The sequence below is a fragment of the Calonectris borealis genome, chromosome 11, assembly GCF_964195595.1.
Source record: "Calonectris borealis chromosome 11, bCalBor7.hap1.2, whole genome shotgun sequence".
Lineage (NCBI taxonomy): Eukaryota > Metazoa > Chordata > Aves > Procellariiformes > Procellariidae > Calonectris > Calonectris borealis.
This window is the reverse complement of record NC_134322.1, coordinates 24,153,927-24,435,459: the sequence shown is the minus strand read 5'-3', so window position 1 is coordinate 24,435,459 and position 281,533 is coordinate 24,153,927. Positions and strand designations below refer to the sequence as shown.

Sequence of the window (281,533 nt, the reverse complement as noted above, 5' to 3'; positions counted from 1 at the left end):
CTATGGAATGAAGACAAGCACCTAGCGCAAGCAGTGTTCCTGTAGCTGACCCATCACCTGCTGAGCCAGAAGTGACCTCACAGTCAATATCCAAGGGATCTTCTGGCCCATCAGGTACTCAGGTAGCAGGGAGCTCCCTTGCAGATACCCAAGCCATCTCCCTGCTGCCAGCTCATGGAAGCACTCAGACAAGGAGGACTTCTGGAAGAGGCCACTCCCGATTGTTTTTGAAGGGTCATTGCAATTGAAGTGTTGATCTGCTGGAGGGTAGGAAGGCTGTGCAGAGGGAACTGGACAGGCTGGATCGATGGACTGAGGCCAATTGTATGAGGTTCAACAAGGCCAAGTGCCGGGTCCTGCACTTCGGCCACAACAACCCCACGCAACGCTACAGTCTTGGGGAAGAGGGGCTGGAAAGTGCCCAGAGGAAAAGGACCTGGGGGTGCTGGGTGACAGCCAGCTGAACATGAGCCGGCAGTGTGCCCAGGTGGCCAAGAAGGCCAACAGCATCCTGGCTTGTATCAGAAATAGTGTGGCCAGCAGGAGTAGGGCGGTGATCGTGCCCCTGTACTCGGCACTGGTGAGGCTGCATCTCGAATACTGTGTTCAGTTTTGGGTCCCTCACTACAAGAAGGACATTGAGGTGCTGTAGCATTGTCGTGGTTTAACCCCAGCCAGCAAAAATAAATGCCACGCAGCCGCTCGATCACACCCCCCCGGTGGGATGGGGGAGAGAATCGGGAGGGCACAAGTAGGAAAGCTCCCGGGTTGAGATAAAAACAGTTTAATAATTGAAATAAAACTAAGTAGAACAGTAATAATAATGAGAACAACAACAATAACAGAATACACAAAGCAGGCAATGCACAACGCAACCGCTCACCGACCACCGACCGCGTGTCACGAACCGGGGGGCGAGCCCCCCCACACACCTGGTTTTTATACTGAGCATGATGTCACATGGTATAGAATACCCCATTGGCCAGCTGGGTCCACCACCCCAGCTGTGCTCCCCCCTCCCAGTGCAAGCATCACCCAGCAACAGCCAAAGCATCAATGGGCCATCAACGCTCCTTTCACACCGAACCCAAAACACAGCACACCCCCCAAGCTACTGGGAAGAAAGTTAACCCTGTCCCAGCTGGAACCAGGACAATATCCACCCCTTGTTCTATACCATCTACATCATGCCCAGGTCTCACATTTTCCCATACATTCCAATTAGTCACTGCTACTTTTCCCTGCCTTTTGATATATACACACACAGAGGTATCATTCCCTTAGTCCATGGACCATCCCTCTAAAACGTCCGTTGAGTTCATTTAGTCCATGACTTCGGCTTCCACTTGTCATAACAGTCTTGCAGGGCAGGAGAGATGGTGTGTGGTGTCGGGCTCTTGCATGCGGAGGCCAGTTCTGGGCGCTCGTCCGGTTCTATCATTGTTGCACCTTGCTCAGTTTCATCGGAGTTCATCCTACATTAATCTGGGTGATTCTTACTGTAATACTGTTAATACGGCATATGGTAACCATAGAAGTGATGACATACAGTACTGTGTAATAACTAACATCGTACAATTCAGTTCATTGGCTATTTTCACCCAAGATTAAATCCCCTTGAGGTACACACCGGACTTCCCCATCCTTTCTCATCACCCACCAAGTGCACCCAGGTCCCTGAGCAAAAGCAATCCCACAGATGGGTTTTCCCTTGCCAGAGGCAGGAGTAACCCAGACTGTCTTCCCCAGCATATTTCTCATATGCACAACAGGGACTTTATCCCCCTCTACAGTACGTAAGGGTTTGGATTGGGCAGGGCCAGCTCGAGTGACAGATCCCCTAGTGTTGACTAACCAGGTGGCCTTTGCTAAATGTGTATCCCAATGCTTGAATGTCCCACCACCCATTGCCCTCAGTGTTGTCTTTAACAGCCCGTTGTATCGTTCGATTTTCCCGGAGGCTGGTGCATGGTAGGGGATGTGATAGACCCACTCAATGCCGTGCTCTTTGGCCCAGGTGTCTATGAGGGTGTTTCGGAAATGAGTCCCGTTGTCTGACTCAATTCTTTCTGGGGTGCCATGTCGCCATAGGACTTGCTTTTCAAGGCCCAGGATGGTGTTCCGGGCAGTGGCATGGGGCACAGGGTATGTTTCCAGCCATCCTGTAGTTACTTCTACCATGGTGAGCACATAGCGCTTGCCCTGTCGGGTTTGTGGGAGCGTGATATAATCAATCTGCCAAGCCTCCCCATATTTATACTTCAACCATCGTCTTCCATACCAAAGAGGCTTTACTCGCTTGGCTTGCTTGATTGCAGCGCATGTTTCACATTCGTGGATAACCTGTGCAATAGTGTCCATGGTCAAGTCCACCCCTCGATCACGAGCCCATCTGTATGTTGCATCTCTCCCTTGGTGGCCTGAAGTGTCATGGGCCCACCGAGCTATAAATAATTCACCTTTATGTTGCCAGTCCAGATCTACCTGAGCTACTTCGATCTTGGCAGCCTGATCCACCTGCTGGTTGTTTCGGTGTTCTTCCGTGGCCCAACTCTTGGGTACGTGAGCATCTACGTGACGTACTTTTACAGTCAGGTTCTCTACCCGGGCAGCAATATCTTGCCACAACGTGGCAGCCCAGATGGGGTTACCTCTGCGCTGCCAGTTGTTCTGCTTCCATTGCTGCAACCACCCCCACAGGGCATTTGCCACCATCCATGAGTCAGTATAGAGATAAAGTACTGGCCATTTTTCTCGTTCAGCAATGTCCAAGGCCAGCTGGATGGCTTTCACCTCTGCAAACTGACTCGATTCACCTTCTCCTTCAGCAGTTTCTGCAACTTGGCGTACGGGACTCCATACCGCAGCCTTCCATCTCCGATGTTTTCCCACAAGGCGACAGGACCCGTCAGTGAACAGGGCATATTGCTTCTCGTTTTCTGGTAGTTTGTTATATGGTGGGGCCTCTTCAGCACTTGTCACTTCCTCCTCTGGGGATATTCCAAAATCTCTGCCTTCTGGCCAGTTCGTGATCACCTCCAAGATTCCTGGGCGACTGGGGTTTCCTATTCGGGCCCGTTGTGTGATCAGCGTGACCCACTTACTCCACGTAGCATCGGTTGCATGATGTGTAGAGGGGACCCTCCCTTTGAACATCCAGCCCAGCACCGGCAGTCGGGGTGCCAGGAGGAGCTGTGCTTCAGTACCAACCACTTCCAAAGCAGCTTGAACCCCTTCATATGCTGCCAATATCTCCTTCTCAGTTGGAGTGTAGCGGGCCTCGGATCCTCTGTATCCCCGACTCCAGAACCCTAAGGGTCGACCTCGAGTCTCCCCTGGTGCTTTCTGCCAGAGGCTCCAGGTAGGGCCCTTCTCCCCGGCTGCGGTGTAGAGCACATTCTTCACATCTTGTCCTGCCCGGACTGGCCCAAGGGCTACTGCATGAACTATCTCCTGTTTAATTTGTTCAAAGGCTTGTTGTTGCTCAGGGCCCCATTTGAAGTCGTTCTTCTTCCTGGTCACGTGATAGAGAGGGCTTACGATCTGACTGTAATTTGGAATATGCATTCTCCAAAAACCCACAACGCCTAAGAAAGCTTGCATTTCCTTTTTGTTAGTTGGTGGGGACGTGGCTGTTATTTTATTGATCACATCCATTGGGATCTGACGACGTCCATCTTGCCATTTGATTCCTAAAAACTGGATCTCCTGTGCAGGTCCCTTGACCTTACTTCGTTTTATTGCAAAGCCGGCCTTCAGAAGGATTTGGACTATTCTCTCCCCTTTCTCAAAAACTTCTTCTGCTGTGCTGCCCCATACAATGATGTCGTCAATGTATTGCCGGTGTTCTGGAGCCTCACCCTGTTCCAGTGCAGTGTGGATCAGTCCATGGCAAATGGTAGGGCTGTGTTTCCACCCCTGGGGCAGTCGGTTCCAGGTGTACTGGACACCCCTCCAAGTGAAAGCAAACTGTGGCCTGCACTCTGCCGCCAAAGGGATGGAGAAGAATGCATTAGCGATATCAATTGTGGTGTACCACTTAGCTGCCTTTGACTCCAGTTCGTATTGAAGTTCCAGCATGTCCGGCACGGCAGCACTCAGTGGCGGCGTGACTTCATTCAGGCCACGGTAGTCTACTGTTAGTCTCCACTCTCCATTGGACTTTCACATTGGCCATATGGGACTGTTAAAGGGTGAGCGAGTCTTGCTGATCACTCCTTGGCTCTCCAGTCGATGAATCAGCTCATGGATGGGGATCAGGGAGTCTCGGTTGGTGCGGTATTGCTGCCGGTGCACTGTTGTGGTAGCAATTGGTACCTGTTGTTCTTGGACCTTCAGCAACCCCACAACAGAAGGATCCTCCGAGAGACCGGGCAAGGTGGACAGCTGTTTAATTTCCTCCGTCTCCAGGGCAGCTATACCAAAAGCCCACCGATACCCTTTTGGGTCCTTAAAATACCCTCTCCTGAGGTAGTCTATGCCAAGGATGCACGGAGCCTCTGGGCCAGTCACAATGGGGTGCTTCTGCCACGCATTCACGGTTAGGCTTACTTCGGCCTCCAACACAGTTAATTCTTGGGATCTCCCTGTCACTCCAGAAATACAGATGGGTTCTGTCCCTTTATAGCCTGATGGCATCAGGGTACACTGTGCACTGGTGTCTACGAGAGCCTTATGCTCCTGTGGCTCTGATGTGCCAGGCCATCGAATCCACACAGTCAGTAAACCCGGTTGTCCCTTTCCTCCACCTGGCTGGAGGCAGGGCCCCTCTAGTCCTGGTCATCGTATTCGCTATCTACTTCTTGTAAGTATGAATCAGAAGTCCCTTTGTTAAGGTCGGAAGTGGAATCAGCCCTTCTACTCTGCCTGGGGAACTGCTCACTGGAGACTGGAGCAGCAGTTTTCCTGGAAGAACCCCCTTTTGTGGTTGTTTTCCCTTGCAACTCATGTACCCGTGCCTGTAGGACTGAGGTAGGTTTTCCATCCCACTTCCTCATGTCCTCTCTGTGGTCACGCAGGTAAAACCACAGGGTGCCCCGGGGTGTGTACCCACGATGTCTCCTCTCTTGAGCAGAGGGACGCTTGCTCCTAATGGCTGAGACATTGGCCCGTGCAGGGGGGGAGCAGGACATATCCTCTTTGAGTTGCTGGACCTCCTGAGACAGTTTCTCCACAGCAGAGACACAGGCCTGTAAGGAGGAAGAGAGACTTCCTTCATATTGCCGGAGTTGGCCAGCCAGTTCATCCACTGTTTGTTCCTCTCCATCTCTCCAGGTCATTATTGCCAATGAGTTTGCATGTGACGCTGGTGCGCTCCGTACAAACTTCCGCCACATGGGTCGGGTGCATTGACTTCATCTGGGTCTTTGGATAACTGCTCGTTGTTCAGGTCATCGTAAATCACTTCCAGCACAGCTAATTCTCTCAGGTACTGGATACCTCTCTCCATGGTGGTCCACTTGCCTGGGTGGCATATAACATCTTCCTTGAAGGGATACCTTTCCTTCACACCTGACAGGAGTCGCCTCCAGAGGCTGAGGACTTGTGCCCCTTGTCCAGTTGCTTTGTCAATGCCCCCTTCCCTAGAAAGGGATCCCAGCTGCTTGGCTTCCCTACCCTCTAATTCCAGGCTACTGGCCCCGTTATCCCAGCATCGGAGCAGCCAGGTGACAATGTGCTCGCCTGGACGACGGCTGAAGTCTTTTCGCATATCTCGCAGCTCACCCAGAGATAGGGATCGGGTGGTCACCATCTCATTTACGGGTTCTGCCTCCCCCTCCTCCTGTTCTCGTGATGGCCCTGGTTCATCTTCATCCCTTACTAGACGAGCTGATTTTCTTGTGCATTTTCTTTTTTGTATAGGGGCGACTGATACCGGCATGGGTTGGTTCTCTATCGCAGGGGGCAGAGTAGCTGCCGTGCCTGCCCTGGGGGGCGAGGGAGCCACTGTGCTTGCTGTGGGGGGTGGAGTAGCCACAGGGCCTGTTGCTTTGTCATCAGCTGCAGAGACGTTTCCTTCCCCTTGGGGGTTCTGAGTGGTGTTAAATAGGGCTCGGTAGGCGTGGGCCAGGCCCCAGCACGTTGCAGTGATTTGCGTCTCCCTAGAATGGCCAGGGTGACAGCATACTTCTTCCAAATATTCTACTAATTTTTCAGGGTTCTTCACTTGTTCAGGGGTAAAGTTCCAGAACACTGGGGGGGCCCATCGCCCTAGGCATTTGCCCATGCTATCCCACTCACCCTGCCACTCATAACTATCCAGCCTTGGGGCAGATCTCTGGATGACGTTCTTAAATTGCTTACTAACCTTGGATAAAACCAAAACAATATTCCCAAGGAGTACCAACAGATGTATCTTAACTACCCAGGGATGTTCAAGGTACTGGCAAGTTATTTTAACAAAGGAGATGAAGGTAGCGAGGGTGCCATTCTCTATTTCCTCCATAAAAAATCTCTCGGAGGAAAAGGTATAATTGCTAATGGTCTCCATGAGGTGGTACCCGAAATGCAGAAACAGCTTCATTACGAATCCCAAATACCAAATAACCCCCAATGGTAGCGTTTTAGTAACAAATCTCCCAGGCAAAACATCATTAATCACGGCAGAGCACAACAGACTACAAAACCCAACTCCAATTTTTAACAGGTACAGTAAAAACAAGAGCATGGTGCAGAACAAATTAATATGTTACCAGATATAAATTCCTTAATATGCTTTAAATAATCTGTCGTTATCTCAACCCTTTGTGCCCCACGTTGGGCGCCAAAAAGGACTGTCGTGGTTTAACACCAGCCAGCAAAAATAAACTCCACGCAGCCACTCGATCACACCCCCCCCCCGGTGGGATGGGGGAGAGAATCGGGAGGGCACAAGTAGGAAAGCTCCCGGGTAGAGATAAAAAAAGTTTAATAATTGAAATAAAACTAAGTAGAACAGTAATAATAACAATGAGAACAACAACAATAACAGAATACACAAAGCAGGCAATGCACAACGCAACCGCTCACCGACCACTGACCGCGTGTCACGAACCGGGGGGCGAGCCCCCCCACACACCTGGTTTTTATACTGAGCATGATGTCACATGGTATAGAATACCCCATTGGCCAGCTGGGTCCACCACCCCAGCTGTGCTCCCCCCTCCCAGTGCAAGCATCACCCAGCAACAGCCAAAGCATCAATGGGCCATCAACGCTCCTTTCACACCGAACCCAAAACACAGCACACCCCCCAGGCTACTGGGAAGAAAGTTAACCCTGTCCCAGCTGGAACCAGGACAAGCATGTCTAGAGAAGGGCAACGAAGCTGGTGAAGGGTCTGGAGCACAAGTCTGGTGAGGAGCAGCTGAAGGAACTCGAACTGTTTAGGCTGGAGAAGAGGAGGCTGAGGGGAGACCACATCGTGCTCTACAACTACCTGAAAGGAGGTTGTAGCGAGGTGGGGGTCATTCTCTTCTCCCAAGTAACAGCAATAGGACGAGAGGAAATGGCCTCAAGTTGCGCCAAGGGACTTTTAGATTGGACATTAGGAAAAATTTCTTTACTGAAAGAGTGGTCAGGCCTTGGAACAGGCTGCCCAGGGAAGTGGTGGAGTCACCATCCCTGGAAGTATTTAAAAGACGTGTAAATGAGGCGCTTAGGGACATGGTGTAGTGGGCATAGTGGTGTTGGGTTGACAGTTGGACTCGATGATCTTAGAGGTCTTTTCCAACCTTAATGATTCTATGATTCTATGATTCTATGAAATGTCATGGCCCGGCAAGGGAAGGAGCAACTCATCCTGGAGATCCGTCACAGGTGCTCTCCATGCCACAAGCTTCACAGATGGCTCAGTGTTGTGGAGGCAGCTGGAAGCAGCTGTGTCTGACACAGGACAGTCCCTTAGCTCTTCTCACAGAGGCCACCCTGCAGCACCCCTCTCCCCTCCACTACCAACACCTAGCCACATGTAGCCAATACAGCGCCCATTGGGAATTCCTGCTTGGTCCTGGCTGGACCTGTGAGCGGGCAAGGCAGCAAACAGCCTAGGATGGAGAAAACCCCCAGATGGTCAAGTTGATCACATTGGTGTTTCCCAAAGTAGCACCAGCCTTGTCCTCCTCCCCACCTGCAGAGCCCTGGAGGTCCCCACTTGCAGCTGGGAAGTTGGGATTGAGCTGCCTGATGGGAAGGGAGAAACACCTGTGTCCCCAGGACACCCACTGCCTTGTGGGGGGAGCTCTGTGCTGCGCTCTGCCTGCTGCTCCACACCCACCCGTCTGCCTGGCTGAGGGGCACTTTGGCAGTGCTGGCTCCTGAGCAGGCGAAGGAGAAAGAAGGTGGCAGTGGCAGAGAGAAGGGGCTGAGGGAACGGGAGGGCCATGGCCATGTGTGCCCAGAGAGCTGGAGCAGTGCAGGTTAAAACCTGCTGAGAGAGGCAGCAGCTGTCAGGAGCATGGAAAAAATCAACTAGCAGAGGATGGTTTCGATCCATCGACCTCTGGGTTATGGGCCCAGCACGCTTCCGCTGCGCCACTCTGCTCCCCCAAGCATCTCAGCCAGGAACTCCCACAGCCCTGCCTGATGCTCCCTGGCACTGCCAGCACTCATGCCTCCTTCTATTCCTCTACCCAGGAAAATTGTCTCCCTGGAAAGTTCACTGGCAGTGGGCCTGGGGCGGGTAGCACAAGGGCCTTGCTTTGCCCTTCTCCCCACATCTCCTGCCCGTAACCCTGGATGGGGACTTTCTCTTTGACCACCCGAGCTGGCTCTGCAGGTGCTGAAGGAAACCCCAGAGCGAGGGGGCAGCCTTGCTGCTTTGCAGCGCAGAGGGGAGCTGCTCTCCAGCGAGCTCATGGGGGCTGCAACCCTGCTTGGAAATCCAGCTCCCAGGGGCTGCGAGACTGTGCCCAGTGTAAAAGTCAGTTCTTTGCCGGACAAGGAGGGAGACAAGGACCCTTAGCATAGAATTACCAAGGGAAATAATTCTCCTCTTTTAGCTGTGCACATAGCAGTGCCCCAGCCTAATGCATGGAGGACCCCGATAGAGAGGAAAGCAGGGTTTATCTATGTTTACAATGGAGTTGTGTCGACCAATCAAATTACTCATGTTAAGGGGTGGGCTAATCAGTTACTATTGCTCGCAAAATCAGTATGTGCTTCTCCGAGGAGGCGGGTGTTGTGGATGTGTGGTCACTGGGATGTTAATCTTCAATGTTCCAAACCAATGTCCTATGCAGGAGGAGGGGATTTACACTAGATCTTAGACTAGATTGCTGTTCTTGCTGTGGTTATATACCTGGGTTCTTTTTTGAAAGACAAATCTCCTATTGTTTTATCGTCTGTATGGGATGTTCTCAGCCAGTGAGAGCTGGTTTAGGTTGGGTCTTCAGGTCGCCTGAAGGACCCTGAGGTAAAGCTCTTAGGCCTAGGCAGTGTTCGTTCCACTAAGCAAGTTGCACTTGAGAGCTGACTCAAGGTTTCCCGCATGGCTGAATTTCACCGTGACTGGTCACCACACTTACCATGAAAAGGACAATGTGACAAATGCAATCCATATGAAAAACCTGCTTAAAACCTTCCTTCACACTAGCCTGAGACCTCCGATTTAATTGGCCTTATGAATCTGGGACACAGACGAATCATTTCGATGACAGGAAGCATCATGCTCACCAGGACCTGATCCTGGTAGGGGACCTGAAAAATAACAAGAAGGGTTTCTTCAGGTACATAGGACAACAAAGGAAGATGAAAGAAACTGTACCCCCCAATGAGCAAAACGGGAGACCTGGCTACAACCAACATGGAGAAGACAGAGGTACTCAACAAGTTTTTGCCTCGGTCTTCACCGGCAAGTGCTCTAGCCACGCCACCCAACTTACAGAATCCAAAGGCAGAGACTGGGAGAATGAAGTACCGCCCACTATAGGAGAAGGTCAGGTTCGAGACCATCTAAGGAACCTGAATGTGCACACGTCCATGGGACCTGACGAGATGCATCCAGGGGTCCCGAAGGAACTGGCAGCTGAAGTGACTAAGCCGCTATCCATCAAATTTGAAAAGTCGTGGCAACTGGTGAAATTCCCAGTGACTGGAAAAGGGGAAACATAACCCCCATTTTTAAAAAGTGAAAAAAGGAAGACGTGGGGAACTGCAGGCTCACCTCTGTGCCCAGCAAGATCATGGAGCGGATCCTCCTGGAAACTATGCTAAGGCACATGATAAACAGAGAGATGATTGATGACAGCCAACACGGCTTCCCTGATGGAAATCGTGCCTGACAAACTTGGTGGTCTTCTATGACGGGGTTACAACATTGGTGGATAAGGGAAAAGCAACTGACGTCATCTACCTGGACTTGTGCAAAGCATTTGATACTGTCCCGCACAACATCCTTGTCTCTAAAATGAAGAGATGTGGATTTGATGGGTGGACCACTCGGTGGATAAGGAATTGGCTGGATGGTCACACTCAAGGAGTTGTGATCAACAGCTCCATGTCCAGGTGACCAGTGACGAGTGGAGTCCCTCATGGGTCTGTACTGGGACCATTATTATTTAACATCTTTGTCGGGGACATGAACAGTGGGATTGAGCACACCCTCAGCAAGTTTGTGGATGACACCAAGCTGAGTGGTGTGGTTGATACTCTAAAGGGAAGGGATGCCATCCAGAGGGACCTGGACAGGCTAGAAAGGTGGGCCCGTGTGAACCTCATGAAGTTCAACAAGGCCAAGTGCAAGGTCCTGCACCTGGGTCGGGGCAATCCGAAACATGGATACAGGCTGGGCCTTGAGTGGATTGAGAGCAGCCCTGCGGAGAAGAACTTGGGGGTATTCGTGGATGAAGAACTGAATATGAGCCAGTGATAGAATCATAGAATCATAAAATAGTTTGGGTTGGAAGGGACCTTTAAAGTTCATCTAGTCCAACCCCTCTGCTGTGGGCAGGGACATCTTCAACTAGATCAAGTTGCTCAGAGCCCCATCCAGTCTGACCTTGAATGTTTCCAGGGATGGGGCATCTTCCACCTCTCTGGGCAACCTGTGCCAGGGTTTCACCACCCTCACCATAACAAATTTCTTCCTGATATCTAGTCTAAATCTACCCTCTTTTAGTTTAAAGCTATTACCTCTTGTCCTGTCGCAACAGGTCCTGCGAAAAAGTTTTCCGACATCTTTCTTACAAGCCGCCTTTAAGTACTGAAAGGCTGCAATAAGGTCTCCCTGGAGCCTTCTCTTCTCCAGGCTGAATAACCCCAACTCTCTCAGCCTTTCTTCATAGGAGAGACGTTCCATCCCTCTGATCATTTTCATGGTCCTCCTCTGCACCTGCTCCAACAGGTCTATGTCTTTCTTGCGCTGAGAACTCCAGAGCTGGGCCCAGTACTGCATGTGAGGTCCCACCAGAGCAGAGCAGAGGGGCAGAATCACCTCCCTCCACCTGCTGGCCATGCTTCTTTTGATGCAGCCCAGGATAGGGTTGGCTTTCTGGACTGCAAGTGCACATTGCTGGCTCATGTCCAGCTTTTCATCCACCAGTACCCCCAAGTCCTTCTCGGCAGGGCTGCTCTCAATCCCTTCATCCCCCAGGCTGTATTGATACCGGGGTGCAGGACTTTGCACTTGACCTTGTTGAACCTCATGAGCTTCACACAGGCCCACTTCTCGAGTTTGTCCAGGTCCCTCTGGATGGTATCCCATCCCTCAGTCGTGTTGACCACATCATTCAGCTTGGTGTCACCTGCAAACTTGCTGAGGGTGCACTGGATCTCACTCTCTATGTCATTGATGAAGATATTAAACAGTACTGGTCCCAGTACGGACCCCTGAGGAACACCACTTGTCAGGGATCTCCATCTGGACATTGAGCATTGACTACTGCCCTCTGGATGTGACCATCCAACCAATTTGTCATCCACCGGACAGTCCACCCATCAAATCTGTATCTCTCCAGTTTAGAGAGAAGGATGTTGTGGGGGACCGTGTCAAAGGCCTTACAGAGGTCCAGATAGACGACATCTGTAGCTCTTCCCATGTCCACTGATGTAATCACTCCGTCACAGAAGGCCACTAGATTGTTCAGGCAGGACTTGCCCTTGGTGAAGCCATGCTGGCTGTCTCAAATCACCTCCCTGTCTTCCATGTGCCTTAGCATAGCTCCCAGGAGGATCTGTTCCATGTTATTCCCGGGCACAGAGGTGAGACTGACTGGCCTGTAGTTCCCTGAGTCTTCCTTTTTTCCCCTTTTAAAAATGGGGGTTATGTTTCCCCTTTTCCAGTCAGTGGGAACTTCACTGGACTGCCACGACTTCTCAAATATGACGGATAGTGGCTTAGCAACTTCATCTGCCAGTTCCTTCAGGACCCACGGATGGATCTCATCGGGTCCCATGGACTTGTACACCTTCAGGTTCCTTAGATGTTCTTAAACCTGATCTTCTCCTACAGTTGGCAGCTTTTCATTCTCTCAGTCCCTGCCTTTGCCTTCTGTGGCTTGGGCGGTGAGGCTTGAGCACTTGCTGGTGAAGACTGAAGCAAAAAAGTCATTGAGTACCTCAGCCTTCTACATATCCTGGGTCACCAGGTCTCCCGTTTCGTTCCAGAGAGGACCCACATTTTCGCTAGTCTTCCTTTTATCACCAACGTACCTGTAGAAGCTTTTCTTATTGCCCTTGACGTCCCTGGCCAGATTGAATTCTATCAGGGCTTTAGCTTTCCTGACCTGATCTGTGGCTGCTCGGACAATTTCTCTATATTCCTCCCGGCCACCTGCCCTTGCTTCCACCCTCTGTAGGCTTCCTTTTTGTGTTTGAGTTTGTCCAGGAGCTACTTGTTCATCCATGCAGGCCTCCTGGTGTTTTTGCCTGACTACTTCTTTGTTGGGATGCATCACTCCTGAGCTTGGAGGAGGTGATCCTTGAATATCAACCAGCTTTCTTGGGGCTCTCTTCCCTCCCATGGTACTCTACCAAGCAGATCCCTGAAGAGGCCAAAGTCTGCTCTCCTGAACCCAGGGTAGTGAGCTTGCTGTGGGCCCTCCTCAGTGCTCTAAGGATCTTGAACCCCACCATTTCATGACCACTGCAGCCAAGGCTGTCCTTGAGCTTCACATTCCCCACCAGCCCCTCCTTGTTGGTGAGAACAAGGTCCAGCATAGCGCTTCTCCTCGTTGGCTCCTCTATCACTTGGAGAAGGAAGTTATCATTGATGCATTCCAGGAACCTCTCGTATTGCTTATGCCCTGCCGTGTTGTCTCTCCAAAAGATATCGGTGGGGTTGAAGTCCCCCATGAGGACCAGGACTTGTGAACATGAGGGCCTCATCCGCTCAGTCTTCCTGGTCGGGTGGCTTGTAGCAGATCCCCACTGTAATGTCACCTGTCCCTGCCCTCCCTTTAGTCCTGACCCATAAACTCTCAGTTGGCTCCTCATCCATCCCCAGGCAGAGCTCCATGCACTCCAGCTGGTCATTGACATAGAGGGCGACACCCCCTCCTCGTCTCCCCTGCCTGTCCTTCCTAAAGAGCCTGTATCCTTCCATTACTCCATCCAACACTCCAATCATAGGAGCCGTCCCACCACGTCTCCGTGATGCCAGTAAGACTGTAGCCCTGCAGGCATGTGCACGTCTCTAACTCCTCTTGTTTATTCCCCATGCTTCGTGGGTTTGCATAGAAGCAATTAAGTTGGGCCCCCGATGAAGCTGTCTTACTGGCTGGAGTTCCTTGTGCTGCTCTTCAGGTGCTCTCCTGCTGAACTGTGATCCTTCTCCAGGCTCTGGGCATCTATTGCTAGCACTGGCATCAAACTGGTAGGAGTGGGGTCGATTGAGGTTCCCCTCCACCAGCAACTTTAGTTTAAAGCCCTCTTCACCAGCTTGGCAAGCCTATGACCAAAGATGCTCTTCCCCTTCTCTGACAGATGGACCCCATCAGCCCTCAGTAGACCAGGTTCTCAAAGTGAGTCCCATGGTCTAAGTAGCCGAATCCCTGGCTGTGGCACCAGTCCTGTGACCATTTGTTGACTCGCCAGATTCGACTGGCCCTTTCAGACCCCTTTCCTTTAACCGGCAGGACTGATGAAAAAAGTACCTGTGCTCCAGAGTCCCTTACCATCGCTCCCAGGGCTCTGTAATCCTTCTTGATAGTCCTCAGACTGCTCCTGGCTGTATCACTGGTGCCCACGTGAAACAACAGCAGCCAATAATAGTCAGTGGATTGTACGAGGCTTGGTAGCGTCTCGGTGACATCCCTGATACGAGCCCCTGGTAAGCAGCACACCTCTCTAGGGAGTGCATCAGTTTGGCAAACCTCTCAGAAGAGAGTCACCTACTACTATCGCCCATCGCCTTTTCTTTGTTGTGCTGGTTGTTATACGGGGGGCAGGTTGGGCTGCCTTACTCAGCTCCAGCGTCTCTCCTGATGTGGTGGGTCTTTCCTCTTCAGTCTGCAGAGTAGTGAAGCGGTTCTGCAAGGGCACCTCAGGCTTCGGGGGAAGTCTCTTCTTCCTGCTGGCCCTTGCCATTGCAACCATCCGTACTTCTGCATTATTGGCATTATTGGACCCCTCCCTTCTGTATGGGCCAGTGGGGGAGTTTTTGGCTGTTTATCCATGGGCTGTGGGTCCACTGCAGACTGCACTTAGAACCAGCTACCTAACTCCTTCTCCACCTCCCTCACATTACGCAGCCTTCTCACTATCTCCTGCAGTTCAGCCACCTGCTGCAGGAGGTCCTTCACCTGGGCACACTTTTTGCAGGCAGGTCTGCTGCCTGTCCCTCCCCCAGGAGAGAAGTCTAAGCACTTCCTGAAGTCTGAGGTCTGCACTGCAGCCTCTCCCTTCAGCAGCTCTGTCTGCATGGAGGCATCGGCCACCCCAGGGGTAGATGGTGCAGACCCCGCAGCTGGAGCTGCAGCCTTTGCTCTCAGACAAGTACCCACCATTCTGCCTTGAGGGTCAAGTAAGATGAGTTTTATCTCCGTGACCATGGAGAGGACATGAGGAAGTGGGATGGAAAATCTACCTCAGTCCTACAGGCACGGGTATGTGAGTTGCAAGGAAAAACAACCACAAAAGGGGGTTCTTCCAGGAAAACTGCTGCTCCAGTCTCCAGTGAGCAGTTCCCCAGGCAGAGTAGAAGGGCTGATTCCACTTCCGACCTTAATAAAGGGACTTCTGATTCGTACTTACAAGAAGTGGGTAGCAAATACGATGACCAGGACTAGAGGGGCCCTGCCTCCAGCCAGGTGGAGGACAGGGACAACCGGGTTTACTGGACTGTGTGGATTCGATGGCCTGGCACATCAGAGCCACAGGAGCATAAGGCTCTCGTAGACACCAGTGCACAGTGTACCCTGATGCCATCAGGCTATAAAGGGGCAGAACCCATCTGTATTTCTGGAGTGACAGGGGGATCCCAAGAGTTAACTGTATTGGAGGCCGAAGTGAGCCTAACTGGGAACAAGTGGCAGAAGCACCCCATTGTGACTGGCCCAGAGGCTCTGTGCATCCTTGGCATAGACTACCCCAGGAGAGGTATTTTAAGGGTATCGGTGGGCTTTTGGTATAGCTGCCCTGGAGACGGAGGAAATTAAACAGCTGTCCACCTTGCCCGGTCTCTCGGAGGATCCTTCTGTTGTGGGGTTGTTGAAGGTCAAAGAACAACAGGTACCAATCACTACCACAGCGGTGCACCAGCAGCAATACTGCACCAACCGAGACTCCCTGCTTCCCATCCATGAGCTGATTTGTCGACTGGAGAGCCAAGGAGTGATCAGCAAGACTCGCTCACCCTTCAACAGTCCCATATGGCCAATGCGAAAGTCCAATGGAGAGTGGAGACTAACAGTAGACTACCGTGGCCTGAACGAAGTCACGCCACCACTGAGTGCTGCCATGCCGGACATGCTAGAACTTCAATACGAACTGGAGTCAAAGGCAGCCAAGTGGTACGCCACCATTGATATCACTAATGTGTTCTTCTCAATCCTTTTGGCGGCAGAGTGCAGGCCACAGTTTGCTTTCACTTGGAGGGGTGTCCAGTACACCTGGAACCGACTGCCCCAGGGGTGGAAACACAGCCCTACCATTTGCCATGGACTGATCCACACCGCACTGGAACAGGGTGAGGCTCCAGAACACCTGCAATACATTGACAACATCATCGTATGGGGCAACACGGCAGAAGAAGTTTTCGAGAAAGGGGAGAGAATAGTTCAAATCCTTCTGAAGGCCGGCTTTGCCGTAAAACAAAGGTCAAGGGACCTGCACAGGAGATCCAGTTTTTAGGAATCAAATGGCAAGATGGACGTCGTCAGATCCCAATGGATGTGATCAATAAAATAACAGCCATGTCTCCACTAACTAGCAAAAAGGAAACACAAGCTTTCTTAGGCGTTGTGGGTTTTTGGAGAATGCATATTCCAAATTACAGTCAGATCGTAAGCCCTCTCTATCACGTGACCAGGAAGAAGAACGACTTCAAATGGGGCCCTGAGCAACGACAAGCCTTTGAACAAATTAAACAGGAGATAGTTCATGCAGTAGCCCTTGGGCCAGTCCGGGCAGGACAAGATGTGAAGAATGTGCTCTACACCGCAGCCGGGGAGAATGATCCTACCTGGAGCCTCTGGCAGAAAGCACCAGGGGAGACTCGAGGTCGACCCTTAGGGTTCTGGAGTCGGGGATACAGAGGATCCGAGGCCCGCTACACTCCAACTGAGAAGGAGATATTGGCAGCATATGAAGGGGTTCAAGCTGCTTTGGAAGTGGTTGGTACTGAAGCACAGCTCCTCCTGGCACCCCGACTGCCGGTGCTGGGCTGGATGTTCAAAGGGAGGGTCCCCTCTACACATCATGCAACCGATGCTACGTGGAGTAAGTGGGTCACGCTGATCACACAACGGGCCCGAATAGGAAACCCCAGTCGCCCAGGAATCTTGGAGGTGATCACGAACTGGCCAGAAGGCAGAGATTTTGGAATATCCCCAGAGGAGGAAGTGACAAGTGCTGAAGAGGCCCCACCATATAACAAACTACCAGAAAACGAGAAGCAATATGCCCTGTTCACTGACGGGTCCTGTCGCCTTGTGGGAAAACATCGGAGATGGAAGGCTGCGGTATGGAGTCCCGTACGCCAAGTTGCAGAAACTGCTGAAGGAGAAGGTGAATCGAGTCAGTTTGCAGAGGTGAAAGCCATCCAGCTGGCCTTGGACATTGCTGAACGAGAAAAATGGCCAGTACTTTATCTCTATACTGACTCATGGATGGTGGCAAATGCCCTGTGGGGGTGGTTGCAGCAATGGAAGCAGAACAACTGGCAGCGCAGAGGTAACCCCATCTGGGCTGCCACGTTGTGGCAAGATATTGCTGCCCGGGTAGAGAACCTGACTGTAAAAGTACGTCACGTAGATGCTCACGTACCCAAGAGTTGGGCCACGGAAGAACACCGAAACAACCAGCAGGTGGATCAGGCTGCCAAGATCGAAGTAGCTCAGGTAGATCTGGACTGGCAACATAAAGGTGAATTATTTATAGCTCGGTGGGCCCATGACACTTCAGGCCACCAAGGGAGAGATGCAACATACAGATGGGCTCGTGATCGAGGGGTGGACTTGACCATGGACACTATTGCACAGGTTATCCACGAATGTGAAACATGCGCTGCAATCAAGCAAGCCAAGCGAGTAAAGCCTCTTTGGTATGGAAGACGATGGTTGAAGTATAAATATGGGGAGGCTTGGCAGATTGATTATATCACGCTCCCACAAACCCGACAGGGCAAGCGCTATGTGCTCACCATGGTAGAAGTAACCACAGGATGGCTGGAAACATATCCTGTGCCCCATGCCACCGCCCGGAACACCATCCTGGGCCTTGAAAAGCAAGTCCTGTGGCGACATGGCACCCCAGAAAGAATTGAGTCAGACAACGGGACTCATTTCCGAAACACCCTCATAGACACCTGGGCCAAAGAGCATGGCATGGAGTGGGTCTATCACATCCCCTACCATGCACCAGTCTCCCGGAAAATCGAACGATACAACGGGCTGTTAAAGACTACCCTGAGAGCAATGGGTGGTGGGACGTTCAAACATTGGGACACACATTTAGCAAAAGCCACCTGGTTAGTCAGCAATAGGGGATCTGTCACTCGAGCTGGCCCTGCCCAATCCAAACTTTTACATACTGTAGGTGGGGATAAAGTTCCTGTAGTGCACATAAGAAATATGCTGGGGAAGACAGTCTGGGTTACTCCTGCCTCTGGCAAGGGACAACCCATCTGTGGGATTGCTTTTGCTCAAGGACCTGGGTGCACTTGGTGGGTGATGTGAAAGGATGGGGAAGTCCGGTGTGTACCTCAAGGGGATTTGATTTTGGTTGAGAATAGCCAACGAATTAAGTTGTATGATGTTAATTGCTATATAATACTGTATATCGTCACTTCTATGGTGGCTATATGCCATATCAATAATATTACAGTGTGAATCACCCAAATTAATGAAGAATGAACTTTAACGAAACCGAGCAAAGTACAGAGATGATAGAACTGGGTAAGTGTAGCTATAATGGAACCAGAACTGTCCTCAGCATGCAACAGTCCAACACCACACACCATCTCTCCTGCCCTGAAAGGCTGTTATGACAGATGGAGCCCAAAGTCAGGGACTAAATGAACTCAATGGACATTTTAGAGGGATGTCCCACGGACTAAGGGAATGATATCTGTCTGTATATATCAAAAGACAGAAAAAGTGGTGATTATTGGAATGTATTGGAAAGTGTGGACCTGAGCATGATGTAGATGGTATGGAATAGGGGGTGGATATTGTTCTGGTTTTGGCTGGGACAGAGCTAATTTTCTTCCTAATACCTGGTATAGTGCTGAGTTTTAAATCGAGTATGAGAATAATGCTGATAACACACTGATGTTTTAGTTGTTGCTAAGTAGTGCTTACATCGTCAAGGACTTTTCAGCTTCTCATGCCCTGCCAGAGAGAAGCTGGAAGGGGGCACAGCCAGGACAACTGAAGCAAACTGGCCAAAGGGATATTCCATACCATATGATGTCATGCTCAGTATATAAACTGGGGGGAGTTGGCTGCGGGGACACTGCTGCTCGGGAACTGCCTGGGCATCGGTCAGCAGGTGGTGAGCAATTGCATTGTGCATCACTTATTTTTTATATTCTTTTATTATTATTATTACTATTACTATTATTATTACTATTACTGTTATTATTATTTCCCCTTCCTTTTCTGTCGTATTAAACTGTCTTTATCTCAACCCACAAATTTTACTTTTCTTTTCCTGATTCTCTCCCCCATCCCACTGGGCGGGAGGGGGGAGTAAGTGAACGGCTGTGTAATGTTTAGCTGCCTGCCGCGTGTCCTGGTTTTGGCTGGGATAGAGTTAAATTTCTTCCTAGTGCTGTGTTTTGGATTTAGTATGAGAAGAATGTTGATAACACACTGATGTTTTCAGTTGTTGCTAAGTACCTTCCTTAGTCAAGGACAGTCCCATGCTCTACTGACTGAGCTAGGTGCAAAAGATGGGAGGGAACATAATCAGGACAGCTGGCCCAGCTGACCAAGGGGGTATTCCATACCATGTGACGTCATGCTCAGTATATGAACGGTAGGCGTGTTCCAGGAAGTAGCGATCACTACTTGGTTATCGGTCAGTGCAGCTGATAAGCAATTGCATTGTGCATCACTCATTTTTTATATACTATTAATATTATTATTATTTTCCCTTTTCTGTTCTATTAAACTGCCTTTATCTGAGGCTTTTTGGTATAAGCTCAGGGAGCTTGATCTGCAATTGTTAAGCTCAGGACAGAACCCAGTGCTCTTCCTTGCAGAGCGGGTGGCTAACTGAGGGAGGAGGAGGACAAACAACCATGAGTCTCCAGCTGTGCTGCTACTTGGTTATCGGTCAGCACAGGTGGTAAGCAATTGCATTGTGCACCACTCATTTATTACATTCTATTATTATTATTATTATTTTCCCTTTTCTGTTCTATTAAACTGCCTTTATCTCAACCCACGAGTTTTTCTCACTCTTACCTTTCCGATTGTCTCCCCGTCCCACTGGGAGGACGGGGGGAGCGAGCGAGCGGCTGCGTGGTATTTGGCTGCCTGCCAGGTTAAACCACGACACCATGTTAAACCACAACAGAGCAGGAGAACAAACCACCACGAGTCTCCAGCTGTGCTGCACAAAGTCTTTAATGAGAAGGAGCAAAGGCAGTGGCACAGAACAGAGACCAAGAAACATGTCTGCAGGGTTCAGGGAGGCACAGAGAATGGCCCATTTCCCAACAACAAGCCCCATGCAAAGCGCTTGCCTTTTCCCATTCTGTTCTACCTGCTGGCATTCCCAGCCCACCAAGAGCAGTCCCGAACTCCAGCACCCACCTCCCATCAGCAGGATGTTCAGCAAAGCAGAAGAGAATGAGCCCTTTCTCGAGGAGCTCAGAGCAAGGCAGAGCCAGAGGAGACACAGCAAGGCCTGCCATGCAGCGAGGAGCAGTGGGCACAGGTCCCTGCTGCCAGCTGGGATGAGGTCACCCAACCCGTCTGCAAGCCGTGGCCACGCTCCTGCTGCTGCAGGGTCCCCGTCTTCCTTCCTGCTCCAAAGGGGCTGATCCGCCGGCTTCAGCAGTTCAGACTGCAGTGGGGAGGAGGCAGACACAGCCCTGAGCCCCCCAGACCAAGGGAGCCCCCAGAAGAGATGGGAACCCCCCCGGCGCTGAGGGAGCTCCCAACAGCAGCTGACAGAGAGGATCCCACGGCTGTGCTCTGAGGGAAAGAGGTGAGGATGGGGCCCGGCAGGGTCACCACCACCGGGGAGGCCTGGATGGCCACTGTTGAGTCGGCGCAGCGGACGACACAGGGCTCACTGCAGCTGCTTGCGAGTGGGGTTGGGCCGGAGGCGCCGCAGGGGCGTTGGAGACAGGGTCTGAAGCAAGACATCTCTCGGTGAGGGAGGCAAAGCTGAAACACAGAGCACAGAGGAAACACGGACCCCAACGTCAGCCTGTCTATCGTTTACGCAGATCTCTCCGCTTCCATGGATGCTCTTTGCTGCCCTTCATCTCCATTTCTAGCTCCATGTCCAGAAAGGGCCTGCACCTGATCTCGCTAACACGCACTACAGGCGTGACAGCTCACCTCAAGGCTAGATTTGAAGGACTGGGAGCAAAGATGTGCCTAACTGGCTGCTGATTCTACCAGGACCTCCTCCTGCATTTCCCAGTGCAATAGCACGGATGAAGACTGGTGCAGTTACAACAGCACAAATACGCTAGTTTGAACAGGTGTCTCAGAAATCACCTCTTAAAAACACACAGTGTGCCTACAGCTACCACGGCACTCATTGTGCCCGGCCAGTTGCACGGTACAGGAAGGCTGACCCACTCTTGGGATATGACTCAGCACAGTGGGTTTAAAGCACTCCAGGACAAATATTGCTGCATTGAAGATGGCACTGGATATACCTGTCTATTTGGTTAGAGACCATCTGTTCCAGGTGCACACTCTGCAGCTGAGCCCCATTGATCCCCTTCTGCTTGAAAGAACGCCCCTCTTCCCAGCTCTCCCCAGCCACCTCCACCAAAAGGGAAAGGGGTCACAGCCCTTAAACAGTTCTATTGTGGGGCCAAGCGGAGGCAGCCCAAGTATCAACCTGCGTAGCCACCATGACAGCAGTTCAGCCCACAGGGAGAGATGGAGCGGACTCAGGCTTACCTCGTTCCTGGAGGAAAGGGAGGCAAGAGAGGAGGATGCAGGGCCTGGAGCAGGGCAGGCTTTTATGCTGTGTCCCCAGGCCCCCGCAGGGCCACAAACATTCCTTGCTCATGAAGCATCTGAACATCTCGTGGTTGCTGCTTGCCGATGCCTCACTGATGATTAAGCCCTTGCCTCTTTCATCTGAAATATTTTGCTCCTGCTGCATATCATCTAACATTGATATGATTAATTTGTGTTCCAGCCTCCTAAGACCAATTGGCTCAGATGTCTCAGGGTAGCTTTACAGAGATTTTAAGTGGCTTTCCATCACACAGATCTGATTCGGCACATTATCTTCTTCATGGTGAGCTTGGCAACCAATCACAGTGAAATTCACCAATGAGGAACACCTCAAGTTAGCTCTGAAGTGCTTTCAGTGCAGACACCCAGGCAAATCCTGAGAGACAGCTCTTTCCCTGCTGGCCATCATAGGCTCGCAGGAGGCAGTAGGATAAGAGACTTACATCTCCAGGGATGTGCCAAAGATCAACAGCAAGGAAGGACCATTGTGGGCTGGAGGGAAGCCCCTTGTGGGCAGAAGTGAGGGCCATGAGGATCTTGCTTACAGTTATCAGGCTCTGCCACAGCCTGTTTTTTCTTCCTTTCAGCCCAGGGAATGAAGGCAGATTTGTAACAGCAAAGAGCAGACCAGAGAGTCAGGCAGGTGTCTTTCAAGTGACTTTTCCATGGGATCTCCATAGCCATGTCCCTTGACAACTTGACCAGGCCCTCATGCTTCTTCCAGCCCGGGGTCTGGGCTCAGCTTCAGAAGTGGCAACCCAGGGATACCAGAGCTCATAGCCTCATTTCTCCCAAAGTGCAGCTTTCCTCAAGGGTTTTTCCACACATTGTAGCACCATTCCTGAAACAACTGGTACTTCTGTGCAATCTCGAGCCCTGCTGCCTTCCGAGGCATTGCAGTTTGGTCACTGCTCAAGGGCTAGTGTGACTCAGTGCACCCCAGAATAATGATGGTTAGAAAGGACCTCTGGAGGTCTTCTGGGCTGACCTCCTGCTCTGAGCAGACCAAACTTCCCCATTACCTCAAGAAGCTCTGGGCTTTGTCCCATCAACTTCTGAACATTGCCACTGTCAGAGAGCTCTTCCAGGGCTGTACTGCACCTACTGTTACATCTTTTCCCACAAAGAGAATTGGCATTTCCCTTGTTTCTACTTGTGAGTGTTGCCTCTTGCCCTTTTCCAGTGCATCCTTTCCATAATCTCCTATAGCTGATGGGAGACAGCAGTTCCATCCCCTCCTCTTCACCTTACCTCCTCTCTACCAGGCTCCACAAACATCAAGCCCTTGGCTTCATGTGCTCCAGCCCTTACGTTCTGCCTGGTCCTCTGCCAGTACCTCTCTCCATGAGAGATCATCATCACCTCTCTTGTCCCTGGGGTCACCCCTCAGGAGGGGGGCTTGAGGCCTGGGCCCCACCCTACCAGCCAAGGGTTCTCCCAACTGAGCTTCCCAGGCCCAAAACTGGGCCACCTGTTGATAGCAGTGAGGGTGCCAGCTCAGGTGAGCAGATCCCAGGGCTATGGGGTAAGCTCAGGAGGTGGACCAGAAGTAAATACCAGGATTAGGAGTGAAGGCTCCCTCCGATATTTACAGTGAAAGCTTTGCTGGGACAGGTTTTCCCTCCTCCTCCCAGCCCTTCTGCCCAGAAGTGGTTCTGAGTCACTGAAAGTGAAACTCAGCGCAACTGGCATTCCCTGCACACTCAGACCTCTTGTGCTCTCCTTGGCACCATGGAGCACACTCAGACCTCTTGGCTCATGCAGATCAAACCTAGAACTAGGTGGGTTTTACCACCCAGATGAAACAACTGAACTCATAATAAGAGAGAGAATTGGGCATCCTTGAGGTGTCATCACATGGACCACTTGGAAACTTGTGTTCAACCCATTTAATGAGGAAGCCAGAGCAAAGGCATTTCTGCAAAGGCTCTTTACTGCACACAGTCCTTTCCTCAGGGCAGGCAGTAACTTGCGATTGTCATATGAGCATGAAACCTTCCCACAAGAGCCCTGTCTCCTACAGATAATCCTCGCCCCCTAAAAAACACACACAAAGTGAACATTATGTCTCAGGCTCTAATTTTGACTTGTGTGGAGAGTGGAAAAGGGGCATCCCCAGGGGCTCTGTGTCTGCATTTCCATTCTAGGCCAAAAAGGATCAAAAATGATCACCCTGAGGGTCAGTAAGCAAGGGGACATAGGTCCAGATGGGCTGTGAAGTCTCTGTCCTCTGGGTATTTCATGACCAGAGAGGACAAAGCACCAATCAGCTGGTGAGAAGCTGCTTCCTGAAGGAGGGGGAGGCAGATTATAAGTTTTGGGGGGGAGGCCAAGAGAGAGGAGCCTGTCAGGAGTGGGACTCAAACCCACGCCTCCCAGGGAGACTGCAACCTGAATGCAGCGCCTTAGACCGCTCGGCCATCCTGACCCTCTGCTGCTGCTGCTAGCGCTGCCTCGGCTGCTGCCGTTCCTCCCCCTGCAGCTGCCAGAGCCAGCCCAGCTCAGCCAGCCTCCTCCTGGCACTGCTGCAGGGGGAGCTGCGCCTGGGAGCACCCTTGCCCACTCCCACCGAGGGCTGCTGGCAGGTGACCACAGCACCTCCAGGCACTTCAGGCCACGTGGAACAGGAGCACCCAGCACAGGGGCAGCACACTTCCGATGTGTCTCGCAAAGCCCAAGGCAATCCTTCACGGGAGCAACCAAAGGAACCGTCAGCAAGTTACGGCTCTGCACCTGCCAACATCCGGTCAAGGGGCTCCAGGCACACGTGTACCTTTCCCATGACTTCCTCCATTCCCTACAGAGACCCAGGATATGCAAGCCAAGCACTTGGTCGGCAGTGCTGCCTCATGGATGGTTCCTTGGGGCAACAAGGGTGCTTCCTTCTTCCCTGCTTGGGGCAGGGAAGACTGGGCAATAAGGGTTCTGTCACACCAACCCCTGCTCAATGGCCAACCCCACTGAAACTTCACCACGAAACCCAAACATGGAGAATCCCAAAGTTCTCTGGGCACCTGCTTCAATGCTTCAACACTCCCTGAGAAATTCTGAATGACTGAAAGACTCCCCCTCAGTCTGCTTTTCCCAATGCTGGCAAGGAGGTGACTAGAATCATAGAATCATACAGGTTGGAAAAGACCTATAAGATCATCGTGTCCAACCGTCAACCTAACACCACCATGCCCTCTACACCATGTTCCTAAGAGCCTCATCTACACGTCTTTTAAATACCTCCAGGGATGGTGACTCCACCACTTCCCTGGGCAGCCTGTTCCAAGGCCTGACCACTCTTTCAGTAAAGAAATTTCTCCTAATGTTCAATCTAAACCTCCCTTGGTGCAACTTGAGGCCATTTCCTCTTGTCCTAAATGACTACTCCACCTGCTCCAAGCAGGGCTAGCCCCAAAGCTATGGCAGGCTCCTCGTTTCCAGAGGAGGAAGCAGGGCTGCTGTGGGCACTGGGAGGAGCAGGGCGAAGCTCTGTACACAAAGCTGCCTGCCAATCACCTGCGCTGTGTTTTGTTTCGTCCTGTTCAGTGTGGCCCCCATCCTCAGCAGTTCTTCTTCAGCCCCTTCAGTCTGCTTTTGCCAATACTGGTCTTGCTAAAGTCTTTCTGCTGGACTGGGAGGTACTCATGGGGCAATGCAGCAAGGCTGCAGGGAAACTTCTCCAGTGCAGAGCCTGGCCTGCCTCCTGCTACTCCACTTCCCAATCTCATCTGCCTCCTGCTCCTCCAGTACACAGACTGCCCATCCTCCTTCTCCTCCCCTTCACAGACTGACCGGCCTCCTCCTTCCAGCCCCCTGCACACACACTTCCTCAAGCCACTCCTCATGCTCACCCTCTCGACTGCAAACACCTCCCACCCTTGCTCTGCATGCAGACTGCCACATGTACCACCTCCACACCGACTGCTCAATGCCATTTTCCAGATACTCCTGCTCCAGAGCCAAAAGGGAATCAGAGCTACTTTCATCTAGTGATGGAAATGATTGGTTTTGCAGATTATTTGGTTTTCTGGTCCCTGCTCAAGTATTAAACATCCCTTGCCAGTGCTGGCAAAAAGACCTAGACAAACCTATTCCACCAAAAGAAACTCTCTCCTGTCTCCCTCTAGTACATCCACACCTCCTATTTATTCTCCCTTTCACCCTCCACACCTCTCCTCAGCCAGGCTACACCCTTTCCATAGATCTCTCCCACTCTTGCAAACCATTCCCCCTACACACCAACAACCTGCATGGCAGTCGTGGTCTTTGTTAGGGTAGACACCACCCTACGTCCCCAAAAAGCTGGAGGTGCTGCCTGGAGGTCACCAACTTCCCTGCAGGAATGTCCCCACCCTAGTGCTCACAGCAGGCTTGGAGTCCTCCGCAGATAAATTTGAGAAGCAAAGCGCGGTCTAATAGGCCACCGCACAATTACCACGATCCTGTTTGTATCCACACAGCTGCCTTCCCTTCTTCCCTGGAAGCAGCTGAGATGCCTGCTGAGGAGTGAAACCCATCTCTTCCAGGGGCTCCCTTGGTCTGGGGGGATCAGGGCTGTGTCTGCCCCACCCCCCACCCCCCACCCCCACTGCAGTCTGAACTGCTGAAGCCAGCAGATCATCTCCTTTGGAGCAGGAAGAAAGACGGGGACCCTGCAGCAGGAGTGTGGCCACAACTTGCAGATGGACTGGGAATCCTCATCCCATTTGTGCCCGCTGCTCCTCGCTGCTCGCATGGCAGACCTCGCCCTGCCTCCTCTGGTTCTGCTTTGCTCTAAGTTCCTCAAGAAAGGGCTCATTCTCTTCTGCTTTACTGAACCTCCTGCTGATATCTCTCAGAGTCAGCCTTGAGACCCACCACTGAAAGAGGTGATCTTATTTCTCTTGCCAGTGTACCCAGCATGTCTTGCATGTATGCTCAGGAAGCAGTGACTTTTCACTGCCTGCCCTGAGTACCCACTGGCAGAGGATAGAAGCAGGCTTATGAACTGGGCTGAGATGACAACGCTTCCTGAAGTGGCAGGAAAAAATGGACACGTGCTCAGCTGATTTGTGCAGGGCTCCTTTAGAACCATGCAGCGACAAGTGGTCTTTCTGAGCCTGAATCTCAGCCAGAGTCCTGGCACTGGTTTATAACTCGTTTCCTTTTGCTGATGCACCTTTCTGGACACGGAGCTAGAAGTTACAGGTGTTTTGGAGGGAAAAGGCACCTAAGTTGCTCAGCAGTAAACCAAGGCCTCCTACATGCAAGCATGCAGGCAAGTACAAAGTAAGATCCAGTGTCGCTGTTTAGTCTCACAGATGATGCATTTCTCTCCTCAACTACTCAAGCTGCGCCACCAAAATCTCTCAGCAGTCATTGCTGCTTGAGGTCCATGAACTTCAGGGCAGGTGCACATCTTCCCCTGACTGAATGCTCTTGCTTCTGCTTTCTCTTTTGGTCTAATCTACTCCCAGAAGCAAGTGGAAAGCCTTCTGCAAAGTTTCCTTCGTCTGCTGGAGACCTGGACATCTGCATGCCAAGTGCCCTTACAGGGACTCCACCAGTGTCATTGTGTGGCTGATTCCAGTTCTGCACAGAGAGGGGATCTGTCAGCCCTGCCAAAGGGACACTGAGGTGATTAAGGACTTGATTCATCCGCCATACAAGAACAGGCTGGGAGAGCTGGGTTTGGTTAGCCTGGGGAAGGGAAGGCTGAGGCAGCATCTTATCCAGGTCTCCAAAAACCTGGGGCAGGAGGGTGGATAGACACAGTAAAGAAGAGAGCACCATCCTCTTGCCAGTGGTGCCCAGTGAGAGGGCAAGAAACAGCGGTTGCAGCTGGAAATACAAGAAATGCCACACATAGTAACCCTGTTGTACTGTGAGGGTGGTCAAAGACCAGTGTCCCAATTGGTTAGATATGAATGTTAATACAGACCTTTTGAGTTAGCTTCTCAGTTCTCTCAACTGTTGTTCACAAACTTCATATGAAACACAGTCATGGCACTTCTCTCTTTCATTGGTGTTGTGGGAATAAAGTCCAGGGGATGGGTATGGAGTGGAAAGGAGGAAAGCGCTGGTTTTCAGCTCTGGACGTAGCCAGTGTGACTGCACGATGGGGTTAGGGTGGGCATTGCAGTAGGAACAGAGCATGCCCAATCACTATCCCCCTCTTGGTAACTCCAACAACTTGTAGCACTGCTATTGACACAGTGGGAGTCTGTAAATACTGTGCTAACACAAACTTTCCGTACAACCCCCCAGCCCAGAATCAGTTTTGACTGTCAGCACAGCAAAGAACGTTGCTTTTTTCTTTAAGCAACCCTGGAATCAGAGACTCGAGAAGCTTCACCCCCTTGAGGTAGAGAGTCTAGTTATGAGAGGCTCCTTGTGTTTCCTTTGGCCATCAGGCCATAAGCTTCAAGAGGAATGAGGGCGTCTCAGGTCTTAGTTACCAGCAACAGCGTTCCATCCAGTTCCAGTAAACTTCCGGATGGCTCTGCAATGCTGGAGCCTCCACAGGGTAGGTCAGCGTCTCCAGGGTGACTTCAGCTCAGACAGACAGGCCTTTGAGCCATTACATAAAGAACAGGCCTCCTCCCACCGCCCCCCCAAATTGCATACCTGGCCTCAGTGTGTCCCTTGATGACCACCTAGGCACTGCTGATCTTCTTTTGGACCCTGCCACAGCACATGCTTTTCCTGCTAGTTGCAGCTAGCAGCACCAGCAGTTCCTGGACAAAAATGCCTCTCTCCTGGCTCCTGTACCAGCACCGCAGTGAACAGTCAAGCCTGGTGGCCTCCCAGCAGGCAGAAAGCACTGGTCTCAGTTGGTCTCAAGGCTGCAGGGAGGCGAGAGGAGTGGCTTGAAACCTCAGAGGAAAGCTGGGGGTTATCTGAGCAGAAGATATAAGGCACTCTGGAGCCAGGTTGATGAGACATTTGTCAGCATTGGCCAGGAATCGAAGCCGGGTCAACTGCTTGGAAGGTTGCTATGCTCATCACTATTCCACCAATGCACCTGCGTGAAGGGCTGCCTCCTGCTGCTTCACTTCACAGACTGGCAGGCATCCTCCTTCCAGGCCCCTGCAAGCCGCTCCCATGCTTACTCCCTCAACTGCGACCACCTCCCACCCTTGCTCTGCATGCAGTCAGACACTGCCAGATGCACCACCTCCACACCAGCTCCTTGAAACCACTTTCCAAATATTCCTGCTCCAGAGCTGAAAGGGAATCAGAACTACTTACATCTAGTGATGGAAATGATCCATTTTGCAGTTTATTTCGCTTTTTGGTCCCCGCTAAGGCATTACACATCCCTTGCTAGTGTTAGCAAAAAGATCTGGACAAACCTGTTCCACCAAACCACTCTTCTGTCTCCTGCCAAGTCACCCACAACCTCCCATTTGACCTTCCACAACTCTCCTCAGCCAGGCTCTACCTTGCCCTTTCCATAGATCTCTCCCACTCTCGCAAACCATTCCCCCTACACACCAATAACCTGCATGGCAGTCATGGTCTTTGTTCAAGGGTTGACACCACCCTACGTCCCCAAGAGGCTCAAGGTGCTGCCTCAGGTCACCAACTTCCCTGCAGAAGTGTCCCCACTCTAGGCTTGGAGTCCCCCGCAGATAAATTTGAGAAGCAAAGCGGGGTCTAATAGCCCACCCCACAACTACGACCATCTCTGGTTGTCTCCACACAGCTGCCTTCCCTTCTTCCCTGGAAGCAGCCGAGATGCCAACTGGGGAGTGAAACCATCCCCCCGTGGCAGGATATCCCAGATGCCCGGCTGAGGACAAGGTGCTGGGAGCTGCAGCCATAGCCCCTGTGGTTATGCCCCTAAAGGCCTCTGGAAGCCTGGTACCTGTCATGCTCAGTGCAGGTCTGAACCGCAGGGCTCCGAGTGAAGCCTGGCCCTGAAACTCCCAGGGAGCCGGGTGTCATTGCACAGGGCATGTGATGAGCAGGGCAGAGAGGGCTGGAGCAGGTAGTTGTGGCCGAGTGGTGAAGGCGATGGACTAGAAATCCATTGGGGTTTCCCCGCGCAGGTTCGAATCCTGCCAACTACGGGGCGCAGTCCTCTTTTGGGCTGCCTGCAATTAACCACGCTGCAGCTGTGGGACTCGGCTCCAAACTGTACCTGGTGCCCAGGGAAACAAAAAAACCCCCATTGCCTACAGCACTTGTCCTCACTTCCCCCCTAAAATTCCTGGGTGAATGGGAAATCCTGCTGCCATTGACAAGGTAGGCAAGTTAGGGGAAGAGAACGGACCAGTGCTGAGTATGAGCTGTGTTGGTTGTTGCGCAGAACTTAAGAGCCTGATCTCACCTGACATCCCGAGCGGCACAGCCATACCAGCTGTCTTCCCTACACCTGAAATTACAGCAGCTCATCTCCAAAGAGAGCCTGCACAACATGGCCCTCATTGCTAACGAAGAAGGGAAGACACCTCATGGATCTGAGATCTTGCCAGCACTCCCAAAGTGCCCCTCACCTTAGGTCTCACAAAGGCAGATTGGTGTGGAGTAGCAGGCGGAGCAAAGCACAGAGCTCCCCCAGCAAGATAATGGATTTCCTGGGGACAAAGGTGTTTCTGCCTTCCCATCAGGCAGATAAACTCCCCAATACCTGGCTGCAAGTGAGGACCTTCAGGGTTCTTCAGGTGACATGGTGGACATGGCTGGTTCTAGTTCAGGGAAGACCAGTGAGATGGACTCTACGACCTGGGACATTTTTCATCCTAGTCCGTCTGTTGCTATTCACCCTTGTACTTGCTGGCGAGTGCAGCTTCAGATTTCCTAGCCAACATCTCACACACACACACAAACACACACACACACAAAAAAAGGAAAGCACAGTCTGACAGAAACGAGCTAGGAATAGAGCGTAATTAAAAAAAAAAAATCACCTTCTTGTTCTTCACGTGCCTGGAAAGGGTTTCCAGGATGAGTTGCTCCATCCCCTTTCCAGGGATCGAGGTGAGGCTGGCCAGCCTGCAGGTCCCCAGGTCCTCCTTCGTGCCCTTCTGGAAGATAGGAGTGACAGTGACTGTCTTCCAGGCCTCAGGAACCTCTCTGTTACCATGACCTTTCCAAGACAATCGAGAGTGGCCTCTTCCAGAAGTCCTCCTGGTCTGAGTGCTTCACAAGCTGTCAGCGGGAAGACAGCGTGGGTATCTGCAGGTGAGCTCCCTGCTACCTGAGTACCTGACTGGCCAGAAGCCAGAACATGGCTTGGATGTTGACTGTGAGCTCATCTCTGGCTCTGCAGACCATCTGCAGGAACATGGCTTGTGCTAGGTGCTAGTGTTCCTGACAAGCAGCAGCATGCAAATTTGGGGCTATGTGCTTGTGAGTTCCCTTCTACCTCACGGCCTGCTAGGCCAGCAGCAGGCGCATGGTTTGCATTTTGATTTTAAGTTCGCTTCTGTCTCTGCAGCTGATGGGCCTGGGTAGGCTCATGGCAGCACTAGGTGCTTGTGAGGTCACTTGTGCCTGAATACCTGGTAGGAAAGAAGGAGGCCCATGGCTTGGATGCTGCTTGCAAGGTCACTGGTACCTGAGTAGCTGATGGGCCAGTGAGAGGAAAATCCCAGGCAAGTGAGGGTGACTGACTGTGAGGTCACTTTGGTCTCAGCAGGTGGTCAGCCACATGGCTGTGCGGCTTGTTGTCTGTGAGCTACAGATGGCTGTTTAGCTCCCTGTGAGGCCACATCTATCTGAGCAGCAGATAGGCCAGACCACGGCCGATGCCTGGGGGCAGGGGCTGTGAGGGCAGCTGTATCAGAGCAGCTGATAGCTCAGCACTTGGCTCATGCCGTTGGTATGAAGTAAGGTGCCAGCAGCAGGCACGATGCTGCTCTAAGTGTTTTTGAGGAGTTCTCAGGAGTCCCCATTCCGGCAGATTCATTCATACAGTCTTTTCCAACCAAAGACAGGATGAGACAACTAAAACTGACGACTGTGACTGCTTGTCCTGACTGTTCATCGCCACCTTTCCCAGAGGCCTGGTTTTAAGACAAGCTCCTGCCTGGGGATGCTGGTGGCTTTGCCCTGCACAGGAGGTTGGTGCCAGGCCTGCACTCGGCTCCTTGGCACAGCCTGTGGCCTGGACACTACAGGCTGGGAAGGGAGGGCTCGGCCCTGCTGACCTCCTCCAGTGCCCTGCAATCCCAGAGCTCTGGCAGAGCTACGCCTTCCTGCAAATGTCGCCAGGGGTGGTAGCTGGGTTTTTGCCCATCTACCCTGTGCCTCTCCCCTGTTGGTATCCAAGTGAAGCCCTGAAAGTTCTCCCAGGCTTTGGCTCCCCGCAAACACTTTTGTCTGACCCACACCTCAGCCCACCTGGGCTCCCGGCAGCCTGCAAGGCCAGAGGCACATGGCCAAGCCACTCTCCGCCTTGCCAAGACAGAAAGACCTTGGGAAGATCTTGCCAACTTCTGGGGAGAACAGCAGCCCTGCTGCTGGTCCCATCTGCAAAACCAGACCCTGGACCAGGACCTGAAGGTGCCCTGGCCTCCTGTGTGGGCCAGCCTGGCCTGAGCAGCAGCTCCCAGGTGCGGGGGAGCTCTGGGAGACCTCTGGCTGCCCACTGAAGCCTGTAAGGGGGGCACAAAGTGTCCTCCCTGCAGTGACCCCGGGCAGGAACCGCATCAGAGACTCTTGTGGTAGAAGCAGTTGCCATGACCTTGGGGAAGCAAACGGGCTGGGGACTGCAGCAGCCCCAGCGGGCAGTGCTGCCAGGAAAGGCAACCAAGGACAAAATGCCCTGAGCAAGGAAGCTGCCTGCACTGGCCCACACTGGGTGTCCAGAGTCCTTGATCCCCTAGTTCTGGGTGAGACCAGTGAGCCTGGGCAGAGCCCCAGCTCCCTCCTCCGGCGGCGGCACAGCATCTGCATGCGAAAGGGCTGACCCTGGAGGGGGGTCCCTCCACCTCTTTGCAAGCCCTTCAAAGATTGGGCCATGCTCTTGCTGCTCCCAGACACTCCTCCCTCCCTGCTCGGTCCTGCAGATCCCAGGGATGGATGAGGAAAGCCCTCAGCAATGCTGCTTCTCTGCGACATGCTTTCAGAGTAGCTACTCTTTAGCGATTTAACCGTACTCCAGTGACATGGTGTTTCTCATGCCCTCTCTGAATGCAACCTGCTGTCTGGTATCTTAGCCTTGGGCGTGATAGCGTGGCCTGTCTCATGGGTTCAGAAGTACCGGATGCCAGCCCAGTGCTTTGGGCAGTCCAAGGAGGTTGTGTCCTCAGTGCGCCGGGCTAAGGCCGAGATCCCGTAGAGCGTCCCCGCATGCGTTTCCTCCTGTCAGCCTGCTGGGAGAAAGGGCCCTGCTCTCAACACACAGACTCAAACCTTGGCAGAAGGACGATGGCACCAGTGCAGCTTTTGCCCGCTGTGTGCATGGACCCTTCTTGGGCAGGCAGCGTGGGGGTCCCAGGGCATGAGGGAAAGCTCCCTCCGGCTCGCAGTGAAATGTACCTGAGTCTGGAGCAGCCTTGGGAGAGAAAATGGCGTTCTCACTGAGGGAGAGGCCACTTTGGGGCAGAAGGGGACAGCGTGTCCTGGAAGAAAGGACCCGGCTTTGAAGTCAGCCAGGACTATCCTAGCAGAGGAAGGCAGTCCAGCTTGTGCAACCCATAGCAAGCTGCTTTGAGTCCTCCTGCCAGCTCTTCCCTCTGTTGAACCTCATGCCCTGCCCTCTCTCTTGGTCGCCTCATTCAGCAAGGTCAGGAGCTCGGCTAGGACTGCAACCAAGAGGAAGGATATCTGGTTAAGGGCTGCTTAGTGTGAGCTACAAGGTGAGAAACAGGAGAGGCAGTTACTTACCCAGGCAGATTGACAGGCTGTCCAACATGGGGGTGAAGGGAGGCAGCAGCAGAGACCGCAAGTGCACGAATGTCCTCTGTCAGGTGCAATGTTGAAGAGGTTCTGCTGGAAACTTCATAATCAGGTCTAATCAGGAGAAAGCAAGATTCTCACAGCGTGGGTCTTGCAAGAGAGGGCGTGCCAGGCTTGCACAAAGAGCTCTGCAGCTCCCTTGAAAGGTCCTATGAGCAGCGAGTGCCCCATGGCCCTGGAGGAAGTTTGTACCTGGTGATGGCAAGGGAGATGGAGACACTGCTTGTTTGGTTTTGGTGCTCTGGTATCAGTTCAAGACCCTCCACCCACAACTGGCAGTGCCCCATGCTTGGGGACAGACTCGCTGCCATGGGAGAAGGCTGGTTCTTCCAGGGAGGGAGGAGGAGAATAAACCATCACAACTCTCTCTGCTATGCTGCTCAAAGTCTTTAATGAGAAGGAGCAAAGGCAGTGGCACAGAACAGAGACCAAGAAACACATCTGCAATGTTCAGGGAGGCAAAAAACATGTCCCATTTCCCAAGGACAAGCTCCGCACAAAGCACTTGCCTTTTCCCATTCTGCTCTACCTGCTGGCAACCCAGGCCCACCAAGAACAGCCTCTAACTCCGGCACCTTCCCCCTGGCAGCGGGACGTTCAGCAAAGCAGAAGAAGAGAACGAGCCCTTTCTTGAGGAGCTCAGAGCAAAGCAGAGCCAGAGGAGGCAGGGCAAGGCCTGCCGTGCAGCGAGGAGCAGTGGGCGCAGGTCCCTCTTGCCAGGTGGGATGAGGACATCCAGCTGTGGCCATTATCATGCTGCAGCACCTACGTCTTTCTCACTGCTTCAAAGGGGATGATCCACCGGCTTCAGCAGTTCAGAATGCAGCGAGGTGGGGGAGGCAGACACAGCCCTGACCCACCCAGATCAAGGGAGGCCCCAGAATTCAGCACACCAGGCATCACAGGGCTCACTGCAGCTGCTCGCAGGTGGGGTTGGATCAGAGGTGCTCTAGGGGGTTGGGAGACAGGGCCTGAAGCAAGACATCTCTCGGTGAGGGAGGCAAAGCTGAAACACCGAGCAGGCAGGGAACACTTGGCCATTTGCGAAGTAGCCATCTGTTGCAGGTGGAAATCCTGCTGGTCAGACCTCCCTGCAGCTGAGCCCCATCGATCCCCTCTGCTTGAAAGAACGCCCCTCTTCCCAGCTCTCCCCAGCCACCTCCACCAAAAGGGAAAGGGGTCACAGCCCTTAAACAGTTCTATTGCGGGGCCAAGCGGAGGCAGCCCAAGTATCAACCTGCGTAGCCGCCATGACAGCAGTTCCGCCCACAGGGAGAGATGGAGCAGACATACCTCGTTCCTGGAGGAAAGGGAGGCAAGAGAGGAGGATGCAGGGCCTGGAGCAGGGCAGGCTTTTATGCTGTGTCCCAGAGCCCCAGGGGTCATGAAGGACACCTCAAGCCAGCTCTCAATGGCTTTCAGTCCAGGCAGTCAGGCTAACCCTGAGAGACGTCTCTCCCTGCGAATCGTTGTAGCCACGCAGGGGATGGTGGGAGACTCATATCTCCAGGGATGTAGTAAAGATCAACTGCAAGGAAGGACTGTTGTGGGCTGGAGGGAAGCCCCTTGTGGGCAGGAGTGATGGCTTAGCCTCATCAGGCTCTGCCACAGCCTGTTTTTTTCTGCCCTCGAGCCCAGGGAACAAAGGCAGATTCGTAATGGTGAAGAGTAGACCAGGGATCAGGCAAGTCTCTCTCAAGTGATCTCTCCCTGGGCTCTCCATAGCCATCACGCTTCTTCCAACCCGGGGTCTGGTCTCAGCTTGGGAAGTGGAGAGCCTGTTTTGAAACAGGCAAATCAACATGCAGGAGGATGATCAAAGAGATGCCTGCGTCCTTTCTTGAAAGAGACCCACACCCAAATTAACCTGTTTTGCTCAGCAAGGGAATCCCAGAGGCCAGAGGCCTGGATGGCCTGCTTCTGAGGAGAGGCTCAGGGTTTGGAGGCAAAAGCTCACGGCCCTTTTTCCTGGGTCAGGGGTGGGGTGGCCCATTCCATGCATTTCAAACTACAAAGGGACATTGGATCAGTGTCCCAGAGCACCTGGGAGTCATCGTGATGTCGAAGAGTTGGGAAAAACCCTGAACTCCAGGCAAACATGAGTCACCCTGCTGTGGACTTCAGTGGACTTGGTGCCCCAGCCTCAGGCATGCCAGCTCATAGCCTCGTTCCTCCCAAAGTTCTGCTCTCCTCAAGGGTATTTGCACATATTTTAGCACCATTCCTGGTGCTTCTATGCAATCCTGTGCAGCTGCTGCCTACCAAGGCATTGCCTTTTGGTGACTGCTCAAGGGCTCATGTGACACAGTGCACCCCAGAATAATGACGGTTAGAAAGGACCTCTGGAGGTCCGCTGGGCCAACCTTCTGCTCCGATTAATGTGGTTGTTAGTGATTATTTTAAAGTCGTGTTGTATGTGAATATTCGAAGGGTATAAGGACCCTGTGTAAAACCACATTCGGGGTGTCCCTAATTTGGGTAGGACACCTCATGCAGACGAATGCATATTTACTCTTGTAATTCTATAGGTTGTGTGCCAGCTTCTCTCCTTGGTCATCACGGGCCAGCTGAGCATTTTTGTGACACAGGACTCTACTCATTACCTTTTCCTGTGCTAAAATCTACCTTCTGCTGCTACTGCTTTTGGTGGAGGATAATTACTTTGGTGAATCCTTGTGCCAGCTTGCCCAGAGTGCGTCATATCCCTATTCCCCACAGCAAACCCCTCAGCAGCAATCTGATCACCTCCACATCACTGATCACTTGGAGCAACTGTAGTCCGTAGTAGAGGGAGAACTTTTATTCCAATTTTTTTTACCAACTTTTCCTTCCTTTAATAACAAGTGACAGGTGCCCTGCCCTCAACTTCTGGCAAAATAGGCCCCTCGGCCTCAACCCCCCAAGCAGGCAGCCAGGTGTACCATTTCCCTTAAAGTCACTGCCCTCTCCCTGTCACGTGGTCTGTGGTGATTGGCTGGCAGGACCAGCCGCCCTTTCCCATTTACCTGGAAGTACACGTGACCAGCATGTACCTTCCCCTACATACACGGAGGGTGCCATTTTCTTTCAGCTGCCGTTTTATGCCAGGGAGCTGGCATTTTATTAAACACCAGAACCAAGATGTTGTCATACTGCTGTGATTGACTGACAGCTGTTTCTTGACCCCATCATACCCATGTGCTTTTAGGCTGACCTAAAGCCCCCACTCACTAAACACAGGGAAGAGGCAACTTTTGACAGCGTCATTCCCCATGGGTTCTCATATTCTTTGTGGTTGCCTGTGACAGCCATTTTTGACACTGTCATGCCCGCATGTTCTCAATTCTCTCTCTGATGGACTGTCCGGTTCCTTTGGACCAAAAATTGTTCAGATATAAAAAGATATACCATGCAGTGGTATCCACTATGGAATGAAGACAAGCACCTAGCGCAAGCGATATTCCTGTGGATGGCCCATCGCCTGCAGAGCCAGAGGTGACCTCACAGCCAACGTCAAGCCATGTTCTGGCTTCTGGACAGTCAGGTACTCACTCACTCACAAGGGATTCACTTGCAGATACCCGCTGACAGCTTGTGAAACACTCAGACAAGGAGGACTTTTGGAAGAGGCCACTCTTGATTGTCTTTGAAAGGTCATGACAATTGGAGAGGTTCCTGAGGCCTGGAAGACAGTCAGTGTCACTCCTGTCTTCCAGAAGGGCACAAAGGAGGACCTGGGGAACTGCAGGCTGGTCTGCCTCACCTTGATCCCAGGAGAGGGGAAGGAGCAATTCATCCTGGAAACCCTTTCCAGGCACATGAAGAACAAGAAGGAAATTGCTATTTTTCATTACGCTCTATTCCTAGCTCATTTCTGTCAGACTGTGCTCTCCTTTTTTTTGTGTGTGTGTGTGTGTTTGTGTGTGTGTGTGAGATGTTGGCTAGGAAATCTCAAGCTGCACTAGCCAGTGAGTAGAGTGGATTGGCATCAGGGACTGCCCAGGGTTGGAGCAGGACACCAGACAAACTGGGCCCGGGCTCCAGGCATGGATTCTGCATGGAGCTATGGTATGGTCTAGTGTCCAGAGGACCTGCCGATGTGCATGTGGGAGTGAAGGGGGTGTACGTCCAGTACTGAGTGCCAGTCCTGAGCAGCCACAAGGGAAGAAAAGGATTGGGCCATGTGTGGTTTTGGGTAGTGAGACAAACGAAAAGACAAACGAAACACTGCCATTCCTCCCACTTCTACCAGCCTCAACTACAGTCCTTCATTGCAGACTACTCCAGCATGGTTTCTTCACATGCTGCACTTCTAAACAGGAAAATCTGTTTCAGTGTAGGCTCTTCCACAAGCTTCAGGCCTGTCAGGAAAACTCTTCAGTGGTGTGGCTTCTCCACAGGTTGCAGTTCCTTCAGGAATATTAATCTGGTGCAGCATGGGTGCTCCGGATGCCACAAGCTTCGCAGATGGCTCAGTGTTGTGGAGGCAGCTGGAACCAGCTGTGTCTGGCACAGGACAGACCCTTAGCTCTTCTCAGAGGCCACCCTGCAGCACCCCTCTCCCCTTCCTTACCGACACCTAGCCACATGTAGCCAATACAGCGCCCATTGGGAATTCCTGCTCGGCCCTGCTCCTGGCTGGACCTACGAGTGGGCTCGGCAGCAAACAGACTAGGATGGAGAAAGCCAGGTGGCTGAGTCGATTGCATTGGTTCCCACACTAGTACCAGCCTTGTCTTCCTCCCCACCTGCAGAGCCCTGGAGGTCCCCACTTGCGGCTGGCAAGTTGGGATTGAGCTGCCTGATGGGAAGGGAGAAACACCTGTGTCCCCAGGACACCCACTGCCTTGTGGGGGGAGCCCTGTGCTGTGCTCTGCCTGCTGCTCCACACCCACCCGTCTGCCTGGCTGAGGGGCACTTTGGGAGTGCTGGCTCCTGAGCAGGCAAGGGAGAAAGAAGGTGGCAGTGGCAGAGAGAACGGGCTGAAGGAACAGGAGGGCCATGGCCATGGGTGCCCAGAGAGCTGGAGCACAGCAGTGCATGGAACACTTGCTGAAAGATGCAAGGGAGAGGCAGCAGCTGTGAAGAGTCACAGAGAAAAACAACTAGCAGAGGATGGTTTCGATCCATCGACCTCTGGGTTATGGGCCCAGCACGCTTCCGCTGCGCCACTCTGCTCCCCCCAGCAGCCCAGCCGGGACCTCCCACAGCCCTGCCTGGTGCTCCCTGGCACTGCCAGCACCAGCGCTTTTGCTCACGCTTCTTTCCCTTCCTCCTACCTGTGCCCTTGCCTGGGCAGGAAAAATGTCTCCCTGGAGACCTCACCGGCAGTGGGCCTGGGGTGGGTAGCACAAGGGCCTTGCTTTGCCCTTCTCCCCACATCTCCTGCCCATAACCCTGGATGGGGACTTTCTCTTTGACCACCCGAGCTGGCTCTGCAGGTGTTGAAGGAAACCCCAGAGTGAGGGGGCAGCCTTGCTGCTTTGCAGCGCAGAGGGGAGCTGCTCTCCAGCGAGCTCATGGGGGCTGCAACCCTGCTTGGAAATCCAGCTCCCAGGGGCTGCGAGACTGTGCCCAGTGTAAAAGTCAGTTCTTTGCCGGACGAGGAGGGAGACAAGGACCCTTAGCACAGAATTACCAAGGGAAATAATTCTCCTCTTTTAGCTGTGCACATAGCAGTGCCCCAGCCTAATGCATGGAGGACCCCGATATAGAGGAAAGCAGGGTTTACATATGTTTACAATACAGTTGCTGTATTGTAAACATCAAATTACTCATGTTAAGGGGTGGGTGTTGTGGTTTAACCCGGCAGGCAGCTAAACACCACACAGCCGCTCGCTCATTCCCCCCCCCCCCCCAGTGGGATGGGGGAGAGAATCGGAAGAGTAAAAATGAGAACACTTATGGGTTGAGATGAGAACAGTTTAATAATTGAAATAAAATATAATAACAAGAAGAAGAAGAAGAAGAAGAAGAAGAAGAAGAAGAAGAAGAAGAAGAAGAAGAAGTAGCAATGAAAAGGAAGATAACAAAAAGAGAGAGAAATAAAACCCGGGAAAGACAAGTGATGCAAATGAGAAGAAAAAACAGTTGCTCACCACCAACCGACTGATGCCCAGCCAGTCCCCGAGCGGCGGCCCCCCGGCCAGCTTTCCCCTAGTTTATATACTGAGCATGACGTCATATGGCATGGAATATCCCGTTGGCCAGTTTGGGTCAGCTGACCTGGCTGTGCCCCCTCCCAGCTTCTTGTGTATCTCCAGCCTTCTCAGTCGGTAGAGCATGAGAAACTGAGGCGGCCTTGACTCTGTGTAAGCACTTCTCAGCCATAACGCAAACATCTCTATATTATCAGCACTGTTTTCAGCACAAATCCAAAACATAGCCCCATACTAGCTACTACGAACAAAATTAACTCTATCCCAGCCAAAACCAGCACAGTGGGCTAATCTGTTACTATAGCTCGCGAAATCAGTATGTGCTTGTCCCGTGCACGTGGTGAACATATGGTCAATGGAGTGTTAACCTTCATTGTTCTAATCCGATGTCCCCTGCAGGTGGACAGGTTTTATACTGGATTCTAGTCAGTTGCTGTTCTGGCCGTGGTTATATGCCTGTGGGTTTCCTGAAAGATAGATCTCCTAATTGTTTTTTCATCGGTATGGGGTGTTCTCAGCCAGTGAGAGCTGGTTTAAGGTAGATCTTCAGGTCATCCTGAGGTAAAAGCTCTTAGGCCTAGGCAGTGTTCGTTCCACTAAGCAAGTTCCATAGCAGATAGCACCTTGCCTTTCACACCAGCTGCAAGGGCCTTGCCCTGCCCGTGCTGTGCTGCGCTCCCCCCAGCTCCCGGCTTGTCCTCCATCCTGGCACAGCCCTGCCCTTGCTGCTCCCTGACAGCCCAGGGCTGCCCCTGCCACCACGCAGGGTGCCAGGGAGCCAGAGAAACCCTTCCTCTCTGTGACTGGTGCCATTCCTGTCCTGCCCAGCACTGCTGGGGGTGGAGGTGTTTCCCAATCCCCGCAAGGGCAGGGCCAGACCAGCCGGACTGGGCGGTCACCAGCCTTAGATCCTGTGAGATGTTCCAGGAAAGCTCTGAGCAGGCTGAGCTGGTAGAGCCCGTTGGTGAGGGCGAGGGACGAGGAGGCTGTGCTGAAGCCTGCATGTTTGTGCTCTGTCTGCTGGTTCCCTCTCCCATCCACAGGCCAGAGCATGCAGCAACCAGGCAGAGGAGACAAAAGCAAAAGCGGGATGGAGAGGGCTGGGATGCGGGTGCAGATATGAGCGTGGGGAGCGTGGCTGCAGCCTGCCTGCTACCGGGGCTACTGCTCAGGGCAGAGATTTTGACTGCAGATCAAGAGGTCCCTGGCTCAGCTCCATATCCCTCTTCCACTGCCCCTTTCCTTCATGATCCATGCTGCCAACCTCCCTGAGTTTCTCCTTTGTTTGCACTGCTTCCGCCAACCTCAGTGGAATTGTTGCAGGGAACAGACCATGCATCAGCAACAAGCTTTTCTCTCCTTCTCTCCTTCCTTCTCTTTCTCCAGGCTCTCTCTGAATGGGCCCCTCAAGGTTTCCCTTTTTCTTAGGATGCTGCACCACCCAGACAGGCTACCAGGAGCCCTTCTTCCTTTCACAGCCTGTGAGAAAGCCAACCCATTAAGGTCTGTGATGGCAGGCGATGGTCTCCTGATGTCACCAGGTCCTCTTTTGCACTTCCACATCTTTCCCAGAAGGGGAGGAGACAGGATAGACCCGCCTCTCATCATCACAACCTTAAGCTAAATTTAGGAAAGCCCCCTGGGAAAAGCTGTCCATGTGTGTGCAGGACCACAGGCAAGATCTCAGATCTATGATGTGTCTTCACTTCATCACTAACAATGAGGTCCATTTATGCAAAGAAGGAACTCTTACAGAATCATAGAATAGTTTGGGTTGGAAGGGACCTTTAAAGCTTGTCTAATCCAACTCCTCTGCTGTGGGCAGGGACATCTTCAACTAGATCACGTTGCTTAGAGCCCCATCCAGTCTGACCTTGAATGTTTCCAGGGATGGGGCATCTTCCACCTCTCTGGGCAACCTGTGCCAGTGTTTCACCACCCTCATCGTAACAAATTTCTTCCTGATATCTATCCTAAATCTACCCTCTTTTAGTTTAAAACCATTCCCCCTTGTCCTGTCACAAAAGGCCCTGCTAAAATGTTTTCCGACATCTTTCTTACAAGTCCCCTTTAAGTACTGAAAGGCCGCAATAAGGTCTCCCCGGAGCCTTCTCTTCTCCAGGCTGAATAACCCCAACTCTCTCAGCCTTTCTTCATAGGAGAGGCGTTCCATCCCTCTGATCATTTTCATGGCCTCCTCTGGACCAGCTCCAACAGGTCCATGTCTTTCTTGTGCTGACGACTCCAGAGCTGGATGCAGCACTGCAGGTGGGGTCTCACCAGAGCAGAGCAGAGGGGCGGAATCACCTCCCTCCACCTGCTGGCCACACTTCTTTTGATGCAGCCCAGGATACGGTCGGCCTTCTGGGCTGCGAGCGCACGTTGTTCGCTCATGTCCAGCTTTTCATCCACCAGAACCCCCAAGTCCTTCTCGGCAGGGCTGCTCTCAATCCCTTCATCCCCCACCCCAGTCGGGGTGCCCCAACCCAGGTGCAGGACTTTGCACTTGACCTTGTTGAACCTCATGAGGTTCACATGGGCCCACTTCTCGAGCTTGTCCAGGTCCCTCTGGATGGCATCCCATCCCTCAGGTGTGTCGACTACACCATTCAGCTTGGTGTCATCTGCAAACTTGCTGAGGGAGTACTCGATCCCACTCTCTATGTCATTGATGAAGATATTAAACTCTACTGATCCCAATACGGACCCCTGTAGGACATCACTCGTCTCTGATCTCCATCTGGACATTGAGCCGTTGACCACTACCCTCTGGATGCGTCCATCCAACCAATTCCTCATCCACCCATCAAATACATACCTCTCCAGTTTAGAGAGAAAGATGTTGTGGGGGACCATGTCAAAGGCCTTACAGAGGTCCAGATAGATGACATCTGTAGCTCTTCCCATGTCCACTGATGTAGTCACTCCATCATAGAAGGCCACTAGGTTGTTCAGGCAGGACTTGCCCTTGGTGAAGCCATGCTGGCTGTCTCGAATCACCTCCCTGTCCTCCACATGCCTTAGCATAGCTCCCAGGAGGATCTGTTCCATGATCTTCTGTAGCTTGTAGTCAGCGCTGGCCCCTTCTCTTCCACCCACTTGCCTGCTACTCCACACTAATCTGCCTTCATGAGACCTAAAGTGAGGGCCACTTTGTAAGTGCTGGCAAGATCTCAGATCCATGAGGTGTCTTCCCTTCTTTGTTAGCCATGTTGTGCAGGCCCTCTTTGGAGATGAGCTGTAGTTTCAGGTGTAGGGAAGACAGCTGGTGGGGCTGTGCTGCTTGGGATATGTGGTGAGATCAGGCTCTTAAGTTCTGCTCAACAACCAACAACAGTGGACTTCTTACTGTCTCTTTCTCTTCCACCAACTTGCCTACTTTGTCAATTGGGAGAAGAATTTCCCATCCATGGAGGCATTTCTAGGGGAAGGCAAGAACAAATGTGGTAGGCAATGGGGTTTTCCTGAGTCCCTGGGTGCCCTGTGCAGCTGGAGGGGCTGTGTCTGTGGGGACGAGTCCCACAGCTGCAGCATGGTCCTTGCAGGCAGCCCAAAAGGGGACTGCAGCCCACAGTTGGCAGGATTCAAACCTGCGCGGGGAAACCCCAATGGATTTCTAGTCCATCGCCTTCACCACTCGGCCACAACTACCTGCTCCAGCCCTCTCTGCCCTGCCGATCACATGTGCAATGACACCCGGCTCCCTGGGAGTTTCAGGGCCAGGCCCTTGCAATTGGGACCTGTGCTGAGCACGACAGTCACCTGGTGCCAGGCTTCCAGAGGCCTTGAGAGGTGTAACCGCAGGGCTACAGCTGCAGCTCCAGTGCCTTGTCCTCAGCCAGGCATCTGGGATATCCTGCCACGAGGGGATGATTTCACCCCCCAGCTGGCATCTCATCTGCTTCCAGGGAAGAAGGGAGGCAGCTGTGTGGAGACATCCACAGATGACTGTAGTTGTGGGGTGGGATGTTAGACCCCGCTTTGCTTCTCAAATTTATCTGCAGGGGACTCCAAGCCTGCTGTGGGCACTAGAGTGGGGACATTCCTGCAGGGAAGTTGGTGACCTCCAGGCAGCATCTCGAGCCTCTTGGGGATGAAGGGTGGTGTCAACCCTTGAACAAAGACCGTGACTGCCATGCAGGTTGTTGGTGTGTAGAGGGAATGGTTTGTGAAAGTGGGAGAGATCTATGGAAAGGGCAAGGTGGAACGTGGCTGAGGACAAGTGTGGAGGGGCCAAGGGGGAATAAATGAGAGGTGTGGATGACACAAAGGGAGACAGCAGAGAGTTTATTTTGGTGGAACAGGTTTGTCTAGATCTTTTTGCCAGCATTGTCCAATTCCTGAGCATGGACCAAAATACCAAACAATCTGCAAACCCAATCATTTCCATCACTAGATGAAAGTAGCTCTGATCCCCTTTTGGTACTGGAGCAGGAATATTTCGAAAATTACGTTGAGCAGTCAGTGTGGAGGTGGTACATGTGGCAGTGCCTGTCTGTATGCAGAGCAAGGGTGGGAGGTGGTTGCATTCAAGAGGGTGAGCATGAGGAGCGGCTTGAGGAAGCGTGTGTGCTGGGAGGCCGGCCGTATGCAATCTGGGGGTGCGGTGGGAGGAGGCCTGTGCTTTATGTAAGTTTACTGGAACTGGATGTAACGATGTTCCTGGTAACTAAGAACTGAGAACGAAGAGCTTTTACCTCAGGATGACCTGAAGATCTACCTTAAACCAGCTCTCACTGGCTGAGAACACCCCATACCGATGAAAAAACAATTAGGAGATCTATCTTTCAGGAAACCCACAGGCATATAACCACGGCCAGAACAGCAACTGACTAGAATCCAGTATAAAACCTGTCCACCTGCAGGGGACATCGGATTAGAACAATGAAGGTTAACACTCCATTGACCATATGTTCACCACGTGCACGGGACAAGCACATACTGATTTCGCGAGCTATAGTAACAGATTAGCCCACTGTGCTGGTTTTGGCTGGGATAGAGTTAATTTTGTTCGTAGTAGCTAGTATGGGGCTATGTTTTGGATTTGTGCTGAAAACAGTGCTGATAATATAGAGATGTTTGCGTTATGGCTGAGAAGTGCTTACACAGAGTCAAGGCCGCCTCAGTTTCTCATGCTCTACCGACTGAGAAGGCTGGAGATACACAAGAAGCTGGGAGGGGGCACAGCCAGGTCAGCTGACCCAAACTGGCCAACGGGATATTCCATGCCATATGACGTCATGCTCAGTATATAAACTAGGGGAAAGCTGGCCGGGGGGCCGCCGCTCGGGGACTGGCTGGGCATCAGTCGGTTGGTGGTGAGCAACTGTTTTTTCTTCTCATTTGCATCACTTGTCTTTCCCGGGTTTTATTTCTCTCTCTTTTTGTTATCTTCCTTTTCATTGCTACTTCTTCTTCTTCTTCTTCTTCTTCTTCTTCTTCTTCTTCTTCTTCTTCTTCTTCTTGTTATTATATTTTATTTCAATTATTAAACTGTTCTCATCTCAACCCATAAGTGTTCTCATTTTTACTCTTCCGATTCTCTCCCCCATCCCACTGGGGGGGGGGGGGGAATGAGCGAGCGGCTGTGTGGTGTTTAGCTGCCTGCCGGGTTAAACCACAACACCCACCCCTTAACATGAGTAATTTGATGTTTACAATACAGCAACTGTATTGTAAACATATGTAAACCCTGCTTTCCTCTATATCGGGGTCCTCCATGCATTAGGCTGGGGCACTGCTATGTGCACAGCTAAAAGAGGAGAATTATTTCCCTTGGTAATTCTGTGCTAAGGGTCCTTGTCTCCCTCCTTGTCCGGCAAAGAACTGACTTTTACACTGGGCACAGTCTCGCAGCCCCTGGGAGCTGGATTTCCAAGCAGGGTTGCAGCCCCCATGAGCTCGCTGGAGAGCAGCTCCTCTCTGCGCTGCAAAGCAGCAAGGCTGCCCCCTCACTCTGGGGTTTCCTTCAACACCTGCAGAGCCAGCTCGGGTGGTCAAAGAGAAAGTCCCCATCCAGGGTTATGGGCAGGAGATGTGGGGAGAAGGGCAAAGCAAGGCCCTTGTGCTACCCACCCCAGGCCCACTGCCGGTGAGGTCTCCAGGGAGACATTTTTCCTGCCCAGGCAAGGGCACAGGTAGGAGGAAGGGAAAGAAGCGTGAGCAAAAGCGCTGGTGCTGGCAGTGCCAGGGAGCACCAGGCAGGGCTGTGGGAGGTCCCGGCTGGGCTGCTGGGGGGAGCAGAGTGGCGCAGCGGAAGCGTGCTGGGCCCATAACCCAGAGGTCGATGGATCGAAACCATCCTCTGCTAGTTGTTTTTCTCTGTGACTCTTCACAGCTGCTGCCTCTCCCTTGCATCTTTCAGCAAGTGTTCCATGCACTGCTGTGCTCCAGCTCTCTGGGCACCCATGGCCATGGCCCTCCTGTTCCTTCAGCCCGTTCTCTCTGCCACTGCCACCTTCTTTCTCCCTTGCCTGCTCAGGAGCCAGCACTCCCAAAGTGCCCCTCAGCAAGGCAGACGGGTGGGTGTGGAGCAGCAGGCAGAGCACAGCACAGGGCTCCCCCCACAAGGCAGTGGGTGTCCTGGGGACACAGGTGTTTCTCCCTTCCCATCAGGCAGCTCAATCCCAACTTGCCAGCCGCAAGTGGGGACCTCCAGGGCTCTGCAGGTGGGGAGGAAGACAAGGCTGGTACTAGTGTGGGAACCAATGCAATCGACTCAGCCACCTGGCTTTCTCCATCCTAGTCTGTTTGCTGCCGAGCCCACTCGTAGGTCCAGCCAGGAGCAGGGCCGAGCAGGAATTCCCAATGGGCGCTGTATTGGCTACATGTGGCTAGGTGTCGGTAAGGAAGGGGAGAGGGGTGCTGCAGGGTGGCCTCTGAGAAGAGCTAAGGGTCTGTCCTGTGCCAGACACAGCTGGTTCCAGCTGCCTCCACAACACTGAGCCATCTGCGAAGCTTGTGGCATCCGGAGCACCCATGCTGCACCAGATTAATATTCCTGAAGGAACTGCAACCTGTGGAGAAGCCACACCACTGAAGAGTTTTCCTGACAGGCCTGAAGCTTGTGGAAGAGCCTACACTGAAACAGATTTTCCTGTTTAGAAGTGCAGCATGTGAAGAAACCATGCTGGAGTAGTCTGCAATGAAGGACTGTAGTTGAGGCTGGTAGAAGTGGGAGGAATGGCAGTGTTTCGTTTGTCTTTTCGTTTGTCTCACTACCCAAAACCACACATGGCCCAATCCTTTTCTTCCCTTGTGGCTGCTCAGGACTGGCACTCAGTACTGGACGTACACCCCCTTCACTCCCACATGCACATCGGCAGGTCCTCTGGACACTAGACCATACCATAGCTCCATGCAGAATCCATGCCTGGAGCCCGGGCCCAGTTTGTCTGGTGTCCTGCTCCAACCCTGGGCAGTCCCTGATGCCAATCCACTCTACTCACTGGCTAGTGCAGCTTGAGATTTCCTAGCCAACATCTCACACACACACACAAACACACACACACACACAAAAAAAAGGAGAGCACAGTCTGACAGAAATGAGCTAGGAATAGAGCGTAATGAAAAATAGCAATTTCCTTCTTGTTCTTCATGTGCCTGGAAAGGGTTTCCAGGATGAATTGCTCCTTCCCCTCTCCTGGGATCAAGGTGAGGCAGACCAGCCTGCAGTTCCCCAGGTCCTCCTTTGTGCCCTTCTGGAAGACAGGAGTGACACTGACTGTCTTCCAGGCCTCAGGAACCTCTCCAATTGTCATGACCTTTCAAAGACAATCAAGAGTGGCCTCTTCCAAAAGTCCTCCTTGTCTGAGTGTTTCACAAGCTGTCAGCGGGTATCTGCAAGTGAATCCCTTGTGAGTGAGTGAGTACCTGACTGTCCAGAAGCCAGAACATGGCTTGACGTTGGCTGTGAGGTCACCTCTGGCTCTGCAGGCGATGGGCCATCCACAGGAATATCGCTTGCGCTAGGTGCTTGTCTTCATTCCATAGTGGATACCACTGCATGGTATATCTTTTTATATCTGAACAATTTTTGGTCCAAAGGAACCGGACAGTCCATCAGAGAGAGAATTGAGAACATGCGGGCATGACAGTGTCAAAAATGGCTGTCACAGGCAACCACAAAGAATATGAGAACCCATGGGGAATGACGCTGTCAAAAGTTGCCTCTTCCCTGTGTTTAGTGAGTGGGGGCTTTAGGTCAGCCTAAAAGCACATGGGTATGATGGGGTCAAGAAACAGCTGTCAGTCAATCACAGCAGTATGACAACATCTTGGTTCTGGTGTTTAATAAAATGCCAGCTCCCTGGCATAAAACGGCAGCTGAAAGAAAATGGCACCCTCCGTGTATGTAGGGGAAGGTACATGCTGGTCACGTGTACTTCCAGGTAAATGGGAAAGGGCGGCTGGTCCTGCCAGCCAATCACCACAGACCACGTGACAGGGAGAGGGCAGTGACTTTAAGGGAAATGGTACACCTGGCTGCCTGCTTGGGGGGTTGAGGCCGAGGGGCCTATTTTGCCAGAAGTTGAGGGCAGGGCACCTGTCACTTGTTATTAAAGGAAGGAAAAGTTGGTAAAAAAAATTGGAATAAAAGTTCTCCCTCTACTACTGACTACAGTTGCTCCAAGTGATCAGTGATGTGGAGGTGATCAGATTGCTGCTGAGGGGTTTGCTGTGGGGAATAGGGATATGACGCACTCTGGGCAAGCTGGCACAAGGATTCACCAAAGTAATTATCCTCCACCAAAAGCAGTAGCAGCAGAAGGTAGATTTTAGCACAGGAAAAGGTAATGAGTAGAGTCCTGTGTCACAAAAATGCTCAGCTGGCCCGTGATGACCAAGGAGAGAAGCTGGCACACAACCTATAGAATTACAAGAGTAAATATGCATTCGTCTGCATGAGGTGTCCTACCCAAATTAGGGACACCCCGAATGTGGTTTTACACAGGGTCCTTATACCCTTCGAATATTCACATACAACACGACTTTAAAATAATCACTAACAACCACATTAATCGGAGCAGAAGGTTGGCCCAGCGGACCTCCAGAGGTCCTTTCTAACCGTCATTATTCTGGGGTGCACTGTGTCACATGAGCCCTTGAGCAGTCACCAAAAGGCAATGCCTTGGTAGGCAGCAGCTGCACAGGATTGCATAGAAGCACCAGGAATGGTGCTAAAATATGTGCAAATACCCTTGAGGAGAGCAGAACTTTGGGAGGAACGAGGCTATGAGCTGGCATGCCTGAGGCTGGGGCACCAAGTCCACTGAAGTCCACAGCAGGGTGACTCATGTTTGCCTGGAGTTCAGGGTTTTTCCCAACTCTTCGACATCACGATGACTCCCAGGTGCTCTGGGACACTGATCCAATGTCCCTTTGTAGTTTGAAATGCATGGAATGGGCCACCCCGCCCCTGACCCAGGAAAAAGGGCCGTGAGCTTTTGCCTCCAAACCCTGAGCCTCTCCTCAGAAGCAGGCCATCCAGGCCTCTGGCCTCTGGGATTCCCTTGCTGAGCAAAACAGGTTAATTTGGGTGTGGGTCTCTTTCAAGAAAGGACGCAGGCATCTCTTTGATCATCCTCCTGCATGTTGATTTGCCTGTTTCAAAACAGGCTCTCCACTTCCCAAGCTGAGACCAGACCCCGGGTTGGAAGAAGCGTGATGACTATGGAGAGCCCAGGGAGAGATCACTTGAGAGAGACCTGCCTGATCCCTGGTCTACTCTTCACCATTACGAATCTGCCTTTGTTCCCTGGGCTCGAGGGCAGAAAAAAACAGGCTGTGGCAGAGCCTGATGAGGCTAAGCCATCACTCCTGCCCACAAGGGGCTTCCCTCCAGCCCACAACAGTCCTTCCTTGCAGTTGATCTTTACTACATCCCTGGAGATATGAGTCTCCCACCATCCCCTGCGTGGCTACAACGATTCGCAGGGAGAGACGTCTCTCAGGGTTAGCCTGACTGCCTGGACTGAAAGCCATTGAGAGCTGGCTTGAGGTGTCCTTCATGACCCCTGGGGCTCTGGGACACAGCATAAAAGCCTGCCCTGCTCCAGGCCCTGCATCCTCCTCTCTTGCCTCCCTTTCCTCCAGGAACGAGGTATGTCTGCTCCGTCTCTCCCTGTGGGCGGAACTGCTGTCATGGCGGCTACGCAGGTTGATACTTGGGCTGCCTCCGCTTGGCCCCGCAATAGAACTGTTTAAGGGCTGTGACCCCTTTCCCTTTTGGTGGAGGTGGCTGGGGAGAGCTGGGAAGAGGGGCGTTCTTTCAAGCAGAGGGGATCGATGGGGCTCAGCTGCAGGGAGGTCTGACCAGCAGGATTTCCACCTGCAACAGATGGCTACTTCGCAAATGGCCAAGTGTTCCCTGCCTGCTCGGTGTTTCAGCTTTGCCTCCCTCACCGAGAGATGTCTTGCTTCAGGCCCTGTCTCCCAACCCCCTAGAGCACCTCTGATCCAACCCCACCTGCGAGCAGCTGCAGTGAGCCCTGTGATGCCTGGTGTGCTGAATTCTGGGGCCTCCCTTGATCTGGGTGGGTCAGGGCTGTGTCTGCCTCCCCCACCTCGCTGCATTCTGAACTGCTGAAGCCGGTGGATCATCCCCTTTGAAGCAGTGAGAAAGACGTAGGTGCTGCAGCATGATAATGGCCACAGCTGGATGTCCTCATCCCACCTGGCAAGAGGGACCTGCGCCCACTGCTCCTCGCTGCACGGCAGGCCTTGCCCTGCCTCCTCTGGCTCTGCTTTGCTCTGAGCTCCTCAAGAAAGGGCTCGTTCTCTTCTTCTGCTTTGCTGAACGTCCCGCTGCCAGGGGGAAGGTGCCGGAGTTAGAGGCTGTTCTTGGTGGGCCTGGGTTGCCAGCAGGTAGAGCAGAATGGGAAAAGGCAAGTGCTTTGTGCGGAGCTTGTCCTTGGGAAATGGGACATGTTTTTTGCCTCCCTGAACATTGCAGATGTGTTTCTTGGTCTCTGTTCTGTGCCACTGCCTTTGCTCCTTCTCATTAAAGACTTTGAGCAGCATAGCAGAGAGAGTTGTGATGGTTTATTCTCCTCCTCCCTCCCTGGAAGAACCAGCCTTCTCCCATGGCAGCGAGTCTGTCCCCAAGCATGGGGCACTGCCAGTTGTGGGTGGAGGGTCTTGAACTGATACCAGAGCACCAAAACCAAACAAGCAGTGTCTCCATCTCCCTTGCCATCACCAGGTACAAACTTCCTCCAGGGCCATGGGGCACTCGCTGCTCATAGGACCTTTCAAGGGAGCTGCAGAGCTCTTTGTGCAAGCCTGGCACGCCCTCTCTTGCAAGACCCACGCTGTGAGAATCTTGCTTTCTCCTGATTAGACCTGATTATGAAGTTTCCAGCAGAACCTCTTCAACATTGCACCTGACAGAGGACATTCGTGCACTTGCGGTCTCTGCTGCTGCCTCCCTTCACCCCCATGTTGGACAGCCTGTCAATCTGCCTGGGTAAGTAACTGCCTCTCCTGTTTCTCACCTTGTAGCTCACACTAAGCAGCCCTTAACCAGATATCCTTCCTCTTGGTTGCAGTCCTAGCCGAGCTCCTGACCTTGCTGAATGAGGCGACCAAGAGAGAGGGCAGGGCATGAGGTTCAACAGAGGGAAGAGCTGGCAGGAGGACTCAAAGCAGCTTGCTATGGGTTGCACAAGCTGGACTGCCTTCCTCTGCTAGGATAGTCCTGGCTGACTTCAAAGCCGGGTCCTTTCTTCCAGGACACGCTGTCCCCTTCTGCCCCAAAGTGGCCTCTCCCTCAGTGAGAACGCCATTTTCTCTCCCAAGGCTGCTCCAGACTCAGGTACATTTCACTGCGAGCCGGAGGGAGCTTTCCCTCATGCCCTGGGACCCCCACACTGCCTGCCCAAGAAGGGTCCATGCACACAGCGGGCAAAAGCTGCACTGGTGCCATCGTCCTTCTGCCAAGGTTTGAGTCTGTGTGTTGAGAGCAGGGCCCTTTCTCCCAGCAGGCTGACAGGAGGAAACGCATGCGGGGACGCTCTACGGGATCTCGGCCTTAGCCCGGCGCACTGAGGACACAACCTCCTTGGACTGCCCAAAGCACTGGGCTGGCATCCGGTACTTCTGAACCCATGAGACAGGCCACGCTATCACGCCCAAGGCTAAGATACCAGACAGCAGGTTGCATTCAGAGAGGGCATGAGAAACACCATGTCACTGGAGTACGGTTAAATCGCTAAAGAGTAGCTACTCTGAAAGCATGTCGCAGAGAAGCAGCATTGCTGAGGGCTTTCCTCATCCATCCCTGGGATCTGCAGGACCGAGCAGGGAGGGAGGAGTGTCTGGGAGCAGCAAGAGCATGGCCCAATCTTTGAAGGGCTTGCAAAGAGGTGGAGGGACCCCCCTCCAGGGTCAGCCCTTTCGCATGCAGATGCTGTGCCGCCGCCGGAGGAGGGAGCTGGGGCTCTGCCCAGGCTCACTGGTCTCACCCAGAACTAGGGGATCAAGGACTCTGGACACGCAGTGTGGGTCAGTGCAGGCAGCTTCCTTGCTCAGGGCATTTTGTCCTTGGTTGCCTTTCCTGGCAGCACTGCCCGCTGGGGCTGCTGCAGTCCCCAGCCCGTTTGCTTCCCCAAGGTCATGGCAACTGCTTCTACCACAAGAGTCTCTGATGCGGTTCCTGCCCGGGGTCACTGCAGGGAGGACACTTTGTGCCCCCCTTACAGGCTTCAGTGGGCAGCCAGAGGTCTCCCAGAGCTCCCCCGCACCTGGGAGCTGCTGCTCAGGCCAGGCTGGCCCACACAGGAGGCCAGGGCACCTTCAGGTCCTGGTCCAGGGTCTGGTTTTGCAGATGGGACCAGCAGCAGGGCTGCTGTTCTCCCCAGAAGTTGGCAAGATCTTCCCAAGGTCTTTCTGTCTTGGCAAGGCGGAGAGTGACTTGGCCATGTGCCTCTGGCCTTGCAGGCTGCCGGGAGCCCAGGTGGGCTGAGGTGTGGGTCAGACAAAAGTGTTTGTGGGGAGCCAAAGCCTGGGAGAACTTTCAGGGCTTCACTTGGATACCAACAGGGGAGATGGGCAAAAACCCAGCTACCACCCCTGGCGACATTTGCAGGAAGGCGTAGCTCTGCCAGAGCTCTGGGATTGCAGGGCACTGGAGGAGGTCAGCAGGGCCGAGCCCTCCCTTCCCAGCCTGTAGTGTCCAGGCCACAGGCTGTGCCAAGGAGCCGAGTGCAGGCCTGGCACCAACCTCCTGTGCAGGGCAAAGCCACCAGCATCCCCAGGCAGGAGCTTGTCTTAAAACCAGGCCTCTGGGAAAGGTGGCGATGAACAGTCAGGACAAGCAGTCACAGTCGTCAGTTTTAGTTGTCTCATCCTGTCTTTGGTTGGAAAAGACTGTATGAATGAATCTGCCGGAATGGGGACTCCTGAGAACTCCTCAAAAACACTTAGAGCAGCATCGTGCCTGCTGCTGGCACCTTACTTCATACCAACGGCATGAGCCAAGTGCTGAGCTATCAGCTGCTCTGATACAGCTGCCCTCACAGCCCCTGCCCCCAGGCATCGGCCGTGGTCTGGCCTATCTGCTGCTCAGATAGATGTGGCCTCACAGGGAGCTAAACAGCCATCTGTAGCTCACAGACAACAAGCCGCACAGCCATGTGGCTGACCACCTGCTGAGACCAAAGTGACCTCACAGTCAGTCACCCTCACTTGCCTGGGATTTTCCTCTCACTGGCCCATCAGCTACTCAGGTACCAGTGACCTTGCAAGCAGCATCCAAGCCATGGGCCTCCTTCTTTCCTACCAGGTATTCAGGCACAAGTGACCTCACAAGCACCTAGTGCTGCCATGAGCCTACCCAGGCCCATCAGCTGCAGAGACAGAAGCGAACTTAAAATCAAAATGCAAACCATGCGCCTGCTGCTGGCCTAGCAGGCCGTGAGGTAGAAGGGAACTCACAAGCACATAGCCCCAAATTTGCATGCTGCTGCTTGTCAGGAACACTAGCACCTAGCACAAGCCATGTTCCTGCAGATGGTCTGCAGAGCCAGAGGTGAGCTCACAGTCAACATCCAAGCCATGTTCTGGCTTCTGGCCAGTCAGGTACTCAGGTAGCAGGGAGCTCACCTGCAGATACCCACGCTGTCTTCCCGCTGACAGCTTGTGAAGCACTCAGACCAGGAGGACTTCTGGAAGAGGCCACTCTCGATTGTCTTGGAAAGGTCATGGTAACAGAGAGGTTCCTGAGGCCTGGAAGACAGTCACTGTCACTCCTATCTTCCAGAAGGGCACGAAGGAGGACCTGGGGACCTGCAGGCTGGCCAGCCTCACCTCGATCCCTGGAAAGGGGATGGAGCAACTCATCCTGGAAACCCTTTCCAGGCACGTGAAGAACAAGAAGGTGATTTTTTTTTTTTAATTACGCTCTATTCCTAGCTCGTTTCTGTCAGACTGTGCTTTCCTTTTTTTGTGTGTGTGTGTGTTTGTGTGTGTGTGTGAGATGTTGGCTAGGAAATCTGAAGCTGCACTCGCCAGCAAGTACAAGGGTGAATAGCAACAGACGGACTAGGATGAAAAATGTCCCAGGTCGTAGAGTCCATCTCACTGGTCTTCCCTGAACTAGAACCAGCCATGTCCACCATGTCACCTGAAGAACCCTGAAGGTCCTCACTTGCAGCCAGGTATTGGGGAGTTTATCTGCCTGATGGGAAGGCAGAAACACCTTTGTCCCCAGGAAATCCATTATCTTGCTGGGGGAGCTCTGTGCTTTGCTCCGCCTGCTACTCCACACCAATCTGCCTTTGTGAGACCTAAGGTGAGGGGCACTTTGGGAGTGCTGGCAAGATCTCAGATCCATGAGGTGTCTTCCCTTCTCCGTTAGCAATGAGGGCCATGTTGTGCAGGCTCTCTTTGGAGATGAGCTGCTGTAATTTCAGGTGTAGGGAAGACAGCTGGTATGGCTGTGCCGCTCGGGATGTCAGGTGAGATCAGGCTCTTAAGTTCTGCGCAACAACCAACACAGCTCATACTCAGCACTGGTCCGTTCTCTTCCCCTAACTTGCCTACCTTGTCAATGGCAGCAGGATTTCCCATTCACCCAGGAATTTTAGGGGGGAAGTGAGGACAAGTGCTGTAGGCAATGGGGGTTTTTTTGTTTCCCTGGGCACCAGGTACAGTTTGGAGCCGAGTCCCACAGCTGCAGCGTGGTTAATTGCAGGCAGCCCAAAAGAGGACTGCGCCCCGTAGTTGGCAGGATTCGAACCTGCGCGGGGAAACCCCAATGGATTTCTAGTCCATCGCCTTCACCACTCGGCCACAACTACCTGCTCCAGCCCTCTCTGCCCTGCTCATCACATGCCCTGTGCAATGACACCCGGCTCCCTGGGAGTTTCAGGGCCAGGCTTCACTCGGAGCCCTGCGGTTCAGACCTGCACTGAGCATGACAGGTACCAGGCTTCCAGAGGCCTTTAGGGGCATAACCACAGGGGCTATGGCTGCAGCTCCCAGCACCTTGTCCTCAGCCGGGCATCTGGGATATCCTGCCACGGGGGGATGGTTTCACTCCCCAGTTGGCATCTCGGCTGCTTCCAGGGAAGAAGGGAAGGCAGCTGTGTGGAGACAACCAGAGATGGTCGTAGTTGTGGGGTGGGCTATTAGACCCCGCTTTGCTTCTCAAATTTATCTGCGGGGGACTCCAAGCCTAGAGTGGGGACACTTCTGCAGGGAAGTTGGTGACCTGAGGCAGCACCTTGAGCCTCTTGGGGACGTAGGGTGGTGTCAACCCTTGAACAAAGACCATGACTGCCATGCAGGTTATTGGTGTGTAGGGGGAATGGTTTGCGAGAGTGGGAGAGATCTATGGAAAGGGCAAGGTAGAGCCTGGCTGAGGAGAGTTGTGGAAGGTCAAATGGGAGGTTGTGGGTGACTTGGCAGGAGACAGAAGAGTGGTTTGGTGGAACAGGTTTGTCCAGATCTTTTTGCTAACACTAGCAAGGGATGTGTAATGCCTTAGCAGGGACCAAAAGGAGGAACCTGGGGATCTGCAGGCTGGCCAGCCTCACCTCGATCTCTGGGAAGGGAATGGAGCAACTCATCCTGGAAACCCCTTCCAGACACATGAAGAACAAGAATTTTATTAAATTACACTCTATTCCTAGCTCATTTCTGTCAGACTGTGCTTCCTTTTTTTGTGGGTGTGTGTTTCTGTGTGTGTGATATTGGCCAGGAAACCTCAGCTTGCATCAAACGCCTTGAGTTGGAAAGGATCTTTCAAAATGGTCCACTCCAACCATGTATCCACCGAACACCAACGCTTTCACCTGAGCAGGGACTTGTGGCCTGGTCCCCACCCGACCAGCCGGGGCTCTGAGCCTCCAGGCCCACACGTAGGCCACCAGGAGATGACGGTGAGGGTGCCAGCACTGGTGAGCAGATCCCAGGGTTATGGGATAAGGTCTGGAGGTGGGTGAGAAATAACTATCAGGATTAGGAGTGAAGGCTCCTTCTGGGACTTGCAGTGAAAGCTGTGCCGGGACAGACTTTCCCTCATCTTCCTCCCAGCCCTTCTGCCCAGAAAGAGGTTTCTACTTACTGGCATGCAAATGTAATGCAGGGCAGATGGCACTCCTTGCACACACCCAGCCCTTGTGCTCTCTTCGGCACCATGGAGAACACTGACACCTCTTGGCTCATGCAGATCAAACCTAGAACTGGGTGGGATTTTTAAAGCGGGATGAATCAACCGAGCTCGGAATGAGAGAGGGAAGTGGGCATCCTTGAACGGTCATGAGACAGACCACCCGGAAACTTGTGTTCAGCCCATTGAATGGGGAAGCCAAGAGCAAAGGCATTTCTGCAAAGGCCCTTTACTGCACACAGTCCTTTCCCCAGGACAGTGACTTGGGATTGTGTCATGAGCAGGAAACCTTCCCACAACAGCCCTGTCTCCTATGGATTACCCACATCCACCAAAAAAACAAAGGGAACTTTAGGTTTCAGGCTCTAATTGTGATTTCCATGGGGATTATGTGAATCAGAGGACGTTATTTAAAATTGCAAGAGCTGCAAAGAATGATGCAGTCAAAGAAAACATCGGCTGGATGGCAGCTTGCAGGTGTGTAGTCCTTCCAGCTCAGTGCGGGGCTAACTGCAACGACAGTGGAGGATGCTTAGGGCCTTGTCCAGCTGACTTTTGAAAACCCAGGTGATGGAGAATCCACCTGTTCCAGTGAAAAAGAAATCTCAATGGGATTTTTTTTTTCCTAATATCAAATGAGAATTTCTCTTGTTGCCAGATGTGCCTGTGGTCTCACCCTTTCCTTAAGAACCTCCAGGAAGAGACTGCCTCTGGCTTCTCTACAAACTGCTTCATGCAGCGGAAGCCTGCAATTAGTTGCCCCCTCCTCTTCTCCGCACTGAACAAATCCACTCCCTCAGCATCTCCCTCAATCACCACATGCTCCGGCACCCTCCAGTCCCACCCTGTGCATGTCCTCTTTTCCTGATAGATGTGCGCACAGGAAGAATTCTTCCGTGGCTCATATTTCCTGACCGTGGTCCATCTGAAAAATGCCACCAGTGCTTGTGCAGCCTGTGGTGGAATGGCATGGGGTGTCTCTGTCCTGGCAGGGGTGTTGGAGAGAAATACCCTGGAGCCTGAGCTGGATGCGTGCATGGAATGCCACCTGCTCTGCATTTCACTTTCATGCCAGTAACTAGAAATCCCCATCTGGGCAGAAGGGCTGGGAGGAGGAGAGAAAATCTGTCCCCGCGCAGCTTTCACTGCATTCCTATTTCGTGGATACATGGTTGGAGTGGGTCATCTAGAAAGTTCCTTTCCAACAGAAGCTGTTTGATGCAACCAGAGGCGGGGGATTGTTCCCTTGCCTTGGCACCGTAGAGACCACATCTGGAATGGTGTGCCCCATTTTGGGTCCCCAGGGACAAAAGAGGTGGTGATGATCTCTCATGGAGAGAGGTACTGGCAGAGGACCAGGCAGAACATAAGGACCGGAGCACATGATGTTGTAGGATGAGGCCAAGGGCACTAGGTTTGTGGACCCTGGCAGAGATGAGCAAGGTGGAGAGGATGGGATGGAACTGCTGTCTCCTACCAGCTACAGGAGGTTATGGGAAGCATGGAGCCAGGCTCTGCTGAGAGGTGAACTGCAGAAAGGCAAGACACAACAGTCACAAGTTGCAATGAGGGAAATTCAGCTGTCATTTTGGGGAAAAAAGCGACAGTGGGCGCATTGTAGCCCTGGAAGAGTTGCCTAAGAGACAGTGACCTCTCCGACAGTGGCAGTGTTCAGAAGGAGACGGGATAAGGCCTGAAGCATCCTGAGGGTGACTGGGAAGTTTGGTCTTCTCAGAGCAGGAGGTCAGCCCAGAGGACCTCCAAAGGTCCCTTCCAACCTCCAATTATTCTGGAGTGCACTAAGTCTCTTGAGCCCTTTTAGTACCCACAAAAAGGCAATGCTTTGGAAGCCAGCAGCAGCATGAGATTGCATAGAAGCACCAGTTGTTTTGAGAATGGTGCTAAATTGTGTGGAAATGCCCTTGAGGAAAGAGGCACTTTGGGGCTATGAGCTCTGGTATCTCTGGCACACCTGTGGCACTGTGTCCACTAAAGTCACTGTCTCCTGCAGAGAGATGTATCTCAGGGTTAGCCTGAGTGCCTGCACTGAAAGCACTTGAGAGCTGACTTGAGGTATTCTCCATGGCTGAATTCCACTGTGACTGGTGGCCATGCTCACCGTGAAGAGGGCAATGTGACAAAGGCAACCTGTATCACACAAACCCACTTAAAATCTCCATGCACACTAGCCTGAGACTTCGGTGTTAATAGCCCTTAAGATTCTGGAACACGGATTAATCATATTGATGTTTGGTGGTATGAAAAGTGAGCAAAACATTTCAGATGAAAGAGGCAAGGGCTTAATCACCAGGAAGGCCTCAGCAAGCGGCAACTAGGAGGTGTTTAGATGCTTCATGAGCAAGGAATGTTTGTGGCCTCACGGGGCTCAGGGACACGGCATAAAAGCCCGCGCTGCTCCAGGCCCTGCATCTTCTTCTCTTGCCTCCCTTTCCTCCAGGAACGAGGTAAGCCTGAGTCCGCTCCATCTCTCCCTGTGGGCTGAACTGCTCTCATGGTGGCTACTCAGGTTGATACTTGGGCTGCCTCCGCTTGGCCCCACAATAGAACTGTTTAAGGGCTGTGACCCCTTTCCCTTTTGGTGGAGGTGGCTGGGGAGAGCTGGGAAGAGGGGCGTTCTTTCAAGCAGAGGGGATCAATGGGGCTCAGCTGCAGGGAGGTCTGACCACCAGAATTTCTGCCTTAGGCAGATGGGCTCTAACCAAATGGCCAAGCACATCCAGTGCTGCCTTCTTCAACGCAGCAATGGTTGTTCTGGAGATGGGGTATGATCAGTCTTTCCACAGGTGCTTTAAACCCACTGTGCTGGGTCCTACCCCAAGAGTGGGTCAGCCTTCCTTTACCGTGCAACTGGCCGGGCACAATGAGTGCCGTGGCAGCTGTAGGCACACTGTGTGTTTTCAAAACAAAGGGTGACAACGGAGAGAACTTAGGAAAAGAAAGACCGACAGTTATTGAGGTTTGTGCTCCCTGCCTGCTCTGTGTTTCAGCTTTGCCTCCCTCACCGAGAGATGTCTTGCTTCAGACCCTGTCTCCCCCGCCCCTGCGGCGCCTCCGGCCCAACCCCACTCGCAAGCAGCTGCAGTGAGCCCTGTGTCGCCCGCTGCGCCGACTCAACAGTGGCCATTGAGGCCTCACCCGTGGTGGTGACCCTGCCGGGCCCCATCCTCACCTCTTTCCCTCAGAGCACAGCCGTGGGATCCTCTCTGTCAGCTGCTGTTGGGAGCTCCCTCAGCGCCGGGGGGGTTCCAATCTCTTCTGGGGGCTCCCTTGGTCTGGGGGGCTCAGGGCTGTGTCTGCCTCCTCCCCACTGCAGTCTGAACTGCTGAAGCCGGCGGATCAGCCCCTTTGGAGCAGGAAGGAAGACGGGGACCCTGCAGCAGCAGGAGCATGGCCACGGCTTGCAGACGGGCTGGGTGTCCTCATCCCAGCTGGCAGCAGGGACCTGTGCCCACTGCTCCTCGCTGCATGGCAGGCCTTGCTGTGTCTCCTCTGGCTCTGCCTTGCTCTGAGCTCCTCGAGAAAGGGCTCATTCTCTTCTGCTTTGCTGAACGTCCTGCTGTTGGGGGGAGGGTGCTGGAGTTCGGGACTGCTCTTGGTGGGCTGGGAATGCCAGCAGGTAGAACAGAATGGGAAAAGGCAAGCGCTTTGCATGGGGCTTGTTCTTGGGAAATGGGCCATTCTCTGTGCCTCCCTGAACCCTGCAGACATGTTTCTTGGTCTCTGTCCTGTGCCACTGCATTTCCTCCTTCTCATTAAAGACTTTGTGCAGCACAGCTGGAGACTCGTGGTGGTTTGTTCTCCTCCTCCCTCAGTTAGCCACCTGCTCTGCAAGGAAGAGCAACTGCCTTCTCCCCTGAGCTTACCACCAGTTGTGGATGGAGCTCCCTGAACTGATACCAAAGCTCCAAAAATAAGCAAACAGGGAAGAGAAAGACCAAAAAAACTCATGGAAATGGAGTGTGAGTCTGTAGCCTTGTGATCACAACCCTCTGATATCTCTCAGGGTCAGCCTTGAGTCCTGCCACTGAGAGCGTTCAAGAGCTGATCTCATTTCTTCTGGCAGTGTACCCAGCGCGTCTTGGATGTATGCTCAGGAAGCAGTGACTTTTCACTGCCTGCCCTGAGTACCCACTGGCAGAGGATAGAAGCAGGCTTATGAACTGGGCTGAGATGACAATGCTTCCTGAAGTGGCAGGAAAAAATGGACACGTGCTCAGCTGATTTGTGGAGGGCTCCTTTAGAACCATGCAGGGACAAGTGGTCTTTCTGAGCCTGAATCTCAGCCAGAGTCCTGGCACTGGTTTATAACTCGTTTCCTTTTGCTGATGCACCTTTCTGGACACGGAGCTAGAAGTTACAGGTGTTTTGGAGGGAAAAGGCACCTAAGTTGCTCAGCAGTAAACCAAGGCCTCCTACATGCAAGCATGCAGGCAAGTACAAAGTAAGATCCAGTGTCGCTGTTTAGTCTCACAGATGATGCATTTCTCTCCTCAACTACTCAAGCTGCGCCACCAAAATCTCTCAGCAGTCATTGCTGCTTGAGGTCCATGAACTTCAGGGCAGGTGCACATCTTCCCCTGACTGAATGCTCTTGCTTCTGCTTTCTCTTTTGGTCTAATCTACTCCCAGAAGCAAGTGGAAAGCCTTCTGCAAAGTTTCCTTCGTCTGCTGGAGACCTGGACATCTGCATGCCAAGTGCCCTTACAGGGACTCCACCAGTGTCATTGTGTGGCTGATTCCAGTTCTGCACAGAGAGGGGATCTGTCAGCCCTGCCAAAGGGACACTGAGGTGATTAAGGACTTGATTCATCCGCCATACAAGAACAGGCTGGGAGAGCTGGGTTTGGTTAGCCTGGGGAAGGGAAGGCTGAGGCAGCATCTTATCCAGGTCTCCAAAAACCTGGGGCAGGAGGGTGGATAGGCACAGTAAAGAAGAGAGCACCATCCTCTTGCCAGTGGTGCCCAGTGAGAGGGCAAGAAACAGCGGTTGCAGCTGGAAATACAAGAAATGCCACACATAGTAACCCTGTTGTACTGTGAGGGTGGTCAAAGACCAGTGTCCCAATTGGTTAGATATGAATGTTAATACAGACCTTTTGAGTTAGCTTCTCAGTTCTCTCAATTGTTGTTCACAAACTTCATATGAAAAACAGTCCTGGCACTTCTCTCTTTCATTGGTGTTGTGGGAATAAAGTCCAGGGGATGGGTATGGAGTGGAAAGGAGGAAAGCGCTGGTTTTCAGCTCTGGACGTAGCCAGTGTGACTGCACGATGGGGTTAGGGTGGGCATTGCAGTAGGAACAGAGCATGCCCAATCACTATCCCCCTCTTGGTAACTCCAACAACTTGTAGCACTGCTATTGACACAGTGGGAGTCTGTAAATACTGTGCTAACACAAACTTTCCGTACAACCCCCCAGCCCAGAATCAGTTTTGACTGTCAGCACAGCAAAGAACATTGCTTTTTTTTGCTTTAAGCAACCCTAGAATCAGAGACTCGAGAAGCTTCACCCCCTTGAGGAAAGAGCCTAGTTGTGAGAGGCTCCTTGTTTTTCCCTTGGCCCATAGGCTATAAGTTGCAAGAGAAATGAGGGTGTCTCTGTTCCTAGTTACTAGGAACATCGTTATATCCAGTTCCAGCAAACTTCAGTATGGCTCTGCAATGTTGGAGCCTGGACAAGGTAGGTCAGTGGCCCTGCAGGTGTGCTGGGGGCATAGGGTCTCCAAGACACGCAGTCTTGATTGTTAAACAGGGTATTTCAAACCAAGTTACAGTGCATACCAGAGTCTGTTTTCAGGAAAGACTGCCATAGAGGAAATAATGCTGTGATCCGAAAACAGGCATTGTACATACCAGCATCCCCTCTGCAGGGGATGAAATGCCACATTTGGCCAGGCAGCAGTGGGAGAGGTGGAAAAGGTGGAGGAGGATGGAGAGCAAATTCACTCCAGTGTGACTTTGAGACATTGTATAAAGCATCCTCCCACTGTGCCCTTGAATTGCATACCTGGCCTCATGAAGCAGAGTGTATGCCTTGGTCCTCACCTAGGCATCTCGATCTTCATCTTTACCCTGCCACAACAGCACGCTTTTCTTGCCACGTGCAACCAGCAGCAGCAGTCCAGCCCTGGGTCAGACCAAAAATCCCTCTCCTCTGGCTCCTGTACCCACACCGCAGTGTGACTGCAAGATGGGGTTAGGGTGGGCACTTCAGTAGGGAACAGAGCAATCACAATCCCCCTCGTCGTAACTCCACCTACTTGTAGCATTGCTGATGATAGAGTGGGAGTCTGTAAATACTGTGCCAACATAAACCCTCCATACAACCCCACTGCCCAGATTGGGGTTTGGCTGTTAGCCCAGCCTGGAGCCACCTCAGCAGGAAGAAGGCACTGGTCTTGGCGAGGTGTCCTCCAGGGCCCCAAGCAGCTGACACTGTATCAGCATTTCTCACCAGCACCGCCATCTGGGATCTCTGGGAGAGAAACTGGGGAGTGCCAGGGATGAAGAGAGAGGCTGCCCAGCAAAAGCAGATGTATCATGGCAGGGAATAGAGGACCAGAGCCTGTTGCCTCTCACCTAGGGTTGAACAGTACCTTGGCTCTGTGCTGCTCTGATCACACCATTCTGGGGTTGCACAATGGGGCTGGTTTGGTGGGACCCAGCAGCAGGGCTGAGGCTTTCCCTTACAGGCTTGGGAGCAGGAAGCGATGCCTGGGTGGGGAGTCACGGAGGTGTGGAGCCAGGGTTGCTGTGGGTGCTGGGAGGAGCAGGGCAGGGCTTTGTGCCTGTGAGCGTGGCTTTGACTGAGCAGCAGAGGAGCCCGGCTGAAAAAGAGGGTTGGATGCGTTGGCCGGGAATCGAACCCGGGTCAACTGCTTGGAAGGCAGCTATGCTCACCTCTATACCACCAACGCTCCTGGCACTGCTGCCTCCTGCCCCTCTGCGTCACAGACCGGCCGGCCTCCTCCTTCCAGCCCCCTGCACACACACACACAGAACCTCGAGCTGCTAGGCTGTGTGTCTTTTCTGTGTGTGTAAGATGTTGGCTAAGGAATCTCAACCTGCACTAGCCGCTGACTAGGGGACATGAGCATCAGGGACTGCCCAGGGTTGGAGCAGGACACTGGGCAAACCGGGACTGAGCTCCAGGCATGGACCCTGCACAGACCTGTGGTACAGCCCAGCGTTCGAGGGACCTGCGGGTGCGCATGTGGGAGGGAGGGGTTCTGTGTCCAGCACTGATCTCCAGCCCTAAGCAGCCAGAGGGAAAGAAAAGGATCAGCCCATCTGTCTCGTTCATGCCTGTGTGAGTGCTGGTGGTGCTTCTGTGGGTGCTGGTAATGGTGCCGCTCCCCACCTGCGTTCATACGCATGTACTATGCAAGTGTATGTCCTGTGATGGTGATGTAAGCATAGCTAACAGCCAAACACCTACCCAGCTGCTCGCTTCTTTCCTCACCTTCAGTGGGATGTAGGGCATAGAAAATAGGATGAGAAAGCTCCTGGGTCAAGATAAACACAAGGACATGGCTTAGCAAAAACTGTTGTGGGCAAAACAGACTCAAATTGGGGGAAATTAATTTATTGCCGGTTGAAATAGATTCACATAGTGAAATACAAAAAGACAAACATAAAACACCACCTTTCCTCCTTCTTACCCAGGCTCAACTTCACTCCTTCAATCCATACTCCTCTACCCACCTAAGTGGCACAGGAGGGATGCATTTTCCCTCTGCTCTTTCTGACCCTTTTTTTTTCTTCCTCCTCTCTCTGTCTGGCATTTTCTACCTTTGTATGTTTTCATAGAGGCCACAAACTTTACTGATGGCTCAGCTGCGTCCTGTAGTGGGCCTGCTGTGGAGATGGAACCAGCTGTGTCCAGCACAGGAAAGCCCCTTACTTCTTCTCACAGAGGCCACCCTGCAGCACCCCTTTCCCCTTCCTTACCGACACCTAGCCACATGTAGCCAATACAGCGCCCATTGGGAATTCCTGCTTGGCCCTGCTCCTGGCTCCTACGAATGGGAACAGCAGCAAACAGGCTAGGCCGGAGAAAGCTCCCAGGTGGCTGAGTCGATTGCATTGGTGTTTCCCACACTAGTACCAGCCTTGTCCTCCTCCCCACCTGCAGAGCCCTGGAGGTCCCCACTTGCAGCTGGCAAGTTGGGACTGAGCTGCCTGATGGGAAGGGAGAAACACCTGTGTCCCCAGGACACCCACTGCCTTGTGGGGGGAGCCCTGTGCTGTGCTCTGCCTGCTGCTCCACACCCACCCGTCTGCCTTGCTGAGGGGCACTTTGGGAGTGCTGGCTCCTGAGAAAGCAAAGGAGAAGGTGGCAGTGACAGAGAGAGGGGGCTGAGGCAGCGGGAGAGCAGGACCGCAGCAGTGCAGGTTAAAACTTGCTGAAAGATGCAAGGGAGAGGCAGCGGCTGGGGCCGCTGGAGCGAGGAGGGGGAAAACAACTAGCAGAGGATGGTTTCGATCCATCGACCTCTGGGTTATGGGCCCAGCACGCTTCCGCTGCGCCACTCTGCTCCCCCAAGCATCTCAGCCAGGACCTCCCGCAGCCCTGCCTGGTGCTCCCTGGCACTGCCAGCACCAGCGCTTTTGCTCACGCCTCTTTCCTCTTTCCTGCCTGTGCTCTGCACATCCTTTTCCTTTTCCTAAACAGGTTGAGCTCTCTGCATGAACTTTCTACAAGATTTTGGACCCTCGCCAGGGACACCTGGCTCACCCCAAACTCCGTGATGTGGATCACTTTTGAAGTGAGACTCTGTTATTTTATGTGGTCCCCCTCTGGACCCACTTCTGGGGTCAGCGTGGTTTGTCATCCCACTTCTAAGACGGTTGGATCCTCTTCTGAGATCGGTTTGTCCTACCTTCTGGGATAGTTTGCCCTGCTCTGGGATTGGTTTAATGCTCTTGGTACCATATGAGTGCATATAAGTGATCTATCATAAGTATATATGCCGTTATATTATTGACAAGTTCGCTTTACTAGTGATGTTTGTAGTAATCTGTATTATTATATATATGTTTGTTGCTGTTATTATTGAGTGCTGCTATTATTGAGTGTCTCTGGTTTTGATTGTTACTATTATTTATTGCCATTATTATTGATTGTTGCTATACTATTGGTCGCTGATAATAATTTGTAATAGCTTGAAGTATATATATTTGCTTTATTAATCACAGGTATACTTGCTAGTGGTGATTTTTGTGGTATTTGTTGTAATCTGTAATAAAGTAGAGAGATTTCGAGGATAAAGCCTCCATGTCCTTGTGTTTTATGGAATCCTATAAACACACAGTCACAACCTGTACACAACTGCAGGCCAGGTAACCCTTTAGGTCGTGATGGCATGGACAGCTCAATGACATCGACAGCTTTGGTCGGCTAAACTACGCCCAGAACTGCATTCACCATATTCGAAGATTTTTATTCTACATGCTGTGAATTCAGGCACTGAAGTCTCTTTCTGTGGGATCTGGCTTCCTCCCGTGTTTGTTCCCCCTCGTATCTCCTTTATTAAACACAAGAAAAGAAGCAATAGCCATTGTTGGAGCTTCTACTGGGCTCGAGTCACAGCACCCATCCTGCTCCTGCCCCATGCACAAAGTCTGTGCAGGGGTTGTAGGAGAGATTATTGTTGGTTGGATACCATCATTCTGGCCCATACTGCCTCCCTCAAAATGGCATGACAAGCACACATGTTATCTATCTGCAACTCAGATAATATGATTACATTTTTACATATTTTCCAGCTCAGTGCTGAAACTACTGGGCCACAGAACTCTTAGAATTATCTAAAAACATGACAGCAGTGTTTAACAAGGGAGAAAAAAAAAAGTCAGTCCTGCAGTCATCTATCCAGAGAGAGAATCTTTCGGGGAATGGTCTGAAGGCTTGCTGACAAGGTCTCAAAGACCTCTGTGCAGAATTATGCTCCTGTATACAATAAGCAGTCACAGCCTGCTCTAAAATGTCAGAGACTCACTGAAGTCTGTGGAACCATGGCTACTTAAAGACACCTGATTTCTCCTCCATATATGACTTGAAGGATAAAAAGAAAACACAAAAGTCTGGAGAAGCCTCGTAAGATGGGACCATCGTGTAGCTGATAGTCTTATTTTCATATGACGAGGCTCAAATTCTGGTCTCCTTCAGCCTTGTTTGTGAACTTCCTCAAGTCTCAATCTTGTAAGTTCTTGCACCCAATGTCCCTGATTTTATTTTGGAGAGATGCATTGCACATGTTCGTACCAGACATAAATGAGGAGACAGGTTGGATTGGTGATTATCTTTACAGAAAGATGCTAAATCCTCTTTCTTTTTTTTTTTTTTTTGTGTATATATAAATTACGTTTTAATAAATAAGCTTATACTACGTTTATATTTGGGCAAAACAGTGAACTGCAAAGAGCAATAATGTTAATGTTCATGTTCATGTTCATGAGGTGGTGATTTGAAACAGGCTTCATAAGTCAACAGTAATTATTTTTATTGAGATTTTAGTGTTAAATACATTCCTCCAGAAATGTTGGACTTTACAAGGTCCTGATGCTACACTAATCACTCCTAACTTTCTGCCTATAAATTGATCACAGTAAAATGGCTGCAGCTGCTAATATGACTATTGTTCTTGAAACCTTTTAGTGGCAATTCATTTGATCTGAAAAGTGTCATTGTCTAAATTTTAGCTGATCATTTATGAATTGTACTCTACAATTAATGGGGAGAAAATTCACCTTTTGAAGTGTATTAAGTGGATCCAAAATTAGGTGTAAAAGATGTACCTTAAAGTCTGATATGCTTTTTAGGTCCAAGTCTGTAAACTGGTGACAGATTTTAATTGAAATTTTTTCAATCATGTTCAGGGTTACTTTTTGTTAAAAGGCAAAAAACATTTTCCAGCAAAATTGTTTTCACCCTGATGAATTCACAAGAACCATAATGACAATTCTCATTTTAAAAAATGAGAATAAGAAGACAAAAAACACTAGTATTTTAAAAATTGCAGTATAGATATATTTATTTTATTATAGTATGAATATCTCAACAAGTTAATAAAAGTAGTGAAATAAATAATATATCATATTTGTTTTCACCGGTGTTTTGCCTTTACGTAACATGTGAAAACAACTCCAATTTTTTTTTTCCAGAGAATTAAAACGAAGTTGTTAAAATTGTCCTAACAGAAATATCATATGCATTTATTTAGGGTCATGGGATAATTCAGGTTGGAAGGGACCGCAGGAGGCCTCTAGTACAATCTCCTGCTTGAAGCAGAATCAATCAGCTATGAGGTCAGACCAGGTGGCTCAGAGCTTTATCCTGTCAGGTCTTGAAAATCTCCCAGGGTTTTTCCCGCAGAGCTGCTCCTCAGCCCATCGGTCCCAGGCTCATATTGCTGCGAGGTCTTCTTCCTTCCTAGCGGTGGGACTTTGTATTTGTCTTTCTTGAATTTCATGAGTTTCCTCCTGGCCCATTCTTCTGGCCTGTCCAGGTCCCTCTGGATGGCATCCCTGCCCATGAGCATATCAACTGGTCCCCTGCAAGTGGAGTCATCTGCAGATTTGACAAGAGTGTATCTTCTTGGTGCAGACTGAGACAGAGAAGGCATTAAGTATCTTTGCTTTACCTGTGTCTGCTGTCACTTACCTCTGTCATTCAGCAACAGGGCCCCATTTTCCTTGTTCAACCTTTGACTACGAATGTAACAGTAGAAGCTCTTCTTGTTGCCCTTGATGTCCTTTGCTGGTCTGAATTCTAGCTGAGGTTTGGCTTTCCTAACCCAATGCCTATATCCCTGAAAAATGCTTCTAAATCCCTGCTTTGTAGTTTCTAAATCCCTGCTTTGCTTCCATCTCCTGTATGCTGTCTTTTTGGATTGGAGGTCCGTTATGTGTTCCCTGTTTAGCCAACCCGGTTTCCTGAATATACTGAAGTCTGCTGTCCTGAGTCTAGGGTCTGCACTATGCTGTTGCTTTTCATTCTCTCCCAGGATCTTGGGATCCACTGTTTCATGGTTCCATTGAGCCAATGTTTCCTTTTGTTTTATAATGAACTTATTGGCACTTTATAGTCTCTTACTTGAAAAAGTGACTGATGAAAAGGAGCATTTGGTTTTTTAAACAATATCCTGGAGATCTGGGGAGGGTTGGGGTGTTCTCTTTTCTTACAGTTAGAAATTATACTACTTAAAAATGTTAAAAGGTTAGATTGCAAGACATATGTTCAAAAATTGCAGTGGATGACAGATAAATAAGAGGGAAAGAGAGAGAAGGTATAAGAAAGAGAGAAGTAATGTGAGAGCCCAGAGATGAGAGAGAAGTGGCAGGGCAGGGATCGCAACAGAAAGATAGAAACAGAATATTGTTTTGATCCATTTCTTCTCATTACTATTCTTTCCTGAAAAAATTCTTTTAACACTTACTTTGAGGGATTATTCGGATTGCCTAAGATAACAGAAGTTCATAACAATATTGCCCTAAGTGAAAGAGCAAGGGTGGAATTTAGGTGTCCACATGAGAACCACTACATCTGAGTCAGTGCTCTAGATGCCCTTTACCATCAGCAGATGTCATCTCCTAGGATGTGATAGGTCTGTCCTGTATCAGGAGGAGATGAATCTCCCATGGTAATGCCTAGTTCCCTCTATAGACTATAGTGGGGGCATAAACTGCTAGTTTTGAGTTAGATGCCTAGAAGCTGGATGTCTACATTAGGGTTGATGAATCCCATCCTTCTTGTTACATGAGCTACACAGAGCCAGTGTGTGTAGCAATAGCTGTGGCAGGGAGCTGTGCGTGCAGCACCTGGCAACATCAAGATCAGGAGCCTATTGTCTGTTTTTTAAGAATAAACTATAAACTTTGGTTTGGGCAGCCTGACTTTGGGTAGCTAATATTTGTGCCTAAAGGAAGTCCTAGATACAAATCTTGGCCTATAACAGTTGTGATTACCATCTTAAAAATATGTGGAAAAAAACCCCAAACCCACAAACCGGACTTTTAAATTAAGCAACAAAATAGCAAGGCTAACATAAACATCAAGAGTAATAGAAAATCTATTTCTTTCATCTATCACCATGGAAAAATCATAGAAAAGCTGGTTGTCACGGACCATAAGGAGCTAGGGTCCAGATCTTATTGCAGTTAAATGAAAGTAAATTATCAAGGACAGGATCCTTCTTTCTTAGCGTCTGGTGTCTAACATCCAGTCAGTTCAGTTGTCTGTGATTAATGACAGAGTTGGGCACCTCTTGATAATGAGTCCTCCCATCTAAAGACAAATGTGTCAAGTAGTTGGAAAAGAACACATCAAACAAGGGTCTGCTTTAAGGAAAATCATCCAGATTTGATCTGGATTTAATCTAGTATATTGTCATGTTAGCTGGCATGTAAACCCCGTTCCTGAACTCAAATATTTCCGTGATGTTTTATAAAGGAATGTTTAAGAAGTCAGCCACCTGTGGTCAATATCCAGGAACTAGAATTTCTGTGTCATTATTTTATTTTTTGTTCTCAAGATGAAATAAATTATTTGAATTTCTCATTTTTCCTAGGAAATGGTCCATCAATATAGTTTTAACATTATCTTATAACAATGTACTAATTATTATATATTTTCCCATTTCAAAAAAAATAGTACATTTCACATGCAAACTGTTTTAACAGGCAAAAGTAGTGATAGAGGATGACCTTTCTTACTTTCCAATAACTTCAGGATTACAATTCTGAAACACCTAGATCCAAAAGGCTAGATGCTTAGTTTATCTAGCTCCCATTAATGCCTTTGAAAATTTGACTAAAGATTTAGTAAACAACTAGAATGAAGATAGGAACATAGGAATTGGGGGTGGGATTCATCAGAATGTACTATAAATGGCTTCTACTTGGATGCCTGTTCCTGTACTAGTCATCTGCATTTCCCTTGTTATTTACCGGACCCGCACTTCTGATGCGGTGTATGTCATCCTAAGGTAGGTGTCAGTAGGTCGGGTGAACTGCCTGTTTCTTTCCATTGACTGAAAGGGGAACCTACAAGGCAAGCATCTAAAGATTAGTCAGACAAATCCTATCTAGGTATTGGAATTTTTGTTTAACTTTTAACTGTCCCATATTCTGCTTTCTTTTTTCCTGGTCTATGTTTAATCTCCAAGGCTCATCTCTGCACTTCTCTGCAGGGGGAAGAATTCCACACAGGTCCACATGCTCCTCTTGCTAGGATTCCCAGCCCTAGGGAACTTACATGTATTGTTCTCCATAGTATTTCTGCTGACCTACATTTTAACTGTTTTGGAGAATGTGGTCATCATTGCCCTGATCAAGACAAACTGTGAGCTCTACAAACCCATGTATTTTTTCCTTGGTCACCTCTCCTTCATCGAGGTCTGGTACATCTCAGTCACTATCCCTAAACTCTTGGCAAATTTAATTGCTGAAGACAGGAGTATTTCCTTTGTGGGATGCATGACCCAACTGTTTTTCTTCAGCTCCTTCATGTGTTCTGAGTGTGTCTTTTTCTCTGCAATGGCATATGATCACTAAGTGGCCATCTGTCAACCATTGTGCTATCCAGTCATGATGACATACCAAATGTGCATATTCCTGGTAGTTGTCTCCTGGTTCAGTGGGTTCACTGTGTCTTTGATCAAGATTTCCTTCATCTCTCCGTTGAAGTTTTGTGGTCCCCATGTTATCAACCATTTTTTCTGTGATATCAGCCATGTGTTGAGCCTTGCCTGCCCTGATATGTCACTGGCAGAGATGGTGGACTTTGTGTTGGCCTTATTCATACTGCTTGTTCCCCTCTTCATCACCATGTCTCCTACCTATTAATTATCATGACAATCCTGCACATCCCCAATACCCAGAGTAAGAAGAAAGCCTTCTCTGTGTGTTCTTCCCACCTAACTGTGGTCACCATTTTCTTCTCAGCCAGCCTCTCTTCGTGTATGCCTGGCCCAAGAAGATCGACCCTTTTAACTTGAATAAGCTTGTGTCAGCTGTGTGTACTATTGTCACTCCCATCCTAAACCCCTTCATTTACTATCTGAGGAACCAGGAAGTGAAAAGAGCACTGAAAAAAGCTCTCTGTGAAAAAAAATTGGTACCTCTAAAGTCTCCAGATCCATCCCTTCTGTCCAAAAGGATAAGCTACGATAAACAGGAACTGATAAGCACACCATAAGGATATCTGGCTAATGACTGTTCAATATGGAGACAGTGATCAGAAGAACAATGACAGGGTGGAGAATGCTGACAACTTGATTCATCTCAATCAGTCACCCCTAAAACCATCAAAGGTGGTAAAGTAGTACAGAATTTACTGTAGGAAGTCTGGAGGTGGAGGGAAAATTTGGGATTAAACAAAAAAACAAAAGAATTGGAGATGTTACAGGTTTTTTAGGGAAAAGACCAAAGGAAGATAAAGAAAGATATCAAGCACAGGAAAATGAAGAGAAAAGGAGAAAAAAGGGACTGGTCATACATAAGTAGGCTGTTGGTCAATACACTTGTCTGGCCAACCACTGCACCTGGTTACCACAATCTGTCACACCTTTTTATTAAACTGTTTTCCTTTCTATGTCCTGCCTCAAGATTTTCCTTTTTATGTGTGCATGTGCATATATGTGAGTAATTTGGTAATGAGCATAAAGCTATTGAGTAGGACAAGAGGCCTGAAAGCCAGATTCTGGAGTGACAGAGGTTTAGGTGCCAAAAATTGGAGAGACTGGTGTCAGGGAGCAAGATACTGGAAAGAACATAAGCCCGAAGTCCAACTACTGGACAGACTGGGGCTCTGGATGTCAGACATTGAAAAGGCCAAGGTTCTGGGAGAGCAAAACGGGGGAGATAAAAGGTCTGGTAGACAGAGAAACCCATGAAGGGGATTTTCTATCAGATATATATTCATGCTGTCTGTGAAGACCTGTAAAGATAGTGTCCTTCTGTCCGTATGGATCTATTTGTGGCTCTGTGTGTATGTGTGTGTGCACAGGTTGTCAGCATTCTCCACCCTGTCATTGTGCATCTATTGGGAATTCATGCTCAGGCTCACTGTTAGCAGGATATGAAAATGAAGGTAAGGAGCAGTCGTTCAACTCCACCTTCCAGGACTGCAGGAATTCCCTAGCTCTTTTAGTACATTGGATTCACCTACTCTTAACACACACTTGACCACAGCTCTCAAAATCTTTTAAAATTCATCAGATTTGAAATTGTCTATGTGAGATACAGCAGCTAAATTAATTTCCACCGATTCTAATGCAACCATTTTCTCATTAGTTCTTGTCATTGACTAATGTTTGGGCATGTGGATTTTTTTTAAGGGTTTGGGAGGGGTTTTTTGGTAATTCCAGGTTCCTCCGTTCTAGATTATGTCTGTTTGGAAGATCCTCTTCTAGTCTCAACACCATAGCAGTAATCACAGGCTCAGTTTGGTCATAAAGACTCAGATTAATTGTTGAAGCTCACTTTTTCCAAACAGGTTTTTAGCACATATATACCCATGACATGACATTGGCAGAAAGAAAATAGAAAGTTCCATCAGGTGGAAACAATTCCATGAAAACACTGTATGGTCCCAAGTGTCTCTTTTGTACAGTGGCCAGAAGGAACATAGATGACCTTACACTGTGTCTTGATACCGCTCTTCAATTCCATACCTACCACAGGGCATGGGTTTCTTATATGCTCAATAAGAATTTCCCTCATTTTTTTTCTGCAGAACTTTCAAACACCTTTTCATTTCTTCCTGTTACCTCCAGGGTCACAGAACAGAGATACTGGGCAAAATATTAATAAAAAGTGAAAATCACAACACGTCACTAAGCTGCCACAAAACTCCTTTTTGAATTGAAAATTTTAAACAAGAACATCCACATTTTTGGAGTTGTGCTAGATGGCTACACGCTAGATGAGAACCAAAAGAGACCTAACATAAACAGTCTGCCATGTGGGTAGTTTATTGCACAAGGTGCAAGCTGTCATTTATTGGGCAAAAGCCAGTCTGCACCAACAGAGTTGATAGCAGAGATCTCTCTTTGGTTTGGTCCACAAAGAAAGCACATGTATAGCCTTTGCCAGCACCAGTGCAGAGCTGAAAACCAGGCTGTGTCATGCAGGGAGACAAACAGTTCCTTCACAAATTTCTAGCTAAAAAAAAGGTTTCAGAGTAATGATTTTGTACATACTAGGATGCTGAAGGTATGTGTTTCATTCCCAAGGTTATAGGAGGGGGCTGAGTGCAGGTGTTAGAAAACAGAGAGACTAAATACTTCTGGAAGACTATTGTGGTGAAAGGAGCCAGACCCCGCCTTCACCCAAAGCCCAAGCCTGTTATCTAGATCCCTTTTACAGACAGCACCTCTGGAAAGTGATTGCTCCACCTTTGGACACGGATCTGTTTTGGTATACAGACCACTGACTGGGCCCTCCCTGGCTTGAGGCTCAGCTAACTGAAGGTGGAAGACTGCTAGGCGAGACATGAGACACTGCTGGACATGGTGGATACCAAAAGCTAGAGAGCTCTGTGAGGAGTGGCTGGGGTTCACAGGTGGTTAAGGAGGAGTGATGTGAGAAATGGCCAAACTTCACAGATGAAAAAGGGAGTTTGAGGACCTTTCAGGGCATGGAGTAGGATGACAGCACATAGGTAAGCACACCAAGTGATACCATGTAAGTCTGAGGTGACCTATGTAACAGTCATACCAAGAAACACCAAATTTGGGTATAGGTATAGCAAAACTGGGACAAAGAGGGAAAAGTGACTAGGGGAAGGTGGGGTTTCTTTTGGGTGGAGACAGGGGCAGAGGAAGAGAGGTGGAGCAGGCCTGGCAAACAGGAGAGGATGGGGCGGGTCAGGTGCGAAAAAGCTGCTGGTCAGTAAGCTTCTCTGGCCAAGACTTGTGCCTGATCACCAAAATGTGACTCATCTTATTAAACTCTGTTCCTAACTCTTTTCTGTATTGGTGTCCTGTGTATGACACTGTGGGTGTGTGATCTGCTGGTGAGCTTCAAGTTGGACTAGCCCATGGGCAGGAGGAGACCAGCATCTGGAAAGAGCCCCAGTTAGAGATGGAGACTGGTCCAGGGTCTGGGCATGGATCCTGGATGGTTAAGGCACTGCTCGGTGCCTGTGTTGATCTGTGTGGAAGGCTGCATGGGTGCTGTGTAAGTGTGCGTGTACTGGGAATACGGGCTTAGCCTCACCCCCGGCTGGATCTGGGGAATGGGGCAAAGCAGCAGTCTTGCCTTCAGCAAACCAGGGGGACAATTCTCCTAGGTCTTAAAGTTCACTCTAGTCATCTTTTCGTAACACAGTCTTCACACGGAATAATTTCGGTTTTGGAGGTGTTCATCCCCAGTGACTATAGATGAAACTAATAAAGAGCTGAATGGTTCTGCTGGAAACATCTCATGTTAGATGTGGTGACCTAGACAAGTGGTTTTATCAGGCTAGTGTCACTGCAAGAAAGATTGATCAGAGGGATGAAATCACAAAAGAAATGGTTACATCCATCGGGACATCGGATGTCGTTGTTGCCATTATACTTAAAAGTAATCCAGACATCCCTGTGCTCCTTACCAGGGGAGCCAAATCTTACCTTTGGTAAGTGTTGTATAGTGGAGAGTTTTACTCAGCGTTAAGTAATGGTTATTAGGCATTGATGCAGTACTTTGCAGCTGTCAGAACACAAATCCAGTAAAATTGCACGGTGCCTCTGTTAAAAGAAATGGTTACATCTGCAGTGATCCAAGCAGCTACGGCCTTGGGCAGGATGGTGGAGGACTAGAGCAGGTCTCCAAGGACTAATTCCAGAATTCCAGTGTATGAGAGTAAACCAAAGCCAGGACAGTGGTGGGGATGTTTCTAGTACGGTCATCATATACGTAATTAAAAAGAAGAGGAAAAGAGGAACGAACAGTTCAGAAGCATTCCCATATTCCAAGAGGATTAATTCTGTCATGCATTATTGATTTTGTTTCTTGTCCTTTTCCATAAAGTGAATTTTGGGCCTCTCGCTACAAGGAAGATATTGAGGTGCTGGAGCGTGTCCAAAGAAGGGCAACGAAGCTGGTGAAGGGTCTAGAGAACAAGACTTATGAGGAGCGGCTGAAGGAACTGGGGTGTTTAGTCTGGAGAAAAGGAGGCTCAGGGGAGATCTTATCGTGCTCTACAACTGCCTGAAAGGAGGTTGTAGCGAGGTGGGGGTCGGTCTCTTTTCCCTAGTAACAAGCGATAGGAGGAGAGGAAACGGCCTCAAGCTGCGCCAGGGGAGGTTTAGATTGGACATTAGGAAAAAGGGTTGTCAAGCACTGGAACAGGCTGCCCAGGGAAGTGGTGGAGTCACCATCCCTGGAGGTATTTAAAAGACATGTAGATGTGGTGCTTAGGGACATGGTTTAGTGGTGGGCTTGGCAGTGCTAAGTTAACAGTTGGACTGGATGACTTAAGGGTCTTTTTCAACCTAAATGATTCTATGATTCTGTGATCCCAACATATCATTACTTCCAAGTGTATTAGAAAAACTTGTCAAGTCTTCTGTCTGTCTCAGGGGCAGTTGTTCTTAGTGGCCAAGAGTGCTGAAGGGAGCATGCGAGTGCAGCCTGATCGTTCAGTGGGAAAGGATTGTGCTGACAGAAAGAACGTCTATCTTGTTCGTAACGCCCTTTTTGGAAGCTGGGGTCACCATCTTTAGAAGTCTTGAGGAAAGTATTTAACACAGTCAGGGGTAAGTAAGATGGGCAGGGGAGTGGAACTCAGCTCAAGGCGCTTGATGTAGTTGCCTGAACATACGCACGTGATGCCATTAAAGATACTCCTTGATACCCAAGCCCTTAGAACAAGTCTGTAGGTTTGTTCAAGGACCAACACGACCTGCATGTCATTTTGAAGTGGCAACTTGAAGGCCATGCAGGATACCTTTGAGCATCTGAAGTGGCAGCAAGCTCCTACATTGAGGTATTTGTATCCTGATGGAATTCAGATGCTTAGCTGACATGGGGACATCTAAGCCTGGATCTCTTCAGGGTTTGTTGCCAACATCCAGGAGTCTGTTCACATCTTATATTGATACCTTGTATGTTCCACAGGATTGGCACATATGAAGCAGAACCAAATGGATTCCTGTGTCTTTCTGGAGCATCAGGTGGAGGACACACAAGTCTCCTATATGATGCCTGTAGATACCTTTTCTTAGGTATCTTCTTATCACAGCCGTGCTCTTACAGCAAGTATTGTTTTAAATGCCTCAGATGCTGTCAGATGCTTAATGCTGTTGCATGGATCTGAACTGTCTAGCTGGAAAGGATGGAATCTTTCTAAAATCTGTGGATTGCAAATGCATAGCCAAAGGGGTCAAGGTATCATCTCCAGAAATCATACCTGTAGCCAGGAGTTTGCCCTCCACTCTCTGCACCTAGGCCATTATGCAGACAATGCGTAGGTACAAGAGTAGCCCTTTATTCTGTCCTCGGTAATCCAAAAGGCAGACACAGCACATCTGGTGTCCAAGAATGTCATATGCTTTTCATCTAGCTCAACATGGAACAGCAGTCCAGGCTAAGACGGAGGGTGGTGAATGTCTGTGTAAAGAACCACAGCACCTAAAAATGAAGCACTTATAAACCGCTGCGCCCCACATTAAAATTGGGATTTAGTGCCTAAATATAAGTAGATATCTAGTGCTATCAGAAATGTCCATGCTTCACTGGCGTGAAGTATGACAAAGAACTTGCAACAGACCTGTTCTGTTCTGGATCCACAGGCAAAGCCTGGGTAGGATACTTGAGGACATTTAACACGTCTGTAGTAGTCTGTGTAAATGCAAATCAGTTGTTTCACCGTTGACCATAATGTGAATCTGGAAAAGTAGCTAGACACATAAATACATTTAAGCGTATAAACCTAGGCAAGATAAGCCACACTGCTAAAGCTGGTAGAGGTGAAGTTCACATTCATTTTTAAGCTTACCTTTAAATCTAAGTTCATTAGTAAGGTTCCCCTCATACTTAATGGAAAGAAACAGATCCCTCCAGAGGGTTGACTCAAGTCAAGTGTGGACAATATCATTCTCAGGCTACGCCCACCCAAAATGTAACACATGCTAGCTCTCTTCAGCTATACAGAAGGTCTGAATGACAGGAGAGTCGTTCAGCTGTCTAAACATAGCCGTCAAGTAATCATTTAATACCTTAGATTATCCAGGACAATTGCATGAGGCTGTCAGCTGTGCCTCAAGTCGTGCAAGAGACACACATGCCTCTCTATAGGAAGCCAGAGACCAGATGGGGTACCGTAAGACATCTAAAAATGATGGAAGAAGCATCAAATCCTCGAATAGCTCCCCTGATTTAGATCTATGTGATTCACTTCTAAATGTGTTACACTACATGAGATAATCAGTGGTTTTTCGGTCTCTTGCAATACAGTGTCCTTTTGACCTCTTTCCTAATAAATACGAGGGGTGAGTAACCACATTCTGAGCCTTGTCCTTGTTTTAATCACTTTCCTCCAGGAAAGAGTTTTCTCCCTAACATTTCCTAAACCTCCTTCAAATATTAAAGTTTGTGAAACCTAGTATGTGTTCCATCCATTCTGATCTGTTAGGACTTCTGATGTTTCATTTTTGTTGGCATTTCACAGATAAGGAGCTCTTTCTGGCCTCTGTGTAGTCAAAAACATCCCAAATTTGCATCTTAAGCTTCATTTTCAAATCTGTGGAAAAATTTCCACAACTGTTTACAGAACTAACATGTTCAATTCTAGTCCAAGTAGTTCAGATGTCGGCGTGTAAAACCCACAGGAACTTTTGAATCACACAGATGCCTCTTCCTAGGAGGGTGACTTCAACATTTCCTCTCTAAAGCTCCTGGCAGCTCAGCTCCAGCCTGATCGCGGGTTTGAAAACCCAGTATGTTCAGCATAGTTTTGTAGACACACAGAATAATGTAGGTTGGAAGAAATCCCTGCAGTCTCCGGTCCTTCCCCCTGCTCAAAGCAGGCCGACTGGATAAGGTCTCATCCAGCAAAGCTTTCAACCATTTCAAGGATATTTAGGCAAACTCTCTGGGCATTCTGTTCCAAGTCTCAACACTCGAAAGGTGAAGACGTATTCCCTAGTATCTAATCCAAATTTCCGATGTTCCAACTTGCGCCCACCACCTCGCATCTTATCACCGTGCTCCTCTGAGAAATATTTGCCCCCAGTTTCTCTAAGAGAATCCACCCCCACACTAAGTAGTTGCAGACAGCGATATGATCTCCTTCCCCTCGGAAGGGACACGGATGAAGAAACCCAGTCTTCCAGCCCCTCCTTGTTCTCGAGGTGTGTCAGACCGCTCATCACCCTGGTGTCCCTGTGTTCCTGCGCTAGGCAATCTCTTTCCAGTATTGGGCAGCCCAACATTGGACACATTCTTCCAGATGTGATCTCAGAAGTGCCAAAGAGAGGGGAAGGATCGCTCCCCTCCACCGGCTGCCTGTGCTCTTGCCAGCGCAGCCCGAGATGCGTTTGGACTTCCTTGCAGCAAGGGCACACTGCTGGCACACCTTTGACTTCTTGTCTACCTAACCCCCCAAAGTTGCTTCTTCTGCAAAGCTGCTTTCTACCCAGTCACCCCCTGGCCTGCCCTGTGGCACGAGATTGTTCTTTTCTTCCCAGATGTACAAGTTTTCATTTGCTTTTGTTGAACTTCAGGATGTTCCAGTCAGACCATTTTTCTGGCCTGTCAATGTCCCCCTGAAGACAGGCTCTTCCCTCCAGTGCATCACCACTCCCTCCAGTTTGGAAGCATCAGCAAACATGCTGAGAGTGCGCTCTATTCCATCATTCTGATTGTTAATACAGAAATTAAACTGTAGTAGCCACAGTACTGATCCCTGGGAATTACCACTAGTAACGAGCTGCTGGCAGGACTTCTTACCACACAGCCATTTGAGCCTGGCAATCCTGACCGTTGCCATTACTATCCGCTTGCCCGGAGCATATCTTCCAAATTTAGATCTAGGGAGTCTGTAGGACACTGTACTGAAGACCTTGCTCAAATCAGGGTATACAACATCCACTGCCCTCCCACGTCTATCCAGACGGTTATCCCACCATAGAAGTCAGTCAGATTGATCAGGCCTGACTTTCCCTTGTCATATTCATGCTGGTTGTTCCCAACCACCTTCTTGCCTTTCACGTACCTCAAAATGGCTACCAGAAGGATTTATTCCATCACCTTCCCAGGCACTGAGGTGAGACTGTAGTTCCTCAGCTCCTCCTTCTTTCCTTTCTGGAAGAGGGGTGTGACATTTGCCTTTTCCCAGGCATCACGACTGCCTGCGGTCACCCTGACCTTTCAAAGACAAAAGAGAGTGAACTTGCAGTGGCATCAACCAGTTCCTTCAACACCACCCTTGGGTGCTTCCCATCCAGTCTCATGAACTTTTATATGTACAATTGACCTAAGTGCTCTAACTGTGTCTTCTGATCCTGCTCATGCCGCTTCACTCCCACATGCTTTGCTAGTAGGCTTAAGGAACTGGGGACCCTGAAGGCAGGCCTTATCAGTGAAATGTAAGGCAAAAAAGGCATTGCATACCCCAGCCTTTTCAATGGCCTGGGTCATGAGGTCTGCTGCCCATTGACCAGTGGACTTACATTTTCCTTAGCCTTTCTTTTTCTGTCAATGTACATCTAGAAACTCTTCTTCTTGCCCTTCCAATACCTTGCTAGTTCCAACTGCAGCTGAGCGTTGGCTTTCCTAACTCCATCCCCACTTGGTCTCTATCCCTTCTGGTTTGCCTGTCCCTGTTTCCACCTTCTGTGCACTTCCTTTCTTGTTTGAGCCAGGGGAGTCAGGAGTCACCCCAAGGGCTCCCGGTATCCTTTCTGAAGCCAAACAGCTACCCACACAAAATGTGGGAGCAATACAGAGATTTGGCTGCCCTACATACCACTCTAATAGTAAGACAGTTTTGGTTATTCTCCTTCTATGTCCTTACTCGCTCCAATAGCTGACACCACAGGCTGCAGGGTGTCCACACCCCCAGTCTGACTCCAGCAGCTGGTACCAATTTTCACTCACAGACACACGGGTCCCACCAGTAGCTGAGAAAAGATTTAATAAGAAGCTGTAAGCTGATGGGACAGACTGCGGAGATGAGGCGCAGGGCTCAGCCAGACAAGTGCACTGACTGGCCCTGGTTTACATGCGACCAGTCCTTTTCGGTCTACCCTCCCTCTGTTCCTCCCTGTTTCCCCTTCATTGGGTCATTGACTGACGAGGTTTGGTTCTCCTGACTGTCTCCCTTATCATTTGTCGGTCAGATTTGTGTCCCTGTAAGTTCTTGTTCATCGCTTCCTCCCTTTCTTATCATCCCTTGTCGCACTGAAAAAGGTCCTTGACCAGGTAACCCTAAAGGAGCAGGCACTGCCCTTCCACGTACCCTTACAAAGGTGTTTAATTTTTTCAGCATATAGGCTATGTCTACACTGCCTTTGCCGGCTTTGTTAAATGGCCCATGACTACTCACCCTGTTCGGGCGGCAAATTCACACTGTCCAAATGAGAACCACAGTGTCAGGGGGTGTGGGATGTGGTGACTTCAGGCTCCACGCCAGCATACCACCGCAAACAGGAGCTTCGGGAGTATATGTTTCAACTGAAGACATGTTTATACAAGCACAAGGTATTTACTTACCACAGAAGTAAAAGTGGAAAACTGTTTGTATGAGGGAGTGGGTTAATTGCAAAATGCCAAGTGACTCAGTTGATTCTTACACTTTCTGCAACTGCACAAGCATCCTACCTCTTGCCCACTCTCCTCTCCCGTGGGGAGAAAATCAAAGGGAAATGAAAAGACTCGTGGATTGAAGTAATGACAGTTTAATAAAGAGAGCAAAAGCTCTTGTGTACGCACAAGTAAAAAAGGAATTAATCCACCACTTCCCATCGTCAGGCAGATGCCCAGCCGCTTCCTAGGGAGCAGGGCCTCAGCATACCTAACTGTTGCTTGTGAAGACAAACACTTTAACCGTGAACATGCCCCCTTCCTCCTCCATTCCCTGAGCTTTTATTGCTAAGCAAAACATCATATGGTATGGAATATCCCCTTGGGCAGTTTGGGTCAGCTGTCCTGGCTGTGTCCCCTCCCAGCCTCTTCCCTTCCCCCAGCCTACTGGTCTTTGCGGGACTGGAGAGAAAGACTTGCCTCTGTACAAGCACTGTTCAGCAATGGCCGAAATATTGGTGTTTGAGCCACAAAGGCATACGCCTTACGGGTTGCTATGCAGAAGGTTGACTCCATCCCAGCCAGACACCGTACAATCTCCACCCCTTATTCCATACCATCTGCGTCACGCTCAGGTCCAACATTATCTGATACGTCAAAGTATCCTCTGACCATCCCATTCACACGTTGCTTCATTTCTATAGCCTACGCAAACCTTTCCACTTACCTAACCCACACTGCATTAAAATGTTTCATCCTTCTGCCCCATACCTTTCTTTTTATTTCCCAATTTATCTGTTTCTTATTCCCAGAATCCCCTCTTACCAACACTTGTAACTTACACTACTGTGGTGGGTTGACCTTGGACTGCAGCCAGACTCCCACCCAGCCGCTCTCTCATGCCCCCTCCTCAACAGGACAGGACAGGAGGAGAAAATAAGATGAAAAAGTTCTTGAGTTGAGTTAAGAACTGGGAGATCATTGACTGATTACCGTCACGGGCAAACCAGACTGACTTGGGGAAAATCAATTTAATTTATTGCCAGTTCAAATAGGTTGGATGGGGAGAAACAAAGACAAAACTAAAACACCTTCCCCCCACCCCTCCTTATTCTTCCCAGGCTCAGCTTCACTCCTTCATTCCCAAATCTTCTACCTCCTCCCAGCCCCAAGCTGCGCAGGGGGTATGAGGAACGGGGGGTTGCGATCAGTTCATAACCGTTTGCCTCTGCTGCTCCTTCCTCCTCATGCTTTTCCTCTGCTCCAGTCTGGGTCCTCTCTGGGGGCTGCAGTCCTTCGGGATAAACCTGTTCTGGTGTGGGCTTTCTATGAGCTGCTTGTTCCCCGCTACCAAAACCTCACCATGCAGATCCAATACACAAGGAATTGTTTAATTGTCCTTCTGTATTTGTAGTAGAGTGCCTTTGTTACTTCTGGTCTAAGAGACAGTGATGTAAATTAGGTATTAATCACACAAATTGGAAGAGAAAATGCTGCTCGGATATAAGCAAGACCAGAATTGGGGTTGAAGTTAGACTGAAATAAGCAGAGAGAAAATAAAAGCACAAGTCACATCTTGCTTTAATGAACACTCCATCTGGCAAGCCAGAAAAAGAATCAGATAGAACGTATCAGGTTCAAAGGCTTAAGAAACAATCGCCTCCCATAGCTTTCTTTCAGCCTACGTGAGAAGGGAATTAATTAAAACAAAGCTACTGCAGCTAGCTGGCAATGTTTCTTTCAGTTTACCCTTTCTGTTTTGAACTGAGCAAGTTACTAGCTAGTTTGGGAAAGAGACCTTTGTTCTGAGAGGAAAAAAAATCAGATCAAGTCTAGACTTGAACTCAGTCTCTCCCATCAGTAGGAAGGACACTTCCAGGAGACGCAGCTCCTCCCTCCAATCATAAGGTACTAACTTGTTTCTTAGCTCGTTATTGAGGAGGGTTTGGGGGGGAGGGGAAGTTCCAGGCTATCACTTTTGTGATGGAGGAGGAAAACAAACTTTTTTTTTTCCAAGCTACAGACATCTTATACTTATGGAGATAAAGGTAAAATGATGGGGGAGGATAAGAATTTTACAATCTACTTCTGTAATATTCCTGCAGCGTCAGGTTTACTTATCTGTTTGCAAGGCCAGAGGTACAACAACAACAATTTATTCTGATATGCCGAGTAAAAAAGGCCAGATATTTTATGGATTTAACAGCAAAGGATTGCTCAAATAGCACAGCTCTTTTTGAAAGGCATTTCACTTCATTGATAAATTCCATTTCATTTTTTTGCCAGGGAAAAGAAATACCTAAGTTCTGTGCAACCCTGGATGCAGCCTGTGCATCACCTGGATGGAGAAAAACCAGCCATCTGCTTCCTGAGTAACCACTTGTCAATGCATCTCCTCAGGCTTTGCTCGACTTCCTGATTCCTCAAGCTGTAGATGATGGGGTTGAGCACGGGGGTTACAACTGTGTAAGACAGGGAAACCATTTTCTTCATGTTGGATGAGAGGCTGGGCTTGGGTCGCAGGTGAACGGTGCCAGTTGTGCTGTAGAAAAGAGTCACTACCACCAGGTGATCTGCAGAGGTGCAAAAGGCTTGCCTCTGGCCCACAGACGAGGGCATCTGAGGAACAGTATGGATAACGCGAAGGTAAGAGGTAGCTATCAGAGAAAAGGGAATCATCGGTATTATGACAATAGCAATAAAAATCAGTAGTTCAAACAAGGCTGTGTCTGCACACACCGGCTTCAACACAGGAGAAACATCACAAAAGAAATGATTGACTGCGTTTGTCCCACAGAAGGGCACGGTAAACAACCATGTGGTGAAGCCCAGAGCTACAGGGACAGCAGACAGCCAAGACTCAATAGCCATCCTGAAGCAGCAATCCCTGTTCATCATGGTGGCATAATGCAATGGATGGCATATTGCCACTTGCCGGTCATAAGCCATTGCACCTAAGAGGAAACACTCAGAGGCGACAAAAAGAACAACGCAGCTGAGCTGCAAGGCACAAGCTGTGAAGGAAATAATTTTTCTCTCCGCCAGCAGAATCGCGAGCATCTTGGGGGCAATGCTCAGGCTGAGCAGATCTCTGTTGGGGGAAGATTCTTTAGGAAGTAGTACATGGGCACGTGTAGGACGGGGTCAGTGGTTGTGATGACAATAATTAGAGAGTTCCCTATGAAGATGGCCAGGAACATGACGGAAATCAGTGTGAAAAATAAGAGCTGCATATTGCCTTGGAAGGCAAACCCCAAAAGTAAGAAGCGAGTAGTGACGGTTTGGTTTCCTGGCTTCATTTCCTCAACAGGTCCCATCCTAAAAGAGAAAAAAAACCAACCACACTACAAAAGGATTAGTAGCTTGGGACAGACTTGTGGTCTCAGAAATAGCTCCAGTTGCAAGTAAAATGGGGTTTAAAACATGAGGTGAAACTTGGATTGGATATGACAGTGACCCCAGTGTAAAAAATCTCAGTTGGGGAACCCCGTACAGGATCATCTTTAAGAGTCACAGGCTGGGATTCATCTTCTCTAAATTCGGTGAACAGAAGATAGACACACAAATTTCAAATAACCATTCTGTGTTTATTTTATATAGAAGGACAGGGCAGGTCACCTTAGCGTAACAGTGGCATCTATGATGAGACTACGATGAGAAGAATTTCACTTTGGATGCTCTGGATGTCTCTCAGTTAACTTCAGCGTCTAAATGTCTATAGACATCTAAATGTGAGCCAGTCATCTTAGAATCACTTTATATTTAATGACGAGAAATATAGCACAAGACGGAATCACAATTTCTTTCCTTCTAAGATGGATGTCCAAGGATGCCAGGATTGGCGGTATCATTAGTAATGAAGTGAGTAGACAATGAGCAAATTTTTGGACAGCTGGAATTAACTGGAATTCATTTAATTATTGGTGCTCTAAGCTAGGTGATATGGAGATCCTGTGGCTTTCCACCTACTGGTTTGACTCAAGCAGAAGTGATCTACCTACACTCTTTTCATTGTCAACCCTGCAAAAGTACCATCCAAACCTAAACAAGTTTAAATTAATAAAAGTGTTCATGTACTTACGTTTGTTTCACCAAATCATATAAAATCCATATTCTGAGTTTTCACTTAAGGTAAGCTCTGGGGGGAAAAAGATGCTCAGCATACAAACAGCGGCCCACATAAAAGTGCCCACCAGCATCTACACCTTGCTGTCTTTTTCTGGGAATTTATCATCTCATCAGATCTGCTAACGGAATTATTTGTCTGGGAAATTTCCTGGACTATTCCAGCCAAAATATACTTGGCTGATTTTTGAAAGACACTTAAAGAGAATAATAGAATTGTATTTTTTTCCTGTATTTACACCATTGGGATTGAGATAATGTGGCCCACAAGATCTGGAGTTTTGTTTTACTCTAAGAGAAATAAGGATTAACATTTTCTCTTGAGGACTCACGTGCATGAGATGAGAATATACATACGTGTAACAAAAATTCCAAACTAATAATGAGAAATGAATTGCTTAGACTCCCATGAAGCTATCTGTATGTCCAGTGGGATTTTGGCTTCCATCCACAGATGAAGGAAGGTTGTTGCTACCTACCCAGCAGTCAAACTGTATCACTAATAACGATAAAGTAGCTTAAGATTTTGGAGTCTTTGGGTTTTCAGGATTTCTGAAAATGCTTTTTTCTTTTCCTTAGCAATGATGAAAGAGAAAATGAGGAGATGAGAAAGTATAGACACTGTGACTCATTTGTTCAACATATTTATCAGCAAAATAGGCAGCTACAGTTGCCGAAGTTTTCTACAGGCAGTAGAAATAAGCAAGTACACTGTCCGTATAGTTAACGTTTCTCCACCAAAGAATACGAATCACTGATGCCACGGAGCTTCCTATTTCTCTCGGATGAGTGAGTGAGTGATTCAGATGTAAAAATCTGCATTGCCAGTGCCTAAAGGGAGGTGGGATAGATTCCTCTTGTATATCGTAATAGCAGCTCCAGGCTCCAATTAGAAAAATAAACCATGGAAACACACTTATGTTTTGGTTTTGCCTTAGGAACCAGCTAAGAATGAGGAATAGAAACTGGAATAGTACCTTATGTTACTAAAACTGGTAGAGTTTTCTCTCTCTCTTCAGTAGGGGCAATAATTCCAAAGGCAGAGAGGAAGAGAAAGTATGAATAGAGAGAAAAAAAAAGAAAAAAAAAACCCTTTGTTTTCCTCTGTAAGAGGCAGCATCTCCTCCGTGATTCCAAAGGCTCCTACAGCTAGCGGGTGGAGGTATTTGAATTTTCATGTGCTCCCAGTAGGATCAGGTCGCCAGACAGCAACTTTTTAGTGTGATGAAATCATACGTTAAACAATCTTTTTTTATCCGTGTTCTATATAAATATGCAGTATGTTTTAGGACATACTAGCAGTCTAAGTATAGTATAAGCAAAGTTTCCTTCCACATGTTCAGAGTTGTACAAGTAAGTGATATAATTGTTAATAGTAACAATAATAAGAAATTCTCTTATTCTTTTTCTTATCTAGTTTACTAGTATTAAGGGAAAAAATGGAATTTGACATACATTGGTTTCCCAGTAGCTGAAGAGACTTCCAAGAGATCACAAAAAAATACTTGAGTAGCACTGGTGTTATGAATATAGAGCATTGCAATATGATACCAATGTATTACATAGTCCTAAATATGGCAAGCAATAGTACAATACCAGCTTATCTTATAGACTTTTTTTTTTTTTTACTGCTTTTGTCCACTTTGTTCTGGAAATGGTAGGTTTCTTTTGGTTGATGCCTGCTGGTCATCTGAAGCACTCTCCATGATGGTGTGGTAACTCAGCGTAAGACACAGGTGAAAAATTAAGTGATGTGAATTCAAGACTGAAGTATTTAATACTTAATCAACTCCAGCAAAGTCTAGGTTTGTATTCTGAAAAATCTAGAAAGACAAGTCAAACAAGTGGAACAAGAAGAAGTTGTTGTACCAGTGCATCACAGTTGGGAAACGTCCCAGAGGAGCCATTAATATTCTCCTGTTGCAAAAGGTTTCAGACTTGAGCCCTGACTCCTTGACTGTACACCGCGTATAGCGGGATCTCATCCTGCTTCTGGTCTGCCATGAGTTACGTGGCTTTCTCATTTGTGTGAATTCTCTCATTCTCTCATTTGTGTGAATGGAAATGTCTTTAGCCATGTGTGGTGGTCTGGTTTTGTCTGGCTGCCAGGCTCCCACCCAGCTGCTCTCTCACTCCCCCTCCTCAACAGGACAGGACAGGAGGAGAAAATGAAATGAAAAAGCTTGTGGATCAGGGAGATCACTTACCAATTACCGTCACGGGCAAAACAGATTGACTTGGGGAAAATTAATTTAATTTATTGCCAATTCAGATAGATTGGATGGGGAGAAACAAAGACAAAAGTAAATTGTCTTCCCCCCACCTTCCCCTTTTTCCCGGGCTCAACTTCATTTCTTCATGATATCTTTATCAATGATGTGGATGAGGCAATCGAGTGCACCCTGACTAAGTTTGCAGACGACACCACGTTGGGCGGCAGTATTGATCTGCTTGACGGTGGGAAGGTTTTACAGAGGGATCTGGACACGCTGGATCGATGGGTTGAGGCCAATTGTATGAGTGTCGTGGTTTAACCTCAGTCGGCAACTAAGTACCACACAGCCGCTCCCTCACCCTCCCCCCCCACAAGTGGGATGGGGGAGAGAATCGCAAGGGTAAAAGTAGGAAAACTCATGGGTTGAGACAAGAACAGTTTAGTGATTGAAATAAAATAAAATAAAATACAATACCATAAAATCATCATCCTAATAACAGCAATAACAATAATAAAAAGGAAAACAACAGGGAGAAAGAGAGAGAAACAAAACCCAGGAAAAACAAGTGATGCAACCACTCACCACCTGCCGACTGATGCCCAGCCAGTCCCCGAGCAGCGATCGCTGCCCCCCGGCCAACTCCACCCAGTTTATATAGTGAGCATGACGTCATATGGTATGGAATATCCCTTTGGCCAGTTTGGGTCAGCTGTCCTGGTTACACTCCCTCCCAGCTTCTTGTGCACCTCCCCGTTGGCAGAGCATGGGAAGCTGAAAAGTCCTTGACTTAGTAGAAGCACTACTTAGCAACAACTAAAACATCAGTGTGTTATCAACATTATTCTCACTAAATCCAAAACACAGCTCTATACCAGCTACTAGGGAGAAAATTAACTCTATGCCAGCTGGAACCAGGACAATGATGTTCAACAAGGCTAAGTGCTCGGTCCTGCGCTTGGGTCACAACAACCCCATGCTTGGGGAAGAGGGGCTGGAAAGCTGCCTAGCGGAAAAGGACCTGGGGGTGTTGGTCAGCAGCTGGCTGAACATGAACCAGCAGTGTGCCCAGGTGGCCAAGAAGGCCAACAGCATCCTGGCTTGTATCAGAAATGGTGTGGCCAGCAGGACTAGGAAAGTGATGGTCCTCCTGTACTCGGCACTGGTGAGTGAACACCAAATATTGTATTCTGTTTTGGGCCCCTCGCTACAAGAAGGACATTGAGGTGCTGGAGCATGTCCAGAGAAGGGCAACGAAGCTGGTGAAGGGCCTGGAGCACAAATCTGATGGGGAGCGGCTGAGGGAACTGGGGTTGTTTACTCTGGAGAAGAGGAGGCTGAGGGGAGACCCTATCGCGCTCTACAACTACCTGAAAGGAGGTTGTAGCGAGGTGGAGGTCGGTCTCTTTTTCCTAGTAACAAGCGATAGGACGAGAGAAAACGGCCTCAAGTTGCACCAGGGGAAGTTTAGATTCGATATTAGGAAAAATTTCCTCACCGAAAGAGTTGTCAAGGCTTGGAAGAGGCTGCCCAGGGAAGTGGTGGAGTCACCACACCATTTATCTCCCCAGACTACTGTATCTGTCCCATTTTCTTTTTCTGTTTTTCCAGTGATAACCACCTGTGTGGATTTCGGTACCTCAGAGATTTAACTCTCCAAAGCTTTTCAAAAAGGAAAAGAAAAGATGTTACTACTGGATAGAAGAAGCTGTAAATCCCTGGAGGCATTTAAAAGACGTGTAGATGTGGTGCTTAGGGACATGGTTTAGGGGTGGACTTGGCAGTGCTAGGTTAACAGTTGGACTCAAGGACTTAAGGGTCTTTTTCAACCTAAATGATTCTATGATTCTGTGATTCATTCCCAAATCTTCTACCTCCTCCCCCTCTGAGTGGTGGGGGTTGCAGTCAGTTCATTACAGTTTGCCTCTGCTGCTCCTTCCTGCTCACACTTTCCCCCTGCTCCAGTCTGGGTTCTCTCTGGGGGCTGCAGTCCTTCAGGATAAACCTGCTCCAGTGTGGGCTGTCCCCATGCCACAGATCTTTCGGGGAACAGCCCACTTTAGGGACTGAAGTCAGGCAGAAGTGTCCCTGACAGGTCAGGGTCTGCAGCCATGTGGCTGGACGTACATGTGTTCAGCTCGTCCAGCTCTCGCTTGTGACACTGCTGGGCCTGGCACGGCTTGTTTCCATCCCAATAAATACACAAGCTATGTTACCTTAACAACAAGCATAACTCTAAAATTAATTTTGCCCTGCTCTAGGTCTGCATTTCTTTAAGTACAACTGGTTGTTATAGTTTTTGCTCGTTTGTCAAAAAAAAAAAAGATACCCTCCAGTTACCTTTCATAGTGAGAATTTCTTTTGCAACAGCTGTGAACATCATCCTCCCCTCAGCCTCAAGGTCTTCTAGCCTCTGATTGCCTCTTCAGAGCATTCCTCCAGTGTGTGGTGCATGTCCATGCATGTGTGTGCTTTGGTGGGGATTTTTTGATCAGCCACACAGATATATTCCGTAAAGCATCTGGCTGGCAGTTTACATGATGAAACTGCATGAGATAATTAAGAATTATTTCAAATATTTATGCTCTGTCTGAGCATGCAGAGATGCAGTTATGAAAGTCAAAGCTGAAATGGAATTGAATCTGGCCAGGGATGTCAAAGACAGCAAGAAGGGCTTCTGTTAGTATGTGGATGACAAAAGGCAGATTAGGGAAATGGTGGGCCCATTGCTGCATGAGTTGGGGGACCTGGTGACACAGGACATAGAAGAGGTTTATGTACTGAATGCCGCCTTTGCCTTGGTCTTTACTAGCAAGACCAGGGTTCAGGAATCCCAAGCCCTAGAGGACAGGGAAGAGTCTGGAGCAAGGATGGCTTATCCTTGGTGAAAGAAGGATGTCTGGTCAGGGAATACCAGACATACATAAGTCCATGAACCCTGATGGGATGCTCCCATGAGTGCTGAGGGAGCAGGCTAAAATCATTGTGAGGCCACTCTCAATAATCTTTGAATGACCATGGTGATTCGGAGAGATGCCTGAGGACTGAAGGAAAGCAAATTACACTCCTGTCTTTGAAAAGGGCAAGAAGGATGACCCAGAGAATGACAGGCTGGTCAACCTCACCTTGGTCTCTGGGAAGGTGATGGAGCAACCAATTCTGTCAACCATTTCCAGGCACATGAAGAACATGAACATGATCATCAGGAGTAGTCAGCATAGCTTCACCAAAGGGAAATCATGCTTCACCAACCTAATAATCTTCTGTGATGAAAGCACTGGTTTGGTAGATGAAGGGAGAGCAGTTAGATATGCCCTTCTTTGCCCTTGCTGCAAGGAAGGTGAATGGTATCCTGGGCTGCATTAGGAGAAGTGTTGCCAGCAGGTCGAGGGATATGATCCTTTCCCGCTACTCAGCGCTGGTGAGACTGCATCTGGAGAGCTGTGTCCAGTTCTGGGCTCCTCAGTACAAGAGAGACATGGACATACTGGAGGGAGTCCAGCAAACAGCCACCAAGGTGGTGAAGGGACTGGAGCACCTCACATATGAGGAAAGGCTGAGAGAGCTGGGACTGTTCAGCCTGGAGAAGAGAAGGCTCAGGGGGATCTTAGCAATGTGTATCAACACCTGATGGGGGAAGTAAAGAAGATGGAGCCAGACTTTTTCCAGTTGTGCCCAGTGCCAGGACCAGAGGCCATGGGCACAAACTGAAACACAGGAGGTTCCCTCTGAACATCAGGAAATGCTTTTTTACTGTGAGGGTGACTGAGCACTGGCACAGGTTGCCCACGGAGATTGTGGAGTCTCCCTCCTTAGAGATATTCAAAAGCAGTCTGGACATTGCTCTGGGCAGCTGGTTTAGCTGGTCCTGCTTGAGCAAGAGAGGGTTGGACCAGATGACCTCCAGAGGTCTCTTCCAACCTCAACCATTCTGTGATTCTGTAATATTGACTACCTTGATTGCAGGATGGCTTTTGATGTTGTCTTCCATAGGATCCTCGTAGAGAAGCTGATGAAGTATGGGCTGGATGAGCAGACGGTGAGGTGGATTGAAAACTGGCTGAACAGTCAGGCCCAGAGGGTGGTGATCCATGGCACAAAGCCTAGTTGGAGGTGAGTAACTAATGGTGAACTCCAGGGATCAGTACTGGGTCCAGTCCTGTTCAACACTTCATTAATTGTCTGTATGATGGGGCCTCAGCAATTTTGCTGGTAACACAAAATCCGGAGAAGTGTCTGATACACCAGTCTTGATGCCATCCAGAAGGACCTCAACAGACTAGAGAAATGGGCCGACTGGAACCTCATGAAGTTCAAGGGGAAGTGCAAAGTCCTGCACCTGGGGAGGAACAACCCCATCTAGGATGGAGGGATGAAGACTATGAATTGTTAGACTAATGATAGATTAATAGATTAACTGAAAAACAGATTCTGTTCCACTGCTTGTTTTTCAACAAATCTTTCAAGATTGAGGACCTATCATCAAAGCTTAGACATCTGAAAGTTAGAGATCTGAAAGTTAGAGATCCACTGTTGTTGTGAAGTTGTTCTTCAGCTGATTCATCAGTGAATAGAAATCAAGGACCGTCTAGCCAGAGGGAGACTTCATGCTGATGCCCTTTAGCTTGGTGTTGGTAGACAAGGCAGCCTGTACATGTTTCTGCACAGCTTCAAAGCACAAGCATGTGAGTTACTTATACCTTTGAGGCACACTTTGAGGAGAAGTCATATCTGGTCCATTATGAACCACATTTCTTCAAGAAAGACTCAAGAGAGAGAAAGATGGAAAGAAAGCATTAGCAATGCACAGCTCCAAGCAAGTCCCAACCTAACGTACTAATTCCTGAATGTCATGCAAACTGTGACATAACTTGCAAAGAACCTGACATTACTATAAATGTCCTAAGAAAATCATGTTACAAGCACCTCCAGCTACCAATCATCCTCTATGAAGTAGTTATCGAGTCAACTGGGAGGACAGTGAGAAGTGCCTGTTTTTCCTTCTTCTACAGAGACGGTCTAGGACTGGTATTCAGTTATGTATACATAGGTGTAGAGAAACATTTTAGGCCCTATGGAGTGTCCCAGCTGGGCTCTAAATAGCATTCCAGAAGGATAAGGGATTATCTTAAGTTCTGGGTCACAGCCACCATCCATCCTGTGTTAAAAGTAGGATACCTTATCTTGTCAAGAATTGCACTATAGATCTATGTTTAAGCAATTGAACCCAGTCACTATGCTGAAGACACGTAAGTCTGGAGGTCTCAATGTGGAGTTGAATCCAAACTTAAGTGCTTTTGTGAAGCAGAAAGGTACACTGGACATCCTCTGTTTTCTTTTTAGTGTTCATACATGGTAACAGGTCATAAATAGGGACTTTTCAACTGGCAGCAAAGATATCTACATATATGGATCAAGTTTCACATATAAAAGAAGTTTGGCTCCCATGTTCCTGAATGCTTCACTATAGTTTATGTTAGCATGGTATGAAGAATTTAATTCAGCTCTTCTATCTATTTATCATGATCCTGTCGTTTCATTTCCTCATCTTTTTTGCGCTTTTTTTTTTTCAAAATGGTATGTGATGCATATGTTCTAACTTGCACATACTCTACCTGCACCATGGTTTTGGGATGACTTACATATTCTAACTGGAATATCGCTCTTCTGAAAGCCTGTTGTAATACAGAGAGCTCTTTCTCCTCACCCCTGCAATCATAGCACTACTTTTTGGTAAACAGGTATAGTATCCAGCTACAATCTGTACATCCTGTTTCTGTGGTTTTTAACCTTTACCTTTTATGCCTAACCACATGCAAAATTAACTATTTTTGTTAATACAGCCTTTCAGTAACAACTGCATCCTATACTATTTGTAAAAGAACTGGGACAAAATATTCTGGAAATCTGGAATTTCTCAAGTAAATTACTTCCTCTCCTTTCACCTCCTTTCCCCTCCTCTCTCTCCTTTCCTCTCCTTTCTTAGCAATCTATCCTTTCAGGTCTCACAAGTGAAGTTCAAGTCACAGCACGCAGTCTTATCTGTAAGGCCTGCCCGTCAGTCTCAGTTATTTTCAGTGGCATGCAGCCCCTCTGGATCCCACTGTTATTGGGATTCTAAATGTCAAAGGACCATAAAGACCTGCCCACTGTTCGCAATTGGCCTGTGTACCTACCTCATGCATATAACCCATCGACCTTCACCCTCTCAACCCTGATTTTCTCTCTCTTGACAGGAACAGGATTACCCCAGTGCTTCCAATTGCTGATGTTGGCAGACATGGGGATATCTGTGTAGGCTGGCAGGAGGCACCTGTGCCTTTACCTCTGCTGCTCCCTAGGGGTCTCAGCACCCTCAGTGGTTTTGGGTAGTGTAGTCTCTCTCTGAGGCTCTGGCAAGTGGACTTGGAAAACAGGTCTCTGTTTTTATGGGCAGAATACACCTTATATTAAAAAAACTTAACAGTCTAATGTAAGAATTGTTATTATTCCAGACCTAATTATCACAGAAAAGGAATAATCTATGAAGAAAAGGTTTCAATAATAGTAATAGAATGGATGAAATATATCCACACTTCCTAGTTTTTGATCCTTTTTCTGATGCTATGCTCACCTTCACCGCTCCACTGGGTCCTCAGGTCAGTGGTTTCAGTCTGGTGTTGTTGGTGAGGGTGTTACAGCAGGTCATCAGCATTTGGAATCCTTCTTCCAGAGGAGTGATGTTGATATTGTTAGATTCTTCTTCCCTGTAGGATTCATCTGGAATCATTTTTGTATGTTTGCTAACATGCTTTTAAGCTTTGCTTTTTCTTGATGCATCTGTAACTCCATGTTACATTTAGATTTTCTGTATGTGTTCTGTTTTATTATCTTAGATACTTGCTCTTTGTTCCCTTTGATACCCCTGAAACCAGTTTTGTCCATTTCTAGGTCTGCATTTCTTTAACTGACCATTGGTGAGCAGTTTATTGCTGTCAGGTCTCATGTGTCAAGCCTATACCTCATCTCTTATCATCCCATGCCTATATTCCTCTACTCTTTCATGGGCCTATCTACTCTCTGGCTCTCATACCCTTGGTCTATCTAGTAGCTGTCCTTTAGGCTCTTGGTCCCTTCAGTTGCTGGCTCTCTGCTGATCTTCAGTCTCTCCAGTGCCCACTTATACATGTTCTATCTTCCCTCTCTTCATTTTCCCATGCTTTTCCTCCCTGATCCACTTTGATCCCTCCCTTTACTCCACCTGTGGCCCTTTCCCTAAGTACAAATCCCAAATTTTCTTGTTCATTCTCCAAATTTCTCCCCATGTGCACACACACATAACAAGTTTTATGCCCCTTTATGCAATAGTTCTCCTTAGTTTGTATAGCAATTGGGAGATAGTTTCAAAAGTTGAGTAAGTTGAATCACCTTTGATGGTTTTTGGGTGGCTGAGTCAGATGAATAAGGTTGTTTGTATTCCCCATCTCGTCATTGTTCCTCTCATCACTGTCTGTCTCAGTGAGTAACTGTTAGCCAGACATCCTAACACAAAACATCATACTGCCATGCAGTAACGGATTTTCATGAATTCTTTTACAAAACTCCGGCTTCAGTAAAATGATCCCTCCTAGTGGCATGGGGGAGAGAGTTGGAAGGGTAAAAATGCAAAAACTTTTGGGTTGAGATAAAGACAGTTTAATAAGGAAAAAGAGGGAAAAAGAAAAAAAAAAACCAACCCAAAGAAAAACAAAAACAAGAAAAACAAGTGATGCAAAAAATCCCTAGTTGTTCACCACCAGCCGACCAATGTCCAGCTGGTCCCTGAGCAAAGACAGCCTCCAGAAAGCTTCCTTCTCCAGTTTTTATTGCTAAGCATGATATCATATGTTGTTGTCGTGGTTTAACCTGGCAGGCAGCCAAATACCACGCAGCCGCTTGCTCACTCCCCCCGCCCCTCCCAGTGGGACGGGGAGAGAACCGGAAGGGTAAGAGTGAGAAAAACTCATGGGTTGAGATAAAGACAGTTTAATAGAACAGAAAAGGGAAAATAATGATAATAAATAATGATAGAATATACAAAATGAGTGATGCACAATGCAATTGCTCACCACCCGCGCTGACCGATAACCGAGTAGCGATCGGTACTTCCTGGATCACGCCTACCGTTCATATACTGAGCATGACGTCACATGGTATGGAATACCCCATTGGCCAGCTGGGCTGGCTGTCCTGATTATGTTCCCTCCCATCTTGTGTACCTAGCTCAGTCAGTAGGCACAGGAGCTGTCCTTGGACTAGGAGGGCACTTAGCAACAACTGAAAACATCAGTGTGTTATCAACATTCTCCTCATACTAAATCTAAAACACAGCACTAGGAAGAAATTTAACCCTATCCCTGCCGAAACTAGGACAATTGTGGAATATCTCTTTGGTCAGTTGGGGTCAGCTGTCCCGGCTGTGTCCCCTCTCAGCTTCCTGCACACCCCCACCCTACTCGCTGGCGGGGCAGCATGAGAAGCAGATGCTGTATAAGCACTGTTCAGCAATAGTAACTAAAACAGCAGTGTGTTATCAACACTGTTTTCATCACAAATCCAAAACATAGGACCATACTAGCTACTATGAAGAAACTTAACTCTATCCCAGCTCAAGCCAGTACAGCGAAACAGGGAAAAAAACATTGACTTTAATGATCTTTAGATCTGTATGTGTTTTTTTATACTTTGGCTCTTCTGCTGGGATGCGTGGCCATCACAGGCATTGGTTTAAATTTAATTAGGGTACTGGGATGCCAAATATATGAAGTGATTTGTGTTACAAGAACTTTCTGTACTGATAGTTCCATACTTGAACAAAATTAAGTCATGTTTTACGCTATTTGAAAACCAGGAGTTTCTTTGTCATTTTCAACAAACTTTCTTTCACAGTCTTGTTTTTCAGAATCTAAATAAGGGGGTTTAACATGGGTGTTAAGATGCTATATTGGATTGACATTGGTCTATCAAAGCCTATCAAAGTTGATGAAAGTCTTAGTGCAACACAAGTCCAGTAACAGTGGAAGTTCGCAACGGAAATGACTGATTGTATTGGGTTCACAGAAGCTTAAGCTGAAAAGAGGAATACTGTTTACAAGAGCATAAAAAATCCCATCACCCACGTCCCAGATACTAGTTGGCTACAGCCTTGTGTAATGAAAAGGGTTGCATATGGTCGTAAGCATATTGATCACAATCCATTGCTGAGAGCATAAAAACTTATGCACAAGCTGACAGAAAAAAAAAAATATAAAATTGTACAATGCCATTGAGAGAAATGTTTTTCTCCTTTTCCAGGAAGTTCTTCAGCATCTTTGGGACAGTTACTGTGGAATAACAGACATCAGCAAAAGCTAGATGACCCAGAAATACATGGAGGACTGAAGCTGAGGATCCACTTTTATTCCCACCTCAGTAAGTGCATTCCCAGTGAGTGTCATTAGATAAATAAATAAAGCCACCACAAATGGTGAAATCTGGAAGTTGGAATCATTGGAAAGTCCCAGTAGAAGAAACTAAGTCACCACAGTTTGATTTTGCATTAATATTTTGTCAGTAGCCAGGAGTTTGCAAAAAAAAAAAAAAAACAAAACCAAAAACAAACAGTTGTAAATTTGTGAAAAAAAAGATAAAACTTTAGGAAAACAGACAGGTGCACCACAGTCATATACCAGGCAAGGAATTTCCTGTAGGGTGAGGAGTGTAGAGGTACTATTGTACAAGTCAGTGGTGATAAGTCTCTGGGACGACTGTGTGTAGCGTCTGATCATGTGGGCTCGAGAAAGGTAAGTCCATGTAGGCCCTCCAGAGGAAGAGGGCTGGTTAAATAGTGATCTCAGCCTGGACAATCTCTGCTCTCAGTCTCTCAGTCTAGCAAATCTCTTCTCTCAGTCTCCTGTCTACTAGCCTGATGGGAAGGTAATTTTATAATGTTCAAGTTTCATCTCCCCTAACGTGACAAATGTTAGAACTGTCTCCCCAGCTTCACATATGCTTGATGTAATCATTTACACAATTTTTACTTATCATTCCTAGATAATGCAAAAGGGGCAAATGAATCACTTGTAGATTGAAAAATAACACAAGCATAACACAGCAAGGAGGACCTAGAATGCATCACCTCCCACATGTTGCTCCTTCTCTGTCAATGATGACTGTGCAGCCATTTATGCTGCTGAAGTTCCATGCATAATATTTTAACTCAGCCCAAGCAGTCTGTTCCTCTTCTTCTCTGTTCCAGTTGCACATCAGGCTACTCTTGCTGACAACAATGTACGTGGTCATCATTTATGTCTTTTTATTTATTATTTTTATAGAGCCATTTGTGATTGCCCCTAAATAGATATTGTGAGGTTTCAAGACAAATATGCTTTTAACTATCTACGTGCAGATGACTAGAGGGGTTTTTTGCCTGGTGAATAAAAAAGCCCCAGCAAGGAGTAATTGGAAGTTCTGATCCAGCTAGAACAGATTTAAACAACCAGTACAATAAAAACAAAATAGTGGAGAAAGGATATTTGGTGAAATCAAAACATTTTTTGGACTCAGCATTAATGTTTTCATTTTATTTTTATATTTTTAGCATTATTAGAATTTTTTTGTGTATTTTTTCCCTTTAGGGAAAGTAATTTTCAAAATGATAAAAAAAGGCCTTTCAAGAAGCAGAGGTAGGTTCATTTTGAAAATGAATCATAGAATCATAGAATATCTCAAGTTAGAAGGGAGCCATAAGGATCATCAAGTCCAACTTCCTGCTCCTCGCAGGACTACCTAAAACTAAACCATATAACTAAGAGCATCGTCCAGATGCTCCTTGAACTCTGACAGGCTTGGTGCCATGACCACTTCCGTGGGGAGCCTGTTCTAGTGACCGACGACCTTCTCAGTGAAGAACCTTTTCCTAATCTCCAGACTGAACTTCCCCAGCTTCATTCCATTTCCTCATGTCCTATCGCTGGTCACCAGAGAGAGAAGATCAGCATCTCTCCCTCCGCTGCCCCCCTTGAGGAAGTTGTAGGCTGCAATGAAGTCACCCCTCAGCCTTCTCTTCTCCAGGCTGAACAGACCAAGTGACCTCAGCTGCTCCTCATAAGTCTTGCCCTCGAGGCCTTTCATCATCTTGGTTGCCCTCCTCTGGACACTAAGAGTTTGATGTCCTTCTTATATTGAGGCACCCAAACTGCACACAGTATTCGAAGTGGGGCCTCACCAGTGCAGTGTAAAGTGGGACAATCACCTCCCTTGTCCAGCTAGCTATGCTGTGCTTGATGCACCCCAGGCCACGGGTTAGCCCTTTTGATTGCCAGAGCACACTGTTGACTCATACTCAACCTGCTATCAACCCAAACCCCAGATGTCTCTCTGCAGGACTGCTCTCCAGCCTCTCATCCCTCAGTTTGTATGTATAACCAGGATTACTTCGTCCCAGGTTGTGAAGGTGTACTTCCCTTCCCGCCCCCCTCCCCCAACCCCAACCTAACCTTTATCTCCCCTAACCCTGCTGAAGCGATAACCACCAGTGGCGGTCATAACGTATGCATCTGGTCATGATGGCTGTATCCAGCTCAAAGTGGATTCGGGAGACAGATAACAACACAATAGCCAAGGGCTAATTTGAGCCATGTGCCCACCTAACCACAGTGCTGGCCAATGTCTGACTCAAGCCAAATTTGGAAGAAACTAAAATCTGTGGTCAGTATGCAAATATGACTATGAGTCAATCAACTTACCCCCATAAATAGTGAGCACCTCAAGAGCCCTTTGAGCTCTCCGGCACGGCAGCAGGGTGCACGACAGGATTTCCCCTTGAGTACGGACACCTCTCAAGGTTACGCCTGCCGCAGAGATCCGTTACTCCTCGATACTGAGAGATTCCTTGCTGTAACAGATTCTCCGTAAGTGACTAATAGCTTGCTCAATTTTGTAAGCTTCGCTAAGATTATATCTTAGATTTATTGTGCACATATAATCCTTTAGACATAAACCATTGACCAAGTCTGGGATTAGGATTGGATCCAGCCGCAACTAGACTCCTCTGAGCAGGAGTTTAGAAAGCAAGGGGTTCCTCTCTGAACCTCATGACTCAAGGGGAGGGTCTCCCTGACATGTCTGACTTACCCTGTTCTCTATGCAGTAAATAATCAAGTGTACCTTATCATAGAATCATAGAATATTTTGGATTGGAAGGGACCTTTAAAGCTCATCTAGTCCAACCCCTCTGCCATGGGCAGGGACATCTTCAACTAGATCATGTTGCTCAGAGCCAACCTGACCTTGAATGTTCCCAGGGATGGGGCACCTTCCACCTCTCTGGGCAACCCGTTCCAGTGTTTTACCACCCTCATCGTAATAGATTTCTTTCTTATATCTAGTCTAAATCTACCCTCTTTTAGTTTAAAACCATTATCCCTTGTCCTATTGCAACAGGCCCTACTAAAAATTTTGTCCCCATCTTTCTTACAAGCTCCCTTTCAGTATTGAAAGGCCGCAATAAGGTCTCCCCAAAGCCTTCTCTTCTCCAGGCTGAATAACCCCAACTCTCTCAGCCTTTCTTCATAGGAGAGGCATTCCATCCCCCTGATCGTTTTCATGGCCTCCTCTGGACCGGCTCCAACAGGTCCATGTCTTTCTTGTGCTGAGGGCTCCAGAGCTGGATGCAGCACTGCAGGTGGGGTCTCACCAGAGCAGAGTAGAGGGGCAGAATCACCTCCCTCAACCTGCTGGCCACACTTCTTTTGATGCAGCCCAGGACAGGGTCGGCCTTCTGGGCTGTGAGCGTGCGTTGTTCGCTCATGTCCAGCTTTTCATCCATCAGTACCCCCAAGTCCTTCTCGGCAGGGCTGCTCTCCATCCCTTCATCCCCCCACCTGTATTGATACCGGGGGTTGCCCCGACCCAGGTGCAGGACCCTGCACTTGGCCTTGTTGAATCTCATGAGGTTCTTGCCATCGAATCTTGTTAAACCACTGCCACATTTACTATTAAACTTTGTTAAACTGCTGGTTTATATCAATAAATGTATTGCTGCTTCTCTCTTATGAGTGAAGTGCATCACTCCATCTGCGAAACAGATGGAGAATCCTGAACTTGCTCTTGTTAAATTTCATAAGGTTGGTGATTGCCCAGCTCTCTAGTCTATGTAGATCTCTCTGTAAGGCCTCTCTACCCTCGCGGAAATCCACAGTTCCTCCTAGTTTAGTATCAATGAATGACCTAAATATTAATCTGAGGAAAAAGCTAGGGTAAAATACTTAGTTTTTCTAACATCATTTAGGGAGAAGGAGACAAGCAAATAGTTGCTCATTTGCTCATATTTTGCTAATTTATTTATGCTAATATATTTATCTCTCTCTTTACAACTCCATACTTTCTTGGTGACTTTGCTACTCATAAAAAAACATATCTCTCAGCTCGTCCTCCAAGAAGGAGGCATTTAGACAGAAATAAATAATGCAAATTGTCTAATTTAATATTAAAACAGCCACATCATAACTGAATTTGAAAATCTAGAATGCAGAAATCCACCTCTTACCTAGTGAGGATTAATCTGTAAGTAGTGGAGAGAAATAGATATTTTCTTGGCATTTATCTCATGGATGAGATAAATCATTCCTTTGGAATTCCTGTTTCTTTCTGTAATGACTACAAACAGTCAACAATTAATTAAAATATAAATGGCTACTTGTTAAGCATTTTAATCTGAACACATTAATACCTCCAAATGTGGAACGCGTATATTAGCTCAGTAAGAAACAGATAACAATAATTAAAGGGTAACAATGCCAAAAATTAAAACTCACTCATCAGTTGCTGGTCACTTCCAGTACAAGGCTGTTGTCCCTTCCTACAGGCTCCGAACAGCATCAGCTTCTTAGGTTGGCTGTGAAGGGCCGGTGAGTTAGTGAAAGCGTCAAACGAGAAAATTGCCTGAGAGAAAAGGGGTGGACTCCTTGCAACACTTGTTCTGCTGATCCTGTTTAAAGAGGTGAAGTCCCTCCCCCTAACTGTTCATGCTGTCTTAGGTAGTTCCTGGCCTCGGGGTATAGAGTCTGAAGCTGTTGCTGCTGGGGTGATTCTCTTGTTTCTATAGCAATACTCTTTCACTACTGTAATTCACTAAATAATGAACGAGTTTCAGCTTTATATTGCAGCACAGGTAAAGTCTGGGGTTAAGCTATCCGCTTTACCTGGTTGTGTAAGAAGTCTTCATCTGCAGTCGAAAGAAAGATGTGCCTTCATGGGCAATTTCATCTAAAGCATCTTAGACATTCATATTAGGCTGAAGCGTGCCACTCTGGACCTGTGAGAAAGAGATTGGTGCCTATTGGTGAAGGGAACTCAGCTATGGGGTTCTATTAGTCCTATATACATCATCCTACAGGTAGGAGCCTAAATCTGAGTTTGCCTTTATAGTCAGTGGAGAGAACATAAATCCAGGCTTTACTATGGATTATGCCTCTGAGAAAAGAGAGGTCACTACAGCATTTAGATCTTACGAAGGTAGGTCAGGTTGGTAGACAACTCCACGGTACAGAGAAACAAAGATGTGTATTACCTGTAGTTTCTTTATGCACATGTTGCAGAAGGACATCTGCCAAAGTAACTCAAAATGGCAGGAAGTTTTAACCCTTTAAATGCCAAAGGTCAGACTTAAAGAGATTAAAAAGAAGATTAAAAAGAAAAAGGCAGCCTACTACCAGTATAAAAGGACAACTATACAATTCCTGGTGTATTGGATGTTCAGGGCAAGGTTTTAGTAGTGGGGAACTGCAGCTGATGGAAAGCCCACGCTACAGCAGGTTCATCCTGAAGGATGGCAGCCCCTAGAAAGAACCCACGCTGGAGCAGAAGAAAAGCATGAGAAGGAAGGAGCAGCAGACGCAAATGGTTATGAACTGACTGCAAGTTACCACAACGCGGGGGGGGGAGGTAGAAGATTTGGGAATGAAAGAATGAAGTTGTGCCTGGGAAAAAGGGGAAGGTGGGGGCAACCACCCACTTAAGCTGTGCTTAAAGAAATGCAGACCTAGAGCAGGGCAAAATTAATTTTAGGGTTATGCTTGTTGTTAAGGTAACATAGCTTGTGTATTTATTGGGATGGAAACAAGCCGTGCCAGGCCCAGCAGTGTCACAAGCGAGAGCTGGACGAGCTGAACACATGTACATCCAGCCACATGGCTGCAGACCCTGACCTGTCAGGGACACTTCTGCCTGACTTCAGTCCCCAAAGTGGGCTGTTCCCCGAAAGATCTGTGGCATGGGGACAGCCCACACTGGAGCAGGTTTATCCTGAAGGACTGCAGCCCCCAGAGAGAACCCAGACTGGAGCAGGGGGAAAGTGTGAGCAGGAAGGAGCAGCAGAGGCAAACTGTAATGAACTGACTGCAACCCCCCACCACTCAGAGGGGGAGGAGGTAGAAGATTTGGGAATGAATCACAGAATCATAGAATCATTTAGGTTGAAAAAGACCCTTAAGTCCTTGAGTCCAACTGTTAACCTAGCACTGCCAAGTCCACCCCTAAACCATGTCCCTAAGCACCACATCTACACGTCTTTTAAATGCCTCCAGGGATTTACAGCTTCTTCTATCCAGTAGTAACATCTTTTCTTTTCCTTTTTGAAAAACTTTGGAGAGTTAAATCTCTGAGGTACCGAAATCCACACAGGTGGTTATCACTGGAAAAACAGAAAAAGAAAATGGGACAGATACAGTAGTCTGGGGAGATAAATGGTGTGGTGACTCCACCACTTCCCTGGGCAGCCTCTTCCAAGCCTTGACAACTCTTTCGGTGAGGAAATTTTTCCTAATATCGAATCTAAACCTCCCCTGGTGCAACTTGAGGCCATTTCCTCTCGTCCTATCGCTTGTTACTAGGAAAAAGAGACCGACCTCCACCTCGCTACAACCTCCTTTCAGGTAGTTGTAGAGCGCGATAGGGTCTCCCCTCAGCCTCCTCTTCTCCAGAGTAAACAACCCCAGTTCCCTCAGCCGCTCCTCATAAGTCTTGTTCTCTAGACCCTTCACCAGCTTCGTTGCCCTTCTCTGGACACACTCCAGCACCTCCATGTCCTTCTTGTAGCGAGGGGCCCAAAACAGAATACAATATTTGGTGTTCACTCACCAGTGCCGAGTACAGGAGGACCATCACTTCCCTAGTCCTGCTGGCCACACCATTTCTGATACAAGCCAGGATGCTGTTGGCCTTCTTGGCCACCTGGGCACACTGCTGGTTCATGTTCAGCCAGCTGCTGACCAACACCCCCAGGTCCTTTTCCGCTAGGCAGCTTTCCAGCCCCTCTTCCCCAAGCATGGGGTTGTTGTGACCCAAGCGCAGGACCGAGCACTTAGCCTTGTTGAACCTCATTGTCCTGGTTCCAGCTGGCATAGAGTTAATTTTCTCCCTAGTAGCTGGTATAGAGCTGTGTTTTGGATTTAGTGTGAGAATAATGTTGATAACACACTGATGTTTTAGTTGTTGCTAAGTAGTGCTTCTACTAAGTCAAGGACTTTTCAGCTTCCCATGCTCTGCCAACGGGGAGGTGCACAAGAAGCTGGGAGGGAGTGTAACCAGGACAGCTGACCCAAACTGGCCAAAGGGATATTCCATACCATATGACGTCATGCTCACTATATAAACTGGGTGGAGTTGGCCGGGGGGCAGCGATCGCTGCTCGGGGACTGGCTGGGCATCAGTCGGCAGGTGGTGAGTGGTTGCATCACTTGTTTTTCCTGGGTTTTGTTTCTCTCTCTTTCTCCCTGTTGTTTTCCTTTTTATTATTGTTATTGCTGTTATTAGGATGATGATTTTATGGTATTGTATTTTATTTTATTTTATTTCAATCACTAAACTGTTCTTGTCTCAACCCATGAGTTTTCCTACTTTTACCCTTGCGATTCTCTCCCCCATCCCACTTGTGGGGGGGGAGGGTGAGGGAGCGGCTGTGTGGTACTTAGTTGCCGACTGAGGTTAAACCACGACACTCATACAATTGGCCTCAACCCATCGATCCAGCGTGTCCAGATCCCTCTGTAAAACCTTCCCACCGTCAAGCAGATCAATACTGCCGCCCAACGTGGTGTCGTCTGCAAACTTAGTCAGGGTGCACTCGATCGCCTCATCCACATCATTGATAAAGATATCATGAAGAAATGAAGTTGAGCCCGGGAAAAAGGGGAAGGTGGGGGGAAGACAATTTACTTTTGTCTTTGTTTCTCCCCATCCAATCTATCTGAATTGGCAATAAATTAAATTAATTTTCCCCAAGTCAATCTGTTTTGCCCGTGACGGTAATTGGTAAGTGATCTCCCTGATCCACAAGCTTTTTCATTTCATTTTCTCCTCCTGTCCTGTCCTGTTGAGGAGGGGGAGTGAGAGAGCAGCTGGGTGGGAGCCTGGCAGCCAGACAAAACCAGACCACCACACATGGCTAAAGACATTTCCATTCACACAAATGAGAGAATGAGAGAATTCACACAAATGAGAAAGCCACATAACTCATGGCAGACCAGAAGCAGGATGAGATCCCGCTATACGCGGTGTACAGTCAAGGAGTCAGGGCTCAAGTCTGAAACCTTTTGCAACAGGAGAATATTAATGGCTCCTCTGGGACGTTTCCCAACTGTGATGCACTGGTACAACAACTTCTTCTTGTTCCACTTGTTTGACTTGTCTTTCTAGATTTTTCAGAATACAAACCTAGACTTTGCTGGAGTTGATTAAGTATTAAATACTTCAGTCTTGAATTCACATCACTTAATTTTTCACCTGTGTCTTACGCTGAGTTACCACACCATCATGGAGAGTGCTTCAGATGACCAGCAGGCATCAACCAAAAGAAACCTACCATTTCCAGAACAAAGTGGACAAAAGCAGTAAAAAAAAAAAAAAGTCTATAAGATAAGCTGGTATTGTACTATTGCTTGCCATATTTAGGACTATGTAATACATTGGTATCATATTGCAATGCTCTATATTCATAACACCAGTGCTACTCAAGTATTTTTTTGTGATCTCTTGGAAGTCTCTTCAGCTACTGGGAAACCAACGTATGGTTTCCATTTTTTCCCTTAATACTTAAAAAATTCCCCTTAAAAAATTCCATTTTTTCCCTTAATACTAGTAAACTAGATAAGAAAAAGAATAAGAGAATTTCTTATTATTATTACTATTAACAATTATATCACTTACTTGTACAACTCTGAACATGTGGAAGGAAACTTGGCTTATACTATACTTAGACTGCTAGTATGTCCTAAAACATACTGCATATTTATATAGAACACGGATAAAAAAAGATCGTTTAACGTATGATTTCATCACACTAAAAAGTTGCTGTCTGGCGACCTGATCCTACTGGGAGCACATGAAAATTCAAATACCTCCACCCGCTAGCTGTAGGAGCCTTTGGAATCACGGAGGAGATGCTGCCTCTTACAGAGGAAAACAAAGGGTTTTTTTTTTCTTTTTTTTTCTCTCTATTCATACTTTCTCTTCCTCTCTGCCTTTGGAATTATTGCCCCTACTGAAGAGAGAGAGAAAACTCTACCAGTTTTAGTAACATAAGGTACTATTCCAGTTTCTATTCCTCATTCTTAGCTGGTTCCTAAGGCAAAACCAAAACATAAGTGTGTTTCCATGGTTTATTTTTCTAATTGGAGCCTGGAGCTGCTATTACGATATACAAGAGGAATCTATCCCACCTCCCTTTAGGCACTGGCAATGCAGATTTTTACATCTGAATCACTCACTCACTCATCCGAGAGAAATAGGAAGCTCCGTGGCATCAGCGATTCGTATTCTTTGGTGGAGAAACGTTAACTATACGGACAGTGTACTTGCTTATTTCTACTGCCTGTAGAAAACTTTGGCAACTGTAGCTGCCTATTTTGCTGATAAATATGTTGAACAAATGAGTCACAGTGTCTATACTTTCTCATCTCCTCATTTTCTCTTTCATCATTGCTAAGGAAAAGAAAAAAGCATTTTCAGAAATCCTGAAAACCCAAAGACTCCAAAATCTTAAGCTACTTTATCGTTATTAGTGATACAGTTTGACTGCTGGGTAGGTAGCAACAATCGTCCTTCATCTGTGGATGGAAGCCAAAATCCCACTGGACATACAGATAGCTTCATGGGAGTCTAAGCAATTCATTTCTCATTATTAGTTTGGAATTTTTGTTACACGTATGTATATTCTCATCTCATGCACGTGAGTCCTCAAGAGAAAATGTTAATCCTTATTTCTCTTAGAGTAAAACAAAACTCCAGATCTTGTGGGCCACATTATCTCAAACCCAATGGTGTAAATACAGGAAAAAAATACAATTCTATTATTCTCTTTAAGTGTCTTTCAAAAATCAGCCAAGTATATTTTGGCTGGAACAGTCCAGGAAATTTCCCAGACAAATAATTCTGTTAGCAGATCTGATGAGACGATAAATTCCCAGAAAAAGACAGCAAGGTGTAGATGCTGGTGGGCACTTTTATGTGGGCCGCTGTTTGTATGCTGAGCATCTTTTTCCCCCCAGAGCTTACCTTAAGTGAAAACTCAGAATATGGATTTTATATGATTTGGTGAAACAAACGTAAGTACATGAACACTTTTATTAATTTAAACTTGTTTAGGTTTGGATGGTACTTTTGCAGGGTTGACAATGAAAAGAGTGTAGGTAGATCACTTCTGCTTGAGTCAAACCAGTAGGTGGAAAGCCACAGGATCTCCATATCACCTAGCTTAGAGCACCAATAATTAAATGAATTCCAGTTAATTCCAGCTGTCCAAAAATTTGCTCATTGTCTACTCCATTACTAATAATACCGCCAATCCTGGCATCCTTGGACATCCATCTTAGAAGGAAAGAAATTGTGATTCCATCTTGTGCTATATTTCTCGTCATTAAATATAAAGTGATTCTAAGATGACTGGCTCACATTTAGATGTCTATAGACATTTAGACGCTGAAGTTAACTGAGAGACATCCAGAGCATCCAAAGTGAAATTCTTCTCATCGTAGTCTCATCATAGATGCCACTGTTACGCTAAGGTGACCTGCCCTGTGGAGGTATCCATTTCCTTCTATATAAAATAAACACAGAATGGTTATTTGAAATTTGTGTGTCTATCTTCTGTTCACCAAATTTAGAGAAGATGAATCCCAGCCTGTGACTCTTAAAGATGATCCTGTACGGGGTTCCCCAACTGAGATTTTTTACACTGGGGTCACTGTCATATCCAATCCAAGTTTCACCTCATGTTTTAAACTCCATTTTACTTGCAACTGGAGCTATTTCTGAGACCACAAGTCTGTCCCAAGCTACTAATCCTTTTGTAGTGTGGTTGGTTTTTTTTCTCTTTTAGGATGGGACCTGTTGAGGAAATGAAGCCAGGAAACCAAACGGTCACTACTCGCTTCTTACTTTTGGGGTTTGCCTTCCAAGGCAATATGCAGCTCTTATTTTTCACACTGATTTCCGTCATGTTCCTGGCCATCTTCATAGGGAACTCTCTAATTATTGTCATCACAATCACTGACCCCGTCCTACACGTGCCCATGTACTACTTCCTAAAGAATCTTCCCCCAACAGAGATCTGCTCAGCCTGAGCATTGCCCCCAAGATGCTCGCGATTCTGCTGGCGGAGAGAAAAATTATTTCCTTCACAGCTTGTGCCTTGCAGCTCAGCTGCGTTGTTCTTTTTGTCGCCTCTGAGTGTTTCCTCTTAGGTGCAATGGCTTATGACCGGCAAGTGGCAATATGCCATCCATTGCATTATGCCACCATGATGAACAGGGATTGCTGCTTCAGGATGGCTATTGAGTCTTGGCTGTCTGCTGTCCCTGTAGCTCTGGGCTTCACCACATGGTTGTTTACCGTGCCCTTCTGTGGGACAAACGCAGTCAATCATTTCTTTTGTGATGTTTCTCCTGTGTTGAAGCCGGTGTGTGCAGACACAGCCTTGTTTGAACTACTGATTTTTATTGCTATTGTCATAATACCGATGATTCCCTTTTCTCTGATAGCTACCTCTTACCTTCGCATTATCCATACTGTTCCTCAGATGCCCTCGTCTGTGGGCCAGAGGCAAGCCTTTTGCACCTCTGCAGATCACCTGGTGGTAGTGACTCTTTTCTACAGCACAACTGGCACCATTCACCTGCGACCCAAGCCCAGCCTCTCATCCAACATGAAGAAAATGGTTTCCCTGTCTTACACAGTTGTAACCCCCGTGCTCAACCCCATCATCTACAGCTTGAGGAATCAGGAAGTCGAGCAAAGTCTGAGGAGATGCATTGACAAGTGGTTACTCAGGAAGCAGATGGCTGGTTTTTCTCCATCCAGGTGATGCACAGGCTGCATCCAGGGTTGCACAGAACTTAGGTATTTCTTTTCCCTGGCAAAAAAATGAAATGGAATTTATCAATGAAGTGAAATGCCTTTCAAAAAGAGCTGTGCTATTTGAGCAATCCTTTGCTGTTAAATCCATAAAATATCTGGCCTTTTTTACTCGGCATATCAGAATAAATTGTTGTTGTTGTACCTCTGGCCTTGCAAACAGATAAGTAAACCTGACTCTGCAGGAATATTACAGAAGTAGATTGTAAAATTCTTATCCTCCCCCATCATTTTACCTTTATCTCCATAAGTATAAGATGTCTGTAGCTTGGAAAAAAAAAAGTTTGTTTTCCTCCTCCATCACAAAAGTGATAGCCTGGAACTTCCCCTCCCCCCCAAACCCTCCTCAATAACGAGCTAAGAAACAAGTTAGTACCTTATGATTGGAGGGAGGAGCTGCGTCTCCTGGAAGTGTCCTTCCTACTGATGGGAGAGACTGAGTTCAAGTCTAGACTTGATCTGATTTTTTTTCCTCTCAGAACAAAGGTCTCTCCCAAACTAGCTAGTAACTTGCTCAGTTCAAAACAGAAAGGGTAAACTGAAAGAAACATTGCCAGCTAGCTGCAGTAGCTTTGTTTTAATTAATTCCCTTCTCACGTAGGCTGAAAGAAAGCTATGGGAGGCGATTGTTTCTTAAGCCTTTGAACCTGATACGTTCTATCTGATTCTTTTTCTGGCTTGCCAGATGGAGTGTTCATTAAAGCAAGATGTGACTTGTGCTTTTATTTTCTCTCTGCTTATTTCAGTCTAACTTCAACCCCAATTCTGGTCTTGCTTATATCCGAGCAGCATTTTCTCTTCCAATTTGTGTGATTAATACCTAATTTACATCACTGTCTCTTAGACCAGAAGTAACAAAGGCACTCTACTACAAATACAGAAGGACAATTAAACAATTCCTTGTGTATTGGGTGTGTGTGGTGAGGTTTTGGTAGTGGGGAACAAGCAGCTCATAGAAAGCCCACGCTAGAACAGGTTTATCCCGAAGGACTGCAGCCCCCAGAGAGGACCCAGACTGGAGCAGAGGAAAAGCATGAGGAGGAAGGAGCAGCAGAGGCAAACGGTTATGAACTGATCGCAACCCCCCGTTCCTCATACCCCCTGCGCAGCTTGGGGCTGGGAGGAGGTAGAAGATTTGGGAATGAAGGAGTGAAGCTGAGCCTGGGAAGAATAAGGAGGGGTGGGGGGAAGGTGTTTTAGTTTTGTCTTTGTTTCTCCCCATCCAACCTATTTGAACTGGCAATAAATTAAATTGATTTTCCCCAAGTCAGTCTGGTTTGCCCGTGACGGTAATCAGTCAATGATCTCCCAGTTCTTAACTCAACTCAAGAACTTTTTCATCTTATTTTCTCCTCCTGTCCTGTCCTGTTGAGGAGGGGGCATGAGAGAGCGGCTGGGTGGGAGTCTGGCTGCAGTCCAAGGTCAACCCACCACAGTAGTGTAAGTTACAAGTGTTGGTAAGAGGGGATTCTGGGAATAAGAAACAGATAAATTGGGAAATAAAAAGAAAGGTATGGGGCAGAAGGATGAAATATTTTAATGCAGTGTGGGTTAGGTAAGTGGAAAGGTTTGCGTAGGCTATAGAAATGAAGCAACGTGTGAATGGGATGGTCAGAGGATACTTTGACGTATCAGATAATGTTGGACCTGAGCGTGACGCAGATGGTATGGAATAAGGGGTGGAGATTGTACGGTGTCTGGCTGGGATGGAGTCAACCTTCTGCATAGCAACCCGTAAGGCGTATGCCCTTGTGGCTCAAACACCAATATTTTGGCCATTGCTGAACAGTGCTTGTACAGAGGCAAGTCTTTCTCTCCAGTCCTGCAAAGACCAGTAGGCTGGGGGAAGGGAAGAGGCTGGGAGGGGACACAGCCAGGACAGCTGACCCAAACTGCCCAAGGGGATATTCCATACCATATGATGTTTTGCTTAGCAATAAAAGCTCAGGGAATGGAGGAGGAAGGGGGCATGTTCACGGTTAAAGTGTTTGTCTTCACAAGCAACAGTTAGGTATGCTGAGGCCCTGCTCCCTAGGAAGCGGCTGGGCATCTGCCTGACGATGGGAAGTGGTGGATTAATTCCTTTTTTACTTGCGCGTACACAAGAGCTTTTGCTCTCTTTATTAAACGGTCATTACTTCAATCCACGAGTCTTTTCACTTCCCTTTGATTTTCTCCCCACGGGAGAGGAGAGTGGGCAAGAGGTAGGATGCTTGTGCAGTTGCAGAAAGTGTAAGAATCAACTGAGTCACTTGGCATTTTGCAATTAACCCACTCCCTCAACTGTCTTCAGTTGAAACATATACTCCCGAAGCTCCTGTTTGCGGTGGTATGCTGGCGTGGAGCCTGAAGTCACCACATCCCACACCCCCTGACACTGTGGTTCTCATTTGGACAGTGTGAATTTGCCGCCCGAACAGGGTGAGTAGTCATGGGCCATTTAACAAAGCCGGCAAAGGCAGTGTAGACATAGCCTATATGCTGAAAAAATTAAACACCTTTGTAAGGGTACGTGGAAGGGCAGTGCCTGCTCCTTTAGGGCTACCTGGTCAAGGACCTTTTTCAGTGCGACAAGGGATGATAAGAAAGGGAGGAAGCGATGAACAAGAACTTACAGGGACACAAATCTGACCGACAAATGATAAGGGAGACAGTCAGGAGAACCAAACCTCGTCAGTCAATGACCCAATGAAGGGGAAACAGGGAGGAACAGAGGGAGGGTAGACCGAAAAGGACTGGTCGCATGTAAACCAGGGCCAGTCAGTGCACTTGTCTGGCTGAGCCCTGCGCCTCATCTCCGCAGTCTGTCCCATCAGCTTACAGCTTCTTATTAAATCTTTTCTCAGCTACTGGTGGGACCCGTGTGTCTGTGAGTGAAAATTGGTACCAGCTGCTGGAGTCAGACTGGGGGTGTGGACACCCTGCAGCCTGTGGTGTCAGCTATTGGAGCGAGTAAGGACATAGAAGGAGAATAACCAAAACTGTCTTACTATTAGAGTGGTATGTAGGGCAGCCAAATCTCTGTATTGCTCCCACATTTTGTGTGGGTAGCTGTTTGGCTTCAGAAAGGATACCGGGAGCCCTTGGGGTGACTCCTGACTCCCCTGGCTCAAACAAGAAAGGAAGTGCACAGAAGGTGGAAACAGGGACAGGCAAACCAGAAGGGATAGAGACCAAGTGGGGATGGAGTTAGGAAAGCCAACGCTCAGCTGCAGTTGGAACTAGCAAGGTATTGGAAGGGCAAGAAGAAGAGTTTCTAGATGTACATTGACAGAAAAAGAAAGGCTAAGGAAAATGTAAGTCCACTGGTCAATGGGCAGCAGACCTCATGACCCAGGCCATTGAAAAGGCTGGGGTATGCAATGCCTTTTTTGCCTTACATTTCACTGATAAGGCCTGCCTTCAGGGTCCCCAGTTCCTTAAGCCTACTAGCAAAGCATGTGGGAGTGAAGCGGCATGAGCAGGATCAGAAGACACAGTTAGAGCACTTAGGTCAATTGTACATATAAAAGTTCATGAGACTGGATGGGAAGCACCCAAGGGTGGTGTTGAAGGAACTGGTTGATGCCACTGCAAGTTCACTCTCTTTTGTCTTTGAAAGGTCAGGGTGACCTCAGGCAGTCGTGATGCCTGGGAAAAGGCAAATGTCACACCCCTCTTCCAGAAAGGAAAGAAGGAGGAGCTGAGGAACTACAGTCTCACCTCAGTGCCTGGGAAGGTGATGGAATAAATCCTTCTGGTAGCCATTTTGAGGTACGTGAAAGGCAAGAAGGTGGTTGGGAACAGCCAGCATGAATATGACAAGGGAAAGTCAGGCCTGATCAATCTGACTGACTTCTATGGTGGGATAACCGTCTGGATAGACATGGGAGGGCAGTGGATGTTGTATACCCTGATTTGAGCAAGGTCTTCAGTACAGTGTCCTACAGACTCCCTAGATCTAAATTTGGAAGATATGCTCCGGGCAAGCGGATAGTAATGGCAATGGTCAGGATTGCCAGGCTCAAATGGTGTGTGGTAAGAAGTCCTGCCAGCAGCTCGTTACTAGTGGTAATTCCCAGGGATCAGTACTGTGGCTACTACAGTTTAATTTCTGTATTAACAACCAGAATGATGGAATAGAGCGCACTCTCAGCATGTTTGCTGATGCTTCCAAACTGGAGGGAGTGGTGATGCACTGGAGGGAAGAGCCTGTCTTCAGGGGGACATTGACAGGCCAGAAAAATGGTCTGACTGGAACCTCCTGAAGTTCAACAAAAGCAAATGAAAACTTGTACATCTGGGAAGAAAAGAACAATCTCGTGCCACAGGGCAGGCCAGGGGGTGACTGGGTAGAAAGCAGCTTTGCAGAAGAAGCAACTTTGGGGGGTTAGGTAGACAAGAAGTCAAAGGTGTGCCAGCAGTGTGCCCTTGCTGCAAGGAAGTCCAAACGCATCTCGGGCTGCGCTGGCAAGAGCACAGGCAGCCGGTGGAGGGGAGCGATCCTTCCCCTCTCTTTGGCACTTCTGAGATCACATCTGGAAGAATGTGTCCAATGTTGGGCTGCCCAATACTGGAAAGAGATTGCCTAGCGCAGGAACACAGGGACACCAGGGTGATGAGCGGTCTGACACACCTCGAGAACAAGGAGGGGCTGGAAGACTGGGTTTCTTCATCCGTGTCCCTTCCGAGGGGAAGGAGATCATATCGCTGTCTGCAACTACTTAGTGTGGGGGTGGATTCGCTTAGAGAAACTGGGGGCAAATATTTCTCAGAGGAGCACGGTGATAAGATGCGAGGTGGTGGGCGCAAGTTGGAACATGGGAAATCTGGATTAGATACTAGGGAATACATCTTCACCTTTCGGGTGTTGAGACTTGGAACAGAATGCCCAGAGAGTTTGCCTAAATATCCTTGAAATGGTTGAAAGCTTTGCTGGACGAGACCTTATCCAGTCGGCCTGCTTTGAGCAGGGGGAAGGACCGGAGACTGCAGGGATTTCTTCCAACCTACAGTATTCTGTGTGTCTACAAAACTATGCTGAACATACTGGGTTTTCAAACCCGCGATCAGGCTGGAGCTGAGCTGCCAGGAGCTTTAGAGAGGAAATGTTGAAGCCACCCTCCTAGGAAGAGGCATCTGTGTGACTCAAAAGTTCCTGTGGGATTTACACGCCGACATCTGAACTACTTGGACTAGAATTGAACATGTTAGTTCTGTAAACAGTTGTGGAAATTTTTCCACAGATTTGAAAATGAAGCTTAAGATGCAAATTTGGGATGTTTTTGACTACACAGAGGCCAGAAAGAGCTCCTTATCTGTGAAATGCCAACAAAAATGAAACATCAGAAGTCCTAACAGATCAGAATGGATGGAACACATACTAGGTTTCACAAATTTTAATATTTGAAGGAGGTCTAGGAAATGTTAGGGAGAAAACTCTTTCCTGGAGGACAGTGATTAAAACAAGGACAAGGCTCAGAATGTGGTTACTCCACCCCGCGTATTTATAAGGAAAGAGGTCAAAAGGACACTGTATTGCAAGAGACCGAAAAACCACTGATTATCTCATGTAGTGTAACACATTTAGAAGTGAATCACATAGATCTAAATCAGGGGAGCTATTCGAGGATTTGATGCTTCTTCCATCATTTTTAGATGTCTTACGGTACCCCATCTGGTCTCTGGCTTCCTATAGAGAGGCATGTGTGTCTCTTGCACGACTTGAGGCACAGCTGACAGCCTCATGCAATTGTCCTGGATAATCTAAGGTATTAAATGATTACTTGACGGCTATGTTTAGACAGCTGAACGACTCTCCTGTCATTCAGACCTTCTGTATAGCTGAAGAGAGCTAGCATGTGTTACATTTTGGGTGGGCGTAGCCTGAGAATGATATTGTCCACACTTGACTTGAGTCAACCCTCTGGAGGGATCTGTTTCTTTCCATTAAGTATAAGGGGAACCTTACTAATGAACTTAGATTTAAAGGTAAGCTTAAAAATGAATGTGAACTTCACCTCTACCAGCTTTAGCAGTGTGCCTTATCTTGCCTAGGTTTATACGCTTAAATGTATTTATGTGTCTAGCTACTTTTCCAGATTCACATTATGGTCAACGGTGAAACAACTGATTTGCCTTTACACAGACTACTACAGACGTGTTAAATGTCCTCAAGTATCCTACCCAGGCTTTGCCTGTGGATCCAGAACAGAACAGGTCTGTTGCAAGTTCTTTGTCATACTTCACGCCAGTGAAGCATGGACATTTCTGATAGCACTAGATATCTACTTATATTTAGGCACTAAATCCCAATTTTAATGTGGGGCGCAGCGGTTTATAAGTGCTTCATTTTTAGGTGCTGTGGTTCTTTACACAGACATTCACCACCCTCAGTCTTAGCCTGGACTGCTGTTCCATGTTGAGCTAGATGAAAAGCATATGACATTCTTGGACACCAGATGTGCTGTGTCTGCCTTTTGGATTACCGAGGACAGAATAAAGGGCTACTCTTGTACCTACGCATTGTCTGCATAATGGCCTAGGTGCAGAGAGTGGAGGGCAAACTCCTGGCTACAGGTGTGATTTCTGGAGATGATACCTTGACCCCTTTGGCCATGCATTTGCAATCCACAGATTTTAGAAAGATTCCATCCTTTCCAGCTAGACAGTTCAGATCCATGCAACAGCATTAAGCATCTGACAGCATCTGAGGCATTTAAAACAATACTTGCTGTAAGAGCACAGATGTGATTTGGTTGCCTAAGAAAAGGTATCTACAGGCATCATATAGGAGACTTGTGTGTCCTCCACCTGATGCTCCAGAAAGACACAGGAATCCATTTGGTTCTGCTTCATATGTGCCAATCCTGTGGAACATACAAGGTATCAATATAAGATGTGAACAGACTCCTGGATGTTGGCAACAAACCCTGAAGAGATCCAGGCTTAGATGTCCCCATGTCAGCTAAGCATCTGAATTCCATCAGGATACAAATACCTCAATGTAGGAGCTTGCTGCCACTTCAGATGCTCAAAGGTATCCTGCATGGCCTTCAAGTTGCCACTTCAAAATGACATGCAGGTCGTGTTGGTCCTTGAACAAACCTACAGACTTGTTCTAAGGGCTTGGGTATCAAGGAGTATCTTTAATGGCATCACGTGCGTATGTTCAGGCAACTACATCAAGCGCCTTGAGCTGAGTTCCACTCCCCTGCCCATCTTACTTACCCCTGACTGTGTTAAATACTTTCCTCAAGACTTCTAAAGATGGTGACCCCAGCTTCCAAAAAGGGCGTTACGAACAAGATAGACGTTCTTTCTGTCAGCACAATCCTTTCCCACTGAACGATCAGGCTGCACTCGCATGCTCCCTTCAGCACTCTTGGCCACTAAGAACAACTGCCCCTGAGACAGACAGAAGACTTGACAAGTTTTTCTAATACACTTGGAAGTAATGATATGTTGGGATCACAGAATCATAGAATCATTTAGGTTGAAAAAGACCCTTAAGTCATCCAGTCCAACTGTTAACTTAGCACTGCCAAGCCCACCACTAAACCATGTCCCTAAGCACCACATCTACATGTCTTTTAAATACCTCCAGGGATGGTGACTCCACCACTTCCCTGGGCAGCCTGTTCCAGTGCTTGACAACCCTTTTTCCTAATGTCCAATCTAAACCTCCCCTGGCGCAGCTTGAGGCCGTTTCCTCTCCTCCTATCGCTTGTTACTAGGGAAAAGAGACCGACCCCCACCTCGCTACAACCTCCTTTCAGGCAGTTGTAGAGCACGATAAGATCTCCCCTGAGCCTCCTTTTCTCCAGACTAAACACCCCAGTTCCTTAAGCCGCTCCTCATAAGTCTTGTTCTCTAGACCCTTCACCAGCTTCGTTGCCCTTCTTTGGACACGCTCCAGCACCTCAATATCTTCCTTGTAGCGAGAGGCCCAAAATTCACTTTATGGAAAAGGACAAGAAACAAAATCAATAATGCATGACAGAATTAATCCTCTTGGAATATGGGAATGCTTCTGAACTGTTCGTTCCTCTTTTCCTCTTCTTTTTAATTACGTATATGATGACCGTACTAGAAACATCCCCACCACTGTCCTGGCTTTGGTTTACTCTCATACACTGGAATTCTGGAATTAGTCCTTGGAGACCTGCTCTAGTCCTCCACCATCCTGCCCAAGGCCGTAGTTGCTTGGATCACTGCAGATGTAACCATTTCTTTTAACAGAGGCACCGTGCAATTTTACTGGATTTGTGTTCTGACAGCTGCAAAGTACTGCATCAATGCCTAATAACCATTACTTAACGCTGAGTAAAACTCTCCACTATACAACACTTACCAAAGGTAAGATTTGGCTCCCCTGGTAAGGAGCACAGGGATGTCTGGATTACTTTTAAGTATAATGGCAACAACGACATCCGATGTCCCGATGGATGTAACCATTTCTTTTGTGATTTCATCCCTCTGATCAATCTTTCTTGCAGTGACACTAGCCTGATAAAACCACTTGTCTAGGTCACCACATCTAACATGAGATGTTTCCAGCAGAACCATTCAGCTCTTTATTAGTTTCATCTATAGTCACTGGGGATGAACACCTCCAAAACCGAAATTATTCCGTGTGAAGACTGTGTTACAAAAAGATGACTACAGTGAACTTTAAGACCTAGGAGAATTGTCCCCCTGGTTTGCTGAAGGCAAGACTGCTGCTTTGCCCCATTCCCCAGATCCAGCCGGGGGTGAGGCTAAGCCCGTATTCCCAGTACACGCACACTTACACAGCACCCATGCAGCCTTCCACACAGATCAACACAGGCACCGAGCAGTGCCTTAACCATCCAGGATCCATGCCCAGACCCTGGACCAGTCTCCATCTCTAACTGGGGCTCTTTCCAGATGCTGGTCTCCTCCTGCCCATGGGCTAGTCCAACTTGAAGCTCACCAGCAGATCACACACCCACAGTGTCATACACAGGACACCAATACAGAAAAGAGTTAGGAACAGAGTTTAATAAGGTGAGTCACATTTTGGTGATCAGGCACAAGTCTTGGCCAGAGATGCTTACTGACCAGCAGCTTTTTCGCACCTGACCCGCCCCATCCTCTCCTGTTTGCCAGGCCTGCTCCACCTCTCTTCCTCTGCCCCTGTCTCCACCCAAAAGAAACCCCACCTTCCCCTAGTCACTTTTCCCTCTTTGTCCCAGTTTTGCTATACCTATACCCAAATTTGGTATTTCTTGGTATGACTGTTACATAGGTCACCTCAGACTTACATGGTATCACTTGGTGTGCTTACCTATGTGCTGTCATCCTACTCCATGCCCTGAAAGGTCCTCAAACTCCCTTTTTCATCTGTGAAGTTTGGCCATTTCTCACATCACTCCTCCTTAACCACCTGTGAACCCCAGCCACTCCTCACAGAGCTCTCTAGCTTTTGGTATCCACCATGTCCAGCAGTGTCTCATGTCTCGCCTAGCAGTCTTCCACCTTCAGTTAGCTGAGCCTCAAGCCAGGGAGGGCCCAGTCAGTGGTCTGTATACCAAAACAGATCCGTGTCCAAAGGTGGAGCAATCACTTTCCAGAGGTGCTGTCTGTAAAAGGGATCTAGATAACAGGCTTGGGCTTTGGGTGAAGGCGGGGTCTGGCTCCTTTCACCACAATAGTCTTCCAGAAGTATTTAGTCTCTCTGTTTTCTAACACCTGCACTCAGCCCCCTCCTATAACCTTGGGAATGAAACACATACCCTCAGCATCCTAGTATGTACAAAATCATTACTCTGAAAAGCTGCATTCCACCATTCATTCTTTTAGGCACTTTGAATAGAAAAGCAGCACCCGGAAAAAAAGAAATATTTTATCTGACACATGCAGGAACATCACACAGGGCCAGTGTCAGCACAAACACCCATTAGGACGCTAGCCACCACCACCAGTATATGTGCGTGGCTGTACTCCTGAATGCTAGGGATCACTCCCTGAGGCAGAGGCATTTACCTTTGTAGGAGCTATTAACTTCTGCATCAAATTTAATCATCGGGCACCCAAGGATTAAATCCCTCTATAAATATGGAAGGAGGTAGGCATTTCTAGATCACTTCTGATTTCATCCTGATGCAGCAAAGAGCGATCAGCTGAGTTGTCTTCCGGAAGTTCCTGTTTCTGTGATTAGAAGTGGGGTTCTGGTGACTGATTTCACTGCAAAAATCTGTTTTTACTTCTCCCTATATATGTTACATGAAGGTCTGAGAAATTTTTTTAAGTTCTCTTTGAGGGAGATTCATCCTGATGTGCTTAACACCTTTCTGAGGATGAGAGGAGGCAAATTGCAGGTATGCTTATCCTTCTCTACCAACTACAGATGGATTCTGCGTGTTGAGCTGAGACCAAGCTTCTAGCTTGTAAGCAGCTAAAAGTTAGGTCAAAGAAGTCTTCTTCTAGAGAATATTCAAGGATAATTTCTGTAACTTCACATATTTTACCTGTGATCTGAACTTGTGGTTAGTTTCCTACAGACAAGCTCAGTGCAGATTACTCCTTAGGAGAGCAAGGAGGCCTTCATTCTGAGGCACAAACACCTCTGAAGTAACATGCTGGGAATTTCAGAAAACAGTAAAACTGGTGCTTGTTGATAACAGCCTTTCACTCAAAAGAAAACAAAGAAGCCAAATTCATCCCATTGAATTCTCCTCCCACTTCAGGCAAGTCCTTTAAGTCTTATATTCGTCCTCAAGTCAGAGGAAGAACATAGGAAGGAAAAAATAATTCAGCCCTCCTGGAAATAGCATGAAAATCTCCTTTTTCAACTAGCTATACTGCAATCTCATAGAAGTTCCCTCCTGTGGGCTAGAAAAAGCAGCATGACAATGACCATAAGTCGTTATCTAGTCTATCCACCTGCTCCTTTTTGTGTTTCATGACAAGTCAGATCATTCTCCATTTTAATTTTGGACTATGGTTAGTTGCTGTCACTCATCCTGAAGCAAAATATTTTACCTTGTTCGTATCTGCTTAACGTCTTAAAATTAATGTTTTATTTTAAAAATATATATTGACTTATTTCTAAAGGAAAAGTTGTTGTTTGGAAATGAAAAATATACAAACCTGGTAAACATCAACATTTTTCCTGAATTTTAATCCATTAATTTAGTTGCCCAAAATGTTTTTCTAAAATTGACTGAAATCTGGCAAATATTCCCCATGCTCTAAAATTAAATTTTTCATTTATTGAAAGAAAAAAGTCTGTGTGTGCAGGACACTTATTTGTGTTCTTAATACTTTAGTTAGCTCACTATCAACTAAATTTTCTTCTGGCTTTTTCTCCATTTATACAAATGCTTATTTGCCTGCCTCTCTACCTATCAAATATTTTTTCCATCAGCTTGATATTTGTCCTACTTAATATTTGTCTGTTTAATTCTTGGACAAGTACCGTCACCAATCCCTGCCTTTGATCTTCTCTCATCTTATGGTGCTTGCATCTATGTATTGGTGTGTGTGTCTTCTGCTCATATGCCTGTCTCTAGCAATGCGGCCAGGTTGTGTTGGTATATCTACAGTCTAGTGAAACAGTCTGAAAACCCATCTTCAAAATGTTATAAAATGTTATTTGTTTTTTGAATAATTTTATATATGTCATGATTTTTGGTATATAAATGTATTTTTCATCCTAACTGAGTGTGCAGGTAATTTTACAAGAACAGCACCAGAGGGAATTGGAGATGTCACTGGATTTGCAATGCAGTGTTGTTTCTGAAGATGGTGAGAGGGACGATTTTATCATGGACAGCTTTGCCCTTCATGACTCCTAAAAGAAACAGCCAAAGACACACAGTCCGCAAGACGCTTGACCACAAAGATAACGTTTGGCTTTCTTTGACAGCATCAGCCCCTATTGGAAAATGATGTTTATTCAGTTCATTTGGAGTATATTAATCTAACATCATCAGGCCTGAATACGAAACAAGAAATCCCCTGTTGCATCATATGCTCATTAAAAACTTGAGGCCTAGCAAAACTCTTTCTCAAAGATTATTTCTCCAATTAGCCACCCGATGACTGTACAGAGAATTAGCAGCAAGAAAAAACTTGTTACAGTTTGCTCAGTCTATCAAGCCCTTGGGTAAAAATTATGCAGTGTGAATGGCAGTCACAGGACTGAAGTTTCCTGGAGTTTTAATGGGGCCTGCTGAGGCTATTAGAGATGGACCTGTTGCAGTAAGTCTAAGTGGCCCTCCTGGGGGGGTGATCAGAGCAGAAAATCAGAGCGTGGTCCCAGGAGAATAAAGAAGGGAATAAGTGCTTTCACCAAGCAGCCCTTTTGATGTGTCCTGTCAAAGAAAGGGGTTGGGTGCTGACCCCCAGCAGGACCTTTTCAGGCCTCGCCTGCTTGAGGCTTCTTTCTGGTCAGTGTTGGGCGTGCAGAGGAGACACCCAGACTCCTGGGAGGCTGCAGTGGCCGCACGGCAAAGGTGCCTGAGCGAAGGTATATGAGTCTGGCCTACACATCACTGCTATCCCAGCCCTGGGGCTGCCCTCCTCCCCTGTGCGCCCCAGGCTCAAGCACTGCTGCTCAGTCCTGAAACACAGCCCTCACCACCTCGCTTTTCCTGATACCTCTCTGGCCAAGCCCCCAGGCCCCCGGCAGTCCAGCCGCGTAGAGGTGGTACCTTCTCCACACAGAGTCCCTCCTGCCCCAGACCAGATCCCCACCCCACCAGACCCCACTGCTTCAGCGGTGCCTCGTAGGCTGCCCCTGCAACCCCTGAACTTCCACTCTTTGCAGGTCCTTCCCCTAGCTTTCCAGAAATGGATGGGTGCTCTTCAGCCATGAAGAGCATCTTCTCTCTGGTGGTGACAGCTTGCAGTCCCAGCTGTCCCAGCCCTGCTCTCCAGCTCTGTTCAGTGGGTGCCCAAGTTGCCACTCTCAGTGTCATACCCTCTTCCCCATCCCAAAGCCTTGAGCAATTCCCTGAAATACTGCCCCCTCCGACCTCCCCCACCTCTGCAATACTCATCAAGCTCACACATTGCCCTTCATTGAACTGCCATCACTCTTCTACAAGTGTCCCCAGTGGGACGTTCAATAGAAATTATTCTGTCAAAGGGTCATTGTAAAGGTTTTATGTGTCTGAGATCAAGGTATGAGTTCCTTTCTACTGGAGAGAGTTGTTTTAACAGTAAAATGCACACATACTCATCATGTAGGTGCTCAAAAACTACAGTTCCTCTGTCACTGTCTAAAAGTAGAGATAAATGTCTATCCACAGTGTCTTTGGGCCTATTTTCACAAATCTTAGGGATGCACACATCAAATCACAACCTCCGAGACAGAAGCAAGTGAAATCCAGTCTATTTCACCAAAAAATAAAGAGATGGTTTGAAATGCATAAACAGAAAGGAGGAGGGAATATTTCAAGTTAGACTGAATTATTAACTCATCTTTTGCAGATGCTAATGATGTCTTAACTAAGATAACTCAGAATGTGCAGACAGTTCAGTGAAGACATCTCAACCCAGTTTGAAATCTCTGGTGTTCATGGGTATGTGTCAAGTGCCAGCCTATACAGCTATTCTTGGGTTATAGCTATTATTATTGGATTAAGTCCTCATAAAGAGCAATGCATCATTATTGTTTTCAATTGTTGAAAAAGTAGCCAAAGACACACACAAAAAAATAAATAAATCCAGAGTTCACAAAATATGATCAGTGTTAATCCTGGAATTGTATCCTGGGAATCCACAGAAGAGAGCTGTGGTTATCTGCAGGGATTTATCTACTCATGATCCACCAGAAAATGGCAGGCATCTGATACCTGAATATCCTCCAGGAACACCCCTCCCTTGACTCCCTGACAGCCAGCTTGCCCTGAGGACTCTACGCCTGCCTCGTGAGCAGACATGTAAGGCCTATCAGATAGGACACTGTTTTCCTGAACCCTCTGACTCTTTGCAACGCCCTTAGGACCACATTCTTTGCAAAACAGGACAAACTGGTCTCTAACTGATATCCCCATCCTGGTTGTCAAGGCTTGGCTTGCTCCTAAATCCTCACCAGCTCACCTGGCACATATCATTCTGCATTTTCTAAAACATTTCAGTGACATCAGTTACCTTTCTTTTTTATATATATTTTTTAATTTCCTTATTTAGGAAGTTTCACAATGTTTACATTTCAGCAGGAAACAGCTATTTTCCCCCTCCCAATTAAAAAAATGTTCTTCAGTTGTAGATTTCAAATTTGCATCAGATATATTCAAATTACAGCTTTCTATTTCATTGCGTCTATAATTTTTTTCTTAATTAAATAGGAGTATCAATTCAGATTGTATAAGAGTTAAGTTCTATAACAAACATTTTGGTTAAAGAATCTCTGATTTTTCTGCCTATTTATACCCTGATTCATTATCTTGTTTTATCTCTGTTGTCAGAGGAAAGCATTTCAGAAAAGAGAGAAAGAAATATGTCATGTTTATAGGATATTAGGTTCTCTCCTGTCCAAAACCCAAATTGTATCCTCCCAGGTTAAAGCTTCATTAGAGAAATACTAATCCTTTGACATCTATAATTATTCCCAAAACACATATGCACAAAGGGAGAGATAAGAAGAAGGAATGGGACCCTACAGTAATGTACAGCATATATTGGAGTACATGAAAGAAATTTTAGCAAATAAAGTGAGAACACTGTTAGAGAAGATGATTTCAGATATCTACTTCAGGATTAAATGAATCACACCCAAGAAGTGACAATGTCTTTGTGTTGGCTACCTATAAAGGTAGTCTTCATACCTAAGCATATCTACACGGTAGAATGCCACAGTTAGCTGTGCCCTTCCACCACAGCTGTTTGCCGACATTTGTATAAGGTTGCCTCTTTAGATCAAGCTGCAGTGGCTCCTATGCCTGATACGTGAGATCAGCTTTGCCCTTTATCTTCTGTGGATTGAATAACAGCAGTCCTGAAGATCCCTGCACACTTATTGGATTTGATCATAGTAGGAGCAGCTAACATGTGATGGACCAAGATCTTGGCACAGTTATTTCAAAAAACTGCAAAATTCAGAGTAACAGGGTCTGTATACAGAAACTGCTACTGCAGGTGATGCCAGGTTCTGAATTTCAACATCCACCATCTACCTTTGCAATGCGAATAAGAAGCTATATCTGCACCAGCTTGCTTGGGAATGAAATTTCTCTCTCTGTTGCAGCCCACAAACATAAAACAAGTTAAAGTTACAGAGTATCTGAGCAGACTTCGCATCTTCACATGCCTACATGTGAAGGATGTATATATCCTTCTGCATGTAGAATGCCCCTTTCCTACCACACCATCCTAGCACAAACCTGGCAAACCAAGAGGAACTCCCAATATTAAGTGGAAATTATAGAGACATTAATTATTAAAGAACCTTTAAACGTCTCAGGACTGAAGATGGGTTAAGGTAAGCCTCAATGTTAAGGCAGGTTGGCTTTGTGCTGAGGGATTCAGACACACCTGAAACAAAGCCATCTAAATAAATAAAGAAATCCAACAGTGAGTTTCAGAAAATGATGGGAACCAACATGCAACCTTTGAAAAAAACTGCATTGTAGTCAGTATTCAAAAAAAGCTAATAGACAGTGCAAGAAACTGTGGGATAAATAAAACCTTGGGTTGCAGTAAGGACATGGCTTCTCTTTTCCAGAGGGAGCTAGCTGTAAAGAACATTGACAAAGTGCATCCTGCATGTCTACCAAAAAATGTGGTATTTAATCTAGACAGTTGTGTAGTGTATTTCTGTCGTGGTTTAACCCCAGCCAGCAACTAAGCACCACACAGCCGCTCACTCACCCCCTCACTCTGGTAGGGTCAGGGAGAGAATCTGGAGGGCACAAGCAGGAAAACTCGCGGGTTGAGATAAAAACAGTTTAATAATGGAAATTAAAAAAAATTAGAACAGTAATAATAACAATGTTAACAACAACAATAATAGAATGTACAAAGAAGGCGATGCACAATGCAGCTGCTCACCACTCACCGACCGTGTGTCGCGAACTGGGGGTAGAAACCCTCCCCATCCCCACCCCTGGTTTTTATATTGAGCATTACGTGACATGGTATAGACTACCCCATTGGCCAGCTGGGTCAACCGCCCTGGCTATGCTCCCCTCCACCAGCTTTCCTTGCACTTGGCAGAGCATGGGAGGCTGAAAAGTCCCCACTTCAAGCACCACCCAGCAGCAACCAAAGCCATCAACGTTCCTCTCATACCAAACCCAAAACACAGCACATCCCCCAGCTACTTGGAAGAAAGTTAACTCTGTCCCAGACAGAACCAGGACAGTATCCACCCCTTATTCTATACCATCTACATCATGCCCAGGTCTCACATTTCCATTCCAATTCATCATCATCACTTTTCCTGCCTTTTGATATATACACACACAGAGATATCCTTCCCTTAGTCCATGGGCCATCCCTCTAAAATGTCCATTGAGTTCATTTAGTCCCTGACTTTGGGCTCCATCTGTCATAACAGCCTTTCAGGGCAGGAGAGATGGTGTGTGGTGTTGGACTGTTGCATGCTGAGGGCAGTTCTTGTTCCATTATTGCTGCACTCATCTGGTTCCATCATCATTGCACTCTGCTCGCTTTCATCAGAGTTCATTCTTCATTAATCTGGGTGATTCTTTCTGCAATACCATTGATAGGACATATAGCAACCGTAGAAGTGATGACATACAGTATTATATAGTGATTAACATAATACAATTCATTGGCTATTTTCACCCAAAAGTAAATCCCCTTGAGGTACACACCAGACTTCCCCATCCTTTCACATCACCCACCAAGTGCACCCAGGTCCTTGAGCAAAAGCAATCCCACAGATGGGTTTTCACTTACCCGAGGCAGGAGTAACCCAGACCATCTTCCCCAGCATATTTCTGATATGCACGGCAGGGACTTTATCCCCCTCCACAGTACGTAAGGGTTTGGATTGGGCAGGGCCAGCTCGAGTGACAGATCCCCTATTGTTGACTAACCAGGTGGCTTTTGCTAAATGTGTGTCCCAATGCTTGAACGTCCCACCACCCATTGCTCTCAGGGTAGTCTTTAACAGCCCGTTGTATCGTTCGATTTTCCGGGAGACTGGTGCATGGTAGGGGATGTGATAGACCCACTCAATGCCGTGCTCTTTGGCCCAGGTGTCTATGAGGGTGTTTCGGAAATGAGTCCCGTTGTCTGACTCAATTCTTTCTGGGGTGACATGTCGCCACAGGACTTGCTTTTCAAGGCCCAGGATGGTGTTCCAGGCGGTGGCATGGGGCACAGGATATGTTTCCAACCATCCGGTGGTTACTTCCACCATGGTGAGCACATAGCGCTTGCCTTGGCGGGTTTGTGGGAGCGTGATATAATCAATCTGCCAGGCCTCCCCATATTTATATTTCAGCCATCGTCCTCCATACCAAAGAGGCTTTACTCACTTGGCTTGTTTGATTGCAGCGCATGTTTCACATCCATGGATAACCTGTGCAATAGCGTCCATGGTCAAGTCCACCCCTCGATCACAAGCCCATCTGTATGTTGCATCTCTCCCTTGATGGCCTGAGGTGTCGTGGGCTCACCAAGCTATAAATAATTCACCCTTATGTTGCCAGTCCAGATCCATCTGAGCCACTTCTGAGCCAGTTTTGATGTTCTTCCGTGGCCCAACTCTTGGGTACCTGAGCATCTACGTGACGTACTTTTACAACCAGGTTCTCTACCCGGGCAGCAATATCTTGCCACAATGCGGCAGCCCAGATGGGGTTACCTCTGCGCTGCCAGTTGTTCTGCTTCCACTGCTGCAACCACCCCCACAGGGCATTTGCCACCATCCATGAGTCAGTACAGAGATAAAGTACTGGCCATTTTTCTCGTTCAGCAATGTCCAAGGCCAGCTGGATGGCTTTCACCTCTGCAAACTGACTCGACTCACCTTCTCCTTCAGCAGTTTCTGCAACTTGACGTATAGGACTCCATACAGCAGCTTTCCACCTCCGATGTTTTCCCACAAGGCGACAGGACCCATCAGTGAACAGGGCATATTGCTTCTCGTTTTCTGGTAGTTTGTTATACAGTGGGGCCTCTTCAGCACGCGTCACCTCCTCCTCTGGGGATATTCCAAAATCTCTGCCTTCTGGCCAGTTCGTGATCACCTCCAAGATTCCTGGGCGACTGGGGTTTCCTATTCGGGCCCGTTGTGTGATCAGCGCGACCCACTTACTCCACGTAGCATCAGTTGCATGATGTGTAGAGGGGACGCTCCCTTTGAACATCCAGCCCAGCACCGGCAGTCGGGGTGCCAGGAGGAGCTGTGCTTCAGTGCCAACCACTTCCGAAGCAGCTTGAACCCCTTCATATGCTGCCAATATCTCCTTCTCAGTTGGAGTGTAGCGGGCCTGGGATCCTCTGTATCCCCGACTCCAGAACCCTAAGGGTCGACCTCGAGGCTCCCCTGGTGCTTTCTGCCAGAGGCTCCAGGTAGGGCCATTCTCCCCGGCTGCGGTGTAGAGCACATTCTTCACATCTTGTCCTGCCTGGACTGGCCCAAGGGCTACTGCCTGAACTATCTCCTGTTTAATTTGTTCAAAGGCTTGTTGTTGCTCAGGGCCCCATCTGAAGTCGTTCTTCTTCCTGGTCACGTGATAGAGAGGGCTTATGATCTGACTGTGATTTGGAATATGCATTCTCCAAAAACCCACAACGCCTAAGAAAGCTTGCGTTTCCTTTTTGTTAGTTGGTGGAGACATGGCTGTTATTTTATTGATCACATCCATTGGAATCTGACAACATCCATCTTGCCATTTTGTTCCTAAAAATTGGATCTCCTGTGCAGGTCCCTTGACCTTACTTTGTTTTACGGCAAAGCCGGCCTTCTGAAGGATTTGGACTATTCTCTCCCCTTTCTCAAAAACTTCTTCTGCTGTGTTGCCCCACACGATGATGTCATCAATGTACTGCAGATGTTCTGGAGCCTCACCCTGTTCCAATGTGGTGTGGATCAGTCCATGGCAAATGGTAGGGCTGTGTTTCCACCCCTGGGGCAGTCGGTTCCAGGTGTACTGGACGCCCCTCCAAGTGAAAGCAAACTGTGGCCTGCACTCCACCACCAAAGGGATTGAGAAGAACGCATTAGCGATATCAGTTGTGGCGTACCACTTGGCTGCCTTTGACTCCAGTTCATACTGAAGTTCCAGCATGTCCGGCACGGCAGCACTCAGTGGCGGCGTGACTTCGTTCAGGCCACGGTAGTCTACTGTTAGTCTCCACTCTCCATTGGACTTTCGCGCTGGCCATATGGGACTGTTAAAGGGTGAGCGAGTCTTGCTGATCACTCCTTGGCTCTCCAGTCGATGAATCAGCTCATGGATGGGAAGCAGGGAGTCTCGGTTGGTGCGGTGTTGCCACTGGTGCACCGCTGTGGTAGTGATTGGTACCTGTTGTTCTTTGACCTTCAACAACTCCACAGCAGAAGGGTCCTCCGAGAGACCGGGCAAGGTGGACAGCTGTTTAATTTCCTCCGTCTCCAGGGCAGCTATACCAAAAGCCCACCGATACCCTTGAAATACCCTCTCCTGAGGTAGTCTATGCCAAGGGTGCATGGAGCCTCTGGGCCAGTCACAATGGGGTGCTTCTGCCACTCATTCCCAGTTAGGCTCACTTCAGCCTCCAGTACAGTTAACTCTTGGGATCCCCCTGTCACTCCAGAAATACAGATGGGTTCTGCCCCTTTATAGCCTGATGGCATCAGGGTACACTGTGCACCAGTGTCTACGAGAGCCTTATGCTCCTGTGGCTCTGATGTGCCAGGCCATCGAATCCACACAGTCAGTAAACCTGGTTGTCCCTTTCCTCCACCTGGCTGGAGGCAGGGCCCCTCTAGTCCTGGTCATCGTATTCGCTACCCACTTCTTGTAAGTACGAATCAGAAGTCCTTTTATTAAGGTCAGAAGTGGAATCAGCCCTTCTACTCTGTCTGGGGAACTGCTCACTGGAGACTGGAGCAGCAGTTTTCCTGGAAGAACCCCCTTTTGTGGTTGTTTTTCCTTGCAACTCACATACCCGTGCCTCTAGGGTTGAGGTAGATTTTCCATCCCACTTCCTCATGTCCTCTCCATGGTCACGCAAGTAAAACCACAGGGTGCCCCAGGGGTGTGTACCTTCTATATCCTCTCTCTTGAGCAGAAGAACGCTGGCTCCTAATGACTGAGAGGAGAACCTATCTTCTTTGAGTTGCTGGACCTCCTGGGACAGTTTCTGCACAGCAAGGGAGACAAGGGAGGAAGAGACACTTTCTTCGTATTCCCTGAGTCTGCTAACCATGTCATCCACCATTGGTGCTTCTTCCTCTTTCCAGCACAGTACTGCCAATGAACTGGCATATGACGCTGGTGCGCGCCGTACCAACTTCTGCCACATGGGTCGCGTGCACTGGACTTCATCTGGATCTTTGGGTGTTTGGTCATTGTCCAGGTCACTATAAACCACCTCCAGCACGCCTAATTCCCTCAGGCACTGGATACCTCTCTCCATGGTGGTCCATTTGCCTGGGTGATATAAAACAACTTCCTTGAAGGGATACCTTTCCTTCACGCCTGACAGGAGCTGCCTCCAGAGGCTGAGGACCTGTGTCGCTTTTCCAATTGTTTTGTCAATGCCCCCTTCCCTAGAAAGGGATCCCAGCTGCTTGGCTTCCCTACCCTCTAATTCCAGGCTACTGGCCCCATTATCCCAGCATCGGAGCAGCCAGGTGACAATGTGCTCGCCTGGATGACGGCTGAAATCTTTTTGTGTATCTCGCAGCTCACTCAGGGATAGGGATCGGGTGGTTTCCATCTTATTTACGAGTTCTTCCTCTTCCTCCTCCCCTCCTCGTGATGGCCCTGCTTTTCCATCATCCCTTTCTAAACGACCTGACTTCCACTTCCAAGATTTCTTCTTATGTATAGGGGCGACTGATATCAGCAAAGATTGGTCCTCTGGTTCAGCCGCAGTGCTCGTCCCGGGGCTTGGAATAGCTGCAGTCTCTGTCCTGGGAGTTGGAGTGGCTGCAGGGCCTGTCATTTTGTCATCAGAGCCGGAGACCTTCTCTTCCCCTTGAGGGTTCTGAGTGGTGTTAAACAGGGCTCGGTAGGCGTGGGCCAGGCCCCAGCACGTTGCAGTGATTTGTGTCTCCCTAGAATGGCCAGGGTGACAGCATACTTCTTCCAAATATTCTACTAATTTTTCAGGATTCTGCACTTGTTCAGGGATGAAGCTCCAAAACACTGGGGGTGCCCACCCACTGTCCTAGGCACTTGCCCATGCTATCCCACTCACCCTGCCACTCATAATTACCCAGCCTCGGGGCAGATCTCTTGGTGGTATTCTTAAATAGTTGTTTAACCTTAAACAAGGCCTGAAACACATTCAGGAGACTTAGCAATAGGAACAATAATCAAACATTGGTTTGAACATCCTTGGGATGTTCAAGAGCTATTGCAATCAGCCTGGAGGAGAAAGGGAAGGTGAAGGAAGGTGTCTCCCCTGTAGATTGGCTCTCCAAGGAGAAGAGGTAAAAAGTGTAGTTATTAATAGTTTCCGAGAGATAGCTCCCGAAACACAGGGATGACGGCAGTGCTGAGTACAATCTCGTGACCAATAGTTTATCATACCATATGCCAGTGTTACACAGTGTAGCAAAGCGATAACCTTAATCCATCTCCTAGAGGTGATAAACAGCACATAAATTCTAATAAACAGTATATACAGCCAGTAAGGTGCTACATAATACAACTCCAAGAACAGATTCAACAACTCTGAGAGCAAACAAACAAACATTGTGACCGGCGACTACTAAACTGATATAATGAATGCTTATAACAAATTTGTTTTAACCAGCTTGGGTCAGATCTGTCGTTATCTCAACCCTTCGTGCCCCACGTTGCACACCAGGATGGACTGTTGTGGTTTAACCTGGCAGGCAGCCAAACACCACACAGCCGCTCGCTCACTCTCCCCTTCCCCCCCCCACAGTGGGACGGGGGAGAGAATAGGAAAAAAAAGTAAAATTCGTGGATTGAGATAAGGACAGTTTAATAGAACAGAAAAGGAAGGGGGAAAAAAAATAATGATAGAATATACAAAATGAGTGACGCACAATGCAATTTCTCACCACCCGCTGACCAATAACAAAGCAGCCATGGCTACTTCCTGAACCATGCCTCCCATTTATACACTGAGCATGACGTCATATGGTATGGAATACCCCATTGGCCAGTGGGGTTAGCTGTCCTGGCTATGCTCCCTCCCAGCTTCTTGCGCACCTGGCAGAGCATGGGAAGCTCAAAAGTCCCTGACTAGGAGACTACTTAGCAACAACTGAAAACATCAGTGTGTTATCAACGTTCTTCTCATACTAAATCCAAAACACAGCACTAGGAAGAAATTTAACTCTATCCCAGCCGAAACCAGGAGAGAGAGAAAGGTCATCTCCTTTTCTGCCTGTGCCTACAACTTTACTTTGTCATATTCTTCATCACTTCTGAGCGTTTCCTCTTGGGTGCCATGGCATAGGACCGATATGTGGCTATATGCCATCCCTTGCACTACGCCATAACAATGTACAGGAGAGTGTGTCTTCATAATGTCATAGCATGCTGGATTGCTGGTATTCTGCTTTCTGTAGGACTCAGTGGTTGGCTATTTAGCTACCCCTTTTGTGGCTCAAAGTAGATGATTGAATATTTCTTTTGCGATATCGCTCCCATTCTTGATTTGGTCTGTTCAGACACATACTTATTCAAGCTTCTTGTGTTCATTGCTACTCCTGTAATTGTTTTGATCCCACTTATCTTGATAGCAGCCTCTTACATCCAGATAATCTATACAATCCTCCAAATGCCATCTGCCGAAGGAAGACATAAAGCTTTTTTCACCTGCATTGCTCACCTGGTGGTGGTGACAAGGTTCTACTGCACAACTGGCTTGATACATTTAAAGCCAAAGTCCAGACTCTTGGCAAACAGAAGGGAACTTGTGGCTCTTCCTTACACAGTAGCAACTCCTATGCTGACTCCAACCATCTACAGCTTATGAAACATAGTAAAGCATGATCTAAGGAGGACATTTGGGAGAAGGTAATTCTTCAGCAAAGTGCCTCTGCCTAGATAGTCTCACTGGTTTTCTGAAAATTGCTCCCAGTTGAAAGCTTAAAAATCAAAGAATTAATGCATTCCTCAAAGTCTGTAAAGGGTTTGGACATTTTAGCTTTTGTTGGAAAATACTGAGAAATGTACATAATCTGTATAATGAATAAATGAATATATTTAATGTAACTGTCCGAAATATTACAGAGACTACAGAAATAAGCCATAAAATCTGTACATTAACTATAAAATGTTTAAGCCTTTTTCCCTTCTTCTACACAATGGTTAGCTTTCAAGCATGTCTAAAATAAATCACAGTCTTAAGAACACCTGACTCCAGCATACATAAACCTAACTTGTAACAAAATTCCATCAACATCAGAAAAAAAAGTTGTGCATATTTTCAGGAAAAATAGGCCAACAGATTGCTGGCATATTGATATAGTTCATCCCATGGTAATCAGTTCCTCCCACTGGAAAGTAAAGAGTAAGGAAAGAGATTCAGTTGACTGGATATAGGAATGGGATTCAGTTCAAGATTACGACATCCAACTGTAGGTATCTATACATGTCAGCATCTACACGCCCATCAAAGTCAATGACAATCTAGTCAATACCATCAGCAGCATTTAAGGAGTGAACGACTGAGAGGAGCTTGCTTTGGCTGCTTGAACACAAATAACTAGCACTGCTGGAAATGTCCTACATCATCTTATTTTGGTTCCAGTGCAAGAAGGTTTGAGTTTCCCATAAGCCTGTGTTATATCTGCCAATCCAAATGTAACAGGGGACTGCAGGCAGACAAGGATGTTTCAAGTCACACCTATATTGCAGCTTAGTCAAGGGATGTGCACAGTGGTGTACCCAAAAGACCTCCAGCCATACCAGAAGAGTGTCAGGAAACTGAATCCAGGGTCCATGGCCCTGTATCCATTATTTTTCTGGAAAGATGAGCTTGATACATCTCCAGCTGTGTGGGGGTGGTTAGGGATCCCACCGCATCATGTCACAGAATCACAGAAAGGTTGAGGTTGGAAGGGACCTCTGGAGGTCATCTTGTCCAACCCTGCTCAAGCAGGGCCACTTAAAGCCAGTTGCCCAGGATCATGTCCAGATGGCTTTCAAATCTCTCCAAGGTGATCCCACAGGCTGTCAGAAGTGAGTATTGCTATTTGCAACCCTTTGCAAACCAGTACTAGGAAGAATTACTCAAGAACAGCTCAAAACCATATCTGAGAGGTACAACTCCAGACCCATTCGTGCATTATGGGAACACGGGTATGAAAGAAAACAGTATTTCAGGATGCAGCAGTGGAGTGATAAAACAAGAGGCACCTCCAGGAAGACTTGCCTTAAAAAGGACTCCTTGAGAAGGAGGATTTCCCTGGGCCATCAGGCTGTGCCATGGGAAGGCACTGCAGGAGGGTGAAGGACTGCTGGTCGGTGACACTTGGGCTGGAAATGTGAGTACATACCTGTTTTCTGTGTCCTGTCTCTGTGTTGCCTGGGCTCTTTCTATGAGCCTGGCCTCAACAGTGTGACGGAAAGGAGAGGAGGGAGTGCCAGGAAAAGCTCAAGACTGGGAAAAAAAAGAAAGCTTAGGAGAACAGAAATAATCTTTTGAGGTGGCTGCATAGGTAAGTAGGTGTCAGGATGTGCTGGGTGCCCAGAACATTGAACAGGGATATTTGGGGTGAAGTGAGTTTTAGGTATGGAACTGGCAGGGGCTTTTGGGGAGGGAATGGGTTGGAGAAGGGACAATTTAGATTAAAAGCATGGAAATTTGGGAAATTTCCCACATTTTAAACAGGACATACAGGTCCTTTCTCTTCACCAAATGCTTTTCCATGTTGTGTGTCCATTTTCTGTCAGTCTTGAAAAGCAAAAACTGCAAATATCTGCTATATGGTGACTCAAATCTAAGCTTGGGGCTGCCACTCCAGCAAGTGGAAGAAGTGGAGGAATGGGGAATGTGGGGAGTTTCCCATGGGGAAGAGGCAGGGCAAGCACTGCAGCTCCAAGGGAAAGGTATGGGCAAGGGCTGCAGAAGCAGGCAGGTTCTCCCAGATGCCACAAGTGAGCAGGGCATATGAACACAACTCTTGAGACAGAACAACCCTGAGATGAGTGGGGGGACCCCAGGAGATCTCTAGTCCCACCTCATCCTCAAAGCAGGGTCAGCTGTTGGGGTCAGACCACATTATTCTGGGCTTCATACAGCTGGGTCTTGAAAACTTCCAAGGACAGAGGCTGCACAACCCCCCTGCATGACCTGCCCCACTGCTTGACTGTCTTCAAGGTCAAAAAATATTCCCTTACATGCCATCTGCACCTTCTGCAGCAGTCCAGTTCTTGGACTCAGACATGGCTCACCACGAGAGGTCCCCTTCTCTGAGCATGGCCCTGTTACACACCTCAGTACCCCCATGGGGCAAGGTACAGACTCACCACACAGGTAGCAAGTGCCCCATGAGCTAGGCTAGCTAGTACCTCTGACAAGCCCTTTTTGGATGCTTGGCTGACCTTCTTGGGAGATCAGGGCAAAGCATTTGTGAGATGGTGTGTTGCTGTTGCTTATCCCAGTGCCCTAGCAGGTCCTGCACACCCAGATGGCTTAAGCAGGCAGGAGCAGGGGACAGAGCTGTGGCTTGTGACAGGCCTGACTTTGGCACCAGCACAAGGTCTGGCTGTTACCCTACTGACTGGATGCTAGCAGTCAAGTCCGTCAATAAAACCCAACAAGATGCCTGAAGCAGAGATGTGCTACACGGCAGGAACATCTTGATAGGGTCGGCAACCCTTGGGGACTGTCATCCCAGGACACAAGAATAGGAAAGGGATTAGCCAAAAGATCTGTGTACCACCAATGTGGCATAACACCAGCCCCCAGGAGGTCCACCCTACTTCCTTGCACCCATTGTAAATGGGCTGTGGGGAGTGAAGAGAGAGGGAGACAGGCAGTCATTGTCAGAAACCCACCACAAGGCCAAACAGGTTCTGTGCCTGGTAAGCACATGAGTGACAGCCTCAGCTTCTCCTCTAAAATGAGGAGCCAAACCACAGCACTGATAGGGTTTCCTCCTTTTGCGCCTGAGTCTTGCTCCCATGGAGCTCGGGTGAATACACTGATGCAGTTTGAGGTGGATATGAGGTGTGTGATGTGCTGAGTAGCCCGGGTCCCAGGCTTTATGTTCTCTTTTGGTTTTTTTTTTCCAAAAATTTAAGAAATATTTAAATCTCCCAACTGCCAGTAGTTTTGCAAACCAGACCCCCAAATTTGTGAGAAACTTGTGCAAAAATATACTCACCTTCATTCTTTTACATTCCCCACAGGACACTTGCCTGTTTTCCCAAAATTTTATGCATAGGCAGTTGTATCCAACAGGTGAATGGCAGCTCCTGCCAGGTTGGCTGAGAAATAGAAGATCCCAGATGGGGTTTTTCTCTGTTCAGCTTTCAGCAACACGGCAGGGGACTTCGTCTCCAATCCCCGGGAGGAGGTCAAAGCTCTTACAGCGGACGGGACAGCCACGCACCACAGTGCGTTCATTCATAGTCACCCAGTTTGGGGGGACAGCAGGGCTGTTAACGACACCTCGCATGGGGTGCGCGTGCTGCTGGGATGATGTACCACCACTGCTCGCCCAGCCCCGCGGGACCTGCCCGTTGCAGCATCTCCCAGAGCTGGGGTGCGGGCAGAGCCCCCCGTGCAATCATCCCCCACGGCTGGGGTGGGGAGGCTGGATGAGGATGTGTACATGGAAAGAGGCTTCCGTCGGAGCAGAGTGGCGCAGCGGAAGCGTGCTGGGCCCATAACCCAGAGGTCGATGGATCGAAACCATCCTCTGCTAATTTTCTAATTTATGGCCCGCCCCGCACGTTTTCCCGAGGCTCCGGAGCGGGGGGGCACGTTGGGCACGGCGGGGGCAGCGTCCTGCCGGAGCGGCCGGTTAGCTCAGTCGGTTAGAGCGTGGTGCTAATAACGCCAAGGTCGCGGGTTCGATCCCCGTACGGGCCACTCGTAACTTTTTTTCCGCTCCGGGCCTCCGTTTATGTCTCGCCCAGCTCCGCCCAGTGATGGCGCAGAGACCCGCAGGGCCCTCGCCGGCGCCGCGGAAGCCGCGGCGTGCGGAGAGGCTGGGCCAAAAAAAAACCCCATCGGCTCGGGAAAAAGAGGCATGGTTAGCAGAGGATGGTTTCGATCCATCGACCTCTGGGTTATGGGCCCAGCACGCTTCCGCTGCGCCACTCTGCTCCCGCCTGCTGGCCCCACGCTGCCTGCTTAGAGGCGCTCCCGTGCCCTCCCCGCCTGCTCCAGGAGGGGTTCCTACAGGGGTCCCGCCCGCACCCCTCCCCCATGCTTTCCCTATTCCTTCTTTTGCAGGTTTTCGTTCGTATTCGAGGACAAATTTCGCTGCATGCTACAGCCAACGGCGCCCATTTAAACAGTGAAGAATTGTCAAAAAACAGCTTTGCACAGTCAGCGACCAGTCAGCGTGCAATATGTGCACCTGATTAAGCACCCTAATAGCATCACAAATGGGATCAAGCAGAATACACAAAATACATCATCACCATCACCACCGTCACAGCTTGCTGCACTGGAGGGGAGACCAAGGTTGCTGCTCATCTGGTAGCTCAGTGCTTCTCACACCAGCTAGCCTCTGGGGAGAGGTTTCCCTTCCCCCCCTTTGTCTCTCTCTCTCTTCCTTTTTTTATTTTTGCCCATAATAAACATTTATCATTAGAGCCAAGGTATGCCACCAGCTACAGATACTGCTAGTAGGTTTTTGTGCCTGCAAGCCTGTACCAGCGCCCTTTGTGTAACACCTGTGGGATGCTCAAATCCAGCAACCCAAGACAGTCGAGGCTGCCATGGCTCCATGTCCCCAGCTTCAGCCAGCAGCAAGGCTGAGCGTGTATCCCCAGGAGGCACATACACACATACACCCCAAAATGGTAGATGGGTAGTTAGATACAGCCCCTTTCATATCCTTACCCTTCTATTTTCTCACATTTGTGGCTCCCCAAACCACCTTGATGCCTCCTTTTTCCCACCTTTGGTTTCTCCCCCTGAACATCCCATAATAAGTCTTGTACAATCCCAAAATGCTCTTCCGTTGCATCCCATAACGTGTCCCTCACCGCTACACAGTCACCCCCTCAGTCCGAGAGGTGAGCTGGAGACCTGCCCCCATTGACCATCGTGATGGGTGCTGCCTCCTGGCCCATAGACGGCTCTGGGAGCAGCCGTGTTGGAGGATCCCTGCCACTGTGGAGGTTCCCAAGGTTCCTCCACCTCTCGTTGTTCCTCTGCTCCTCTTTGTTGTTGTGGTTTAACCCCAGCCGGCAACTAAGCCCCACACAGCCGCTCGCTCACCCCCCACCGGTGGGATGGGGGAGAGAATCAGAAGGGTAAAAGTGAGAAAACTGGTGGGTTGAGATAAAGACAGGTTAATAGGGAAAGCAAAAGCCGCGCACACAAGCAGAGCAAAACAAGGAATTCATTCACTACTTCCCATCAGCAGGCAGGTGTTCAGCCATCTCCAGGAAAGCAGGGCTCCATCACGCGTAACGGTTACTTGGGAAGACAAACGTCATCATTCCGAACATCTCCCCTTCCTTCTTCTTCCCCAGCTTTATATGCTGAGCATGACATCACATGGTATGGGATATCTCTCTGGTCAGCTGGGGTCAGCTGTCCCAGCTGTGTCCCCTCCCAGCAACTTGTGCACCCCCAGCCTCCTCGCTGGTGGGGTGGGGGTGAGGAGCAGAAAAGCCTTGACTGTGTGTGAGCACTGCTCAGCAGTAACGAAAACATCTCTGCATTATCCACACTGTTTTCAGCATAAATCCAAAACACAGCCCTGTACTAGCTGCTATAAAGAAAATTAACTCTATAGCAGCCAAAACCAGCACATCATTCATGGAGATGAGCCTTTAACCACATAACCAAAAGTTGTCTCATGGGGGGGGGGGGCTGCCTGCACCCCAGCCCTGGGGGATGCTCCTGGGGGGAAGCCTGCCTGCATCCACCAGCCCTGAGGGATGCGCCCATGGAGGATGCCCTGCAAGAGCCACCCCACAGAGACCCTTCCAACAGGACGAGTGTGCCTTCCCCAACACACCACTTCTTTCTGCAACACAGCCAGGTCTGATCTCCTCCTCCCCCCTCACTGTAGCAGTTTTGGGAGGGAACCAGGCAGGAAAGACCAGCAGTAGCCCCTGCACCTACCAGCCTTGGCTGACCCTGACACCTCCTGTCCCATTCCACATCAAGTCCTGTCCCTTCCAGAGTGTCCCTTGCACCAGCCTCAGGGGACCCACAGCCCCCAGCACTGCCAGGGCTGGCACCACCTCGGCCCCTGGTACCCCAGGACGCTGAGGCTGAGGTGCTGTGGTGGACTGCCCCTGCCCCAAGGTGCTGCACCCCAGCCAGGCCCCAGCTGCTGCGCCTCGCTGCAACCCCACTGGAGCATCTTCGGTTCTGCAGGGCTTGGAGGAAAAGAGGATGAGGTTGTGAGAGGGGTCGGACATGGGCTTGGGGGTCAGACATGGGGATGTGGCTCTAAGAGGGGGTGTCAGGGATGCAGCTCTGGGTTGTTGGGATGGACTGCTCTTGAGCATGGAAGTGATCCTTGAATATCAACCACCTTTCTTGGGCCCCTCTTCCCTCCGGGGCCTTATCCTCCTGCTTCAAGCAGATCCCTAAAGAGGCCAAAGTCTGCTCTCCTGAAGTCCACTGCTGTGATCTTGATTTTTGCCAGGCTGCCTCCCCTCACAGTCACCGCAGCCAAGGCTGCATTTGACCTTCACATCCCTAACAAGCCCTTCCTTGATGGTGAGTACGAGGTCCAGCAGAGTACTTCTCCTCATTGGCTCCTCTATCACTTGGGTCAGGAGGTTGTCATTGATGCTCCCCAGGAACCTCCTGGATTGCTTACGCCCTGCTGGGTTGTCCCACTAGCACATATCAGGGTGGTTGAAGTCCCCCATGAGGACCAAGGTCTGAGAATGCGAGGCTGCTTCCAGCTGTCTGCAGGCAGCCTCATCCACTTGTTCTTCCTGGTCAGGTGGCCCGTAGCAGACACCCGCTACAATGTCACCCGTACTGGTCTGCTCTTTAATCCCAACCCATAAGCTCTCCGTTGGCTGCTCACCCATGCCCAGGCAGAGCTCCGGGCACTCCAGCTGCTGCCTCACATGAAGGACAACTCCCCCTCCTCATCTTCCTAAAGAGCCTGTGTCCCTCCATTGCAACACTCAGTCATGTAAGCTGTCCCACCACATCGCCATGATCCCAAGAAGACCACAGTCGTGTGACTGCACACAGATCTCCAGGTCCTCCTCTTTATTCCCCATGCTGCGTGCATTAGCACACAGGCATGTCAGAGGCAGCCCAGCAGGCCCATCGCCCAGAAGGGGTTTGGGGAATTTCTCCACAGTGGTGCCTCGTAGGCACTTTCTTGCTTGCATGCAAATGCTGAAGGTGGCCCCGCTTAAGCCTTGTTTTGCTGATTTTGTGTTCCCTTTTATTCACATCACCCCAGACCCTTTGCTTGTCAGCCCTGTCCACCACTCCCACACCCCTGACTATGGCCCCCCGAGCTCTGCAGTCATGTTTGACACTCTCCACATTGCCCTTGGGAGCATCACTGGTACCGACATGGAAGAACAGCAGGGGGTGATGGTCAGAGGGTCAGACACGCTTTGGTAGTCTCTCCACAACACCCCAGATCTGGGCCCACAGCAAGCCGCACACTTCTCTAGGCAAGTCGGGTCGTACCCTGCAGCAGGGAGTCACCCACTGCTATCACGTGCTGCTTCCTCCTGGGGGTCTTGCGTGGTTTGGGCCAGTTAGCCCAGACGGTCCATTTGAAAGCACACCCACCTCCTCCTCAGCTTTGAGGACAGTGAACCTGTTCCATTGCTGCAAGCCTTCAGGTGGAGCAGGAGCCTTCGTCTCGGTGCCAGAAGTCACAAGCTTGCAGGCCTTGTCTTCCTCGTAGTTTCCACTCATGATCTGCCACAGACTCTGCCTGTTGCCCGACTGCAGCTGAAGTCCAGGGACCTTGAAGTGCAGGGTCTCAGAAGATCCTGTCTCTCTCTTTTTCATGCTCTCTGATGCTGCCTAGCCTGCTGACTTCCTGCTAGAACTACTCCACTTAGTAACACAGGTCTTCAAGGCCACCACACCTCCAGCAGAGACCACTATCTGCCAGCCTCAGAGGGAGGTCCCAGGCACTCCCTGCAGCCTGGGACTTGCAGGGCTTCATCCACCATCCAAAACTGTCTGGATTGAAGTCTCTGCCCTGGCAGGGACAGCTGCTCCACCATCTGCTGGAGAATGTGCCCTGTGCTGTGTCACCATCACACCTGAGATTTAGGCTGGTCTGAACCAAGATGAGGTCCCCCTCTTTGCACCTTTCTGCATCAGTTAGCTGCACTCTCAATTTAACTGCAGCTCAGCCAATTTTCCACTCATCCTGCAGTCCACCCATCCAGGTCTACCTCCTCAGTGAGGCTGCAGGGTCACTCTGGGAGACCACACTAAAAGGCTTCCCGAAGTCAAGGAGAATTATTTCCACTGTTCTTACCTCATCCACCAAGCCAGTATCGCACCATAGAAAGTGGCCAGGTTGGGCAAAAGAGCACAGTGCAGAACCCCTTATGATCAAGGTGCTCCAAAAGCTCAAAAGCAACGCCGGCTCCAGGGGTGCCTCACCTGCTTGCAGATGTTTTGAAGCACCAGGATATAAAAGCATGCACTGAGCACTTTTTTTCAGCTAGGTAGTCGGGAAAGGAGACCAGGACAGCCTGCCCAGGAAAACTGGGCATCAGGAAAGAAGGAGCACTGATCTGCAGATTGAGGAGTGTGCGGTAGAGCTCAGGAGGATGCGGTGGGGGCTTGGAGACAGGTGGGTAGGTACAACATAGAAGGTATCCCAAGCTGCAGAGGGATTAAAAAAAAAATGCAGGTATGGAACTGGTTAAAGAGAGAGGAAGTAGTGAGCATGCAGGCAAAACCCATTTTGGTACTTTTATTCTCAAGAAAGGTCAACATACTGCTCAGAAGAGGTTTCAGTCGCATCTCAAGTCTGCTCACTCCTGTTCTAGGGACAAAGAACACCAACGATTCTTCTAAGAGAAAAAGCAGCCCTTCAGCTGCTCTTTTTCACCAGCAAATTCAAATTACAGCTTCCCAGTTGGTGTGGTACAATTTGAGCATTGGGGTTTGGGGTTTTTTTTTGGGGGGGGGGGGGGGGGAGAAGCTTGTAAGCTATGTCATTTGAATGCCTTTCCTACAGCACAGCTTCAAGGTGTGTTACTGCAAGCCATGAGCTAGTTTATTCCCATTTTAACTCCCACCCTTGAAAAATTCTGATCTCCATAGATGGGTGTATTGGGTTTAGATGGGAAGGTTGGTGGGGCGGTATGCTGCAGGAGCGGCCTTGGCTGAACAGTCAGCAAACCTGGTGGCACCTCTGTAAAAACATATTTAAGAAAGGACAAAACAGTGCCCAGAGGGAGGAAAAGAAATATGCAAGAAAGAATCCCACCAACACCAAGGGCAGAGCAGAAAGCGTGGCAGGAGGCACTCCCGGCGCTGGAGCAGATTCCCCTGCAGCCCGTGGAGAGGACCACACTGTAGCAGATATCCACAGAGGCCCCTGCCAGAGCAAGTGGGTATTCCCTGAAGGAACTGCAGTCCATGGAGAGCCCACACTGGAGTAGTCTCTCCTGACCACCATGTGCTGTGAACACACCATCTTCCTTGAGTAACAGCCTTAGGCCTAGTAAGAGGAGGCGGGGAAAAAAAAAATAGTAGGCTAATCTGCAACATTGTTCAAGAGGAACCTATAAGGTAGGATTATCTGAGCGTCATTAATATTCTGCACAAAAACTTGTGCAAAAGAATGTTGTACTCTCCAGCATTTTTTCCTCTTGGTTCAGTAGAGTTTGAACCTGTTGAACCAGGTTCATGAGATCTCCCCGAGTCTAGGAAACACCATCTATCCCCCACAAAGAATGGAGGCACTTTCTCCTAATCAGGGAAATGAATATCACTAACAGGTCCTGAGCTACCAAGGCCATAGCAGGCACACCCACTGCCTGGAAACGGCAACACTTAAGCTCCAACAAATCCACTTACCTGTTTTAGCTACTTGCATGCATCTTACACTACGTGATGAAGCTATTCTCTCCCTTATCTGGCATAATCTCCTCATTTAACCTGGCTCATTAGGCAAAGGGTTCTGTAACGCTTTATAAATGAATAATCACATTAGCATCATTGGAAGGACTAAATGTTGTGTGATTATGCTATGGGATAGGTCAAACTGGTTTTCAGATTAAGGTGCTAAAACCCATGTAAGCATGCACATGAAGGGAATGGGGCAACCACCGGTTAATGTACAAGAACGTACCCGCACCAGACAGTCAGGCTTCCAGTGCAAGCTACCGCCACTGCAGGGCTCGGTGATACTAATATATGACCTACCTCGGCACTATTCACCTTGTAATTCAGCCAACCAGGCTTTCTGCTGCTACAACTAGCGTGAACATATCAAAATGGATTTTAGGGAAAGAGGCAACAAGAAGCATTGGCTTGTAAGATGAGTCATGACTTCTCTGGAGCAACTTGAACACTATTCCAGGCTTTTCTAGGCTTCACGTCTCTTTCTTTGTCCCAGGTGCCTTCACGTAACCCCTAATAGTCTGCACTGTCAAAGGAAGTTTTGGAAATGAAGTTTTGGAAATACGAAACAACAGCTCTGTTCCATGTATTACAAATCATGTTTGTCAGGTTAATACACACAACACAAGCAGTTTTAACAAGCATGGTTTATATACATTGACAAGCATGAAAATACATCGATTCCAAGGCCTTATTTAGGTACTGTTGCCTCCTCCACTGTTCTTTCCAGAAGCTCCTGCTTTCTGCAGCCGGCTTGCACTCGGTTGCCGAGGCATCCTCTGGGCAGATCCTTCCCGGCTGCTCCTTTCTGCTAGAACCTGGGTCCCAGTGACAGCAGAACTGGTTTTATTTCTCCCTGAATAAACAAATACATACATTAATTTTCAAGTCCCAACGCTACGTGTCATTCACACAGCATCTAAGCTGCAAGCGTTCCTTAAGAAATCATGCAAAAGGCAAAATTGTATTAGATGTCGCAAACGTATCCAGCACAGAAAGCGAGTTTGTGAATTCAGCTCAACAGGTATCAGGGCCACAAAACCAAAACAAGTTGCAGTAGGAGCATTCTTAATTTTCATCAGGTTTAATCTACAAACTAACCAGCCACTTCATTCTTTAAACACTTGCTTTCATTTGGTGCAGGAACACCAGCAATGCAAACAGCACTTCAAGAACGTGAAGAGCATCTAACACCTCAAGGCTGGGATAAGTGAACCGATGTGCCGGTGTCCACCAGTTTCTGAAGCCTGCAGTCACATTATCAGATCAGAAACCCTTCTCTTCATGTCACTTCTGTGTCTTGATGAGCAAGTTTGGATTTCCTATCACTTTCTGGGGTTTCCAGGAGCTCAGACTCCTACACAGGACCTACTCACAGATTTTCTGTGTCCAGAAGATCAGAGTTATCCTTCTGTAGGCCCAACTGACCGTCTCTAAAATGCAATGCGACAGCAGAGAGAAGCAATGGGTAAAAAGGCTTAAGTTGGGGGAGGCGAGGGGCATGCAGCCCACCCTGCTGGATTCAGCTAGAGGACAGAGTGACAGACTAAGGTGTGCTGCGAACAAGTGACAGGAGGGGATAAGTGAGGGAGACCGACTTTTCCTGGCACTGAAGAGAACTACTTCAGATGAGAAGTAGGACTTACATTAAGAAAGATAAACAAAAATAAAATAAATGTGAGGCAAAAGAGTCACAGCTTTTACTGAAGATAGCAAGCCCCAAGAAGCATCATAAAAAATTAATAGCAGCAAGGATGAAACAAAACACAGGAATACACTGAGCTGTAGTTACAGGCATACAATTAAAATGAAGAGTGACATTTTAGCAATCGTTATCAGAGCAACTTCCAGAATACCAACTGCTACTCCACACATTGGAGTCTCCATGGGCATGGTTTGGAAATCATCATCTTGGATCATTTGTGCTATGGACAGCACACAGACTGGAGATATGTCTGTTTTACTCACCAAACCGTCCTGTCTCCTTGGAGCAGCTGTCTGAGAACAGGACTTACGTCAATACCACAAGTTAACACCTTGCACTACCAGAAAGACAACCTGAGAACTTCCAGACAAAGAGTATGTGGCCCCTTCGTATCTGTCAAATTTGACAGACTAGGGTGGCAAAAGAAATACATTCACTTATCCCAGCCAAGTCAGGTGCTCTTAAAAAAGTTTATTATTGTAAACCACACTAGTGATCTGCCAGCAGCTATCAGCCCAAGCCAGCCAACCAGCCTTGCAATCCTTCTTTGTAGCTCAAGCACTTTAAGCAGTTTCACTAATGCAAGTATTGTCCATGAAAACAAACAAATTGCACAAAGACAATACATGATCTCACAGTAGTTGAGAGAAAAATTGGCAGGAGCAAAAACCATTATCGTTCACCATGATGCTTTTAGCAATCCAGGACATCTCTATAGGTGAATGCCCTCCCCTTTCTCACATGCATCTATCCTGTAAGAGTGCAGGTCCTCAACCTATGTACGACTCTAACCATGTGCACACACAAAACAACGGTTCCATTAAGCCCTACTGGGAGTCAGGTCCTTGATCTTCTGACCTAGCTGAAATGGCTTGGAAAGAAAGAAATCACTTTATTGAAGGGAAGCTGTGCTCAGACAAAGCACATGCCCTCCATTCTCTTAGCCTCAAAATCACAGTAAAACAAACCAGTTACTTCAACAGCATAAAAAACAACTATATTTTTGGAAGCATCCTATCTAGACTCGTGAACCAGTGAAGAACAGCTCATGAAGTGTGCAAGGACAGGCATGGTTTGTGCACTTCTGCCAGTTAAAACACAGATATAAACAGGGTCAATTAACACAAAGCACAAAAGGCATTGAACAAACACAAACTCTCTGTAATTCAAGCACTGCAGACTAACAGACAGATTCCACTGATATTCCACGGATTCCATCTTGGTGACCAAGATGTCCTTAAGTTGGATGTGTCTGGCTGTCGTAGAACAACTGTAGCCCAAATAGTTATGGATGCAAGAGTCAAGCCAAAATAAAGCCTAATCAAATACCTCCCCCCCCAAAGATGAATCCAAAAGACGCAGCTACATGTTTATCTCCTCGAGAGCCGGACATAGTTTGAGAAGGATGGTATATGCGTGCAAGCAGTGGCAGAAGTGTGCCCTAACTACCTCTGACTGCTAGCTCCCCCCATTTAAAAACAGCAGTGCCCACTGGACACATTAATGCTGATCATCTCTGACAAAACCCAAGGCCAAAAGGCTACAGCCATCTCTAGGAGAGGACCACCACCAGATACTGAGGCAGGAGTCTGCAGGGTGGCACAGGGCAAGAAGAGAAAGCCTTAAGTAGCAGAGGGAGGAAGAAGCACCTTCTTGTGTCAAGCAGGAGGCAAGCGAAGACCGATCAGATTTAGGCAAGGAACCCCAAGCCCAAATATGCTTTCAGAAGTGGAAATCTAAAGCTCTTCTCTTTCAGCCTCCTCTCTACTCAACCTACTGCTCTTCCCAGGAGATCCTTTCCTGCCTCTGAGCAGTAACAGAGACTACAGATTTTCCTCCCATTGGTAAATAAATAAATAAATAAATAGCTATTGGTACATTTACTTGTAACACAGCCAGGGATATCAGGGCTCCAACAATCTCAAAATATCTCCCATAGTGCGTATTGGCAGTGACTATGGGCTAGAACAACTGCAAGAGTAGATTTAAATTCTCCAAAATCCTGCTCCTGTTCCTGTCTCACAGCAGGGCTTACACAGGACACAGTAAACCAGCTGGCTTTTCTAGGCAAGCAAAGACTCGGGTTTAGGGGTGAATAAAAAAAGCTTGTAAGAGCAGAAGTCCCTCCTTCTTGCAATCACTGTGTTACTATAAGGACTAAAGAGACACCTTTTGCCCAATCACCAGAAGTGCGCACAGCGATGTGACTCACTTCAAATCTCATCACACCCTGACCACGGAAAAAATCTCAGACGCAGCTAGACTTCACTCTCCAAAGCAGTCCCAGCGTGTGACTGGCTCGTTATATTCGATCCTTTGCCAGACCACCAGGTTTGCCCTGCAAGGTCTTGCTCGCAACCCTACATAAATATCACAAGTAGTCCTCTTCTGCAACACAAACTGGCAGGTTCTCAGGTCTTCAAAGCTGCTGCCGTATCCTTAACAGCTAATACGCACACGTGGCACGCTGGGCTCTCTCCAGAGCCAAAACATCACCCCTGCTAAAGCAGTCTCCCTGAGAAGGCAGAGTAAAGAGGACAGATTAAACTGGCAGAATAAGTCTCAACAAACCCAGCTGAACTGTTTTGAAACAGAGGAAGCAGAAAAAATAAGAAGATGGTTTTCAAATGCACCTTCCAAAGCAGTTAACTAAGACTTTAAGTATGCATTGAGCAGAGGGTCATTATTTAAGCACAGTTTTCTCTTGCAAACACTTATCTGAAGAGAAGGATTTGGAGAAAGAAAACACAAAGTAAGTTGAGACCTACACAGGGTCACAAATCACCTGCACAAAATTTATATCCTCCTCTCTCCTCCAGCAAGCCCATTTCCTCAAAACAGGTTAGGTGTTCAACTGCATTACTAGATGCCACTAAAAAAGCATTAAATTAACCAGTCCCAGATCCTATTCAAGATGCTGACAAGCCTCCTCAGGTGCTCAAACATCTCAGTTTAACACATCGGGTAAGAAGCCTCTAAATGAGATGTCCGAAGGTACACAGCAATTCCCCCCTCCCAGAGCAGAGGTCTGCATTAGTCCGATCAATCTGACAGTCCTTTTCCAAGGCAACTCTCCGAAATACTACTTCATTCTTATCTACACGATGGATGGATTCTCCCTTACTCCAGTATCTATGTTACCTTGGGAGGCTGCCAACTTAACTACCCATGAAGTGTCTGGTTTACCAAATACAAGGTTTTCATTCATCTCTCCCACTCTTTTGAGAGATGGCTTCCTTCAGGGCTGCTCAGCAGAGCCATGGGAGCTCCTCTCCCATCCACTGATCAGCACGAAACGCACCAGCCTTCTCCCTACAAATCCTCCTGTGTCCCCGGTTACTCCTCATTTTACTAGTTTTCACCACCATGCTTGGGATAGTCCCATTTCCTCTCCTTCTCTTGCACATAGATTACAGAAAGAGAAGATGGAGAAGAGATCCCTCATTTTTCTCAGAGAGCTCTATTCAGTCTATATTTGTAAGATTTTCTGAGCATTTCTTTGGTTGGTTGGGGGTGACGAATGAATTAGTTGTCACTCACAAACTCACATCTCTTTACTTTGCCAAAGCCACACATGATGAGTCTGGCATTTACAGTATTCCTCTAAACCCCTTTTCTTTCAGTCAGTTCTTGCCTCGCAGAGCATGAAAAAGAAAAAAAACCTTGAAAATCAGCCTGAAAAGACGTACTAAAAAAATTATCCCAGTGCAGTGTTTGGCTCAAATATCCAGCAGAGAGGAAGCCTCACAGCTTCAGGTAAACCTGCAAATCTTCTGCAGGGAAAGCACGATAAGACAGAGACCTACACTGGCCAGAGACCACCAGCCCTCTCTGCCTCCTGCGCAGTTGACAGCGCTGCCAGTGCTACCCGAGTCCTGGTTTTAGCCATCCATCCGCATTAACTTGCCCATCCACGTCCATCAGACCTAGAGTATGTATAAAAACATTACACAGAACCACGCAGGCTACTGAAGGGATCCCAATACCTTCAGGGAATACAACTGCACGCAGTGTTTCCTCTCTAACTGTGGCCTGTTCAAAAGCCACCAGCTTCTCCAATGGACACAGCCACGTATCTGTAGCTAAATCGTTTGGCAAGTTCGCAACAGGCTCCCACCATACGCACAGCACTGCGAAGAACATAGCACACTTAAAAGAGAAAGGGTATGGAAGAACCGTGTGCCTCTCAAATAATACATTTTTTTTCCCTTAAAAACGTTACTCGGGCAGGAGGAAGTCTTTTACAGATTCCTTCCCAAAAGTGCAGGTTACCCCATTCGAAAGGTAAAGATTCCATAAAATAACAAGTATGTCTAGACTTCAGTTTTCAAAGTACATTATCCAGAGCTAAATATGTTTTCACTGGAACAATGAAGCCACCTATTCTTTTGGGACTAGGTCCACGTCAGGTTTTGAGCGTTCCAGCCTAGACTTTTTGCAAGTTATTCCTGAGATAAGGAAAAAGAAATAAAAGCTGTTTGTCTGCTGTTTCTGCTAAAGTAGGAAAGACTACTTCACTAGCCATCACTTGTATTTCAAGAGTACCAAAATTTATTATAACCTCCCAGGAGAGGAAAGGAGCTGGAACTTTTAACCAAGGGACCTTCAACCATCCAAGAAAACACAGAACAGCTGAGAAATTTTTTAATCAGTTGTAAAATAACTGACATCAGCACCTGCAATCCAAAAAATACTTTATCCTAATTTCTGTACCAAAAGATGAACCAGGTCTATAAATTCAAACCATTCAGTTGCTGACGGACTAAGGAAATGCCTACAATACAGAAAAGTTAAAATAAAAGAAAGTGCATTCTGAATGGGAGCCTGGGGGGGAAGGGGGAGGGAAAGCAACAACTCCACATCAGGAACACTGTGAACATAAAACTTCTTGCCCCATGTAATTACCATTTCACAAAACAAGAATAAAGGCCTCTAATTCAAAAGGCTTGAACTCTACTGCTTATGGTAGAAAGAGTTAGAGGGAGTGAGAGTTGCAGGACAAAGATTTGGAAGGCAATTTAACTGCTCTTTAGTGAATTTAGGAAATCCACCTATTGGAGTGGTGTTGATGAAGTACTGAAAAAGCCTGGGTATGAGTGAAGCAGGTAAGTAAGAAAACCATGATCAGGACTGTCTTAGTCCTTTGATTAGTTATATAAGTCACCTGTAGATCACAGATTTTTTTTTTTTTCAGGGAAGACATACAGACCATGAAGTGTCCGAGTACAACATTTACTGGTGCCTGGCATGATTTAAGAATGCGTTGCCATCAGTTAGATCCCATGGATATATTTAATCTACAATTAAAGCATAATAACCAGTATAACTAACAGGAAAATTCACTGTATGATGTATAAAAACCAAATTAAATACATTTAAGAGAAATCCTTAGCATCTCTGGGGGGATTCCCTCCACCATATCCAAGCTCCACATAGCATTATTCTTGTCAGCTATCTTATATCCTTAATACAGAAGTCTGCATTACGAATGCTGCATCAAGATGAACACTGAGATAATGCGAGGCTGAGTATAAGAGGATGCAAAGCAGCTAGCGTGGGAAGCCAGCAGCACCCGAGTGATGCCAGTCACTGCGGGTCCTTGCAGCAACAGTCGTCATCCCAAAAGGCTGCCCACAGCTAAAGACAGACAACACAGAGAAAGTGCAAGAAATAAGAAGTGAGAAAAAGGGATGAATAGGGAAGGCTACGAAACACAAGGATGGCAAGGGGAATACACAGAGAGGACAAAGTTGGCAACAAGCTGCATAGCAGAGAGAGGGATATTTAGGAAATAACTAAACAGCAACACTTAGAAAAGACCTTGATTGAATCCAAGTATTTACACAGGAAGAAAGTAGTTACAAATGCAGGTGCAGAAAAGGAACTTACGATTCTCAAAAGCGTATTTTTCCACGCAGACCAGGAAAACACCCCCCATGAGCCCTTCACCAAGCCCATGGCCGGTGGTGGGCTCAGTGGCATTTCCAAGAAGCACCTAAGTGCGATGCAGAGTTTCACAGGGTAGGAAAGCATTCTGACCCCTGCTATGCTGAACAGGAGGCTGCAATGGTTCCTTGCAGCCTTAACATCCATAGACCAGGTGAGAGGTCCACAACGGAGACAAGATTTTGAAAAGCAAGCTCATGTTAACAACACATTTAGTAGCTGGGGCAAAGCTCTAGGAAGTAACTTTATGGAAGACACTTGGGCTGCGGAAGTGGGGAATGTGGAAAAACCAGTTGGGGGTGTAAAGAGTGAGAGAAGCATCAAAGAATATTCATCAGCCTAGGAAAAAAGAGCAGGGCATTGACATATGCATGTCAATAGAGAGGTAGAAAACTGCAGGGAAACCACCAGGGGCTTGAGCGTTGGCTGATGTGAACAGAAAGCATGGAAATAATATGTAAGAAAATGGCATATTTAACTACACAAAGATAAATTATACACATACCTAGCCTAGGCCAAAACTAACACCACTGTCCTAATGTCCTAAGCACACCTCCTCCTCACATGTACATAAAGAAATTGCCCGGATATCCTTTCTCTTTAAGATCAGCTTTTTCCCTCCCAAATCAACAACTGTTGAGGAACCGTGTCGAATGTGACTTGCGTGAAGTTGTATCTAGCTAAACATGCCGGATGGATGCTCCAATACTCAAACACAGTAATTCTGAGCCAGGTATCATGAATTCAGTTACCAGCAAACACAGCTCCATGTAGAACACCATGGCTATATTCTATGGGAAAATGCAAAATAAAGTCATTCATATTAGACTCCCTTTTGCTTTAGCTGTAAAAAAGTTGAAATAACTACCGGGGGGCACCTTCCCCCACCGCCACCAATAGTGTTGTTCAGAAATGCTGTAACAGTCTTTTTTTTAGCTGCTTTAAAAAAACCTCCCTGCACCATGATGGGCTGAGAAGCCTCAGCCGGTATCTCATCATTACTGATAAAACTCAGTCTTGAGTTTTGGAGTCTCAGTCTTGGAGCAGTCTTGGCTAATCTTTAGTGAGACCTGGATTACTTCAGCCACTTGTCTGTCTTCTGACAAAGGAGGAAGCATGGGAGAAAGAGCAGATAGGCAGAGCTGAAGGACACTGTGCAAAGCAGCTTGGCAAGCTTATACAGGACACGCTGTTCTTTGTATTAGCGCAAAGAGCTCTGGCTTCATCAGCAGACACAAGTCCCAGCTGTGCAGAGGAGGCATCTCTCATCTCCAAATGCCTGGTCCTGCGTGGAAGCCGCACCATCCTCTTCTTAAACAGAAGCAGCATCTTCCAACAAGAGATGGCAGAGCCAACAGCAGATACAGCTTTGGTTCCCCTTCCCCACAGCAGCTCCCTAAAGGGAAAGGAGGCAAGGCAAGCCAAATGCTTCTGCAGAACAGATCCAGCCCAGAGGACACCCCCAGTCACCCTATTAACACTTACCCAACTCCTGAATGATGGACTTGGACTGTGCTCAGAACATTCACCTCAGTGAATGAGTAATTCCTCCTCCTCTTGAATTTGAGCTAGCTGGTTGTTTCCCCAATTTAAGGAGAGAAAATTACTCTGCTGAAGATAGGCTGATTTTAATGGGATCTTTATTTCAGCAACACACTTTCCCCCAAGGACTACCGTAAAACAAGCTCCTGTCTTGAGCTACAGATAGTTCAAATCCTAATTCGGCCTAAGGTGGTCCAGTAAAACACAGACAAGACTGGCACTGATGGCATAGTTCTGCTTTAGGTCATTACCAATTTCCATGAATTGAGAGATCTCTCTGGACACCTGTTTGTTTTCATGACCTTCAACCAGGAGTCCTACGCATCTTCCTCAGACATTCCAGGCACATCGCTCCAAGTGTCTACGTGGCACTGCGGAGCCAGGCATAAGCTAGCCAAAATGTGCACAAAACTGCAATTAAAGCTGCAGAAGCTTGTTCACTTGCATTTGATGCCCATCTTAGGTCAGGCTGGGCACTGAGCTAACATAGCACCTCCTTTGACTAAATCACAGCATGTGCAAACATCTGCCTTCCATCCAAGAGAAATGTATCCTCACAAGGAGACCTGGACAAAACGCTCTCTTCTCAATGCTAATGAGATCTTACCAGTACTTACAATACTCGCAGAAACGAGGACGCAGGAGTAAGGCTGTGATAAGCCGCTGCTGAGCTTAAGTTCTGCTCAAACAATTTTCTGAGAGAGTCAGCTTTTCAGTGGTGATTTCACTCACAAAGGAATTGGCTGCTGTCTAACATCAGTGGGTGCTGGGTGACAGCAAAATCACTTGGGCTGACAGAAACTGAAAAGAGAAGTTTTCATTCAAAGAGACATATGGCTCTAAAATAACACAAGCTTCCAGAAAACGAAAAAAATCCGACATAGGTGGGAAGACCAAACCTTCTGGCAAGGCATGCAAGTGCTGCCCATCAGAATTTGGTCAGGACTGAGTGTGATGAGAGAGAGGAGGCCAAAGTGCCCCTCTGTCATCACTACTAAGCACCAGCTTGCAAAGAGAGCAAATCCACGTTCAGCATTTAATGTTTTACCACGTCTGCAGTGAAATTGTAGCTTGATGGGCATGAGCCTCCTGTCTCAGTAAGCTGTGTACGATCTGGTGATCTCAGTGCACCAACTAGCCCTGAAGACATATTTTAGCCTTGTGAAATAAAGCAGCAACAAGAGATACTGAAGGCCAAACTAATACTGTGAACATTTACCACCAGCAGCGCAGAGCTAGCCCCATCCTTCTCTGAACTTCACTACACTTTTCCGTCGGTTCCGAGGGCTTGCAACCGTGCACTTGAGGATATCAACATGTTGATCTTAAAGGGAAACTATGGAGAGGAAAGTCTGGCGGGAGACAGTAGGACTGCAATCTGACTCAGGCGCCATCTTGGACCAGGAGATGCTCTGCTGAAGATGCGGAATGAGCATCGTGGATTGATGCAGGCACAACTGAATTAAGCTCCCAAGACAGATACTAGTTCCTGGAAACCCACAGCCTCTCTAAGGTGCCTGCAGCACCTCAAGCTGGTAGGAGGCAATGGTTAAGGGAATATCAACTCTACCTTAGGGTTTCTGTCTTTTCCTCTTGAGGAATTTAATGCTGATTGACAAGCGAGTTGCCATCTGACCATTTCAAATCTGAGCTGGCCTACTACTAGCCAGAACTAGCCCATGGCAGTGGCCCAGTGCTAGAAAAATCTCATTTTTACAGGAAGTGCCACAGAAACAGCACACATGAGAGAACAAAAGCTAATCCAGATTAACAGACAGACAGGAACAAAAACCTTACCAAAGTTCCTTCATAGTTTGAGTGGCCCATCACACCTGAAGCACCAACAAAGGAGGAAAAGAAGAGAAAGCAAAATTTAACAGCATCTTTTGTTCAAAATCAGTGCTCTTTTTAGATGTTTCCTCTCAACATGGTACCAAAATAGCACGCTGCTTCTTACTTAAAATATCCAAGTGCTGTACCTCTCTTATTTTGCTCAGGAAAAAGTAGTCAGTCTGGCGTCTTCTTTTTCCCCTGTGCACCTTTAGAGTCACTTCTCAATAACATGTAAGGCTGTTCTCTTTACCGCAACCAACTTCTCTGCAGGAAATTCTTGATCAAGAGCATCTCTTGAGAAAGGGAAACCTGTTCACAGTGAAGTCCATGGAGTCCTGGACACTTTATCCGCACACTCCAATTCCCATCTGGCCTTTGGCAAACTTCCTCAGAGTCTTTGTGCAGCCACCCTCAGCTGCTCAATGAAGTGATTCTCGCCCATTTACCATGTGGGAATCCACACCAGAAGCAGCAGCTCTGCTACTGTAAAGGTGCCTCAGATTGTGGTGTAATCAACCTTACCCTAAAACTGCTTATGATTGGTCAAATGAATCTTGCCTTTCAACTTCACTTTCTTACCACCAGACTTGAAAGCACAGCCAGGAGAATAAACACCCCCTACCACCAAGCAGCCTCAGCAGTGAGACTAGCCTAAGCGGTAGTACACGATCACGACAGGGAAACCTTACTTCCTCCCCACCCCGCTCCAGTTACTATGCCGACAAAGCTTTTCTTTCTTGCCCCGTTCTCTGCAAGCACAGTCCTTGCTGACAGTTTCTTCTCAAGTTTTGCCTCAAAATTCATCACGGGTCAACAGAGACCCATCAGCTACAACAGAGTTTTCACCCTGAAACAGAGAGAGGAAGGGAGAATAGGACACGACAATACAATTCGACTTGACCTCAGCCATTTCTACGCTCCTGCTGGGTGAACAAGCACCCCCCTGTTACTGGTACAGCAGTACCACGCCGAGCTTTCGGCATGCAATTTTGTTCCTGGCAACCACAGACAATGATTACAAAACTTTACTGTTGCCCCCTTCTACCATATTTTTGAGCACAAGAGAAATGAGAGCCTTTTCACAGTGAATTCAAGCTTAGCAACAGCGGACTTATTTTAGTTACCTCTTTTTAAACCTTTTGGAAGTAATCCACAGAGGTTGCGAGCTACCAGCCAAAAGTCAATTCAGGAAGTTCAAGGAGTAAGTAAAAGTTTTATTAGAACTGGTTTGGGGAAAAAAAAAAAATAATACACATATATATAGAGCACAGCTTCAGGGATACATTTGTTACCGTCCACTGAGATCAGAGCAATAACAAAAGATAATTACGTTCAAAAGCAGTCGCTATTTTAACCAACAATCCCACATAGCCTCCCATTTCACATTCCCACCTAAATACCATCCACCGGGCACAGAAACCGCTGGCTGAGCCGCAGAAGCCACCACGGTACATGGGGACGGAGCAGAGGAAGCATCGCAGCTCCCCTCCTTTTCTGGGAATTCCTAACGTACCAGAAACTTTACTTTCGAGTTAAATACAAGTGAAACAGCATTGTGTAATATTGTGTATTAAGGATTTGGGTTTTTTTTGTTAAAGGCTTGGAGGGCAGAACCAGGAGACTACAAAACCCAGCACAAGTGACTGCAGCAACCTCCCCCCCCCGCGACACACCGCTCCGCTCCTCCACACCCGGCCCCCTACGCTGCCTCAAAAGAACAAAAATCAAGAACGGGTGCGGGCAGCAGGCGCAGCGGCCCGGGCCCGGGCGTGACGGGGCTCCCTCTCCACAGGACCCCACGCAAAGCCCCCGCCGGGCCCGGCCCCGCGGCTCACACCGAGCGGGCCCCCCGGGGGCCGGCCGAGCCCCCCCTCGGGCCCAGCCGCCCGGCCCGCGGCCCCCTCCCCGCGGCGGGGCGAGCGGCGCGGCCGGCGGGAGGTGCGGGGAGGCCGCGGGGCAGCGGGCAGGCCGCGGGGGCGGCCCGGGAGAGCGGCAGGCGGCCCCCGAGCCGCGGCGGCCGCAGGGCGGAGGCAGGGGGGAGCGGGGCGGGGGCCCGGCCGTCCTCGGGGGGCTCTGCGCGGGGAGACACGGGGATTAGGGCCCGCCGCCGCCGCCGTCCCCCCGCCCGTCCCTGCCCGCCGCCGCCGCCCCCCCCCCGCCCGTCCCTGCCCGCCGCCTACCTCGGGTGTCGGCGGGGAGCGGCGCCGGCGCGGCGGGGGGTCCGCCCTCCGGTGTCGGCGGCAGCCGCTGGCCGGCGCACATGGACTTGAGCACCTGGAAGACGGCGAGCGGCGCCACGTTCATGCGCAGCAGGTCCAGCAGCACCCTGCGGGGACACCCGTCAGCGGCGGCGGCGGCACCGGCACCGGGGGCTCCGGCGGCACCGGCGGCCGCCCCCGCCGCTCACCGGAAGACCTCCGGGTCCAGCCCGCTGCCCGCCGCCTGCGCCAGCTCGAACAGCTCCGCCTCCTCCGCACTCAGCAGCTGCTTCCGCCGCAGCCGCGCCTCCGCCATCGCCGCCGCCGCCGCCATGCCCGCCGCTGCCACCGCCTCCGACATGGCGGCGCCCCGCGCCCCGCCCCCTCACGGCCCGGCCCCGCCCCGCTCCGCCTCGCCGTGAGCGCCCCCCGCCGCCGCTGCGGGGCCTAGGCCCGGGCCCGGCGGGCTGGGCCCCGGCCGGGCGCGGCTCCTCCCGCCCGGGCCCAGCAGGTGGCAGCCGCGCTCCAGCCGCAGCCGAGGCCTGCCCGGCGGTGGGGAGGGCGCTCGGCGGGGCCCCCGGGCCGGTTCCACCCCGCCCGCCCGCCCCCCGAGGGCTCCCCTGGTGCCCCCCGGGCAGGCTTCCTGCTCCCCAGCCCCGAAAAGCCGCACTCGTGGTGGTTTCTGGGTGTCTTCCCCAGGTCGCCCTTCAGATTCATTGTGGGCTGCCTTGCTGCGTGCCTACGCGTACCTCCTCCAAGCTTACGGGCCTCCTGCACCGGGACGTGCCCTCAGCTCGCTGGAAGGTGCCTCTCGGTGGCCTCCCCTACCCCTCCGCTTAGTTAAGCCGAGCTCGTTCCTCAAGGCTTGCTTCGTTGCTGGTCGACACCTGCCCCAGACCTCCAACTTGAGGGCATCACCCATGAGGTTGTGGCTCCCCCCACCAACTTCTCCAGCTTCTTTTCCACAAGCGGTCACATTTTTGGCTGAGCGAAACTGTGGTGTTTCTTTATTCCTAGAGGAATGGACATGCTAAGCATCTGGTGGGGGAGACCACATCGAGGATCATGAGCTTCCTTGAATCCACCTATCCGTGGGCAGGTGAACGTGTACTCGATGTAGGCAGCAAACAAGGACACCCCCACCCCCTTGCTGGATTTCTCCTTGCATTGGAAGACAGAAATAGCTGGTTGTCCTCGTTGCCGTGGTCATCTGGGTGACTCCTCTTTGTGTGACCATCCTCTGTCCCCCAAGTGATTCGGATCCTGTATTGCGCGCCAATGCTGGATGCTGGTTTTAATCTCCTGTCCCTGGACAGGGCTAGGGAAGGGGCCTAATGAGAGGCAATGGGAGCGCTTTGGGCTGCAGGCAGTCCAGCAAATGTGGGTGTGGAGAAGCCGTACATGCCAGCTGCCCCATGGAGCTACACACAGATAGTCATCCGCGTTCACATACCCGTCTGCCTCTGCCAGGCTGCAGCATCTCTAATGCGCTTCAGTTCCAAGCAAGAGGAAAGCATCTGGCATTGCGTGGGGAAAAAAATTGGAAATTTGGGTCTTCAGTTGCACCGTGGCAAGGAGACGTCAAGCTGAGATTGAAATTCCTCTATCTAAATGGAAATGAGCAGCACCTCCGCCATCAGGAAGGGATCGCCTGTCCCCGCTCCCCCCATCCTGGCACATGCAGAGACCACGGACAGACCAGCTGCACGGCTGAATGCATAGCAGAGCTGGGGGTGGGGTGTGCGATGCAGGGATATCCCCTCTCCCGGCACCACCACGAGACACCCTGTCTCATCCCTGCATCAAGCCACGGGAGAGAGATGCTCCCACTCCACACCCCAAGCAACCTGCAAGCATCAAAATCATTACCCGCCACAGGGCAACCCGACCTTGCGTCCTGACGGGCGTTCAGCCTCGCCAACAGACATTTACTGCAGCTGCCAAGATGGGAATGAGATGTTCGATGATAAAAGAAGGATCTTGCTGCTAATAGCCCTGAGTGGGACCAGCCCAGCAGGGACAATTATCGCGGTGCTGATAACGGGAGCAGCTGCTGCCAGCACAAATTACCATGCTGTCTGCGGGGCCGGCAGTACCACAGCCACAAAGCCTGGGATCGCCCTGAATGATGGACTTTCAGAGGGACTCTCAGCTGAGCAGGGCAATGCAGGGTCTGCGATGCAGAGGGGACCAGGCAACATCCCTGTGCCTGCTCTCTTGCCTGCTCTGGTGTATGATGTGCGGCTTCCTTTGGGACTGGCTGGAAGTCAAACGCAAGGGCAAGAGCTTTCACCACGTGAGTGATGCACTCTCCAACCCTTCCTGTTCCCACCTGGACCACTTCCCCCAGCCCGTGGCATCTGGGAGCTCAGCTACAAGTCACAGCAGAAGAGGGCAAGATGCTTTTTAACTCAGCCCCTCTCTGGAAAAGAAGAAAACCATGAACCACCTTCCCTACAACAAACTGGAGAAGTCTCAGCTTGTACCTCCTCCTTCATTCCCAGCCCCAGCCAGCTCCAGCTGGCAGCTCTCCCTGCATGCTGTGGTCATCAGCATCACAAACAGGGCTGGAGACCTTTCCAGGGCAAGGGATGGGGGGACCCTGCCTCTCCCACGCTTCCTTCACAGGCTGCCATAGGCCATGGCTGTCAGTCACGCCTTCCTCACCCTTCTTGGTGTAGGCCTGGATGGGCACATTCTGCAACTTCTTTGAGTGACAAAACTCTGGACTGCATCGTCTCTTCTGCCCTCTGAAGCATTTCTGGGGTCTCTGATATCCCAGTTTTACCCTTGTGCTCTCCCAAGCCAACAGATCAGTAGAGGAAGTCATTGGGATCCCATAAACATCCCCTGAGGAGATCTCAGATACTGGACCTGCCATCTGGGGAGCACCTGGGACTCTGGCTTAAATGGCATCCGGCAGGACGCTGGGTCTTGCTGCCCACCACAGACACCTTCCATTACCTCTGGCAGAACTTTAACACCTAGTCACCACACACCATGGCTTCCAGAGCAGGACATGAGCCAGGACAGCCCAGGATAGTGGTGCCAGGCTGCTTCTCAGCCTTTGTAAGATGCGGTTACAAGAGGGGCAGAGCAGAGGAGGCTTGGACAGCCTGCGCATGCAGACAGAAAAGAGAATTAGCTGCAGCACAGAGCCCGCAGTCTTTACCATAAATTACCAGCTAGCGTTGGGGGTTGCTCAGACGTCTGGACACGATGCTAGTGCCTTGCACACATGCAGAAAGCACCACTGCAGTGGTGCCAGAAAGCATGTGTGTGGGAAAGCAGCTAACGCACATGCAATAAATTAGGATGTCGTGAGCACATGGAGGCCATGCTACACCGCATGGAGTGCCCACCCATTGCACACGCAGTAAATCCAAGACTGCTGCATGCACAAGGGGCAAATCAGGCAGACTGTTCCCCTTGGAGAGGGGCAGTGGCATGTGTGAGCGGTGACGCAAGGTGATCTACACAGAGGCAAAGAGATGTAAGAGCCTTCCTGGTAAATCAGGACACGCTGTGCATAGTCAGAGAGAGCGCACTGACCGCAGGCACTAAAGCCAGACATGCTGTGAATTTGCAGAGAGGTAACCCTTAATGCGTGCAGTAAATCAGGACATGCTGTGCATGAGCAGAGAGGCTGTAATGCTGCATATGGGCAGTAAATCACCGTGCACTGTACATGCGCAGCAAGGCTACCCCGTACAGGAACAATGAGAGAGGACACATATGTGCAGAGAGCCCATCGGTCCCCTGCAGGCACAGATCAGGACTTGCTGTGCGCTGCCATTTAATGGAGAAAAATTCAGCATGCATATATTTATCCTGGAAATTAAGAGAAAGCCTTGTAGCTGTGCAGGTCATCAGGTTGAGCATGATGTGAAGGACAGAGAATGCCTGAGGCAGGACCAGCAGATGAGGACACACTTTGAATGCATGAGATGAGGGTCAACCAGGAGGTGCTGCATGAGATCGGGGAAGAAATGAGCAAGGTCACCTCACTGTGAAGGAAGGACAGATTTAGGATAACCTGGATATGGCTCAAATAGCAAACAAATGCAGCAAATGTGCCTCTCACCTCCAGAAAAGGGAAAAGAGGGATTAAAACATATCTAGACTTTCATACCCTTTGAAGGAAACTCAGATTCAAGAGAGGAAGGCAAATGGAAACAAAATTTATCACAGATACATTGTCTTAGCGTAACGTAATGATTTTTCTTTGATAATTAACTTAGACAAGGTGATGCAGCGCATTTAGGCTGGTTAGATTTAAGGAAGGAGTTTCATTTGCCACCCAATATGAACCAGTTTCCAATGCTGGAAGTCATGGGTATGGATATAACAGAGGAGGAACCAGCTAATCAAGTAAATGATGGGTTGTATTAAAAGGGATGTCTCTGAGCAAAGAGAAGCTTCTAGCACTGTTCCTCCACCCCAGTCTTGGGATGACCCCACTAATGTTAATAGCAAGCAGTGCAGGGCTGGGAGTGTGGAGTCATCATGCCTGGGACGCATTTTTGGGAGGGACACAGCCACATCACTAGCAAGGCACGGGAAAGATCTCACCCAGAAGATCTGCCTGAGCATGCTGCTTTGGAGACATGCCTCCAAAATTGTGCAAGGAAAAGGAGAGAACTGCTCACAAGTGTAGACTGAAAATTAGGTGGAGGCATCCAAGCATGCATGTTTTGGGACAATTTTCAAACAGGGTACCAGGAGCAAGTAACTGGTTTGAGACAACGCTGGGGAAGCGTACCGAAGGGACTGAGCAAGGGTTGTCTCTGAGTTAGGAGCTGAAACTTGCTCCTTGTGTCAAATATGTTGGTCTTTACGAGAAGATTTGAAAGGAGACATTCAGCTGGGCCATGTGTGTGCCACATGCATGTGTGCGCTACGTATGTGCTACACTGCACATTTTGCTGGTAGCCTGCAGGGATCAGGAACAAATTTCTCTCCTTTGCTATAAACTTTGGCAGCTGACTGTTGGGTTATTTGATCCTTCTGCAGATTGCTGTGGTTGGAGACAGAATACAGGGCACTGTGTTTTCAGTGATATTCAAGCAACTTAGGCATCACTGCTAGGGCCGGGGTTTTAAACTAATCACTAGGCTTGGGCTTAAGGGAATTTCTCTAGGCCAGAGGGGCCGGGAGGGGGCATGGATGATGGACCACACCCTACACACGTCTGAGGGTTTTACCCAGTTCTGCAAGGATCACTCACTGGTGATGCTCTCCAGCCTATGAAGTGTCCGGGACCCCTGATGGCTTGTGCTGGGGTGGGTGATGAGGCTGATGTTGGGCTGGAGGCTAACCCACGTGCTTCATTTCCAGCAGGTCGGAGACATTAGGGACTGTGACAGTTTCAGCACACACGCCCCAGCTTCCAAGGAGGGCAAGCTCAAATTTTGCCCTGAATCAGCCTCTCACCTCTCTTGGTTGCCTCCCTCCTGCAAGACTACATCTTTTGGCCAGTGAAGTCCTGTGCAGGAGTACGCACAGCCCCAAGCTGGCCCACAACCAGGCAGAGCGGCACAGGGCTCGGGGGCTGCGCCAGCTCAGCCCTGACCGCCGTGGAAGAGCATGTTCCCAGCAGTGCTAATCCAATTACGAAACAAACTTCCTTCCTTCATTATCAGGGCCTGCAGCATGCTAAACCAGCTTGGCGATTATGGAGGGCTTAGCGAGGGACTAGAGATCAGGCGATGAATGACAGAGCTCTTTCACTTGCAGAGAGGAGGGACAGAGAACAGAGGCAGCCAGGAGGACACGGGATTGCCGGGACAAGTGGATTGGGAATTGCTACAGACAAAGGTCTCTAGTCAACCTTCATGCTCCCAATGGGGTTAACCTCAAAGCCACATCAGTACGCTCAGGCCCTTGTCCGTCCTGGGGATTAGCATCCTCATGAATGGGGATCCCCCATCACCTCTCTAGCCCTGTCACATGGCTGCCCCCCCTCTTATTTCCAAAAAACACTCATTTCAGTCACAGGACAGCAAAAGGTAGCACTAAAATACCCTTGCAAGAGAGATTCAATCCAAATTTTCTGGGGAGCTCCTGATCAGCTCTCATCACAAACAGAGGATGCAATGCACCAGCCAGACCCAGAGTCATATACTTTCTGTGGGAATCCCAAAATGAGACCTCCCCAGGTCCAAACAGGACCCAGGACCTGCTTGGATCTGCCCCATTTGAGATCACGTCCGTCCCCTGACCCGATGTCAAGCGGTGCGGCTGGTTCTTTGCTACGGCTCTGCGTCCTGCATGCTGCTCCTACATCTTTCTTGTTGGACCTCCTCCACCACATGAGGGCCCACATGGAGCTGGAGGCTCCATTGGGCTGGAGGTGTTGCCCTCAGGTTGCAGTGAATTTGCAGCCCTGTTCATCCCTGGTGCTCAGTCCCTCCTGATAATGCTATGAAGAGGGGAAAAAAACCTAGCTAGACTTAGGGCAGTTCTGCTTCTCTCCAAAAAAAGCCCTTCTTGACTCTGGCCAACACTAACACTGCTTGGAGCAGGAGCGTGGACTAGAGACCTCCTGAGGTCCCTTCCAACCCAAATTATCACATGAGTGTAGCCAGCAGGTCAAAGGAAGTGGTTATTTCCCTTTATTTGGCATTGGTGAAGCCACATCTGAATACTGTGTCCAGTTTTGGATCCCAAGTACAAGGAGAGAGTCTTGCAGAGGGTCACTAGGATGGTCAGGGCCGGAGAACATGTTGTACAAGGAGATTCTTGGGGAATTGAGCTTCTATAGCCTGGAGAAGAGGGGGCTGAGGAAGGATGTAATTGCCACAGGGAGGATTGAGAGCTGCTTAGCTGAAGCACTTGGACACAAAGCCCAGCTCCAGAGCAGTCCTGCTGGTCCGTGACTGTTTCTGGGGAGCTAGTGCGATGCACACAGGTCTCACACCCCTTTGCGCTCAGCAGGGATGCCCCTGAGATGGAGCCAGGCTGCTTGGGCAGGATCTCACCATAAGGCTGTGAGCTCATTCGTACAGCCAGCACTGGCTCCCAGGCAGTTTGCTCCCTGCCACAGTTTCTCAAGAAAGAAAAAAACCACAACACAATATGTGGGGAGGCTCTCCTGCGCCTTTGTTCCCCGGCTGCACGGACCCGAGAAGCCTCTGCTTTGCCAGCCGCAGCCACAGAGAAGGCAGAGCATCCCCCAGGATGAGCTCTGCGCTGGAGCCGTCAGGGCACAGCAGGGCTGCTAAGGGCCTCTGAAACCTTTTAAATGCAGCAAGGGCATCCCAAGAGCATCTCTGCAGATTCTGCATCTCCAGCCCTTTCTGTAGGCTCTGGTGTGGCACTGCTGGGAGAAAAACCCTCCAGCTGGAGTCGCCTCCGTCCTGGCTGGACAAGATGCCTCCCTGGGATGGAGAGAGGCAGACAGAGAGCTGCCAGCAGCCAAGCAGGGCTGTAAGGAGACACCAGGCGCCCCATGAGCTCAAACTGCTGCCTTTTAAGGAGCGGCAGAGGCTGAGGCATCCTGGAACAAACCAACACAGTTTCTGCAGGCTCCCAGCCGCAGCATGCACTTGGGCACCGCACTGGCCATGCCCTATGGTCCCTGCAACAGCTCAAACCTGTGACGGGCAGCCGGGACAGCGATCCTCCAGCTACAGATTGAGTTTGGAAAACCCCAGAGCCCCGGATGGCAGAGCAGGGTTCCTGCCGTGGCTGCAGCACTCACCCACGCAAGGTCCCCGCAGTCCCATCTATCACCTCCGTCCCCCCCAGGAAACCTGCAGGACCAGCTCCTTCCTGGGAGCAGGCGGTGGGGAGGATGATGCTTTTTCACAAAGCCTTCATCGAGCCACCACTAAGATATCCCACCAACGCCCCAAGCGCTTTGCTCCCCTGATGCAAAAGGTTTTGCTGGTCCAGCAGCGAATTTGCCGCTGCCATTCCCTCTGCTGAGCACAGCGGGGCCACCCGGGGGGCGGAGGGGAAAGGGAACACGCTGTAGGGGAGTCACAGCGAGACTGAGCTTAGTCTGACACATGGATGGAGGAAATGTACGTGCGTGGGTACAGTAGCAAGCAACACCAGGAACAAGGTTAAAAGGCAAGGTATGCATTAAATGCTACAGAGCACCAGATGTAGCTTCAGCCAAATGAAGAGAAGGAGCAAGCTGTCCCAAAGACAAGGTGTCAGGAAGACAAAGAACAGGACTGGAGCCACTAAATACCCAGAGGAGGAGAACAGGAGATCTGTGAAATTCAGGGATTTTGCCTAAGACTTACGAGGGGTGAAGGAAAACAAGGAGGCAAAAGATTCCAAAGAGCACCCCCTTCTACAGGGAATAACAGGCAAGTCCACAATCGGCTCATCACTGCCCGTGAAGGGTCCCAAAGACATAGCGAGGATGTGACCACCGGCGTCCCTTGTCCCCTGTGTCTCAGACGAGCGAGCTGGCTGGATCACTTGGGCACACAGGTCTCAGTGTATGCAAGAGCGAACGAAAAATCAATTTGCTTAGAGCTTTTGTGTAATAAAATCCCCCTCCCTGCCATTTTGCCACACCGATCCCCCACTCGAGGTGGTGGGATGCGGGCGTGCGATCCCCATGGAGCAGGAGGTGACCATGCACTGCTTTATTAGGCAGTGGTGCTGCACGTGCGGCCGAGACCAGTCTCTATTTACATTTGGCAAAAGATGGCAGTGAGTACCAAGCACCCGTGCAGGTGGGGGCCACTGCTGGCCTGGCCCCCCGTGCCTTGCTAGCCCCAGGCAGGCCCCCACTCGCCCCCCGCCAGCCTCCTCGCCTGCAGGCACAGCCATTTTGTCTCCCATAGGCAGAGCCAGGCACCCTCACGGAGGCATCTCAGGCCTGTTAACAGATGATTTCTCCCCCTTTTCCTGCACATCGCCTGCCCCCAGGCCTCTCTACGGCCCCAGCTCCAGTCCTTGCGTCCCGAGCTCTGCCCGGAGGCAGGCGAGGGCAGTGGGCAGCCAGCGAGCCCCGCTCAGCTCCTCGCACGGGGGGTCCCCCCAGCACCATCCCAGCGGGCAAACCGGCGCACGGGAGCTCCCCGAGAGAGCGGGACGAGGGGTCTGGCTGCAGCAATCCCCAACAGCGCCGGCCATGCCCAGCAAGCTGCTTGCGGGCTGCTGGTCCGGAGCCCGTCCTTGGCACGGTGGCGCTCAGCCCTGCAGACGGGCCAGTTTTGGGTGCACCCGGCCTCAAGCCTGGCTCGTGGGTGAGGACTATAGGGTACGGATAGCCACCGGGTAAAGCAAGGACATGTGCTCAGCCCCCTTGATGGGCAGCTTGCGGCTGGCGTAGTGATGAATGATCTCCGGCACGCTGTCGAAGGGCGGGCTGTGCTGACCCAGCACGTACTTGTTCTCTTGGGTCCGGGACAGTTTCATGTGCATGAAGCCCTGGCTGCTCCTGCAAGGAGAGATGGAGGCAGGGTTACGGGGTGCAGCTGGCCCCAGCCTCCCGTCACCTCCTGCCCCCCGCCTCCCCCCGAGACAGGCAGCCTGCCCCTACAGCTGGGGGGGACGCTGCTGGCTCCTGTCCCCAGCCACGGTCCTGCCCGCACCGTCCTGCTCTTGGCCAACTCCAGACGAAGCCCACAGCACAAGGGAGGGACATGGCCGGCCACGCTGCACTGTGTCCCCCCAGGGGAGCATGGCAACGCAGCGGGGTGCGAGGGGTCCATCCAGAGATAAGGACAGTGCCCGAGGCTGGGTCGGGTGTGTGCAGGCAGGAGCAGGGGGGCTCTCGCTGCAGGGTGACGTAGGGGCGGTGGCTTTTGTCCCTGGCATGTGGCAAAGCCCCTTTTGCAACCGCCTGGCTCGCACAGGAGGAGCATGGCTCATGTATCCCCAGCCTCACTGTAGCAAAGCAGGATTTTCTCCTTCGGCCCGCAGCCCGTTGCCCGCCCCCACTGCGGGTTCCATAAAACCCGCTCAGCGTAGCAAGGCCATTTCCCGGCACAGCACGGGCACCGAGCCACGCGAGGCTGTGCAGGCAGATCCTGCCACAAGCGCTGATTCCAAGTGACGGGCTAATGGCCCTGTTGCTATTAATTTGCGTCTCCGAGGAGAGCCACAGCCTGTCTGCAGCGTCTGGAATGCACATTACGGCAAAATATTGATGACTTAAAAGCAGACAGGACCTCATCAGCAATGCTGAGCCGCTTCCAGCACTGCACAGGCCAGTCCCATCCCCCCAGCTGGAGACGGTGCCCGTAATGGGCAGCCGGGCTGCATTAGCAGGATGGGTTTGCAATCCATTTAGCGCCAAGAGGCAGGGAGCCGGCCGCCCCAGGGGAGGGCAGGGGGGAGAGCCGCAGCCCCCCGCCAGGGGCTGAGGAAAAGCCATAGCCGGCCGCATCCTGTGTCCCCGCAGTGGGGTGCGGGGAAGAGCTGTGGGGGCACCCCGGGAAGGTGCACAGGTTTATCCTGCACACGCACACGCGGTCGCACCACTAACACGCAGAGCTGCCCACGGGTGCTGCCCTCGGCGCCGCACCCTGTCTGCAGACAGCCCTTGCCTAGCGCTGGCAGGGGAGAGATGCACAGGACCCCAGTGCAGGATCAGTGCCAGTCCAGAGCCAGAGCGCTGTCCACAGAGGGGTGATGCTTGTTGTGTTTTGCCCAAATCAACTCCCCGGGTCTCTGTCACAAGCTCAGGGATCTGACTGAGGCTGGACCACCGGAGAGATGCCCAAGCGAGCACGCTGCATCGCAGCCAGCAGCAGGGATGGGATGAGGACAAGGCGCAGGTGCTGCTCCTGCCAAACGCCTTACAGACACGAGAAAGGACCCAAACCTTTGCAGCATGGCCTCAGCCACTCTCAGGGAGGCGCGAGCCAGGAGGGACTCATTCCCCAAGCGTTTGAGGCAATGACACTACAACTCTGCCCAAGACAGGCAACGTGGGGCCACCTAGCCTGGACCAGCCAGGACTGTCACAGCAGGGTTAAATCCTTCCAGCTACCTGACACAATATGGGTACAGCAGCACAAAAGGGCTTTAGGTCAGCACCAGAGCTCTCTTTCAGACCATCTCCTCGTCTGCGCCTCCTTCCTCAAGGAAGAAAGGAAAGAGTTCAATAAAAAAAAAAAAAATAGAGAGAGACACAGACAGCCAGCTTACAGCTATATAAAAAGCATCCCAGGGGATTTTCCTTGAAAAGGCTCTACAGAGAAAGGCAATGGAGTAAAAATCATGCTCCTGAGGCTGTGGGCTCTCTGCAAGCACAGCCCAGGACAGGCAATGCCCGAGCAGCTCCTGGATGGGCTGCGGTCTCCTCTGGGGAGACACATGCCGTGTGAGAAGACGATTTGGCCATTTTTGCCACAAGGCTAAGAATGGGCAGTAAGAAGTACGGAAAAAAACCCCAAAGAAATGGGTGACTGGTTTGTAGAGGGGTGATGGAAAGGGGCACCCATGCTGGGAAGGGAGGAAGTCCCATCCACAACCCCAATGCCACCTCCCAGGCTCTCCAACACAGATGCTGGCTAATGCCACCCACGAGGCGATGGCTGAGAGGACCTCTCGCAACCTCGAATACGACTCATCTACCAGCAGAAGCTGTCGCTTCAAAATTGCTCGCAAGCCAGGGCGAGGAAAAAGTATTGAGAAAATTAAAACATCAGTAAAAATTCCGACAGAAAAAAGGAAAGGAGGGAGCTTTTCCGGAAAGGCTTGTTGTCTGATCTGAAAGCTATAAGTGCACAAGGAAGAAAGAATATTTTCAGCTAAACTTCTGCCCTGGTTTGGTGCTGAAGGCAGCAAAGTGTAAAAAAAGCATAGAGAGAGACGGAGCAATCTAATTCACAGTTGTGTCACTGGGAAATAAACAAGGGAGGCTGAAACCACCAGGGAGCAATGCAGGTACAGAGACCACTGGGGAAACTTAAAATATATTGAGAAAAGCATAAGGATACGTGGCCTGTTGTTGGGCAGAGATGACTGAAGTGCTCAATAAACACTTTTTTCACATCTGCGAGGAACAGAGCTAATATACTTGTCCGGCAGGAGGGCAAGAAGGTATTCGCTAATCCATCATTATCTTCAGGACAGTAACAGCTTTGATTTCGCGGGTTTGGGCTGCCCCAATAGTCCCGAAACAGCTGGATGAGGAGCTATGGGCAGCTTCTCCCTGGCAGGACATGTGCGGCAACGCTTCATGCAGTTTTGGCATAAGGGAATCTGGAAAACTTGGGGAGGGTGCAGAAACCCAAGCAGAAACCAAGCCGTGCTGTGGGGGTGAGGTTTCCCTGCTGGGAAACCAAAGCAGCGTAATGCCCTCTCTACATCACGACTGAGCAAGGGCTTCAATGGTTACGTGGGCTGGGGAGGCAGGGATGGGTACCCATGTTTCTATCAACAACGGGATCACACAAACTTTATTTTCCGATGAAACTAAGCTACAAAAAAACTGGGGTAACAAAAAGCCAGAGCTGGAAGTTTTAAGCAGACACATTCGAGTGAGCAGTGAGGCACATAATTTTATTCGTCTGAGGGATTACTAGCAGTGCCAAGGGAAGAGCAGTGTGCCTCCAGATCTACAAGCCCTCCCAAGAGATACTTTTGCCAGACACCAAACCAGAAGCCTGTGCCACACCGCAGAGAAGTGTGGACTTCATATTCCAGCCATTTCTGACCACACCGTGGTCGTCTCAGAGTTACTCCATTGGCACGGGCACACGTTCGCGTGGGGCACCCACCCGCAAGGGGTCACCCACAGCACTGGGTCACCCCTGCTCTGGGTCCACCACCCCCCCAGCCCCATCCAGGCTCACTCACTTCAAGGAGAGGGAGAAGTCGTTCTTGCTGGTCTCACTGTTGCGCACCAAGTAGCTGGCCTCCTTGCACAGCCTCAGCAGCGTCTCCGCGTCCGTCCGGCTGATGGCCCCGTGGTACCAGCTGCAGGCGGGAGAGGGACCGGCTGTGCCAGGCAGAGAGCGGACACCCTGGGCAGGACTCTGCCCCGGGGCAGCAGCAACACCGGCACCCCCAGCACCTCCCCGGGGACTCGTTCGAGGAGAGGGATGTGGGTGGCACGGCCAAGGTTGGGGGACAAGGGGCAGGTGCCACTGGGCAGCTTAGGGGGATGCTGAGGGCACGTGGGGATACCACAACTGCGAGAAGGGCGGAAGGGACAAGCAGGCAGGAACACAGGGCCAGGGAAGAGGGGAAGAAGCAGGTCTGCCCCAGGGCTCCTCGTGGCGTGGCCACAGGGATCCCGGAGCAGGCGGAGGGGTCAGGCAGGACTCACCACTGGCTCTCCAGGGGCAGGGCAGGGTCAATCCTCTCCCCAACGAAGGGGCCAGGCTCGGTGATCAGCGTCTTCGTGCTCTTGAGGCTGCTGGAGCCATGCCTGAGGGCAGCCCTGGCCTTCTCCTCCCTGCAGGGCGAGGTGCGGCCGTACCCCAGCCCCTCTGATGGACCTGCAAGACAGACATGCGTCGCAGCCGACGGCGGGACAGGCGGACAGGCTGGGCCCCCAGCTTTCCCCCCAGAGAGGGAGTCCACAGAAAAAGCCAGAGCCACGTCACATCACATCACGCTGGGTCCCTTCCCCCTGCCCCAGCCCCCTGCTTTAAGCAAGGGCAGAGCAGCTCTTGGACTGCTGCTCCCTGCAGTGCCCCAGATAGACCAGGTCGGGTCCCCACCACGCCAGGCCTGGGGTCCTCGCAGCGCCCGAGCCCCTGGAAATATTTTCCAGGGAGGTTTCAAAAGCTCAGAGAGGTTTTGCTAATGCAACCAGAGATTCAGCGGTTGCGGCATAGAATTAAGTGAGAAGCAGTAAGGAGAGGCTCTCCAATCTTGGAGGGAAAAAAAAATTTAAATTAAATTAAAAAAAAAGAGGAGGGGGGAAACGGAGCTAAAGGGAGCAGTCAGTTTGGAACGATGGACACATTTCTGCCAAGCTCCTGGGGTGAAAAAAATAATTCCCCGAGGCAGGAAGGGGACATTTCGCCTGCGAGGTGCCTCCCTGACGCAGCCGCCTGCCCAGCACCAGCCCAACCACGGCCCCCGCACACCGACAGAGCCCGGCGGCCCAGTGCCTGCCGCCCGGCCAGCGGCGGGGGATTAACCGAGAAGCGCCCCGGGGACCCAGCCTCCCGCCGACTGTTATTTCCGCGCGGGATGATTTCAGCATTAACAATATTGTTTCTCCCTCCTCCAGAGAGTTCATTATTGCTCCCCTGCAATGCAAGCCCCCTCGCACAAATTACTTATCGATCGGGCAGAGCTGCCTTGACACGAGGCTGCCAGTGGCTGATGCCGCGGAGGCACAGGCACCCTGGAGGCGGCCGAGCCCGGGCGCCGCAGCTCCCCTTACCCCCAGGGTAAGCTGGGCATCCCCAGCTGGGCAGCTTCCCCCCCGCTGTGCTCCCCATCTGCTGGAAGGGGAGGCTGGTCCTGGCTCAGCCCCCTGCCCACTGCTGGCCGCCGGGGCTCCAGGCAGGGGCAAAGGCTTTCGGAGCAGCCCCATCCCTGCAGGCAGCGAGGACATGCTCCAGCATCCTCCCCCCCAGCCCCGGCAGCAAGGCAGGGCGATGCTGAGGCCACGCTGCTGTGGGGCAAAGGCAAAAAATACCCAGAAAGGGATGTTTTTCTCTCTAGCAGGGCATCCTCTAAGGCGGCCCTTGAGGGGAACCTTGTCTGGGCCCTGCACAGGCGAGCAGGTCTGCAGCTCCCCCAGCACCGAGAATAGAGGAAGGCAACCAAAGAGAAACCCAGCCAAAATCCTCTGCAGCTTAGCATGGCTTAAAACCCCCCGAGAAGGAGCTCGGGGAGGAGGTGCCCGGCATTAAGGTTTGACAAGCCCTGCCTCTGCAGCGGTCTGACTTTTCACTGGCCAGGCTCGCCCTCGTACATAACATCAAGGCTTCAATTTCAACTCGTCACCTTAAAAAATTGGGGCAATCGTTAAAAAGCCAGACAATCAAAACACTGAAGTGTTTGCTGGTGGCACAAAGTCATCACATTAGAGGCTCAGAAGAAATGCATTGCACCTGTCAGAGAGAGGCAGAGGCATGTACATGATTAAACAGGACATTAAAAACAAGGCCCTTGGAGTAAGACGACATCCTTCAAGAAGTTCAAGTCACCCCCAGACAGGGGAAGTAGAAAATGAGACAAAATTCTGGCAAGATAAACTTAACACAACAAAGCAAGTCAGGAAAAAAAAGAGACTTTGTGTTGCTAAAACCAGAAAAAATGACAAACTGATGTGTTCATCAGGAGCAGGATGCATGTCAGAGCAACTGCGGGGATAATAAATGACGGGGGAAGAGAGGAGGCTGTGTAGTAAAGAAATTAATTTTTCTTGACACCTGCATTCATTGTAGGAAGAGGATCAGGAAGTTTCCCCCTGCCAAGACCTTTCTTTTTCAGGACTGATCTCGGCGTTTAGCATCCCTGTGGGTTTGGGGCAGTACTCCGACGCGGCCCCAGCAGAGCAGCCGCATCGCTCTAAGGTGCCCCTACGATCAGCAGCGAAATCAGCTGTCACGTGCAACCTCGTGCGCAGACCCCCCTGGGAGGCAGCAAAAGCCATACCGCTGGGCTTTTTTACGAAGCTCTGCAGGGATCTGGGTAACTGCAGATAAGGAAATCAGACATCTGCACCTGGCAGGTCGCAGTGTCTACCAGGAGCAGTGTTAGTGATGCACGGGCAGACACGGCACGCCAGGGTGCAGCCACCGGTTCGCAGAGAAAAAGTCACGTCTCGCAGATCCATCCCAGTTCCCCGCGAGAGCAGCAGCACGTGACCGAGGCCAGCCCGACCCCAAAAGCCCGGGTGGCTTTCGACAAACCCCCCCACCTAATGCTCTTGGCAAAACCCTAATCTACCACAGCATAAGAGCAAGGTCTTTAAAATATTAATAATGGGTTAAAAGAGAAGCAGCAATATTTGGCTTTCATAAGGGAGACTGCCAGCGGAGTCCAAGAGGGATTTACAAGGGGGCTCTGCCGCTCGGCAGACACAAAAGCGGCTTCACAACAAGGCAAACCTGAGATGACAAAGTGTGCCTGGGAGATTTAGCTGTTCAGGATAGCAAAAACAAGAGCGAAGAATCCAGAGGGACCTCCTGCCACTGAGCAGCAAGGTAATAAAATAGCAGAGGAAACGGAGCAGTGCTAAATGACGAAGGGAGGCGCACAGAGAAAAAAACAACCTCAACCTCAGCGGTGGGATCTGAATTAGCTGCTACCACACCTGAAAGGGACCTGGGTATTAAGAGTTGCAAGAAAACATCAGCTAAATGCTCAGAGCAGTTGTCAAGAAGACCGTAAAAGCAGCCATCAAACGTTGGGAATTTGGAGGCAAAGAGGAGAGAACAAAAGAGAAGGCAATAACTCTGCCACTGAATAATCCCCTGGTGCAGCTCGACTGCTGCATGCAAAGAGGCATCGTGGAGCTGGAGAAGATGCAGAAGAGGCAAGGACAAACGACTAGTGTCCGGCACAGGACAAGTGAATGAGCCAGGAGGAGCTGGGGGAAGGCGGAGGAGGAGGGTGGATGTCTGGCAGCGCCCACAGGCAGCAGGCAGAGCCCTGCCAGGTCCGGGCAAGCTCCGAGGCGTTGCAGCATCCCGGCGCCGGCGGGGCAGCAAGGCAGGGTCGCAGTGAGCACCAGCCGCAGCCCCCCCGGACACCCCGCTGTCACGTGAGACCCACCGTTGGCGTCTTCGTAGCTGGGCTGGCCGTGCTGCAGAGGGACGGAGGCACTGGACTCACCGTCCGGGGGGCTTTCACCGCTGTCGAGCTGTCCCACCGGCGGTGGCCATGGCAGGTCTTTAATGACCTTGATTTCAACTGGATGGGGGGGGTGGGGTGGTGGGAAAGAGAGAGAAAGAGAAAGAGAGAAAGATAGGGCTTAGAAAAAACCGTCAGCAACACCAGGCCCACGGAGAAGGAGAGCAGTTGTGGGGGGAAAGACCTGAGGAATAAATTCCCAGGAGCCCTAGGCCAGCTTGACCATCTCGTCTCCTCCCCAGCACCGAGCAGGAACAGGCCTAACGTGGGGCACATTCCCGGTGGAGAGACCCTGCTCCTCCATCAGCTTTCCCAGCTGACCCCCCTCTGGGGTGGGGAGGAGCCTGCGATCACCCCTGTTCCATCCGTCCGGGGGACCTTGGCCAAGCGTCCCATTGCCAGCTGTCCTGCCCGTCCATCTGTGCCCCGGGCACTTCCCAGCCACCCCACGGGGTCCAGGTTCCCCTGCCAGGCGCCAGCGGGTTGCTGCCTCGTGCTGGTACTGGGTGCCCATCAGCAGGGGTCTCGCAGACCCCCCAAAGGGGGAAAAGAGCCAGCAGAGAGATCCCGGCATCGCAGGAGAGGAGAAACGCACTGCGAAGAAAACAGGCAGCGGGTCCTAAAGAGGCCCAGGGCACGGCAACCTGACTCCCTCGGGACTTGGAGCAAGCCCGCAGTGCCCTGGGGAGCGCCCACGTGCATCCACGTGCGAGCCAGACCTGTGAACACGCCACCTCCATCCAGGGACATCGAGCAAGGCGGCTCATCCACCCAGATCTGGAGCACAGACACCTCAGCACAAACCCAGCCCGGCCGCACACCGCATTTCATGACGGAGCCCAACAAGCCGAATCCTCGGCACAGCGTGCCGCGGGCACCGGCCCCACACCCGGCCGAGTCCCAGCGGCACAAGTGCAACCCCAGGCACGAGCAGACGCCATGGCGTCGAGCCCAGCACACACATCTCCAGCTCAGAGAGCCCAAACCCAAAAGGTGACCCACTCCCAAGCCGAATCTCCACGTCTCTCTCCGCCAGCATCCCCGCGCAGCACCCCCAACCACCGGCTCAATCGCCTTGTGCACGCCGGCTGCAGCGGAGATGCACACTGCTGCAATTAAAATGCATCCTAGATACGAGTGTGGCAATTAGCCAGCGCCGGCGGAGGAGCCAGCACTAATGCACAGCATGGATTTCCTCATTAACAAACACAAACACAATCGATCCCGCAGCACAGATAAATAGGTCAGGGGGCCGGACGATCACCTGGCCAAAGGCTCCTGGGTGAGCGCCCAGCTCTCCTCCTGCCCTGAGGAAGGAGTGATCTGCTTGAGCCCAGGGTCGAGCCTCTCGCCTGCAATTTGGGGCTCAACTTGCATCGGAGGCTGTGATCAGTAGAGGGGGGAAGAGGCAACGAGAGATGGGCACTGGACAGGCTGCCAAGGCAGCTCCATCCACCACTTCACCCAGCCTGGCTCCCTGCTGAAGAGAAACAGCCTCTGCAAGTGCACCAGCGCTCCCTGAGTCATAGAAACGCAGAGGCCAACACTACTGACCCTCAAAAGACAAAGGAACCTCAAGAAGCTTCCCCCTGCAAAACAACGCAGCATTGGTTGCTTTATGGCTGCTATCCATCCTTCATGGCTGCTCCCGTCACTCACCTGCAAAGGCTTTGGAGATCCGCTCCTTCTTCCACTCCCAGGGCTGGTCGTACTCCTCAGGTGGCCGCTCGTCGTCCTCGGGCAGCCGGGACTCCCTGGGTCTGGGGCAAGCAGGGCGGTCACTGTCCATGTCCAGCCCTCCAAGCACAGGCTCGTAGGGGGTGTCGTAGAGGTGCAGCGGCCGGGCGGGAGCCTCCCGTAAGCCCTTCTGGCGGATCTCTAGCCGGAGAAGAGGGAAAAGACCATGAGCTGTTTGCCCAACGCAGCCCGGCCATGGTCCCCAAAGCCCTGCTAGATGAAAAGGCTCAATTTCACCCAAGGGTGACATGGGGTAGGAAGAATCAGCGGTGGAGGAGATCCCCCAAACCTCCAGCAAGCACCTGCCAGAAGCGGGGGAACTGCTGGGCAGCAGGATCCTGAGCAGTCCACAGCACCAAGATGCCTTCTTTCCCCACGGTACAACATCCCCACTCTTGGGCAGCCCTCCAAAGCGGGGTCCATGGGGACAGCGCACCCCAGAGCCTGATTCCCTGCGAGCAGCGAGGCCGGGTTTCTTCCCTGGAACCCCAGTGTGGTTAGTTAAATAAAATGCCCTTCCCTCGAGCAAAACAAAAGTCTCTCTCATAGACATAAGCAGCCTCTTTGCCGCTTGCCGATTTTTCCAAGAAATGCAATGGTCTAGTCCAAAAAGCCACATGAGCTTTCCAGAAACCACTCACTCCAGGAAAACCACGGGACTGCAAAGCAGAGCCAGAGCCTGGAGCGCGCAAGCCGGCAGAGCGACCCTGTGTGCGCCGCAGCGGCAAGAGCAATGCCTTTGGGAGCACACGCTCTCACCTGGCCTGCTTTCCAGCCATGAACAAGCCCACTGGGGACCCCACTGGTGCAGCAGACAACGGCACGCTCCGGCCCAGTCCTAACTGAATTAAATAGCTCCCACATCCATCTTCGTTTTATGCCAGACGCATCGAATGTCAGGTCTCTCCTGGCCCGGCCTGGCGGGCAGGCACGGTGATCCCGGGGGCCAGCACCGCAGGCAGAAATATCAAGGTGCCTTTATTGCTCGGGTAGCCTTTGTGAGGGCTCTGGCTATGGCAAGCCCATGGCACACAGCTAAAGCTGTGAAAATTTGCCTGCAAAGCGGCTGTGCACCACCGCAGCAATTGCCCAGGTTTGCCTTGTCTGGAGGACCTGGTGCTGTCACAGGCTACAAGAAACAGAGTACAGTGGCCACCAAATTCAAACAGCAGGGATCAGAGGCGCAAAGAGTGGCCTTTGCACGGAGCCTTCCACCTTACCAGCCATCATCTTCTGGGCTTCATACGGCTCCATGTATCCATCGTTCTCCATCACCTTCTCCAGCCCTGCCTGGCTACCAGCCACCTGCGCCGCATCGAAGGGATCTGCGTAGTCCTCCAGCACAGCCAACTGGAAGAAGGGAAGGGTAGGAGAAGGGTCAGGGTACTCCCTGATTTTCTAGGGGGGGTCAGGGACCAGTTGAAGCCCCTTGAAACCTCACCACAAGCTCTGCTAGCAGCAGCCAGAGCAGCAGCCGGGACCCCGAGCCCGCATCATGGCAGCTCCGCAGAGCAGCTGCTGGCAGCTGACGGCTTTCCAGGCACCGGCGCTTGGCCGTGGAAATGCTCCAGCCTTTGTCCCGAAAGCTGGGGCAGAGCCAAGCAGAGCAGAAGGCAGCCCGGCCTCCTCCCCTACCATCGGCTCGGCGCTGCCAGCGCCCACGCAGATGCCCCGGCAAGGCCCCCACCGCAGTGCACGGCTGACGGCAGTGCCATCCCCCCCCGTGGCACGCAGATGGTCTCCCTGCATGCAGCCACATTTCATCGCCCGAGGTGGAGAAGGGGTGCAGATCCTAGTACGGGGGTGTCAACTGGCACTGGCACCAGTTCCCTGACTGGGAACTCACTGGTTATTTTCCAGAGCTCCCGCAGGCTCGTTTGAAGACATTTCTTAACAAAAGGGCTACAAACAGCCTACAGCTTCCTCTCCCCTCCCTCCCAGGCCCCCGCAGCATCCCCACAGGCATCCCAAGTAACACAAGACAGGACTCCTCCATACAATCAGGAGTCACTGGGAAGCAGGACCAGGAGCCCCTCAAGTGCCATGTCACGGGGATGGCACAAAAGGCCCAAGGTTTGCCCTTACTAGCAAAAAAGAGACGATCCTACAGTAGGATATGGGGCATGTCCCAGAGCTTGATCCCCACCAGCGCTGGAGCCACACGCCTGCTCCAGCACGTCAGCAACTTCACGGCTGCAGCACCCCATCGCATGATGCCGCAGCCCCCGCAAGCCTGGAGTTGTACATCCCACTTCCAGCCCAAAAGCCTGGTCCCAAAACAGGGCCAGGCACTATTTCCAGCAGGGTCCGAGTGCACCCAAGCACCTTTGCCAGGGTCTGCTCGCCCACCAGGATGCAAACCCCAGGCTGGACCATCCAGCGAGATGGGTTTTGACACAACGCGAGGTACGCAATGCTCCCACAGCAAGGACCAAATGGCCCGAGCACAGCGCAGCGGCTGCCTAATCCCACCCGGCGCCAGGCTCTGTCCTCACCGCCATGCTGTCCCTGCTCCTGGCCGGCCTTGGAGACCAGGGCCGCTCACGCATTCCTCTCTGGCTCCCATAATCAGCTCAAAGCAAAACACTTCTTCCTCCTTCCTGTGCAAAACGGCCCGACAATAGCCTTGAGCAGCAAAACTCAGCAGGAAAAGGGAACAGGAACTGGAGCTGTAAACACCTCTGTGCAGCCCTGAGCCTTTGCACCCCTCCGAGCTGCGGGAGGAACGCAGCTCGCCGTGCCCCGGCTCACCACATCCTCCGTAAACGTCCCGGCTCCGGGCTCCCCAGGCGACCGACGCAGTGGGGAGCTGGGGCAGCTCTCCAAGCCCGGCCCCTCCGTACTGGGGCACGAGCGAGCAGCGGAGCATCATCCCCAGAGCAAACCCTGCCAGCCACAGGGCTCACAGCCACCTCGGGCGAGTGCAAAGCGGGTTCAAATGTGGGAGCAAACAGATGCTCTCACCCCTCGGCAAGGCAGCAGTGGGACAGATGGGTGCTCGGGGTACCGGCCTCCGCCAGGGGAGAGGGAAAAAGCAAAACCTCCCGCCGGCTCTGCAGGCAGGGCCCGGTGCCAGCGAGCCAGGAACAGCCAGCCCCTGGCTTTGCAGTGGGAGACAAGAAATCTGCCCTCACCTCCATCATCTGAGGGAGATGCGGCATCGCTCAGCCCCCGCCAGGCACCGGGGACACCAAGGGGCAACGCTGAGCCCAGGGGGCTGCAGCCCGTTGCTTGCCACCGCTGGGGCGAAATCCCCCAGGGAAATCTAAGTCTCCAGTGACTCTTGCAGCTGCTTGGTCTCTGGGACCCGGCGTAATGCCCGTGGGGCAGGGAGATGAGCGACAGTGACTGCAAATTCACGGCAGGAAGCCCCTCTGTTTTCTAAACATCCTTTTCTTCAAGGCAAAGAGGGGTTCAGCCTGCAGCAGGCAGGTGCTTCCCACCGGCTGCCTGCGAGATCCCGAGGGCAGATCAGCGCCCACCGCTCCAAAGAGCCGGGAGGTCCCGTGGGCTGCTTTGGAAAGCTGCGAAGAGGCTTTCGCTCCGCCGCAACGACATCTGCAGAGCACAGCCCCGCGCCGGCGACAGCTCATCCGCACACGCGCCAGTGCCAAGGGAGGCACAAGCACACAGGCAGGCATCCCGACACGCACAAATGCACAGGCTCGACACGCGAGCGCCTGCGAGATGGGCGACGGGCAGCGCCATGCCCAATGCTCACCCTTTGCAAAGAGCTCTCACAGCTCTACGTGTGCTGCAGGGCTGTGAAACACGGTTTGCTGATCCTCCTGGGCTCGGAAAGGGGTTGCTTGCTTGTTCCTCCCTCCCCGAGACCAACCTGCCCACATTCAAACCTGCTATGTACCCTATTTGCTAGATTAATTTCGCTAGACAGACATAGACCCGGATCCTGGACCCTCCCTCTCCCACCCCATAAACACAGAGCAGCTTCAGACAAGACAGGGCACCAGCACAGCAGCTCGGAAGCCGAGAGGCTCCTCCGCACACAGCAGTCGTGCTTCCCAGCTGCAGGAAAGCCCCCTCCGTATTTCCTCGGCACCTAGGTCTGTCCTCCCGGGGAGGGAGGGACACATGAGCCCCAGCAACCTCGCAGGATGGCCCCCACTCAGGTGCCTCCAGCTCCAGGTCTAGAAAGCAGAGGGTGGTGGGGAATCCCAGCACATCTCTGCTGAGAGCCCTAAAACGGGGTATTTTGTTTGCAGGAGGGTGCAGAGGTGCTCAGCAGCAATTAGACAGGATCTGCTGGGCTTAGCTCAGACCCAGATCGAATGGCTCAGATCAGGGGCTTGAGTCTCCGAGCTCCCTAGGTTTAGTGGGGTTTTGCCACACTGGCTTTACTCCTCCACTATCTCAAGGATGCCTCTTCGTGGGAGCCGAGTCTCCCCACCATAGAGTGCTGAGAACGTAAACCCATTCATTTTTTAAATGGTCAGATATCACAGTGGAGAGCCATGGAAAACCTGGGGAGGCAACTCCTAACTGTCTCCAGGAGCATTGCAACCTCGAGATGCCCAGTCAACCAAGAGAGGACGGCACCCCGAGCCCCGAGGCTGGAGGGGCTGGAGGCTCCAGCTGGTGCTGGGAACGGGGCAGGGCTCTTGGAGGGCAAACGGCAGGGATCACGCAATTACCAATCGCATCCTAATGTCCTTGCACGTGGGGCCAAATTAAAGTTGCTCAGGAAACTGCACCTCTGACATTTCCTAATCCGAGCGCTGGACATCACGAGCTGCGCGGGGCTCTCTGCGGCAGCCGCGGTGCACGCAGCCGCTCTCCCAGCGCAGGAGGGGGCTGCAGCCATGGGCAGGGCAGCTCCCAGGGGTGCCGCAGGCCTGCCCTGGTCCAGTCAAAGGACAGGCATTTCCACGCTTCGCTGACCGCCCGTGTCGCGGAGGGAGCTGCTCACCACCTGGCCCATCCCACCGCACCGCTCAGATCCCGGGTACCGAGGCATGGCCTGCTCACACACAGCACAAACTTTGCTGGATTTGAAATCATTTGGGTGCAAAGCACACGCCTGACACGCAAAGCCACCGACCCGGGACAGCTCTTGGTGCAGAGCAGTCCTTCAGAGAGCAGCCAGGCACCACCGGCACTTGGACACACGTCCTCTTTGTGCACCTGAGTGTTCTTCACGCATTTATCTGCCATGGCAATGCACACCCAGACCCCTGCTGCAGTACCGAGGCCGCTCTCGCTCTATTATTTATGCCAACTGTAAGAAAAAAAGAAAATCAAAAGAAAATTAAGGCAACGGGCCAGATCATCACTGGATTCTCACAGTGAAACAGTTTTTACGCTGCCCACCAGGGAAGGCAACAGACGGCAGCTCTTCAAGAGAGTTCACAGTTCAGACACTGAGATCCCAGGGCAGAGCGAGGGCTCTTTGCCCCATCTTGCCTACAAACGTCCCACCTGCCACCACCTTTTGCCACAACAAGACGCTCTACTTTATAGAGAGGTTCCCAGAGGACACCTGGGGAGATCCTTCACTTTATAAACAAGTTTCTTGCCCCGGAGATAAAGCGTGTTTGTGGTCCCCCCAAGAGATTGCTGGGTTTCACGCTGGAGCCACTCTGAGTTACAACCAAACTCACTGCGTTCTTTCCGTCAGGTGCAAGATTTCCTCAGTTTTACCCATCTTGCAGCTTGGTTTTCGGTGGACGCCAAAGCCAAACCCAAAAGCAAACCAAGCGCTGGCCTTCCAAGAAGGGTCTGGTCCCCTGCCCAAGGGGAATGGCTGGGCCGGGCGGTGACCCCACAGCTGCACCCGTGGCACGGAAGGAGGGAGTGCGGGGCGGACAGCACAGCATCGCGCAGGATGACTCAGTTCAGGGAGGCTCTCACAGGAAAGACACACGCCCAAGAGCTTCCTGGCCGGCCGTTCCCACACCCCGCAGCACTGACCCTGCGCTCCCAGCAAAAACGCCAGCGACCGGTCCCGGCGGGCACGAGACAAAGCCCTCCCTGGGCAGATCCCCAACCTCGTCCCCAAGCACGCCATGCCCTGGGTGCAGGCGTCGCCACGCAGGGAGATCCCTGACCAAATCTCTCCCCACTGCATCCTGGTGGCATTGCTCCTCACGCCTAATCCAAACATGGCAGAGAAGACATCTCCAGGGTATCCACCTCGCTCAGGTGAGCTCTACAGGGCCAGTCTGTTGGCCACTGCTGTAGGGAAAGGACTGCCCCGACCACGCAGATGGAGAGTTCCCAGAGGACACCTGGAGTCCCCACCATATCCAGCAAGCATTTGTAATGGAGCAGGAGCCACCGCAGAGCTCACTCTAAGCGCGTCCCCTCAAGATGTTGCAGATCCCAGGCAAGGCAGAAAGACGTGACGACTCATGCTATGATGGCAAAGCATCGCGTGGCCCAGGCAGGAGGGATGCCATTGCCAAGATGTTCCTGCCCATCTTCAATTCTCCAGAAGGGGCAGGACAGCTACAGCGGGCACAGGTCCCCCATTCTCAACGCAGCGCCCTTACCGCAAACCACATGGCCTCGGCCAAACCACACAACCAATAACTGGTGGCTGCTCCTTCCACTTCTGTCCTTCCTCGTCCTCCCCGTTTGGAAGGGCTGCACATTTTATTAGAGTGTTTTTCACTGTCAATCATTAGCAAAAAACCTCTATGCTCCAGCAGCCTTGCCTGTACCTAGAATTGTACTTCTCCCTTCATCTTCAGCATCACCACAACTCAAGGCCCACATCCATGGGCTTTTTGGAGTCCCATTCCTTGCAGCAGGTAGGGAACAGTGCCCACCACCTCTTCCTAAGCACGGGAGCACTGAGCCCCCTGTCACAACCATCATCTCGGCTTGAAGAGCTCAGCAGAGGCTCCAGCCTGGCCCCGGCATGCCTTCCCTGCTCCAGGACATCTTGACATCATCGCCAAGAACAAGAGCCGCAAGCATCAGCAACCCCCCAGTAGGCGCCTCCATCCTCCTGGACCACCTCCAGAAAGGACCACCGCGACCTTGCAGCAACCAAGGAACCCTCCCACCACTCAGCCCAAAGTCAAGGCCAGCAGATGGGAGCTGCAAAGGGCACTCAAGCCCAACAGAGACGCTCCACGTGGTGGACACTCCCCGGCTCCTTCAGGGAAACTGTTTTAATGGACAGTTGCATGCACTATCAAATATTCCCACTTTATCTCTGGCTTCACCCAGCCTCCGGAGCTCTGCCTGTGTCCATCACGTACTGGAGCCCTGAAGAATGAGAAACCTCCTCCCCACAGAGGCACACGAGGAGATCAGGAGATAATATTATCACTGTCTATCTTGGATAAGATGAAGGGTCTTCTTTGGCCTCGTGCTGTTAGCAGAGTTTCCCCAAATGTATCCCAGCTTTTGGCTCTCCGGCTTCTCCCCAGCCCTAGGATGCCCACACAGCCCTGGCTGTACCTGTCAGCAGCCCTCGCTTCTCGCAGCTCCTGCTCAGCCCTTTGCGCATCACAGCCCGAGTCCTTCCTACGACCACCACCCACTCCTGGTCCCTCTGATCCCACACCGCGCGTTCCAGAAGAAAAACCATCCAGCCTGCCTCAGCAAACCGCATCACCGCAATGGCACCTCCGGTCCCCGCTGCCAGTGCCCTCCTCCTCCTCTGCTGCCGCTGCGGCCGGTTTACAGGATCCCAGCTCAAAAGGGGGTTTCTGCCAGGCCCCTCCGGAAACCTCCCGGAAGCAATTAGGCAGTACGAGCAACTTTCCAAGATCCACCAGCGACAAGTTTTCTACCTGCTTAAAATACTCCCGAGTGCTCGTTTCGTCGTGCTGCCCGGCGATGCCAGGACCACGGATGGGATCATTGTATCCAGCATTCCCTCCGCCAGCCAGATCTGCAATCCCGTCGAGTTCGCTCGACAAGCCCCGTCTTGCAGGCGGCAGCGCTGGCGGGCACTAATTACCCCTCCTGCCTTTATTTGCGCAGTCCCCACATCAGCCTCTCCACCAAGGAGCCCGGCACCGACAGCCGCAGCCCCGGTGGGTTTATTCCCCTACCGGGTCCTTGTGCTGCCCAGAGCCCGTCTCCCCGCAGGGAGCTTCTCCCCGGCTCCTGCCTCTCGCCGGGGACGTTTCTCGCCTCCTTTCCGGCACTGGCAGCGCCAGGCTCCGCTCTCACCCCCAAGAAGCCGGCTGGGAGGCGGCAGACAAAGAGGCGCTGAGGCTCCCTGACAAAGCAGCACGGCAGCTCAGGGGGGCCTGCCTGCCACCGCTGGCACCAGCAGGCCCTGGCAAGCGGGCAGAGGGCGATCCACGCCGCCGAGCGCAGGCTGGAGGGAGGCCCAGGGCTGCTGGCCCCAGCACCAGAGCGCACCGCAGATAGTCCCGTGCCGCGCGGGGCCTTCCCGGGCCGGAAGGTCTTCACCTCTGTAGAGCACCAAGCACTTGGCTGCAAAGAAACGGCAAGCAGGGCGGGGGGGAAGGTGGCCGGCAGGCCCTGCGCTCTCGCACCTCGGCGAGCGACACTTCCTGCTGGGGACCGTACCTGCCTCCCGCAGGAGCTGGGGCAGAGGCCAGGGCCGCCCCCGCACGCCGCTGCTGCTGACGTGTGACCGGCATGTCGGCGCTGCCGGGGCACGGGGGGGCGCGAAGCGGGAGCCCCTGCAGAGCCCGGCCGTGGCTCCTGCCGCGGCAGGCCCTCGGTGGCTGGGCTCCACCTGCCCTAGGGGTCCCGGCCCTGCTCCTCGCAGCGGGCGACCGGAGCATCCCCCGGGGAGGGCGGCGGGGTGCCTGTGCCAGGCCACTCACCTCCTGCGGCGGCTCGTCGGGTGGCTCGGGGCCGGCCGGGGGCGAGCTGGGGGCGGCGGGTGTCAGCGGCGGCGGCGGGGGGCTGGCGGGCACCTTCTCGACCGCCTCCACTTTGATGAGCCGGTGCTTGGGTGAGACGTACCGGGGCCCGTCGGGGGCGGCGGGCGGCGGCGCCCCGCTGTAGGGGTCCTCGAAGTCGCGCTCCTTCTGCAGCCGGTACGCCGCCACGATGTCGGGCTGGGCGGCGGCCAGCGGCTCGGCGGCGCCCCCGGGCGGCGGGGGCGGCTGCGGCGGCGGCCCGGCGCGGTAGTCGGGCTTGGGCGGCGCGGGGGGAGCGGGCTTGGCGCTGCGGAAGCCCAGGTGCTCGCGGAGCCAGCGGGCCATGGTGCCCACGCACTGCGGAGCCCCGCCGGCCCCCGCCCCGGCTCCCGCCCCGCCGCCGCCGCCGCCGCGCTCCGAGCCGGCCGCCGCTCCGCTCAGCAGCATCGGCGCCGGCGGACTGAGCGCGGCGGCGGAGCCCGGGCCGGGGGGGGAGCGGGGGAGGCGGCCGGGGGAGGCGGCCAGTGCCACCTGCCGGAGCCGCCGCGCCGGCTGCTCCGAGCGGGGCTTCCCCCCCCCGCTCCGCCCGCCCCGCTTCCCCGGACCCGCTCCCCCCGGCACGGCACGGCACGGCACGGCCCGGCGCGGCCCGGCCTCCCCGCCGCCCGGCCCGGCCCGGCCCGCCCCCCCCGAGGCCCGCCCCGCTCCCCCGCCGCCCGGCCCGCCTTCCGCCGCGCCCGGCCCGGCCTTCCCCGGCGCTCCGGGCCGCCCCCCCGCGCTCCAGGCAGCCGCTGGCGCCCGGCACCCACCCAGCGGCCCCGCGTCCCGCCCCGGCCCCGGGGGAGACTCGGCCCCCCAGGGGTGCCCGCCGCCCCGTCCCTCCTGCCGCGGAGCCTGGAGACCGCGGGCCTGATCCGGCCCTGGCAGCTGCTGCCGCTGCCCGCTCACCCGGAGCATCGCCCGGCTCTGGGAGCGGCGGAGAGGGGCCTGCGGTGGCACCAGAAGGGCCGCCGGGGAGGCTGCTAACAAGAAGGAGCAATGAAGGGTCCGTCAGTGGCAAATCCACTGCCGAGGAGGTGTTTGTGGATCCCCCGTGCGGGACCTGCGGTGCAGAGCGCTCCAGGGAGAGTCGCCAAGACACCAGGCTGGCACCACGGACCCCCACAAGAAACACCGCGCGACCGGGGTGAGCCGGGACAAGCCAAGGGAAGGTGCTCGGGAAGAAGGCTGATCCAAGGCTAGTGTGCAGGGACATCGGGCAAGCATGCAGAGCCCCTAGACACATGGGGCCAGGACGCGGGCTGGAGGACATGCGCTTGGGTACAGCCCAGGCAGGGCTGGATTTGCCGGGAAGGGGCCAGCAGTGACAAGCGTGCTGAGCAGAGAAGCGGTGTTGGGAGCGGTGTGTCGGAGCGTGGCCACGGAGGCCAAGGCCGTCGCAGCGGAGAACAGCACGCTTACACATGTTCTGACTGTTACCCCTGCGCACACACCCATCACCAGCCACCACCACCCCTGCTCACCCGCCATCCAGGACCGACCATTTCACCGTGCCCTCCTAACCCCCAGCAGCCACTGAGCACAGCCCTGTCTCCAGACCTACGCCCCTGAATCCTCCACACCCCTTCCGAAGCACACATTCACCCAAACCTGCTCCCGGCCCTGCTCGCAGGCTGAATCCCCCAAAGGCCGGGGGAAAGGCCGGGGGCAACCGTGCCTGAAAGGGAAGGGGGCCAGAGGCGGCATGCTCCGAAAGCAGGACCACCGCAGAGGTGGAGCCGTGCAGAGGCATGCAGTGAGGGGGACAGATGCCACATCCTGCCCGTCCTCACACCCTGAGCTGGACTCCTGCCCCACTGTGGGAACAGATGTTGGGATGTGGCTGTCGGGGTGCCTGCTGCAGGGCGGAGAGGATGCCTGGAGAAAAAAGCTTCTCATGGTGACCCCCCTTCCTTCCAGCCCCTGCACAGGTGGAGAGCTGGGATGGGTTTGCTGAGGAGCTGAGCCTCCTGTGCCAGCATGGGATGGCACATGCCAAACGCGTGCCCAGTGAGCCCACCGAGTCACAGATTTGCTGATTTATTGAATATGCGCACACTACACGCTCCTGCCCGAGAAACCCAGCCAGATCCTCCAGGTCCAATCGGACTTCAAGGGAGCTTCCTCCCTAGGGAGAAGACAGCCATGGCACCCAGAAACCAAGACTGGAAATTTCAGAGCTTAGAGAATGCAAGACACAAAAGGCATCAGGAGGAGAAAAAGTGTCTGCCAGGAACAGAGTGAACACAAGGCAGTGTTTGAGGTCTAGCAGCAGACTTCAATCCCGGCAGATGGGGATGATGAGATTGTTATTAAAATGCAGAAAAGACAGAGGTTCTCAATAAATCTGTCTGTCCGGCATTTGGAAGGAAGCAGATACAGGGCTGATGCCACATGAGACTGAGAGTACTTCCACCCTCTGTCAGTAACCAAGGAGGATGTTCGGCAACATCTGTTGGAGATGGCTCTTGTTAAATCCTCAGGCCTGGAAAACACAGGCTCAGCATCTCCTGAGAGGTGACCGAGGAGGGATCTAGCTTGTGGTGATGGGTTTTTTTTAAAAATACTACCATACCAGAGGAATTGCAGAGGTCCTTCCTTCCCATCCCGTCCTGTCGCATCCCTCCCATTCCTCCCTCCTTGGTGAGGCAGCTGCACCAGGGCCATGCTGGGGATCGAAGAGGGTCTGTGGTCTGAGCCCACCTAGGACCCCAGCACCTCCTCATCACTTGCTGGGCCTGTTTCTCTTCCAAAATCCTCTGTGGCCTTTTGGCAGGTGGGCACCTGGCCCAATGTAGCCCCATTCTCTGATCTGTACCCCATGGGGCACCCTGTTCTCACCTGAGGTTTCAGCAGAGCCTGGAGGGGCATCAAGAAGAAGATCCCTGGACCCACCTGAGCCCTCAGATTTGAGCGTGATATTGGCCTCCCCTGGGCCAAACCACCCAGACAGCAACATGGGGCAGCAGGATGAGGAGAACGTAGCTGGGGTGGGAGCCCACCTTGGGAGACTTCTTTGTGCTTGGGCAGCTTTGAAGGGGAGTCCAGAAGGAGACCAAATGAGCTCCTTACACCCCGCGTGGCTCAGCACAGGTAGAGGCTGCTCATATTTTTTCTGCAGTCATGACGAGACACCAGCGACATCCCTCCATTCACAGTGGTTCGTTTCAGGTTTGAAGAAGCAGCGACAGATTTCTGCATTCACACCGCCAAAGCCAAGCTCCATCTGCGTCTCTCGCTGCAGCTGGTGTTGCTCGAATCCCCAACTGTTTACATGCCCCGTATCTGGTGCACATTGGGACCCGGGTTTGATGCCTGCACAACCATGGCCGCGATGCCACTCCGCCTGCGAGTCCCCACGGCCCGGCGGATTGCCGGGACAGATGGCTGTCACGTAGCATCGCTCATGTAGGGACTGGCGGGGGACGCGGGGCGGGACTGGCAGACGGGAGAGGATCAGGGAGCACACGCTGCGCCATTTGCGTGCCAGACTCCACATTTCGGCTCCTCTCACACACAGCCGCGGTGGGAGACCCCCCAGTGGCATGTGCAGCCCTGGGGGGTGCCCGCTGCTCGCGCTGCCTGCGGCCCACGGAGCCCCAGGAAGGAGGGAAGGACGGCGTGGAGACGCTGTGCACACAGTCCTCAGTCAGGAGGCGAACAACCCGTGGCTGCACAGAACTGATTTTTGCCTCACTCTTATGCCCCACAGGAATAGGGGAGACGGGGGGCCTTCTGCAGTGGCCTGCAAGGACCCGGGGCTGGACCTCTGCACCAGGAGTTCTGCTCCCACCCTCTCCTCCGGAGGGTCAAAAAGCTCTTCTCTGTCGTCGCTGGGCTGGAGCTCACAGCACAGCCCTTCCTCTCACCGAAGGCAGCAACAGCTGCTTGCCTGCGTAAACACTTCCCAGGCAGGTCGGAGCACGCCCCAGGAAGAAAAAGCCAGGCAACGTCTTCCGGGCTCCTGCCAGCCCTGCAGAGAGCTGTGCGCGTCCTCAGCCCTCACCCGTCCTGGGTGTGAGGAGCTGCCTGACTGCTCCTTGTGCTTACCCACAGCTGGGGACAGGAGCCCTCTCTGGCAGCCCGGGCCAAGAACAGGACACAGGACCTTCCCTGGGTCTAGGAGGGCTCAGGCCACATGGCCCCAGTAAACCTTCCCTTCCAGTTTAACCCTGTGTGGACACAGCCCAGCGTCCCCCAGGCAGCAGCTTTTGGTGACTCAGAGGAGAAGGTCTCTGCTCCTGCATGCTCTTGAGGAGGTGTTGGAAGATGATTCACCCACTGATGATGTTGGGGCTGAATTTAGTATTTGACACTTGCCAACATGTCACTGGAGTCAGGCGCTGGGTCGGCTGCTACCCCTGACGCCAGCATCTCCCCTGGCTTGCAGGGAAGCATGCAGCCCCTTGCATCTCCAGGCGCTTCTTCCGCAGCTTCGAATAAAAGCCATCCCTGGGAGCTTAGAAATGTCTGTGGTGACTCCAGCCCCTTCCCTTCTCGGGAGTACCCTACGCAAGCCCTGTTGCGCAGCGCAGCAGGGCCCGGGAGGATGTCATGTCTGCTGGGTGACACCCCAACCTCCCCCGAGGTCTGGGTACAGCAGGGGACGTGAGGACTGGAAGATGGCAACTGTGACACCAAAAATGCTTGGTCGCAGGAGGCGGCCAAAGAGCCACAGACTGATAAATGACACATCTGTTCTCTACAAATGAACAAAAATTGGCATAAGGAGTAGGAAACTGGCATCGTTATGGGACAGATGGATAAATATGACATACTGGGAGAGAGTTGACACAGCTCTCTTAAAGTGAATTTCTTTTTTCCAAAGCTAGTGGCTTTCTTGGAAAGAGCCAGCAGGCACCTGAGGGTGATCCAGCTGAGAGAGGTCACCTGCATTTCCACAAGCAGATCCTCTGATGAGATGAGGTCAGTAGAGAAGTGACAAAATCTGCTAATAATATTGAATTATTCTGGATACTGTGGATGAATGCTAAGAATTGCAGGAGGACTTTCAGAGGCTGAGCAACTTGGCAATAAAACGAGATGAAAGCCAATGTGAGGGAAGTGATACACATGGGGAAACCAAGCCCTGCCTCTTGTCTAAAGTGATGGGCTCTGAGACTGCGATCTCTGACAGTCCGTGAAAACATCCCCTCAGCACTCAGCAGAGGTCAAAACTGCAAAACCTCTCCATCAAAACTGATAGGTAGGGTTAGGAAAAGGTAGAGACAACATCAGAGGTGCCACTATTCCCTGGTCAGTCCCGGCCTGTGTGCGGTCCTGGTCCCCCATCCCAAGGATACAGCAGAGCTAGAAAATGCGCAGAGAAGGGCAACAGGATGATCAAAGGTTTCTGCACATGGGGTGCGTGATGAACAGGGCTCTTTGGTATGGAAAAGAGAAGAGTGGGGTCACAGGGCAGATATCTGCGTGGCTGGGGGAGGGTGGGGAGGGCCTGGTAGATCAGGGATAAACACGAGGAGGTGACTCAGCGCACAGCAGCCCTCCCTGCCACGGGCCGCTGCAGATGCTACGTGGTTTAGGAACAAGACCGGACAAATCCACAGAAAGAAATCCATCAAGCACTGATAAATACTAAGACTGGCACAAGGAGCCTTGCAAATATTTAGAGGCAGGGATCGCATCCAGGGGAAATGTTGCTACACATTTGCACCAGACCGTCGAAGACTGGGCAGTGGGTGAGATGGGCCGCTCTTGCCGCACCAGCTGCCCATGTGCCGGGATACTGCTCCCAAAAATATCATGCAGGCAGCATGCTTTCATTTGGCAAGCTGTTCCCAGGCTGGAAGCATCCCTCTTCCAGCAGCCCCTCTTCTGCACACCAAGCACATCCCGCACCGGTTGCTCCCTATCACTTAGGAGCCTGCAAGCTTCGTTCATCCCTTCCAGATATCCCAGCTCCCATCAGGCTGGGAGCAGTCATGCCCACCCATCCCAGCTCGCTGCCAGGGCAGGGACCAGGCTGGCATGGAAGGGATGCTCTGCACAAGATGCTCTGCAGCCCCCTCTCACCCCAGCCTGCTGCAATGCGTTGCACAGGGGTGGCAAGGGCCGAAGACAAGCAATATGTTGTGGGAAAGCAAGGAGGAACATGGAGGACATGGGCCCACACCAAGTCCCATATATGATGTGACATGTTGCTCTTCCCAAGCTTCACAAACTAGGACATTTCTGCATCAACACTCGCACATGCAATGCAGACGCGGGCTTTGTAAGTGTGTTCAAGCCACTCGGACGCTGTCTGTCCAGACATGCAGGATATGCCCAAAGCATGTGCGTTTACCAAATGAAGCAAATTCTTGCAGACACTTTTTGCAGTTCCCCAACCTTTCTGTCAAAAGAAATCATTATGCAGTTGATAATATAATTGAAACCATGCTAATTGACCAAAAGAAGAGACGACAACTCACTGACGGACATCTGCCAGCTCAGAGCCAGACACATCGGTCATCGCCTCAGCTACGCCGAGCACCTTTTCTGCCTCTGCTCTCAGCGCTGACAGCCGTCTGCACATCCACGACCCTGAGCGTCATAACTGCTCTATGGTGTGATCCGTTATTTCATTAACACTTGACGAGGTGTGGAGAGCTGTGGGGAACTTCATTTCCACAAATCCAGGCGCGCTACCCTGGAAACGAGCCAGCAAGAGAGCTGGATGACAGATAAGAGAAAAAAATGACTTCAGGATTGACACAAAGTGTGAGAAACGCCTCTTTCACCAACAAATGCCAGGTAGGGGTTTGAGGGAAATTTCCGAACAGCCACTATGTAAACTCTTTGGCATTATTTTTTTCTCCGTAAAATCGTTTTGCATGGGCTTAAGCCCTGGAAAGCTGAAGCCACGTTTGGTGCCCGTGGGTACGGAGGAGCCAAGCCACAAGAGCTCTCTGCAGCTGCCTTCGGTGTTTTCCCAGCAAAACCAGGCTTGTGGCAGGGAAACCTCATAACAGATGCCGGTTTGGTGGCAACAGCTATATTATATCATGCAAATCTCATGGCCTCATCCAGCCACCCGCTTTCACACTCTGCCCAGCCAGGTTGACACTTTCAGGGCTCCAGCCTTAGCACAAATTCAACCCCTTCATTGCTGGCCCTCTGGTGGGGAGGGCAGGGAGGAACAACTGCATCTGCAGGGGATTATCTGCCCCTACCAGGGGGCTTGACCCTGCAAGGGCACAGCGGTTTCCAAGTGGGATAAGGTGCCTGAATTCCTCCTCTGAACGAACAAAGGAAGCGGGACCAGCTGGGAGAGCGTGGATCTGAACTCAATAGCAAGTGGTAAAGTGGAATTGATTGGAACCGCCTGCACTCATCGATCTGAGGCAGAGCAAACTAAGGAGCTGGTGCATTTGCAGCTCAATCAGAGCGACATGCCGGTTGGAGGCCTGTGCTCTGGGGCTGGCAGGGGACCTGTGTGCCCCAGGAAAGTGTTAATGGCAGGTTTGATTAATCCAGCTGCAATGGCCATGCTCACACAGCTGAGTCCTTCTCCAGACAGACTCTCAGTGGCTTTACATTGCCTAGGGGCTGTGAACCACCCCTGGCATCCCCCTTATATCTCTTAATAGGGCTGTCATAAACCATCAGGAAAATGGGCATGGCGAACAGGAGCAAAACAGAGGCCATTCCCCCCACGCAGAGGGGAACAAGTGCTTTTGCCACCAACCCAGCCCTGTGTCTCCGAAAGGGCTGGGAGGCAGAAAATGAAGTTGAATTCAGAGGGGACTGCAAGACCTGGAGAGGCGAGGGCCGGGCAGACTGCCTGGCAGCACGTGGCTGCCTGTTTTCTGCCCACTCAGCATCACAAAGAGGGGTTAAGAGGTGGCTGTGTGCAGGCTATAAATCCCTGCTGCGGGAGGAGGCTCCCACTCCTGGCGCAGACAAAGGCAGAGTGAGAGCTTGGGCCGGCAGCTGGAATGAGGCAGGGCACACACGAACATGTGGCAGCATTTATACAGGGCTGCGGGGTGGCTGACGCTCCCCCGGGACGCTTTTATTACATCCCAGCTCCAGCTGGATGCTGGCCCCACAAGGAAAGGGCTCAAGAGGCTGCTCCAGGCTTTGTGCTCCCTGGAGGTCAGACAGGACAGCTTTGGTGAATCCCTGCTCCACACATTTTGGGTACCATTTTCCTTGCTCTCTGGACGCTGGAGCCAGGCAAGGGGATCCCAAAACATAACAAAGCAGAAAATCAGTCTGTTGTAGCCTGTTTGGATGCCCTGCATAGTGCTGGCAGACTGGAAAATGCCCTTTGAAGCCTGGGCTTTAGAATAACCAGGCCCATCTCATGCACTGTTGTGGGCTCATAAAGCCTCTGAAGAGCATCACAGCTGAACATACATGTCAAGAAATGCTTGAGTCCTTCTCCTTCAGTCCTTGGCGCACGTCTCATGAGCTAGAAGAGGATGGGGAGGTGGATGGTGGGGACAGAGCCGTGTCAGTTGCTTGCAACTGTCACCTAGCTCAGATGTGCTGTCCTTTGCCCCCAAATCCCACCTAAACCTTCACCTTCAAAATTATCCCAGCCCCAGGATCCTTCCCTGGCCTGCCCTTGCTCCAGCATCCTGCACTGGCCCGGTAGTGCCTGTGGGTATGGGAATATGGGATACTGGGCTAGCTGGTATAACTCGGTGGAGTTGCTCTGATTTCCTGAGGAAGGAAGGTGGGCTTTCAGCAGCAGAGCAAATTGCAAGCTGAATTTATGGCCTCTGAATACCCAGAGATGACAGTGCTGGCCTGCGTCAGTGCACGGTTTTCTACCACCAGTAAAACATGGAGTGCCTCCTTGCATCACTGGCATCCGTCCTGCCTCCCCGGGCACCAGCGCTGCTCCTGGGGCTGTTTTAGGGATCTGAGACCAAAACAAGAGGCAGTGGGGATCGCTCTGCCTCCCATCAGCCTCCCTGAAATGGGGAAAGGAGGCCAGGGGCTGCCCCAGTGAGGGAACAGCTGGAGAGGCCACTCAAGGGGCCAAGCAGCCAAGACAGCCGCACAGTGATTAATTGCTGTTGTCTCTGTGCCAGCCAGAAGATTTATGTTTGTGCCATGGAGTGGCAATGTCTGGGCCCAGCAGCACTCTCTGCCTGGCTGCACTGGCATTTCGACATTGCAGGCACCTTTAAAATCCCATTGAATGCAATCCACAGGCATCAAAATGCTTGAAGAAAAGCTACTGAGGGTGGGAAGAGCAGAGGAGCCTGCCTGGAGCAGCCGTCCTGCCAAGATGCTGAGCAGAGCCCGAAGGGATCAGGTCATCCAGCAGACAGATGGTCCCCTGATACCCCCACAAGCTCACCCCTTTTCCTCCATACTGCGTGAGCATGTCCTGGCTGGTCCAAACCATCTGGGCCAGACCAGCAGCATCCTGTGGACAAAACCACGCAGCAAAGGGCTGTTGGGCCCTTGACAACCTGGCACGATTTCATTAGGAGTGGTTGTATCCGAATCCTGTCGGGGAAGGCAGCCCATGGGTAGGGAGCTGTGCTGGGACAGGGCCACCACCACCACCACCAGTGATGGGTGGCAGCAGCTTCATGCCTCCTCTTCCGTAGCCACCAGGCCCCTGCCACTTATCTCCTTGTCCACTTGCCACCTCCCTGCTCACTTCCATGTTTGGCCGACTACCTCCTTATCGCTGCAGTGTTTATCTCAGTCACGCCCGTTCAGCAGTTGAGATCATTGTTATTCTGCCAGCTTCCCCCTTCCAGAAACGTCTGCTGAGCACCCAAAGTACGAGCCCCGCCGCCTCCTCCCTGCCCACAGAGGAGCCTGTGCCATGCACACCATAAGCCCTGCACCACAGCAGGCCAAGAATCAGGATCAAGACCATGGTGGACCCCAACCTCAGGGGTCCTGCTCTGCCTGCCCATGCAAGTGCCCGAGCAGGAATCCCCTGGTCCCTGCGTGCGTCGCTGTAGGTTCTCCGTCCCCACTGGGCACGGACATCATGTCCTGCCAGAGGTGTTCCACGTCTCCACACCGTCCCACGTTCTCCCTTGGGTGCTTCTTCCCCACAACGGCTGCGCTAACCCAACGCAGCAATTGTCCAGGGCCATGCATGAGAGCAGGCCAGCATGGAGCTGGGCTTGTCCTTTCACCTGTGACACAAGCCAGCTCAGTGGAATTGTGTGACCACCAGCTCAGCATGGAGGAAGGCACAAGAGACCAGACAGGGCAGCACGAGGACGTCTCCCCTTCACAAGCTTGTTCCTTGAGATTCAGAGGTTGTGATGACCCCATCTCTACAGCTCAGCTTCCCCCCGTCCTGCAGATGTCTGGGTGGTCAGGTATCTCTCCATGGTGCAGCCAAGGGGCCAATGACGGTGTTAAACTCCCTGGACATGGGAGGAGACACACGTATCTCCTACCAGTGACGCTTTAGGTCCAGCATGAGGACACAGATGGTGACAGGGTTGGCCAGAGATGAGCAAGAGCAGTGTCCCTCCAGCCGAGGGGGACAGACTGGGATCCTTGGAGGGCGCACAAGGGAGGGAGAAGGGCAGCACTGGGGCGGGAGGGCAGTACCAAAAGCCCATGGACACCTAGGTCATTCGATACCACCAAAGCGCCCCTCCTCCACTATCTCCTGGTCAGCCAGGTTTGATGTTGTGGAGAGCATCTTCCATTGCAAAGGTGCCCACCATCGCTGAGGGACCAGGGCAAGTCAACAGCGAAGAGGCTGAGGGAAGAAAGAGGTGAGTATAGACAAAGGGAGGACACAAAAAGCCATTCTATCTTCCTCCACCACTCTGAGCTCTTTTGGGTTGGATACGAGCAAGATGAGGAGGTCAGTGTGACAGGAGTAGTTACTTCGTGGAGTAATCAAGGTGCACAGGGCCTTCCTCTGGTTTGTACCAAGCCACAGGAAGACTTTTATATTTAGGATTCACCAGCTGCAGCAGATATACAAGGACAGACATGGTACAGGGACATACCCCTGCCCAGCATGGGCAGCATGGCTGCAGGAGACCTCTGCCTCTTCCAGCACCCCCCTCACATGCAGGCAAAACACATGGGTGCGTATATATGATGCCAAGTGATGAGCTCGTTGCGCACGCAACGGAGGTTTCTGTGACCAGCTCTTCCCCCTGATGCAGTGTGTGAGTCATCTGGGCCATCCGAGTGCCTTGAATTGCCATGATTGCTCTAAAAATATTTTACACAAAGAAATCCTTTTGATCCCAGGTGTTTTGAATTCTTTGCATATCTGTGAAAATAAAAGAGCCTTTAATACTTGGAGCACTGTAAAAATCAGCAACAGTGGTGACGGCAAACAGTCATTAACTATTAATGTGTGTTTCACCAGGAAGAAACAGACACAGCAGCCCAGACTGATACCTGCCACTGTTTTGGGCCACAAAAACAATTTCATCATTAGTCCCTCATCTTCCTCTCCGAGTCTGTAGGCACCACCCTGGTGTGCTGAGTCATTAATGCTGCAGTAAAGAGAAACTTTATTCCCTGAGAAACACCCACGGGGTGAGAGGTGGGATTACAGCTGGGCAGGGGTTGGGGTTGGGGTTAGGGACACAGTGAGGGTTGGGATATGGGGCAGGATGAGGGGAAGGGTCAGGATAAGAGTTAGGTGGGGGTCAGGGCTACAGCTGGAAGCAGGGACAGGGTCAGGATCACAGTCTGGAGTTGGGCCAAGGCCAGAGAAGAAGGGATAGGATTAGGAGTGGGGTTAGAAAGGGTTAAAACCAGAGATGGGGGGGTTAGGCTTAGAATCAGGGTTAGGTTTGGGGCTGGGGTCAGGGAAGGAGGTGAGACAGGGTTAGAGGTGGGAGAGAGTCATAGAATCATAGAATCATTAAGGCTGGAAAAGACCTCTAAGATCATCGTGTCCAACCGTCAACCCAACACCCCCATGCCCACTACACCATGTCCCTAAGGGCCTCATCTACACGTCTTTTAAATACCTCCAGGGATGGTGACTCCACCACTTCCCTGGGCAGCCTGTTCCAAGGCCTGACCACTCTTTCAGTAAAGAAATTTCTCCTAATGTCCAATCTAAACCTCCCTTGGCGCAACTTGAGGCCATTTCCTCTCGTCCTATCACTTGGTACTTGGGAGAAGAGACCGACCCCCACCTCACTACAACCTCCCTTCAGGTAGTTGTAGAGCCATGAGGTCTCCCCTCAGCCTCCTCTTCTCCAGGCTGAACGCCCCCAGCTCCCTCAGCCGCTCCCCATCAGACCTGTGCTCCAGGCCCTTCACCAGCTTCGTTGCCCTTCGTTGCTTCACTGCCGGGTTTAGGGTCAGGGTGTGGGGGGAGGACCAGGGTCACGGCCCGGGCTAGGGTGCAGGTGGGGATCAGGGGCCGGGTTCAGTGGGGGCCCGTAAGGGGCCGGGGGGCGGGGCGGGGGTCCCGGTCCGGGGGGGCCCAGGGGCAGGGTCGGGCCGGGCCGAGCCCCGCGGGGCCCCCCCGCCGCAGCCAGCGCCGCGCAGGCGCACACAGCTCCCCCCGCGTCGCCATGGAAACACTGCAGAGCGTGGGCGGGGCGCGGACCTCCCGGCCCCGCCCCGCGCCGCTTGCTCAGCGTCGTCACCGCTAAGGGCCGCCGCGCCGCGGCTGCAGCGCAGAGCCCCGGTAGCGCGCCGTGATCGTATAGTGGTTAGTACTCTGCGTTGTGGCCGCAGCAACCTCGGTTCGAATCCGAGTCACGGCATCGCTCCGGCGGTACCACGGCACACGGGCTCTGCTTTTTTTCCCGACGCCGTCATGGTTTGATTTGATTCATTTCATTTCATTTCATTTCATTTCATTTCATTTCATTTCATTTCATTTTTCCCGTTGCGCCGTGACTTACCCCCTCGCCGCCCTGCAGAGTCCCCCGGGCTGGGGGTGGAGCCGGGAAAAAAATGTGAAATACCGGCGCGACGTGAAACAAAATGAGGATTAATGGAGTCGTCGGAGAGGAAAAACCACGAAAAAGCTGCGCGAGCCCGTGTGCCGTGCTACCGCCGGGGCGATGCCGTGACTCGGATTCGAACCGAGGTTGCTGCGGCCACAACGCAGAGTACTAACCACTATACGATCACGGCGCGCTACCGGGGCTCTGGGTGGCAGGCGCGGCGCGGCGGCCCTTAGCGGTGACAGCGCGGGGCGCGCGGGGCGGGGCCGCCCTCCCACGCGCGACCCGCGCGGGGTGCGGGCGCGCGGCCCTCGCACGCCCGCTCTGCACTGGCAAGTGCGGCGCCGGGTTTGCCCGAGCACCTGGCGAGCGGGCGAGCAATGCCCGGGCTCTGTGCGTCCCACGGGTGTTTGCACGAGTAGCCCACGAGCGTCGCAGTGGGCTGGGGGATCCCTGCACACGCGGGGACGGGTTTACACCAGCGTTGCACAAGCCACCTTCAGGGTTTTATTCCTTGTCATCCATGCACTGACTTGTGCAAGCAGGTGCTGAGCGCCCTCACGCTACACCAACCCCAAGTTTAGGCAGCTTCAGCAGCAGGACTGGATAAAACCCACAGGGAGAAGGTGCTGCTCGTGTGCACCGAGGAACGGACTCAGGGAGCATTTGCATACGGGCACCCCGAGCATCCCGTGGCATCATTAATCAGCAATCTCTGAACCAATTCCTGCTAATGCCTGGCGTTGGCACCTTCAGAGCCACATCACTTCACTGCTCCCGGTGCAAAAAAAAACCAAGGAGATGCCAGCTGGGTGCACGCACGTGGGGGTGCGACTCCCACCATCCCGCATGAAAAAATGCTTTCCAACACACGCTGGCAGGCAACGTTTTTGCTCGCTGCAGCTCCATCCATCCCGCGCTGCTCAGGGACCGGGCGATGTGACTTCGCACCGCTGCAGCTTTGGAAGCCACATGTGCCTGGCTCTTTTCCCGGAAAGAATTTCCTGGGGTGGGGTAAAGGTTGGATTTCTGCTTTTAATAACTTCCCTCAAGGCTTGTTTCACCTGGGGGTGAAAGTATCCCGGGCAACCTTTTCTGGGCGGCACTGTGCCCTGCGTGGCCGCCCAGCTGGGCTCCCCCGCACGCCCTCACGGGCAGCCGGGCGCCTGGGCGTGAGCCCCGGGAGCAGCCAGGGCGGCTCTGGCCACGCAGCGCCCAGCCCAGCTCTTTGGACCGAGCTGTTAATTGGTAACCGGGGCGCGGGGCTGGGAGCTGTGTGGCCGGCGGGGTGGCGGGTGAGCGCAGGGGGCTGGCGGGTGCCAGGGCGGGGGGGAGCCGAGGGGCACGGGGAGGGCGCGAGGCCGTGGGGGGCGTGAGGGCGTGGGGCATGGGGGCGTGAGGGTGTGAGGCACGAGAACATGGGGGGTGTGAGGGCATGGGGCACGAGGACACGGGGGGCATGAGGGTGTGGGGCATGAGGACACGGGGGGTGTGAGGGCGTGAGGCACGAGGACATGGGGGGCGTGAGGGCGTGGGGCACAAGGACACGGGGGGGTGTGAGGGCATGGGGCATGAGGCCATGGGGGGTGTGAGGGCATGGGGCATGAGGCCATGGGGGGTGTGAGGGCATGGGGCATGAGGACATGGGGGGCGTGAGGGCATGGGGCATGAGGCCATGGGGGGTGTGAGGGCGTGGGGCACAGGGACATGGGGCATGTGAGGGCGTAGCGTGCAGGGACATAGTGGGGAGGGCAGAGGGGCGTGCGGCCACGGTGCACCACGAGGCCATGGGGGTCCACGGGCACAGCGTGAGGACACGGGGCACAATGGGGTGAGGGGGCACGTGGGGGTCGCCCACCTGCTGCCCCACTAATTGGCTGCCTTCACCAATGAGGCTTCACCAAAACAAAAGGTAGGTGAGCCATGTGTTGGGGGGTGGCACTGGGGGGACCATGGAGGTGGCATCAGCCCAGGGGTCCTGGAGGACACTGAGCCTGGGAGGGATGGGGAGAGCCGGGAGCCCTGGGGGGGTCCAGAGCCCTGGGAGGTCTTGGAGGGGTCCCTGAATACTGGGTGTGCTGGAGGGGTCACTGAGCCCAGAGGGGTCCCAGGGGGGGTATCCCTGAAACGGTGGTGGGCCTGGGGAGGGGGGTCCTCCTGATCCCTGCCAGGGTCCTGGTGAGGGGTCCCTAAGCCCCGCGGGGCTAGGGGGTGCTGGAGGCCCTGGAGGAGGTCTGGGGTCCTGGGTTCCTACTGTGGCCCTGCTGCCAAGGAGCCTCAGTGGTCCCCCTTGGTGGCTCCACTGCCCCGTGGAGCCCACCACCACCTTCAGCTGCTGTGAGGTCCCACGTTGAGGGAGACGTTCTCCAAAACTCCTCACCTCCACTTGTTTCATATGGGGCTGGGTCGCTCCCTTCAGTGGACCCTAATTCTCACACTGCGGGAAGCAGGCGATGACCCTGCTATCTCCACCTTCTCCATGCAGACCTCTACGACTCTCCTCCAAAAGCAAGAACAACTCTGTCAACTCCTTACTCCCTCTGTCCTCACACAGAAGTGCTCCTACAGTCGATCACTGCCTTCTCTGTGACTTCTCTGCTCTTCCCTCATCCTTCTCCAGGTAGAGGAACCGGGAGGGTGTCCAAATGGGATGCTCCAAGGGTTCCTGCCCTGGCATAACACTGGTTCTTCTGGCTTTACTGGACCAGTTCTCCCAGTATGATCCTCCTTTAGAACCAGTCTCCATGCAAACTACCACTTATTCCTATCCATCGCTCCTGCACTGTACTAGTTATCAACATGAAAGGACCTTCTTCCTTCTTTTACTCGGTTGCACCAAAAGCTCTCAATGAGGGGTGCAGCCAGATTTATTTTTTGCAAAATCCCACTCGCAAAGGGGCTCACGGAGGCTGGTGCCACTGCCACCAACTTGGAAGAGAAGTATCAGCTCTCCCTCCTGCATCTAATCCTCTCCTGTAATTCCTTGGAAGCACGGAAAAGCAAAGACCTTCCCAGAGTTACAGGAGAACAAGGAAGTTATCACACCAGCCCCATGGCTTGAGGACTCCATGGATGGTCCCTTGTTGAGCTGGTGCAGGAACTGCTCTGAATCCCTACTGCAAAGGGCATTTTTCTCTCGGAGACCCAAATTTGAAAATCAGGGTTGGACATTTGTCCTTCCCGGAGCTGATCCTATCTTTCTCTCCCCAGCCAGCGTTGGTCCCTCGCAGTGCTGTTTCTCTAATGCATTGAAGCTGCGGCACTTCTGGAGATGGAAGAAAACCAGATAACCCTGGACAACCTGGAGAAGGGCACAGACAACCCAGCTTTCAGCTCCATGGTAAGTCCCTCCGTCCCCCCGTCCCCTCCTATCGGGGTACAGGAGGTGCTCAGGGTGCTCAGCTAATGATGTTTTCCAGGGCGAGGAGAGACTCTATGAGGAATGTGATGGAACTTGTGATGAGAGCAAAGAGGAGAGGAAAGGAGAAGGGAAAGGGAGATTCTCCTCCTACTGCAGGTAACCCCTGGAGATGCGTGTATGTAGGGTATTTCCAGTGGTCACAGCAAGTCTGCAATCTTTGGGCCAGCAATTCTCCTGGAGCCAAACCTGATCTGGGAGCAGAGTAGGGTCGTACTGACCACATAGAGGGGACAGTGCCTGATGGCTCCATATGGCTTTGTAGGGTGGCAGTGGCAGGTCTCTGTCCCCATAGCAGCCACCCAGAGCAAGCCTCCACTCATGGTGCCCAGAGTGTTGGGGTGTGTGGTGGGGTCTCCCCTGCCATAACGGGCCAACTCGCTCCTCCTGGGAGCGGGCAGCCGAGCTGCTAGAGGCCACAGCACGCCTGTACCACCATGCTGCTGCTGCAAGAGCCCTCTGGGAGGTATGGTCATGACCTGGCTCCGTTGGGTTGGGTTGATCTTCAGGATCCATCTTCTGCGCCTCTCATGTCTCTGGCATGTGACTCTCCCCAGAAAGGCCCTGCAACCGGCATCCAAGGCAAAGCGCTTCTGCAAGGCTCATGCCAAGGTGTTGAGACGGGTCGTCCTGGGGCTCCTTGGAGTAGGTGAGGACTTCCCGGCACTGAGACCCCATCTCCACATCCCTTTGGCTGGCCGTGCCCCCAGCCTCCAAGCACTGGGCATGGCCACCCATGTGGAGGTTGTATCCGCTCCCACCAGCCCCACTGCCTGCCCCCTCCTCACCCCACCACTCCTGCCCATGAGGGCTACCTGCAGCTCCCTGTCCTCTTCCCCTTTCTCCACCTACCCAAAGGGTTTGCCGTGCCTCTTCTGCTCGCTCCACGTGCCCCCAGACAGCTGAGGTGCTGTCACCAGTGAGCCTGGCTGCTGGGGTGGTGCTCCCTAAGTCCCCCTCGCGCACACGTGGGAGCCTCCAGGGTGGCCAGGGAAGGACATTTGGAGGAAATGAACCTCATTGTTGGCCCTGGTTAGTGTTATGAATCTGTGATCCTACGGCCCTGATGTTTCTGACCCCCAATGTGCCTTCTCCAGCCTACCTGTGCTACTTTATTGCGGCCTGTTGGCTCAACTTCCAGCGAGCCCTTGCCTTGGTTGTCATGACTGCTGTGGTTGTCTTCTTCATCTGCTGGAGCCTCTTCAAGAAGTACTGTGGGGCAAAAGTATTGCTGCTCCTCAGCCCCATTTGGAAATGTTTCCAAAAGTCCTGGCCGTGGCTGAAATGGTGAGTCGGGAAAAGGCAGGGCCGGATCCCTCCCAGCGCCTGGGTCCCCTCTCCCGTGGCTGCCCTGCCAGCGTGACCAACGGCCTGTGGCGCTGGGCACATGCCCTAGTGCCGTGCAGGCACCTCGTGAATGATGAGGCATGGCCCAGCCTGGGGACCACTTAAAAGCCATGGCAGAAACTTGTCTTGCTACGCTACCTGAGTGGCGTGATGGCTATTCACACCCCTCATTTGTGTCCGAGCCCCAGGTTTCTTCAGATGCATGGACCTTACGGTGGCCTCTCCCGCACAATTAGCTCCTGCCCTTCGTGAGCTGCTCTCCCCATGGGGACATCCTCTCTGTGACACTCTGGGATTTCCTTTGCAGGTTGCTGTGGTTGGCCCTCCTGGGAGGCCTGATCATGTGGCTGGCTTTGGACACCTCTAGAAATCCAGAGCAACTCATCTCATTAGCAGGCTTCTGCTTTTTGGTGCTGCTCCTGTTTGCCTGCTCCAAGCACCACAGCGCAGTATGTGTTTCAGGTGTGGCTTGGCCATTGGTCCCCCCACAGGAGGTGGCCACCCAGTGCTGGGGAACAAGCGCCTCCTTTCCACTAGCATCCCCTCATGGCCCATCGCTGGAGCTCCGTGGAGGAAGCAGAAGCCCAGCAGGGCTCCTGGGCAGAGCTGGGCACAGCCTGGCGAGCTGAGCTGGTTGGGTGGACGGAGCCCCAAAGCCACCTCACTGCTCTGCTTTCCACTGCTCTCTTTCCCACTGCTCAGCGCAGGGCTACCCTATAGTTCCTCCATTCTGTTTTCCACCATGTCTCTCATAGTGGGTCAGACCCAGAGACTCAGAACCAGACTCATGCCTGAGCTTCAGGTGCCTGTGGGTGGAGGGTGGGCCTGAGCTTCAGGTGCCCTGCATGATTTGGGCAGAAGTGATTGAAGTCCCAGTGGCTTCCAACGCAACCTGCTTCAACGTTTTGGGCAATCCCTCCATCCGCCTCCTCCAAGGCATTAATGAACAAGTGTTGATCTAGTGGGTCTGTACTACCAGTCAAACCACCAGAAGGTCTCTGTGCTCATCTCCTCCTGGCTAAGCCTGGCAGGTTATGTTCCACCAGCCAGTTCCTGAGTCCCACCAACTCATCTTCTTCCTCTATCACCATCCTATGTTTGTGGGTTTCTGTGACACTTTCGTTATTAGTATCCCCATGACCCTCACCCAGGGCACAGCGTAGTGGTGTTTGCCATGTGCAGCTGCCGAAGGGGTAGGAAGTCAGAAAGGGAAGTCTGTAGGCTTTGCTAATGACTCAGTTCCCATTCTCTTGGTCCCCAGGTGTCCTGGAGAGCTGTTTTCTGGGGTCTTGGCTTGGAGTTCTTATTTGGACTTTTCGTCCTCCGAACAACCCCTGGCGTCCAAGCTTTCCAGTGGCTGGGTGACCAGATCCAGGTACTGCATCTGCTCACACCATCCCATACTTGTGTCCTCCATGTAGCCCTGCCCTGGGATCAGCAAGAAGAGCAGAGGGTGCCATGGGGCGGAGAAGCTGTAGGGACTGCACGCTCACAAACATTTTTGTTTGCGATTGGAGAAAAGCCAGCTTTTTCCTGGTTTTCTGCAGCAGTCCAGACCCTTCGGTGCAGTCTCCCTTGCAGGCTGGAGCAGTGCCCCGTGGCTTGGAGACAGCCCACCAGTGTCTCCAGCTTAGGTTTCAGAGGGTCATTCTCTGGCGGGGTAGTGAAATGAGCTGTGGGGCTGGGGGTACAGACCCCTGGTGGGCAGAAGGGAGATGTCAGGGAAAGAGCTAATGGAGATCTCCATCCTACCATGTGAATTCTCCACTTCCAGTTCTTCCTGGGCTACACCAGAGCTGGCTCCAGCTTCGTCTTTGGGAACACACTCATTGAAGAAGTCTTTGCCTTTCAGGTCAGCTGGGGGAATGGGGTATGGGGAGGGAAAGGCAGAGCCTGGTTTTCTTCTGGTCTGGCTGCCTTGCTGGGTCCTGGAGAGCACGGAGCCAGGTTTGCTGCAGCAGAGCTCAACCAGCTCAAGGATGGATCTCCTTCAGCTTTGAACCCACCCATGGACCTCCTCAGTGCCATGGGGGATTTGCACTGGTCCCTGACCCTCTTGCCAGCCTGGCCCAGTGTTGTGGCACCCCAATAGCGTGAGCTAGCTATGCCATGCCCAGCTCCCCAAGTGTACTTTGATGTGTTGCTCAGCTCTGCTTTAACCCTGTGCCCTGGTGCCTCTCCTGCAGTCTCTGCCCATCATTGTTTTCTTCAGTTGTGTGATGTCCATCCTCTACTACCTCGGCATCATGCAGTGGCTCATTGTCAAGGTAGGGCCTCACACCTTGCTCTGGGATGGTGGTGGAAAGGAGAAGAGCCTGGTGGGTTCTCTGACTACTATGATCAGCGGAGGGGTATCCCAGGAAAATTGGCATGGTACTAATTTGGGGTGATTTGTCCTGCTTAAAAGAACAGACACACAACCCCTCTTTCTTGCATGTCTTCCTGAGAAAGCCCAACCCTGGAGTTGTTGTTGCTACCTGGTCTGTGGGCGCTTCCCAAGATCACCTCTGTGCAGCTTGAGGGCCAAACAGTGCCCTGTTTCATGGGGTGGGTGGCAGGATGCCAGAAGCCTTTGTGAACATGGTGGCTTTATCTTTCCCCAGATCTCCTGGCTGCTTCAGGTCTCGATGGGCACCAGTCCCACTGAGACCCTGAGTGTGGCGGGGAACATTTTTGTGGGACAGGTAAGGTCCTGGGCAGGAGATCCAGGTCCTCAGCCCTTGCAGCTGAGCCTGTCCTGGACGAAGGGTCTTCTCCTCCCTTCCCAGGAGACCTGCGGCCCTGCATGGCCCTGTCCCAAGGACAACAGGGTTTTCTCTCTCGCAGACCGAAGCTCCGCTGCTCATCCGCCCGTACCTTGCAGACATGACCCATTCAGAAATCCACGCTGTGATGACTGGTGGCTTTTCCACCATTGCAGGCAGCGTGATGGGTGCCTACATATCCTTTGGGGTGAGCGCACAAGCAGATGTATGCCACGTGCTCCCTGCTATGCAGTCTTGACGTGCAAGAACTGCCCTGGACTTGCGGGTGGGAGAAGACCCCCAGCAGGTGCCCCATGGTCCCCTTCTGTAAGCAGGATGAGGGCAGGGTGCCTCCATGTCCAGCCTCACCTTCGCTGGCCCGGCCAAAACCCCAGAGCCCTGCCAGGTAGAAGGCACTGCCGTGGGACCCTCACTGCGTGTCCTTGCACAGCGAGCAGGGCAAATCTCACTGCATCACGGGATAGTTCAGCCTGGAAGGACCCTCTGGGGATCTCTGAGCCACCCTCCTGCCCAAATGAGGTGATGGCAAAGCCCAAGGGGATGCCCAGGGCCTTGTCTGGGTTGGTGGTGAACATCCCCATGGATGGTCATCTCCCCCCACCTCTCTGGTCCACCCCACAGGTGCCTCAGTCCTGTGCCCCAACCCCCCCAGGGATGCCCTCTCCAGTTCATCCGTGTCTCAGCCCTGGACACGGTATCCAGACATGGCCTCATCAGTGCTCTGTAACGGGGAATAAACCGTCCCCTCGACCTGCTGGCTAAGCTCCTACTATTAATTAGTCTCCTTAAAAGGGGAGCCAAGGGTGAAAGGTCAGAGAAATGAGATGTTGCCACTCAGCGGGCAGGGGAGAGGTGGGACTGAGAGCTTGGCTCTTAGTCAGCGGGTAGAAGTTCGCAATGTTGCACAGCCTATTGTTCTGATACTGATAAAAAGGGACAAGGAAGGGACAAGAATCATCACGATTAGGTCAAACAGCAGGAGAGATTAACATCTCCGAGGCCACGATTGCTGCAGCTCCAGCAATGCCTCCATCCAGGCGAGCTGCCCTACGTGCCGTGGCCAGCTGAGATGGGAAAAACACAGACATTTTTCTCATCCCGAGCAAACGGAGAGCCCTGAACTGCTCCGAGCGTCGCTGGCTGATACCAGCCACGTGCTGGGGTGCCCTGGGGTGGCACGCCACGGGGCGCAGCCTTGCACGGAGGTGCCTAAGCCCACGGTCTGCACATTGCAGATAGATGCGGCATCACTGATCGCAGCCTCCGTGATGGCTGCACCCTGCGCCCTTGCCATGTCCAAACTCGTCTACCCTGAAGTGGAAGAGTCCAAGTTCAAGGGCAAAGCAAGCATCCGCCTCTCCAGTGGGTGAGTGTGAGGAGAGGGATGGTGGAGTGAGGCTGCATGTGTCCTGCCAGTGCAGGGAACCCATGGGGGCAATTTGGGGGCACAAATGGACATTGCGGGTGGCCCGAGGTTGGGAGAGCCTGTAGTGTGCAGAGATCCACAGAGTGAGAGCTGACCTTGCACAGGGGATGCCTGGCCACATGAGCCCATTGGGGTCTTTTTCCATGCAGGGAAGAGCAGAACATCCTGGAAGCTGCAAGCAATGGGGCTGCCGCCTCTGTGGGGCTTGTGGCCAACATCGCAGCCAACCTTATTGCCTTCTTGGCGGTGCTGGAGTTCATCAACGCTGCCCTGCGCTGGTTCGGGGAGATGGTAGACATCGAGGGGCTCTCCTTCCAGGTATCCCCAAGGGCAGCCCCATGGTCTGGGCTGCCAGATCTTGGATCCCCCACCCGTCCCCACCTTTGCCTACTGCCTCAGAGGTAGCCGAGACCCTTGCTGGGTGTTTGGCAAATGCTGGCAGCGGGTGTCCAAGCCAGGGACTATGCAGATGGTCAGCTCTGAGTTGCTCCCTTCTGGGATGCTTTTCCCAGGTGATCTGCTCCTACGTCCTCATGCCCGTGGCCTTTCTCATGGGGGCAGACTGGGCAGACTCGCCGCTGGTGGCCGAGCTCTTGGGGATCAAGATCTTCCTGAACGAGTTTGTGGCGTACCAGCAGCTGGCCACGTACAAGAAGAACCGTCTGTCAGGCCTGGAGGAGTGGAATGGGAGCCAGAAGCAGTGGATATCTGTGAGGGGCACCTGCCACCCTGCCAGGCACAGGGCAGGGATGGAGCCAGCAAAAACGGGGCATGGGACCTGGCCAGGCAGACGGGTGGTGGGCAGGCAGGGGGATGATGGTGTTGGGGGTGGGAAGGCACCTATGGCCAACTAGACTTGGATGTTCACTAACTGCTGGGTACGGGGTCATCCTGACAGAATCAGTGAAGCCCCTTCCCATTTATCCCATTTATCCTTGGTGGGGCAGATCATGGTGCTACAGGGCCCCCTCTCCCCCCAGCCCAGCCTCTCCCAGGGGCAGGCTGCCTATCACCTGCATCCTCGCTCCCAAAAATAGCTGAAGGAGAAAGGATTGGGCTGGGGGAGTTATCTCCATCATGTCTGGCTGGGCTGGGAGCTATGACATGGTGCTCATCTCTGGGTGCTCTGGGGCTGCTCCTGGGTGGAGGTGACCATCCCCTGCCGCTGTGCCCTCCAGGAGCGAGCCGAGAGCATCGCCACCTTTGCACTCTGCGGATTCGCCAACTTCAGTTCCATCGGGATCATGTTGGGAGGCCTGGGTGAGTGTGACTCGCGTGCAGGGTGCCTGGGCACAATGCAGGGGGATTCTGGGCCCAGGGAGCAAGGGCTCAGCTGGGGCAGGAGGAATTTGCTGCCCTCAAGCCTCCCTGTTCGGTCTCTGCCAGCACACAGATAAGAAACAGCATTTGCATGAGGTGTTAGGGATGATTTTGCACTGCACCCATGGGCAAGAGCACGTGGATGTCCTACAGGCCCAGGTGCCACCCAGCCACGGGGCAAAGAGCAGAGACTCCAGCGCTGAGAGCGCCGAGGGCTGTGGTTGATCACCCATGGGTGCAGGGTGGGCACAGCGCTCTGCCAGCACCCACCACTGCCAGGACGGGCAGACAGCGTGCTGGGTGCTGGCTGGGATCACCACGTCCCCCACACACCAGGGGTTGGGGCGGGCAGGTCACTATGTGGCAGAGCCAGCTGGGGACCTGGGACACGTCCCTATCTGTCCCCAGCCCAGGGCAGAGCCGGAGCAAGGATCTAACTCGCCCCGGTCTCTGCTTTGCCCCCGCAGCCTCCATGGTACCCCAGCGCAAGGGCGACTTAGCCTCCATTGTGCTGCGAGCCCTGTTCACTGGCATCTGCGTCTCCATGCTCAACGCCTGCCTGGCAGGTAGGTCCCTGCCCACTGCCAGTGGGGCCAGAAAGAACTGGGGAGGGACAGGTAAAGGGCTGAAGACCCCTATAAATGCAGGTGCAGGGATGGGGACGGCTGGCCTGTCCTCCCCATGGCTTGGCCAGGGCCTCCAAACCCTCTGCTCTCCCCTCATGGCTTTGCCAGGGGCTGCCCGAGCCCAATAGCTCTGCTGGGGCCCCTCATCCTCATCTGGGCTGGGATGGGGACATTTCAAGGGCAGCTTTTGGGGCACTGCAAGGAGTTCCCTGGGGTCACTGTTGCATCCGTCTTGGAGGTGAGGCGGGACGATGCATGGGACCTGCAAGCACAGTCCCAGGTACGGGTTTTGCAAGCAGGCAGAGTTGGGATGTGGGATTTGCAAGCAGGGTTGGGGTACAGGATTTGCAAGCATGCTCAGGGTATGGGATTTGCATGCATGATCCCTCAAAAGCCCCAACCAGGAGACCTTGTCCCCCAGGTCTCCTTCATATGCCAACGGAGCTGGGCGACTGCGTGACCTTCCTCAGCAACGCCAACTTCAGCTCTACCAGCTACACCATGTACACATGCTGCAAGCAGCTCTTTGCCAGGTGGGTGTGAAGGGCCCCAGAGCCGTATGGTCCTGCCCGGGGACCCAGGTGGTGGGGCAGCAGCTCGTCCTGACCATGCCTCTCCCCTTCCAGCTCAGTGCTTGAGAACGGGACGCTCAACTTCACAGGAGCCTGGGCTGGCCTGGCGGAGAGCGTGCTGTGCCTGACGCAGTGCTGCGGGCACTACAACCACACGTCCTGTGCAGGGACAGCCTAGAAACCTGCGGGCAGCTACCCGCCCTGGGGGCAAGGGCCTGGGAGCACCAGGGTCTGCAAGGCCTGGCCCCAAAGGTAGAAAAAACCCTGGCAGAGACCTGTGCATTTGGTCTTCTCTGCTGCAGTGATGATGGACAGCCGTGTGCACCTTGCAGCCAGCACCCTTAGGTGCTGACCCTGTGGACACAAGGGAAGTTCTCCCAAATAAATCATGGAAATCCCCGTGTGCTTGCCCTCAGTCCCGCTCTGCTCCTGACCGTGGCAGTCCCACACGGCACGAGGCGCTTTGCTCAGGCTGCACCTCGCAACCGCAGCCGCCATAGCCAGCGTTCGCTGCAGACCTCGCAAGCCGAGCCTCCGCCAGGTGCCAGCTTTAGGGTCTGGCCCCGGCCACCCTCTTCTCCCCCACGGGGTACGGATGGGAGTAAAGCCATTACTTAAAGGCGTTTCGTTCCCCCAAACACAAAGCCACCCCATCCTGCCATGCTTGGGTGCATCTTTTCTGCAGGGACCACAGCGCTGGGGAACAGGCCAGTCCTTCTCGCTTTATTGCACTCAAGAGCACCCATTTGCCAACGCGGCCATGTTATGTACATCGTTATTTTACAATACCCAACAACAAAGCACCAGGACCCCAGAGCATGCCACACCCCCAGCCCGGTCCCTTCCCTCCTCTGCCAGGCTGACCGTTTCGGACACCACCGTTGCAGGGTGGCAATGCTGGCGCTTGGCACCAGCCTCCAAAGCCCTAAGGAAAGTAATGCTCTGCGGCAAGACGAAGCGGGCAGCGCTGGGGCTCCTTGCAAGCCTTGCTGCACACTGCCACGCTCTGCTGGCTGCCGCACGCCTGAGCAAGCCGACGGGCACAAGAGAGGCTTGGTGCAACGCAGGGTGCTTTACCTTCCCGCAGGAGCATCACTGCCTATCCGCTGCTGCCTCAGGCGGCGGGGCAGTGGGATCTGGAGCGGGTGCTGCTAGCTGCCACTGGGGTACGGCGTGCGCCAAGCAGGGGTGATGCTAAGCAAGCACGACCAGGTCGTGCTGTGGGACTGGGCAGGGTGTACGGGGTCTGCGTATGGCAGGCGGGCAAGGAGGGGTGAGTCCTGTGGGCTGGATACGCACATGTGCCAAAGCAGCGCCTGGCATGGAGGGGAGGTCTTCCCTTCGCCCTGCTCCCGTGTGCCCCGTGTGAGGTAGAGCATCCTTACCGTGGCGCTGGCCGGCACCCATAGCAGCACCGCCGCCCTCAGCATCTGCCCGGCAAGGGGGTGGGAGGCTCACCCTGGGGCGCAGGGGAGGCCGAGAGGGCAGGGGTGCAAAATCCCACCCCCGTGCAGCTGCCAGTACCGACACCACGCCCTGCCACGCACAGAGCCCCACGCAATAGTAGCAGGAGCCCTGCGGCTCAGCGCTAAACTCCTCTGCAGCAAAACCTTTTAAATCGCGGTGTGCCAAGGCAAATGAAACCCCCTGGGCGCTGTTGGGGTTCACATCCTTGGCACAGAGCGCTGGCAGGGCTTGGCACGGTCGCTTTACGGAGGACACAATGAGGGACATGAGGTGCTGGGAGCCAGGAGGGCAGCCCGGACTCCCAGTTTGCTCGGGGGAGCCAGGCAGGAGCCACGGCACCTGCAAATCCCAAGGGAGCAGGTCTGACGGCCCCTGCCTTAAGGAAGGCAAACGGAGAGAGTCAAGAGAGGAAAGCGAGCCCAAGCATGGAGGGGCACATGGCCTCACAGGCTCCACCACCGGCAGCAGCTCTTGTAAAGAGGTATTGGCGAGGGGGTCCGTGCTGCCCACGGCTCACAGCCCCCCATGACCCCGGCCGAGCCGCTCACACTAGCACACACCACACAACGCAAGCGCCACGGGCCGGGGTGGGACCCAAAGGGAGGAGAGCGGCGGCAGCAGCCGCTGCCAGGGTCTCCCCTTCCCAGCCTCGTCACGTGCTGCCTCCGGGCTGCTCGGGCCGGGGTCCAGAGCGGGGGGTCCCAGACGTGGCAGCTCCCGGCTACTGTGGGTGGCCAGACCTGCTGCTCTCTCCTGATCCAGGTTTAGAGGCTGCCGGGGCCTCCCCTGTTTCTGCAGCTCTCCGGAAGCTCTTGGGGCTCACGGCAGCCTTGCGGGTACCCTGGGGACTTGCCAGCCCCTTCTTCTGGAGCTGGGGGCTGGACTGGGCAGATTTCCTACCCATGGAGGGGCTCTTGGAGCCCTTGGGCTTGGCCGGCTCCAGCGTCTTCAGGCCCAGGATGCTGCAGTAGCGGTTACACTGGTGAGCAGCCGCAAATTGCTCCAGCAGGGAAGGGAAGCAGCTTTCCTTCAGCCCCTGGTACCTGCCAACACAGCCATCCTCAGCCTCTGCTTTGCACCAGGAGACGTCCTGCGGGAGCAGGGAGCCGAGGACGGAGCCTGGCCGTGCTCACCACCATGGCCCTTCGCCACGTGAGCGGCGGAGCTGGGGACAGCTCGGGGTCACTCACCCTTTCAGGTTGGTAGCAATCCGCACGTTGGTCATCTTCCAGCCCACTCCTGCAATGAAAGGGAGGACAACCAGTCTCCACCCAGAGAAGGACAGGCACCGGCACCAAGGGCAGGTCATCGCCCTGGGAGCGGGGCTCCATGGCACGTGGGGAAAGAAGCAGGAGGGCAAGGCTGGGGCTTTTCCTCCTCCTTTCACAGGCCAGAGGGTGGTGAGGGGCCACAGGAATCAGATGGGAGATCCCTTTACCTTCTATGTCAGTCACGAGGATGTTTCCATTTGTCCACTGGTAGACCCAATGCTGGAAGGTGCAGCATTTGAGCACGATCTCCGAGGTACCTCGTGCCACCAAACTGCCATCTCTCTCGGTGACACAGTACTGCTCGCAGGGCCCGCCCAGATCCTCCTCCATTGTGGCATAAGGGATGTTGTTGGCCGGTCGGTAAATCAGGTACAGAGGAATTATCCTGCGTGGGAGCGCATAGACGTGGTCAGCACCAACTGGCGAGTTCTCCCACCGCAGCAAGTGGAGATTCACACCACAGTCTGCAACCCTGGCTTTTGCCTTCCCCCCAGTATCCCTTCCGTCTGAGAGCAGAAGAGCGTGCTGCCCTTCGGGATGTCCCCAGCACCCGTGGGGAACCCTCCCACCATCCCCTGGGATTCTTTGCCGGGATGTCAAGCCAGTGGAGCTGCAGCATCTTACTTACTCAGGCACCGCTCCAAAATCAGGGACAGCTCGTGCCTCAGCGGCAAAGATCTTGCAGTACTCACGGCTGGAGTTCTGGATTTTACATTCCTGGAGATGCAAACAGAAGAGTCAGAGACCTGTCCCGTCTTGCACCAACGCCTCCGTGGGACCCCCCACCTGGCCAGGCATCCCCTGGGACCACTGCCAGTTGTTTGCCTGTCCTGGTGGTCAAAGGACAAGTGATGGGAAAGCTCCGAGCAGCTCCGTGTTGCTCAGAGAGAAGAGCTGAAGCCAAGAATAACAAGGACATTGCCAGCCTGCTGCAGCATGGCACGATCCCTCCAGAGCATTCAGAAAGTGGAAGGAAATAAAGAAAGTGAGCACAGAGCTGGGGACCGTGGCACAGACAGACAGGGAAGGTGTGGGACAGATAGGCAGAGGGTGCCCCACAAGGATGCCCACCTGGATGGTGATATCATAGTTCTTCTCGATGAGGCTGTTCTCATTCTTGGTCCCAAAGACAATGAAATTGTGCACTTTGATGACGCAGGTGTGGCCAGACTCAAAGATGGGCTCCAGGCCATAGATGGCTCTGGCACGGCAGGCTTTGCGCAGGAAACCGGCACCCACTTCCACGTCCTCGCTCACCACGCGCCCGAAGAGCTTATCCCCCCAGTAGCCTGCGTCAGCCAAACCCTTCGCGAACACCATGGGTGTCATCTCGATCTCCTCTCCAACTGGCGGAGGGAAGAGCTGGTGAGGGAGGACAACACAGGCATGTCCTGCCCCCGCCACAGAGCTGCCTGCCCCCTGCGCAGCAAGGGGCAGCAGTTGCAGCTTGTCGGCACGTGGCCCTTACCTTCGATCTCTTCCCGCAAGATAAACCCTGACAGCACTAGAGGAGAGAGAAAGCAAAGAGGTGTCAAGGTCCTAGCAGGATCCCGCCCTGCCCCACGCACTTCCACACCAAGGGACGGCAAGGAGGGTGGTATGAATCGCTCCAAAATAGCACGCGGAGGCAGATGCACCTCGCAGAGGTGGTGTTATGGGGCGTGCAAGGCTCCCCCTCCAGCTGGCACCGAGCCCTCTCCGCAGTTTGCCATGCCGCCCCACGGCACACCCGGGCAGCTGGGAGAGCTGCCAGGCTGCTGAGGGCTCCTCACCTTCTGGGCTGAGCAGGAAATCGGTGGAGTCAGTGCCGTACTCGTTGCTGATCACACACCGGTAGACCCCGCAGTCCTTCTGGGACGCCTGCACAACAGCCAAGGCTGCCTGGCCCTCGTCGCCAGCGCTGGAAGAAACCGGAGCATGGCCTCAGCCCCGTGTGACGCATGGGGGCACACGGGAGCCCTGTCACAGGCACTGCGGGTGACACCCTGCTGCCCTTGGAGGGCTGGAAGAGGGCTACAATGGGAGCCAGCCCAAGGGCATCCCAGCTGCTCCCCTGGCACCTAATGGCACCAGGAGTCCTGCCCTGCAGTTTGTACTCATAAAGATGCTCATCTTCCAGGCAAGCCCTGCAAAATCTGGCCAGGATTGGGCCACAGACTGTAAAGGTACTTGCCTCTGAGTGTGGCTAACAGACCCGCATCTGGATGGGACGGCTGGAACCCCAACAGCCACAGAGGTGTCCAGTTTCATTTTCAGCTGTTCATGAGTGAGGGCAGACACCACTCCCCATCCTGCAGCCTGCCCCTCTCCCAGGGACGGCAAAGCACGAGCTCTGTATCAGCAGGCCGCCGCTCTCCTCCAGCCTGCAGCGCCAAGCTTTGGGCTGGCAGTCCCTCCGGCAGTCCCTCTAGCCAGGGTGGTGACACACCGGGCAGACGGGTCTCCACAAGAACCAAAGGCCTGTTTCTGCCCCGCATGGCCAGCGTGAAACAGCAAGGGGACAACGGGCCGCAGAGGTCCTCAGGGACCCTCACCCTGAGACCCGCTGGCTGAGCAGGCTCTGCCCTGTCCAGCTAGAAGGCAATGGCCACTCCTGCTCCATCTGCCCCAGCTCAAATATCTGCCGTAGGAGGTCGTTTCTGCTCCAGAAGCACCTCCTTCTGTCTGCTCATTATAAAGGGAGCTCAAGGGACGCTCAAAGGCATCAGGCAAATCCTATCCAATGTGGATGATGTTCCCACACAAGCTCCCTTGGGTTTGAGCACAAGTTGCTCTCCATAATGCACCCAAAGGAGCACCCAGGATACAACAAGCCACCCAGCTGTCTGAACACGGTCTCCCTGGGCAAGGGCAGCGCCAAGGGATAGACAGGGCACAGCCAGAGCTGCTTTTTCCCTGTTGATGTTTGCCAGTGGTGGTTGCATGGAAGCGACTGCTCGGGTGCAGCGTGCAGACCCTCCCAGCACAGCTGCCACCCTCACATGCATCACCTGGCGTCCCAGTTTTGCAGCTCACACCCATCTCTCAGACTCTGAGATGGGCACAGCACCTTCCCTGCCCTCCCTGAGGTTCGGGTTCAGCCTCCGCCCTCCCCACGGCTCTGCTACTCAAAGCATCAGCCCTTAAGCCGGGCTCCAGATGGAGCATCAATAGGACCAATTTGGCAGCAATTCCCCGTCTGGGCGATCCCTCCCTCCGTGGGCACTGAGAAGATAAAGTTCACAACATACCGTGCCATGCAATGAGCTTCCCATGCAGCCTCCACAGAGGGGGCATCTTCACCCCAGTAAATGCAAGGAGCTGGATTTAACACACGACCCGAGGGCTATGCACAAGGACTACAACAAGGCGGAGCTGGCAGGTTACCTCCTTTGGGCTTCTGCTACAGGGATCTCGTCCTTGTACCACATCAGCTTAGAATCACTCAAAATATTGAAGAACTGGCACCAAAGTTTCAGGTTTCCTGATGCATCGGAAAATTGTTCTGCCCTGATCTTACGAATCACCTGTGGAGCTAAGGACAGGGTGCAAAGAGATCGATGGTGAGACACACAGTGCTGGCTGCAGCTCCGGGGACAGGCCAGCCTACCCCAGCGCTGCTGCTCAGGACTTTGGTGTTGGGTATCACAGGTATGTCAGCACATCCTGGTATAACATCGCTTTCCCAGGGAAGGTCTCAGAGCTCCGCTTGGATAAATACGGTGGGATACAAGTGGTACAAATCCGTTCAACAGCACAGCACTGCAATATCTAGTGGGGCTCGGCCAGAGGCAATGCAGAAAACCACTATGCAATGTTGGAGGAAACATTTAGCTACTGAAGTAGGGATTTATCAAGGTTACCCTTACTTTTGCAAGAGTGCTGATTTCCGTGAGGGTATCACCTGGCTCCCGCAAGCACTTCAACACCAGGATTATGCCTTTTCTAATTTGATGCCACAAGGGATCAAATTAGCATTGACCATGGAGGTGGAAAAGGAACGTGCACCGGCTGATGCCCACTGGACCCCCGACCAGCATGAGGCATGGTGAGGACCAGGACATGCAGACCAAGAACAAGAAGACTATATGATTCCTTTGGCCAGCGAAGTCCAGGCTGTGGAAACAGCCAGTCCCAACCTTGCTGTCTCTTGCGTTCCTCCGCCCTCCTTGCGCCAGGGAAGAAGTCTTGGGGCAGACTTTTGGCTTTCGCATGGCCAAAGGGCAATGCTAAAAACCCTGCAAAGGCACAAAACTCACATGGCCCCAGCTGACTGTCACTGGCTCAGCTGGTCAGGCTCCCTTTGTAGGCAACAAGGAAACATGCTTCATGGGGATTACCTCTTCCCTTACCTTTAAATGGGTTATTTGCTTTCTTGGACTCTGCTGGCTGTGCTTCTGGCTTAGCATCTTCAGTGACCTCGTGGTCACCACTACTGTCACCGGTGGGCTCCTCATACAGTTTAGGAACCTCCAACGTGGCCATCTTCCTCATGAGGGTTGGCGAGCGCTGCTCTGTGGGAGGGGACAGAGCTAGGGCAGGCGACTGCAACAGGGCCACGTTCTTCCTGGATTGCCGTGGTGAAACCGTAGGACTTCTCACGTGCTCTGGGCTCTCTGGGGTTGACTCCTCTTCCCCCGCCACCTGCTTGGTTTTTGGCAGGTATATTTTGCGCCGGGCCCCGGAAGCAAGCTCCTCTGGTGTGGCACAAGGTAGCACTGCCAGAGGGTCACCAGGGCTCTCTTTTTCAGGGCTCGCTGGAGGCAAATCGGAAATATTATTAGGAGGCTGCCCCACTCCTGCTGCCGGCATGCTGCCCACCACGATGGACGGCACAGAGAGCTGGGGTGGCCCCTCCGCCTCGGAAGCGACCCGGATACGTCTCTTTGGTGGCACAGGCCTGCAAGCCAGCATCTCCTTGCTGGTAACGAACTCCTCGTTAATCATGCCTGTGATCCGCCTGGACGTCCTGGGCGTCAGAGGCAAGTTCTCTGCTGTCTGGAAGAGCTGATTGTTTTGTACCTTTTCCAAAACTCTCCTTGAGGTGCGGGGGCTCAGGCCTGCAATGCCTATCTCTGGGAGCATGACTTCCTCTGCATCAGGCTGCTCCTTGTCTCTAGGGTCACTGTCTTCTTTCGTGGCATCCTTACTGCTATCCGACATTTTTAAAAGCAGCAGCAGATAGTTCTTCAAGGAGGAAACAAGGTTTTTGTGCTGCATCTTCTCCTCCAAAGACGTCTCCTGAAGTCTCTCGGGGCCAGGCAGGACCAGCGGTACTTGTGGCTGAACCTCAGCACCTCCTTCAAAACTGCCTGAAGGTGCTGCCGATTCCTGGTGCAGAGCTGTGGCTGTTTGCTTTCCTCCTTCCTTCCCCTGAGGTCCCACAGGCACTGGTTTGGCACGCTCCTCCCCTAACGTGCTGACTGAAAACTCCTCTTGTGGGGCAGATCCATCTGCCTTTTTGATTTCCGCTTCTCTGCTCGCAGGAGGCAGCAGCTGGGCTCCAGACAGGACCTCTCCTGCTGTGGCCTCCATCCCTGGGGCGCCGTCAGCTGCAAGCGGTGCCTCCTGAGCCACCGACGTCCCCGCTGCAGGAGCAGGAAGCGTCTCTTCCTTGGCAAGTTGAACTGAAGCAGGAGCTGGCGTTTCAGTCTCCTGATGTCCCAGAGGTGTCCCTCCCGCCTCCCTCTGCACAGCCCCAGGAGCTGGCTCTGCTGCACCCCCCGCTCCTCCCTCTGCACTGGGATGGCTCCCGGACGGCTCTGCTCCTGCCTCTTTGCTCTTCCCATCCTTGTCTGCTGTCTGAGGGGTGATTTGCTCAAGAGGAGTGTTTTCTCCAGGCTCTGGAGGACTCGATTTCTTTAGCAATGGCTCTTCCTCACCTTGGCTTTTGTCCTCTTGATTTAACAGGCCCTGTTGGGTCTCCCTGCCCTCAAGAGCACAGGAATGTCCTTCTGCCTGCTTCCTAGAGGGAAGGTGCTCCTTGCTGGTTTGCACGTGGTCTGGAGAAGGTGCTGGTGGCTTTGGTGGCTCCTGAGGCCTCAGCCGAGGATTTGTCCTTTTCCCAACCCCCCTTGTCTCCTGGCAGACAGGCATCTCTTTCCTGAGTTCCTCTAACTTCTTGGCTTGCTGACCGGTCTCTACGGTTGGACTGGGCACTGGATGTTTTAGGTCACGAGCAGACTGTCCCACTGCAACCTAGTCAAAAAAAGAAAATAAAAAATTACCATCATTTTACTGCCTGGGTCTGCTCAGCGGTGCTTGTGGTCCATCTGTACCGTATGGCACTGCCTAGCTTCTGCTTGAATCGTAAGTAGTAACCTGGTATCGCTGATACTCATCCAGGGCCTCCTGGCTTCACCATCGTCCCACAGTAGTAGGTCCCACAGCCCCGTCATGCTGCACAAAACATTTTTTCTTTCAATCGGCTCCAACTCTTCTGCCTTTCAATGCCTTGGTTGTGCACAAAGAGGCAGGAGATCTGCCTCTCTAAAACATTCAATGGCTTTTAATTCAACCTCCTCTGACACGGTGCCTTCCCAAGGAGCAAAACTCTCCCGTTTTCACTAGCCGTTGCCAAGACCTTGTATAATTTCCTCGCTCTTTTTTAAGTCTCAGGGCTCCCACTATACTATATCTGCAATCTCCACTCTGAGATGGGGTGATCGGCATGTCACACACTATCTGGATAACGCTGCCCAAATGATTTATAGCGAAACTGTACACCGTGACGTTATCTGCGCTATTCGACCATCCTGTTTCTTTGACATTCGGGAAGCTCAAATGTTTCCGACTGCAGCTGCACACCAGCAGACGTTTCAGCAAGCTGCCCGCTGTGACGGCTGAGCTTTATCCCGAGGAGATCTGGCGAAATTCTCCAGCCAAGGGGCACTATCTATTTTTGTAGGATAAGGCTCAGAGGAGGAAGCGATACCACTGATACATGCTGTGCCCGGCTGATGCTCAGCTAGCAACACCAGGACAATCACATGGGAACAGGACATGCACAGGTTCCCCTTTCATCCCAGAGGGTCTGCTGTTAAGGATTTTCTCCTGAGGTCTCTTATGTGAGCTTTAAGCCTCCAAAATGAGGTCCACGAGAAAGGAGGGCTGTGGCACTTAGCCCTTCTATTTTGTGCCACTTCAGCTTCGTTTGAATGCTTGGAAAAAACAGGAAAGGTAATGCCAGTCTCTCAGCGAGCCCTTCCCCAAGCAATTGTTATGTCAATGTGAATATCAGAGGACTGGGGTGGGAGGAGCAGCATAAGGGGGCCATTCCTGCACACAAAATGCAAGTCTGTTTCCTCGGTAGACTCCAAAGGATGCCAAAGGCCAGGCAGTTTCTGTCTCCACACACAGGGCGTGCAGAAATAGGGCCCCAGTTCACAGGGTTGCATAGGCACCCCCCAATGCCACATGTCCCTGCTGCTGTTCCCCTAGAGCCACGTCCCTAGACCGCTTGGACAGGCTGAGTGTCGTAACACCGAGCACCCAGTGCTCAGCCTTAAAAGGTTTTATTTTAAGAGACAGACGGATGTCCTGCAGTGAAACCCCCCTGGGTTTTACCACGGTATTTGGTCCTCCCTGGCACGGAAAGGGATGGGGACGGACACAGCCCAATCTAACCGCAGGGCCAGCCTGGTTCCTCTGCTGGGGGGGCTGAGCAGCCCAGTGCCCAAGGGGGCTGGAGGTGGCCTAGGGCTGGCGGTTCACAGATGGATGCGCAGAGGCGGCTCTTCGCAACGCTGCTGGTCAATGGGGACATCTCTTTGGCTGAAGAGGACTTGGGGCTTGGGAGAAATTTGCTTATCGTTGGTGCACGAACTAAAGCTTATTCAGAAAAGCTTTCTGGGAGCTTTTCAGAAAAGCATCTGTCCTTAAGTAATTGTAAAACGCTCAAACTAGGGGCATATAAAAGAAATATAATAAAATCATCCATTTCAAATTTAGACAAGAGTGATCATCATGCAAATCCAGTTTCTTCTCTGCTCTTGCGCATGAGGATGTTCAGAGCCTGGCTACGGTCTGGCATTTTGCAAAGCCCTTCTGCTACGGATAAATCCAGCTGAAAAGAGAAGTCCTGAGCACGAGGCCCAGCGAGGTCCCAAGGCCAGGAAAACACGCATGCTACGACTGTCTCGTTTAAGGGAAAGATTAAAAAAGAAAAAGACAAGCAACCGGTGTCCTGGGGAGTGAAAATATCCTCAAACACCTCTGGAGTCAGCTTTAAAGGGCTTTAAAACAGCTTATTTGGTCACACAAAAGCCTAAGCACTTTCCCCAGCATCGCCAACTAGCTGAAGCATTCAAATTCAAATCAAAAGCATTCCCTTTTGTCTACTCAAAGGCACACCAGCTGACAAGTTACAGGTTTCCCTCTGTGAGTGGGTTTTTGAAGAGGAAAATACCTTGATGCATGTCAAAGGCTCAGGGATGACAGCCCAAGCCTGGCTGCTACACACCAACACTTTTCACCCTCCTTAAGAGCAAGGGGCGTAAAAATGAGCAGAGAGGGAGAAAATAAATTGCTTTGCCATAGGCTCACATGCACAGCAATAATTTCTGCAGCAATATGTGATGCTGATGGGTCAGGTTAAAGATGGGTTCAGGGCGCTGCACTGTGGCGAGGCCAGGACCCAGATGCTCACTTCACTGCATAACACAGCGGGTTTCTTACCAGTAAACGGTGCTCCTACCTATGGCTAAAGAAATCTAGAAGAGGAAGAAAGGAATTACTTTTCACTGGAGCACCCGGCAGTCCCGCTTTCCGTATCATGCTGCACCCGGAGTGCCTCCTCTGATAGCCTTGGTCTGTACTGAAAGCGTGCACCTACCATAGCTGAAGTGCCAAATCCTGACGACACCTGCAAATTGGACTCGGAGAACCTTTTACCTTTTTTCTCGGAGAAAAAAAAAGACTGGTAGCTTCCAGTCTAGTATTTTCATGGAAAATGCTTCAGGTTAAGTGACAAAAATAGAAGTTGACTAAAAGATGCACTGAGGGTCAGGAGCAGGTGCTGTGCCCTGGCGCTGCATCACCACCACAATGAGTCTTGCAACAGAGTTTTTCCAACAGGGAAGAGCCAAAAAATAGCCCAGACCTACTGTATACATGTTGCACTGTAAAAAAAATTCAACGCCCTGCCCGGCGCAGCTCATGTGGCGTATCTGGCACACTGCGCTCATTTGCATGGGGGCTCGTTAAACACGGGCTGAAGCTCAGGCTCAATTGCTAAACTGAACAGATGTCATCAGTCTCACTACCTGTCGTACACACAAGGCATCCACCCCAACTATAAACAGCCATTCAGTGCTCCCTGCTCAACTGATTTGGAAACATTTCGCATGAGGTCAGCCTGCCGATTAAACAGGAGAGCTCACAGCACGTCCCAGGTCACCCGGAGACCAGCTGCTCGGCTGGAGGGCCCTGACGTACATCTCTCCTCACCACCGCATCTGACATTTATTTGGAGATGGGGAGGAAGCTCTGCTGCCTGGGCACACAAAGTCCCTTTTTCCCGGGTGCTTTTGCCAATGGAGACCTACAAAGCCTCAGGAGCAGATCCCGTGGGGTACATGCAGCCTCCCAGGGCTGGTGCCACAATACAACCGTCTAGCACAAATATTTTCTTGTTGCAACCCCTGCGTTGGCTGCTTTCTGTCCTAGTTACCTCTGGACCGCCAGCTTTGTTTCCCTCCGACTTCTGTGCTTGATGCTGGCCTCTCGGTCCCTCGGACGGCACAGGTCCTGCCTCCAACACCTCTGAGGACGACGGAGCATCCTCTGTCTGTCTGCTGACTGCCACAGGCTGCAGGGCAGCCTTGCCCACAGCCTCTTCCTTGGCTCCTGCCTCCTCCTTCCCTGCTGCCGGTTTCACTTGCTTATCAAAATACATCTCTTTCAAAGAGAAGTGCACATCGCCATTGATTTTAGTGTCCTGATTCACAGCTTTCCCGGGCTCTTTGATTTTTGGACTGTTTTCCACTTCTTGATCATTTGCCACCCTCAAACGTGCGTTCCTGCGTAAGGGGACAGGAGGGACAAACCTTGGATTTGGAGAGGGGTTGGCCCTGTCTCGCCCACTTTCTTCTCGCTTGGAAACCTCCTGCTTTGCTGCTGGAGAACCCTCCACCTTCTTTTTCTTTTTAGCTGCAGAGTCTTTTGCCATTGGCTTAGTCGCTAGGTCCTCCACCGTCTCGTAGATGTATGCAAGAAAGCCGTTCCCGTTCCCCTCCGCACTTTCCAAAGAGGTATCTCCATTGGTCGTCACCTCTGCTTTCAAAGGTGCTATCAGTTTGTTTGGAAAGCCCGTCATCGCATTGACCGGCTGCTCCTTCGGCTCAGCAACATCTTCATGTAATCTGGACTGAGAATCGGCGACGTGCACTTTTGCTGCGTCCTCCTTCTCCCACAGAGAGGCTCCCAACCGGAGATTCAGATCCCTGGCCAGCCTCCGCTTTCTCTGGAGCCGATCGGGACTCATTCCCTGCAACTTCTCCACCTCCACGTTTTCTTTCCCTCGTTTCTTGCCCTGTTCTATCTCTCGCAGTTTTTCTTCAGCTTTTCTCTTAATTTTGTCAAACCACTTCTGATGGATTTTGAACTCCGTCATGGTTCCCACTTCCAGCACGCCAGAGCAGGACACGATGCCTTTGTTATTTCTAGCTGAGGCCTGGTAAATGCCTGCATCTTCTTCTCGGCACCTGGAAACCAAAAGCTCTGTGTGAGACCTGCCCATGCTCCCCAGGCACTACTGCTGGGCACACAGGCATGCACGCTCTCCCACTTCTTGCTCCAAATGGGCCAGAAGATGAAGACGTGGTCCTTGAGGTGCCCGCAGTAGGTCTGGAGGCCTGCGGCTGGCCTCCCTCCCCGGGCTCTGCCTGTTCTCAGCACTAGCAGATAAGCAAGTTGGGCATTAAACCAGTGGCCAGCTCCCCCCTGGGGTAACTCTGATAAGAGAGGGCTGCGATGGAGGAGGAACAGCTAGCACCAGGCTTCCCAACTGTCCCTGGCCACATTCCTCTGCAGGATCTTCTCCTCTCAGCTCTTCACAGCCTACATGACATTTCTGTTCTTCCTCCACCCTACTGCCTTACCAAAGCCTTCCCACCCTGCTTCACAGGCACCAGCACAAGCATGTGCGCGCTGTCTCTGCTGTCACCCCTCGGGGACGCCTGGCCCAGGGAGATCCCTGCTTCTGCGAGAGGTGAGCCAGCCTCTGACAGAAACCTGGACCACACCTGGGGCAGCAGAAAAGCCCAGGCTAGAAGCGCAAGGATGACGGGACTATCAGCAATACCGATATTCTGCACTTTCAGACAGTGTCTCACCTGTCTGACATACCAAATCCAGGACTCAAGGTGCGACAGGTCTCTGCTTGCTGGGGACATGGTGTGCCTGGCTCTCCAGAAACAGAGTCCTCGTTTAAAGTTAAAAGAAGCTGGTAGTCAGGGCTGAATAAAGGAGGCCCTTGGCTCCCTCACTTGAGTGCCAAAGTAGCCCTTTCCTTCCCTGACCTCATGGTGAGAGCTAGGAAAGGCCCTCCTGGGACAGTGCTGCAGCCCCTTCCCCTCTCTGCCTTGCTTAGGACACTCCTGTGAACTCTTTCTGTCCTTGTCCTGCCTGACCCCCTGGACCACCATCCTAGAGGCAGCTCGTGCTTTCCCCTCCCTCACCTTTGCCCAGCCCCAATGCTCAGCTCCTGTCTGGTGCAGCCATAGCACACGCTGCTACCAGCACTGGAAGGCTCCAGAGAGGGGAATCTCTCCTGACCTTCCTCTTGCTTCCGGCACAGCAGCTATCCCTGCATGCAGTGATGGATCTCATACTGATGTGATCGGGGAGTCATCAGAGCAAAGAACTGAAGGGGAAGGGACAGCTGGGAACATGGCAACGGGGAGCAGAAGGGGCCAGCATGGGTGCTGGGGGGAGATCCCTGCTGACAGCCAGCTCCTCCAAATACTGAAAACATGCTCCCGTCACCAAACCCAACCACTCTCCAGCTTCTTTACTCACTTGTACAGCTGCAGGGTGTGGCGATTTCCATGACGGAATATCTCATACTTGGGTAAGCCACAGTAGCGGTCCATCTCTTCATCGTCCTTATACCATGTCACCTCCGGCTGCGGGTATCCTGGGGAGGAGACGGATGGTACATCAGGGTGTGAAACATTGCAACCAGTAGCACAGCAAGCCTGCTCCCACGGGGACAAGGTATCAACAGCAAAACAAAATGCTCTGGCAGAATAGGATACATGTTATTCTGGGCTCACCACATTCTTTAAATCACACAGCAGAAAAAGTATTGTGAGTGGAAACCCGATGGGCTTATCCAAGTCTTTTATCACTCCTAGGAATAGGACTATTTTTGAAGAAAAAATCCCAGCACTTCATTCCTGAACAGAGGGGAGTGGATCACACGATCGTCTCCAGTAACACTGGCTGGGAGGAGAAGGTGAGCATACTGTCACTTATATATGAAGAGGCATGTTTTGATGAGACTAAGGCTAAGGTTAGAAAACAGGCATTCGCCCCTCCGTGGAGCTCACAGCATTTTGCTAAGTGTCATAGCCTGTAAGCTGATCCAAAAGTTTCCATTGAACAGAAACAACCTTGATTGCATCACAGCCAGCTTGGTGTCTTACAAATGTCACTTGACAACAGATGTCACCTGCCTTTTCAGTAGAATGACATCATGACGTGTGTGACTGGCTGCCTAGCAGGCCGGGCATGCAGCCACAGACAGTGGTGGTGGATTAGCATGAGTGCCCCACGTGGACCAGTGCTAGCCACAGCCCTCACAATCCACCGACAGCAGCTCTAGCTCAGAATAAGGGCAGTTTTCAGGGGAAAACTGCTCGAGCCAGTGGCCAACATTAGTTCCCATACTTCACATGGGGCCCCCGGCACAGCCAAGCTGACCCTAAGGATATGGGATAAAAGTTTCAATGACCACGTCATGCCTCTGCTTAAGTCGATGCGCTCAACAGTTGTTCAAAGCCCCAAGGTAGGTATCCGAAGCTTATCTCCTGCAAATGCCTCTGCTGGCTTTCCGCGCTGCCGAAGTGAAGGAGTCCGGCGCACTGCTCACCTCCACTAGTCCCCAAGGGTCTCCCCACCAGCCCCTGGCACCCCCGAATGCAGCAGGGGGTCAGTTCTCATGGGCAACCCAGGCACAGGGCCAGCGAGGGCTCTCCAGGAATATCCAAGGCGTCCAGACTCGATGGCTCTGAAGTAGAGAGAGGGCAGGGACAGGGCACTACCTGCCTATCCTGGACACTTCCCAGCTGCCAACCCACAGGTTTCAGGGCTGACCAGGACCCTTTTCATCTCCAGGGTGAGGAGCCTCCTACTTGCACCAGCCAGAGACGCTGGCAGCCTGTAGCAATGCCTGAGCCCAGCTTACGCCTGCTCCCATGAAGGTCCCATAGCGGAAGCGAAAGACCACAAGCAAAGACTCATCAGCAGGAATTCACCCTGCTTTTGGGCAATTCAAAATGCCTTTGACCGGAAAAGCAGCATATGCCAAATCTCCTCCTCATGTATTGCTTGGTTCCCCCTGCCCCAATCTGCTCTTCTGGTACACTCCCTGTCCCCATCCCTTGCTTGTTGGGGCTCTCCAGTGTCCTCTGGCCCCTCGAGGGACTTAACCCACTGGAACCAGACAGGGTTGGGGAAATAGTCTCAGAAGAGTTCTCCTTTCCCGCTCTCCTCCATGAACAACAGCCATCCCCATAGCCCAAACACCCCTGCAGACCAGATTTTCTTCCTTTCTTCACTGAGGTCTCTTACTCTGCACTGCCCCTGGCCTCTACCCTCTCCATCCTCACTGCCACACATCTCTCACATCCTTTGCTGCCTCATTCCCCTCCCACTGCTGCCATGGGCAGCTTTGACTTTCTGTTGGTTAGCGCCTCGTTACTGCTCTTCTGCAGGAAGACAAGTTATGACCTTCTCCTGAAGCCCTTCATGCAAGGCTCTCCATCTTCCCTTTCGGTCCCCGTCTCACAATGGTCTGCTCTTTGCTGCTGCTCTGGCCCCCCAACCAGTTTCTGTAAGAAGTGCAAAGCCTCAGACACTTGTGGCTGAAGCAAATGAGCCCTAAACTGCTAACTGGAGGCCACGAGAGTACCCCAGTGATGGGATCAGCAGGGATTGACACTGCTGTTTATATTTTCCATAAATATTAGCTACTGACTGTATTTGGCAGAAGGACCCTGGGCTGAATGAGCCTGTGGTGGTTTCTTCCTGCTCCAGGGATGAGGAACAAAACAATTTTCATACACAGCTCACACTTTGCCTAGAGCAATCCTACCCTTCCCAAGGGCTGTTCTGCAGGCGAGACCTTCAGGAGGCCCCCATGGTTCGTAACACAGGGAGCTGGCAGGTAGATTTTCCTAAAACCCTGCGAACAGCAATCACAGCACTTCATTCTGGGAACTGCAAGCGTATCGTTTCTGAGAAGCCCTGTGATGTCCCCCCGTGGCCTCTGCAGCTGATTCCCATTCCCAGCTGACATCTGCCGGAAAGGGCTGCAATTTCTATAGCTGCGCAGCGCCTTGACCAAAGGCTTTTCCTCCTGTTAAGCCTAAACTCCCTTTGACCTGTAGCACTTGTGTCCTTCAGGCTACCTGCTCCCTACCAGGGGCTACTGCCGTACCAGCCCAGCGCAGGCAAGGAGGGACTAGCCCCTGCCGCACGCTCCAGCCTGCAGCGCAAGGGAGCTACAGGCAAGTGCTGGCTGGAAACCCGCAGGCAGAGGGGTGCTGAAAGGCTTCCCACCTCCCACGCAGAAACAGTGGCCCCAGCTGCCGTTCAAAAACCAGCCGTCCCTCCCAGGGGCTGTAACCAGAGCCAGGCAGGGGATGGAGAGATGCCTGTGCAGGGACAAGGCCCCCTGGCACGCCCTGCGCTCTGCTGAGGAGGGGAGCTGCTGCTGACACTGCAGGCATCCATCTCCAGGCTGCAGAGCAAATAAATTCCGCTGGTCCGGCGGGGCGGGGAGGAGCAGGCATCCCTCCCGGCACATCCCCTGCAGCCACAACATCTGCAGCTTGCCCGGCTGCCGCAACGGGCCAGTTTCAAGGGTCCAGGTTGGATGGGGTGGCTGAGCCGAGGGCTCTATCGGCGGGCATTGCCACGCTGCAGGGTGCCGGATGCCCACCCTTAGCATAAGCACATTGCAAGACAGAGGAACCATTCATAAATCAGGCACTCGCCCTTCCAAAACCTGTCACTCCCACAGAGTCCCTGTGCAGCTGGTGCAAAGAGGGATTTGCCAGCAGCTGGTCCCCTGCATCCACCAGCGAGTGCCCCCAGTTGCAGACAGAGCGGTGCCGAGCGTTCCTGGGGAGGAGGGCAGGCGTCCGCTGCGTGTCTTTGAGCTCAGCAAAAGTTTTTTGGGAAGCGTGTCTTCCAGCAGCATTGCTCCAGCATGATGGCCAGCCACTGCAAGGCCCAGAAGACTTTTCTGAGCAAGGATTTTTTTCTCATGGAGGTTGCCAGGTTTAGATCAAACATTCTTTTTCCCAAAGCTGTTGGAGTCCGAGAAGTCTTCGAACCTTTGGTGACCTTATCCAAAACAGTTCTTGCAATAGCTATCCAAAATCACCCAGAGAAACCCTGTTTAAAGCAACTTTCTTTTTTTGATTTTTTGGGGCGTTAGTGGGGTGGGGGGCGTTAGTCTTCTGAAACTTGGGAAGGTGGAAAGAGTTTAGGACAATTACACATAATCTCCATGGTTTTCTGTTTCTGCTCTACACAAGCTATGTGGAGTGGGGGCTTCAGGCAGTTTTGGGAGGAAAAGTCATGGTAAGATCTCATCCCTTCTGGCTTTACGGATTTAAACCTCCCCATCACCTGAAGACAAGGAGGCTTCCAGTAATGCTGACAGGAGGGACAGGTACTCACTAAGAGCCACTGGCCTGCGAGCGGTCCTGATTCTCCATCCCTCTCTTGCCCTGGCTGCCCCAAACCCAGGCATCCTCATCTCCCACCAGCCTGCTACGTGCTCTTGTACTCACTGCTCCATCCCCAAACCCACCCATCCACCCCTCTCGCAGCCCCTGCATTTCTCCAGACATCCTTCATCCAAGCACTTCACTCTCATCCTTCAAACGTTTCCCTAAGAGGGCCACCACGGATGCAACAAGTTGAACTCCTTTATGCGTATTAAAATCCTCATCCGCTAAGCATGCGACTGTCTACTCACTTTATCCCAACTCTCTTCCCCAAGCCATGGGCAGAGCCCTTTCCCCTCTGCAGCCCTACAATAAAATCAGACTGTTTCTGGGCACGTTGCTTTGTTCCCACCCGCTCCAGGGACGTGCTACTCAACACGGTGCAGGTGCCCAAGTAGATCGAGCACCTGCGTAGCATGGGAGAGGTACCAGGCTGCACACTTCTTCAGCACAAGCACTGACCCATGAAGGGAGCGATGGGACCGAGCTTCTGAGCTGATGATTTGGTTAGCCAGATCAGAGGGGTTGAACCTGCCTAAGGAGGGCTGAAATGGCGCTGAAGAGGCAGCTGTACAACGGCAGGCAATACCTGGTACTGACATACGATGGTCAAGGCTAGATCCACTCATCACCTCTCCTGGTTGGCCTCATTCCCTAAGAAGCAGTCACAGACCCAGGCCCCTTCATCCAAGCCCCCACATCTCATCAGCCGACATCTCTCCTTCCCAGCCAACGCTATACAGAAATGACTGAAAAGTTGTAAAATCCTTGTAGTAGCACCTCCAGTAAGAGCCACTCTCTGAAGAGAAGAGCCCAGTATCCACTCACTGGGAAGGATCTGTGATGACCTTCGAGATCCTGAAGTCCAGACAGACGCACCAAGGAAAACACTTGGTGCAGACAAGCGGGGTGCGCTCTGCTCTGTAAGAAACTGCACAGTAAATGGAAATGTTCTCGTTCCCTTTTTCACATCTCTCAGAGAACAAAGGATGAACTAATTTTGTCTAAAAAAGAAAACATATCATAACCGATGCAGGATTTGACCCAAAACAATCAAATCAGACATCCTAGGACACCGGTAGCAGGCAGAACTAGGCAACAGGAGGAAAGGAGGGTTTGTGCAACCACCCAAGAGCAGCCAGTCTGCCTCTGCCTGACTTGGTTACTTGGTTTTTTTCTTGCCTGCGCTACCCAGCACATTTTGGAGACCGGCTCTTCCGACACTTGCATCGTGCTGCCTTCCTAGGGCATGCCCAGCAAGTCACTGGTATTCACAGATGTGGGACTACTCTGTAACTCTCATTATTGGTCAAGAAGCAGCAAAAAAATATTAAGATGTTATTGTAGGTCATGTATCCATATTTGGGGCTTGAGAGTCAAAACAAGAGCAGCTGATAGTCTGCCCTTTGCCTCCTGCAAGTCTATGAACCAAAGTGTCCCTGGACTCCAGCCACAGCAGTGGGACTGAGCTGGTTCCACTCTGGTCACTGGCCAGGGATGCAACCACCACTTCCTTTCTCCCTGTAATGTCTCCCCGTTGAATGTAAACACCATGGCAGGGGGAGATATCTGAACTACTGATCAGACTTTGCAGTCAGAGTTCGCTTTCCACCTCATGCCCCTCTCTCCCAAAGAGATCCTGAGCTCCTAAAGCAGTCCACAGGACCACATGCAAGAGATGACCATATGGCATAAGTGGTCCAGGCTGCTTTTAAGGACGTTTCCATGAAAATTCCTAATTTTGTAGGTTTATTAATTTAAGTGCATAAAGACATTCCCCAGTCTAGTTAACAGGTACAAAAATACTGCGATAGGCTACATGCTGAAGATGCTCATTTGACACTTTCCTTCACTTGAGCAGAAAATGAGACCAGTATCAGGTCAAGTTTTCAACGTGGTGTAATACACCAGGTTATGCCACGCAGCACCAGCAGGTCATCCAGAACTGGAAGGCAGTGTCCTGCCTACCAAGAGCAAGGGTGTACTGCAGGAAGGGCTTCAAACTGGACAGAGAGCGTATCTGCCTCTAGATGTTGATACTTTGATTTTGGTACAAGCAGAGAAGGTTATTCCTTGGCAGCGTGTCTCCTGCACAATATACGGTGAAGAGTTTCTCTAGCTTTTCCAGGAGAGGTGCTGGAAAGGACACGGACATGGCATTTACCAAGCTTCCTTGGTAGGGTTGACTGAATTATCTCTCCTCTCTCCTCTTGAGAGGAAACTGAGCATGTTGGCATCACACACGCAGGGCACTTCCCACCCTGTCAGCCATCCAGTCTAATGGTGAACCAGAGTTCAGCTGCACAAATGCATCTCTCATCTTGACAAAGTCCACTGGGAGCTGATGGTATCGTTTGGACTTCATAAGCGATGAAGTTTGCTAGAGGGAACTGTCAACCTCAAGCTGCAGTTGGCGAAGACTTAAGCCGGTGAGAAAAGCCAGGACTGGGCACTTTAAAAGGGGCAAGAAATCCTGAAAGGGAGACCAGTGCTACCCCACCTCCTTGCAGCAAGCAGTCATGCTCTGGGTCTGCAGCACTTCTACAGTTTCCGGCAAGGGGAGGTGGGAGAGAGAATTGTATCTGCTCTTACTCAGGATTTCCTAGCATATCTAAACACCACTAATTTTTTGACCTCTGACACCCATGGCTTGCAGAATGAGTGAGTGCCATGCTACCGCGCAATATGCCAAGCTTCTGCTTTTAGAGAACTTTGATTGGGAAAGCTCTTCTAATGAATCACTGAGGGGCATGGCTTGGAGGTATCGCCCTAGCAGCCCACTTTTGCCTAGAAGCAGGAAGTGGTCTGCTGAAGTTAAGCATCAGTAAAATCAATATATCAGTTGTACCCCTGCAAGTTCAGAAAGTCAAACCTGTAAAACGAGTGAAACCATATGAGAAGAGCCAAGAATTCAAAGCCGGCAGCTCTCAGAAGGGCTCAGTCTGTGTTTCCTACTGCACAGCTTATTTACAGCATGTTTCTAATGGCAAACTAGATTCCCTAAATCTTAGGAAAGTCTTGGTCCTTGTGACTAAGAGGCTCACTGGAGATACCCTCCTCCTTCCAAAACTTACAAACTTATTTAATGTCTCTCTCTGAGTAACCTGTTGGAATAATTAACATGTGCAACATCAGGAAGGATCACAGAGTTGTAAACAAGTATATACTACGGAAAAAAGAGGTTTTAGAGTTTCTATATTTGAAAGGACAAAAGCTCATCAGCAAAGGAGCCACTTGCCTTTACACCAATGCACTGCCATGCCACATCACCACGATGCCGTCTTTTTCAGCATCCCCCTTCTTTTCTTATTGGCCTAACCCCTTCCTGCCCAAGGTTAGATTTTATCTCATTGGGCAGAAACCGGCTTTTATTTCAGATGTTGACAAACACAGAAGTTTATCACTGATGCAAGTGCAGCTGCACTCTAACCATTTACAGCCAGCAAAGAGAGCCAGAGTTGGCTCCAGTGTGATAGCCTTAGTCTTCAAAACTGCACATTCCTGAGTTACGAGTCCAGGATTAGCAGAGATTAGGACAATAAAATGTAGCTGGCCCAAGCAGTAACCAGCATATTCCATTTTCTGGTCTTTAATTTGCCTTGTTTGAGATGTTAGATTATGCCTTTGCCTCTTTACAATCTCAGGTGTTTTCCCCCTCCTTAAATTAAAGCTGAAATCATCATGCAATTGCTGAATCTTTACTTGGCAGTCTGACAACAGCAGACTTAACACGTTGCCTTGTTATCACTTGCTCTAGAGTTTAACTAGCGCATGTCCAGCACGTAAGGCAGGACCAGGTTATTCACTGAAGACACTGTTACCTGTCACTATGCACGTGAATTTAGCATCAGAGTCCTCCGATACGGAACGGGATTTGATAGTGGTTTCAAATAGCGGCTGGGTTTCCTCCGTCAGCTGAGAAATGATTGCGCAGAAGGTGCTCCTGGAAGATTCAAGAAGCATTTCTTAGAGATCAAAGTACTAGAAAAATCAAAGGGTCCCCTTCCTATCTCGTCTCAGAAGCCTGCGTTCTTGTTGTAAATGCCCTCCTGCCCTCCCATCATCCCTAGACTAGGTTGTTCACAAGTCCAGCCCAGTGTCAGGGTATTTGACTGTTTTTTCACTCCTAAGATGACTCTGTCACTTTAAAGTGTCATTTGGGAGACGTTCCCTTTGTCTTAGCCCTTATGGCATCAGGGTAGCGAATGTCAAGAACCATTTTAGTTCTTGATTACACCAGAACATTTCTTTGATCAGCCAGCAGGCTCAAAGCAAGACACTACAAAGTCAGCTTCACGTTCCCGGTACTGCACCATCAGCGTTTCAAGTGTTGTTCTGTTTACTGGGATTTGACTTTACTTGTGAAGACTTCCTGTTGTAATGTTCAGTGTGAACTGAACAGGCCTTCTGAACACAACAGCCCTCTTTGAATGCTTTGAATTAAGAAAAGCTGCCTGCTGCAGGGACAGATCACTGAAGGAGACCTTGAGCCTGGCCTGCAGCTTTCTGAGCTCAGGAATTATATGTGAAGCTGACATCCATTCCCTGTTTAACCTTCCACTGCTGCAGGTAGGCACTCACACTACATACTCCATGAGTTCAGGCACTGACCTCGAAGTTCAGGCTGGGACACCCAAATAGCCAGAACTATCCAAACAGTGCAATCTATGAAGCTCAAAAACGGACCTTAGATTCTTCAGTCATTTAAGCACTATTCAATGACAGCAATAAATCAGTATATTCATACAGCACTGCCAACCCTGTTGGAGCATCACCAAGAGAGGCCCCAGAAGATCTGGGCTTTCTTAAATAAAGGAAAATCATTTAATTCCAAATTAAATGGAATTTCATTGTGTCTTCATTTAGATAGTGCTCTGGGGCTCTTGGAAGGGAAGAGCTTCTTCTTTCATTTTTCCCTCTGCAATTAAAACACTACACATTTACACTAGGAGAGAGGACTCCAAGGTCTCAAGTGCCAGGATCTTAGGAGAAACAGCAAATATTCCAAGAGAACCGGTAGCTGGCAGCTCTACTTACATCATTTTCAGCAGTGAAAGATATTCCTTAAACAAGTGATGAGCCTCTAGAGACATGCAAGAGGTGGAACAAACACCCAAACCATTCCTGACATAGATCCACCACGAGGAGAAGGGCTCATAGCACGTGGTGAGAGCTCCACGAGGAGGACCCCGGCCTCACAAGCAGCCCCTGGCTTGCAGACAGGATGCTGGTGCTGCTGCTACTCATGCTCTACCTGCTGAGGATGCAGACTTGTTCAGGAAAAACAAAAAAACCCCACATTTAGCATGAACCCAGCAAGGTCAGGTGCACTGACAGGCTGTGCAGCAGGGACTGAACTGCATGCACAGCTGAAGGTGCCAGGATAGCTCCAGCCACAGCAACTGCCTGTGTCATCCACCCAGAAAACTTACCTGGAGGTTGCACTGCTATGATTTTCACTCTGGCTTCCTGCTAGAATGGGTTTGTAAGAGATGCAGGGAGATGAACCCCTCAGCAACAAACTGGGATGCAGCAGGAGCCTCATCTAGCTCCCAGGCACTTTGTGTTGGGTAAGGGTACGGGGACAGGGGCAGCTAGGGCTGTTGCAAACTTGACTCATTTACTGAACAAGGGTTATGAGCACTGCCTATATCGAAACACACACATGGGATGGGGTAAAAAACAGATGCCACAGCTCAGAGTCCTTTCTGTGTAAATCAATGGTCCCCAGATGACTGGTCCTGGCAAGCAACTCTTCACACAACTACAGGGCCAGGAAAGGGCTGTGAGAGCCAACAGCTGTTTCACACCAGAAAAACTTTTCCATACTCCAACCCCAGGAGAAAAAACTCTCATTTCCAAAGAGCAAGGCAGGCAATCCAGTACCAAGGCAGTTACTGGTGGGGTTTTGATAGCCCCTTCAATACAGATCCCCAGCCCTAGACCAGTAAATGCCTTTTAGATCCACATAAGGAACTTCCCAAGCATCAATGAATATTTCTTACCCCAGCAGGAGAGCAACCAGATCAGCATCTTAAAAAGGTGATGCGCACACACATAGTGATACTCGGGACCAAGTTTAATCCCAGTACCATGCCATCGATATCAGCAGGCAACACCAGGAATAAGTCTGGTCCATTCAGTGCAAAACCCAGAGTAAGGTGAAATAACAGCAAAGGCTACTGAATGCTTTAGGAAAGCAGCGTCACCAGAAGCTGGGGGCTCCACAGGTATAGCAGGTGAATCAGAGGAGAATTGCCCAATGCACAGTTGGCAGGAAGCCCTGGAAGTTCTATTTAATCTTTCAAAGAAACCATTGTATTAGTCACAGGGGGGGTTTAGAGACTGCATCACCGTGGGGCTCTCAGCTGACTGACTCCAGCTGCAAGGAGACTTGTCCAATTCAAATTGCTTTCTAAACCAGTAATTCAGAGCATTCAAGAAATCTGGTACAAGGTGGCAGCCGCTCCTCCTCCGGGCCTTCCTGAAGCAGCATCTTTGTTGCAGAAAAAGTCCTGGAGCCTAGGAAGAGGACACCGGCAATTCAGTAGCCTTTTTACATTAAAGAGGGATTTCCATACAAAAGCAGTCTGCAGGAAAAGGAGATTAGACAAGTGTCTTCCTCTTCATCATGATTTTCTTTTACTTGCTTTTTGGTTAGCAATCCCACAGCTATAGTGATGTTCTGGAGAGGCTTTTCCCTCCACAGTCATTCCTCTATCTGCTTCTCCAGCAAACCAGTAATGCCAACTGACTTCCAAATGTGTTATCTTGCCAGAGGCAAAGTACAGCCCTACAAGTGCATTTCAGGGCAGAGTCCAAATGAATGGAGCTCTTCACAGTAAAGCACAGGATGGCAGGGGGAGAAGAAAATTTCTTCTTTGAAAGTCTCAGGGCAGGCACATCTAATTTTTAATGTCTCTGTATGGAAGTCTCACTTTAATATCAAGAAGTAGCTGAACACCCATCCTTTGGCTAAGAAAGAGGAATATTTTTTGCACCTTAACAGGAATTACGATGAACATTCACTTTGCTGTCTGCAGTTCAAGCAAGTATTAGGGATCCAATCATGCAGAATAAGGCTGTTAGATCACTTCAGGGCTCTCTATTAATTAATTAGTACCAAAGCATTACAGATTAATCGTGGGCAGTCAGGTTCAGCAAAGTGTTCGGTCAGAGCAGTTTAATGCAATGTAGTTTTACCTTCCTAAACTGGAGGGAGAGAATCTGCTGCTTGATAAGCTAAGCAAAAAAACAGCATAAAAACCATTAGACAGAAGCATGGAAAGGAGCTGAAATAAACAAACCATTACAGAGACATATTAATGATGAGTCGTTTTGCACAGGTCAGAGTTCCTATTAAAAGAAGGTACAGCTGCCTTTCTCAGGCTGACTGCCAGGACGAGCAAGCCACACTGACAACTGAAATCAAAGGCTGTAAAAATGAAATGGTCGTTAACCGCGGAGAATAAGTGTAAGGACATTTATACAAGTAGGTTTCCAAGAAGCAGCACCTGAGCCTTCCATGCACCATCTGCAGCGCTGTGCTCAAAGCAGGCAACTCCACCCCGGGAGATGTTCGATTAAACGGCAGGCAGGAGTACAGACCGCTGCAAGCCCACTTCTCTGCTGGCAAGCAGGTGGCCTGAGCTGGTCACCCTCTGTGCTTCCAAGGACAGCTTTTTGGAGGAGCTGAAAGCTCTCTGGTCACTATACATTGCTTTCCAGCTTGCCAACCAAATCACTAAGGTCTAGCAAAAAATTAAAATAAAATAAAATAAGTAGACTTTACAAGAATCTATAGGTTTTGCTTTCTTTGCAGGAACATGTTATAACATTAACCAATTTAGGGAATAAAATCAAACACCCAAGTCCTACACAAGGGACACCCAGATGAACTACTTACCAGCAGCCACCAGCTCTCCCAAAGGAGTGTCTTCAAGGGCTCATGTTCTAGCCAAAAGGCCACGTTGCCATTTTGTGGCAGCAGCCCCTTGCAGGCTGTAGGAAATAACCTCTCGGCATTGACCCACAGCAGCCAGGAGCAGTTCCTCAGACCCTGAGCTCACCCACATGGCAATCAAAAGCCTAAAACTAACTAGGTACCAGCTAGTCAACAGCACTTAAGCTCAGTGATTTAATCACACTGAGATACATGTTAGTTATGCCTACACAACAATCTCACCATATAGCCTCAGAAGTGACTGCAGCGTAGACATCCCCTTTGGGATGTAAGAAGTCAGAGTCCTACATCGGTACATGCAGACAGATCAAACCTTCTCAGCCTTGTGCACTGAAGACCACCATTGAACAACCAAACTTCAGTGCTTTATGATGATGCTACGGAAGACAGCATGAAGAACCAAGAAGGGTACACCTCTTCAGGTCTCCTACCCAAATAACCACATCCAGGCTCTGTGCAAGTCCTAATCACACAGAAGTCAGCAGGACTTCAAGTCTTGCCCTAAAAATGACCACAGAGGGCCTCTGAAAACTGCTCCTGTAGCACTTCCACCTGTGGAGGCAGAATCTCCATGCGAATAATAAGTAAAAAAGTAGTTCAGCTTGAAGGCCTGACACTTTACACAAATAATTGCACATTTTCATTGGGAAAAAACCCAGCACTCTGAAGAGCTCACTGACTCCTCTCCTTCAGATCAGGAAAGCAAAGACAGAAGATGTTTTAGACAGCCATTCAGGAGTAGCTTTAACCCAACAAACATGGGTGGCACTTGCCCTTTTGGCAGCGGCTTCACCCTCTCCACCCCCAGCCACACGATCCTGATCCCTCCCCAGTGCCAACTGCTGTTCACGCAGCCAGAGGATGAGCAGATCAGGCCGGAAAAATCAAACACTAACCATAACAAGCTGAGAATCAACCACTCTATCCATCTTGCATGCGCTATGCTGGCCCATGGGAGAAGTCAGACAGAGGAACTTTGTCTTTCCAGCTGAGCCCCACCATCTGGGGCACCCCTTTGAGCCCCATGTCCTTTCCAACACTGCAAGGCATGCCTTTGCACTACCTCCCTTACTGACCAGCACGTCACCTTGTCCTCATCACTCCCAGCCACCCTAAGAGCTTGGAGAGCTCAAATCCCACCTTCAGCTGCTCTCGCCCTGCCCTGACCTCCTAGGGGGATCGGGCTTCCTCCTCCCCCAAGTGACCCCAGGGGCAGCAGCATCAATGCACTGTGTCCCTGGGCTGCCCCCAGGCAGCTCTGTCCAGCTGGAAACACAACTCATGGCCATAAGTAAGAATTATGTCTCACCCCCCAGCTTTTCAACAGCAAAGGAACCCAAAAACATTTTGCATATCACTGCAAGGAAAAAACATCCTTTTGGCCTCCAGGAATACTAAGGATGTGGGCATTGCTTGAGGACCCAGCAGCGAAGAACCTAAAACGCTTGCTGGAGAACGCTAGCGTGGGCAGAAGTGTGGTTTTAATCATGCTTTCTTGCATAAGACAAATGGGATGGTGTCTTGGCTTGGGCGTAAAGAAAATCACTCAAATAGCAAGAGCCAGACTGAAGGGTGCCTGTGCCATGAACCCCTTGTGCTCTTGAATGTGATCAAACAGTGAGCATCATCAGTACTTTTTTTAATCTCCAGTGTTGGGCTTTATTCACTGCACATCCTGAAACACAGTGCTGAATACTGGACTGAGGGTCTCTTGAGGAGCCTTGATATTATCAAAAGAAAAAGGCCATCACCACAAAGATCCACGCATTAACTGAAGTTTAAGCTCAATATGCTAAGGAACCAAGCAAAATTTGCTTTACAGACTAGAGATGTAAGCCCAGAGAGACTAAGATCAAATTCTGAATGCTTCAGCCAGAACAGCCCTGCTTGCAGGCAGCTGGTGTTTTACTTCATTTTAATTACATTCACAGCATACCCACACAGAGCTGCAACAGCGTAACGGCATCAGACTTCAAACCAAATCTATCCACTTGGAAACGTGGGACTCCTGAGCAAGGCACGATAGACACCCCAGCGTGCCTTGTCTGATACACTTTGGGACTAGACTGTCTGTGTCCTCAGCCCTCCAGAGACTTGTTAGTGCACACAGTAGAGGACTCTGTTAATGAAATGCAGCATCGGCAGCGGATGTGTCTTCCCCCAGCAAGCTTGGGGCCATTATAGTTACTGGATAAAGGCAAATGTTCCTCTTATCCTGAGGAACACATCTAAAGCACGTGAATCGAGGTCTAAATGTACTAGTTTTTCTCTACTGGAGAAGAGGAGCTCAGAGAAGTCTGCTCCAGGCATGTCCGGCATCGGTGGGAGGAAGCCTCCTCAGGTGTCTCACATCTACGAAGTGAAGCACAGCTTGTTAAAAGCTAGCCCCGAAAATACAGATTTGGTTATTAACTGCTGTTGCACTGGACCATGAGAAATATATTCCTCTACTCTGTACCTTCTACCAGCCTCAATTCTTCTTTAAATGCTGTTTCATCAGATGTTTTCAAACTCCTTTGGACATTTATCATCTACTTAAAGGTTTTAGCCCTTCAACTACTCATAATTTGCTTCGGAAGTGAAGACAGTCTTCCCCATTTTTCATTCACTTGCCAAATTTCAGTCTTGCTGCTAGGGCAGAAGGCAGAACCGTCAACAACGCTCAATTTTTTTCATCACTAAAAATATTGCTCAAGTTGATGGCCTAGGCTGGCACATCACCCCACTGGCACTGAAAAGTTAATTGCTTGAAAAACATAGATTTTAAATCCAGCACCTTTTCTAAGCCCCCTCACGCAATCACTGTATGAAATTCTCCTCTTCCCGACAGAAAGAAATCTTTCTCCTTCCAGCTCATGTCCTCATGTGGAAGTCGACAAGAACTCAGGAGACCCTGAAGTAGGCTTCACAGTGGCTCCACCCTCCCATGTACAAGTACATGGACTTGATCTGCTTGAGCTGCAACATTAATATATTTCTGTGCTCTTCCACAGCACAAAAACTGAGCCACACAAGCTGTCCAGTGCAGCAATAAAGAGCAAAACATGTCAATGACAGCAAAGCTGAGACATCCGAGTTATGTTTTGACGGAAACAGCATTGCGCAAAAGCTCCTCAGAAGAGCCCACCGAGAACAGGGCAGCCCTTCCACCCTGGGAACAGGACAGAGGGATGGCCCTGGCAATCCCCTACAGACGCTCCCTCTTGCTGGCACTGACCTGTGACATCACTGGGCATGTTTTGCACACACTGACTTCCAAGTATAAGATTTCATATAAACTTCTCTGCCTCCAAGGTTAATACTACTTGAGACAAATACAAGCCACTCTGAATGTCTTCTCAGCTGTCAGAAGCCAACCACTTTCAACATTTAAAAGCCAACAATGAAGCTTTCATGTACATCTGTTATGCTTAAGGCTTCTTTCCTGCCATGTGTCCCGCTTCTTATCAAGCACTTCATGCACACACAGAACGAGTGTGTTTGTGTTTCATATACCATGGCAGTAATTATCAGCAATCCTGTGATAAAGCAGCTGTGAGTGCTATGGAGCTGTACAAGACACATTGTTATTTTACAGACTGGAAAATGGGTGTATTGAGTCTTTGCTTGTCAAGGTCACAGAACAAATCCATGTCGGAGCTGGAGAAATATGGCATTTTTTCTGCAGGTAATTTTACATGAGATTAACATGGACTTGCACGTAACAATTTAGAGCTAGATTTCATTAATAGAGAAGGTGGAAAACAATAAATTAAGTTACATGTTCCTGTATCAGTCTCTGTAACACTCTGAAGATGGCTCAGATCTGTGTATTTTAACTCTGAGTTATTGCTGCCTTTATGGTCCAAATTAAACAGGCAGCTAGTTGAAAGACATCAAAGAATGAGAAAGGACAAAAGAAAGCAAACCAAATATTGGACAATGATATGGCCAGGAAAGTTGACACCTTTCTGGTAATTGTGCGTAGAAGATTTTTGTGGCTGTGGGTTAGAAAAGAAGCAAGGTGAAAATACAGTTGTTTGTAACAGCTCTTCTGCCTTCCTCCTCTTGGACCAGGCGATGCTGTAAAGTGTGAGACAGTCGGTGTGAGATAACAGCCTCATTCATCCAAGACCTTCCTCCCCTTGCTGAAACAGAGTGAGCACAGAGCAGCTTTTAATTCCATCTCCTGGAAACTGTCTCTGCTTTGGCACATGAGGTGCCTGGTTCAGAGAAGACCATGCTCTCCCCTCCACGCAATCAGATGGGATCCCAGGCCTGGGAAATGTCTCCATTTATGAGGTTTCCAGAGAAGAGCAAAGTTCACACATGTGATATATTCTGTATTTTAACAGTGCTCCTGAAGGGCACTGTTTAGCCAGCTCCACATCTTGATCTTCCAGCCTAGGTTGTCGGCTCATCAGCCTACATACTCAGCTCCACTTGACTTTCTAGGAGATATGGACAGGAGGGGCCTGAAAAATGCAGCTTGGGATTATTATTCACTGTGCACAACTGGCAAGGAGCCCCACTCAAATAGGACACCACTGTGCAGATAATGACACCGATAGGAAAAAGACACCTCTGCCCTCAAGACCCTGGAGATGAACCCACCAATGCCTTTACTTTTGCCTTTCAGGTGTGTACAGGATGTCCCTCCTTTCAGAGTTCAGGACGTTTCTGTCAGACAAGATGGATGCACTGAACTCCCTCAGATGCCACAGCTGGTTTCTTATCAGGGATTTACACCACTTGTTGCCAAAAGCAAGGCCCCGTAAGAAGTTACAGGTGCCCAACTGCTGAAGAGGGAACTCCTCTGAACGAAGAAAGCTAAACATGCTTTTCAGGAACTAAGCACTCCTGCGTTTTCAGCTCACTTTATTATAGTAACAGATCTTTCACCTTCATTTGATATTATGTGCAAAGCAAGAGGTACAAGATTGGGAATGGTTTCTAGCCAGAAAAGCCAGGTGGTAAGGCACTCTCCCGAGCTCAACTGCCACCACAACCAGAGGCAGCCGTTCAAGAAAAGATCAGAGGCAATGTCACTCTACTCTAAAAATATCTGCATATGATGAAGCTATGACAGTAAAAAGATATTTAAGCAAGGAGGCAATGCTGTAACGAGACCGAGGAGCAGACATCTGCCTTAGACAAGAGGTGCAGATCACTTCCAACAGAGGAGTTTGCCTAGGACTCAGATGAAGCCTCTGCTGTGAGATTTTACATAAAATTGCACGTCTCTGCACAAGACATTCTCCAGACTCAGCTAGTTCTTACAAAAAGGACACCTAAAGAGACATCTTGAAGTTGTAGCCCATGAATGCAGCTAAGGCAGACCCTGGACAGGACTGACAGCTTCTCCTCTCACTTTGTGAAGTAATTATAGTCAAGTGCTTTGAGACATAAGAGTTTTTTAAAAAAAAAAACACCTACCCAAAATAAAAAAGTTCTGTCAGCAGCCAGGACAGAAGGCAAGTCACCATGACCATAAGATGCTCCTCACATTGTCCGTTACCAGGTATGTTAAAAGACTGAGGAAGGAAAGCCAGTAATCTCTTGTCACTGAGCTATCTGCTCGCAGGGAAGATTCTTCCTAAAGACCAGTTTCTAACAGCACAAAAAGTAAATATCCTGCATAGTCTGTTAAATAAAGGGATTATGTTCTCTCTATGGCCATTTTCAACACCTCTATTGTTTTGGCCCCTGCAGCACCACCTCTGACAAATTCTACAAGTTGAAAAAACAGAAAAAAAGTGTACTGGTTTCCAAATTAGTATCCTTCAATCTGCACAACATTCTTTTCCTCCTCTAGGATTAGGGAGGCCAAGGAAGACAATCCAGACTATTCTCTACATGGGTCATGAATGCAAGCATATAGGTGAAACATGTTAATGAGTCACCCCAGCAGCAGGGATTCCTAACCTCAGTTTCTTTTCATAAAGATATTTCCATGTCTGTAAGTACCTCTATCACGTCACTACACTTTCTACAGCTTTAAGAATGGGTGAAGAGAGCAAGCATTTCGTTTAAACACACTTGACAAACACATATAAAGACAGAAGAAAAGCCTGAAAAAAACCACACTTTCTTTCGATCAAAATATCCATTTTTGCTTTCTAACCACCCCAGCAGCCTCCCACCACAACTCTGTGTCTGTATCACTTGTCCCATACTTTTGTTAGCTCCAAACTCACCAAATTCAAATACATTCTGTGTTAAAGAGAACTGCTGAATGTTATCTGCCATTATGCATGTCACTCATCTTGCTTTTCAAGTTCTCCCAGGCAAGCTCTCCAGATGTTCCTGGATTTAATTAAACTCCTAATTGCTTTCTGAAAGTCTTCTTGCTACCCCATTCCACTCACTTGCTCTCCAGAATTGTTACGATACATTATTTAATTACAGGACAAAAAGCCCCACTTCATTCAAGCCCTTGCCCTGCATCATAGACCACACAGTTTCCACACTCAGGGATGTGTAGGGAACGAGACTTTTGTATTAGAAAAACTGGAAGGTGTCATGAACACAGGGAAAGCTCAGTTTTGCTATTTAGCAAATATTTATTCAATGCTTCTTACAACAGAAGGGGCAGCCACTGAAGTTAACAGGCAAAATGAAATTACCTTGCCATAGGCTTTGATGACCAAGTGGATTGAAAAAGGGATTGGACAATTTGCGGAAAACTAATGCATTGCCGATTTAAGCGTGGCAGTACAATGTCCCTTTGCCTGCAAAAGCATTAGGCTCCCGCGGATGGAAACTGGGGTGCACCCCCCCGCAGCACTAGCCTGACAAGTTCAAGGTGTTCAGGACTCAGACCTTTCCAGACACAGGCTGGATTTACCGTGCCTGAGCCGCGGTGTCGACCCAGCCAGAGGACACCAGGCTCACTGCATGCGAGCACTACATCGCTCTGTGCCTTCATCAGCAGCCTTGAGCAAAACTTCTGCGATTTGGGGAAGCCGGCTGGGAACACTGGAGGTATTGCTTGCAGGACTGACAAACCCTCCTGTATGGCTAAACTGATTAAAGCTGCTATTTGAACATACTTGGGAGGGGAATAAAAGTCAAGCTACAGGCAACCAAATCACCTCAACATCTTATTAAAGACTCTCTCTACTTGTAATCCGCAGAATGGAATCATCGGACTCGATTACAGATTTCTTTTGCATGGTATGGTCTGAGGTCACAGATTGGTTGAGGACGCTATATGGGCATTTGTTGGTACTGAAGATGCCACGGTACGCAGACAGACTGCAGTTACATCGCATGCTACAAGCACAAAGGAACTGAATTAAGGCAACTTAACTTTGGCATTACCCCAGTTTTAACATCTGACTTCCAGGCAGCACGTTTTTGTCTCTTTTGGTCCTGTATTTATTTTTACGAATCTCAGATTCTTTGAGGCATCAACCCTTGACATGCTGGAAATGGATTATTTATAAACCATCAACAGCTCATTTCAAGAGCTTACAGACTGAAGAGCATTCCTAGTGAATTCAAAGTAATTTATAGGCTTTATTTTGAATGACTAACACCATCACCAACACCTCTGCCTTCGCTGGCACGTTGCCTTGTATTTGCTAACCTTGGCCAGTCTCAGTTGATAACATGTTTATCATACCTCCTCCCATGCGAACAAAGCCTTATTCCTAGCGCAGACCCCCTGCCTAAGGCCATTTCTGACCCAGGAATGCCGTTCTCGTTGCTGCTCGGCCCGTATCTACATTGTAGAAATACCTTTTTGGCAATAAGATAAGGCACAGGCACAGCGGGCCCCTTGCTCGGAGTCTGGTGTCGATAACACAAGCAGCCTCACTACAATGAAGGCAGGAAGGTCAGCGCAGTATCCTGCATGCAAGTTTAACTCGAGAGACGCAGAAGCTCGTGTCCGTCAGGCTTTCGCAGCACGGCAGTGGACTGGGCACACCTGCCCCGCTATAAAACGACGTGCGACGCTGACAACCCCTGCCCCGGCAACAGCCGCAAAAAAACACAGCCCTTTTCTGGGAAGCGAGGGGCTGGCCCGCAGCAATGAGCTGTTTTGGAGAGCCCGAGCCACGCTGGAGAAGACCTCCGGGGAGGGAACGGCCCGGGCAGCCATGCCGCTCCCCGCTCGGCCGTCAGCTCGGCCCGTCTGGGGCCGGGGTATTGCCTTTCGGCTTGGGACGCCGCCAGCCTGCTCTCCTCCCACTTCGCCTCCAGACAGCCTGTCCCCGCTTCCCCCGCGCCGCGGTCCTCCGCCTGCCTGTGAGGCGTCTGCCGCAGGCCCTGTCCCCGTCCCACGGCCTGGTGGCACCACGCACCCATGGCGGCAGCCGGGCGGGGGGCACCCATCTCGCACCAGCCCCTTCCCCCCCGCCCAGCCGCCCTCACCTGTTCTGGGGCCGGATGCCCAGCAGGTAGCTGCGCCGGTCGGGCCGCGAGGCCCAGGCCGCGCTCTCGGCCTCCTCCGCCTCCTCGACGCTGCCCGTTCCCCGCCCGTAGAGGCCGGCGAGGGCCCGGCGGGGCGAGCCCATGGCGGCGGCCGGGCTGCAGCTGCCCCTGCCCCCACCGCCGCTGCCCGCCCTGTCAGTCACCGCCGGCATTTATAGCCGCCCCGCACATGCTGCTGTCACTCGGGGGCGGTGGCGACGTGACGCGGTGGACGCTGCCCGGCCTCCCCGGGGCTGGGGGCCTGGCGGCCCGGCCTCCCCGGGGCCTGGCGGCCCGGCCTCCTCCTCCTTCCATCACCGCCAGCTCGCGTTCATCTTTTTGGGAGAAGGCGTGTTTTCTTTTTTTTTTTAATAATAACCTCCACACCCCCTGCCTCGATTTGGGGGATTTCTCACACCTCGAAGATGTCTCAGGATCGGCTAAGACATTCCCCGATTTCTTGCAGGCACGAGGCTCCCGCCCTGGCCGGCAGCGCTGCTCAGTGCAGTCATGGCAGTCACGTCCTCCCGTCGGCCTCGGGAGCGTCTCATGCCTCAGCAGCCTGGTTTTTATCCTGGGCTGCCCGGGAGAACATCTGTGCTGTATTTATTCAGTCTCCATGAAAAGGACAGCACAAAAGAGGGCTATAAAAGGTGGGTACATGTCATAAACTATTACCATCAGTGATTTAATACCAAATGAAAACATAACACGTAATAAAATTGGATTTATTCTTGTTCCACCTTCATCTTGCCTGTCAAGCTGTTGTATTCAGCGCCACAGGCACGTCGCTGGTGGCACCGCATCTGTCCGGCACAGGATTGACAGATGGAGCGGATTTGCTGTGGATCGGCTGTCTGCCCACGACTGCACAGCAGCGATTGCTGCAGAAGCGGGAAGATGATGGTAGAGAGCTCCAGACCAGGAAAGACAACAGGCTTTGAGCTGGTCCTCCCTGGGCAGGAGAGATAACGAATGCGGCAGCAAGCAGCGGTGTAGGTGATGGCCACGTGAATCACTTGGTGCAGGACACCCTGATTCTTCTTCCCCAGCAAACACTGATTTGGAAGGTGACTTTGGATCCCTGGCGCAGGGATGTTCACGGACATACACAGTGTGCGCATCATCTGTACAGGCATGGGGGCGTGCACAGAAACACACAGTGCGTGCACCACCAATGCATGGGCACAGTGATGTGCATGGACACACACAGTGTGTGCACCACGGATGCACGGGCACGGCGTGTGCACAGACGCACACACAGTGTGTGCATCAAGTTGACGTAACTCAGCCTTGACATAAGCTGTTCTTGTCACTGGTATATCAAACCTCGGTCCAAATGGAAGGAGTGGTTACAACTTGAGCCAGAAATGCATGTGGAGAAACTGATGTCCGCCAAGGGAATTGCCAAGCCCAGCAGATGCCCAAGGCTGGGCATATGGGAGGGCAGTGACATCTGTGGACCAGGGGTTTGGGGAGAAGTTTGTGGGGAGAGGCGGTGACTGTGGCGGATTCAGCCCCGCAATCTAGTACAGCAGTGCTTGCAGACACCACCAGATCCAAAGCCAGGACCCCCAAGTGAATTTCACTCTCATATAAAGTTTCTTGGATCCTGTTGACCTGTCAGAGTCAATGTATATTGGGTCAACAATTTGTTTTTTGTGGTTGCAGTAGTTATGATGTGGTCCTAAGCACTCCAAATCTGGATTTATCCAGTTGGTTGACAGTGGCCTGATCAGACTTGTTGTTCTTCCACTAAAGCCCCAGTGAAATGCTTTTCTCAGCTCAGATCTCAGGATAGTCTTGCACTTGAGCAGTGGTTTTGGAAGAAGTCTTCTGTCATCTCAGGTGTAGGTACTGGAGTTTATTGGTTTTTTGCAGGCCACCACGGCAGGTGATTACATTATCAGGCCTGTAAATAGCTGGATTTGTGATACCAGAGAGGACACTCGGTCTTGGCAAATGCAAAAGAGATAGACCTCATAAGACATTTGGATGTGGTCCTAGGAAATATGGGGAAAGAAGGTGGTCCCAGAGTGCTGACAAGATCTCACCTTCACCAGGCAGTAAAATAGCAGATGAAATTGCATAAAATGAATGTAACATGATCCATAGCAGAAACAACGATACTCGTTTTGCATTTTCCAGCAGCAGTGGGCTCTGCGTGGGCTAATGCCACTCAGGAATAATCCATCTCAAACAGAATACAGTAGACCTGAAAAAAAAACAAACCCAAAACTCACAGAAGGGCAGCAAGGATGACCAGAGGTCCAGACTGGCTGCTGCATGAAGAATAACTACATAGACTGGGAGGGACTCTTCAGCCTGGAAGGAACAACTGAGCTGCATATGACTGAGGTATACACAGCTGTGAGGGACAAGGAGAACAAGACCAGGGGCATCAAGTGAAATTGGCAGGAGGTAAAATGAATAAAAGGGAGATGCTTCCTCCCTCACCTTGGCAATAAGCTGCTTCCACACATTGCTGTGGCTGCTCAATGTCCGTAGGGGTTAAGAAACCCCATAGGACAAATCTGAGGAAGGAAAATCTCTTGAGGTTTACTCAGGACAAAAATACTACCTTTGGTTCAAGAAGTCTCCGAGCTACAAAAGAATATTCACTTGCATGTGCCTTGATCTCACACCCTTCGCTGCACCCTGGCTGCTGCCCGGCTGTGGGAGGTGGGATGCTAGGCTGGGAGGACCCAAGGTGGCATTCTGCTGCTCCCATCTCTTTCCCTGAAAGGAGGAGGACTTTCAGGTTCCACAGGAAATTCAGGAAATTTCAGAAAACCTGAATTCTAGCCCCAGCATATGAATTACATGTTATTTTACCATCCCGTCACCATGAGCCCTATCTCTTGGGGTGTTGATCTGATAAAAGAGAGCTCAGACCATCTTGAGAAGGGTGTCCAGAACAGATGGGTCTCTGTGTCGGGTCTGGAACTGTGTCCGGTTTCAGACTCCTAAATGCAGGAAAGACACTGATATACTGGAGTGGATCCAGTGAAGGCCACCAAGATGATAGGGGAGCTCAGGCACATGACATAGGAGGAAAGGATGAGAGAAAGTGGGTTTAAGTCTTCAGGGGAGGGCTAAATGGAGAGCTCCTTGCTTTCTTTCCCTACTTTCCTTGCTTTCTGTACCCTACCTCATGGGAGGGTACACACCAGACAGAGCCAGTCACTTCCCAGAGGTGCAGAGTGATAGACTGAGAGGCAACAAATGCAAGTGGCAAGGAGGGAAGTTCTGATTAGATGTCAGGAAAATAAATTGCCCTGTGAGGGGATCAAACACTACAACAGAGTCCCAGAGAGGTGCGTGATCTCTATTCTGGGAGACAGTCAACTGTGGATGGGAAAAAGCGCCGAGCAACTGGTTGACGTCCTGCTCGGAGTGGCAGGCTGGACCAGATATCTCCAGAGGTCCCTTCCTACCCTCGTCATGCTGTGGTTCTGTGCCTCACCCTGGTAGCGGAGGGAAACCTGGATGGTGAGTGCAGGTTTAGCTCAACTGTGGTGAGACGAAGCCTGCTATGGTGTTTGATCCTTCCCCCAGACACAGAATGGATATATTTTTTTCTGCCCATTCAGGCTCTGAATGGTTCTTGTTCCTGTCACCCTGCTGAGACAGAGCTTCCTCTTACAGCATCTGCTCTCCCGTCATTTGTTCGCAGAGAGTGACAGTGCCCTCTGCTCCCGTCTCCGTTTGGAAACGCGCTCTCTCACCACTTAGTTTTTGAAGCCTAAGCCAGTCAGCCACAAGGCTTCAATCCTTGTTAGCAAAGCTTTCGTCCTCTGCCTGCAAATCCAGCGCTGACTCCAGCAAGAGTCGCAGATGTTTTCTCACTCCTCTCACACAATATATCCTTCCCTTTCCCAGCCTGCACGCATACCCATAGGTTCCTTCCTTTCTAAAAATCACAGGCTTCTTCCTGCTCTCCAACGTGATGTCAACAAGGTCTCACCCCTGGTTCCTCACCAAATATTCATGCAGATTGTGCCAGGGCAGGGCTCTTATAGAGGACAAGCACGACGGACTTTTTGTCTAGGTGTATGATGGAGGATGCTCTCTCTGAAGCCCAGAGAAGCTGTCTATGGGGAACGCAGCAACCTTCAGCTGCTTGAAGAGATGCTGCATCAACCAGAAGTGTCATCTTTAGCTCCGGGAAAGTGCTGGGGTTAATTTAATGATCATTTTTATTAGCTACCTGCACTGCATTTATAATAACTCTGCATCACAGGCATGACACGGAGCTACCAGCACATATTCAGCTGGAACCTTCATTTGCAATCCATTAATACGTTTATTTTAAACCTGCAAGGGTATATTTCCAAATGCTTGGCTGGACCCTCTAGAAATTAAGAAAAAGGAGAGTCTGTGTGATCTCAGAGACAGCTGAGGAGATGAGCACAAAGAAAGGTCCTACGAGTCTATGCTAAGTCTTTCCTGTAGCCAGGAAAGGAAAGGACCAGTCCCTGTAGGAGCAGGGATTGCTCTGGATCATATTGGATAGACAGGGTGTGGTACGTTTTCCTACCTTTGCAGGAGCACAGTGTGACTGTCCCATCCTACACAGAGGAAAGGACGTGGAGGGAGAAAATCCTTCCTCCATGCACCAATTGTGTTGAGTTTGGCTTTTTCCTGTCATCTTCTTCCCCATCCCTTATAAGAGAAAAGCACTCAGCCTTGCTTAGTCCCTCTGATCCTATGGCATAGCTCAGCCCTAGGGAACCCTGTGGAGGTGTTCCATGACCGCTCTCAGCCACAACTGCTTCTCTCCGCCATCCCGGAAACCTGCCTGTGCCCTTCCACACTGCCATTGAAGGCACCTGGGAGAGACATCCCTGGTGGTCTTGCTTTTCCTTGGTCAACGTCCGTCATCGCTATTGTGAAAACCACGGGTGCAGCCCCGAGGGGAGACAAATGTCAGCAAGAGAGCAAGGGTCTCTCTTGCAGCTTCTTCTCCAGATGGCCCGTGGTTTCCCTTCTGCTGAAGTCCCACTCCCCATCATAGAATCATAGAATCATAGAAACATAGAATCATTAAGGTTGGAAAAGACCTCTAAGATCATCGTGTCCAACCGTCAACCCAACACCACCATGCCCACTACACCATGTCCCTAAGCGCCTCATCTACACGTCTTTTAAATACTTCCAGGGTCGGTGACTCAACCACTTCCCTGGGCAGCCTGTTCCAAGGCCTGACCACTCTTTCAGTAAAGAAATTTCTCCTAATGTCCATTCTAAACCTCCCTTGGCGCAACTTGAGGCCATTTCCTCTCGTCCTATCGCTAGTTACTTGGCAGAAGAGACCAACACCCACCTCGCTACAACCTCCTTTCAGGTAGTTGTAGAGCACGATGAGGTCTCCCCTCAGCCTCCTCTTCTCCAGGCTAAACACCCCCAGCTCCCTCAGCCGCTCCCCATCAGACTTGTGCTCCAGGCCCTTCACCAGCTTCGTTGCCCTCCTCGGGACACACTCCAGCACCTCAATGTCCTTCTTGTAGTGAGGGGCCCAAAACTGAACACAGGATTCGAGGTGCGGCCTCACCAGTGCCCAGTACAGGGGCACGATCACCTCCCTAGTCCTGCTGGCCACACTCGTTCTAATACAGGCCAGGATGCCGTTGGCCTTCTTGGCCACCTGGGCACACTGCCGGCTCATGTTCAGCCGGCTGTCAACCAGTACCCCCAGGTCCTCTTCCTCCAGGCAGCTTTCCAGCCACTCTGCCCCAAGCCTGTAGCGTTGCCTGGGGTTGTTGTGGCCGAAGTGCAGGACCCGGCACTTGGCCTTGTTGAACCTCATACAGTTGGCCTCAGCCCATCGATCCAGCCTGTCCAGGTCCCTCTGCAGAGCCTTCCTGCCCTCCAGCAGATCAACACTCCCGCCCAGCTTGGTGTCGTCTGCAAACTGACTGAGGGAGCACTCGATCACGCCTGGCACCGCAGGAAACTGCTGCCCAGGACCATTGGCTTGGGGAGAAGCCAGCCTGGTGGGAATGTCTGCCCTGGGAACCCATCAGCGGGGCGCCCCAAGACCTGAGCTCAGACCTGCTTCATCCCCATTGGCTTTGTGTCACATTCCCTGCCCAGTCGCTTCAGAGTGAAGTTCTTTGGGAACAGCAACCAGTGCTCTCTGTTCACCCTCCGTCCTTTCCGTTCGCCATTCCCCAGACCTCCAGCTCCTTTCCACGTCGTCCTCCCATCTCTTGAAAGGTGACGAGTTTTGGTTTAATGAGTCCGATCTTCCTCGTAAATGAAAGTCACGGCACAGCAGTAACGCGTCCTGACGCTCGCCGCCACGTCGTTTCCCCTGCGAGAGCAGGCTGTCCCCGGCCGTCCCAGTTCTGCTCCGTCCCGGAGGCGGGCTGGCCCAGCGCCACTTCCCCTGGGGCCCTCGTGATGCCCGGCCCACCCGGCGGGGATTTCTCGGAGGAAGAAGCCCGGCGGGTTTCTACCCCCCGGCGGAGCAGGGGCAGCAGAGCTGTGGCTCCACCATGAGCCTTGGGGCTGCGGCCCCCGGGGAGAGAGGTGAGGGCGGCTGTGGGGAGCGGGGTGCGAGGGCGGCGGGGAGGGCGGCCTGGGGAGGGGGTGTGAGTGGCTGTGGGGATGAGGTGAGGACACCCGTGGGGATGAGGTGAGGACACCCATGAGGAGGGGGTGAGGACAGCTGTGGGGTGGGCGATGAGGACACCTGTGGGGACGGGGGGCAAGGAAACCCGTGGGGGGGCGGAGAGGAGAGCTGTGGGGATGGAGTGAGGACACCCGTGGGGATGGGGGCGAGGACACTGTGGGGAGGGGGACACCATGGGCAGGAGGTGAGGACACCCGTGGGGACGGCAGCGAGGTCACCCGTGGGCAGGGAAGGCACGGGCAGCCTTGGTACCCGAGCGAGAGACGCCTCCCGCCGCGCCCCCGCCGGAGCGGGCCCTGCGGGGCCGTGCGGGGCCGGGCCGGGCCGGTCCGAGGGGCAGCCCCCGCGTCGTTCGGCGCCGCCCTGCGCTGTTTCGCCGTGGGAGCGGGGCGGGCCCGGCGGCGCGGAAGTGCGGGGCCGGGGGGGCCTTCCCCGGGCGGCGGGGTCGGCGGCAGGTGAGTGCGGGGCCGCGGCCCGGCTCCGCACGGGGGAAGTCCACCGAGGCCCCGGGCCGGCGAGCCGGAGCCCGGAGCCCGGCCTACCCCGCCCCGGAGCCCGGCCTACCCCGCCCCGGCGGCCGCCATGCCCGCCTGCCGCCGCGCCGGGTGAGCGGCCCCGCCAGACGGGCCCGAGCCGCCCCCCGAGCTCCGGGCGCTGCTTTCCCGCCCGCCGCAGGTGCTCCTGCTGCTGCTGCTGCTGCTGCTGCTTCCCCGGGAGAGGGGCCGCCGCGGGCCCGGCCGGCGGCCGCTGAGCCGGGGAGGAGCCGCCGGCGAAGCGATGCAGGAAGGTGAGCGGCCGCCTGGGAGTCGGTGGGCAGCGCGGCCTGGGCGACCCCCCTTGCCCTGCAGCGCAAAAAGTGCCGCCGCCCCTGCCTTTGGGCCCCAGGAGACCACCCCAAAAAGCCCCGTGGCATCCCCTGGGCGCGGGAGGCCGAGCGTGCCCGTTTTTCCGAATCTCCCCTCCTCCCGGGATGGGTGCCGGGGGCCCCCTCTCGCAGCCCAGCGCGCCTGGCCACCAGGTGGGAGTGAACCCCTGGGTTGCGCCTGCTGGGTTGTTTCCACCTCCGCGTCCTGTTTCTCCGCAGCCATTGCGATCACCGAGCAGCCGATCTCCGTCTCTGTCCCCGTGGGATACTCCTTCACCCTGCGGTGCAGAGCTGAGGGACGCACATCGCTGCAGTACCAGTGGTTTTGTCAGCACCAGGTAACAGTGGGAGCAGAGGTGGCTCTGGGTATGGCACCAGGCTGGGTCGTTGCCCACAGTGACGGAGCTGGCCCTCTGTGGGCAGACCTAGTGGGAACCAGGAGATTAGAAGGAGAGGGGGATAGGATGTGTGTGCACGCCAAGGGCTTCTGCAGATGTTGGGAGGGGGCGTGCAATGGAAAAGCTCTTTCTCCTGCGTCCCTGTGGCTGGAGAAGGAAAGGAAACCAGGGATTTCCACTTTTCCTGCTCTTACGAGGGGCCTGCTGGTGCCTTCTGCTACCAGCGATGAGGGGATACTTGCTGCCCACCGCCTGTGTTTTCCCTTTAGTCTGTCTGCCGCCAGATTCCTGGTGCCACCAAGCAAGATTTGCCCGTCACTGCACAGCAGACCCAGCTTTACACCTGCAGAATCAATGACCTCTACAAAAATGCCGTCTTCTCCGACTGGGTGAAGGTAGAGGTCCATCAGTGTGTCGCCAGAGGTACAAGTGTGTCTTCTAGCTTTTCTATATTTTATGCTTGCCCCCCCTTGCAACAGTGATCCTGTGCAGTTCCTGGGGCAGTGTGTCCTCCCAGCTCGAAAATCACAATACAGAAGGATTGCTCCAGAGACGTGAGCCTGCAGGTCTAAGCCAGACCTCTGAATCCGTCCTCTGGATAGTTCAGGTCCCTGTCATGGTCCCAATAACTCCGGCTGTATGTACATGCTTCTGCTGATCACTCGCTGTGGGTTTCCCAGAGTTATACCAGGTTTTTGCCCGTTTGTGTTGGGCAGAGGGACTGGAAGAGGCAATCTGGCTATTTCAAAGCTGAGCAAAAGTAGCTGCGGGTGTGGTTGACCTCAGCAGGTTGACTGCGCCCTTGGCAGGAAAGGGTGAGCGTCAGGTTTGGGAAGCCAGAGGCAAGGCTTTGGCGTGTCATTTACTATTGCGGGTGTCGCTCTCAAGGTTTCCCTGCTTCCAGAGCAGAAAGGCACGGCAGCGACGTCCTGTGGGATGACATCTCTTGGTGCAGATGGAAGAAGCTGGCTTTTCTGGCAATACGCACAGTCCTATACAGGGGGGGGAAATCGCCATTGTTTGCTGTCCTTTCGGAGAGAGGACCAATTCTGTGTCGCTGCTTTTCAGGACTGCCCCCTCGGCTCTGGCAAGGAGAACCGGTCATCGTCCTCAACCCCACTGAGCAGAGGGTGGAGGTGGGGAAGCCGCTACAGCTGCAGTGTGCTGCTATGGGGGTCCCAGCCCCCAGCTACCAGTGGTACCGGAATGGGAACATGCTGGAACACCAGAAGAAAAAAAAACTCTGGGTAACATTGCCTTGGGATAGTTCAGAAACTTTGGCTGCTGAGGTGGGTGATCGGAGAGTCTTGTTGCTGGATGGTAGGCGTGGGAGAGCCTCAGAAGTCTTGGAGAGACTGCTGAAAATTGTGTTATTGTCATCCTGGCTGTGACAGGATGTGTAAGCCTGGCTTGTATCTGCATGTCAAGGCTCGGGTGTGCTTTGGTCTGTGTGATCAGGTGAATACCAGCAGAAAGCAGTCTCTCCTTGCCTGTCCTCCCCGTCTCTCCAGCCCTTGAGAAGCAGCCTCATGCTCAGCTATCTTTCCCTGCCACCTTGCAGGGTTGTGAGAAAGCACTCCACATATCACCCCTGTTGCTTTAATAGCTGACTGAAGGACTCCGGGTAAAGAGGGAATATGTCTTATGGGCTTCTTTCAAAGCTGTGGATGTTTCTCTAAGAAGTAACCGATTCATAGATGCGTTAAGGGCTCGCAGCACGTCTCTTGTGCCTTTTTGCAGCAGTGGCACAAGAACAGCTATTGTATGTCTGCGCAGGGGACTGCGGAGTGATGGAGCTGCAGGAATGCTGTCTGCCTGCAGGAGAGCTAGAAGGAAAAGTGCTTATTCCCAACAGAGAAGAGTCAGGGAGACAGCAAAACGTCTGGGTTTATTTGAGGTCACTGGCTGAATGTAAATCAGTGCTATCTTCTTGATGCAAGAGAGGCAGATTTCCTTCTGGGGCATCATGTGAAGGATGACAAAGACAGGAGATCCAATCTCTTCTCAGTAGTGGTAGATGATATTATAGATGATATAGTGGCCTCAGATTGCACTTTTCACAGGGAAGTTCAGGTTGGGGTTTAGGAAGAGGTTCTTCATTTGGAGGTGGGTGGTGCTGCACTGGAGCCAGAAAGGCAGTGAGATTTCTGTCCTTGGTGGTTTTCAGTACTTGACGAGACAAAACCATGGCCAACCTGATCCAGTGTTGGCTTTAGTTTCTCTCTGAGCAGGAACCTGGGCTAGGGAACCACAGAGGTCCTCGCCAGCCAGTACTGCTCTGATTCTTGTCCCACGTCAAGAGAGAGGGCTAAGAGTTGAAAACTTGCCAGAAAAGAGCAATTGGCCTGATCAGAAATCTAGAAAATGTCACCTAAGAGGAAAAACAGGCAACCTTCCGATGTTGGCCACGCACCGTCCTCCTAGTGTGGCTCCTGGGGCAAAGTATGGCTATGACACAGGATTTGGGGGCTGCTGGAAAAATTGGGCAGAGGATTCTTGCGCTCTGGAAGCTGGGGTCAGCTTAGCGGGTGGCCTTACTGAGCTTCTTAGAAAGACAAAAGACATGGGAAATCTCTTAGCTTTGTGAGGCAAGGAATGAGGTCTCAGCAAACAGCAAGAAAAAAGACTTTCTATTCCAAGAACACGGGTGCCTGTGGCAGCTACCGGCAGGGGGCCACAAACTTTCCCCATAAGTAATGTGATTTAACTTTTGATTTGTCTAGATCACCCACGCAGAGGTCAGTGACTCCGGCACGTACCTCTGCTGTGCCTCCAATAGCCACGGAGAGCACTGGACCAACGCTGTGGATATTCACATAGGTGAGCAGAGCCAACCCACGTCTGCTTTGCTGCAAATCACCTTCTAGCGTGAGAAGTAATTAGAGGACAGACAGGAATTTAGTGCTCTCGCCTGGAAGTGCTGGGCTGGTGAACAAGGAGCTCAGTGCTGGCATGTCACCCTGTTGCTCAACCGGTGCAGGGGAAGCTGGGCTCTGGGACGTGGGATTAGGAGAAGTAGGATGCGTGGCTCTGACACTTGCACCTTCCCCCGGCTTGGACAAATCTTGCACGCTTTTATTAACAAAAAGAAAGGCCACCGGTTTTAAATACCGCTTCTGCAGCTAGCCGAAGGTAAGACACTTCAGAGTAGAGAAGCAGCATGGGGCTCTGCAGGGAAGCTGGAGTGTCCTGGCAGTCCTGCGGCGGCTGTCACGGGAACAGCCTGCAGAGCGCAATTTCACACCCTGGATATACTGGACGCGATGATCTCAGCAGAGCTGCGCAAGCCCTGCCGAGTGGCGGGCGCAGGCGTCCGTCAGCCCCGTGATAAATAGCATTCCTTGATAACGGGGTTCAGAGGTAGCAAGGGAAGCGGTGTCTGTAAAAGAAAAAAACCCCAAACCCAGTGATCTGCTGTACTGCGGCGTGGGATGCTGCTGGGTCCTGCAGTCTGTCGGAATCCTGCCGTGTTAGAGCAGGTTGAGCGCTCTCAGATGCTCGCTGCGGTTTTCTTGCCTTGCTGAGGTACTATTTTAATAGCTCCCTGGCCAAATCGCAGCGGGGTCCTTTGCTAAAACTCATTTACAGCCTTGCTGAGATGAAGTGATGCGCTCAGACGCATAGAGCTGGAAAGGATGGTGTTTATTTCAGGAAGATTCAGGCCCCTCGGGCTGACAGCCCAGGCCTGATGCTGCGTGAGCTGATGGATCCCAGGGAGAAGATGGGTCCCCAGAGCCTCGGGCATGCTCCACCTCGGTGTGACGGCTGCTTTGGCCCTCTGCCTTTGCCCTGCTGTGAGACAGGAATAGCATGGGCTAGCTTTGCTGGCTCTTTACTCCACCTAGAGATTTTTCTATGCCATAAGCTTCTCATCGCACCTTTTAGGCTGTCTTTAAAATTGCTCCAGAGTGCAAATGGGTCCTGTATAGCCAGAGAGCACTCTCCCTGCCTCCTCACAGCTGGCAAAACAGCACCCGGGGTGGGACAGACGGTGAGAAAGGAGCACAGGATTAGGTTGGGTTCAAAATGTTATGGCTGGGTAGCTTTAACATGCAACAGTCAGCTCTGTCAGAGGCAGAGGAGAATGAATGGGCTTGTTCTGATGGCTTTCTAGGCATCCCTGGAACATGATACAGGCTTTCCAGGCATCCCTGGTTCAGGTGCTAAAGGTCTTCTAGACCGTGAGATTTATGCAATTAAAAATATGCCCTTAGTTTCTTCTTTCAGAGCCTCTAGGGCTTCAGGGTTTTCTCCTGGGCTGGATTTTTTTTTATTATTTTTAATTTAAATAGGAAAAGCTGGAGCTGTTAGGGTAATGATGATTTTAAGAGGCTGGGAGCGCTTGGGCAGGGGAGCTTGTGGAGCTCGTGAAAGTGAGTCACATTTAGGGTGGCTTTTCTGAGCTGGAACTGCTAAAAGGCAGGGAAAGGCAAAGCAGGGTGGTGAAAGGCTCTGGGAATATTATCGCAATCAAAAGCAAACAGTTGGCTTCCTCTGCGCTGACCGCTTATGGGGAGAAGCTCTCTGGTTTGAAGCTTATGTTGATCTTGAGTCATTGTGTTCCCTTTGCTTTTGCTGCAGCAAGGGAGCAGGCAAGTCATCTCGGGAAGCGCAGCAGCCCGGGCAGGGCTGGTACAAGCAGTGCAGACCTGCTGATGGGTACGGACTCCTCCATGCTGGCCCTCCTTCCCCTGGCCTGCCCCTTCTCCAAGCTTTGCTTCCCAGCTGCTCAGGATTTCATAAATCAGGCAGGATTTCATAAATCCTCCCAAAATCACCAGACCAGTGTCTTTAAGGTTAGCAGTCAGGCTATGAAGAACTTGCCCGAGGAGTGTTGCTTGTGCGAATGCTCTGCCGTGTTTGATCCAGCTTTGCATTGCTGGGGGATGTTGGAGCAGGTTTCAGACCTGGTATGGGAGCTGGCAATGGGGCGCTGGGTACTGGGCACAGGGTTATCATTTCCCTCTTTCTTTTCCAGGTATGTGTCACTCTGAAAAGTTTTTTGGTGAGTACTGTCATCTTTTCCTCCTGAGCAATTATTCCCTTAATTAAAAGCCAGGCTCCAGGGTGGATGGGAGGACAGGGCATAGGAATGTTTTTCCTGCAGAGACTGCTTCAGGCCTTTATACCCGCACTGTCATGGACTCTGCGCTTTTGGGATCAGAGCTGCAAGGCACAGGATGAGTCCCATCCCCTGTCAAGCCCTGATCAGTCTCAGCAAGTGGAGTAAGATTATTCCTAATGAGTAACCCAGTCTTGACCTCCATGTCCGCCAAATGAGTTTAAAGGTGTTGTTCACGTGACACCTTTTCCCTTCCTTGAAATACTGCCTCGGAGCAGGGCAAAGCTCCTTGCTCCCACCACTACTGAGTGCCATAAAACTGGTTTTCTTACAGTGGAAGATGGGGATAAAATGAAAGCAGGAGCCCAGGGTTTCTCTCCTTCAGCCCCGTGGGGGAAAGGACCTCTTAGCCTGGCTCAGTGCATCCCCCTCCCAGGCACCACTGGCATGCAAGACCTGCGGTCACGGTAGGGCAGGTGTCAAATAACCTCGCTAGCGCAGATCCTCCTGTACTCCTGGGATTTTGGTTGTCAAGTGAAAACTTTTCAAATCTGTCTTTCAAAATGATGGTTTATGTATTTTGTCAAAGTGTTCAGAAAGCCAAAGGCTTTCTGGAGGGCGCTCCAGGCTTGTAGCAGCATAGGGTCTATCCTTCCTGCCTAGATGTAAGAAAAGATTTCCCGTATCCTCACTCAACCGAAGGACGTGAGACTTTGCCTCCTGCTGAGCATTTACAGCTTTGTCGTTTGGTGTTTCTGTTAGCTACAGGCAAGATAGCACTTTTAGTGGGCAACAACCGCTACCAGCATCATCCCAACCTGATGGCTCCTGTCACGGATGTGTTTGAGCTGAGTCGTCTTCTGGAGCAGCTGGGCTTCCAGGTTGTCTCCCTTCTGGACCTGAACAAGGCTGAGATGGTGACAGCGGTCAGTCGGTTCCTGCAGCTCCTGGGGAAGGGAGTCTACGGTAAGGCAAAGCCAGTAAGGTAGGGTAGCCGATGTGTGGGTAGCAGTGGTCGATGTTAGGGAGGAGCAGGGATTTGGCAATTTTCTGAACAGCTGTTGAATTAAAAGAGGAGAAATTGAACTTTCCTTTAGGGGGGGCAGAGGAGCCCTGTGACACAGTCTGCAGTGGTGCCAGGCTTGGCAGAAGCCCCCAGGTAAACGCTGTTCAGTTTTGGCCAGGTTACAGGCAGGCAAAGGAGGTATTTCTTCATCACGTGGCTCACCTCCGACTCCAAGAGCATGGTCTCATGCTGAGGTTTTGGGGACCCAGCGCTTCTGATGGCAAATGGGAGAAGGTCTTTTGATTTTTCCTTTGATGAAAAATTGAGGAGATTGACTGTCAGTTGTCATCACCATGCTCCTTTGCAAGGAGAGGAGTTCTTTTTCTCTTTCCTGATGGTCTACTTTGAGCCTCTGACAGCCTTTTTGCAGAAGCTTATTCCGAGCTGCAGGTGGCTTTGAGGTTGGGCTTTGAGCTTATCACACGCTGTCCTCATTAGGAAGCGTTCCTCAAACACAAAACCAACTGGCAGATCTTGTAGGTCTTAAAGCAGGTGCTCAGATTTGGTGGTGAAAGTAGCTTCTTTGGGGTTTCTGAGGTTCTTCCAGCCTGATGAATACCCTGAAAACACCTGGCAGATGTTTTTTTTTGCTTCCAGACCTTAGTGCAAGGCTTATCTTCACCCCCCTCCCAGCTGTGCGGCATACCAGGGCACTCAAACAGCAAAAGTCAACACAGGCCAGTTCCAGCCCGGCGCTCAGTGTGAGGTTTGGAGTTGTGCAATGGATAGGGACACAGCCACAAGTGAAATGCTGCACAGCCACCTCGTTCCGGGAAGCACTGACTCACTCAGGGAGGCTGAGCTGGCGGGGAAGGGCAGTACATGGTTGTTGCCACTCCGGCCGAGTGCGTCATCTGATGACAGCATATTCCTATGACTTCACTTGCAGCTTCCTTTTGTGGTTGCTCTCTGAAATCCCCTTGCATCTCAGGCTTTACCTCCTCTCCCAGGTCAGAGTCATCCCTGGGGGGCTGCCATGCTTTTCCCACGGTGCTGCCTTGCCTTACCCTCTATCCGTAACGTGTGAGGACCAAATTGCATTTTGTCCACGGCGCTTCCCTTGTTTTCATAAGCATTGGAGAGAAAAAAGATTTGGAAACGGCAAACCTTTCATGCTGTCATGCCTTATTTAAACTTCTAGTGCTTTTCTGCATTCGTGACCACTGATCCTTCCTGGCAAAATTGATTTTGTGCACTGGCAGGGAAACATTAACAGCTGAGTTACTGAACCTTGATAAGCCTCAAGTGTTTGCTAGGCATAGCCTGCTCTGGATGGTGGTTTTCTTTACAGCTTTCTAAATTGAGTGGTCTACTATTGTTTGGAGGCAATGAACCCCAGCGCAGGCTGGTCCCAGCAGCGTGATTGAGTTGAGGACTTTTGCTGTAATTGGTGGCATCCAGACTTAATGGTGGGGCATTGGGTCAGTCTGCCTGCTGATTGCCCCAGGGTCTCTCCATCTGAAGTGTGCTGCCTCTCGCTGTGATGCATCTTCCAGCATTTTTTCAGCTGTTTTCCTTACATAAAATTAAAAGAACCAGGTGAAGTGCAAATCATTGAAATTAACTTGTCTTGTTAATAAAAACACACATTTAGAAGAAGCTAGCAACTCCTCCTAAACCCTATGTATCAATTTTTCAAGGCACTAACTCCAGGATAAACATCTAGAACCAACTGAGACGTTTAGGATTCACATAACTCGTACGCATGGGAAGACACTGGTGAGACAGCAGCTCCAGGAACAATTTAGGCAACCTATTAAAACTACAGGGACCCCAGGGGTGCCTGTGATAGCCGGTCCTGTACATCCACGTGGGTGTCTCAGACATGCACCTGCAGAGAGGCATCCTGGTGCTTCCACATGTTTTTTCTTGCTCAAGGAACCTGGAGGTGCCATCTCCTATGAGGCAACCACCACAGATGAAGTCAGGAGAGCTTTGTGTAGATGTATGGAGCAAAGCAGGGAGCTGGGAGGAGAGGGCTGACTGGTGAAAGACTGTCACTGGACTGAAGTGGGAGACTGGTGTAACACAGACACACCTGTCAGCATGCCCGAGAAGTGAGGCTGGCTGTCTTCTGAAGTTTAACTCCAGTGGCAGAAATGCTGGGGCATTCATGCACCTTTCTGCTGGTGCAAATCAGAAGAGAGGACATAGGCATGGGTTAGTGGGTTAGTGTTTGAGCACGGTCCCTGTTGTTGCTTCTAGAGCTTTATTTAGCTTCAGGATGCTGATAAGAGCTGAAGAAGATGTGTCTGACCTCCCTAGACCGCTTATTGTGGGGCTCTCTTGATGGCTGGCCCTCCCTTGCGTGTCCTTACTGACCTGTCTGTGATTTACACTCCTACAGGAGTTGGTGGGAAGGGACTTTGGAGTCATCAACACAAGGTCGAGGTTGGTTGTGGCTCTCCTTATTAGGTCTTGAAGGCTTCCAGGCATGGAACCCCCCACTTCTCCACCTGCCCATCCAGGGAAGTCTTTCCTCCTGTCAAACATGACCTTCCATGTGTTGGTGTTTGTTGCCCCATGTTGTGTGGTCCACACCAACAAGAGAGTTGGGCTTTGTTGTCTCTGTAACTGTCCCTCCAGGAATTGTAGGCTGTTGTTAGACCTTCCTTCACCTCCATGTCTCCAGACCATCCCAGCCCAGTTCCTTACCCCTCTCCTCCCAGGCCCTGGGCCCCAACATCTTGGTAGCCTCTGGTTTTTCCAGCTTCTCCACCTTCCTCTTGAACTGAGGTCCCTAAAACTGGACACAGGGTCTAAATGGGGTCTACTCGGGGCCCAGGAGGGTGGTGACAAGTTCCCTGGCAATTCTGCATCTCCTAGCGTAGCTCTGTCCCCAGTCAATACTGGCTCGTATTCAGCACAGTGTCTGCTGTGACGCTAGGCTCGCTGCTCAACCAGTGCTCAGCCCCAGCCAAAATGCTGCCTGGGGTTATCTGCCCCCATGCAGGACTTTGTCCTTCTTATTATTGAACCTTCTCTGAGATTTCCCAAGCCCACAGCAAAAGCTGGCTTCGTTTTCAGGCACAGGGATATTGTATGGCTGCACGTTCGAGGTGATCCAAAGGCTTCTGTGATTCACCATATGAAGGTGGTGGCTCGTCTGGCTGCTTTTCCTCCAGACCTCCTCTTAGAAAAGCTGCAGGGGATTTTTGAAGGCCCCAAACATCTCCTGAGTGGTCTAATTATGCAACCCTCAGGCGAACAAGGAATCCCCCTGGATGTTATTTCGAGCATCCTAAAAAGTCCCAAGTCAAAAAAAATAATGTCAGAAATGCAACGAGGGCAGAAAGTTGCAAGTGAAATACTAGGAATATGCCATCATGCCTTAATTAAGCTGCATGCTGACATTTCCTGTATTGTAAGCAGTGCCTGGCGCTTCCCCTTTTTAATTTGGTACCCGGAAGCTTGTCTCTGATCAGCAGTTTTGACTCACGAGATGTGGGAAGAGTGTTGAAATGTTAGCTCGGAATAAAAAAAACCTTTCCTTCTTTAGGCAAATTGTTGACTCTCCTATGCAGGAGGAGAGATTAAATCCAGGAGAGGTTTGCAAAGTTGCTCAGCTGATGTGAACCCACATCTTTTTTGATTTGAATGTGAGTCTTTGTGGTTTATATAGCGCGGGGAGCGCTTGGCAGTGCATTCAAGGTGCACAACAAGACCTCAAAAGTTAGAAGATTTAACGATTGAATGATTCTTTGTGGGCTTTTCCGTTACATTTCAGTTTTTTCCAAGTGTCGGTGACGCTGCCTGGTAACGGATGTCATCACCTCCCTTTCACATTCAGAAGGAGAGGCAGAGGGATCGAAGTCATCAGTGCTCGATGATTCGAGGGGCCAAACCTGAAGTGCCTGCATCTGATTTTTCCAGAAGGCTTCCTATTTTATACTCTTTTATAGTCTCAGGGGAGGTTTCTGTGGCTTTGATTTGCACGTTATGAAAGTTGAAAACTTCTGCAAATCAGAGCCCACTGACCCTGGCTAACGATCCACAAGAAGAGGAACCCAAACCTTGTGGGCACCTGTGAAAACAGCCATTTCAGTAACTTTCCATTGTACCCTGGGAATAGAAACCAAAGGTGACTTGAGGCCTTTTTTACTATGAGATCATGCTTTCCATCCTCCATACGATGAGATCATGCTTTCAGTCCTTCAGCTCCTGCCCCATTCACTGCATCCCTTGCAGCATCAGAGATCAAAGCGAGTGTCCTGCGAACTACAGGGGCAGGAACAGTGGAGGGCAAACTGAGGAGAGGTTCCTCAATGAAGCGTGGGCTTTGGCAGCGAATCTGACTGAAGAATTTCTCCTGCTTTTGCCTCTTAGCCACTTGTTCCCATTTCTGACCTCTCGTTCTTCACTGTCCCTCAGTTGCGGTAGTGCAACTGTTTGTGTCATCTTGCAGAGCTATTTTTAACCCATTTCAGTTCCCCGAGTTGGCTTTCACCAGCATTCCCCAAGCAGTTGCATTGGTGCTGGCAAAGGGTAGCCAGCCACTGTGCAGCTTCCTTTCAGGAAGCTACAGCCCACATGGGGATCCCTGTGCACAAGGGAAGCCTTTTGCCGAACACAGGGGTCGGGGAGAAGCACCAGCTTGGGCCATGCTGAGCTCCTCAGTGCTGGCTTTCCAAGCTGGATGTCCCCGTGTTGCCATCTCTTGTGAAGGCAGAAACCATTACTAAGTTTCACGTGCCCAAGAGTAAAACTCGAAACCAAAATTCTTGTTGGGTATTGGACTTCCCACCAACACTTGGATGAGTCTGACTTCTCTCCCGCCTTACAGGGCTGGTGTCTGGTCTGAGGTTGTTGAAGCACATGGTCCACATGTTCTAGACATCTGGAGAACTCATCTCTCTGTCTCCATCTCATTTTTCACCAGCTTATAGGTGTGTAAATACAGGCAGACCTTTGAAAGCTGGAGAGTGTTTCCCATCACCTAATCCATTGCTAGTCTCTCAAAAACTAGGAAGCTGAGGAGCTTCTCATTTAAAAGGCTGTTAATATATTTTTCATCATGGTAAAATACTTTGCCTGTTGTCATATTCTTGCAAAGAGCTGATGATTAACCAAAACTTGTAACAAAGGTGGTATTCAGCCTGGCAGATGCCAAGCTTGGGTGTTGTAGCACAGACGGTTATGGAAATGCGTAAACCCAGTGACTTTGGGGTCTCCTGACGAATGGTGCTGGAAAGCACAAGTACAGGAGAGCCTCTCAGGGCTGCTTCCAGCTCTGCTGAAGGGAATGGACTGGAAAAAAGTCGAAATTGTGAGGTCAACGTAGCTCCGGTTTCATAGGTGCTACTGGTCTAGGTCTGCCCTGCACCAGTATCCCTTCAGGATAGGAGGTGGGACATGGCCGTGGGGAGCTGGTTACAGACCTGCAGGTTCGCATCGTGACTCATCCTCTCCTCTCCCTGTTCCCAGCTATATTCTACTATGCTGGTCACGGGTACGAACGTTCAGGGAGGAACTACATGGTCCCCGTTGACGCTCCGCAACCCTATGCCCCTGAGAACTGCATCAGCGTGCAGAGGATCCTCCAGAAGATGCAGCAGCGGCAGACGGCCCTGAACCTCATCCTGCTGGACACCTGCAGGAAATGGTAGGGTGCTCTTCCCCCTTCCCCACCTGGGATGGGCAGAGTGTGGCGTTCCTAGGGGTTGGGGAAAACGGCTGCCAGTCTCAGCCCCTGCTTCAGCAGTGGCTTCTACACAACCCTGTGGATTGCCGGGGCCACGTCCCCCGTTGTGCTGCTGACCCCAGGCCTCTGTCAAAGTTTTATCGGCCTATGTCATAAAATCGGCAACACTGCCAGGTCTTGTAGGATCTCCTGGGAAGCCCAGCCGGCCATGTATTAGGTGCAGAGAGCATCAGATGTCTGATGCCTGAGATCTGCTGGAGAGAAGGGGCTGCAGACCCTCCCTTGATTTTTTGGGGTGAAGAAGCTGGCAAATACAGGCAAGTCGCCTAAAGCCTGCAGAGGGCTGGCTCTGCCCTGGCATAAATTGTTGGCTGAAACTCAGCAGAGGGTTTGTCTTCCTGTGTTTCAACCCCCTGCCCCAAACCACCCAGCCCTGGCAGGCTGTAGCAGCACCTCGCTGACCTCGGGCTTTCACAGTACGTGTTTCCCCATGTGCTCAGGCTGGGACTGTTTAGCTCACCTCTCTTCTCCTGGCTGCGTTTTTGTTAACATCTCGGTGAGGAGAGTGCAAAATGGTGGGGAAAATATTTTAAGCCATGCTACTTGGTTTTTACTGGCCTTAAATGCTTCTGAAGTGGTCATGTCGTGAAGTGGGACCCAGGCTGCAGCTGAGGTCAGGAATCAGCTTTTCCCCTCTGTCTGTGAAAAGCCCATTATCCTCCCTGGGCCTGCGGATCTCCATCCTGCAGCTAGTGGGCTGCAGAAAGTTACTACTTGCCCATTTTTAGCAGAGTAAATAGTTTACTATTGCAGTAGAAGCTGTCATTAGTTCATTTATTTTGGTCTCCTGACGCAGATTTACAGGTCAGAAAAGACCTGGAGGGCAAATGCAGAAAAGTCTCCCTTTTCCTTGTGTGGTTCCTGCCCTAAGAACCAGAAAGATGACAGGGATTTTGATACCGCTGCCCTGAAGGAGCTGCCAGCCCCTGGAAAGATGCTAAATCTTTGATGCCTTTTAGCTGCAGAGGTAGGAACGCTCACTTTGAATAGCTTACGAGCTGGCTGTGCTGGGACTTATCCTGCTGCCGCAGCTCTGAGTTGCCAGCATCGCTAGAGCTTGCTGTCCCTTGAATCCTGCCCTGAACGCCCCGTAGCGAAGCATCACCTTCCTCCCTCTCACTCACTGCTGCCGCTGAGAGCAGAACGAGTTGCTTCCCTGCACTGCTGGGTACCCCCCCAGCGCACGCAGCAGCACCTTGCTGCTCTCCCCAGCACGATACCAGGCAGAGGACGGCTTGCAGCTGAGCGGGAGCACGTGGTTTTTGCAGATGCATGGGTGGAGATGGGCTAGCGTGCCTCTGTGCTGCTGGTAGCCCGTCCAAGGGCAGTGTGGCGATGTGGAGGCTGCATGGGGATTGCTAACACGAATGGCGATGGTCTATAAAATAGCTTTTGAGCTGATGTCTCCTTTCTTGGCATCGCCAGTGGTTTCTGTGCTTAGTGGAATCTTAATGGCGCTTTGGGAAAAGGATGCAATGTGAGATCTGCTGTGACATTTCGGCATGGTTGTGCGGTTCTTTTTCTCTCTCCCGCCCCGAGATCTCACACTTCTTTCCTCCTCTTCCCCACAGCACTTAGTGCAGTAGGTGTTATCCCTGAGCTTGTGGGGGATTGCTGTAGAAACTGTCTCCTGAGCTCATTTTTCTTGAGAAGTCACCATTTCAGCTCAGCAAAGATTTGGATTTCATAGTTGCGTGTGTTTACACCGCTCCTTAAAACAGGGCTCCTGCAGCCTCCTTTCCCAATGCTCTTTTGGTTGGACTGATGCTACGACTCTGTCGACAGTTCACTCAGCCATGCATGAACCAGGAGGAGCTGTGTCTGTTCTAAGAGGGATCTCACCCGGAGCATCTCTTCACCCCGTATGTCGGCATCAGAAATGCCAAGGCGATGAGAAACACATCCTCCTTTGCCAAGTGGTAGCAGATGTTCAGCTTCAAGAGAGGAGGAACCAGGAACACAGAGCCTGTGTGTAGCCTCGTACATTTATGTGCTGATTCTGGGTGGATATGATCGCCTCTTCCAGGAATTCCCTGATTTATGAGGGTTTCTAGTGTGTGCCGCTTAAGACAGAAGGACACCATCTCCTATCTGGGATGCAGACCAGAACTGGTTTGCACGAGATGTGCTGTATAAATGAGACTTTTTGGGGGCCTGAAGCAGGAGGGAGCGCTGCCACCTTCTCTGCTGTCAGGTCTCTCCCTATGTTTGTTCACCATCTGGAAGGGCCTCTGGAAATTCAAGCGCTTGCTGAAGCTTGTCTTCTGCTGGGGCAGGGGACCACGGCCAGCATTTCTGCTTGTGTGCAGCTCCAGCCTTGCTGGAGCTGTGGATGCCTGCTGGTGCCATCACGAAAAGTTTGCACCAACTCGTGTCTCCACAGCCTCAGGTGGATGTCCCCAGCAGGGGGACAACAGGACCTCTGTTTATTTTGGGATCCCATGTCTCGTTTCTCCTCAGACCTGGAATCCCAGATTTCTGCATTCACTTAGGAGTGGCTGAGGGGCAGATAAATCTCTCTGTTCAATGTTCATATTTAGAAGCGTATCTCCTTTTCCACATTTTCTCTTCTGAATTATCTTCAAAAAACTTACACAAGCCAGATGAATACTGCCATTAAACATCTCCAGACTGCACCCCTAGCAGTAGGTATCGTGCTGGCTGCTGGCGATACAACTGTCCCTTCTGCTCTTCTTAGCGTGCCAGCTTCAGCCCCAGGAAACCGTGCTGGAATTGAATAACACCGAATAATGCCACCTCTGTGCGTGGCTCTTATCCCTGTGCGATTGGGAACAGCTCCAAGTCACTGGTGTAAACTGGAGGCAGCCAGTCCCCACACTGTTCAGTCTGGTTGCAGTCAGATGGGCAGGGCTTGGCCATTAAGTGCAACCATGATATCTTCTTCGGTGGAAGCCAGGACTGTCAACCTGGATCTACCTGATCTTGAAAATAACAGGGTCTATGCTCATTGAGCTATATCTAGACCAGGGTGCTGGGACCAGTTTTGGGCTTCGCAACCTGGGTGCATGTCCTGATCCGATCTCTCAGTGAGATCTGGAGGTGTATCAGCCGTAGTGTGCTTTGGTGTCCTGGGGCAGAAGATGTGTGCATGGGCTAGAAGGGAGCTGTGGGGCACCCCAGACCCCTGGGACAGGCGGTTGAGCTGTAGCCATGCGATGTGCACGTGCCCGAGTTCTTTAGGCACAGTTGTCCCTTGGGCCACAGTGAACCTGTACGTGCTCTGCACTGTGCTGCTGCCTGGATTTGTGACAAACCAGCCTCAGGAGGGGAGGAGGCATGGTTGCACCCACAGCTCCAGGCTCGCTTGCAGGGCAGGGAGCAGCTCACCAGTGCAGATAGGTCAAAGCTGGCCCTATCTACTCATTTTCCTGTGGTTTGGGTTCTTTGTGGGACTCCTAGCTTTAGCCTCTGTTGCTGCCCAGCTAACATATTTGACAGAAGGGCTGATCTTATTGCCATCCATAGGAGATGGACTTGGTGGAGCACATGGACTCTGTCCCCTCCAGGCACACGCTGGCGGGTGTTCTCGACACTGACTCATGCCTTCGTCTCCTCTTCCAGGTACAACCCGGAGTGTGCCCTCTCCCAGGTACAGCCGCTGGAGCCCTGGGGCAATACCGTTTACGGCTACGCCACGTAAGTGCACTGTGCTGTGCCTGCACCGTGACACAGGACCAAATGCTGGCACAGCCATATCTCCTCGCATCCCTTCACGCGTGGTGGCTTCAGAGGCCTGAAAGAGCTTTGCTCATGTTTCCTCTGGCTGTTACACTCCATCTCTAGCATTTCCCATTCAGACTCTTCTTTTCTTCCTCCTGGCATCACTAGTGGCAGCCTGCGCATGAGTTACAGGTCATGCGTGAAGGTGGCATCAGCTCCTGTAATCTGTCCTTCCATGCCTGAGCCTGATTTCCAAGGCACGTGTGCCATGAGCATGTCACCTGCAGCCTCCTGAGATGAGGCCGAGCCTTGCTTACTGCTCCAGTGCCAGTTCCGCTGGCTTTTCAACTGCTGTCACCCACCTAGCCTGGCAAAAGAGGCTGTGCTCTCCTCTCCTTCCCCCTCCATTGCTTTTTCCCGTCCCATGCCTTTCCCACCCTCTCCTGGGCCAAAACCAAGCACTTTGCGCTGTTGCATGAGGAGCTAACTCGGACTCAGCCAAGAGAGTCTGGATGGAGTTGGCAAGCCCTGAGTCACCCCCAGGGCTTTGTTCTGTCGCAGAAAGGTGAGAACAAGTCCTTACTTTTGCAGGAGCGAAGATGCAGAAGCCTATGAGTTGCAGGATGGGGAGTTCAGCTCTGGGATCTTCATGAAATATCTGAAGAAACATATTCTGCAGGAGAAGAAGGTTACACACATGCTGGAGGATGTGTTAGAAGGTAAGGGATGAGCTAGAAACCACTTGCTTCAATAGCAGGGGTGAGAAGAGATATCAGCAGAAACCGAATGGCTCCACACCACCCTGTCCCAGCCATCCCAGCCAGCCTTCCATCCCTAAAAACCAAATTGCAGGCCATGCCCTGTGCAAGCTTTTAGTAACCTGGCAGCAGTACCGAGATGTTCATGTATGGTCTGGGCATGGTGAAAAATGACCCTTGCGCCTCCAAAATCTCTTTCCCAGACATCGGCCGGGATCCCTTGGTCACTGGGAAGCAGGTGATGGAGATCAAACACACTCTGAAGGAAGCCCGGTCCCTGACGGACCCCATCTATCCCTCGGGAGCAGCTGCCGAGTGCTGGGGACACGGCCACGGTGAGCCATGCAGGGCATGGGGAGGGCTACCAGGTAGCAGGGAGGAGAGGGCTGGGGGTCCCTGTGCCCCTCAGGGACACCAGTCTGCAGGGAGGTGTTGGTGGGACCCTCTGAGGAGCTGACCCTGCTGGGCTTTCCCTTCCAGAGCCAGTGAGCGAAATGATGACCTTCCCCTGCGGGGCACGGGTGGAGCTCCGCTTCCACCGGCTCTTCTCCAACGTGATATACGTGTGCGCCAAGATGCAGCCCCCCCCAGCCCACATCGCTGACGCCAGTCTCCTGCTCTGCCGGCCCACCGTGAGTCCTCTGGCAGAGACGCTGGTCCCCTTCCCCTCAATTTCTGCCAGGCTCCTTTCCCCGAGGCAGAGGAGGCAGGAGCGTCATGGCGAGCCCGAGGGGTCCCGGGGGCTGGGAAAGGCTGAACCCACGTGGAAAAGGCTCCCCTTCTTTGCTAGCTCTGATGCAAATAATCCTCTCTGCAAACACCTCTTTGAGTGCTCCTCCCATGTATCCGTGCCCCACAGACTGCCTGCCTTGCTCCTAATGCATCGCAAAATAGATTTGGTGCCAGTTTTGATGCCTTTAACCAGTTACTCCTCGGATCAATTTCTGGCCTGCCTGATTAAATTATTGCATTTAATCCAACTGAGATAAAGAGCCTTTCTGTTTTCTGTGTTTGGAAGCAGATCTGGCTTTTTGAATGATGCCTTCTTAGCCCCACTGTGCTAATATATCTTAATGCAACAATATATCCTCCTGTACTTGTTCCCGGTTGAGCCGAACCAGCTTCCTTGCACCCTTTCTCACACCTTTCCTAACAGACCTAACAGAAATGTGGTCTTTTCTGGTGGTCTCCATGCCACCTCTAGGGATTTAATTTGCTGCTCCTTTTTGCTAACCGTCTTCCTCATTTTCTGTAGTCCTTTCGCTGAAGTGTAGCATGACTGTGGTGGATTTTTCGGCCCTTGTTGCTCATGGAGGGACGCTGCCACTAAGTACGTTGTGGTCACTGATGCAGAGTGGTGTGTCCAGCAGGAGGTCTGGAGCCTGATCCAAGGATTACCAAGCCGGAGCATCATTTCCACTCGTGAGCTCCCTAACCACACATGAAAATCGTGTGTGTGTGTGTCTGCACGTGTTTGTGTGCATCCACCCCACATCAGCGATTGTGGGGAAAGGGGGACCCAGCTGCTTGCTCCTGCGTTTGGAACTGGTTCAAGAGGGATTGGGGAGACCCAAAAGGGATGCCAGTAGGGCCAGGGCGGTAGCATCCTGTTGTGGTTTAACCCCAGCTGGCAACTGAGCACCACACAGCCGCTCACTCACTCCCTGCAGGTGGGACAAACGCCATCACTCCGAACATCCCCCACTTCCTTCTTCTTCCCCCAGCTCTATATGCTGAGCATGACGTCATACGGTACGGAATGTCCTTTGGTCAGCTGGGGTCAGCTGTCCCAGCCGTGTCCCCTCCCAGCTTCTTGTGCACCCCCAGCCTGCTCGCTGGTGGGGTGGGGTGAGGAGCCGAAAAGGCCTTGACTGTGTGTGAGCCCTGCTCAGCAGTGACTAAAACATCCCTGTGTTACCAACACTGTTTTCAGCACAAATCCAAAACACAGCCCCATGCTAGCTACTATGAAAATTAACTCTATCCCAGCCAAAACCAGCACAGATCCCATCCCTATCCTGTTCCGCAGTGGTGCTAGCTCACACTGACCTCCAGTGGCGTCTGCTGACGTGGCAGCACATCCTCCCACTGGATCGCAATTCATCTGCCCCACGTTAGACATCCACAGCGAGGTCACCCACTCTTGCCTGTGGGACCACAGAGAGATGCACGGGTGTCTGCAGGAGGGCACCTGGTTCCTTTCACGATCTGGAAATATGGGCCCACTGCTAAATGGGGCAGGGTCCCTGATGACACAGGGCATGGAAAAGGCCGAGGTACTCGATGCCTTCTTCACCTCTGTCTTTACTAGTAAGACCAGCCTTCAGGACTCCCAGACCCCTGAGACCAGGGGGAAGGTCTGGAGCGAGGAAGACTTACACCCCATGGAGGAGGACCTTTGCTACGAAGGTTGGAGGAGAGCGCTACAGCATTATCAGATATGGGGAATAGAGGGGACTAGTGGTGGGGTGACTATGAGGAGGACTTCTGGACATGGACCGTTTTCCTCCTAGTGATTAGGATGTCATAGGTATTACAAGTCTAGCAGGGTTCAAGAATAACTTTGACACCTTCATAAGAGTCCATAAAGGCTATTGGAAGCACAGACACCACCTTTGACTGGGAAAGTTGCCGATTTTCCCATCGCAGGAGGCTGGCAGGGTAGGCTCACCCTGGGCAGGGCTGGTGGCATGCGCATCCTGTCCTTCCTTAAGCATGTGCTGGAGGATGGGGCTGACTGGACACAGTAGGGCCACTCTGTTCCTTCTTGCAGTCCTCCTGGCGAAGCCCTGTGTTAGTGGCATCCAGGCTGATCTGCTTTGTGTCTCTCTCTTGGGTCTCCAGGTTTAGTTTAACCTGGCTGCTGGGCTCAGCTTAGCAGTGACGGCATCAGGGTAGCTGGGAGCAGGTACCTTATGCAGTGAGCCAGGGAAGGAGAGAGCAGGAGAGGGCAGGCTTCATTTGCAGAAGGTGCTCTGCATTGCAGCCTGTCTCCTGTTTCAGGCACAGTTCAGGCTGGTGGAAGGAACCAGGGACGAGGCTCCCTGAGCAGGAGAGCTGCTCCATCCCCCTGTGAGCTGTGTCTCCCTTTCTGCCAGCTCCGTTCACTGCCCTGATCTTCCCTAAGCTCCCTACAGTTTATCTTTCCAGTAATGAGTTGCCAAGTGCAGAGATGAGATTTGGCTTTGCTTTGTACAGAGATAAATGGTATTTCTTCAGCCTGACTCCAGTGGACCTACTGGATCAGCAATGGTGTTTACTCCTGTTCTGCCAGCCTTGCAAGCAGGGGTGACCCTGATGCCCAGCCAGCATTTGGGATCCAACATTTGAGCTTCTACCCCCAATATTCTCCTGGCCAGAAACAAATTGCTTTGGCTGCTTGTAGGCAGCAGTTCAGGGAAGGTCTGTAAAGGCTAGCAAGAGCTCCCAGGGCTTCTCTAACCTCTGCCTCCCTGCAATGTCCTAACAGCCTCCTTCATCACCCAGTGCAACTTCTCCTGCCAACAATGAGAAAGTTTTGCACCCTCCTTATGTGCCACTGGCTTTATGTGTGGCTGCAGTGAGCCCACTCGTGCTGCTCAGCTCCCATGGCCAGAGCCAGGCTGGCACATTCCAGTGTTGGCCAAGGCAAGTCAGCAGGATCGGGCTGTGGTAACTGCCGGAGCCAGCTGGCAGTGGGAAGCATCTTTGTATGGAAGGGGCTGGTAGACTGGGCTGTCACCCATCCTAGAGGGCTCAAATCCAAAGCAAGAGGCTATTTCATAAGGCACCTATTCCCTTGTCTGTTCTTGTGCTATTTGCAGCTCTAAGACCGTTACTGAAGAGGATCTCACAGAGGCAGAGCCGTTTTGGATAAGTTTGAATAACTGAGCAAGAATTGACAGTTCTGTAGATGGTGGGGGGCACAACTTGGAGCTTCCTCCAGCTATGCTCTTGGAAAACTTGCTCCCTCCTCGACACACCGCTTATGATACAGATGGTTGTGATACCAGCTGTTGCTGCTATCTACACTGCTGGAAATCCCATTATACCACAGTTTTCCTGGTAGATGCCCTCAGGGGATGTTTAGCTAAGTCTTCCCATTGATATGCACAAGGCGGGTGTGTAAAATCTCTGTATTTCTGTTGCTTGCACGCTGTAGTACTTCCATCAGGGTATGCAGCATTTCCACCAGCCGAAGTGTCAAGGGCACAGGCCAGCCCCAGGCATTGCTGCGTGCAGAGACGCAGCACGTTTGATGGGCAGTTGTGCCTCCATGCCCAGGCTGATGCTGAAATTTCCTTGCATTTCCTCTTGTTTTCCTGACCCAGGAGATGGACAATGTGGCCATCCTGAACGAGAGCCGCCTGGACCAAGTGGAGTCTCTGCTCGCCTCTGAGTACAAGCGGGAGGAGCTGGACTGTGTCTTCCAGCTCTGTGGACTACAGAAAATTCAGGTAGAGAGCTGCCAGGTGCAAATCTCCGTGGTTCTCCTGCAGCCTCACGTAACTGGTACTCCCTATTCCCGCTTGGCTCTGACCGTGTGTCTTGTGACTCCATGCGGATGATGCCTGGGACGCCTGTGTCAGTGTAACATCCAGATCGATGTTAGAGGAGCTTGTTGATCTTCAAGGCACAAAAGCAATCCTCTTTCTCTTTGTTCACTCTGTCCTTCCACGCTGTGAGGCCAGGGAGGCTGTTCTTTGCCTGTATCAGCCAGAGGAGCTCAGACTAGCCCAAATATTTCAGATAAAGGATGTCTCGCTACACTGTGTGCTTGCCTGAGAGATGGGCTCACGGGCTGGCCAGGATCTCGAGCAGCGGGAGGGTTTATCCCCTGCCATTAGGGTGACACTCCCAAGCCTAATCCAAGCTATGCCTCTTTGGCACACTTCAGAAGACTCTCAAACTATTTAAAGACCATGAAAGAGGCAGAATTGCTAGTCCCCTGGCTTGTCTCTTCCAGCAGATTATCTCTCCCCAAATAGCAGTGTGCACCTTGTTTCTTATTTGATTTTTTTTTCCCCGCTAACGCCCAGCCAGTGGATCTTGCCAGCTGCTTATCTGCTCTGCTCCACGCAGGCTCACACCAACCGTTGCTCTTGAGCTGCTGCCTGGATCTGCCTACAACAAGCTCCGTTTGCGTGACATGCCTTGGCATATGGCAGCTCTTTCAGTCCTTGATTGTTCCTGGAGCTCTTTTCTGAACCCTTCCCAAGCGTTCAGCATTGCTCTTAAGTGCAGACGTGAGACCTGGGCCCTGCATTGCCTGTCAAAATCTTCTTGCTACATTATACATCTCCCTCCTTTGTACAGCCAGGCGTCTCAGACACAGCCCCGTGCAACAGGTTCACGTTCACGGATTTAGCTGCCATGGATATGGTTATTTTCTGATTTCTTCACCATCTTTTATAAAAATCTAAAATCGTACTAGACTGCGGAGCGCTGCTGTTTAAAACTGTTGGCTTTTACGGTGCGATGGGTGTTTTATTTATTTAAGTGGTTCATATCCCTCCCCTTGCATGCTTCCTCTCACGTGTGCAGCCGTCCCGTGCTGTGGCCAGGACGGATGTCGTGCCATGCCTTGCGTGGGTGCAGCTTGCCTGGGTGCAGCCTCTATCCCCTCCTGCTCCCCTGTGCCAGCATCCTGGGGGTGATGCTCTCAGTGACAGTGCCCTGACCGGGCTGATGAGGTCTCAAGTGAGGTGGCCTGATTTCAGGAGAAGTCCTGAAATCCAGAAACTATGGCTTAGGCCCACAAACGTCATGAGCATATGTAAGAGCTCGTTTTCTCTGGCAGTAGCATTGCTCCATCACGCCACAGCATGGGGCTATGAGCCTGCAGAACAGGCAGCCAAGTCTGTCATTTTTGTTGACAGCGGCAACAGTGAAAAAGCTCTGCTTCAAGTCTTACTCTCCGATTCACTTTGCGTCCTTTGCTCTTCCCTTCCAGACGGACGTGGTCCTGCAGTTGGATTTGCATTACACCCAGCTGAGCACAAAGCAGAGGACTTGTGAAAGCTTGCAAACAACCCTCCAGAAATCTCTGCTAGGGCATTTTTTCAGCCAGGGGAATTACTTCCAGCCAAACTACCAGAGAACTCTTGCCTGCGCAGGCAGCATGTGCCTCCAGGATGCATTGGCGCTGAGCACGGACCCGAAGGGGCAGGCATCTCTGAGGACAGGCTCTGGCCACAGCTTGCCCAGCAGCAACCCCTCCAACTCCAGCAGCGAGCCGGAGGAGAACGACGAGAGCGACCTGAGCGAGCTCTGCTCGGCACTGCTCCGGGCTGGCCCAGGGCAGGACTACCCCTGACCCCCGTGGGCTGGTGTGCCCAGCCTTGGGAACTGCCGGTTTTAATAGAGGCAACAGTTATTTGAGTGCTAAATACATCAGAATCCGTCAGCTGCTTTCCAGCCTCGGCTGTCGCCCTGTCCAAATGAGGTCAAGGCTGTTTTTTCGGAAAGGCTTCTCCCGTTTGCGCCCTGTGGTGTGTGGAGCCTGAAGCCCACTGGTAATAACTCCTGTCCTGCAGCAGCAGTTGGGATCAGCAAGGAGTCGTCATCGTGTCTGGTGGAGGACAGGGCCACCTGACAAGTCATAACATTTCCAGGCAAAACCCAACATTGCTTAAAGTCAAAGGCACCGGCTGATGTTTTCTGCAAATTAGGCTTTGCCTGAAAGCAAACATTACAGCATTAAAGGTGTTAAGAAACCCATAAACACTACAGACCCATGCTACAGCAACGGCACGGCCTTAAAACCCAACTACAACTGCTGACTCTCATTGCACTTGTGCAGATAAAACTCTGTGAACGTATAAGCTCTCCCCTGGGGTCACAATGTGGTTTTCTTTCTTTGTGAATCCTGCCTGTGTCAAAGCAGGTTTTAAGTTATGCATTTATGTATTTCTAAAGAATGTATTTATACTTGGGGCAAGACAATTGCTTGCCAGGAGAAGGAAGATCAGATGTTCTGTCAAGTGTGTGTTTACAATGAAGGCTGGTTTTCCATTAGTAGTAGCCACCAGGCAGGTACACTTCCACGTGCCCCTTCTAGCACGGTACACAGGGGCATTAAAGTGTGTTAAGTCCTGTGCAGTCCTGAGTTCCTCTCAGATGCAGAATTTCCTACATGTGGGGATGGAAAAGACCAAGGTGGAGGAGGAAGAACCTCAAAAAAGTCATTATCAGTGCAAATTTTATTTCTAAGTGCCTGTCTCTGTGCATTCACTGTGGGCAACCTCAAGCACTACCTTTTGTGGAGAACGAGCTGTCCAGAGAGAGCCACAGGTGAACAGGGCCCAAAGGACGACCTGAATGGGCGCAGTCCCCTCCCTGCCTGCTTCTCTAATATTTGTTTGATAAAGGTTTCAGCATGGCTCCAGGTGATTGCTCAGCAAGGGCCAGAGAGGGTGATCGAATAGTTCAGCAGGGGCCAATGACCCCAATGAGTTGTGGAATCTCCATCCTAGGAGACAGTTCACTCCGGACTGGAGAAGGTGCTGATGAACTGATGCAAGCTGTCGGGGTGCTGGACCAGAGACAGCCGGAGGTCCCTTCTGGCTGTTGTGGTCCATGAAAGAAAGAACTTGGAGATCAAAGACTTCTTGAGAGGTCAAGGATGGTGGGGTGGGGAGAGTGCCCAAGCTCTGTCTTCTATCTTGGTCTAAAAGAGGGATGGAAGAGAGCATTTTCTAAGTTTTCGTTCTCCTTCAGCAGTGAAGATACTTGCATCTCTGTCTATGGTGTCTGTTGCAGCATGGAAGAATATGAAATGCTCCTTCCAGATAAACCATCCTACAAGTGCTGGAAACCTGTCCAAAGAGAACAGAGGAGGCTTTTATTCTCCTCACAGTGAGTAGAGCCAAGGGAAAGAAAAGAGGCCCCATCTGGCTGAAGTCTAGACAGTCTCCTAGGAAAAAATGTAAAGCTCACACAAAAAAAAAATGTACAGGGTGTAGTTTAAATAAGAGAAGCTAAACCAGAAAATAATAAACTAATTGGAGGGAGAACCAAAGATAACTCAACACCAGCGGAAACTTAAGACAGGTCAGTGGGAATGGCTATGCAGGCATTTGGGAGGAGCTGGGAGTCTCCTTGCCTCTATGAGGATTATACACACCCTCCTATATTGTTGGGGCAGAATATGTTTCTGGCTCACATAATCATGGCAAATGTCATCTCATGTGAATGTTAATCTCATTCCAAGCGAGGCTGTTTATTTTTTCTGAATAAAACACTATTGGTGTTTTTTAATACATAAAGCTTCATGTGGCTCTGAGTTAACTGTCTTTATTTTTCCCTCTAATTGCCAGGGTGTGACTTAATACTGACCTACTGCTTTTTGTGCTTTGCACTCTGGCTTCTAGGCTTTTATGTGTGAGGACTGTTTCTTTTTTTAGGTAACTGCACATTGAAGTTTGGATTGAGAAGGTATATCAAATGACACTAGACAGGATGAAATAATGTCAGGTGAAATGTGTAGGTAAAATATCAGGATTCGTTGTGAATTATCCATCGGTATTTTAAAGTGTAACCCTCAGGTGGCGGGGTCAGGCTTAGGAGGCCTCCTGTCCCGGTGTCAACCACAGGACTTGTCCTTGTCACCAGCTCTCTTGCTCCTTCCAGGCGACCCGGCAGCCAAAGCCAGGGCTACACCACGTTTCCATGCACCTCCGTCGGCAGTGTGTTGTAACTGAGAACGCAAGCACTTGCAAAGCTGAATTGCAAAGGTGGGGTTTGATTGCAGCCTGGGCCTCTGGCCACGACAGCATGCTGCCCTGCCACCAACTGGGTTCATTGTAGGAGGGGGTGAAGCTATGTCTGTCTTCATCCCCCTACCTTACACATGAAATCCAAATTCCCCCATGGTGATATAACTCTTTAGTGCCAGTAAATTTTCCCTTGAATCTGTGTTTCCATCTCACAACACTGAGGATGGATGACTCATCCAAGATTATGGATGCTTCTCTTGACCACATCCTTCCCAATCTGCAGCCATAATCCTTGGGCTCTCCATAAGCTCCCTGTGGCCAGCCTGAAGGGTAGGAAGGAAGGAGCACCCATCCCCGTGCGACGAACCAGCATCTCATACTCTGCTCACAGCATGCCAACAGCTGAGTAGTCCCAACAGCCTCTGCCCACTCTGCTTAATTTCTCTCTTCATTGCTGCTCCTTCCATCCACTGCCTCCTGGACAACGCTGCTTTTCCCCACCTCTGTGTGACCTGACCTCAGCTCTTGCTGCTGCATCTCTCTGGCTTGCCCTCTGCCATGGCACTGACCCTGCAGCAAGCAGCCATTCTTCTTACCACTTCCCTTTCTCACCTGACAATGTGTATCCAACCCATCTTGCTACGTCATTTCAGGGTATCCCTCCATCCCCATCGATTTTGAGTAGATTTCCATGCCTTTTCATACATTTTCTGAAGTAGCAGGTGATATCTCCAAACTTAAAACCCTGGAAATTTGATGCTATCCCACTGCATTTCTTTGCGGGGTCATAGCCTGGACAGATCCTATGGCTGGGCAGTACGGGTGGGCTCCCCTGTGTCTAGTCTTCATACTACCTTTAGTAAGAACACCAGTCCATTACTTAGTTTGATTCTCCCAGAAGGACTACAAGACCCATTTAAGGCTAGGACTCCTTCTTTAGATGCACAACTGCAGGCAAAGTTCGACCAAGAATCAGCTCCAATTTACATTCCTTCTCTGTCTCCGTACCTTCACTTATACATTCATAACCACAGCCATTGCCCTCTGCTTCCCACCGTTTCTGGGCGAGTCTGTGCCCAGAGGCTACAAACAGCCGCTCGGCATTTAGAAGCATTTATGTAGGTAAGACAGCTGCTTTCCCTTCGCCCAATTCTGCTATGTTTTCTTTGAGAAGCACCAAGCCAACCGAAGCTTTAAAACAGTCGTTAATCTCTGATGAAAATAGCAACACCTAAATGTTCAGTAATTTTATTTTTAGATAGATGCCCTTTTTTCCCTCTCTGCTAATGCAGATGTGTTGAAGGGAAGGACCTTGGTCAACAGCCTGATGTGCTTTTCTTCTGCTACAGAGAGAGCTCGTTTGGGATGCAGTTCTTGGCTCATTTGCTGACGTTTGGCAGCTCCTGACAAAACAAGGCAATTGCGCCCAAAAGGAGTGAGAAAACAAGGCAGTGAAAATCAGGGAAATGCCATTTCTGTCTGGTGTATTTAGTTACTGGAAAATCACTGACCCAGCATGCAGTCAAGAAGTGTGCTATATGTGCACTGGCATATACATCCAAACCTGGTACACTTCTGTTGGCAGCAGATTCCTTAAGGTTTGTTCTCAGTTGGCTTTTTTGTGACTAAAGCAAGGAAAGGGTAGATTTGTTCCAGATCAGCCACTCTCCAGCCTCAACCAAAGAGAGAGATAAGCGTAAGGCAGGTCTTTCTGCACCTGAAGAACTGGTCACACAAGTAAACCAGAAAGTTAGGTATAAGGCGGCAGCAGAAGCAATGGGTTCATGTCTCAGGCCAGACAGGGACACAGATGACACCAGAGCATGTCCTCATGCCAAGAGGATCTTCCTGGCACCTTTGGGTCGCTGCATGTCACTGTGAGTGTTTCAGACACTATGTGCTGTTCCCATGTACCCAAGAAACAGCATGGAGGCCGGGCAGAACATGGGATGTTTCTTGGTTCATACAGCCCCTCGCTGGGCACTGAGCCATCCCTGCTGGCTCTGGGCAAGAGCTGACTCCTGTTGGACTCAACAAAGGTGCCGGTACAGAAGAGGACTGGGACCCACTGATGGGTACCTATGAACATTTCCATCCTCTGTAGTGCATAGGCATGTTTTCTTCCTCACCTATCTAGAGTGTGCAATAGAGGGACAGAAATGCCTCCACCAACTCCTGGGTCATCTCTCACCATAGTCATATTAGTGAGTACAGAAACAACAAACTTTAATCCCAGCCGTATTAGCCAGCCATTGAGTTCTGCAGCTTATCTGGTAAAAAACAGTGATATTCTGGTGGTTGGTGACACACTTATATCTGGATTAGCCCAGCTGACCGAGATGATTTGCAAGCTGTGCTGTAACCCGGGTAGGTTACAGAAAAAAGGGTGGCATGTATGCTGTCAGCTTAAAGTGAAGGTAATAAGCAGACCTTACAGAGTGGTAAGCGTTGTGCGGATAAGACTGCTGGATGCTCTGTGGTTTTAGTGAAGTGGCCTCAACAGGGCAGAAAATGCCTCCTCCACGCAAAGCAGCAGCTCATCATTTGCTTTCTCAGGGTTATGCTGCCTACTGTGCAGGTCTGGTTGATGTTGGGGCTGAAGAAGCATCCCAGAGGTGTCTCCCCTCCTTGAACAAACTTAGGAAAAGCCCTAGATGGGGTCACGCAATGTCTGCAGTGCAGCAGTGTGGCAGCACACCTGGGGCAATGCCTAAAGCATTGAAATGTCAGTGAAAGAGTTGTTTCTGGGGAAAAAAAGTCAATATGGAGGAATGTTGAGCCATTTCACTTACCAGCTCACTTACCTCTTTCCAGCTTTTTGGAACAAATCCTTCTCCCTCACACAAGAGTGAATTTGAATTTACTCTTTAGAAACTGGTAAGTTCTTTTTATTTTCCACTTGGTAGAGATTTTCCATAATAGCTACTACAAAACCTGCCAGATCATTTCCTACTTCACATTGCAGGGCAAAGCTAGTGGTGCTGTCTACTAGATATGCTTGCTTGACACCTCCCACTATAGATGCTGTTTGCTGTTGCTTATAGCTGTCATACTGACGAGCTGAAATTTTCTATGCTGTGGGCCAATCTCATGGTGTTTTCTGGCCTTTCCGACCATAGGAGCATTTGAAACTTTGCAACCTTGAGCATTTTCTTTTTTATCCCAGGACAGCAGGATCTGAAGAGCCTCCTGATATGCAAGCAACCTAATTGGTCTGGGCCTGGATGGCCCCTTATGGAAAGGATGCATGCAGTATAGTAGAACATATAGAGGGACATACAGGGAAACTGCAAGACTTAAGAATGCTTTTTTGGTCCTCTTTCCCTAATCTTTGGAAGTAGCTTCTCATATAGGCAGGAAAGATCCTGAAGGCATTAGCTGGCCATTCCTTCCCAGGGAAGGAGGGAGCTTCCCAAAGTGCAAGTGGTCATGTTCTTTAGCAGTTATGGTACCTTTCTTGTAGACAAGGATTGAATAGAATGATTTCTTCAACTGATCTAACAGAGGAATTGCTTTTTTTCTAAAATGCACTTAATAGGTCATTAGCTGAGGATTGCTTCTGAAATACCAGGTAGTGGCAGTCTACTTCCTACAGGCATAACAAGACCATACACAAGACAGTAATTGAAGATACCAGACTCAGGACTAGTCAGGAGGTCTTGAATTGTTAAATCCAGGTGGTGCTATCAAAGGCGGTGTGTCACAGATGGCCTTTATCCGTCATGCTTTGCACTTGGAGACACCCACGGCTGTGCTTTCCTCTCTCCTAACGCTGGCAATCATCCTGCTTCGAACAGGAGGTTGGACTAGGTCCCTTCCAACCAACGCTTCTGTGATTCTGCTACCAGAATATATCCCAAAAGAGTATACGTATTCTGAGCGATTCTGAACAGCAAGCAAACTGGGAGACACAAGACTCTATTTTCAGTGAAATATCCCTGCTCTCTGTCCAAAAAGCAAATGAGGACATTGGTTCAGCTCGGCTGGTTCCAAAACTTTTAAAAACAAAAACTTATGGCAGGTCTAGAAAATAAGGGGAAGGTGGTAGAACAGTTCATTTGAAAATGTAAGATGGTTCAGATTCAGCTCTTCCAGGCTTCCCCAAGAAGCAGATTGCTTAGTAATGAAACCAGGAGGATAGTTTTAAATAAAAGGGGTGAGTGAAGTCATCCACTGTGAAGACAATAAACCCGAGATTATTCAAATTAAAAAGAAGATAAACACTGTCGACCTGCATTCAGGCAAGCTACCCCTCTGCAGAGAGCTGGGATGCTCTTTGGAAAGCAAAGACAGAAGCAGGTTTGGTGTCATGGTGAAGTCTGCAGACTAAGACTTCATTAATGGTGAGAAATTATTGATAGCACAGTCTCTTCATATGGTCCCAGAGTTCCCTCCTCTATCGAAGATTATTTCAATGACTGTTTTGCCATTGTTGCTAATCACTTGAAATTAGGTCCATGACATCATGCGGCAGTGAAGAGAAAAGCATATCACCAAACAAATGAGACTCCTTGAAGTTCCTTAAGTTGCTTTTATCTTCACAGTTTGGATAACCTTTTGCATAATAATCAACAATTTCAAATATATTGGTCATATCACCTCCTCAAAGAGATGGAAGACACTCTTTGAAATTACAGACCAGACTTCACACACACGAGAAGCACTGATGTGGTGTCACACAGTAACAAAGAGCTAATCTCTCTTTGATAAAGCTGTCTTCACTGAGTTGGATTTTCTTGCCATGGTGTCAGGAATAGTTGATGAGACAGACGTGTTATTAAGTGGTAAAAATAAACAGATGGAAGAGACAAGTGAGAGATTTCAGCTATGACTTTTCAGAATGTTTCAGCAAAGAATAACCTCTTAATTTCCATTCCCTATCAGAGATGAAAAATATGAGATACTTACCAAAGCGTTGCATGGTCACAGACCCTGTGCACCAGTGGGGCACCCACTGTAACACTGGACCGCAAGTCCCTTGAGCCGACAGCTTGTCGCTGCCTGACCACAGGGCCCATGAGACGGGGCAGCCTGCGGACCTGGAGAAGGGGTGCTGGTCCTGACCTGCTGCTACTCTGGATGCAAAGTCATCATCATGGAGAGCATTGATGCATGTCCACGTGTGTGCTGACTGCCTTGGTTCCTGCTGGGCATCACGACCTATATTTGAGCCCCCTTCCTCTTTTCTCACTCTCCCTCCCCAATCCACAGCGGTCTCTTCTCCTCAGCTTTCTTATTGTCTCACCCTTTCCCACTGTGGAGAACGCAGCAGTTTGGCCAGGGCTGTGCCAGCACCCTGCCCGACCAGGGAAGGACAGAAGATGATAGGCAAGCTGAGGATGTTTCAACCCCTGGGATTGCAATGGTTAGAGCATCAGCTCCTGCAGAGATGTGACAGTGAAATAGTGTTAAGTGGCAACGTTGTGAGTGTGGAGGAGCCTGCCTTTACATCTGGGGTCCTTGCCACAGCAGGGCATGACAGAAAGTCCTCTTTTCTGTAGAGTAGATAGAAAAGGACTGTTGCTGCCAGACCTGGCTCCTGCCCAGCCCGCTGGACAATATATTACTGGAAAAGTAGAGGGCAGCTTCTGCTATGTCACTGCAGCCACATCCCGCCTGCCTGCCTTATTCTTCTGTGTTGCTTAATATCAATTATAAAATATTAAATCAGATAAATACCTTTGACCTTTCTGGATGATAAGAAAATACATTGTTCTGCCTCCTAAAATGCCGTTGTTTTCACTGGAAATGCTAATGGGATTATGTAAAGGTTATTTCAGCCTCCTCTCAAACCTGGAGACGTGGCAAAACAATCATGATGCCCTTTGTTTATGCCTTTTTAATGACTGCTTTTATCTCCAGGTATCTGAGGCCTCTGCTGCTTCTCAGGTGCTCACTTGTGGGGTCCTTGGGCTGCTTTAAAGGGGAAACTCCCTGGGGAATATAAATGTATCTGTGCTGTCATATTAGAGATCTGGAGGATCTATGTCTTGATACTTGCAGGTATGCGCCCTTCTGCAGTTTGCAGTATGACCGTCGGGGAGCATGCACGCATGGGTCCAACATGCTCCTGTGGCGCATCTGCGCAGCAGTGGCTGCACTGGTGTGCACCACTGCACCCCTGGGGCTCCGTCTTCTGGTTTCCTTTCTTCGAGGCATCTGTCTGTGAGCCTGTGCCAGGATGCACGCATGAGCGCACGCAGTTCTTGTGATGAGCAAGTTGCGTGGCGCGGTCCCTGTTTGCAGCCTCCAGTCTAGACTAGCCTTCACTGCACCGTGCAGAAGTGACGGGCTGAGTAAGAAGCATAGTTCACAAGCCAGAGACAGCTACAGAAATAACCATGGTGCTCCACTTGCTCTGTTCTCTGGGAAGGTGCTTCCAAAAGCATGTTTTCCTCTAATTTTTGGTTGTTATTGTTTTTTTGCCCAGGTCCTTGATTTTTACTAAGTCATTCCCTTGC

At 51.1% G+C, this 281,533-nt stretch overlaps 5 protein-coding genes, 14 non-coding genes and 4 pseudogenes across 36 annotated transcripts; 10 read left to right on the top strand and 13 right to left on the bottom strand.

Moving 5' to 3' along the window:
* Nucleotides 1–8,449: 8,449 nt before the first annotated feature.
* Nucleotides 8,450–8,521, bottom strand: TRNAM-CAU (transfer RNA methionine (anticodon CAU)). The gene has a single exon. It is a non-coding gene; the product is annotated as a tRNA-Met (tRNA).
* Nucleotides 8,522–24,136: 15,615 nt separating this feature from the next.
* Nucleotides 24,137–24,219, bottom strand: TRNAL-CAG (transfer RNA leucine (anticodon CAG)). The gene has a single exon. It is a non-coding gene; the product is annotated as a tRNA-Leu (tRNA).
* A 5,535-nt stretch (nt 24,220–29,754) lies between these two features.
* TRNAS-AGA (transfer RNA serine (anticodon AGA)) lies at nt 29,755–29,836 on the top strand. The gene has a single exon. It is a non-coding gene; the product is annotated as a tRNA-Ser (tRNA).
* Nucleotides 29,837–38,756: 8,920 nt separating this feature from the next.
* On the bottom strand, nt 38,757–38,828 carry TRNAM-CAU (transfer RNA methionine (anticodon CAU)). The gene has a single exon. It is a non-coding gene; the product is annotated as a tRNA-Met (tRNA).
* A 4,549-nt stretch (nt 38,829–43,377) lies between these two features.
* Nucleotides 43,378–43,459, bottom strand: TRNAS-AGA (transfer RNA serine (anticodon AGA)). Its single transcript has one exon. It is a non-coding gene; the product is annotated as a tRNA-Ser (tRNA).
* A 2,587-nt stretch (nt 43,460–46,046) lies between these two features.
* TRNAM-CAU (transfer RNA methionine (anticodon CAU)) lies at nt 46,047–46,118 on the top strand. The gene has a single exon. It is a non-coding gene; the product is annotated as a tRNA-Met (tRNA).
* An 8,907-nt stretch (nt 46,119–55,025) lies between these two features.
* TRNAS-AGA (transfer RNA serine (anticodon AGA)) lies at nt 55,026–55,107 on the bottom strand. The gene has a single exon. It is a non-coding gene; the product is annotated as a tRNA-Ser (tRNA).
* An 8,179-nt stretch (nt 55,108–63,286) lies between these two features.
* TRNAG-UCC (transfer RNA glycine (anticodon UCC)) lies at nt 63,287–63,358 on the bottom strand. The gene has a single exon. It is a non-coding gene; the product is annotated as a tRNA-Gly (tRNA).
* Nucleotides 63,359–64,907: 1,549 nt separating this feature from the next.
* TRNAM-CAU (transfer RNA methionine (anticodon CAU)) lies at nt 64,908–64,979 on the bottom strand. The gene has a single exon. It is a non-coding gene; the product is annotated as a tRNA-Met (tRNA).
* Nucleotides 64,980–70,658: 5,679 nt separating this feature from the next.
* LOC142086509 (olfactory receptor 6B1-like) lies at nt 70,659–71,640 on the top strand (annotated as a pseudogene).
* Nucleotides 71,641–83,507: 11,867 nt separating this feature from the next.
* LOC142086485 (olfactory receptor 10A7-like) lies at nt 83,508–84,490 on the bottom strand (annotated as a pseudogene).
* Nucleotides 84,491–107,886: 23,396 nt separating this feature from the next.
* On the top strand, nt 107,887–108,869 carry LOC142086484 (olfactory receptor 10A7-like; annotated as a pseudogene).
* A 1,688-nt stretch (nt 108,870–110,557) lies between these two features.
* Nucleotides 110,558–132,013, top strand: LOC142086508 (olfactory receptor 10A3-like; annotated as a pseudogene).
* A 3,829-nt stretch (nt 132,014–135,842) lies between these two features.
* Nucleotides 135,843–135,914, top strand: TRNAM-CAU (transfer RNA methionine (anticodon CAU)). The gene has a single exon. It is a non-coding gene; the product is annotated as a tRNA-Met (tRNA).
* Nucleotides 135,915–136,007: 93 nt separating this feature from the next.
* Nucleotides 136,008–136,081, top strand: TRNAI-AAU (transfer RNA isoleucine (anticodon AAU)). Its single transcript has one exon. It is a non-coding gene; the product is annotated as a tRNA-Ile (tRNA).
* A 165-nt stretch (nt 136,082–136,246) lies between these two features.
* TRNAM-CAU (transfer RNA methionine (anticodon CAU)) lies at nt 136,247–136,318 on the bottom strand. The gene has a single exon. It is a non-coding gene; the product is annotated as a tRNA-Met (tRNA).
* Nucleotides 136,319–141,325: 5,007 nt separating this feature from the next.
* On the bottom strand, nt 141,326–155,868 carry LOC142086921 (mitotic-spindle organizing protein 2B-like). Of its 11 annotated transcripts, none has more exons than XR_012675277.1 (6): nt 155,695–155,868; nt 155,468–155,613; nt 154,412–154,453; nt 153,434–154,134; nt 153,252–153,286; nt 141,326–143,117 (listed from the first exon to the last, which is right to left on the bottom strand). XR_012675277.1 is itself a non-coding variant. In XM_075160685.1 (5 exons), the coding sequence occupies exons 1-5, from the start codon at nt 155,844–155,846 to the stop codon at nt 143,073–143,075; spliced, it is 420 nt and encodes a 139-aa protein (XP_075016786.1). In that variant the 5' UTR covers nt 155,847–155,868; the 3' UTR covers nt 141,326–143,072. The 11 variants fall into 11 exon arrangements, 7 of the variants coding, with proteins under 7 accessions (XP_075016786.1, XP_075016783.1, XP_075016788.1 ...); XR_012675278.1 differs by lacking the exon at nt 141,326–143,117 and adding an exon at nt 152,154–152,255 and having other exon boundaries at nt 153,412–154,134; XR_012675276.1 differs by lacking the exon at nt 141,326–143,117 and adding an exon at nt 152,154–152,255.
* Nucleotides 155,869–163,549: 7,681 nt separating this feature from the next.
* Nucleotides 163,550–183,147, bottom strand: SHF (Src homology 2 domain containing F). Of its 7 annotated transcripts, none has more exons than XM_075160675.1 (7): nt 182,743–183,147; nt 175,186–175,315; nt 173,888–174,106; nt 172,211–172,288; nt 168,735–168,906; nt 168,263–168,382; nt 163,550–164,891 (listed from the first exon to the last, which is right to left on the bottom strand). In XM_075160675.1, exons 1-7 carry the CDS (start codon nt 183,124–183,126, stop codon nt 164,705–164,707), a joined length of 1,290 nt encoding a protein of 429 aa, XP_075016776.1. In that variant the 5' UTR covers nt 183,127–183,147; the 3' UTR covers nt 163,550–164,704. The 7 variants fall into 7 exon arrangements, with proteins under 7 accessions (XP_075016776.1, XP_075016775.1, XP_075016781.1 ...); XM_075160674.1 differs by having other exon boundaries at nt 172,151–172,288; nt 182,743–183,141; XM_075160680.1 differs by lacking the exon at nt 182,743–183,147 and adding an exon at nt 182,075–182,266 and having other exon boundaries at nt 172,151–172,288.
* Nucleotides 183,148–195,437: 12,290 nt separating this feature from the next.
* TRNAH-GUG (transfer RNA histidin (anticodon GUG)) lies at nt 195,438–195,509 on the top strand. Its single transcript has one exon. It is a non-coding gene; the product is annotated as a tRNA-His (tRNA).
* Nucleotides 195,510–195,813: 304 nt separating this feature from the next.
* Nucleotides 195,814–195,885, bottom strand: TRNAH-GUG (transfer RNA histidin (anticodon GUG)). The gene has a single exon. It is a non-coding gene; the product is annotated as a tRNA-His (tRNA).
* Nucleotides 195,886–198,966: 3,081 nt separating this feature from the next.
* SLC28A1 (solute carrier family 28 member 1) lies at nt 198,967–207,347 on the top strand. The gene is made up of 17 exons (XM_075159545.1): nt 198,967–199,035; nt 199,115–199,212; nt 199,671–199,762; nt 200,211–200,400; nt 200,768–200,909; nt 201,722–201,835; nt 202,235–202,312; nt 202,647–202,727; nt 203,064–203,144; nt 203,287–203,412; nt 204,461–204,591; nt 204,801–204,969; nt 205,164–205,361; nt 205,830–205,911; nt 206,439–206,537; nt 207,019–207,130; nt 207,224–207,347. Exons 1-17 carry the CDS (start codon nt 198,967–198,969, stop codon nt 207,345–207,347), a joined length of 1,986 nt encoding a protein of 661 aa, XP_075015646.1.
* Nucleotides 207,348–207,871: 524 nt separating this feature from the next.
* On the bottom strand, nt 207,872–242,832 carry ALPK3 (alpha kinase 3). Its single transcript, XM_075160673.1, has 13 exons — nt 242,170–242,832; nt 229,670–229,791; nt 221,905–222,022; nt 219,557–220,589; nt 214,239–216,084; nt 213,274–213,421; nt 211,680–211,807; nt 211,376–211,411; nt 210,979–211,253; nt 210,536–210,624; nt 210,075–210,292; nt 209,827–209,875; nt 207,872–209,679 (listed from the first exon to the last, which is right to left on the bottom strand). Exons 1-13 carry the CDS (start codon nt 242,379–242,381, stop codon nt 209,358–209,360), a joined length of 4,596 nt encoding a protein of 1,531 aa, XP_075016774.1. The 5' UTR covers nt 242,382–242,832; the 3' UTR covers nt 207,872–209,357.
* Nucleotides 242,833–249,480: 6,648 nt separating this feature from the next.
* LOC142086918 (mucosa-associated lymphoid tissue lymphoma translocation protein 1-like) lies at nt 249,481–274,632 on the top strand. Of its 2 annotated transcripts, XM_075160670.1 has the most exons (15): nt 249,481–249,632; nt 249,930–250,048; nt 250,378–250,531; nt 251,177–251,355; nt 252,832–252,928; nt 254,690–254,767; nt 255,087–255,113; nt 255,933–256,136; nt 261,661–261,838; nt 265,520–265,594; nt 266,210–266,337; nt 266,580–266,711; nt 266,857–267,008; nt 270,687–270,812; nt 272,309–274,632. In XM_075160670.1, the coding sequence occupies exons 1-15, from the start codon at nt 249,623–249,625 to the stop codon at nt 272,669–272,671; spliced, it is 2,022 nt and encodes a 673-aa protein (XP_075016771.1). In that variant the 5' UTR covers nt 249,481–249,622; the 3' UTR covers nt 272,672–274,632. The 2 variants fall into 2 exon arrangements, with proteins under 2 accessions (XP_075016771.1, XP_075016772.1); XM_075160671.1 differs by lacking the exon at nt 254,690–254,767 and having other exon boundaries at nt 249,484–249,632.
* Nucleotides 274,633–281,533: the final 6,901 nt, after the last annotated feature.

What these genes read in the sequence shown, in the direction of transcription:
- SLC28A1 (XM_075159545.1), top strand. Translation starts at nt 198,967, where the DNA reads ATGGAAGAAAACCAGATAACCCTGGACAACCTGGAGAAGGGCACAGAC. An exon ending in AAGAAGTCTTTGCCTTTCAG is followed by an intron (nt 202,313 to 202,646) that starts GTCAGCTGGGGG and finishes CCTCTCCTGCAG; the next exon opens with TCTCTGCCCATCATTGTTTT. An exon ending in AGCATCCGCCTCTCCAGTGG is followed by an intron (nt 204,592 to 204,800) that starts GTGAGTGTGAGG and finishes TTTTCCATGCAG; the next exon opens with GGAAGAGCAGAACATCCTGG.
- LOC142086918 (XM_075160670.1), top strand. An exon ending in TCACTCTGAAAAGTTTTTTG is followed by an intron (nt 255,114 to 255,932) that starts GTGAGTACTGTC and finishes TGTTTCTGTTAG; the next exon opens with CTACAGGCAAGATAGCACTT. An exon ending in GTGCTGGGGACACGGCCACG is followed by an intron (nt 266,712 to 266,856) that starts GTGAGCCATGCA and finishes TTTCCCTTCCAG; the next exon opens with AGCCAGTGAGCGAAATGATG.
- ALPK3 (XM_075160673.1), bottom strand. Translation starts at nt 242,381, where the DNA reads ATGCCGGCGGTGACTGACAGGGCGGGCAGCGGCGGTGGGGGCAGGGGC. An exon ending in CCTCGTGACTGACATAGAAG is followed by an intron (nt 209,876 to 210,074) that starts GTAAAGGGATCT and finishes CTTTCATTGCAG; the next exon opens with GAGTGGGCTGGAAGATGACC. An exon ending in ATTGCTACCAACCTGAAAGG is followed by an intron (nt 209,680 to 209,826) that starts GTGAGTGACCCC and finishes CTGTGTTGGCAG; the next exon opens with GTACCAGGGGCTGAAGGAAA.
- SHF (XM_075160674.1), bottom strand. Translation starts at nt 183,126, where the DNA reads ATGGCCCGCTGGCTCCGCGAGCACCTGGGCTTCCGCAGCGCCAAGCCC. An exon ending in CCGACGAGCCGCCGCAGGAG is followed by an intron (nt 175,316 to 182,742) that starts GTGAGTGGCCTG and finishes CCCTTCTTCCAG; the next exon opens with TTGGCTGTGCTGGAGGACTA. An exon ending in GACTTCTCCCTCTCCTTGAA is followed by an intron (nt 164,892 to 168,262) that starts GTGAGTGAGCCT and finishes CTCTCCTTGCAG; the next exon opens with GAGCAGCCAGGGCTTCATGC.
- LOC142086921 (XM_075160682.1), bottom strand. Translation starts at nt 155,846, where the DNA reads ATGTCGGAGGCGGTGGCAGCGGCGGGCATGGCGGCGGCGGCGGCGATG. An exon ending in CTGGACCCGGAGGTCTTCCG is followed by an intron (nt 155,614 to 155,694) that starts GTGAGCGGCGGG and finishes GTGTCCCCGCAG; the next exon opens with GGTGCTGCTGGACCTGCTGC. An exon ending in TCCAAAAGGTTTAAAAAGAG is followed by an intron (nt 143,118 to 154,411) that starts GTAACTAAAATA and finishes TTGTTTATTCAG; the next exon opens with GGAGAAATAAAACCAGTTCT.